General features: G+C 41.2%; 1 protein-coding gene, 2 long non-coding RNA genes and 1 other non-coding gene across 6 annotated transcripts; 1 reads left to right on the top strand and 3 right to left on the bottom strand.

The window, feature by feature from the left end:
- The first annotated feature begins 48,236 nt into the window (after positions 1-48,236).
- On the top strand, positions 48,237-187,942 carry LOC109575699 (neuronal acetylcholine receptor subunit alpha-7). 3 transcript variants are annotated; one of them, XM_019983984.2, is made up of 10 exons: positions 48,237-48,357; positions 48,608-48,747; positions 102,701-102,745; positions 110,998-111,107; positions 160,771-160,850; positions 165,533-165,700; positions 173,340-173,534; positions 174,895-174,981; positions 178,469-178,578; positions 183,573-187,942. In XM_019983984.2, exons 1-10 carry the CDS (start codon positions 48,312-48,314, stop codon positions 184,089-184,091), a joined length of 1,500 nt encoding a protein of 499 aa, XP_019839543.1. In that variant the 5' UTR covers positions 48,237-48,311; the 3' UTR covers positions 184,092-187,942. The 3 variants fall into 3 exon arrangements, with proteins under 3 accessions (XP_019839543.1, XP_070631391.1, XP_070631393.1); XM_070775290.1 differs by having other exon boundaries at positions 173,283-173,534; XM_070775292.1 differs by lacking the exons at positions 48,237-48,357; positions 48,608-48,747; positions 102,701-102,745; positions 110,998-111,107 and adding an exon at positions 137,729-138,097 and having other exon boundaries at positions 173,283-173,534.
- Positions 76,548-82,135, bottom strand: LOC139178352 (uncharacterized). Its single transcript, XR_011562771.1, has 3 exons — positions 81,978-82,135; positions 77,592-77,650; positions 76,548-76,781 (listed from the first exon to the last, which is right to left on the bottom strand). It is a non-coding gene; the product is annotated as an uncharacterized lncRNA (long non-coding RNA).
- Positions 138,590-138,696, bottom strand: LOC139178526 (U6 spliceosomal RNA). The gene has a single exon (XR_011562909.1). It is a non-coding gene; the product is annotated as a U6 spliceosomal RNA (small nuclear RNA).
- Positions 187,943-256,265: 68,323 nt separating the features above from the next.
- Positions 256,266-259,914, bottom strand: LOC139178351 (uncharacterized). The gene is made up of 4 exons (XR_011562770.1): positions 259,601-259,914; positions 259,006-259,072; positions 258,185-258,312; positions 256,266-257,122 (listed from the first exon to the last, which is right to left on the bottom strand). It is a non-coding gene; the product is annotated as an uncharacterized lncRNA (long non-coding RNA).
- Between the last annotated feature and the right edge of the window lie 28,444 nt (positions 259,915-288,358).

The following is a 288,358-nucleotide window of genomic DNA, read 5'->3' as shown; positions in this document are numbered from 1 at the left end:
TTTTGCTAAATGAAATAAGAAAGATCCAAAAGATAACCTATTGTGTAATTCGATTATATATAATACTGGAAAAGGTAAAATTATAGAAAGGAAAGGAGAGCAGAGGTTGTTTTGCATTGGAAGAGGGTTTATTTAAAAGGGTAGCACAGGGGAGCTTTGGACATAATAAAACTGTTTGATATGAAATGGTTGAGGTGATTCTGTGCTGATTGATACAAGACTGTATTCATTTGTCAAAATTAAAACTCATACTGGCCAGAGATGCTCTGAGGGTGCAAACAAAACCCTTGTGTGCACCAGGACCCAGGGAAAGGAGCAGTTACTCCCACAAGAGACTGAGCCAGACCTGTGTTTGAGTGTCTCCTGTGGAGGCATGGGTCAGCAGTGGCCTGCTGTGGGGATAGGGTATCTGGCTGCAGCGGACCTGGGAGGTGTGGTGTGTGGCTCAATTCTTCAACAGATAAATTGTTTAAAACAGAAGAAAGTAATGAATAAAAGAAGAAGAGATGAACACGTGACTTCCAGATTGAAAGAGAATAGAATATTGGAGACACAGTCAGATGGTAAATCCCCAGTTAGATGAAGAAACGCAAGAAAGTGCCTATTATAAAAGGTCCTATCTGAAGTTATTGATATTTCTCCTGGAAATCTTGATTCCAGCTTGTGCTTCATCCAGTCTGGCATTTTGCATGATGTATTCTGCATTTAAGTTAAATAAGCAAGGTGACAATATACAAACTTTACATACTCCTTTCCCAATTTGAAACCAGTTCGTTGTTCCATGTCCGGTTCTAACTGTAGCTTCTTGACCTGCATACAGGTTTCTCAGGAGGTAGGTAAGTTGGTCTGGTATTCCCATTTCTTGAAGAATTTTCCACTTTGTTGTGATCCACACTGTCAAAGGCTTTAGCATAGTCAGTGACGCAGAAATAGATGTCTTTCTGGAATTCTCTTGCTTTTTCTATGATCCAATGGATGTTGGCAATTTGATCTCTGGTTCTCCTGCCTTTTTTAAAACCAGCTTGAACATCTGGAAGTTCATGGTTCACATATTGTTGAAACGTAGCTTGGAGAATTTTGAGCATTACTTTGCTAGCATGTGAGATGAGTGCAATTGTGTGGTAGTTTGAACATTCTTTGGCATTGCTTTTCTTAGGGATTGGAATGAAAACTGACCTTTTCTAGTCCTGTGATCACTGCTGAGTTTTCCAAATCTGCTGGTCTGTGGAGTGCAGAATCCTCTGCAGAAGCCCCATCTACTTGTTTCTCCCGGTCCCAGAAACAGTCCTATTCTTCTGTGGTACAGTTACTATAGATTTAGATTTATTAATATGCTTTCTGTGTACAGATCACCAAAATAGAAAATCAGTGTCATAATGTCAGAGAATCACTGAATAATGGATTTTGAATATCTATGAATCATGTAATCTTAAATTTGCTGAGTCATGATATTTGAAGATTATGTTCACTTGAAGGTTTGGATTTGTACTGATGTACTAGGAAAGAACCAATCTGATTCCATATTGGATCTATTCCTTTAGCTCTAACCCTTGTCCTCTGCTGCCCATGCTTAGTCATGCTGGCTCTGCATCTTTTGTAAAAGAATGTTGCCCATAGCCTGAAATATACATGATAACACTTTCTCAGGGCTCTGACCTTTAAGAGTCCATTCATATAGAGATAAAAAGTTGCAGAACAGAGAATAGCATTTGTTTTGTTGGAGGTTTACAGGAACATTGTGACCTGACCTATGTGGACAGCTGGAAGAACAAAGGACTTCCATACCAAGAAGTTGGTAACAACTAACCATGCCTCTCGCTCACCTGGCCTTTAGAAATGTTTTGCTGAAATCATTCAGAGAGTTCAGGGTTTTTCTTGGGCTCAAGTCACCCATTTCCTTGCTTGGCCCTGCAATAAACCTTTTTCTGCTCCAAACTCTGATGTTTTGGTATTTTTTTGGCCTTACTTTGTGTGAGACACAAGAACTTTCCTCTGGTAACACTTGCTGAACATCAGAACCATGACTGTGGAAACCCACAGTCACTCTCACTGAAACCTTAAGCTTTGATTCAAATGTTTCATGACTGCAAACTCACAAATTCCAAGAAATGAGGCATCATGGAATCATAATGTCTTAAAGATGCAGGTAGGAATGCTAGAGCAAGCTGTGAATGCACAAATTGAGAGCATTTGTCTGCCACCCCCAGCAGAAATGCCCCGTTGTTAAAGGAAGTCCCCGAGGGGGACTCAGATATTCAAAGTGGTGAGAAAGAGGGAAATATTGGAGTGGCCGAAAAGTTTATTTGGGTTTTTCTGTAAGATGTTATGGGAAAACCCAAAAGAATTTTTTGGCGAACGCAGTACTAATGTCTTACTCTGCATAACCACACAAAGATCATTCACAGCATGTGGTGTTATCCTCATTTGTGCATGCTAAGTCCCTTCAGTCATGTCCAACTCTTTGCGACCCTATAGACTGCAGCCCGCCAGGCCTCTCTATCCATGGGATTCTCCAGGCAAGAATACTGGAGTGGGTTGCCATGCCTTCCTCCAGATCTTCCCAACCCAGGGATCCAACCTGCATCTCTTACATCTCCTACACTGGCAGGCAAATTCTTACCACTAGCAACCTGGGAAGACATCTTCATTTGAGGGGCAAGGAAATTAAAGCCAAGAATGATTTAACATAGAAAAGTCAGCTGATGCTTGCCAGATCCAGGACATTAACTGCTCATGTGTCAGAAGCCTTGATAAACTGCTGTGACAGCCTGGGGTGAGAGTGAGATCGAGGAAGACTCAGCTTCTAACTGGTCAGGGTCCCATTTCAGAAGCCTGCAAAATCTCCCAGGTCGTAATCCACCTGCACCTACTCACCCTCACTCTCTCTCCTGGCAGATGACCAACTAACTCATGAGGTTTGCAAATGGTCCTTTGTTTACCTCTCTGAAGACTCATATACCCACAAATCCTTACTTTTCCCCTGCTCAAATCCCAGTGCCCTTCTGAGAGACAATCAGAATTGAATCACAAATTTGTCTGCACATTAGAAACACCTGCTGATGTTTAAAACCACCAAAAGCCCTGGCCACACCTAGACAAGTAAAACCTTTGTCTCTGAGAGGTGAAACACTGGTGTCAGTATTTTTAAAACTCACCAGATGATTACAATGGAAAGACAAGTTAAGGAACCTAAGGGTTATTCTGTTATTCACACAAAGCAGTGGTTTAAAATAAGAATCAAATAAAAGATATTTAAAAAATAAAACTTTCTGAAGCCAAAGTCCAATCTCAGACCAGTAAGAACAGAAGTTCTGGGGGAAGTCTGGGCATAGATTTTTCTAATCTTCTCAGGCTGATAGAGATGAAATCCTGAAAGCTTAAGGCAGGCGATCTCTTAACTGCATAATCTTCCTGGGTCTTTTCAAACTCAGTTTTAGAGCTTCCCACTCCATGGTTTAACCTTGTGAGTCAACAAATTACCTATTTTTGCTTAACTGGTGACTCTCTATCTTCTGCAAGTTCTGGAGTTGACCAACTATCCGTTTGCTCAGAACCCTCTGTTTTGCCGAAAATTTTCACTTTTGTCTCAGGTTCAGAGGATCTGTTGACAAAATAAGCCACTCATTATATACAAATAAATAATACAAATATTTATTAGAGAACTATAGAGTTTATTTTCAATACACTAACATTAAAAGAAAAGGAAAATAAAAACAGCAAAGGATACATCACCAAATTGGGTTTTGATCAACATCCAGACTTAAACAGTGCTGGTAAGTCCCGTGTCACAGCACATCTAGAGTCTCAATTGGGAAAGTGTCCTAGGTAGCACATCTGCTCCATGGGTAAGACTTCAAAGATTGCTGTTCAGGGTTCCTATTTATAATCCCAGGACAGAGACAATCTGATATTCTCTTCAATCTGTAACCAAATTGCAAGCCTGGTTTCATGTTAATCCTGTTTGTTTTGTCTTGTAAAACTTGGAATGTTGCTAAGCTTGGAGCTTGGATGGCCAGGTCCCCCGCCCAGGGACTCAACAATCTCAAGATTTCTCCCCATTTTATCTATGGTGCTGCAAGTCTTGCACTCACAGCAGGCAGTCACTCACAGTCACACATAGTCCAGGCAGGTTAGAAGCAAGGTCAGAGGTCTGCTCTGCTTTGTCTCTGAAGCCTAAATAAGACTATTTAATTTCCCTAACCCCCTCCTCCCCGGTGGCTCAGACAGTAAAGTGTCTGCCTACAATGCGGGGGGACCCGGTTTGATCCCTGGGTCGGGAAGATCCCCCGGGTTGGGAAGATCCCATGGAGAAGGAAGTGGCAACCCACTCAAGTACTCTTGCCTGGAAAAATCCCATGGACAGAGGAGCCTGGTAGGCTACAGTCCATGGGGCCACAAAGAGTCGGACACAACTGACTGACTTCACTAACCCCCTCCTGGTTTTAGCATTGAAAATTGCACTTTCCAGGAAATTCTTCAGTCATAGGCAAACCAATATAACTTTGTTACCCCACTTGGAATCAAAGCATCCTGACATTTAACTTCCTGCTGGGTTTCTTGGAATGAGCTCTCTTCACCCTCCTAATTAGGGCTCGTAAATGAACCACCATCATAATTATCTCAATCACATGGATCTCTGAGTACAAGCCCCGCATAGATACCGAGATGTCATCCTAGCCTTCACTGGCTCCCAGTCTTGTCACATGACTGCCTCTCACTTCTGTGCCTTACCCAGCACTATCCCTGGACCGTGATTCACTGACACCTCTAAAGCAGAACAACACTCTACCCAACTGTGCCTCTATAAATCACATTAGGACCTCCCCTCCATGTGTGGCTTAAGCTGTTGGAAACTGAAATATGAAGCTCACTTCCAAGATGTCTCTTCTCACATTTGACTGTTTGGGTCTCCTTGGTCAAAGTTGATGGCAACTTTCTAGAAAAGTTAAGAAAGCAAAACTATGATTCATTTGGGCTACTTTTCTTCATGGAACAGATGTGCCAACTCATGTAAATGGGAGAAGAGCTTAAGAATACATTGAAGAAATCGGAGAACAGTAATCTTAACTGTGGGATAGGTCTTCACAAGAACCCAGGGAAAACGGAACAACTATGCCTCACATCATGGTCAGGAAGCCCAAGTTAGCCACCAGGAAGACCTGAACAGAAGAGTTTCCTAAATCCAGGGCATCTCCAGCCTCAGGTGCAGGAATCCAAGGACCACTCCAAAGCCACTTAACTACCCACTAAACTAGCCCTCCTCTCTGGATCAGCTTCCCTTGGCCTACCAAGGAGCTCATGGTTGTCCAGCCTCCTCCTTTGAATTCCAGAGAAGAAGACTCTTGTATCTTGTTTAGTAGATATCCATATTATCTGCCAGGAAAAAATATTTCCCTAAGCTTTGTTCACCTTAGGCCACTGACTTTTGCAGTGGTTATCTTTAGGTCATTGCAAGTCCCTGGTCAATTATCTGTGAGCTAGGAGGGGGGCCATGGTATGACTACCTACGGCTGGGTTCACAAAAGGGCCTGTGGTCATAGCAGTTTATTAGAGAAGCCATGAGAAACCCTACAACTGTCATATCTAGTAAGAACATAAAATCTTATTGTTGGATGAATGCTAATGAAATGCAACTCTAGCATCTTATGGGTGAAGGTAAAGTGCTATATATTGAGAAGAGTCAGAAATGTCTGGGTTTGAACCTCAGTAAGTTTTTACCAGTTGACCTTGTAAAATTTACATCACTTCTTTTGATCTCATCTGTAAAGTAAAAAAGAATACTTGCCTTTTATGTTTGTCACATAAGGACTAATTAACATTGCCTACCTAAGCTCCTGGCAAAACTTAATACTGGTTTCCAGCATGGACTTAGGCACTTCATCCTCCTGCCTTTTGTCCTTAGCCGTCACACTCAACGTGACACAGCACAATAAGGGCTCTTCAGTCAGCAATAAGTTCTGCTTTAGATGGAGCACAAGCTGGTTGGATTTGGGCACCCAGTTGTGCTCCATCAATCTCAAGTCTCTTATGTAACCAACGCACATGATCAAAGATCCTATACTTCAAACCTGAATCATCAATCTCAGTGCTAATGGGATATAGAAAAACGTTTTTCCCTGGAAGATCACTAAAAGGTCACAGTCTTCTTTTCCCCAGATAGATTTTCTGTCATATTATATAGTAATGTTCAGTTGGGTGGCAAGATTACTGTCCTCCTGAGAATAACAGTCATCTTTGTAGCTGTTTTACCCAACTCTCAAACTGGTCTGTGAATTTCTCTTGAGATGACTTTTTGATTACTGGCATCTAATTTTTAATTAGTTTTGCTTTTTAGACCACAGACAAACAAAATTAACCCGACCATATTCTTCAGTCTAGGGCACACTTACCATTAGTCTTCCCTGCAAAGTCCATTTTGTGTGACTTCATTCATTTTTTATGTTAGTTATTAATTTTCCCCTTCATTCATCATCCCCATTCCTATTCCACTCACCAGCCTGACCTTCACAATGTACACACACTGTACCTAAAGTTCATTTAAACCATTTTCATGCATTCACTCAAAACTACATGTGATGTATTTCATGTGTATGTGATTAATGCAGTTTTTTTCATTAACCGCACACAAACTGATATATGTAAATCTAATTCTGACTGCTGCTGAAATCTTCCCCTTGCACACACACAACCTCATCTATTTCTTTTAAGAAAGGCCACCCGGATCATTTCCAGCACTTGTTCTCATGATCAAGGCTGAATGCCCCAACATCATCAGTCCTTTTTTTGACCACCACTGACACCTTCTTCAGGATACATGCCCTAGAGTCAGATTGCTAGGGGGGAAGGTATACACATATTAATTTCACCTGATTGCCCTCCAGAATGGCTCCACCAGTTTTCACTTCACAAAGTAAACAAATGTTCCTGTTTCACCTAAAACCCCAATAGCATTTAATGCTATCAAACTTTCTCTTTTTTGCCAATCTGTTAGTAATGCTGTAACATGATGTTTAAATTTGAATATTCCAGAATATTAGTGAGGTTAAGTGCATCCTCATTCAGTTAGCAGCTGTTCTGTCTGATTTTCCACCTGAAACGCTTCCTCCTGTGTCTTGCCCATTTTCTCCTTCTGGATTTTTGATCTTTCCCTTGATGATTTGTAAGAGTTCTTCGTATATTCTAGGTACTGAAAGGAGTAGAATTCAGGCTGGCACTCATTGTTAACTTAAACTTCGCTAAACAGAAATCACAAATTCTGAATGGGTCAAGCCCATTCAGTTCAGTTCAGTTCAGTTCAGTCGCTCAGTCATGTCCGACTCTTTGCGACCCCATGAATCACAGCATGCCAGGCCTCCCTGTCCATCACCAACTCCCAGAGTTCACTCAGACTCACATCCATCGAGTCAGTGGTGCCATCCGGCCATCTCATCCTCTGTCGTCCCCTTCTCCTCCTGCCCCCAATCCCTCCCACCCTTTCCTATGTATGACTTTTGGGTCTTAGTTAAGAAAGACTTCTCCACCCGAGTTTACAAAGACATTCAGTATCTTCTCCTGTTTGTTTCAGTAGACTTACTTTTTAAAGTGGAACTTTAACCTATTAAATGTTATTGTGTAAGCGTGTGTGTGTGTGTGTGTGTGCACGTGCATGCACAGGCACATAGTGTAAAGTAGGAATCCAGCTTTCTTTCTCTGTACAAGTATTCAGCCTGTTTATGCAACACCATTTACTAAGTAAAAACCCATCCTTATGGACAATATCATATACCATATCCCTAAATACACATGTGGCTCCGTTTGGACTGTCTAGGCTATTCCATTGCTCCTCTCCTAGTAACATATTGCTTTACTAAAGAATTTTAAAATATGTATTATTTTAAGGTAGGGTAATTACTCCATATTGTGTGCTTCATTTTCACAATTTATTTAGTAGGTTATGCACTTCAAAATCAGTTTATTGATTTTCCCTAAAGAAGATGATTACAAAATAAAGCCTGGCTATTGGAAGTTGATTATATAAACTAATTTATGGTTATTTCACAAAAAATGCAAATAAGTAGAATATCAACTGAAAGAAAATTAGCATAAATATACTAGAGGATTTTTTAATGAACAAAATTTTCTTTTAAACATGACAGACTAAGATTACATTCAAAATTCCACTGAAATTGAAATAAAGAAGAAAAACATAGCATCAGTGTAGAAGGGCAAAGCAAATAAGATTGCATCAATTAATCAATCTTAGGAACCTTTAATAGTGGCAAAGTAGAAGGACAAATGGTCAGAGTTACCAGACCAGGGCAAGCTAAGTGTCTATGAGGAATGCAGCCAATGGTGATAACACAAGATATTGCATCCATTGGGTAAAAACATGATGCTTTTAAAAAGCACTTGGTCTGAGAGCAAACATTATCAAAACTTAAAAATATAATGGGAAAATATATATTCAATAAAAGGGCTGGAAGATGAAGTGGAGTTATTCTCTAAGAATGTAGAGCAAAACAATAAACAGACAAACTGTAAGAAAAACAAAAGATCAATCTAGGAGGCCCAACATGCAAATAACTGGAGTTCCAAAATATGAGAGTATATAAAAAGCAAAGAAGAACAATAACAAAAAATTAATACTAGAATTCTTGGAATTTTAGGGAATGAGTGTCCAGATCAGAAGTTCTCACTGAACCCTTGACACAGTGTAGAAAACTAAATCATAAGAAACCGTTGATATATTGTGGGCAGATGACAACAATATGGCGACAAAGAGATGAATACAGAAGATGAGTCACTGCAATTACCTCAGGCTATAAACAATGCCCCCACCTTCCTAAAGAAAACGATTCCCAATCCAGACTTATATGCAAGCTATTCAATTATTCTCAGGTAAGGATATAACAAGGATACTTTTAGAATGTAAGGTCACAAAATGTCATTGCCACATACTCGCTCTTCAAAGGATTTGTTCTAAAATGTAACAGTAATAAAAGAAGGAAGAAAGTATGAGATCTTTAAAAAATTAGCTAATTCAAAAATAAGCATAAATAATTCTTAGTATGATGATAAGGCCTTAGTATGACAATTGCATAAGAACATGTCTAAACCTGGTTGACAATTCCATGGGAAGAGTTTCTGGGAAGAATGGGAAATTATTAGTGTCTTGGAAGTATTGGAAAATTTACCCTTTTTTACTAGAGAGTGTTTACTCGATGTGAATGTTAAAGCTATTTAATTTAAAGTTTATTGACAAGAATATTATGGAGGACTAAATATAAAGATCTAGGGGAAGTGAAAAAAAATGTGAAAACCAGTAACAAATGAAAATATTAAAATTGTAGACTGAGACTGTAGAATTTACATAGACAAATTCTACCAAACTCTCAAAGAATATGTAACCCCTATTTTACACAATTTGTGGAAGAAAGTAGAACTTGAAGATAAGCCTCCAAACTCATTATATGAAGTCAGTTAATAACCTTGTTACCAAAACAGAGCAAGCAAATTACAAGGAAGGAAAATGACAGACTGATTTCACGGATGAACGTAAACTCAGAAATGAGAAAAGGATTGTTAGCTAATTAAACTCTATAGTATATTTTTAAACTAACAAAACAAAGCAAAATGATGTGGTGAGTTTATCCCAGGGAAGCGAGCATGCCATCAGAAAATATTTAACATTAGATTATTTCATATCAGAAAGTCTACCAGTGTAATTTACTACAGAACACAGTAAAGGAGAAAATCACATGGTCTTCTCAAAATATTTTCAAAAGCCATTTAACAAGTTCAATGCTGTTTACATTGAAAACTAACAGGAAAAAAAGACTAAACATACAGTCTATCAGAATAAATAAGAAAATACAGCAAAATTGCCAGATAAGAGATCAGTATGTAAAAATGAATTTTTTGTTTAGTTTCTAAGTTGTGTCTGACTCCTTTGTGGTCCCACGGACTGTAGCCTGCCACGGGATTTCTCTGTCCACGGGATTTCTCTGTCCACGGGATTTCCAGGCTAAAATACTGGACCGGGTTGCCATTTCCTTCTCCAGGACATCTTCCTGACTCAAGGATTGAACCCATGTCTCCTGAACTGGCAGGAAGATTCTTTACCACTGAGCCACCAGGGAAACCATGCTGCTAAACCAGTAATAACTATCAGGAAAATATAATAGACTACAAGATACAATTTATAATAGAAAGAAAATCTGTAATATATTTAGGATAACTTAACAAAAAATTCATGAGATCTTTATAGAGAAGAAGAATCACTCTAAGGACTTTTTTTCTAATTAAACTTTTTTATTTTGAGATAATTGAATATTCACATACAATTGTGGGAAATAATACAGACAGATCCTGTGTATCCTTTGCCCAATTCCTTCCAATGGTAATGTCTAGCAAAACTACTTTGCATCATCACAAGCAGACATTAATGTGGTCCATCTACCTTATTTGGACCATCCTCAAACTGGAAACAAGGCAAACATCCTTCAGTGGGTAAAGGATTAAATAAACTACAGTAAAATCCATTTCACAGACAACAGGCCAGCTGGGGACTCGGCTACAGGAGGAGCACAGCAGTGACACCTCTAGGCTCTTTTTCTGCCTCACTGGAGAAACTTGTGTTTAAAGATTGTCAACGGGTGCAGACACAAAATTCTCCATAAACACTAGCTCTCTCAACCCAATAGACCAGGAAAGGCACAACATAGCAAGATGGAAAACTTTTTTTAGAGTTAGCCCCATGCCCACCATACCAGTAAAGTTCCACTCTCTGACCATGAGTGGGCACTGCTGGGGTCCATCACCCCCTCCCCATCACATAAGAGGAAATAGGTAGTTGGGATTTTCACTCCTACTTATGGTACTGACACCTCCCATTTCACAGTGTCAGTGGGGTCCATGAGGAGTCTTGAACTTCTATCCCCCACCAAGTGGTAGCAGGCCTCCCTTATTTCATAGTGCCAGAGTGCCCCTCCTGTTCCAGGCCAGGGTGGAGCCTGACGGGAATTCTGTATCCCACCTCCTTCCAGCAGGACCCTGTGGAATCATGTCTTCAAAAGGGTTGAAAGTAAACAACTGTGAAAATCAAATTTTACATAAGTTGAAATGTCTTCTCAAGAACTCTGGAAAGATGGGGCATGTGGCAATATATATATACATATAAAATATTAAATCTCTAAATTCCCAGTGAACACACAGAGAATTGTGGCACAATCCAAATTCCATAGATAACATATACAATAAAGCTAGATAACTCAGTTTCCTAAGAATTCCAGAATGCAAGAGGGTAGGGGAACCATCAGCTTGCCAAAGATACATGTAGCTTCAACAGAGGGCAACAGAGTGTGTCTGCAAGGCTGAGACTTCCAATATAACTCCAGGCAGGGCTGACCTCATGGGCCTGTGCCTATCTCAGTCACACAGGGCTGACTCTCAGAATGGGCTCACACATGGAGGCTAAGGATCTATAGTGGTCATCTAGAAATGCTGAATAATTTTTGAATTTTTATTCTGGGATGATAGAGCAGGCATTGGGGGCTTGGAGACCCCACTTGATACCGACTAGGGTTCTTGACCTTCTCCAACCAATACAAATTGATAAGAGACCAGACAAGAAATTCAGTTCAGTTCAGTCACTTAGTCATATCCGACTCTTTGCAACCCAATGAACCGCAGCATGCCAGGCCTCCCTGTCCATCACCAACTCCCGGAGTCCACCCAAACCCATGTCCATCAAGTCGGTGATGCCATCCAGACATCTCATCCTCTGTCGTTCCCTTCTCCTCCTGCCCTCAATCTTTCCCAGCATCAGAGTTTTTCCAAATGACTCAGCTCTTCGCATCAGGTGGCCAAAGTATTGGAGTTTCAGCTTCAACATCAGTCCTTCGAATGAACACCCAGGACTGATCTCCTTTAGGATGGACTGGTTGGATCTCCTTGCAGTCCAAGGGACTCTCAAGAGTCTTCTCCAACACCACAGTTCAAAAGCATCAATTTTTTGGCGCTCAGCCTTCTCCACAGTCCAACTCTCACATCCATACATGACCACTGGAAAAACCATAGCCTTGACTAGATGGACCTTTGTTGACAAAGTAATGTCTCTGCTTTTTAATATGCTGTCTAGGTTGGTCATAACTTTCCTTCCAAGGAGTAAGCGTCTTTTAATTTCATGGCTACAATCAACATCTGCAGTGATTTTGGAGCCCAGAAAAATAAAGTCTGACACTGTTTCCACTGTTTCCCCATCTATTTGCCATGAAGTGATGGAACCAGATGCCATGATCTTCGTTTTCTGAATGTTGAGCTTTAAGCCAACTTTTTCACTCTCCTCTTTCACCTTCATCAAGAGGCTTTTTAGTTCCTCTTCACTTTCTGCCATAGGGTCGTGTCATCTGCATATCTGAGGTTATTGATATTTCTCCCAGCAATCTTGATTCCAGCTTGTGCTTCCCCCAGCCCGGTGTTTCTCATGATGTACTCTGCGTATAAGTTAAATAAGAAGGGTGACAATACACAGCCTTGACGTATCCCTTTTCCTATTTGGAACCAGTCTGTTGTTCCATGTCCAGTTCTAACTGTTGCTTCCTGACCTGCATACAGGTTTCTCAAGAGGCAGATCAGGTGCTCTGGTATTCCCATCTCTTTCAGAATTTTCCACAGTTTATTGTGACCCACACAGTCAAAGGCTTTGGCATAGTCAATAAAACAGAAATAGATGTTTTTCTGGAACTCTCTTGCTTTTTCGATGATCCAGCGGATCTTGGCAATTTGATTTCTGGTTCCTCTGCCTTTTCTAAAATCAGCTTGAACATCTGGAAGTTCACGGTTCACGTATTGCTGAAGCCTGGCTTGGAGAATTTTGAGCATTACTTTGCTAGCGTGTGAGATGAGTGCAATTGTGTGGTAGTTTGAGCATTCTTTGGCATCGCCTTTCTTTGGGATCAGAATGAAAACTGCCCTTTTCCAGTCCTGTGGCCACTGCTGAGTTTTCCAAATTTGCTGGCATATTGAGTGTAGCACTTTCACAGCATCATCTTTCAGGATTTGAAATAGCTCAACTGGTATTCCATCACCTCCACTAGCTTTGTTCATAGTGATGCTTTCTAAGGCCCACTTGACTTCACATTCCAGGATGTCTGGCTCTAGGTGAGTGATCACACCATCGTGATTATCTGGGCCGTGAAGATCTTTTTTGTATAGTTCTTCTGTGTATTCTTGCCACCTCTTCTTAATATCTTCTGCTTCTGTTAGGTCCCTACCATTTCTGTCCTTTATTGTGCCCGTTTTTGCATGAAATGTTCCCTTGGTATCTCTAATTTTCTTGAAGAGATCTCTAGTCTTTCCCATTCTATTGTTTTCCTCTATTTCTTTGCATTGATCGCTGAGGAAGGCTTTCTTATCTCTCCTTGCTATTCTTTGGAACTCTGCATTCAAATGGATATATCTTTCCTTTTCTCCTTTGCTTTTCACTTCCCTTCTTTTCACAGCTATTTGTAAGACCTCCTCAGACAGCCATTTTGCTTTTTTGCATTTCTTTTCCATGGGGATGGTCTTGATTCCTGTCTCCTGTACAATGTCACGAACCTCAATCCATAGTTCATCAGGCACTCTGTCTATGGCAAGGCTTTATTGGGGCTCCCACTGCAGCAGGAGGGGAATGAAAACATCGAACAGCTTCCCTTGTTCACTCCCTGAGGTGGGGCAAGCTGGTTCCTTATACAGGGTGAGGGTAACAGGTGTGTCCAAGTATCAGGCCAGAGGGATGGCTGAGGGGGTTTGCCCAGCCCCTAGGTGATATTTTGTGCAGGGGGCATGGGCAGTGCCCAGTTTTTACTCCTGACATCCTGTTTTTGCTCTGGGCTTTTCAGAAATGGCAATTGGGTTTTTTGTTTCTTTGTATCTTACTATCCATACTGTGTTCCAACTGCACATGCATGCAGTTACTTTTAGTCCCTTATAGTTTCTTTGTATTTTGTTGCTACAGGAGATCTTTGTCCAGGTGCAAGCACTGAAGCAAAGGATACCAAGTCCCAGGTCCCAGCCTGTCTCAAGCTCACCCGTGGTCCTACTTCCCACCACCTCCCTGCCTACCCAGCAAGGATTCTCAGGAGTCTGCTTATCCACATCCACCCCAAGACTGAAGCCACTGTCACCTTGATGGGGACTTGGCCCAGGCAGTACTGGCGTTGGGCTTGTGCACCCTGTGAAGTGAATCATGGAGGGACCCCCAGGTACCTAGGAGGGTCTCTCTCCTCTACAAGTATTCTTGTGTAGAAGAAAGGGAAATAAATTAAAACAAAGGTTTTATTTTTTTGGAACAAAGAGTCTGCCATCTTCATTTAGCACTGGGCCCCCTCAAAGCACGTGGCAAGCCTTGCTACTGGTTACTTTATAGAGTCCAGTGGCCCAAGCTTTGAAAGCAGCTGAATGGGAAGGGATTTTCTCACTCTTAAACCAAGTGAGGGCAAGTGAAAATCAATAAGGTCTAAAGGGGCCAGTGCAGACTAGGTCCTACAAACTCTCAGGAATAATGAGCAAACCTCCCTTCCAGGACAGAACACCACTGAGAGGAAACTTCTAAGAAAAGAGTTAAAATTGAGCTGGATAGGGACAATGGAGGCAAAGGAAAATGAGTCCATATGTCGATGGTGGAGCAGAACAGTTAGAATCTGTCAGAAAGCATGTGCTCTATTTTCTAACATTTGTCAAAAACAACCAAAGAGGTTACTTGTACCAGCAGTTAAGATTCAGAGAAGCAGAACCACTAGGGTGTGTGTGTGTGTATTTCTGATCAAAGGTTGTTGCTGCTGCTAAGTTGCTGCAGTTGTGTCTGACTCTTCGCAACCCCATAGATGGCAGCCCACCAAGCTCCTCCATCCATGGGATTTTCCAGGCAAGAGTACTGGAGTGGGTTGCCATTGCCTTCTCCAGATCAAGGGTTAGGACTCTGTAAATCTGAAATCCTTGCACGTGAGTCTGAATTTTGTAGGGCAGGCAGTCAGGAAAGGAGGCATGTGCAGTGGGGAAGAAAAAGAATCAGCTGGAACTTTGTCAAATGGACTGAAACCCATGCAGAGCTTGTTGCCTTTGAAACTGGTAATGTGGGTGTCCTGCAGAAGCCAAGGCCGTTTGTCAAGAGCTGGAGTTGAAGATGAGGGAGGGTCCAGGGGAAAGTGGGACCCAGCCTCTGCTTCACACAAACTAAAGTGAGTCATCATATCAGGAACAACACATAAGAGCTCCAAATTGGTTCTTGTTTCCCCCTCACCTTCCCAGTCTCCCCCCAGATTCTCCTTATTATAACAGGCAATTCAGTGAAGGGAATTCTAGGAAACAGTTTGGCCTTGTCAGTAAACATGTTAAAAGCCACCACAGTACTTGAGGGCTGTGATACTCAAAAACCTTCTAACCTTTCCCTGTTACTGGGTTGATTTCATGTCTACACACTAAAAGGGAAAGGATAAGTCAGACAGTTAATATGTAAAAAATAAATCAAAAGCTTACCAGAAAGACATTTTGATAAAAAGATTAAAAATATACAAACAGGCAAATTCTATATCGTAGCATTTAAAAATAAATCATTAAGAAAATGATACAAGAGATGAAGGAGCATAAATTCAAGGGACAAAATTTTTGTAACCGCATCTCATAAATAAACATGGCACACATAAACATAGCAGGTTATGTCTTAGGGGAAATGGGAAAAGAAAAGGATAATTTAACATTTAAAAGCAAGATATATAAAGGATTTGAGTGAGAGTGAGATTATAAATGACCACCACCACAAAGACCAAACATGTAGACCAAAGAAGAAAACCAAAACAGGGGACTAAAACAAATACTAAGGACTGTACTTTAAATATATTTAAAAAACAGGATTGAAAAACAAAATGCGAAGATATACTGCCTACCTGGGAAAGCCAACTCAGAACAACCAATAAGGCATAGGCTAAAGTATTCGACTTTAAGGTAAAGGAAATATCCTTTGGGTACCTAGGAAAAAAGAAGATAGAAAAAAGTTGACATATAACAGAAAGAAAATTTTATTATCATCAGAACTTTTAAGATTAGCATCTGGTGTCAGAAGAAAAGGAGTAATATATGTAAAGATACGCAAATTTTAAAACATTTGAAGGACTTCTCTGGTGGTCCCTTAAGACTCTGCACTTCCAATGCAGGGGACGCAGGTTTAATTCCTAGTTAGGGAACTAAGATCCCATATGCTGCAAGGAGCAGTCAACAAATAAATAAATATTTAAAAATTTTGAGCCAACAATTATATATTGAGGCAAACTGACTCTCAAATATAAAAGAAAAAAAATTGCCATCAATATGCAAAAAGTATAGAATGTTCTTCCATGAGTCCTTTCTTAGGAATGGACTGAAGGATGATCTTTAGATATTAAATATTACTGGAGAGATACTGGCATAAAAACTGGGGATGTATGCTATTATTTCATATGCAGAACTAAGATTAAATATGAGATTCAAAGGAGGGAGTATAGCATGTAATAGCTACAGGCTTTGACAATGTACATCCAGTAGAACTTTTTTGAAGGGAAGAGAATATGGAAAAAGCACAAAAAAGCAATTTAAGAATGTTTATAGTAAGAGTGTTGGTATCTGCTGAATACTCTTTCTGAGTACCTATGTATTCTTTCTAATTTTATTATCCCTAGTGCTTCTGTGAACCAGGTCTCCTAGGAGCTGCAAATGTAAGATAAAAACTCTTAAGTAAACACCCTACAATCTTGAATGTTTGAACTCGAGGCATTTTATCATAGATATAGATTAATTCAGTTCAGTTCAGTCAGCTCAGTTCAATTCAGTTCGGTTTTGTGACCTCACTGACTGTAGCACGCCAGGCTTCCCTGTCCATCACCAACTCCCGGAGCTTGCTCAGACTCATATCCATTGAGTCGGTGATGCCATCCAACCACCTTATCCTCTGTCATCCACTTCTCCTCCTGCCTTCAATCTTTCCCAACATCAGGATCTTTTCTGAGGAGTCAGTCTTCGCATCAAGTGGCCAAAGTATTGGAGCTTCGGCTTCAGCATCAGTCCCTCCAATGAATATTCAGGTCTGATTTCCTTCAGGATGTACTGGTTGGATCTCCTTGCTGTCTCAATTCTTTGGCATTCAGTTTCTTTATAATTCAACTCTCACATGCATACATGACTACTGGAAAAACCATAGCTTTGACTAGACAGACCTTTGCCGGCAAAGTAATGTCTTTGCTTTTCAATATGCTGTCTAGGTTGATTACAGCTGTTCTTCCAAGGAGCAAGCGTCTTTTAATTTCATGGCTGCAGTCACCATCTACAGTATTTTGGAGTCCAAAAAAATAAAGTCTCTCACTGTTTCCTTTGTTTCCCCATCTATTTGCAATGAATATATGGGACCAGATGCCATGATCTTCTTTTTCTGAATGTTGAGTTTTAAGCCAGATTTTTCACTCTCCTCCTTCACCATCATCAAGAGGCTCTTTAGTTCCTCTTCACTTTCTGCCATAAGGGTGGTATCATCTGCATATCTGAAGTTATTGATATTTCTCCTGGCAATCTTGATTCCAGCTTGTGATTCATCCAGCCTGGCATTTTGCATGATGTACTCTGCATATAAGCTAAATAAGCAAGGTGACAATGTACAGCCTTGACATACTCCTTTTCCAATTTGGAACCAGTCTGTTGTTCCATGTCGGGTTCTAACTGTCACTTCTTGACCTGCATACAGATTTCTCAGGAGGCAGGTCAGGTGGTCTGGTATCCCCATCCCTTGAAGAATTTTCCACAGTTTGTTGTGATCTACAGAGTCAAAGGCTTTGGTGTAATCAGTAAAGCAGAAGTAAATGTTTTTCTGGTATTCTCTTGCTTTGCTGATGATCCAACAGGTGTTGGCAGTTTGATCTCTGGTTCCTCTGCCTTTTCTAAATCCAGCATGAACATCTGGAAGTTCACAGTTCACAAACTTTGAAGTCTGGTTTGCAGAATTTTGAGCATTAATTTACTAGCGTGTGCTGCTGCTGCTGCTGCTGCTGCTAAGTCATTTCAGCTGTGTCCGACTCTGTGCGACTCCATAGACAGCAGCCCACCAGGCTCCTCTGTCCCTGGGATTTTCCAGGCAAGAATACTGGAGTGGGTTACTAGCGTGTGAGATGCATGCAATTGCGTGGTAGTTTGAACATTCTTTGGCATTGCCTTTCTTTGGGATTTAAATGAAAACTGACCTTTTCCAGTCCTGTGGCCACTGCTGAGTTTTCCAAATTTGCTGGCATATCAAGTGCAGCACTTCAACAGCATCATCTTTTATGATTTGAAATACCTCAACTGGAACTCTATTACCTCCACTAGCTTTGTTCCTAGTGATGCTTCCTAAGGCCTACTTGACTTTGCACTCCAGGATGTCTGGCTCTAGGTTAGTGATCACACCATCATGGTTATCTGGGTCATGAATATCTTTTTTGTATAATTCTTCTATGTATTCTTGCCACCTGTTCTTAATATCTTCTGCTTCTGTTAGGTCCCTACCATTTCTGTCCTTTATTGAGCCCATCTTTGCATGAAATGTTCCCTTGATATCTCTAATTTTCTTGAAGAGATCTCTAGTCTTTCTCATTTTATTGTTTTCCTCTATTTCTTTGCATTGATCACTGAAGAAGGCTTTCTTATTTCTCCTTGCTATTCTATGGAACTCTGCATTCAAATTGGTATATCTTTCCTTTTCTCCTTTGTCTTTAGCATCTCTTCTTTTCTCAGCTATTTGTAAGGCCTCCTCAGACAATCATTTTGCCTTTTTGCATTTCTTTTTCTTGGGGATGGTCTTGATCCCTGCCACCTGTACAATGTCACGAGCCTCCATCCATAGTTATTCAGGCACTCTCTCTATCAGATCTAATCCCTTGAATTTCTCACTTCCACTGTATAATCATAAGGGATTTGATATAGGTCATACCTGAATGGTCTAGTGGTTTTCCTTACTTTCTTCAATTTAAGTCTGAATTTGGCAATAAAGAGTTCATGATCGCAGCCACAGTCAGCTCCCAGTCTTGTTTCTGCTGATCATATAGAGCTTCTCCATCTTTGGCTGCAAAGAATATAATCAATCTGATTTCGATGTTGACCATCTGGTGATGTCCATGTATAGAGTCATCTCTTGTGTTGTAGAAAGAGGGTGTATGCTAAGACTAGTGCATTCTCTCGGCAAAACTCTGTTAACCTTTGCCCTGCTTCATTTTGTACTCCAAGGCCAAACTTGCCTGTTACTCCAGGTATCTCTTGACTTCCTACTTTTGCATTCCAGTCTCCTATAACAAAAAGGACATCTTTTTTGGATGTTAGTTCTAGAAGGTCTTGTAAATCTTCATAGAACCATTCAACTTCAGCTTCTTCAGCATTACTAGTTGGGGCATAGACTTGGATTGCTGTGATATTGAATGGTTTGCCTTGGAAATGAACAGAGATCATTCTGTCTTTTTTGAGATTGCACCCAAGTATTGCATTCAGACTTTTTTGTTGACTATGATGGCTACCCCATTTCTTCTAAGTGATTCTTGCTCACAGTAGTAGATATAATTGTCATTCGAGTTAAATGCACCCATTCCAGTCCATTTTAGTTTGCTAATTCCTAGAATGTCGACCTTCACTCTTGCCATCTCCTGTTTGACCACTTCCAATTTACCTTGATTCATGGACTGAACATTTCAGGTTTCTTTTCTTTTCTTTTTTTTTTTTTTTACATTTCAGGTTTCTATGCAATATTGTTCTTTACAGCATCGGACTTTACTTCCATCACCAATCACATCCACAACTGGGCATTGTTTTCACTTTGGTTCTGTCTCTTAGTTCTTTCTGGAGTTATTTCTTCATCCTTCTCCAGTAGCATTTTGGGCACCTTACAGACCTGGGTAGTTCATCTCTCAGTATCATATCTTTTTGCCTTTTCATACTGTTCGTGGGGTTCTCAAGGCAAGAATACTGAAGCGGTTTGCCATTCCCTTCTCCAGTGGACCACATTTTGTCAGAACTTCCACCATGACCCATCCGTATTGGGTGGCCCTATATGGTATGGCTCATAGTTTCACTGAGTTAGACAAGGCTGTGTTCATGTGATCAGTTTGATTGATAGATATACATAGGTAGATGACAGATATATAGATAGATAGATGATAGATTGATGGTAGATAGATGTTAGGTAAAGAGAAGATGGATTATATAGATAGATGACAGGTAGAGAGATAGACAATAGATGATAGATAGGGAAAGATAGATGATAGATAGATACCCTAAATAAGTTCATTGAGTAAGTCTAAAAATAATATTTCCAACTAAATTACACCAAGGCTTCATAGAGAAATGGTTGAAATGAATGATTTGATTTCTGGGACAGGAAGAGGACAAGATGAGCTTGTGAGTTTAGAATATATTGTAACAGTGACCATGGGCATTATCAAAGACTAGAAGAGTTGTTTTAAAGAGACTTGGGAGACAAGCTGGAGAATCTCCCACTTAGCAAAGACAGGGCAACTGGAGCATCAGTAAGGTTATGCCATAGATGGATGGAGACAAACCAAAGAGGTGCAAATCATCTATGTCCTCCAAGAAACAAATGCTGAGGCAGAATAAAATGCAAGGCTTTGACTGGAAGAAACGGACAAGTGAGGGAAAATGTATAGTGAGGGAAGAGTCTGGAAGAACTATCAAACTGCAGTGTAAATCTGATCCCAGGTGCAGGGAGAAGGGAAGAAAGTTGGGTGGCAGAGTCCTAGACTACCATTTAGGAAGGTTCAGCAAGCCCACTGGGAAACCTCAACACAAAGATAGTCAGAGGATTTCAATGTCTCCAGGATAGGGTCTTATAGGAGTGAGGAACAGTCTATCAGAAGCTTGTTTTCAGCACAGATGGGGAGACAGAATTCATAGTTCTTGTAGCTGGAACCCTCGGTGAATTATGCTACCTAATCTTGAAGGTCTGCATGCTTGCTCTCTCTCAACTTCTCCCTCTCTTTCTATTTCTTTCTCTCTTACCTAATTACCTAACTCTGTAGAATATGAAGGAAATCAGTTCTTTATTTTGCAAACTCATTTAAAAAAGGAAAGACTTAACATATTTACTGCCTAGGAAACCAAAGGACAGACATGGGAATATATTTAAACAAAGAATGAACAATAGAATTAGAGCACCTCCATCTTGCAACACATTCAAGATCTAAGCACTTCCCACTAAGAATCTATGACTGTCAACCACAATAAAGTAGATAACTAGACCGTAAGATGCCCCTTGACAATGAACTCCACAGTATCTATGATGTAATCTTCCTCCTGAAGTAAAATCTGAGTCAGATTAAGTTTATACTCATTTACCACTTTGCAGGAAATCTAGAGGACAAATAAAATGTGAAATTAAAGCATAGAAATGCAATCAGCAAAATCTTAGCTGCCCAGAATTGGTTTTGTCAACAGAAGATGTTCAAGGTTAAAAAGATACAGAGGGGTAACACACATATTTTTGAAAACCAGGCTAAGCTATACTGTAGTGTTTAGTATACTCAACTAGGGCTCCTCAACTAGGTAATAAAACTACAAATAAAAGTAATGAAAGGATTTCCATAAAATCTAGAGCAGTAGTTATTCTTGTTACGGGAAGGCAGTGCTCACTTTGAGGAAGAGGTTTGAAGCTTCTGGGGTTGCTGCCAAGTTCTATCTGACTTTTGGGTGTGATTAAAAGGACATTCATCTTATAAAACTCTTTAAGTGGTATATTTTCTCCAAGCTTTTTTCTGTATTTGTGTTATCTTGATCAAAAAATTCAAGATTTGATAGGAAAACACAGATGTATACCTAACAACAGGATCTTACCACATATAGACTGTCACTAAAATAAGTATCAGTACTAAAGATGTATATTCATAAAAGTAGTAAACATAGAGGGAAAGCAATTGAACTAAGAAACAATATGTTGATAAAATTAACTAAATATTGCCTACATAAATTATGTTGATAACCTTAACTTAAGAGTAGGTTTGAAAGTAATTTTCTAGATCCAGTTCCAGACAAGATGGAGTAAACACAGGCTCATCTTCCCATCTCACTGAACACCAATTATAAACCCTGAACAGAAGGAAGAGGCAGCATTCTGAGAACTCTTAAAAGTAAACAACAGCAGGCAAATCAAAGGAAATCTTCAGAATTCAAAACACCTATAAACTGGCAGTGAGTTTACCATTTTTGCTTGGATATTCCCAGTCTGAATTGGATGCACTTTGAAAATCCGGCTTGAGCATTGTAGTGCACACAGAAAGCCCAGCATAACCCTCCAGCTGGGCTCAAAGACCAGAAAACAGAAATGCATGAAAAGCAAGAGAAACCCCCCATTTTCTCTCTCTAACTTTCTGGTTCTTACACTCTGCTGTTGCTGCTGCTAAGTCACTTCAGTCGTGTCTGACTCTGCAACCCCATGGACTGCAGCCTACCAGGCTCCTCCACCCATGGGATTTTCCAGGCAAGAGTACTGGAGTGGGTTGCTATTGCCTTCTCTGTCTTGCACCCTAGCCCCCAGGTAATTGTGAAACGGAGGTAGCAGCAGCAAAAGGACCCAGCAATGGAGAACTGCAAGAGCTAAATCTCTGTAGGAGGGGAGCTTCCCCTAGCATGTGTTGTCCCTACCCTTCTAAGAGGGCAGAGTGGTTGTTTTTCTCTCCATTAGCCATTATATGGGCCTTGTATGTGGAATCAAGGAACAATCATAGAACTGGGCAGCTCTGGCCAAGGAACTGAAAAGGGGAACTGTAGGGACCAGAAAAAGTACTGGAGAGACAACAGAGAGATGAGTTTGGTAAAGTGAAGCCATCAATCTTTTTATGACTTCTTGTACTCACCTCTAACCTGCACCTTCATAGAACTGATCCCAACCAACACACCAACCCTGAGAAGTGAGATAGCCAGTTGACCTATACCCAGGTCCTTGATGACCACTGGGCAGCAAAATTCCAGGACAAATTTGAACAGCACCAAAAGGCTTGCAAAACTGACCTGCCATTGAAACCACAGCCTATAGAAGGCTAAAACATATGTATCTTCTTTCTTCAAAGGATTTAAACAAGACCCAAGGTCTCACAAAACATTCAGAGTTTATAGGATAAAATCCAAAACCATTCAGCACATGAAGAATCACACAAAAACCCCCCAACTTGCATTAGAAAGGACAATAAACAGATGATAATGAGGTATTGGCATTATCTGATAAGTCTTCAAAGCAAGTATTAAAAATATGTTCAGATGAGACAGATGAATGGATAAAGAAGATGTACATATATACAGTGGAATACTACTCGGTCATTAAAAAGGATGAAATATTGCCATTTACAGCAACATGGATGGACCTAGAGGTTATCATACCAAGCAAACTAAGTCTAAGAAAGAAAGACAAATACCATATGATACATGTATATGTGGAATCTAAAATCTGACACAAATGAACTTAACTACAAAACGGAAACAGACTCACAAACACAGAGAAGAGACTTGTTGCCAAGGGAGCGTGGGGAGGTATGGATGGAGAGTTTGGGATTAGCAGATAAAAACTATTACATATACGGTGGACAAAAAACAAGGTCCTACTCTATAGCATCATGTTTTTAAAATATTTTAAGAAAGAACTATTAACCAGAATTCTATAGCCAATGAAATATATTTCAAATATAAATGAATGACAGGGAATTGCCGGGAGCCAGCATATTGCATATTGAGTGCATATTGCATATTGAGTGCAGCACTTTCCACAGCATCATCTTTCAGGATCTGGAATAGCTCAACTGGAATTCTATCACTGCCGGGAGCCAGCATGAGGAACTCCACCCATGGCAAAGGTCATGAGGAAGGAGGCTCGGCATACGCAAAGGCGGGATCGAGCCTCAGGAGTCCCCCTGGAAATTCTCGAGCATCTACCCCCAAAACCAGAGTCTGCCTACTTTCTGCTTTGTGCTTTCACCTACACCTCTGATTTTACGGGGGGCTGTCCCCCACTACCTCTCTCTGAAAAAAGAGTTAGCTTACAGCTCCAGTTAATAATTCCTGGGTGTGACAGTGTTTCAACCTACAAACTCCTTTGGAAATCCTCTAGCCTGCCTGAATAGGTTTTTCCGGCCACATGTGATTGTTCAGAGCCTCCCAACTGTGAGAGGCAGGAGATGTTCTAAACTGTCTAAACACAGATTCGAGTAGTTAAAAGATTGATTAGAAATTGTATTGGTGAAGGGTTTTTCACTTTTTGGGCCAATGTATGCTGCTAAGTCTCCATACCCCTTACCTACTGTGTCCTTGGCAGTGTATTGATTGACATAATGGGTGTATAGAAATGTAAGTAGTAGCCTCAATGTTTGTAACCTTGGACCCTTGAGTTAATTCTTTTCTTGATTGAGCCCACCTCACCTTTGCCCTGTAGGAATGCAGCTTTGTCCAATGCTTTTTTGGAGGCTGGCGCCTGACTTTGGAATAATCACCTTTAGAGAAAAATAAGTTTCTTGAAGTGTTAACAGGCCTCCGGGCCAGAAGATGATGCAAATCACCTAAACTTTTGCATATGATAAGTTTGCAGGAAGAAAGACTGGCTTACTGCATGACTCTACCCCTTCCCCAATTATCCTCTATGCATAACTTAAGGTATAAAAACTACTTTGGAAAATAAAGTGCGGGCCTTGTTCACCGAAACTTGGTCTCCCCATGTCGTTCTTTCTCTCACCTTCTGGCTGAATTATTCAGCCTCTTTTCTCCACTGAATTTCCTCACTGAGCTATCCTCATTCTATTACTCTTTATATCTTTGATGAATATTTAAATAAATAGGTCGCCGATGCCGTCTCTTCTTCGAATACCCTGGATCAGCCGGGGCTGGACCCCGGCAGGGAATGGTTATCTTTTATCCAGAAAATGAATTATTTCTTCAGTGGATATAGGGTTATTGACTTATATTTACTTTATATCAACAGAATGGAGATGATTCCTCTTTTAGAGTTTCCATTTAATATGTATTCCATTTAATATATAATATGTACATATGATAAACATTTAATAAGTTTACATATGTAACATATATCAGTTAAAAAAGGTAAGACACAAAACAAAAAAGTAGACCAGTTGATTGTTTTAAACATCAAAAATACTAGATTTAGATAGCAAATGCTAGATATTAAAAATAATACACATAATTGAAAAACATACCAATTGAACTATATAAAGGCCAGTGAATTTTATTTGTCAAAATATGTCTTCAGAGAGTGAAAAGGAAGCCACAGAGAGGAACAAAGGATCCATATCCAGAATAAATAGGAAATTCCTTCAAGTAAATACTAAAAATATATCTATTCACTAAAAATGGGCAAAAAAAACCCCCACCTCTGAACAGGTGCTTCATGAAAGAGGATATTTAAATGGTTAATAAATTGATGAAAAGGTTCTAAACTTCATTAATTAGCAGAGAAACTGGTAACTAATACCATCAAAAATGTTTCAAACAAAAGCAATAAAGGAGATGGAGTAATCATATTTGATAGACATAAACCCATCCACTGAAAGATCAGTTATAAAAATGTTCACAGAAGTATCATTTTTAATTGCTCCAAACTGGAAAATACTCAGTTTGCTGTTGTTCTGTCACTAAGTCATGTCCAACTCTGAGACCCCTTGGACTGCAGCATACCAGACTTCGCTGTCCTTCACTATCTCCCAGAGTTTGCTCAAATTCATGCCCATTGAGTCCATGATGCTATCTAACCATCTCATCCTTTGCCACCCCCTTCTGCCCAATTAACATTAAAAGGATATTTGGTATAGTCTCTTGATGAAATACTACGCAGTCAAGGAATTACACTGTTCATGGAGTTCTCAAGGCTAGAATAGTGGAGTGGTTTGCCATTCCCTTCACCAATGGACCATGTTTTGTCAAAAGTCTCCACCATGGCCTATCCAGGTGGCTCTGCACAGCATGACTTGTGGCTTCATTGAGTTACACAAGGCTGTGGTCCATGTGATTATTTTGGCTAGCTTTCTGGGACTGTGGTTTTTGTTCTGGAGGCTGTGGGATTGTAGTTCTTGCTTCTTCTGTCTACCGTTTGATGGATGAGGATAAGAGGCTTGTCCAAGCTTCCTGATGGGAGGGACTGGCTGTGAGAAGAACTGAGTCTTGCTATGGGCTGCTGCTGCTGCTGCTAAGTTGCTTCAGTCGTGTCCAACGCTGTGCGACCCCATAGACAGCAGCCCATTAGGCTCCTCTGTCCCTGGGATTCTCCAGGCAAGAATACTGGAGTGGGCTGCCATTTTCTTCTCCAATGCATGAAAGTAAAAAGTGAAAGTGAAGTTGCTCCATCGTGTCCAACTCTTAGCGACCCCATGGACTGCAGCCCACCAGGCTCCTCCGTCCATGGATTTTCCAGGCAAGAGTACTGGTGCTATGGGCTATGCTCAGTAAATAAATATAAATAAATATCAACAACTTCTATATATAGAGGATACCACTTTAATGGCAGAAAGTAAAGATGAACTAAAGAGCCTGTTGATAAAGGTGAAAGGGGAGAATGAAAAAGCAGGCTTAAAACTCAACATTCAAAAAATGAAAATCATGGCATTCAGTCCCATCACTTCATGGCAAATGATAGGGAAAAGTGGAAACAGTGACAGATTTTATTTTTTTGGGCCCCCAAATCCCTGCAGACAGTAACTGTAGCCACAAAATTAAGATGCTTGCTCCTTGGAAGAAAAGCTATGACAAACCTAGACAGTATTAAAAAGCAGAGATATCAGTTTGCTGACAAAAGGTCTGTATAGTCAAAGCTACGGTTTTTCCAGTTGCCATGTAGAGATGTGAGAGTTGGACCATAAAGAAGTCTGAGTGCCAAAGAACTGATGCTTTTGAACCGTGGTGCTGGAGAAGACTTTTGAGAGTCCCTTGGACTGCAAGGAGATCAAACCAGTCAATCCTAAATGAAATCAACCTGAATATTCATTGGAAGGACTGATGCTGGAACTGAAGTTCCAAGTACTTTGGCCACCTGATGCGAAAAGCTGACTCATTGGAAAACACCCTGATGCTGGCAAAAATTGAGGGCAGGAGGAGAAGGGGATGACAGAGAATGAGATTGTTGGATGGCATCACTGATTCAATGGACATGAGTTTGCACAAACTCCAGAATATAGTGAAAGACAGGGAGGCCTGGAGTGCTGCAGTCCTTGGGGGTCACAAAGAGTCAGATATGACGTAGCTCCTGAACAACAAAAAGAGAATCAGTGAACTACAACTGCATGCCAAAAGATATAGATTAATATTAGAAATATAAAACTGAGCAAAAATTACCAGGCAAAATGAGAGTTCACTATTCAATCCCATTTATACAAAATTCAAAATAGGCAAAACTATCTATGATATTAGAAGTCAAGATGATATTATCCTTTGATGGATAGAAACTGGAATGCAGCAGAAAAAAGTTCTTTTGGGGTGCTGGCAATATTCTTTTTCTTAACCTCAATAAGGTTAAGAAAACTTAACCTTATAAGGTTCACAAATATGATTTTTTCTGTTTTTATTTTGTGCTTTCATTTAAAAAGTTATGAAAATGAAATTTTCCTGATTAAAAAAAACACAAAACTGAATGGCTTCACCAGCAATTTTTTCTAACGATTTGGGAAGAAAATAACAGAAAGCTTACACATATTCTGAAATGGGGAATAATTCCTGACTTACTTTGTGAAGTTGACACAATATATATGCCAAAACCATACAACTTTACAGGAAAATCCTTTGTTAAAAATTCTAAAGGAAATATTCAGTAAAAAAAAAAAATCAACAATATTTTAAAAAATAATAATAACTAAGATTAGGTCACTTTTCTGGACTAGAAAGTACAAAGAAACATGCTAATGCTGTGTCTTTATAGATACACACACTCCTACTCGTGAAGCAGTTTCAATTCTAAAACTCTGCTAAGAGCTGATGAAACTCACCAGCCATAATGTGAATAAAGATTCAGCAGAGGGTAATACAGCCCGTTATGATTACTGATCTGGGGGCATTTTTAGCATGATATACCTGGTTTGTATGAAGAGGGCATGGCAACCCATGCCAGCATCCTCACCTGGAGAATCTCATGGACAGAGGAGCCTGATGGGCTACAGTCCATGGCGTTGCAAAGAGTCAGACACAACTGAAGCAACTGAGCACGCACGCACACTTGGTTTGTGTATCCTGTTTATTATAAATAAATCTGCAATTGATAGGCTGCATCTTCACTGAACAATGTAAGTTAGTCACACAGCCAGAATGAGGCCACACGAGTTGCAGGATATAACAGCTGAGTGATACACAGCTATTTTCCTGTGCTGACTTGTACCTATTCATCACTCTGAAGCTAGAATTCATGCTACACAGGAGAAGAGCGCTCAGGGGACTGAGTGGAATGAGTTAGGGCCTCCAGATATTGTTGCACTGTATATCATAGCTCTTGCTTCACATCTTCTATAATCATTAGTAAACTTGATGCTGAACAGGACTGTAACTTCATATAGGTTTGATCGGACTATGGACCTTTGTATTAGGCATAGGGTTACTTCAACAATAAAGTAATATGAATGCCTTTGGCTGATCATGTTAATGTATGGCAGAAACCAGCACAAAATATTATAAAGCAACTATCCTTCAATTAAAAATAAATGAATTAAAAAAAACAATAAAAAGTTAGTGTACTTCAAAATATTAGAAATAAAGGAGAAAACAATACCAGCTTAATAAAATGCTAAACAAAGATATAATCCCATACAGATTTGCTATATTAAAAAAACTCTTATCTAATTAGGAATAGAGGGGAATTTTCTTCTGTAAAGGATGATATACATGTATAAAAAAGGAAACACAATGAAACAAAAAGCAACAAAACATAACATTTTCATTAGTGGGTGTTGTGAGTTGAATTCTGTCCCTGAAAAACATATGTTGAAATCCTAACCACTATCCAACTTGTGAATATGACATTATTTGTAAATAAGGTCTTTGCAGAAGTAACAAAATGAAATGAGGACACTAACATAGGGCCTAATCCATATGATTAATGTCCTTATAAGAAGAGGGAAATCTGGACACAGACAGAGTGAACACTGTGTGATGACACGGGCAGAGACTGGAGTGATCAGTTGCAGGCCAAGGGACATCATGGTGGCCAGCCACCACCAACACCAAGCTCAACACCACCAAGATGCAGGGAGGAGTCTATGGAGAATTTCAGAGGGAACATGCTAACACCTCAGTTCAGTGTTCCAGCCTCCAGAACTACAAGGTAATTGATTTTTGTGTTTCAAGTTACCCAGTTTTTGGTGCTTTGTTGTGAAAGTCCCAGAAAATGATGCAGTGGTAAATTATTGAGGGCCTTCTGTTCCAGATCAGGAACGAGACAAGACACTGTGTTCCCCCTTGTATTAAATATGGAATTGGGGGTGGGGGAGGGTCCTACCTAGTGAAATGTGTCAAGAAAAAGATATAGAATACGAATTTATGAATTAGAAAGAAAAGTTTAAAACTGATTTGGCAGTTGTTATGGCTATGTCTATTTGAAAAAAATCTACAAAAAAACTGTATGAGACTAATATGCAGATATCAAATATATTTCTATACATGCCACAGTTACACAATGAAATTTTTTAAAATATTGCTTTAATAGCATAAAAACATCAATATTTATTATGAAGGATTCCTGTGAAGTTTTCCAGCATTTACACACTGAGAATTACAAAATACAGTTGATGTTTAAATAACATCCGTTTCAGCTGTGCAGTCCACTGAGACACAGATTATTTTTCAGTACAAACTACAGTCTTACACCATCCACATTTGGCTAAATCTGCAGATGGGGAACCATGACTATGGAGGGATAATTTTAAAGTTATATATAAGTTTGTGATTGTGAGGAGGGTTTGCACCCTTAGCCCTCATGTTGTTCTTATTATTATTGAGAAAAATTAGAGAAGATTTAAATAAATGGGAGAAAACATCATGTTCACAGATAAAGAACCATATAGTAAGACACAGATTTGGTCTAAATATTCCACAGAATTCCCCCCAAATTATAAAGTGAATCACAGTTATATTAAAGTAAAAAGGGCCAGGAATACCCAAAGCAATTTAAAAGTATTTCTAAAAGGGTAGAAAATGTATGCTACCAAGTACATAAACCTAATCAACATTAGAATAGTTGAGAAAGTGATGTTGGTACAAGATCGGAGGCACACTTACATACTGTCGTCTTATGCACAAAGGTGATGTGGAAATACAAGGAGAAAAATTACCTTTTTATTAAATGGTATGGGTCAGTTGAATATCCATATAAAATTATAAATCTCTATTCCTACCTTGGACTTCCCTGATGGCTCAGTGGCAAAGACAGCCTGCATTGCAGGAGATGCGGGTTTGATCCCTGGGTCGAGAAGATCCCCTGTAGAAGGAAATGGTAACCCACTCCAGTATTCTTGCCTGGAAAATTCCATGGACAGAGGAGCCTGGTGGGCCACAATCCATGGGTTCACAAAAGAGTCGGATGTGACTTAGCAACTAAACAACAATACTCCTACCTTACCTCATAGCATACACAAAAGTTAATTCCAAATGGATAAAAAAATCTTTAAAAGAAAACATTGGATGATATTTTTATGACCTTGGGATAGGCAAAGAAATTGAAAGCAGGGCACCAAAAATGCAAACTATAGTTGGAAACGTTGATAAATTGGACCACACTAAGATTAAGAACATCTGTTCCTCAAAAGATAGAATTAAGAAACTAAAAATGAAGCCACAGAGTTGTAAGAAATGTTTGCAATATAGATGTCTGACTAAGGACTCTTGAACAAATAATGAATTCCTACAATAACTAAGAAAAGGCAGACAATCCAATAGAAAAAGGGGCAAAAGTCTTAAAAGTGACTTCAAAAAAAGGATATTCAAAGTATCAATAAACACATGAAAAGCTGTCCAACTTTCTTAGTCATCAAGAAAATGCAAATTAAAAGCTGCAATGAGATCAAATTATCCATAAGCCAGAATGTCTGAAATTAAATTAAAGACAAGTGGATGAGTATGCAAAGTGAGTAGATCGCCCATGCATTGTGGTAGGAGTATAATTAGACTAAGCACTTTGGGAAATTGACAGTATCTAGTAAAGCTGAACATGTGCAAATTCTGGGACCTAGCAGAGCTCACCAGAGAAACAGAATCAATAGGAGATCTCTCCATCTCCATCTATATGTAATCATATGAACCTATTATATGTAGCATGTATCTCTGTATCTATCAAGAGATTTATGTCTATATAAAGAGGTCTATTACCAGGAATTGGCTCACATGATTATGGAGTACAACAGGTTCCAAGATCTGCAGGGTGACCCAGCAAACTGATGACAGCCGATGAGATAGCTATGATCCGTGAGCCTGAGAACCAGGAGAGCCGGAGGTAGGCTCCAATCTGAAGGCAGGAAAAAGCCACTGTCCCAGCTTGAAGGCCTTTAGGCAGGGGGGGATTCTTTCTTACTTGGGGTGGGTCAGCCTTTTTATTCTACTCAGGCCTTCAACTAACTGTATGAGTGTCATTCTCACTATGGAGGGCAATCTGTATCACTCAGTTTACAATTTAAATGCTAATCTTACCAAAAACACCCTCATAGAAATACCCAGAATAATTTTTGATACATATAAAAACTCTGGGTGTCTGTGGCTTAGTAAAGTTGACACATAAAATTAACTATCACAATATCCAGTGGAAATGTGAACACATTTCCCCAAAAGACATGTTCAAGAATATTCATGGCAGCATTATTCACAATAGCTTCACAGTGGAGAAAACCTAATTTTCATCAATAGTGGATCCTGTGGTATATTACTATAATCAGATACTATATGACAATTATGATGAATAAACTAAAATTACATCCAGCAACATGAATGGATCTCAAACATAATGCTGAGTGAAAGAAGCCAGATCCAAAAGAATATGTCTTGTAAGATTCTGTTCATAACAGAACAAAAATATTCAAACCTAACCTCTAGTATTAGAAGTCAGGTTACTCATGACTTTATTGGGGAGGGGTTAGAAACTGGAGAGGATCTTCCTGCTTGTAGTTAATATTTTGTATCTTGATCTAATTTCATTTTGTGTATATTCATCCAACTGTAATTTTATAATCTGTGCCTTTTCTTTATTATGTTTTCCTTTAAAAATATATCTTATAAATGGAGCCCAAATAAAGAACATTTAAAAAACAAAAGCTGGAATGATTTTTAAGTGATCATATCTTAAGTGTGGTAATGTCACAGAGAGGTTTCTTAAAAAGTTTATAAGAAGCCTGTGATGCAAAAAGAAATGACATGTTTAAAATAAAAAGTAAATATGAGAGAAACATAAACATGGATTACAATAATAACAAAAAATCTGAAGAGTAATAATAATGCCTAAATTTAGGATTAAAATGGCAAAAAAGAAACAAAACTTCCAATAATGATAACATACAATACTTAGACTCTGACGTTGGGAGGGATTGGGGGCAGGAGGAGAAGGGGACGACAGAGGATGAGATGGCTGGATGGCATCACCAACTCGATGGACATGGGTTTGGGTGAACTCCGGGAGTTGGTGTTGGACAGGGAGGCCTGGCGTGCTGCGATTCATGGGGTCGCAAGGAGTCGGACACGACTGAGTGACTGAACTGAACTGAACTGGGTGCAATAACATTTAAAGTGTTTAAGCAAGTTGTATTGAAAGCACATATAATGCTTAACTTCAAAGTATGGAATATATCTAGAGAAAACCATAGTTTGAAATGATAAATGCTCCCCAATGTTCATTGCAGCACTATTTACAATAGGGAAGACATGCAAGCAACCTAAATGTCCACTGACAGAGAAATAAAGATGTGGTACACGTATACATCAGAATATTCCTCAACCATGAAAAGAATGAAATAACAGCCGTTTGCAGAAAAACGGGTGGACCTAGAGATACCATACTAAGCAAAGTAAGCCAGACAAAAACAAATATCATATGGTATCACTTGTATGTGAAATCTAAAAGAATGTTCCAAATGAAAAGAAAGTGAAGGTGAAAGTCAGCTCAGTCGTGTCTGACACTGTATGGACTGCAGTCTGCCAGGCTCCTCTGTCCATGGAATTCTCTAGGCCAGAATGCTGAAGTGGGTAGGTAGTCAGTCCACTTCAGTTCCTCCAGGGGATCTTCCCAACCCAGGGATCGAACCCAAGTCTCCTGCTTTGCAGGTAGATTCTTTACCATCTGAGCCACCAGGAAAGCCCAAGAATACGGAAGTGGGAAGCCATTCCCTTCTCCAGGGGATCTTCCCAACCCAGGAATCTGAACCGGGGTCTTCTGCTTTGCAGGTGGATTCTTTACCAGCTGAGCTACCAGGGAAGCCCTTATATACAAAATAAAAATAAACCCACAGACATAGAAAACAAATTTATAGTTACCAAAAGGGAAAGGGGAGAGGGATAGATTAGGGTAGTGAAGCTATCTGCTTCAAGCCATGAAGGAGTACCTGCCACCATAAACAACCATAAAACTGGATAAAATATATCAGGAAACTGTTTTTTAATGTTGGACAACAGGCAATATAGGACTGTGACCCCACAATTCAGAGGGAAAAAGGGAGCTCTGCACTCTCCTTCACTTTCTGTCAGAGGGAAATTTTGGGACCTTGGGTGGAGAGATGGAACTCAAGCAGGCGAAGCAGTGTTGCTGAACTGAGGAGGCAAAGTGGGATTTCCAGGTTGAAAAAGTGGCTGGAATTTGTGTCAGCATACCCAAGAGGAGGGTGTAATGCAGAAAGTGGCGGTCCAGAAATCTGTGAGTTTTTCATGAGCTTTTGCTCAAGAACTAGGCTGAAAATGTGAAAAGAAAGAAAGAAAGAAAAAAAAAAGTCACAAGGTCTAAGAGAAATTGCCTGTTACAGGGATAAAACCTGTAGAGAGATGCTAAATGTTGTGCTGAAGGATGTTGGTGTTTGAACCAAGTAGAATGGAGAGATCTTAGTCACCTTGTTCATTCAGTTGAGATCGCAGAAAAACCATAGTCTAGGATCCAAGATCACACCTTAGAGTAAGGGCTAGGCCTGGAACTAAGTTTATAACAAATATAATACACCCAAGAAAAGTATAAAGCCAAGCTGGACAGGACTGGAACAGTACCTGTTAATAACAGCCTACCAGAACACGACTCAATACTCTTTAATGCACTCCCTGCCACGTATAATCTATGATGTTTAGCACACATTAAAAATAATTAGACACATGAAGCAGAAAACATTGAGCCCCATACTTAAGGGAGAAATACAGTTAATAGAAACAGAATCCAACGTGACCCAGATGTAGGAATTAACAAAGACATTAAAGCAACTCTTGAATGTTTAAAAAGTATAAAGAAAAACATATTCATAAGGAATAAGTTAACTGGAAACATCAGAGGTGAAATTAAAACCACAAAAAATAAACAAATATAAAATCTAGAAGTAAAAGTACATGAAAAATTTCACTGGATAGGCTTAACACCAGATTGCAGTCTTCAGAGAAAAGGATTATGGAATCTAAGGGCAGATGAATTGAAATAATCCTATCTGAAGAACAGAGGAAAAAACAGATGGGAAACAAAATAAACCGAGCCTTTTTAATATGTGGAATAGTAGCAAGCAAACTGACAGGTAGAAGCACATTTATCACCAGCACGTGCTCTATAGGGACTACCAGGAGGAAGTTTTACAGGGTGCAGCATATGAGATAGAAACTTGGACTTGAACATATGAAGACCTCTACAAATAGGTAATATTAATTATAAAATATGACTTTTTTCCGAATTATTTTTTAATTGAAGTATAGTTAATTTACAACATTATGTTAGTTTCAGGTGTACAGCATACTGATGCAATATTTTTATGGATAATACTCTTATTTTCTTAAAAGTTCAACTGCATGGCTCAGACGGTAAAGTTTCTGCCCGCAATGTGGGAGACCTGGGTTCGATTCCTGGGTCGGGAAGATCCCCTGGAGAAGGCAATGGCACCCCACTCCAGCACTCCCTGGAAAATCCCATGGACAGAGGAGCCTGATAGGCTACAGTCCATGGGGTCGCAAAGAGTCGGACACGACTGAGCAACTTCACTTTCACTTTCACTTTCAATAACATTGTAATGTGGGGTTTATCACCCATGTGGTTGTAAAATATAGGATAACAATAAAAAGAATAAGAGAGGTAAATAGAATTTTACTGTTATAAGACTATTACATTTTATCGGAGGTAGTACAATAGTAACCATAGTAGATATTCATAAGTTAATGAAGTATATTGCAATTCCTTGAACAAACAATAAATGCAAAATAGTGTAACTAAAAAAGACAATAAAGAAATTAAAACAAAAATATCAATCGATGCATAAAAAATGTTTCACTACCATTCACAGTACCAGTTTAAAAAAATACTAGTAATAGAAGAGAATGGCTTTGTTCAACTCGAGTGAATATATGAAAAACCTACAACTAATATCATAATTAATAGTGAGAACTAAACTCTTTTCCTATAAGACCAGGAAGAAGACAAGGATGTCTGCTCTCACCACTCCTATTCATTATCATCCTGGAATACAAGAAGAAGAAATAAATGGTACACAGATTGGAAAGGATAAAATAAAACTAGTATCTTTAGTCTCAGATAATATGTCTGTTTATGTAGAACACACCAAAGAATCCATACACACAGAAAACACCCCCTCAAAACTTGTTAATTAAATAAATGAGTACAGCAGAAGTGCAGGATGTAAAGTCTATATACCAAATTAAACTGCTTTCTTATATACTAGCAATTGGAATTTAAATTTCAAAAAGCATTCAAAATGTACAAGAGCACCAAAGGAAATGATGGTCTCTGGCATACATCCAACAAAATATTTACAAGGTATGTTACGCAGAAAACTACAGAATGAGAGAAAACTCAATGAGAGAAATCAAAAGAGGTCTAAATAAATGGAGAAATATTCCATATTGAGGCATTGGAAGAAACAATATTTTTAAGGTGCCAGTTCTTCCCAACTGGATCCATAGATTCAGCATAATCCCAGTTAAAATCTGTTCCCTGGTGGCTCAGCTGGTAAAGAAACTGCCCGCAATGCAGAGGACCTGGATTCGATCCCTGGGTTGGGAAGATTCCCTGGAGAAGGGAAAGGCTGCCCACTCTAGTGTTCTGGCCTGGAGAATTCCATGGACTGTGTAGTCCATGGAGTCACAAAGAGTCCGACATGACTGACTGACTTTCACTTTCACAATCCCTATTAAACCTATAGGAGAAAACTGTAGGGAAAAAAATCCATGTGACCTTAGGTTTGGTCTTTTAGATACAATATCAAACGCACAATTCACAAAAGAAAAAGTTCATAATTTGGATTTTACTAAAATTAAACCTTTTGCTCTGTAATGAACATTGTTAAGTGAATGAAAAGACAATTCTCCAATGAGGAGAAAACATTTACAAACCACATGTCTGATAAAGGACATCTATCCAAAATATAAAAAGACTATTTAAAACTCAACCATAAGAAAAAAAATAATTTAAAAATGGGTAGAAGATCTGAATAGATACCTCAGCAAACAAGATACATAGATGGCAAATAGGCATATTAAAAAAAAGGCTCAACATCATTTGTCATTAGAGAAACACAAATTAAAACAACAATGAAGTACCAGTCTCAGAATGGCAAATACCAGTTCTGGCAAGGATACACACAATGGAGACTCTTCTAATTTCTGGATGAGAATGCAAAGTGGTACAGCCACTTTGGAAGATAATTTGGCAATTTCTTAAGAAATTAAATGTTATGGGCTGAATTGCATCACCACCCCCCCTCCCAATCTCATGTTGAAATCTTAAACTCCAATACCTCAGAATATGACATTATTTGGAAATAGGGTCATTCATTGAAGATATATAATTACACTGGAGTTGTATACTGGAGTTATAATACTCTGGCTTCCCAGGTGGCTCAGACAGTAGAGAATCTGCCTTCTATGCAGGAGACCCAGGGTTGATCCCTGGGTCAGAAAGATCCCCTGGAGAAGGAAATGGCAACACACTCCAGTATTCTTGTCTGGAGAATTTCATGGACAAGGGAGCCTGGTGGGCTAGAGTCCATGGAATCGCGAAGAGTGGGACATGACTTAGAGACTAACACTTTCACTTATCACTTTCATTAGTTGGAGTAGAGTGGGTCCTTAATTCCATATGATTGGTGTCTTTATGAAAAGGAAATTTGAAGACATATACACGGAGAAAGACCATCATGCAGGGATGAAAGCAGAGATCAGGGTCATGCTGCTCCCTACCAGGGAAAGTCAAAGATTGCCATCAACCTACCAGAAGATAGGAGAGAAATATGAAATATATTCTCCCTCACGGCCCTTGGAAGGAACCAACCCTTGCTGGTACCTTGATACTTTTAGCTTCCAGAATTGTTACACAGTAAATGTTTGCTGATTAAGCAACTCTGTAATGGCAGCCCTAGAAAACTAACCGGAGAAGGCAATGGCACCCCACTCCAGTACTCTTGCCTGGAAAATCCCATGGACGGAGGAGCCTGGTGGGCTGCAGTCCATGGGGTCGCTGAGGGTCGGACACGACTGAGAGACTTCACTTTCACTTTTCACTTTCATGCATTGGAGAAGGAAATGGCAACCCATTCCAGTATTCTTGCCTGGAGAATCCCAGGGACGGGGAAGCCTGGTGGGCTGCCGTCTATGGGGTCGCACAGGGTCGGACATGACTGAAGTGACTTAGCAATAGCAAAAAGAAAACTAACACATCAATCATAGTCGGATCCTATAATAATCACATTTCTGGGTATTTATCTAGTGATTTGAAACCTTACATACATACACACACAAATCTTCACTTGAATATTAATTACAGCTTTATTAATAACTACCCCAAACTGGAAACAAGATGTCCTTCAATAGATGAATTGAAAAATAAACTATTTTACATTTCCCTGATAGCTTGGTTGGTAAACAATCCGCCTGCAATACAGGAGACCCTGATTTGATTCCTGGGTTGGGAAGATGCCCTGGAGAAGGGATAGGCTACCCACTCCAGTATTCTTGGGCTTCCCTAGTGGCTCAGCTGGTAAGGAATCCGCCTGTTACAAATTCCTGGCCCAACAGCTATTCTTCGTTTCTATATGTTCACATTTTCTATTCATTAATTCTTTTTTTTTGAAAATGTTTTGTTTTTGGTTGTGTTGAGTCTTTGTTGCTGCTCCGGCTCTTCTCTAGTTGGTGGTGAGCAGGGAGGTCACTCTCTAGATGCGGAGCACAAGTTCTCCATTGCAGGGGCTTCTCTTGTTGCAGGCTTCCCTGTTAGCTTAGCTGGTAAAGAATCTGCCTGCAGTTCAGGAGACCTGGACTTGATCCCTGGGTTGGGAAGATTTCCTGGAAAAGGGTAATGCTATCCACTCACTCCAGTATTCTGGCCTGGAGAATTCCATGGACCATATAGTCCACGGGGTCACAAAGAGTCAGACATGACTGAGGGACTTTCACTTTCACATCTATGGAATGGAATAGTATTCAGCAATAAAAAGAAATATGCTATTAAGCCATGCAAAAACATGGATGAATCTTAAAAGTGTATTGCTACATAAAAGAAATCAGTCTTAAAAGGCTACATACTGTATTATTCCATGTATATGACATTTTGTAAAAGGTAAAACTATAAAGAAGATAAATGTATTCATGGTTGCCAGGGATTTGGGAAGAGAGAGATAAACAGATGAAGCACAGGGGAGTTTATGTTGTTACTCTTGTTCGGTTGCTCAGTCGTGTCCCAGTCTGGGCTGTAGCATGCCAGACTTCCCTGCCCTACATTATTTCCAGGAGTTTGCTCAAACTCATGTTCATTGAGTCAGTGATGCCATCCAACAATCTTATACTCTGCCACCCCTTTCTCCTCCTTTCCCAGCATCATGGTGTTTTCCAGTGAGTCAGCTCTTTGCATCAAGTGGCCCAAATATTGGAGCTTCAGCATCAGTCCTTCCAATGAATAGTCAGGGTTGATTTCCTTTAGGATTAACTGATTTGATCGCCTCATTGTCCGAGTGACTCTCAAGAATCTTCTCCAGCACCACAATTCGAAAGCATCGTCACATCCATACATGACTACTGGAAAAATCACAGCTTTGATTAGACAGACCTTTGTGGGCAAAGTGATGTCTCTGTATTTTAATAGACCGCGTGCATGCTAAGTCACTTCAGTCATGTCTGACTCTTGGCAACTCTATGGACTGTAGCCCTCTGAGTCCTCTGTACGTGGGATTCTTCAGGCAAGAATACTGGAGCGGTTTGCCATGCCCTCATTCAGGGAATCATCCCAACACAGGGATTGAAATTGCATCTCTTAAAGTCTCCTGCATTGGCAGGAGGGTTCTTTACCACTAGTGCCACCTGGAAGCCCAGTACACTGTCTCGGTTCGTCATAGCTTTCCATCCAAGAAGCAAGCACCTTTTAATTCCACAGCTGCACTCACTGTCTGCAGTGATCTGGAGGCCAAGAAAAGACAATCTGTCACTCCTTCCACTTCTGCCCCTTCTATTTGCCATAAAGTGATGGGACTGAGAGTGCCATGATCTTAGTTGTTGAATGCTGAGTTTTAAGCCAGCTTTTTCACTCTCCTCCTTCACCCTCATCAAGAGGCTCTTCAGTTCCTCTTCACCTTCTGCCATTAGGGTGGTATCATCTGCATTTCTGAGATCACTGATATTTCTCCTGCCAATCTTGATTCCAGCTTGTGCTTCAACCAGCCCAGCATTTTGCATGATGTACTCTGCATATAAGTTAAATAAGCAGCATGACAATATACAGCCTTGACAAACTCCTTTCCCAAGTTTGAATCAGTCCATTGATCCATGTCTGGTTCTAATTGTTGCTTCTTAATTTGCATACAGGTTTCTCAGGAGGCAGGTAAGATGGTCTGGTATTCCTATCTCTTTAAGAATTTTCCAATTTGTTGTGATCCACACAGTCAAAGGCTTTAGCATAGTCAATGAAGCAGAAGCAGATATTTTTCTGGAATTCCCTTGCTTCTTCTATGATCCAACAGAGGTTCCAATTTGATCTCTGATTCCTCTGCCTTTTCTAAACCCATCTTGTAAATCTGGAAGTTCTTGGTTCACAGGCTGCCTATGCCTGGCTTGAAAGATTTTGAGCATAACCTTGCTAGCATATGAAATTGTATGGTAGTTTAAGCATTCTTTGGCATTGCCCTTCTTTGGGATTGGTATGAAAGCTGACATTTTCCAGTCCTGTGGCCACTGCTAAGTTTTCCTAACTTGCTGACAAATTGATTGCAGCACTTCAACAACATCATCTTTTATGATTTTAAATAGCTCAGCTGGAATTCCATCACCTTCACTAACTTTGTTCATAATAATACTTCCTAAGGCCACTTGACTTCACACAGGGGAGTTTATAGACAGTAAAGTATTATCTATTCTGTATAATACTTTAATGGTCAAGCTATGACATTTTGCATTTTTAAGAAACCTGAAGGGAAAGAGACACGTGTACCCCAATGTTCATCGCAGCACTGTTTATAATAGCCAGGACATGGAAGCAAGCTAGATGCCCATCAGCAGATGAATGGATAAGAAAGCTGTGGTACATATACACGATGGAGTATTACTCAGCCATTAAAAAGAATACATTTGAATCAGTTCTAATGAGGTGGATGAAACTGGAACCTATTATACAGAGTGAAGTAAGCCAGAAAGAAAAACACCAATACAGTATACTAACGCATATATATGGAATTTAGAAAGATGGTAACAATAACCCTGTGTACGAGACAGCAAAAGAGACACTGATGTATAGATCAGTCTTATGGACTCTGTGGGAGAGGGAGAGGGTGGGGAGATTTGGGAGAATGGCATTGAAACATGTATAATATCATGTATGAAACAAGTCGCCAGTCCAGGTTTGATGCACGATACTGGATGCTTGGGGCTGGTGCACTGGGACGACCCAGAGGGAGGGTATGGGGAGGGAGGAGGGTTCAGGATGAGGAACACAGGTATACCTGTGGCGGATTCATTTCGATATTTGGCAAAACTAATACAATATCGTAAAGTTTAAAAATAAAATAAAATTTTAAAAAAATAGAATTTTATAACAAAAAGAATGAGTCTCGCTTGATACAAATTTTAAAAAATCACTTAGGGCTTCAGAGGAAACCCATGATGAAACATTGATTGTGACAAAAATATCTAAAATATCCTCAGTGAAGTTGTTGAGGGAAAAATGTACTGACTTAAGTAACTATGGCAATGCATGGAGATGTAAAAGCAAAAAAAACTATATAGGTACTGTACTCCAGTCATCAAAGCATATGTACATCACCTAAGGGTTCAGGTAAGAATTCTGAAACCTTTATAGATGTATACCAAAATTCAAAATTCAGTAAGTAAATAGATGCAATGGTATGATACAGGCTTTTCACTATAGGAGCTGAGGGTGGAGGAGGCTGGGATGATCCATATGGTATTAGAGTTGGATACTTCGGTGTGGAGTTATGTGTGGCTTAATATGGATATAGATAGGTTTATGCATGTACACTGGTTAAATAAACATATACCTTCTTCCTCTGACAGCTTCCGACGTCCTAGAAGCAACGTCCCCCCCAGTACCAACATGCACACCCAGGACTCAGATATTCATTTCTAACACCATTTTTAAACAAAAGGAAATAGGGATCCTTGGAGAAATGTCTGATTCTAGGACTGGGGCCAGAAATATAAGTATAAAGAATCGTGTAGTGCTAGAAAGAATGCAAAAGTACTGAAAGCAATCCACAAGAGAGGGTATCAGAGCAATGCAGGAGTCAACTGAACCAGCTCCCAGTGACTGAAGAATTTGGTCAACAAAATAAAGTTGTATTCAGTTATAACCCAAAGTAGAAAGTAAATGTTCATGAGTCTACACTGACATAAAAAAAAATGATTACATACATAAATAAATGTGGGAGAGGAGATGAATGCCCAAGTAGAATAATTTAAGATAATTTATGTAAGTATGTACTTTGGGGCATATTTAATTTGTATGTAAAAACTTGAGGTGGAGCTTAACTCCCAACTCCTTAAAGTGAGGTACACATTTTGCCATCCTTCCAAAGTCCACAGAACAGAGAGGGAGGTACAAAAGAGCAACTTCACAAGGGAGAAACAACGAACACTGCATCCACACAGGTGATCAAGGTCAACGCCGACTGGGATAAGTGACGTTGATAGTACGTACACTTGATATGATGTGATGAGAATGGCATTTCACCCTTGTAGTCGTCTTCCTCCAAACTCACAACCTCAGTCTAATCCTGAGTAAACATCAGATAAATCCAAATCGAAGAACATTCTACAAAACAGCTGACAGGTACTCCTCAGAACTCTCAAGATTATCAATAAACCCGCATGACTGAGACACCATCACAGCCAAGAGGAGCCCAAGGAGACACATGACATATCTAATGTGATGTGGTGTCCTGATGGAATTCTAGAACAGAAAAATAGTGGCAAAAACTAAGAAAATATGAATAAAGTGTCGTTGTTAGTTAATATATTTATATTCTTTCTTTTGGGCTTCCCCCGTGGCTCAGTGGTTAAAATAATTTGCCTGTAATGCAGGAGATGCGGGTTCAATCCCTGGATCAGGAAGATCCCCTGGAAGAGGCAAGGCAACCCTCTCCAGTATTCTTGTCTGGAGAATCTCATGGACAGAGCGGACTGGCGGGCTACAGTCCTTAGGGCCACAGAGAGTCAGACATAACTGAAGCAACTAAGCACATTCTTTCTTTAGTTGGAAAAATATAACACACTGATGTTCAGTTCAGTTCAGTTGCTCAGTCGTATCCGACTCTTTGCAACCCCATGAATTGCAGCATGCCAGGCCTCCCTGTCCATCACCATCTCCCAGAGTTCACTCAAACTCACGTCCATTGAGTCGGTGATGCCATCCAGCCATCTCATCCTCTGCCGTCCCCTTTTCCTCCTGCCCCCAATCCCTCCCAGCATCAGAGTCTTTTCCAATGAGTCAACTCTTCGCATGAGGTGGCCGAAGTACTGGAGTTTCAGCTTTAGCATCATTCCTTCCAAAGAATATCCAGGGCTGATCTCCTTTAGAATGGAGATGTTAACAATAGTGGGTACTACATACTGACTATATAAGAATTCTCTGTATGTCTCTATAACTCTTTTTGTAAACCTAAAACTATTCTAAATTTAAAAGTTTAATCAAACAGAAAAACAAAAACATGACCTTTGCTGTAGTCTTTTAGAAGTTACTTTGATCAAGTTAAGATAGTTTCCTTTAATCTTAGGTTGGCTGTGTACTTTTTAATCCTGAAACGGCATTGAATTTTATACAACACATTGAATTTTATTATGTTAGAATGTGTTGTTGACATGATAATTGTATTAGTCTGTTAATATGGTGATGAGTATTTTGCCTTCGTGGGATAAATTCTCTGTAGCATGCAATGCTGTTTGACAGCATTTTACTCACATTGGAACTTCTTTCAAAATTGGAGTTAGTCCACTGAACACCTGCCACTATTTTAGCAACTAAGTTCATGTAACATTCTAAATCTTTCGTTGTCATTTCAACAGTCTTCAAAGCATCTTCACCAGGAGTATATTCCATTTCAGGAAACCACTTTCTTTGCTCATCCATAAGAAGTGACTCCCCTTCCATTCAAGTTTTATTATGAGATTGCAGCAATTCAGTCACATCTTCAGGCTCAACTGCTAAGCCTAGTTCTCTTTCTAAGCCATCTTCAGTTACTTCTTCCACTGAAGACTTGACTCCTCAAAGTCATTCATCAGGAATGGAATCAGCTTCTACCAAAATCTTGTCAATGTTGATATTTGACCTCTTTCCATGAATTGCAAATGTTCTTAATGGCATCTAGTATCGTGAATCTTTTCCAGAATGTTTCAATCTCAGAGCCATCAGAGGAATCACTATCTACGGCAGCTGTAGCCTTATGAAATGTATTTCCTCAATAAGAAGACATCAAAGTTGAAATTACTCTTTGATTCACGGGCTACAGAACGGATATTGTGTTAGTAGGCATGAAAACAACATTCATTTTTTTGTCCATCTACATCAGAATTCTTGCATAACCAGGTGCATTGACAATAAGCAGTACTATTTTGAAAGGAGCCTTTTTTTCCCCCCCTGAATAGTAGGTCTCAACAGTGGGTCTAAAATACTCAGATAAGCATGTTGTAAACAGATGTGCTATCATTCAGACTTTGTTGTTTCATTTAGAGAGCAGGAAGAGTGTGTGTGCTTAGGTGCTCAGTCGTGTCCGACTCTTTGCGATCCCATGGACTGCAGCCCACCAAGTTCCTCTGTCCTTGGGGATTCTCCAGGCAACTGGAGTGGGTTGCCATGCCCTTCTCCAGGGGATCTTCCGAACCCAGGGATCGAACCCAGGTCTCCAACATTGCAGGCGGATTCTTTACCAATTGAGCTACCAAGGAGAGCAGGAAGAGTAGATTTAGCATAATTCTTAAGAGCCCAAGTGCGCTTCCCTGGTGGCTCAGATAATAAAGAACCTCCTGCAATGCAGAAGACCTGGGTTCAATCCCTGGGTTGGGAAGATCTCCTGGAGAAGGGCATGGTAACCCACTCCAGTATTCTTGTCTAGGAAATCCCATGGACAGAGGAGTCTGTCTGTCTTCAGTCCATGGGGTTGCAAAGAGTTGGACATGACTGACTAACACTTTCATTTTTCACTAAGGGCCCAAGGAGTTTCAGAAAGGCAAATGAGCATTAGCTTCAACTTCAAGTCACCAGGGGCATTAGCCCCTAACAAGACAGTCAGTCTGACCTTTGAATCTTTGAGCAGGGCTTTAATTTCTCCTCTCTAGCTATGAAAGTCCTAGATGGCATCTTTTCCCAATAAGGGCTGTTTCCTCTACATTGAAAATCTGTTGTTTAGTGTAGCCACCTTCACTGACCATCTGACCAAGATCTTCTGGATAACTTGCTGCAGCTTCCATGTCAGCACTTGCTGCTTCACCTTGCACTTGTATGTTATGGAGATGGTGTCTTTCCATAAATCTCACAGACCAATCTCTTCTAGCTTCAGATTTTCTTCTGCAGCCTCCTCACCTCTCTCAGTCTTCACAGAATTGAAGACAGTTAGGGTCTTGCTCTGCATTAGGCTTTGGCTCTGCATCAGGCTTTGGCTCTAAGGGAATGTTGTGACTACACTGATCTTCTATCTAGTCCACTAACAGTTTCTCCATATTAGTAAGAAGGCTGTTTCATTTTCTTATCATCCACGTGTTTACTGGAACAGCACTTCAAATTTCCTTCAAAAATTTTTCCTTTTAATTTGCAACTTGGCTAACTGTTTGGTGCAAGAGTTCTAGCTTTTGACCTTTTTCAGCTTTTGACATGCCTTCCTCACTATGCTTAATTATTTTTAGCTATTGATTTCAAATGAGAGATGTGTGACTCTTTCTTTCATTTGAACACTTAGAGGCCACTGTAGGGTATAAATTGGCCTAATTCAACATTGCTGTTTTTCAGGGAATAGGAAGGCCCAAGGAGTGGGAGAGAGACAGAGGAACTCCTGATTAGTGGAGCAGTCAGGACACAAGGGCGTGCTAAGTCACTTCAGTCGTGTCTGACTCTTTGAACCCAATGGACTATAGTTCGCCAGGCTCCTGTCTATGGGGATTCTCCAGGCAAGAATACTGGGGTGGGTTGCCATGACCTCAACCAGGGGATCTTCCCTACCCAGGGATTGAACCGAGGTCCCTGCATTACAGGCAGATTTTTTTTTTTTTTTCACCATCTGAGCCCCAGGGAAGCCTACAGTTTTTATCAAGTTTGCTATCTTATATGAGTGTGGTCTGTGGTGCTCCAGAACAACTTGAACAGTGATATTGAAGATCACTAATTACAGATAACCATAAAGAATATAATTTTAATGAAAAACTTCAAAATATTGTGAGAATTAGCAAACGTGACACAGTGGCATGAAGTGAGCAAATGCTCTTGGAAAAATAACATCAATAAACTTGCTCAATACAGAGTTGCACCATAGGCTCATGTAAACTAATGTAAGTGCTCTGAGCATGTTCAAGGTAGGCTAAACTAATCTTTGATGTTTGGTAGGTTAGGTTGTATTCGATGCATTTTCAACTTATAATATTTTCAACTTGCAATGGGTTTATCCAGATGTAAGCCCAATGTAAGTTGAGGAAGATCTGTACTTATTGACCCGCTGTCCCACTGGAAAATGGTTGAACTTGAGATTTCTGGCATTGCAAGGTACAGGGGAGGCACGGAAATAGTTATGCTCCCAGGACCTTGATCCCCGTGACCATACCACACGTATATGCAGCTCCTTGGCCCCGCTGGGCTCGTGTCCCTCTAGGATGGAAGGCAGAGCTTTTAGGTACTTTCAGGTAATATGTAGGCAAGTAAGAGCTGTGCTCATAGGGCCAGTGGAGGTGGTGTGTCACTGGCAATTTTCCAATTGATGCTTATGATTCCTCTAGTCTGTTGGTTTTTATTTCCCTTGTCTGACTCCCTTTTTGCCAGCAGCCAATACTGTGTAGCTCATTCCTTTACCACATGCCAATTCTGTGTGTATCCTGGCTGCCACAGATGGTGTAGAACTCAGGAACCAGATGAAGTGAAGACGACGCCTGTCTGCTCACCAGGAATCCCTGCTCTGGTGTTCCATCAAACACCTTCTTCGAGGCAGGCCCAGGTCAGCAGTCACCTTTTCTATGAACCATTCTCCGGAAAGAATGAACCCTTCCTTCTTTTAGGATCTTGGTACATTTATCAAAGCCTATACTGATTATTTATATATGCATCATGTCTAAATATATATATAAAGCAGAGTTTGTTTTTTTTGCTACAAGACACTTCATTGCAAGGCTGGCATATTTCTTTATTTCTCCAAATCAAAGAACTGATTTAGTTGCCCATTCCTGATGTTGGGGTAAATTCATGGGCAGGCACACTTTGGTAAGCTTTCCCCTAGTTTTCGGTGCTATCCAAGAATTCTGGGCCTTATGCAATTCATACATGCAGGCATTGCCTCTGCTGGTCCACAGTGATCCTAACATCTGGTGGAGCTCGGATTCTCTGGGGCCTAAGGAAGCTGAGCTGCAGACCACCTAACTGAGTGCAGGGACCCCTCGGCTCTCAGCCTTCTGCAACATGCTCGCTGAGGGCAAAAGGGATAGAGTTTACCCACCACTTTTGAAGGCTGTCCTCAGCATTCTCTCTTCCATCCTCTCCCAGAATCAGGCGCCCTCTTCAACATCTGGGATATGATTAAGCCCCTGACCTCTTGATTGGTGTCTGCTCAGAAGCTTCCCTTGGCAATGGCCTTTTGCTGGCTAAAAAAAAAAAAAAAAAAAGCCTAGATCACACCACCAACTTTTGCCTGTCCTCTGGCAAGGAGCTGAGAGTTAACTTCCCCCCCCCTAACCTTTTGAATTGCCTTTAAAAGAGAACTAAACATAAAGAAGATATACACTGGGAATTCCATCACACACTTTTGCAGTGTCTCCTTGAATAATGCTTCCCTGGCAGATTTCGGCTCTCCTCTGGACACCTCCAGAACCATCTGAGAATCAGGCCGGTGATGCCCAGCAAATGGTTGCTGGAAGAATATCCACCATGGCTCGCGGGGGTAGGAGGGACCTGTCTCATGTCTGTCTCCTCTCCTTTGGGTGGACTCGCGAACCTGTGAGAGCCTGGTTCCTGGGCTTTGCGTCCAGCAGCTGGCGTGGAGACAGGGCCCTGGGGAGCCAGATTCAGAAGGGTCCCACCGTTCTCCCAGCGACCCGGCGTGGCTTCTGTCTAAAAGTGGCGGCCAGCGGACCGGGGACAAAGGACAGAAGAGACAGAGCCTGGCCATTGACAGCCTCGGGCACGCGGGCACCGCTCGGCGGAGACGGACGCTGGGAGGTGGCGCGCCTCTGCTGGACTTCTGGGCTACTGTCTCCCCCGCGGCCGCCTACCGCTGGGGTCGGGCGGCGGGCTGAGGGGGGAGGGGCGCGGGGGACGGGGGCGGGGCTCGTCACGTGGAGAGGCGCGCGGGGGCGGTCGGGGCGTGGGCGCGCGCTGGGCTTTTTAAAGGCGCGCCAGCCGAGCCGGGAGAGGCGGCTTTGCGGCCGCAGGCGCAGGCCAGGGCTGGTTTCCGAGACGCGCAGCTCCGGCCCCCAACATGCGCGGCTCGCTGTGCCTGGCGCTGGCAGCGTCGATCTTGCACGGTAAAGCCGCCGATCTCTCCACCCATCGCTCTTGCTCCGTGGGATCCCAGGCGGCTCGGAGCGCCCCGCGCCGGGGACGGGATTGGGGATTCGCGCCTGCTGCTAAGGGCAGCGGGAGGCACTGCCGGTGGAAGGCGAGCCCGGCACTTCTGGGCTGCGATGCTTGGGCGGCTGGGGGTGCGGGCAGGGGGCGCATTCCCGCCGGCTTTCGCTGAGCAGCCCGCGCGTCTCTCCTTTCCTCTCCCCGAAGTGTCCCTGCAAGGCGAGTTCCAGAGGAAGCTCTACAAAGACCTGGTGAAGAACTACAACCCCTTGGAGAGGCCGGTGGCCAACGACTCGCTGCCGCTCACAGTCTACTTCTCCCTGAGCCTCCTGCAGATCATGGACGTGGTAAGTTCCGGCCGGGCCCGGGCCTGCCCGCCACCGTGTGCCTCGGTTTCCCTAGCCGCCCAGGGAGAAACCTGGCGTTCCCAGGCCACCTGTGCGCTGGTACTTCAGACCTGACTTGCCCTCGGATTAGAAACTCAGGGTGAAAGTATCTCCATCCTGAGTCAGGAGTCATCAAGAATAGGTCCGAATGGTCACACATTAGTACCCCTTCTGTTATAAGTATTGGCCTGCAGTCTGACATGGGTGTCAATTTAGGCATTTCTAGACTTTTATCCTGCTTCCCTGGGTACCGGTCTGGCCCTGGGCTTTGCAGTTGACTTGTCTGTCCAGGCAGAGGGCCAGCTGTGAGCATTTAGACCCCCTCCCCAGTTCCAATAATGGGCATGGTTTGCTTTCCTGGAGAGGTTAATGCAGGTGGTTCTGCTCTGAAGATGAGCAAGGCTCCCCTGCCCGGATACACTTGTCTGCTTGTTCAGGCAACAGCTTCCAGACCCACGGGCTTCTTGCAGACTTATTAGTGCTCACTTCAATTGGCAGATCTGTGTAAAATCTGGATAAGTTTGTTCTTCTGCTCTTCTAGATTGCTTTGGATATTCACTTTTCATTGGCACATCCTTCATACAGTACAAATATTTAATGAAAGCATTTAAGTCATTATAAGTGAGCTTCAGTGTCTAGCCTGTACAAAGCATTGGACTCGGCTCTGGAGCAGTATACAGGGATGATGGTGTTCCAGGGAGGGGAGAATGTGGTAGGAAAGGAATGTGAGAAAAACTACAACAGGTGGAAAGTACTAAGAACCTCCAGAAGTGTAAGAAGACCAGTGAGATTTCATAATCCTGCAGATAAAGAGTGCCTGTTCTATTAAACTGTTGTATGTTGCATCATTTAATCTAGTTACAGTTGCTAAGATGAATGGCTTCTTTTCCCACAGGACGCCTGTGTTAAATGTGTAGTTCCTCCTATCCCACAGTTAGACCTATGCTTCAAAATATTCAGTGTGTGTGTAGTGACATGGACAAACTATCACACTGGAGAGCTGTAAAAGCAGATAAGTGCTGTCCCGTGGGTTACCAGGGCAAAAATTGCTGTTTAGAGAGCTTGGACTGTAGGAAGAAGGAAAGGACAGAGATACGGGGTTAGGGGAAGAGGTGCTGACAAAGCTGCCCTGGTGTTGAGCAGAGCCAGGGCAGAGAAATGGAATCTCAGAGGCTTTGGGGGATGGGTGGGGTGGGCGCAAGCCCTGTGGCATTTGGGGAGGCAGACTTTATGGAGCAGCTTCTCTGTTACTTTAGAAATCATAGGATTTGTCCTTGGGAGCCTTGGTAGGTTCTGGCTCTGCTTATTTCTGGATGATTGGTCTTAGGTGTGCATGTTAAGTTGATTCAGTCATGTCCAACTCGTCAGCCCTATGGACTGTAGCCTGCCAGGCTCCTCTGTACATGGGGATTCTCCAGGAAAGAATATTAGAGTTGGTTGCCATGTCCTCCTCCAGAGGATCTTCCCAACCCAGGGATCTAACCCGTGCCTCCTGCATTGTAGGAGGATTCTTTACCACCAAGCCAGAGGGGAAACCTGGTTGATCTTTGCCAAGTTTCTCAAGCATTCTGAGTTTGTACTTTCCTGTTAATACCTTGGACAGGATAGCACTTCAGCGGTCATTGTGATGACTGTGGGGGCAACTTTGAGAGACTGTAAAGTTAGAAGACAGTGTTCATTTTCATCTAAATAAAACAAAATTACCCCCCACCCCCAACACACACACACACACACATGCACACATGCACGCAAATTACAGAGGACTAGGTGAGCTGGCACACTACACAGTGGTGAGAAAATGAAAGCCGCCCCAACGCTATTTGCCTGGGGTTGGCCACAAATGGGCCTCACTGTGGGTGTGTGTGTGTCACAACTCCCGGTCTTGGACTGGTCCTTGAGCTGGATGCTTGGGGTGTGGAGGGGCAGTGGCTACTCAGCCAGGGAGCAGGAGCAGTGACCAAGGGGAGCACGTGCCGTAGGCTGTCGCAGTCTCTTTTGGAGAGAAGACCACTCACCAGGAAGCTGCAGGCTTCTTCCTAGTACCTCCATCTCTTTAAGACACCTTTCAGGAGTCAAATTACATGAGAGATTTTGGCTTTTATGAAAAGTTTGGGTATAAACTAGGGTTACATGATGTGACAACTAAAAAAAAATAGTGAAATGCAAACATTTGTCAAGTTAGAAGATTTTAAGAATAATAATTATAAGCAGTGTGTGTCATCAACATTGCAATAGCAGAGAGAAGCGCTCATGAAGACCACTGTCAGCAGCCAGAGGTCACAGGAGGGTGGGAGGGGAGAAAGCTTTGGTCTCACCTTGACCGTGGATCTAGCTGTGAATGTGTGGAACTTCCCAGCTTGCCAATACTGTGAGGTCATGGAGTGGCCTTCAACAAATTTACTTTCCAAGCTCTGTTTCCTCGTGTGTAAAATGAGAATAATGTCCACTTCACAGGGTTTTGAGAGGATTAAATAAGAGAAAGCGCTTGCCACACACTGGTAATTCACTGAAGATTTGCTATATCTTCATAATGTAGCTACTCAAAGGTTGGGACATCAATGCCTAGAAAGGTGTGGTCTCTTGGCCAGGGTTGCCCAATGGTTAGAGGCAGGGCTGTGTAGAACATGCACAGCTGCCTGGCAAGTCCTTTGTATGTCCAGCCTCCTTTAGAGTCCTTAACTTCTTTTGTAGAAAAAAAAAATCAGCTTAATTTATTTAAACCACTTGAGTGTAACTGATTAAATGTGACTGTCCTGAGATTACAGTGAAAAGGAAGTCTCTATATCAGAAATAATGCAATATGCAAACATTTGTATTCCAGCCAGACTTGAGTCTGTCTGGTTTTGAGACAGAGCCAGGGCTTTCCAGCCGGACCCTCAGGACCCTGGACAGAGATACAGTGACTCATGACTGATTCATGTAGCAAGCCCTAACTGGTATCAGGTTCTCTTTACAAATTCAGTTCCAGAGGTCCTTTGCCCATTCTGACTGGGCTGTTCTAGAGACCCTTTTCCTTCCAAATCTTGTTATTGTTCCACTTTCTGCCAGCAGAGATTTCCCGACTGGAGTAACAGGGAGATAATGTATGATTCTACATGTCTTATTTCCATGGAAGATTATTTACCTGTCCATCAGCTTATTCAACACATATTTTTTATTGAAATCTTCTTGTGAACTTTGCTAGATTCTGGGAATGTATACATGGTTAAGGGATTATTTCTACTTCTATAATTCACAGTCTTACCTATGGAGACTGACCTGTAAATTCAAGAGTATCTCACATATACCTGAATGCAAATGTGGCACAGACACACCTAGGAGGAAATATTTACTTCCAGCCAGGTGGCTAGGAATTAGATTTCTAAAGGTGAGCAGGAGTTTGCCAGTTGGAGAAAACATGGAGGGCTTTCCTGGTGAGGCGAACAGGATGAAGAAAAATGAGAGTGGGAAGACACCATACCCTCAGCAAGGTGCGTTCTGTGGGAAACTGGCTCCCAGTTGATCTTGGCTGCAGTTGTGCTGCAAAGCTTTACAGAACCTTGAATGTGCTTATGTGTTTTGGGAGTTTTTAAAAGACGGATGTCATACTAACCAAATTACTAACTTTCTCTTATATACCCTTTTGTAAGAATGATGTTCTAGAAACACACCTTGTAAGATGAAGGACGGGGTTATCTTTTGGTAGGAGGGCTAAGGTGAGTTCATACCATAGACAGAAGAAATGTTGAGCATAAGGTATGTCGAGTGGCTCTGCAGAGTTTAGATTTCCTCTTGGGCCCTCATCAGGGTATATCTTCCAGGATATGAGGAGGTTTTGGTGGTGGTGGTGTGCCAGAGGATTCATGAAGCTGCAAGATCAGCTTGCCACTGCATATTTTTCTAGAAATGGAAACAGTCCAAAGCACAATATTTGTATTCAACCCAACAGGTATAAATTATAGATGAATGAAAAAAATGTACATAAACTTTTAAAGACAAAGCATGTGTTTTCAGAGGGATAGTTTTACCTGCTGTGATCTCCTCTGGCTGTCTATCAGGCCCCCTTAGTGAGGCACGAGGTAGAAAGTGAGAAGGTGTTGGATTTGTAATCGGAGGTGGGACGTTACTAGATCTGTGTTTAGATCAAGGATGCTGAGGGCAGTGTATGTGTGGGACAGATTAAAGAGACGAGATAATGTAGGCAAAGGATGAAGAGGTCAAAACTGTAATGGTCAGTGTGGAAATGTGGAGACAAGGACAGATTCCAGAGACCTTTGGGGCATACTGTCTATGATATATAACTGTGTGTAAGAATTCTAAGTAGGTACATAGATAAATTTGTTAACTGAAGGTACCTAAATTATTCCTAACTGCACAGTCTGACTTAACAGTGATTATTAATTCACTACATGAGCTTGTAACTGAGCTGGGAATGAGATAATACCTAAGAAATCATTTTGAAGTGATGCAAGTGTGAGATTCTAAACTACCAACAGTTTCCATAATATTTCTCCTTTTGCATTCCATTTAGTCATTTGTCTGTACACACACATCTAAAGGCCATTCTGAGTGTTGATTTGCATAAAATAAATGTGCTAGTTAGGAAAACATGTCCAGAAGGCAAGGTATTTAAACTGAATAATAAGAATCAACACATGATTATATAGAAATATATAATACACAATGATGCAAGAATGATTTTTGCTGTTTTATACATTTGGGATTGCAGATTCAAGATTTTAGAAACTTTAGTCACAAGAACAGCAGAACTAAGTGGTTGTGCATTTGGGGTTTGTTGCTGCAGAAGGCAGGCCTGGGTGTGGAGTCCAGCGTCTGAGGGCTTGTGTGTTACCTGAAATCCCTTGGTGGCTCTGCTCTGCTTTGTCAGACTTAAGATTTTACGTTTACTGGCCACTATATGAAATGCTACAACTCAAGCTTAACATTATCAAATATTTGCTGTAAAAATTGCACACCTTGAAGACAGTCTATGAAGAAAACCCAAGGTGCAATTATTTAATTATCCTAATGTGTTTATAAGTGATGTTTCTTACAGCTACAAATACATGTTTTGTGTAGGAAATCAAATTAAAAAAAGGACTGCAGGGGGATAAACGTCATCCAAATCACCATTACTCAAGGCCTTCTGGTGCATTTCAGTCTTTTCTCTGTGTTCATAGGTTGTTTAGAGAAATATTTAAAAACTAAAATGGCATAACATCATTATGGCACTTTAAACAATATTAGCAGGCATTACTTTTAAAGTGACACAAGTAGGCCAAGTGGTAAACTGAATTTTAAAATTGTGTTCTTTTCCCACTATTATGTAACTCTCACTACCACTGTATATTTGATCCCTATTCGTATTTTTATCTTAGAAATCTCTTATAAAGTATTGATTGAAATTATTCATAATGCTACTTCAAAGCTTGGTTGTGTTTTACGTTGTCTCAGATATTGTATGTGAAATATCACAGAGATAATTTGAAGATCTTGACACTTGACACTACCTCCCTCCAGTTTTACTTTTGCTTCTGACCAACACTCAGGCTACAGGTACCAGCAAGCACAAATCACCTTAATCCAGGTAGTGACTGAGAAGAGGACGACTTGGGCTGCCCTTCCTAAGAGGGCTGGTTTGTTTCTCAATTTTGCATATACATTCTAGAGTGTGAATATAGAGAACTTAGCAAGGTCTTCCCTCTATTCTGTAGACCTTGAACCCCACTATGTCCTGCCAGCTCTTGAGTCTGCCAAGATTTGCTTTAACTTTTGGCCTCCTAGGCATTGCTTTAGAAATCATCACATGGATCTGGAAAAGTGGCCCCCGACCCTGTTATTCTCTAAGCTTCCCTCCCTTTCTTGGACGTTGGCTCTGCTGTTCCTCATTGCCCTATTCTTTCTGACTGTATTTCTCATTGTATTTTCCCAGTTGTTCTCGCTGCAGAGTGGGTGCGAACTACCTAGTTCATCACTGTGGGTTCAGTTCAGTCATTCAGTCGTGTCCGACTCTTTGCGACCCCATGGGCTGCAGTACACCAGGCTTCCCTGTCCATCACCAACTCCCAGAGCTTACTCAAACTCATGTCCATTGAGTTGGTGATGCCATCCAACCATCCCATCCTTCTCCTCCCGCCTTCAATCATTCCCAGCATCAGGGTCTTTTCACATGTGTCAGTTCTTCGCATCAAGTGGCCAAAGTATTGGAGTTTCAGCTTCAGCATCAGTCCTTCCATTGAATATTCAGGACTGATTTCCTTTAGGATGGACTGGTTGGATCTCCTTGCTGTCCAAGGGACTCTCAAGAGTCTTCTCCAACACCACAGTTCAAAAGCATCAATTCTTCAGTGCTCAGCTTTCTTTAATTTCTTTCATCGCAGGTAGCAGAACTGAAATTCTAAATTAAAACTTGTTTGTAATGCATCTTTATAATTGATCCAGATTTATTATGGTAGAAATTGTACCCCTATTAAACCTCTTTATGGCTCTGGGACATAAAGGTACAAAATTCTTTTAGCTTTATAGACTGGGGATTATGGGCACTTTCACTAAAGGACGCTTTCTTGTAAATGTTGCCTTTCAAGTCTAGTCCTGAAGATATTCCCAAAGGCTTAGTTCTCTCAAAGCTCCTGATTCATCCCTGACATGCTGTTAAAGGAAGAGAAATGATCTTGTCATGGAGAGATGCTAGTGAAAATCTCTGCTCACTTATTGATTTATCAGGATTAGGTAGAGTTTTACTCCTTAGAGAAGAAACTAATCTGAAACTTCTAATTCTCATTCTCTTTATTTCAGCGATTTCCTTATTTGCATTCCACATCAGCTATAAACTGTTATAGAAAAAGAGCCCTCAAAGTAAAAACCAAAACCATTTAAAACTTGCATGTGCACATTTATGTGTGTATTAACACACACACACACACACACACACACCTATTACTCTTATCTCTCTTTATTGAATGTTTTTTTTTTTTTTTTTGGATATCACAAGATATCACATAATATGCTTGTTAAGTTTCCAAGAGAAAAAACTAGAAGTTATAGCAAAAAGCCTCAGAGTCACAACTTCCAGAGAGCCAAGCAAGTGACTGAAACTAATGTGAAATTAAGTAAAAAATTGTTTTAAAGTCCAGAGGGGTAGTGGGAGAGGCCTGGACATGGGGCTGACTCCGGACTCAGAGTCAGGCCGTAGAAGAATGGGCTGACCAGTGCCCCAGTGCAGGTGGGAGTGGGCGGGGTGGGGGGGTGGTTGCTGCCATGGTTAAGGAGGGCCACCTGTGAGATGATTCCCAGCATGGGAAATTTATTCTGGAATCATTGAGGGCAAATTGTCAGTAAAGATTCCTGTCTTGGGGTAAAAGAGGTATTTCTGAGCAAGAAAAAATGTGTTTGTTTTGTTTTGTGGAGAGAAGGCCAAGTGGTCAGGTTGAGCTCCAGGTGTTTTGAAACTTTAGAATCGTAAAACAGTTTTTTATTCTATTGCATCTGTCTTCAGAAGCTCACAAACAATGTGTTATATGGAGGGGCTCAGACTAAGCAAATTAAGCCAAGTCTGCTCACTGATTGATTAAACTCAAATTGATAACATTTACAATTGAAATCACTGGTCCAGAAACATTCATTTATTCACTGTTTTCCTTAAGATGTTTTATTGACATTTGAAGTAACCTTTAATACGCTGGCTAGCTCTTAGACAGATTTCATTTGAGAAGTCATTTTGAACTTTGAATTGCATTGTAATACGGGTCCCCTGTGTGGCAAAATATCAAAACCAGCTCAATGAATTGTCACAGTGAACCCATGCAGGTAACTGCCACCCAAGATGACTCTTTTCCCGCTTTTTGTGTACTGGAAAACCACAGCATAATGTCAAGCATCAGAGTTTAATTTTGCCCTTCTCTGGGACTCTGTATAGATGGAATCACACGAGAACATAGTGTGTATTTTGTTTGCTTTTGTTCACTTTTATTTTTGTGAGAGTCACCCAAGTTCTTGCCTGTTGCTGCAGTTTATTCATTTTTATTGGGTGGATGTAGCGTGATTTGTTATTCTGTTCATGGAGGTTTTTTTAAGTTGTTTCTAGTTTTTGGACTCTTGTGAAGTACACTGCATGAATATTCCAACCGTACACGTCTTTTGATGCACACATTTATGTATTTCTATCACGTGTATATACATAGGAAGGGACTAGCCAGGCCCTTAGATGGCATGTCTTTAACTTTTCCAGATGAAGCCAAAACCTTTTCAAAATGATTATACCAATTAACATTCTCACCAGCAGTGTCTGAAAAATTGTTCTTGTTCTGCATAATCACCCACACTTTGTATTTTAGTCTTTTAAATTTACCATTCTAGTGGGTGGGGAGTGATATTTCCTTGTGTTTTTAATTAGTGGTTTCCTGATTACCAATAAAGTTGAGGACATTTTCATTTCTTAATTTTCCACTTGGATATCATCTTCTTTTACAAAGTGTTTATTCATGTCTCTGGCCTGTTTTTATCTCAGACATGCCATCTAAGGGCCTGGCTATCCCTTTATGTGTGTGTGGTTTTGTTCTTTCCTTGTTAGGATTTGTATGTGTTTTTCTATTTTATGAACTTGAGCCCTTTGTAAAAAGTTTTTTGCAAGTATCTTCTCTGACCCTGGCTGGTCTTTCCACTCTTTTCGTGTTCTTTCTCTTTTTCATAAACTCTTAATTGAAGTAGAATATGCTTGTGGCTCAGCTGGTAAAGAATCCACCTGCAATGTGGGAGACCTGGGTTTGATCCCTGGGTTGGGAAGATCCCCTAGAGAAGGGAAAGGCTACCCACTCCAGTATTCTGGCCCAGAGAATTCCATGGACCGTATAGTCAGTGGCGTCGCAAAGAGTCGGACATGACTGAGTGACTTTCATACTTCACATGCTTACAGATGGGCTTCCCAGGTGGCGCTACTGGTCAAGAACCTGCCTGCCAATGCAGGCTGTGAGAGACAGGGTTCGATGATCCCTGGGTCAGGAAGATCCCCTAGGTGAGGGCATGGCAATCCACTCCAGTATTCTTGCCTGGAGAATCCCATGGATAGAGGTGCCTGGCAGGCTACAGTCCATAGGGTTGCAAAGAGTTGGACACGACTGAGCGACTGAACTGAACTGAAGTGACTTAGCGTGCACACACATGCTTACAGATAAATTGTATCTTTAGATGAACAGAAATTCTTAATTGCCTGATTTTGTAATTCTTTTCTTCTATGTTTAGTGCTTATTATGTTATCTTTAGAAAAATCTTTCCCTTCCTCAAGTTCATGAAGATACTTTTCTGTATATTTGCATTTAGAGGCTTTTTGTTGTTACTTTACCTTCACATGGGACTCCAGACTGATGATTATTTTGTTTTTCAAGGCTAATTAAAGGATTGTTAGTATAATGATTGCGTGATTGGTGAACCTTGTTGCTTTAGGCATTGTATTATCCACTTTGTCTGCCCCCAGAGAGACATTTCAGTTATTTTAGTGTGTCCATGATATGGAGAAAATGCCAGGGCTATGACATTTTTCTTATGACACGTGACCCTGTCTACGAAGCAGAAACAGACTCACAGACATAGAGAACAGACTTGTTGCCAAGTGGGGTGGGGGATGGATTGAGAGTTTGGGGTTAGCAGGTGCAAAGTAGTAAAAAACAAAGCAGTGATTACAAACTATAGCCTACAGGTGAAAATCTGCCCACTGCCTATTTTTGTAAGTAAAGGTTTATTGTAATACAAACACAAATAAATGCCAATAAGATGCAGCATTTACAGAGCCAATAATAAAGGATTTCTGAAAAGCCCTGGGCCCTCTCCATGCTGCTGCTGCTGCTGCTGCTGCTAAGTCGCTTCAGTCGTGTCCGACTCTGTGCGACCCCATAGACGGAAGCCCACCAGGCTCCCCCGTTCCTGGGATTCTCCAGGCAAAAACAATGGAGTGGTTTGCCATTTCCTTCTCCAATGCATGAAAGTGGAAAGTGAAAGCGAAGTCGCTCAGTCGTGTCCGACTCTGAGCGACCCCATGGACTGCAGCCTACCAGGCTCCTCCATCCATGGGATTTTCTAGGCAGGCGTACTGGAGTGGGGTGCCATTGCCTTACCCAGATACATTTAGTTGCCTCTGTTTCTGGTTATGACACCAATATGACAGTATTTTAGTAATCTTATCACCCCCTTCCTGGATTGATCAACTTTACCCATTTCTGTGACTTCCTATTATGATAGGTTTGAACTCAGCTCATTCACAGCTCTCCTCTCCTCCCCTCTTACCTCTGGTCTCACTTCTTCCGCTGCTCACGTTTGCACCTTCAAAAGTACAAAACAGGTAAAGGGGGTCAGCAGGTGGTGGCAGACAGAAATTAAACTTCTAGTGGTGAGCCTGCTGGAGTGTGTACAGGAGTGGAAATGTAATGTTGTGTACATCAGACTTACATGTTATACAGCAATTTTGTGATATCACTTACATGTGAAATCTAAAATACGGCGCAAGTGAACATACCTAAGAAACGGAAACAGTCTTACAGACATAAAGAACTAACTTGCCAAAAGGGGTTGGCGTTGCCAAGGGGGAGGGGTTTGAAACTATTATAGATAGAGTGGATAAACAACAGGATCCTACTGTGTAGGACAGGGAACTATATTCAGTATCCTGTGATAAAACATAATGGAAAAGTATGGTAAAGAATTCATATGTGTGTAACTGAATCACTTTACAGTAGAAACTAACACAGCATTTTAAATCAACTATACTTAAATTGAAAAGAAAACCAGTGTTAATCAATTTTAAAAACTATAGTAATCCTAATTATATCTACAGACTCACTTGTTGAAAAAAGGAAAAAAGCTTCTTGCCATTTCTGTTGCCTGGAATCCTGGACGCAGCTTTCCTTCTCTGTAATCACTCCTGTTCTGCCCCTGCTTCCCTTGAAGTCCTTCCATGTCCACATTGGTAACATTTACATTCTATTCTGTGTGCGTGTGTGTGAGTGTGAAAGTCAGTCAGTCATGTCCAACTCTTTGCAACCCCATGGACTGTACAGTCCGTGGAATTCTTCAGCCCAGAATACTGGAGTGGGCAGCCTTTCCCTTCTCCAGGGGATCTTCCCAACCCAGGGATTGAACCCAGGTCTCCTGCATTGCAGGCGGATTCTTTACCAGCTGAGCACAGCACAGTCATATTTAACTTCTGTGTAACTTGACAGTAGCTTGATTTGACTTGGGGGAAAAAAAACAGCCCTCACGATTTTGTGACAGCGTCAGCGCTGTTCTCGGCAAAGCCGTTTTTCTGAGCCCCTGTTTTCTTCTCTGTGGGTTCAGTGCCGTGTTTCTGTGTCATTCATTGGGGTCGTGTGTGCCTGGTGTCACCTGATTTGGGGTCAAGCTCAGATGGTCTCCTTTTTACCTTCTTCTCCAAATCTTACTGTACCTTGTTATCCCGATGTCTTCGGTCACGCTGTACATCCAGCAGGTCCTCCTTCCACCGTTCCTGTCTTTTGTACACTGGGCCCTCTTTCGCTGGGAGTACTGGTTGGAGGGTTGTCCTTTCCTTCTTCACTTTTGTAGTTCATTTGTTTTAAACTAAACAATGTTATTTCTTCTAGGGTCATTTTCCTCCCCTTTTAATTTTGCTTATTTATTTACTTTGCCTTTCTATTTATTTTTACTATGTATTTGTTAAGACTTTCTAAAGTTCCTCTGATTCTTAATATCTCTTCTTATTTTTATATTAGGAAACAGAAACATTAGTAGAAGTGCTGTATCAGAGGGGGCCTATTACATTTTTGAGGACCCACAATGCTCAAGGACTGAATGCTTTGCTCCAAAGGCATCTCTTTTCACATGAGCTGCTTTGTTTCCTAATTCAGGGCTGTCCAATACAAATGTAATGTCAGCCCCAGATGTGATTTTACATTTTCCAGTGGTCACCTTTAAAAAGTAAATGGTGCAGGGAACATTGATTTTAGTAAGATACCTCACTGCACCTAGTATTCCTAAATTATTAAGGATGTAACAAGTAGAAAACATTAAAAAACATTAATGAGATAGTTTATGCTTTTAGGGGAGGGCACAGCTAAGCCTTGGGAATCCCATGAATGTTAGGCTCATAGCACCGGGCACACATCCAGGACTTAGGAGGCAGGTTTTGGAGTGGCTGCTATGTTCTTCTGTATAGCACTCACTGATCAGATCAGTTTGTTTGAGTTTTGACTCTATGGAGTGAGGAGAAACCTGGTAGTTTGTTATTGTCAGGAGGGAGTTGACAAAGCTTTCTCTGAATTCACCTGTGACAGCTCCAGTCCGTACTCCCTGCCCTTCTCTGGACTCAGGGCACTTCTGAACTCTGTGGGCTTCTACATGGCAGACCTGCTCCCTCTACCCTGCAGCCCCCTACTCAAAGTTGAGCACAGGTCTTCCTTTGTTGGCTTTTGCAGTCACCAAGCCTCTGTGTGTGTGCTCTCTTCTTGTGATGTGTTGAAATATCTTGTCTTTTTATGGCCTCATTCCCATTCTCTTTCTTTTGGGGAGTTTATACCTGTTATCTGGGAAAAAAAAAAAAAAAAAACCACAACCCGAAAGTTGAGAATTATGCTTTATCTGGTGGACAGAACAGAGGACTTAAAGTCCAGAAGACAGGATCTCAGGTCTAAGGGACTTTTCCAAAGAGGTAGGGGAGAAGCCACCCTCTCCAGTACTCTGGCCTGGAGAATCCCGTGGACAGAGGAGACTGATGGGCTACAGGCCATGGGGTCACAAAGAGTCGGACACAGCTGAACAGCACAGCACAGCAAGGGAGGAGCCAAGGTTTATAGGAGTTTTGCAACAAAGACCAGGTAGTCAGTACATCAGAGGATTACTGTTAACTAAAGAAAACCAGACATCTCAAGTTCAGGAATTTAGCACTTTTCTCTGTATGGGAAGATGCAAGAGTCTGGGCTCACTGAAGTCATTCCTTTCATATGCACCTCAGCTCTCTGGGGCCAGGATCCTGGGCTTTCTCATCCAAAGTCCCTTGAGGGTGTACCACTGGGGGTGGCTGCAGTCACTGACTGCTTGATGGCAGGCATCCTGTTTCCGTTCCTGAATTCCCTCATGGCTCACCATCAGGGGTGGCTAAAATGGGGTGGCTTGATAGCTGTAACATCTTTGTTTACTGATACAGCAGGCAACATTTTTTTCATTGGCATACCATTTCTGTCCTGCATTTTAATTTCAGTAGTCTTGAGGGCAGAGGGGAAATAGATGGGTATAAGCTGACATCTTAAGCTAGAACCTTACAGGATACTCTTATCAGCAACTAAGCCAATGGGCAAAAATATGTTATTTTGTATTTTTAATTCATTATTTGATTCATAGATCCATATCTACATTGCCGCAATATCATTTTGATATTTGTGTTCCTTTAAACTGATTGAGCAGTGAACACCTGGGCAATCAAGAACTGAGAGAATAAGCATTTTAATATACATCTTACATTTATGATTATTTAAATGTAAATGAATGTTTTCTTTATTGTGGCCCCTGTAGAAGGAGAGGCAGTTACTGTAAGAAACCTATTAAAATATCAAATAGTTTTGGACTCTTGTTAGGATTAAAGTCCAATTATTGGGAATCTTTTGGTAGAGATAGTCTTTTCAGGATGAGCTTATTCATTGCGGCTGGCAGGTATACCTCAAGGCAGGGTCTCATGATGGATGTTGATGGCTCACAAACAAGACGGAGATGGATTTTCTGTTTTTATTTTTGTTTGGATGCTTATAATCTGACACTGGAGAAAAATAAAATTTCCCCAAAGTGTCTTAAGCAACTTAAAATGTTCTCTACTGACTATTTTCAAAAGCAGCCTGTGTGAGGTAGTGAACTTTTTGGTATGTTAACTTGAAAAATCTTGACTTTATACTTATGGCTTATATAATAAATGAAACATTGTATGGGTCTTAAAAATCAATTGGTCAAAAGCTTTAAAACACTTAAGAGAAAACATTAAAAAACTTCTTCACAAGGTTTTTTTTGTTTGTTTGTTTTAAATAAAACCAAGAATGTTACTGTTTTAAAATTTATTTTTGCTTTAAATGTTGTGGTTACTCATCAAATTGTGAATGAATCATTGAGGATAATGTTTTGTATTTGCCTGAAGTATCTGGAGATTGAGGATCAACAAAATTCCTTGATGGAAACTAAAAAATAACAGACACGCTGATAAAAACAGACAAAGCCTAGAGAATCGCAATATTTTCAAACATTCAAGTGCTTCTGGCTAGTCTTCGGGGACACATCCTATAGGCAATTGGAGTCAGGAGACACTTTTTATTTTTCAACTAGGTAAAATGCCTGCAGCATAGATATTTAAACAGAGGGGAATCTCTCTGAATCTGGTTTGTCCTTTGTATCTGTGGTCTTGTGTTTTACAGTCCCAGAGTGAATGGAAACTGCACCAGAGGCTTTTCTCTGAAAGGAGTGGTCTGTACTGACACCTGGTCTCAGGAGTGAGAAGCATTGAAGGCAGCTCTCTGTACCAGGAGCTGGACTGGCACTCGGTTGCAGGAAGGTCCCCCTTACCTCCTTTCTTCCTTTGGAGGGCATCAGACCAGTTGGACCCCATCTCCTGTTCCATGTGTGGAACAATTAATGTGATGGCCACGGACCAGGACGCTCCTTTGTCAATAACCATTGAGCAGGCATTAAAGCAACAATGTGCAGATGGCACCTTCATTGTTGATGACAGGGGAAATTATAGGCAGTGGATTAAATTAAAAACTGAAAGGGAATGAATACTCATGACAGGAAATGTGTTTCCTTTCCAGTGGTGGTTTGCATCTGCACAGGGAGCAGCTGGTCATTGATGTGTTACCACAAACCAGCTTTCCACTGGCTCCCTGCTTTTTTTTTTTTTAATATCACTTTAAAAGCACACAGCATTAGACAGAAATACTTTTAAAGGGCTTGAAACTTGTCTTAGATAGAGGAAAGGAATAGCAAGATGGAATACATGGTATGGATTTGTCTGGATTGGGAAGATTGCACCTGTTTCAGAAATGCTGCTCTTTTGGAGGAAAATGAGACTCCTGGGTTTATCATCATGTCTCTAAGAAATCTGGAAAGGATGGTAGATGTAACCTGGGCTAGGGGGATTCAGGGCCTATCTCCCCTGCTAATAGGTCATTTTTTAGGTGTGTATCAACACGTGTGGTCCTGTGAACAAAGTGCTATATTATTAGGACCATTCTTGTCTAAGCAGAGAAGATTTGGGGACTTGAACCCAGGCATTTTTCATATTTTTATTGTTTGGGGATATTTTTGCTTTTTTTAAATTTTTGAACATATTATGGAGTATTCAAGACACTCAAATAGTAGATGACCAGTGAGATTTTATTATAATGATTTGAATTATTTTGGGGGATATTTGATATATATTATTTCATTCTACTTATTTTTGTTTCTGATGCTCAGATTATCAAGGTGACTCCTGTGTCTTTTGGTAAGCTCTCTCTGATCCTTGATGTTACTCTGTTTTCTAGAACAAAATTAAATGAGGTATCGCAAGGCTATCTTGTACTGCTCACTCCAGGCTTGAATCTGCTTTTACAAAGAAACCCTTCAGTGGGAAACTCTATTTGGAAACCATGGATTGACAGTAGGCATTGAAATAAATTCTGACTTGAGTCTAGAAAATATTTCAGAAAGAGATAACTGACCAAATGGAAAGTAAAAATATAAAGAAAGGATCTTTTTAAAAAAAGCTTCTAGAGTTCAAGGAAAGCATGAAAAACTTAATGTAAAAGGCTCATTGAACACTTCAATTTCAGTACACCAGGGATATGGGGAAAAAAAAAAAAAAAAAACCTTAAATTCATCCAGGACAGAGGGAATATCACTTGCTAAAAATAATTGCCAAAATGACATCTCTGGTTTTATCAGAAAAATCTGGGATTTGAAAAGACATGGTCTGTAATATCATAGCTCAAGTGAGAAATTATTATCCCCAAATCTCTACAGAGCCAAGTAGAAAAACAGAATTTTCAAATACACATGGATCCAGATTTTACCACCCATATATTATCTGAAAGCATTGCTGGATAATGTATTCCAGTAATGAAAAAAAAACAAAACGAAACAAACCCGAAACAAAGTAAGTGGGATGTAAGAAAAACTTGTGAGAGATCAGAAAAAATGTCCATCAAGCCTAATTGTCAAACAGCCATGCCTGAAATATTGATAGTAGTCTGTAACCCACGTATACATATCTTTCTATACATGTTGTTGTTGTTGTTCAGTCACTCAGTGGTGTCCAACTCTTTGCGACCCCATGGACTGCAGCTTGCCAGGCTTCCCTGTCCTTCACCATCTCCTGGAGTTTGCTCAAACTCATGTCCATTCAGTTGGCGATGCCATCCAACTATCTTATCCTCTTTTGTGCCCTTCTCCTTCTGCCTTCAATCTTTTCCAGCATCAGGGTCTTTTCCAATGAGTCAGCTCTTTGCATCAGATGGCCAAAGTACTGGAGCTTCACCTTCAGTATCTGTCCTTCCAATGAATATTCAGGATTGATTTCCTTTAGCATAGACTGGTTTGATCTCCTTTAAGTCCAAGGGACTCTCAAGAGTCTTCTCCAGCACCACAGTTTGTAGACATCATTTCTTCAGTGCTTAGCCATTTTTATTGTCCAGCCCTCACATCTGTACATGACTGCTGGAAAAACCATAGCTTTGACTAGATGGACCTTTGTAGGCAAAGTAATATCTCTGCTTTTTAATGACTCTGTATACATACATGTGTTTGTATGTATATGTATGTGTGTGTGTGTGTAAATGTAAGTGAAAATATGTTTTCAAAATTTTTAAATAACCACTATGCAAGTGGAAAAATATTCTGAAACTTTCAAATCTTGTAAAGAAAATGAAACAAAAACATTGGAACATTCCAATAATATTTAGAAATGATTTTAAAAAGCACAACAAAATGCTGTGGGGAAATGACAACACATGATGACAGAAACGAGGCCAGTCTCATCCATCATCATTCTGTTGTGAAATGAGTCAGTCCAGTTCAGTTGCTCAGTCGTGTCCAACTCTTTGAGACCCCATGGACTGCAGCACGCCAGGCCTCCTTGTCCATCACCAACTCCTGGAGTTTACTCAGACTTATGTCCATTGAGTCAGTGATGCCATCCAACCATCTCATCCTTCTCCGCCCACCTTCAATCTTTCCCAGCATCAGTGTCTTTTCACGTGAGTCAGTTATGTGCATCAGGTGGCCAAAGTATTGGAGTTTCAGCTTCAGCATCAGTCCTTCCAATGAATGTTCAGGACTGATCTCCTTTAGGATGAACTGGTTGGATCCCCTTGCTGTCCAAGGGACTATCGAGAGTCTTCTCCAACACCACAGTTCAAAAGCATCAATTCTTTGGTGCTCAGCTTTCTTTATAGTCCAACTCTCACATGCATACACGACTATTGGAAAAACCGTAGCCTTGACTAGATGGACCTCTGTTGACAAAGTAATGTCTCTGCTTTTTAATATGCTGTCTAGGTTTGTCATAGCTTTTCTTCCAAGGAGCAAGCATCTTTTAATTTCATGGCTGCAGTCACCATCTGCAGTGATCTTGGAGCCCAAAAAAATGAAATCTCTCACTGTTTCCATTGTTTCCCCATCTATTTGCCATGAAGTGATGGGACCAGATGCCATGATCTTAGTTTTCTGAATGTTGAGTTTTAAGTCAACTTTTTCACTCTCCTCTTTCACTTTCATCAAGAGGCTCTTTATAGTTCTTTGCTTCCTGCCATAAGGGTGGTGTCATCTGTATATCTGAAGTTATTGATATTTCTCCCGGCAATCTTGATTCCAGGTTGTACTTCATCCAGCCCAACGTTTCTCATGATGTACTCTGCATATAAGTTAAAGGAGCAGGGTGACAATATACAGCCTTGACAATATACTCCTTTCCCAGTTTGGAACCAGTCTGTTGTTCCATGTCCAGTTCAAATTGTTGCTTCTTAATATGCATACACATTTCTCAGGAGGCAGCCCAGGTGGTCTGGGATTCCTGTCTCTTGAAGAATTTTCCACAGTTTGTTGTGATCCACACAGTCAAAGATTTTAGCATGGTAAATAAAGCAGAAGTAGATGTTTTTTTGGAACTCTCTTTTTCAATGATCCAACAGATGTTGGCAATTTGATCTCTGGTTCTTCTGCCTTTTCTAAATCCAGCTTGAACATCTGGATGTTCATGGTTCATGTACTTTTGAAGCCTGGCTTGGAGAATTATGAGCATTACTTTGCTAGCGTGTGAGATGAGAGCAGTTGTGTGGTACTTTGAGCATTCTTTGGCATTGCCTTTCCTTGGGATTGGAAGGAAAACTGACCTTTTCCAGTCCTGTGGCCCCTGCTGAGTTTTCCAAATTTGCTGGCATATTGAGTGCAGCACTTTTACAGCATCATCTTTTAGGATTTGAAATAGCTCAACTGGAATGCCATCTTTGCATGAAATGTTTCCCTTGGTATCTCTCATTTTCTTGAAGAGATATCTAGTCTTTCCCATTCTATTGTTTTCCTCTATCTTTGCGTTGATCACTGAGGAAGGCTTTCTTGTTGCTCCTTGCTATTCTTTGAAATGCTGCATTCAAATGGGTATATCTTTCCTATTTTTCTCCTTTGCATTTGGCTTCTCTTGTTTTCACAGCTATTTGAAAGGCCTCCTCAGTCAACCATTTTACCTTTTTGCATTTCTTTTTCTTGGGGATGGTCTTGATCCCTGCCTCCTGTACAATGTCACTAACCTCCATCCATAGTTCTTCAGGCACTCTGTCTATCAGATCTAATCCCTTGAATCTATTTGTCACTTCCACTGTAGAATCATGAGGGATTTGATTTAGGTCATACCTAAAGAGATCCAACCAGTCCATCCTAAAGGAAATCAGTGTTGAATATTCATTGGAAAGACTGATGCTGAAGCTGAAACTCCAATATTTTGATCTTTGAAGAAGTGACTCATTGGAAAAGATCCTGATGCTAGGAAAGATTGAAGGCATGAGGAGAAGGGGACAACAGAGGATGAGGTGGTTGGATGGCATCACCAACTCAACGGACCTGAGTTTGAGTAAACTCCAGGAGTTGATGATGGACAAGGAGGCCTGGCTTGCTGCAGTCCAAACAGTTGCAAAGAGTTGGATATGACTGAGCTACTGAACTGACTGAACTGGAATTCCATCACCTCCACTAGCTTTGTTCCTAGTGATGCTTCCTAAGGCCCACTTGACTTAGCATTCCAGGGTGTCTGGCTCTAGGTGAGTGATCACACCATCGGGGTTATCTGGGTCGTGAAGATCTTTTTTGTATAGTTCTTCTGGGTATTCTTGCAACCTCTTCTTAGTATCTTCTGCTTCTGTTAGGTCCATACCATTTCTGTCCTTTATTGTGCCAATCTTTGGGCACAGTTTTGCCTTTTTGCATTTCTTTTAGCTGTGAGAGGGGTAGACACACCTACTTAAAAACAGTGCCCCAGGTTCACTTTAAAAAGTTCCAGCAGTATGCCACATTCATGAGAAAGACTTTAAGTACTTGGAAGGGCAAAAATAGCTAGATAGACAGATGTAGAAATAGTAGACCGGGAATAACTCTAGCAGGAGATGTTAAGGATGACACAGCATTGGATCTTGCCGTAACAGGAACACTGGTATGCTTAATTCTGTGTGTCACTTTCCTGGGCTCAGGGGTTGCCTGGATAGCTGATAAATCACTAAATCTGGGTTTGTCTCTGAGGGAGTTTCTGGAAGAGATTCAGTTCAGTTCAGTCAGTCATGTCCGACTCTTTGCAACCCCATGAACTGCAGCACGCCAGGCCTCCCTGTCCATCACCAACTCCCAGAGTTTACTCAAACTCATGTCCATTGAGTCCATAAGTCCACTGAGGACTTATGGCATAAGTCCTCTTGTTGGAGGTCACCATTAACCCCACCATAGAGCTGCCAGAACTTACACAGGACTGGGAAATAGACTCTTGGAGGGCACAGTAGAACCTTGTGCACCAGGACCCAGGAGAAAAAAGCAGTGACCCCAGGGTTCAGGATGGGGAACACATGAGAAATAAAGGAATTTAATTTTAATTAAAAAAAAAAAAAAAGCAGTGACCCCACAGGAGACTGTCCCAGACTTGCCTGTGGGTGTCCCGTGAAGGCGTGGGTCACTGGTGGCCTGATGCAGGGTTGGGGGCATGGACTGTAGCAGTACCTGCATGGAATCTTTTGAGGGAGGTCACCAGTATCTTCATTACCTCCACCATAGTTTGGCCCAGGTAAATGGCAGGGAGGGAACACAGCTTCACTCATCAACAGAAAATTGGATTAAATATTTACCCTGCTCATCAGAACAAGATCCAGTATCCCCCTCAGTCAGTCTATCCCATCAAGAAGCTTTCATAACCTTCTAATCCTTCTCCAGCAGAGGGCAGACAGACTGAAAACCACAGTCACAGAAAACTAACCAATCTAATCACAATGGACCACAGCCTTGTCTAACTCAATGAAACTATGAGCCATGCCACGTAGGGCCACCCAAGACGGACGGGTCATGGTGGAGAGTTCTGACAAAATATGATCAACTGGAGAAGGGAATGAATGGCAAACCACTTCAGTATTCCTGCCTTGAGAACCCCAAGAACAGTATGAAAAGGCAAAAGGATAAAACACTGAAAGATGAACTCCCCAGGTTGGTAGGTGCCCAATATTGCTACTGGAGATCAGTGGAGAAATAACTCCAGAAAGAATGAAGAGACAGAGCCAAAGCAAAAACAACACCCAGTTGTGGATGTGACTGGTGATGGAAGCAAGGTCCGATGCTATAAAGAGCAATATTGCATAGGAACCTGGAATGTTAGGTCCATGAATCAGGGCAAATTGGAAGTGATCAAACAGGAGATGGCAAGAGTGAACGTTGACATTTTAGGAATCAGCGAACTAAAATGGACTGGAATGGGTGCATTTAACTCTAGTGACCATTATATCTACTACTGTGGGCCAGAATCACTTAGAAGAAATGGAGTAGCCACCATAGTCAACAAAAAAGTCCAAAATGCAGTACTTGGATACAGCCTCAAAAACAACCGAATGCTCTGTTGGTTTCCAACCATTCAATATCATGGTAATCCAAGTCTATGCCCTGACCAGTAATGCTGAAGAAGCTGAACGGTTCTATGAAGATCTATAAGACCTTCTAGAACTAACACCCCAAAAAGATGTCCTTTTCATTATAGGGGACTGTAATGCAAAAGTAGGAAGTCAAGAGGCAAATTTGGCCTTGGAGTATAGAGTGAAGCAGAGCAAAGGCTAACAGAGTTCTGCCAAGAGAATGCACTGGTCATAGCAAACACCCTCTTCCAACAACACAGGAGAAGACTCTACACATGGACATCACTAGATGGTCAACCCCGAAATCAGATTGATTTTATTCTTTGCAGCCAAAGATGGGGTCAGCAAAAACAAGACCAGGAGCTGACTGTGGCTGAGATCATGGAAGAGATTAACATGTGAATTGAGTAAAGATCACCTTTATCCAAGCAGGTGGGCCTCATGCAACTTACTTAGGTCCTGATAGAACAAAAAGACAGAGCGAGGGCTGATTTGCTCATCTTCTCCTGCCCTGTCACATCAGAGCTCATGGTTCATGGGCCTTCCAGCTTCACAGTCCTGGGGGACACTGACACCATTGGCCTTTGGACTTGGACTGAGTCACACCATCAGCTCTCCTGGCTTTCCAGATGGTGGATTATAGGACTATGCTGCCAGTTCTGTGTGAGCCAAGTCTTACAAAAATGTCTGAGCTGATCCTTATTAAAATTTTTTTTGAAATTCCCTGGTGGTCCAGTGGTTAGAATTCAACACTTTCACTGCCATGGCCTGGATTTAATCTCTGGTCAGGAAACAAGATCCTATGAGCCATGTGGCACCCCTCCTGCCCCATTTTTTTCCTTCTTACACACACACCCACACACACACCCACACACACACATACACACATATATATATTCATCCTATTGGTTCCTTTTTTCTAGAGAACCCTGACAATGCAAAGTCATCATGCAAAGCCATCTGCAGCTCGCCTGGGAGGGAGGGTGGCTTCATGGAGGCATGAAAGTATTGAATCAGAGTCCAGGGGGAGGATGTAGCACACCCGTCAAGAAGTGATGGGCAGAGCTGGGCATCCTGAGGGGCACTGTGGGCCTCAGACTCTGAGTCCTCCATGGGTTGTAAGATCCAGTACCAGTGCCTGGCTCTGTGGTGAGTGTGATACCAAATACAGTACTTGCAGCAGCCCTGTCAGATGTTCTGTTATTCATCATATTCTGTTGATTGCATACCAACATTGGTGCAGTTCGTAGGAGCTGTAATAATGGGGCCACTAGGTCCTGAGAGAGTGTAGATGGTTTACAGACTGTCAGGAGCTCATCAGACACACGCATCAGGATCATGTGGTCGGTAGACTGCAGCAGCTCCATGCTTCCCCAAGCCCAGACAGGAAGCCAGGTGGTAGTAGTAGAGGAGGCAGGCATATGGTCCAGGCACTTTCCCTGCCTGCAGGGAACAGCCTGAGATGTCTCAAAGCCTAGTCCAAAGGATACTTTCTATAAAGAGATTCCCCAATCCCTGCCAATCAGAATTAATCTTTTTTATTCCTGTGATATCAAAACCCTTTTACTGATTGACAGGTTGATACTAGGAAGCTCGAGAGAGAAACACAAGATTGGGGATCATAACAACAATTTCAAACTGGATCCAACCCTCCATAATTGTGTGAGCTTGGGAACACTGCCGCACCTCGGATTCTGCCCCTTAAAATATAATGCTGCTTACTGTGATAACATCATAGTGCCATTGTGGGTGATGATAACATTTTGTAAAAATGTGTTTTGTTAATACGGTTCTTGCACATAGGTTAAATGCTTATTTATACCCCTGCCTCAGTTTACATTTCCCAGAAGCGTCTAATTTCAGCTCTGGATGTTTCTTTGAGATTTGCATTGTCTCTAAATGTGCTTTGTATCTCTAAATAAAATGCTTATAGTAACTATTGCTTTTTGGTTTAGAGTTACGGTCAATATCTAAGGACTTTTCAGTACTGAAGATGAGGAATTAGTTGTTTCTTCACGCCCTTCCTCCAGATAATACACTTCTTTTTTTCTTCCCTTATCGTCCCGGTGAAATTAAATCATAATTTTTGGTTAAATTAATATGCAATGTATGTATTAAAATCATTATGAAATCACAGTTTGCATGAGCCAATCATTGTGGCTATGATTACATTTATTTTCTAGTATAACTATTTATTTTTCCTCAGCATTAACACTATTTATTGTCTTTCTGTAGTTGTTGAATTTTTCATGTAACCATCGTTTCCTCCCCAAACTTTCCAGAAGAAGTATAAATCGATGTCCTTATGTTCAGAAACATGTGGTTTTTATGGTCCATGTTTTTAGAGGTGCGTGCTCAGAAATATTTGTCTTGCTGCTTGTAACTAAATTAGCAACTGTTGAACTGGAATTTTCCTTCGCTGTCGGGTTCTGACAACAAATCTCTGACACTGACTGAGTGTCCTACAATTCAATTCAATTCTAACCTGACCTACTCTGTGTTGGCATCAAACCCTCCGAGATGAAGGCACGATTCCCAACAGGGTGCTCTTGCTTCAGACTCAAAACAGGGTCTTTAGGCTGTCTGCATGTCTATCTGGTTGGCTGCAAATCTGGGGCCTCTTCAAACCCCAGGATGGATAATTCACTGGAACAACTCACACAACTCAGGAAGTTGCTATACTGACAAGGATCATTTTGTTAAAAAGGGTACAAATCAGCAGCCAGATGAAGAGTACATAGGGCAGGGTGGAAGAAGGTCCAGAGCCCAGGAGCTGTGCTGTGTTCCTCTCCTGGTATACTGCACCACCCTTCCAGTCAGGAAGCTCTCCTAAGAGCTAACATAAAAACAGAGCTAAAAATATAAGCAGGGAATAAAGGGATTTGAAGAAACAGACAATAGAGGGAGCAGATGAAAACTTCCGAAACTTTAAAAGAAAAAAAAAAAAAAAAACAGAACTTGAGAATTCAGATCCCAAGCTTCACCGTCTAGAGTTTTTATTGAAATCCCCTTTTGTGGCTAGAATTGATTGGATTATTGGCAACATTATTGAGCTCCATCTCCAGCACTCCCTCACCTCCCTGAAGGTTAAGCCAAAAGTTCCAGCCCTCTAACCTCCCCCAGGGTTTTTCTCCTGACCGGCACCCATCCTGAAGCTGTTCAGGGTAACCCATGCCACCAGTTACTTTTTTAGCATAATGAAGACATTCCTATCAGAAAATTCCAAGCATTTTTGAAGCGTGTGTCATGTCAGGAACCTGGGACAAAGGGAAAAAAATATGTATTTTGTACTTTAATATACCACAACTCAAGTAGAGAATTCCTGTTGCTATTTTCTAGTTATGTCCTTTTCAGGGTCCTATATTGTTTCCTTTCTAGATTTATGTTCTCATTCTGGTGTGTGGTGCCCATCAGTAGTGGTCTGAGAAAGGGAGCGTAGAAGAATGTGGTTTCTAGCTTTTTAAAAAAAAAAAAGTTTGAATTTACAGTATTGTGTTAGTTTCAGGTGATTAACACTGCTAAAACTTTGTATTAGCAAAGTGATTCAGTTATACACAAAAGTATATTTACTCTTTTTCAGATTCTTTTCCCATATAGGTTATTACAGAATATTGAGTAGAGTTCTGTGTGCTTTATAGTAAGTCCTTATTGATTATCTGTTTTATGTATAGTAGTGTGTATATGCGGAGAAGGCAATGGCACCCCACTCCAGTACTCTTGCCTGGAAAATCCCATGGATGGAGGAGCCTGGTAGGCTACAGTCCATGGGGTCACTAAGAGTCAGACACGACTGAGTGACTTCACTTTCACTTTTCACTTTCATGCATTGGAGAAGGAAATGGCAACCCACTCCAGTGTTCTTGCCTGGAGAATCCCAGGGACGGGGGAGCCTGGTGCTACGGTCTATGGGGTCACACAGAGTCGGACACGACTGAAGTGACTTAGCATAGCATAGCATAGTGTGTATATGTTCATTCCAGACTCCCAATCAAGCCATCTCCCCACTCAGCATTCCCCTTTGGTAACCAAAAGTTTGTTTTGAAATCTATGAGCCAGGTCTTACGTGGCTTTATTTTTTCCCTTCTACTTGATGGATTGTAGTATCTGCAACAGCAAAAAAAATTTCCCTCTGAATTTTGTTGTTTCTTTTTCTATCTTTCAGTGTTCCAGTTTCCAAGAACTGTCTTGCACTCTGATTGTTCCTTGTTGATAGCAACTGCATCCTGATAAACCTATCTCTTTTTACATTGATGCAATAGCTTCTCTTAGATTTCTGAAATTTTTTTTTTTTTTTGAAGTTTTGGATATTTTTATCAGCTCCTGGTATTGTCCATTTCTTCAAAGCTCCTTTATTACTTGCTTATATTTTTGACCCTGTTTTTTATATTAGAAGCTTTTTTATAATGCTGTGTGACTTTGTCTGAGTATATGAGTCTATGTGTGAGTGTATGAGAGTCTCAGAGAGATTGGTGGTGGAGGCTTCACTACAGCACAGTCTGGCTCAGAAGGTATTATTTTGGAGGTGTTAGTATGATTAGATCTTTTCTCTCAGGCAGATGAGTTTGGCCAGAGAAAATTTTTCTTGTCTCTCATCTAGGCAGCCTGAGCCAGGCAATCCGCGTTCTGAGAGCTGAGAGGGGATAAGGGCTGGAGGAGTCCGTTGTTCTTAAACCTACCTCTGTTTGTAGCGAATCACTTCCATTGTAGCTCTGCCAGAGTCTGGCCTACAGAATCCTTCTGGTCTGTCTTCTCCAGAGAGTAAGATTCTCATATCCCGCCAGGGCAGGGAGAAGCAGCTGCCAGTCCTGCATATGAGTATGTTGGGGCATCTAAGTGATTCTTATAAACACTTGATGCCAGTCCTCCCGTTTTAACCTCCTCTACACTTGTGCTTTCATGGTTACCTGCTCCTTCCCACTTGTGAGCTCTCCTGGGCTCCGTCTCAGCCTCCTCCGTGTGGACTTGGATCTGTATTTGGAGGACCCTGTCAGTCATCATTTCTCATCCATTTACTATTCAGATCAAGTTATTGTCTGTGTTGTCTCCTTTCATGTTTATTTTGGTAAGATTGAATTTATTCCTTAACACATTACTTATTGCACTTATTTTTAATTTTGGGAAGAAGAGGATGTACACTTGTGTCCAAATCATGTTTTTGTTTTTAAGTTTCATGATTATTTAATTTTTTTAGTTTGCCTTAGTTTATTTATTTACTTATTTTTATTGGAATATAATTGCTTTACAATATTGTTAGTTTCTGCAGTACAATGAAGTGAATCAGCTATATGCATATATACATCGCCCCCACTCTTCGACCCCTGCCCCCCATTCCATCCCTCTAGGTCACCACAGAGCACTGGGCTGAACTTCCTGTGCTTTACAGCAGATTCCCACTAGCTATCTGTTTTACACATGGTAATGTATATATGTCAATTCCAATCTCCCAATCCATCCATCCTCCCTTTACTTATCTGTGTCCACGTGTCTGTTCTCTGTGTCAGGGTCTCTATTCCTGTCTTGGAAATAGGTTCATCTATACCATCATTCACTTTTCACTTTCATGCATTGGAGAAGGCAATGGCACCCCACTTAAGTACTCTTGCCTGGAAAATCCCATGGACCGAGGAGCCTGGTAGGCTGCAGTCCATGGGGTTGCTAAGAGTCAGACATGACTGGGCAACTTCACTTTCACTTTTCACTTTCATGCATTAGAGAAGGAAATGGCAACCTACTCCAGTGTTCTTGCCTGGAGAATCCCAGGGATGGGGGAGCCTGGTGGGCTGCTGTCTATGGGATTGCACAGAGTCGGACACAACTGAAGCAACTTAGCAACAGCATACCATTTTTCTAGTTTCTACGATATTTGCTTTTCTGACTTCATTCTGTATATACAGAGACTTTAGGTACATCTACATCTCTACAAATAACCCTATGTCATTTTTTTTAGTGTCTGAGTAATAGTCCATTGTATATATGTACCTCCTCTTCTTTATCCATTCATCTGTCATTGAACATTTAGGTTTTTTCCGTGTCCTGGCAATTGTAAATAGTACATTTACTGTTTTCTCAGTTCTCTGAAACTGTCTTTAATTCTTTTTTTTTTTTTTCTTATTCTGCTCCTTGGCAATAACTTCCACCATTCCATTTTTCAGCTCACTTACTTGTTCTTCTGCCTCAGTTATTCTGCTATTGATTCCTTGTAGCGTATTTTTCATTTCATTTATTGTGTTGTTCATCTGTGTTTGTTTGTTCTTTAGTTCTTCTGGGTCCCTGTTAAACATTACTTATATTTTTTCGATTCATGCCTCTGTTCTAAGATTTTGGATCATCTTTAGTATCATTACTCTAAATTCTTTTTGAGGTAGGTTCCCTATTTCCTCTGCGTTTATTTCGTGCTGTAGGTTTTTACCTTGCTTCTTCATCTGCACTGTATTATTTTGCTCCCCAGGTAGTGCTAGTGGTAGAGAACCTGTCTGCCCATGCAGGAGCCACAAGAGACACGGGTTCAATCCCTGGCTTGGGAGGATCCCCTGGAGGAGGAACTGGCAACTCACTCCAGTATTCTTCCCTAGGAAATTCTGTGAACAGAGTTAACCTGGCAGGCTCCAGTCCATAAGGTGGCAGGAATGAGTATGCACAATACAAGTTTTTGATGGGTGGAGCTGTGTTCCTGTCTTACTGGTTATTTGGCCAGACATTTCCAGCACTGGAGTTTACAAGGCAGTTGGGTGAAGCTGGGTCTTGGTATTGAGATGTAGAACCTCAGGAGACCTCACTCTGATTAATATGCCCAGGGGTCTGAGGTTGTCTGTTAGTCCAGCCATTTGGACTACATGATGCTACCACAGGAGTTCAGACCCAGCCTTTGGCTCATGATCCAAGATCTGCAAGCTATATGACAAAAACAAGAAAAGAGACCAAAATGGAGAACAATAACAAAGAATAAGAAGTAAAATAAATTTAGAGAACTAATGATATATTTGGGGGAAAAAGAATGAAACAACCTTCAGAGGGTAAAATGGAACCCCAATAGCAAAAAACAGAATAAATCTGGAAAAAGCCTTGACTGGGCGGGGGAGGGAGCTCAGGCAGAGGTGCAGTTTAGACTGGGGCAGGGTCTAAGCTGAGGACCCAAGCAGCCAGGAAAGGCCCTAGGGGCAGGGCTTAAGTAGAGGTGGGGTTTGCTCAGGACACACCCTCTGCATCTGGCAAAGGCCCTAGGGGTATGGGGGGTAGAGGATAGGCTCAGCCTGGCCTGGAGGGGCCCCAGAGTGCCTGCCTCGGAGCACAGAGGATCAGGAGCCCTAGCAAGCTCACTGGTGTTTGGCTGGGTGGGAGAAATGCTAACTGCACTCCCCCTGATCCTCCAACCCCTGAAAGTCCCTCCCTATCTGGCTCTGCACTTCCTAACCCTCTCTCATGCCCGTGGGCCCACCTGGGTGGAAAATGCCTTGGAGGGTGGAGGAGCAGGCCCACGACCCTAGTAGGCCTCTCAGGGGCCAAGTGTGTGGGGGAAATACTAGCTGTGTTCCCCTGTGATACACCAAAACCCCCAAGGGTCCCTTCCTATCCTCACTGATTCCCTTGAGGTGAGTGTGCCTGTCCAGGCATGGGAACCCCTTTCCTCCCCTAGCTGCCCCTAAGGGGCACTGGCCCCTCCCACCTCAACTTCTCCTTAACCCCTCTTCCCCCATGTCCTACCTGGTCGCACAGGGATTCCTAAAAGGCTTCATATTGAATGATTCCAACCATATGACATTCTGGAAAAGGCAAACCGTGGGGATAGTAAGATCAGTGGTTACCGAGGGCTAGGGAAGGGAATGATGAATAGGCAGAACACAGAGAATTTTGAAGACAGTCAAACTACTCTAAATGATACTTAAATGCTAGATATGTGTCATTATAGGTTTGTCCAAGCTCATAGAGTATACAGCACCAAGAGTGGACAATAATGTAAACTATGGACTTTGGTTGGTAACGCTATGTCTCCGTAGGTTCACCAGTTGTAAGAATTCTATCACTTTGGTCGGGGAGGGGTTGTCAGTAATGAGAGAAGCTGTGCATGTGTGGGGGTAGTGAAATCTCTGGTCCTTCCCCTCAATTTTGCCATGAATCTAAAACTGATGTTAAAAAATAAACAAAAACAAAAAGCTGAGGTAATTCTTGCTAGTAAACTTATCCTACAGGAAATAATAAAAGGGAATCCTTTAGTTGAAAAGCCAGTAGACAGTAACTTGTATCCACATGCATAATAAATAAAGAGGAACAGTAAGATAACTAACTAGATAAATATAAAAGACAGTATAAATACTGGGTTAACCAAAAGATTAATTTGGTTTTCTTCCATAAGATAGCTCTCATAACACTTAGTTGTCTTTAATTTCATTCAAAACAATTTTGTTAGATTGTATTGTGACAACTGTCATATCAGTGTGCTTTAAAAATGTATAAAATTGGTGAATTTTTGAGTAGTCATTTTGATATTGAAGACGGGAGAATAAAATATGCCATTTTTGGCATATTGTGCTTTATTATTTCAAGGAAGGTAATGCAACTGAATTGCAAAAAAAAAAAAAAAAAATTGTGCAGTGTATGGAGAATATACTGTGATCAAATGTGTCAAAAGCAGTTTGTGAAGCTTTGTGCTAGAGATTTCTTGCTGGACAGTGCTCCATGGTTGGATAGACTAGTTGAAATTAATAGTGATCAAATTGAGAACCATCAACGTTTATACGAAATCAAGCATTGAAAATAATTTGCACCAGCTTGGTTATGTTAATTGATTTGATGTTTGAGTTCCACATAAATTAGCAGAAAAGAAGCCTTCTTGAATGTATTTCCACCTGTGATTCTCTACTGAAATATAACAAAAATGTTCTATTTATAAAACAAATTGTGACAAGTGATGAAAAGTGAATACTATACAATACTGTGGAACAGAGGAGATGGTTGGCCAAGTGAAATGAACCACCACCATCTACACCAAGGGCCAGTCTTCATCCAGAGAAGGTGATGTGTATATGGTGAGTTTGGAAACGTGTCCTCTATTATGAGTTCCTTCTGGAAAAATTAACAATTTCAGCAATTAAGCAGTGTTTAATAAAATGCATCCAGAATTAGTCAACTGAATGTGCATAATCTTCCATCAGAATAACGCGAGACCTCATGTTTCTTTGATGACCAGGCAGAAACTGTTAGAGCTTGGCTAGGAAATTCTGATTCATCTGCTGTATTCGCCAAACATTGTACCTTTGAATATTCATTTATTTCAGTTTTTACAAAATTATTTTAATGAAAAATATTTCAATTATTTGGGAGATTGTAAAAGGTACCTCAAACAGGTCTTTGCTCAAAAAGATAAAAGTTTTCGGAAGATGGAATTATGAAAATGGCAGATGGTGATGGAAAAAAACAGTGAATACGAATTCAATAAAGTTCTTGGTGAAAATGAAAAAAAATGTTTATTTTTATTTTAAAAAATCAAAGGAACTTTTTGGCCAACCCAATATATGTTTTATTTATCACTTTTTTCTTCCCCTTTCATTTGAAAGGCAACCCTGTAAAGCAATAATTATAAATATGCGTTGATATGCACACTGCATAGAAAGTTTGTGTGTGCTTCACCAGAGGAAGCAGAACTACAAAGGAGCAGAGTTTTTTATATTTATTTACATTCATATCAATCAAAAAAGGATTGTAATAAGTTAATTATCAATATTGTAACAAGTTAATTATTAAAATAAGTTAATTATAATATATGGTAAATGAAATAACAAGGAGCTTAAAATAGTACTCTAGACAAAAGTGTGTTTTTGACTTAACACATCATAATGGAATAAAAAATGGGATAAGGTGGAGGGAGCCACATAAGACATATCCTATTTTTATCAGAAATTATATTAAATTTAAATAGTTAAACATCCCACTTGAAAGACAGATACTGACATAATGGGGTAAGAAAAATGGTCTGACTGACATACGTCTCTCCATGAGAGTTTCCCTTTAAATTCCAAGGCAAACAACTGTCATTTCAATTGCTTTTACCCTATAGATAAGGTAATATTTTTCTCTTGCTGTTTTTAAGGTTTTTTTCACTGTCTTTAACTTCTGAAAGTCTGATTGTATCCTGGTAAGGATTTCTTTAGGTTTATCTTGTTTGGTATTTGCTCTCTTTTCACATCCTAGCAAGGTAATGCTCAAAATCCTTCAAGCTAGGCTTCAGAAGTATGTGAACTGAGAACTTCCAGAGGTACAAGCTGAATTTAGAAAAGGCAGAGGAACCAGAGAACCAACATCCGTTGGATCATAGAAAAAGCAAGAGAATTTCAGAAAAACATCTACTTCTGCTTCATTGACTATGTTAAAGCCTTTGACTGTGTGGATCATAACAAACTGTGGAAAATCCTTAAAGAGTAACTTACCAGAGTAACTTACCTGCCTCCTGAGAAACCTGTATGCAAGTCAAGAAGCAACGGTTAGAACTGGAGATGGAACAATGGGCTGGTTCAAACTTGGGAAAGGAGTATTGTCAAGGCTGTATATTGTCACCCTGCTTATTTAACTTATATGCAGAGTATGTCATGCGAAATGCTGAGCTAGATGAATCGCAAGCTGGAATCAAGATTGCCAGGAGAATGTCAACAACCTCATATATGCAGATAATACCACACTAATGACAGAAAGTGAAGAGGAACTAAACAGCCTCTTCATGAGGGTGAAAGAAGAGAATGAAAAAGCAGGCCTAAAACTCAACATTCAAAAAACTGAGATCATGGCATCAGATCTCATCCCTTCATGGCAAATAGATGGGGAAACAATGAAAACAGTGATTTTCTTTTTCGGGGTTCCAAAATCATTGCAGACAGTGACTGCAGTCATGAAATTAAAATATGCTTGCTCCTTGGATGAAAACCTAAGACAAACCTAGATAGCATGTTAAAAAGCAGAGACATCACTTTGCTGACAAAGGTACTTATAGTCAAAGCCATAGTTTTTCCAGTAGTCATGTATGGATGTGAGAGTTGAACCATAAAGAAGACTGAGCACTGAAGAATTGATGATTTCAAACTGTAGTGCTGGGGACGATTCTTCAGAATCCTTTGGACAGCAAGGAGATCAAACCAGTCAATACTAAAGGAAATCAACCCTGACCTTTCATTGGAAGGACTGATGCTGAAGCTCTAGTACTTTGGCTACCTAATGCAAAAGCCTGGAAAAGACCTTGATGTTGGGAAAAATTGAGGGCAGGATGACAGTGGGGTGACAGATCGTTGAATGGCATCATCAACTCAGTGGACATGAGATTGAGCAAACTCCATAAGATAGTGAAAGACAGGGAAGCCTGGTATATTCAGTCCATGGGGGTGGCAAAGAGTTTGACATGACTGAGTGACTGACCACCACCACCACCACCAACACCATTTCTTGAATCTATAGATTGTGTCTCATCAAATTTGGGACGTGTCAGCCATCTTCATGCACTTTTTGAATTTCATCTTTTTCATCCATGTCTATAATTACAGATTTATTATCTAATAATAAAGTCCCATAGGTCCCTGGGCTGTTCACTTTTTTTTTCCCATTTTTGTTTTCTGTTTATCAAATTGTGTAATCTGTGTCTTCCATTTCACTCATTCTTTCACCATTCTGCTATTAGGCACCTCAATTAAGTTTTTATTTAAATTATTTTGTTCTTCAGTTCCAAGATTTCTATTTGAGTCTCCTTTATATCTTCTATTTCTCTGCAGGGACTTTTTATTTTTTCATTTATTTCTATCATGTTTGCAATTGCTCTTTGAAGTGCTTCTTGATGTCTACTTTAAAATCTTTATCACATAATTGTAATGTCTCTTGATGGTCATCTTGTTGACATCTGCTGATTGTCTTTTAGATTCAGTTTGTCTTTTTAGATTCATCTTCCCATCTCTTTGTCCGGTGAGTGGTTTTCAATCCTAAACCATTTATTTTGTTATGAGACTCTGAGTCTTATTTGAACTTTGTGTTTAGCTGGCTCTCAGATACCACTCTTGTAGAAGAAGGAGGGGAAAGCTTTGTTACTTTCATTTGAGTGTAGAGTTCCCTGCTTACCTTCTGTTCACATGGGGGAGGAGGGACGACGATCTGGGTCACGGTGGGATTCCTTCTCCCTGCCTGCTGAGTCTCCTGCTACTATCCTACCGTCTTGAAGCTCGTTACTGTTCTCCACATGGCCTTCACTAGCAGTGTGTGTGTGTGTGCGTCCTCAAGACTGCTGGGCAGGGGTTAAAATCCTTACTCTCTGTCATACGTTTTGTGACATCAGTCCAATGAAGAGGAAGAGAGATGGGGGAGGGGGAGGGGATGATTGCTGTCTCTTTACTGCCAGGTGAGGATAGAAGTCCAGGCTCCCCACATGGTCTTCAAAGTGTGATTGGACATAGCTTATTAAACGAAAGTCACTGCTCCCAAACTGGCCTTCTCTGACCTAACCCTGGTGGGAGTGTTAGGGTGTCTTGTTATAGTCTGAAGATGGTATATGTCTGGTATTTGTGGACCTGATTAATCATGGGGCCATCTTTTCTCCATGGTGTCTGGGTAAAGTGTCTGTTACATAAAACTGAATTTTGCTAGGATGCTTATTTCCTGGTTTTTTGATTAGAGATAGCAGGCTTTCGTTGGCACTTTTTTGTTGTTTGCGCCTGATGCCTTTCTGGGTGGCCAGCTTCTTTGTTTCTAAGTCTGGAACATATAGATAAAAAAGAAAATCCAGAAAGTTCACTGCAGTGTTGTCTCTTGATTCCTGAAGCTTCCTTTGCACTTTTTAGAGTCTTCTTATATTTGATTGATGTATACCATCTAAGGGGTTTAGTTGTTTTCCATTGTATTTAGTGATAGGCATAGGGAAAACTGTATCTACACTGTCTGTCTGGAACCCATACATTCTTATTGCTCTTGAAATGATCATTTAAAAATTCTATAATAAATACAAATATATAGTATTGAAACAAAATGAAATCAAGATGTATTTAAAATCATAACTCATATAGTAATGTGTATCTTAAGGTCACTATTACATTCTACCTGTTTTTCTTAGTAAAGTGGGTTGACTATAAGAGAAAATTTACACAGAGAGGTTGAGTGTTGAAATAATCAGTCAGACCATATTCATGACTGGAGATGAGAGATAATGACATCACAGAACAGAATTTAAACAACTCTTAAAACAATTAACTTAGAGAAGGAAATGGCAACCCACTCCAGTATTCTTGTCTGGAGAATTCCATGGACAGAGGAGCCTGGCAGGCTTCATGGGGTTGCAAAGAATCAGACACAACTGAGCAACTATCACTTAACAGTTAAATAATACTGTAAGTACAATTTTATGGGATGCTTTTCTCCCACTTAATATTTTATTGTGTTATTCACATGACTATATTCTTTTGAAAATATTTTAATAATTACATAGCGTTTCCTTTCATGGATATGCCACAGCTTATTATTTGTCAAATAGCTCTTTATAATAGTGTTGGCACTATAACATTTTTAAACCTTGATGTTTATTCCAATGTCTGATTATTTCTTTAGGATCATTTCTTAGATATAGAATTTAGCCCCAAAAGTTAATATATTTTTAAAGCTTTTTGACCTAAAGTAACTTAAAATTTGCTATGAAGAAAGTATGTATTAATTTATACATTGACTCATAGTGTTAGAAAATGCTTATTTCACTAAACCCTCATTAGCTCTGAGGCTTTTTGTTTTAAAATACTTAACAGATGACTTGGCTTACTATACGCACACCTTTGTATGATACAGATTTAAGGAAATGATCCACAGTTGTGGGAACCATTTCTTTTGCTTTCTCAGCATCATTTTCTACTATCTGTGGTGAAAAGTCCATGAGCCCACACGCAGAGGAGGAAGAAACCAAAAGTGGGAATGTAGCAGCAGTTGGCAATTCCGTGCATTATTTATGATTGTGATGTTAAAATTAATCCAGTGAGATGAGAGAAAGCAAACTTATTGAATGCCATTCTGTCTTGTTTTCCCGTTGGATATTTTGAGGATCCTCATTTGACTATTTCTGGCCAAAGCAGTGCTTTCTATTCATAATTTTTTATAATATTAGTCCTATTCTCTTTATCCATCCATTTATTGGACAAGATTTTCATTCTTACTAGTGTTGTGTTCAGTTTGCAAGACCCAGGAGAGAAGGTGTGTTCTTTACTATCTTAAAATACTTTCCCAGTGCCTTTCTGATGCAGAGGGGAATGACCTCAAACTCCTGGTGAAGAAGCTTAGATGGGATCTTGGGAAACTCTCCTAAGGGCAGAAGGGTAGGTGAGACCCAGGGCATGAGACTGCTCAGCAGAGGTTCAGTTCAGTTCAGTTGCTCAGTCATGTCCGGATCTTTGCGACCCCATGGACTGCAGCACGCCATGCTTCCCTGTCCCTCACTAACTCCTGGGGCTTGATCAAACTCATATCTGTCAAGTCGGTGATGCCATCCAGCCATCTCATCCTCTGTCATCCCCTTCTCCTCCTGCCTTTAATCTTTCCCAGCATCAGGGTCTTTTCTAATGAGTTAGCTCTTCACATCAGGTGACCAAAGTGTTGGAGCTTCAGCTTCAGCCTCAGTCTTTCCAGTGAATATTCAGGATTGATTTCCTTTAGGATTGATTTATTTGACCTCCTTGCAGTCCAAGGGACTCTCAAGAATCTTCCCCAGCACCTCAGTTCAAAAGCATCAGTTCTTTGGCACCTAGCCTTCTTTATGGTCCAGCTCTCACATCCATACATGACTACTGGAAAAACCATAGCTTTGATTATACGGACTTGGTTGGCAAAGTGATGTCTCTGCTTTTTAATACACTGTCTAGGTTTGTCATAGGTTTTCTTTCAAGGAGCAAGCATCTTTTAATTTCATGGCTGCAGTGATTTTGGAGCCCAAGAGAGTCTGTCACTTTTTCCACTTTTTCCCCATCTATTTGCCATGAAGTGATGGTACCAGATGCCCTGATCTTTGTTTTTTGAATGTTGAGTTTTAAGCCCTCTTTTTCACTCTCCTCTTCCACCTTCATCAAGAGGCTCTTTAGTTCCTCTTCACTTTCTGCCACTAGGGTGGTGTCAGCTGCATATCTGAGGTTATTGATACTTGTCTCACAGTCTTGATTCCAGCTTGTGATTCATCTAGCCTAGCATTTTGCATGATATACTCTGCATAGAAGTTAAATAAGCAGGGTAAAAGTGTACAGCCTTGACAAACCTCTTTCCCAATTTGGAACCAGTCAGTTGTTCCATATAAGGTTCTAACTGTTGCTTCTTGACCTGCATACAGGTTTCTCAGGGGGCAGGTAAGGTGGCCTGGTATGCCCATCTGTTTAAGAATTTTACAGTTTGTTATGATCCACACAGTCAAGGGTTTTAGCATTGTCAATGAAGCAGCTGCTGCTGCTACTAAGTTGCTTCAGTCGTGTCCAACTCTGTGCGACCCCATAGATGGCAGCCCACCAGGCTCCCCGTCCATGGGATTCCTCAGGCAAGAATACTGGAGTGGGTTGCCATTTCCTCCTCCAATGCATGAAAGTGAAAAGTGAAAGTAAAGCCACTCAGTAGTGTCTGAGTCGTAGCCACCCCATGGACTGCAGCCTACCAGTCTCCTCTGTCCATGGGATTTTCCAGGCAAGAGTACTGGAGTGAGGTGACATTGCCTTCTCCGCAATGAGGCAGAAGTAGATGTTTTCCTGGAATTCTCTTGCTTTTTCTATGATCCAACAGATTTGGCAATTTGATCTCTGGTTCCTCTGCCTTTTCTAAATCCATCTTGCACATCTGGAAGTTCTCGGTTCACGTATCATTGAAGCCTAGCTTGAAGGATTTTCAGCATTACTTTGTTAGCATGTGAAATGAATGCAGTTGTGTGGCAGTTGAGCATTCTTTGGCATTGCCTTTCTCTGGGATTGGAATGAAAACTGACTTTTTCCAGTCCTATGGCCACTGCTGTGTTGTCCAAATTTGCTGGTGTATTGAGTGCAGCATTTAACAGCATCATCATTTAGGATTTGAAATAGCTCAGCTGGAATTACATCACCTCTACTAGCTTTGTTTGTAGTGATGCTTCCTAAGGCTCACTTGACTTCACACTCCAGGATGTCTGGCTCTAGGTGAGTGAACACTATCATGGTTATCCAGGTCATTAAGACTTTTTTTGTACAGTTCTGTGTATTCTTGCCACCTCTTCTTAATATCTTCTTTTTTCTTAGGTCCATACTGTTGTTTTTGTCCTTTGTTGTGCCCAACTTTTCATGAAATGTTCCATTGGTATCTCTAATTTTCTTGAAGAGATCTCTTAATCTTTCTCATTCTATTATTTTCCTCCGTTTCTTTGCATTGTTCACTTAAGCCTTTCTTATCTCTCCTTGCTGTTCTTTAGAACTCTGCATTCAGATGGGTATATCTTTTCTTTTCTCCTTGCCTTTCACTTCTCTTCTTTTCTCAGCTATTTGTAAGCCCTCCTCAGACAACCATTTTGCCTTTTTGAATTTCTTTTTCTTGGGGTTGGTTTTGATCACCATCTCCTGTACAGTGTTATGAACCTCTCTGTCCAAAGTTCTTTAGGCATTTCATAACCTAAGCCTATGGAATAATGTATCTATGGAATCAGATTAGGGCAAATGCATTACTACTTTACACTGAACAGAGACTGGTGGTGGTTCTGGATGATAATGAATATAAAAGTAGGTGCAGATTGGTTTTGATCTACAAGTGAGAACTATGATCATTGATACCTGATGTGAAGAGGTTGGGGGTTGTGGGATAGAAATTCAGCTGTGTCTGTTGTACAGATATAAACTCAGGAACCCTTACATGAGCACTTTTTTCCTGCCCCAGAGTTTATAATGAAGTAAATTTCCCTGACATATTAAGGGTCTCACACTTAACCAAAGGTCATTTATGAAAGAAGAAATTACTTTGGAACTTTATCCAAGCTATTTAATCACCTGAATTATGAAAAAGTTCTGAAGTAATTCCCTTCCTGATTCTGTGATAGGAACATTTTTCTTGGTAATTGGTGTCGTGTGCTTTATGGTCTGAGTCACTTCACTGTACTTCGCAGAGGAAACAAATAGGTCTGTGAGTAGTCTGGGTTTGGGTTATTTAGCTTTTCATTTTTTCCTATAAAATAGGAATCTGAATATGTTCTGACTTAGACAGGAAATGGACTTTGGGACTGGGGAAGGAAGAAGTGTCAAATTTTCCTTTCTGACTGTTCAGGCTCTGTGGTGATTAGATAGAATGGATTGACAAATTATTTCTGGGCATCAGTCACTTAGTAGTTTTCTACAACTCTGTAAGAGAAGGAATAAAGCCTGAAGATCCGTAGGGGACTTATTATTTATAGATTTCACACACACACACAAAAACAACAGGATTCTGTAAACCCGTTTGGGAAGCACAGGCTTAATCAGGTTCTCCAAGACCTCTTAGAGCCCTTGTGATAACTGTGTGAACCAGGAATCTGAGAGAGAGCATCATAGTGCTTTTGAAATGGAGCATAACCCTATGGGCCTTCCCCCCATGTCCTCAGCCTTCCCTTTGTCTGTGTAAAAACTTTAGCCAAAGAATTAGTTTAATCAGAGAAGTGAGAAAATGCAGAAGCAATGGAAAACAGTCCAACAGGACAAAACAATAATAGTTTAGTCATCAAGCAATCTTGAGGACTTTTCATTTCTCCTCAAGGATTATGGGTAATACGCTGAGCTGTGTCCTTTGAAAGGTTTTATAGATAATGAAACCCCCACCAGGTCAAAGAAGTTAACTACATGAGGACCAGATATAGCCATGACATAAGCTACCACAGTTCCTAGAACTGGCCTCAAAGAAGTGGGAACAGACCAACCCTGGAACTAAAGATTAACTGTACTTAAAACAATCAAGATGACGCTGATCAGACCACCTTATGACTAATTTCAAGATGACTATCAGAGCTGATTTGTGCTGTTTCTGTATGCCTCCCCCTCTGTCTATGAAAGCTCTTGCCCACTGATTATCAGTGGGGGGAGTTGGCCTGTGGACAGGAGTTCACTCCCCTAATGCCACCCCAGTTTCGAGCCTCCAAAATAAAGCAGAACTTTCTTCTTACCAGCTTTGCCCCTTTATTGGCTTTTAAGCAGCAAACGGCTAGACCCCACTTTCAGTGACACTTTTATCTGGACAGTGCTCTTAGCCCACAGGTTTCCAAGATGACCCTGGCCAGGTTCACAAGGGCTTTAAATGTAGTTTTCTCTGCCACTGTGTTCCTAGGTTTGGAGTTAACACTGCCTGGGTAGCATGAGAACAGCCACAAATGACCGTGGGCAGAGCTCCTTCCGTGGGTCGTGGTCGGATGTGTGGAAAATGAATGTTGGCCAATAACCCTCGTGCTTCTGCCTCTCCCTCATGTATCTGCATTGCAGAGAGTAGACTGTTAATAAAGGGAGTCTCTGGAGTGGGTATTAGATCCCAGAATGAGCTTAGAGAGGAAGATACTCTGGGTCAGCTGCTGTGAGACACTCCTCAGGCTGCTTGCGTTCGGCACCACTGAAGGGGCCCAGGGGCGCTGACTTGTCTTCCCTCAGGAATCCCACCATCCTGCCTTTTCTTTATTATTAATATATCTTTGATTGCTTTAAATGCCTGTCTTTTTCTTTTCTTTGTGTTTCTGTTGAAGTATTTGAAGAGGAAATGTCCTGTTGTGTTCCTCACATCCTTCTTGATTAAGGTGTGATGGATAATGTGAATCCAAGAAATGTTGACAGTGACTCTTGACTTTTTTTTCCCTAAATTGAAGTCCTTAATGTCCTGATATCACTACTATGAAGATCATTCCTTTCTCTCTCATTCTTGTAGTTTACAACACGTTCCTATAGGTGATGCCTATGAATCTTCTCTGTTTAAATGACTTCTAAGAATTTCCGGAAACTTAGACATTTTTATATTTTTCAGATAATTTATAAAAATCTCAATGTTAATTCTGGGAGAAACCGCTATTTAGACTGTCTGTACCCCAATTTGTTTTGCAAACATTAAAATGGATCATTCGAAGTCTCTACTGACCACAAATCTTCTTTATCTTTCATTATCTATGAAGTCTGCACCATGGTCTTATCAATTTTAAAGTGTGCATTTTTTCATATTTTAACTTTAAAAAATAGATGTCTTACAATTTAATGGCATCTTAGATTTGATACAGTATGAAACTAGAATAAATCTTTAGTTGGAGGATAAACAATAAAATTGTTTTTCTCTATAAACTCAACAGTCAGAAATAATCTATAAAGAGTTTATATTTATCTTTAAGTATTTTCAGAGTTTCAACTACAATGAGTCAAATTTTTGCATCACTTTCTTTTCTTCTGAATAGATTTATTCTTCTGCCAAGAATACACCTGATAGTAAAACCATAGATGAGGTGGTGTCAGTGATACACTAATTTTTTAATCTGACTCCAACTCTGTCAGGGAGGTTTTTAGCTTTGTGATATGTTTACATCAGTTTCTCACGTTTTTGCATTCCATCTTGGAACCTCTGACTTCCTAAATGATTTACTTTCAAATTTGTATACATTAAGGTTTATTTTTTGTGCTGTAAAGTTATATGGGTTTTCGCAAATGCTTTATGTCTTGTGTTCACTATTGCAGTATCATACAAAATTGTTTCCCTGCTCTAAAAATCCCCTGTGCTCCATCTATTCATCCGTATAACCTCACACGCACACAAGTGATGATGTGTTTTGCAGCCCTAGTTTTGCCTTTTTAAGAATGTGTTATAATTGTAATCATAGAGTATGTAGCCTTTTCAGCCTGGCTTCTTTCACTTAGCAATATATAGTTAAAGATTTATCTGTATCTTTCATGGGTTGATAGCTCATTTAATTTTATCCCTGAATAATAATTCACTGTATGAAGGTACCACAGTTTAATCTGTTCGGCTACTTTAGGGCTTCTTGGTTCTTCCAAGTTTGGACGTTTATGAATAAAGCTGCCATAAACATTCACATGAAGGTTTTTGTGTGGATATCAGTTTTGAAATCACTGGGTAAATATCTAGGAGTGCAGTTGTTGGATAGTCTGGTGACACCAGGTTCAGTTTGTAAGAAACAATCTAATTGTCTTCCAGATTGGCTGTGCTGTCTGCATTTCCACCAGCAGTAAAGCAGCGTTCTTGCTGCTCCACACCCTCCTAGCAATTGGTATTGGCAGTTTTTTAGATTTTAGGCATTCTGAGAGACGTGTGGTAGTATCTCACCACTTCTTGTTGTTGCTTTTATTTGAAGTTTTTATCTTATGTTTAAATATAGGTGATTAACAATGTTGTGTTAGTTTCAGGTGTATGGCAGAGTGATTCAGTTATACATGTACATGTATCTATTCTTTTTCAAATTCTTTTCCCATTTAGTTTATTAATTTATAATTCCTTAATGGCATGTTGAGAATCTTTCTGTATGCTCGTTAGCCATCTGTATATCCTCTTTGTTTAAGTGTCTGTTCACATCTTTTGCCAACTTTTTAGTAAGGTTGTTTGTTTTCTTATTGTTGACTTTTTCTTCTGTATTTCAGATTCAAGTTTTTTATCAGAGATGTATTTTGCCAAACTGTCTCCCAATCTGTAGTTTGTCTTTTCATTCTGGTAAGTGTCTTTCACAGAGCAAGTTTAATAAAATCCAGCCTAGAGCTTTATTTTTTACATGGATCATCATCCCTTTGCAGTTGTATTCAAAAGCTTCATCGCCAAATGTGAGCTCATGCATGCGTGCCAAGTCGCTTCAGTCATGTTCCACTCTGTGTGACCCTATGGACTGCAGCACGCCAAGCTCCTCTGTCCGTGGGATTCTCCAGGAAAGAACACTTAAGCGGGTTGCCATGCTCTCCTCCAGGGGATCTTCCTGACTCAGGGATCAAACCCACATCTCTTGTGTTGGCATTCTTAACCACTGGACCACCAGGGAAGTCCCTCAGTTTTAGAAGTTTTTATGCCATATTTTCAAGCCTGTTAATTATTTCCGTGGCTCTGTCCAATCAACTCATGAGCCCATCAAAGACTTTCTTTCTTTCTTTAATTTAAAAATATTTACATTGAATAGAATTTTGTACATTTTTGACAAAATATATTCAAATTTCATATAGGCATTCTTTATTTTTGTTATTTTTTTAAAAATTCCTGGTATTTCCTTTAGATTCTTCCTTAGAATTTCCATATTCTTGCTGACACTACCCATCTGTTCTTGCTTGTTGTTTATTTCTCCTTTAGAGCCATTTAACACAGTGATCATAGTATTTTAAATTTCATGTCTGATAATTTTAACATCTGTGTCATATCAGAGTCTTTCTGATTCTTGCTTTGTTTCTTCAAACTTTTTTCTTATTTTTAGTTGCCTTATAGCTATTCTGTCACAAACCAGCTATAAAATAATAGAAATTAAAATAAATACACCTACCATTTGAGAATTTATGTTTGACTAGTAGTTGGGCTGTAATGTTTGCTGTAGCTTTTGGTGCCAGAGGCTTCAGATTCTTCTATTGTCTATTTTTGTCTCCCCTCTTGACATTGATCTTTGCTTAGTACCCCTACTCAGAGGTGATCTGCAGCTCTTTCAGGGCTGTCCTGAACCCACTGTCCTCCTTCTGGAGGGTTAGTGTGGTGGAAAGATGTGGGAGAAGGGAAGTGTTCTGTAGATTCTGTGGTGTTAGGATTAAATCCCAGTCTTTCGGTGGGCCTCTGCTCATGGGCCTGTGTTCCTGGCCTGCGGCCTTCGCAAGTGTTTCTGTCTTATTATAGCTTATATTAGGTACCTACCACCCCCCACCCTGCGCCAGTGAAACAGAAAGGCTACAGAGTGCTGGTGTGGGAAGAATGATGAGGATCAAGTGCTGGAAAGCTTGGAGAATGGCCTTTGCTATGGTGAAGGCTCTGGGTGGCCTATTTTCCAAGAGTTACTCTTCCTTCCTCATGCCAGAGTTATAGGGGATCTTTCTTGGATATTTACCATGAGAACTTAATGGGAATCATGGAGATAAAATTCATGAAAGCGTAGGTGTCCATGTGATTGTGAGACCCTGGAGTTTCCTATTTTCACTCAAGTTCGTCCTCAGCAGACTAATTGAAATGACCATGTGGGCATTGCTGCAAGTTTATGGCTCTAATGGCATCTGCTCCAACTAAGCAGATCTTGGCTGTGACTCTCTGAATTCGCCTGTTTCCAGATTTCTGTGTGGCACTTTACCCTGCAGTATTGATCTCTCATGGGTCCAGCTAAGGTCATTGATTTTCAGTATGTTCAGTGTTGTTTGTTGTTATGTGAAAGTGTTAGTTGCCTAGTCGTGTCTGACCCTTTGCAACCCCCTGGACTGTAGCCCACCAGGCTCCTCGGTGCATGAAATTTTCCAGGCAAGAATACTGGAGTGGGTTTCCATTTCCTTCTCCAGGGCATCTTTCCAACCCAGGGATTGAACCCGGATCTCCTGCACTGCAGGCATATTCTTTACCGTCCGAGCTACCAGGAAAGCTATAAGTGTGGCAGTAATTAATTCTAAGCTCTTTACATATAGGAGCTGAAAAAAATTAAACCTTGATTAGTTTTTGAGTCATACTTATCTTCTTGAGGGACTTGTCAAGATTTTTAAACTGAGAGTTAGTGTAACAATTTTGGTAATTTCTCAGTCATTATCTCTCTAAATTTTCTCTTTCTAAAGCTTTTTTAGATGTGTATTAGATATTTTCATTTTATCTTTCATGTCTTTTAAGCATTCATGTCATCCTGTATTTTAGGCCATCTGTTCAGGTCTATCTTCATTTTACTAATTATTGTTTCAGGTTTTTTTAGTCTGTAACTTATCCTTTGAGTGTTTATTTCAGTGACTACATTTTTCACTTTGCAAAACTTATGCTTTTGTTTTGTCTTGTTTTATCCCTGAGCATCTTATTTTTCTCTTGCACTTTTGATATCTTTATATATTTAATCATTTTAAAACATGTGTATTCAGTATTTTCCCTCTGATATTTCTCTGGTCTGAATTTTGGGGGATTTGTTCCTGCTGACTTGGTTTTCTGTCTCTTGGTCATGGGAGATTTTTCACTTACATATTTTATATTTTGCATCAGGAGGACATAATCATGGTTGTGATTCTAAACAAATTTTTTTTTTGCCTTTTTTTGTTGTTGTTGTTTAGTTGTTTATTCTCTCTGCTTTTGTCTGGTACCTCAAGTTTTACTGCTATGGAATAGCTTTTATGCTACTTTCTTAATTTGCAGAGTCCCCAGGCATTGTGAATTGTTAATATTTGAATTCTCCATCTGAAAGAAGACCTAAACTTTCTGAGGAATTATTTAAAAATGAAAGTGAAAGTTGCTCAGTCATGCCAGACTCTTTGCAACTCCATAGACTAGTCCTTGGAATTCTCAAGGTCAGAAAACTGGAGTGGGTAGCTGTTCCCTTCTTCAGGGGATCTTCCCAACCCAGGAGTCAAACCAGGGTCTCCTGCATTGCAGATGGATTCTTTGCCAGCTGAGCTACCAGGGAAGCCCTAAGTGCTGCCTTTTTTCCTCCACTGTCAGCCCAGACTGAGACGGACTTGCCTGTGTTTCCTTCTGGCAGTGGGCTCTTAAAGATCCTTGGGTATCATGGCTGGGTGGATGGGTATGGGGTTAGCTCCCCTCACCTATGGAGTGGGGGTTTAGCATTCAGCCCCACGGAGGCTTTGTTCAAGCTCTGAATATAACTGGCCACCACTGTCCCTACACCAGCATATGCACTAACTGTCATTTTCGGTTCCCTCTTGGATTTTTTGGTTTTGAAGATTTCTCTCCTTTTGTGTTTCCATTTACATTTAAGAAAATATTTCTGTAATTTCCTCCAGCATCTCTAAGTGTTTGGTAGCCGGACAATGTTCAGGTCATGGATTCGGCTGTTTTGCTAGAACCAGAACTACATCTCCTGTGTATGGTCCCGATACACTTCCTGCTTCCCACATGCATGTTCTCCTTTTCAGCTCAAGTTGTATCTTCCTTTTGGTACCTCTGTGTCCTCTTTGCTAATTAATCTCTGTGTTTCTCCTCTGCACACACTGTGGTTATCTCATGCCTTGCCTTCATGCCATTAACTCAATTTTCAGCTGGGTCTATTTTGTTCCTTCGTGGTTCTAATTTATTAGCCATGTAACTGTGTTGTTTTTGCTCTAAGCTTATTTGTTTAGCTCTTCAGTCTCCCTTTTATTTCATTCAGGTCTTTTATAGTCTCATCTTTGAAGTCATGTTTAATTTGATCCAAGGTTTTATTGAGTTATATAGTAGAAAGAACTCACAAGAAGCATACTTGTCTTAATTAGGCTTTTTTCCAGATTATACTTTGTATTTTTTGTGTTCATCTGTTTGCCTTTTCTTTCTTGCTTTGCTATTTTAAATTATTTGTGTATTCATTGATTCATTCACTTCCAGACTATATTTGCGAATCTGTCATTCCAATTTTTTTTTTTATCTTGCCCAAGCCTTACGAGGGTATGTTTACTCATAATTTTTAATTTTCTGTAGTATAATGGTATAAACTTTTTTCTGTATTATTCTTTCCTTTTATGTGATTTTTACTTTTTCTTAATTTATTAAGCCAATTAATCTACATTGCTTGTGGAAATATTATATATGTCAAATAATAACAACAAAAAGAAAACATTACTGCTTTCACTTTTGGCTCCTGCCTTCTTTTATATATATCATCTCCTTTCCTTCCCTTCCTGAAAGTTCCACACAAGTGTTCTAGTGGCCAGAACTGGAACTAGTGGCCACTGCCTCTCTCCCGCTTCTCTCCCCTGGATCCATAATCTCCCCCAGCCCCTCCACCCTTTCCTCACTTTCCAGTTTTGCTGACTCAGGATGGAGCTTCTTTTCTGGTTCTGCTCTCCTTCTCCATATCTTAGGCTTCATTCGTCTAGATTTGAGTCCTTTGGGGGAGACTGGGAGGCTGTTCCTCTAATAGTAGCAGAAAGAATGTCTTTCAGTCCTAGTTAAAAGTGCACCCCTGAATCCCTCGTCCCTCCCTGGGAAGGCTAGGGCAGGCCTTTCATACTGTACCCCAAGATACAGACCTTGGGCAACCTGCAAATGAGCACTGAGATGGGGCTAGGCCCCTGGATCCAAAAACCAGGATGTATTAAGAACACCAAGCCTGCACCAGTGACTTTCAAACTTCTGAGCCTCAGGACCCCTCTTCTTTAATAAAAGTTATTGCAAATTCTCTCCCTTCCCATTTCTTTTTTTTTTTTTTTTAACATGTGTTACATCTATCCATATTTATTGCCATGTTTGAAATAAAACCTAAGAAAACATTTTCAAGTCCATGAATCTATTTAAAATTATCATAAACCTGTACCTTGTAATCATAACTAATATTTTAAGAAAAATAACTATATTCTCAAGCAAAACACATTTAGTGAGAAGGGTGGTGTTGTTTCATATTTTGCAAACCTCCTGAAGGCCCAGCTTTACAGAAGACTGGATTTTCTGGTCTGCCTCTGCAGTCAGTCTGCTGCATTGTATGTCACGTGGCTCTGCAGAGCTCTGCCAACGGCTCATGAGGAAGTGAGGGTGAAACAAGCTAGTCACTTCTGATGGTTGTGAAAAATTGTGGCTTCACTAATCCTCTGAAAGCACCTTAGAAACTCAGAGGTTCCCAGTCTATACTTTGAAAACTTCTGTGATGTACAGAAATCAAAGGGAACCATTTACTGTGACCATCACCAAAGTGTTTCTTGTTAGGAAGAACATTGGGAGCAGAGTTGCCTGGTGGCTGAAACACAGGTGTTGAGCTAAAAAGGTAAGGGACTGGGTCTCAGCTTCTGCATGAGCTGTGAGACCTGGGGCCATGGGCTTGTTTGGTTTCACAGTTGGTATCTTTATTATATCCCTCCCTCTTGATTATAAAGGTGATACAGGCTCACTGCAAAACACTCAAACAAAACAGTGATGTATTTAGTTAAATTTGGGAACTCTTTCTCTAGTTCCCATTATTAGATGAGAATAATAATAGCACTGACTTTGTCTATTTCCTAAGATTGTAATGAGTTTCAAAAAAAAAAGTGTGTGTGTGTATGACATTCAGAAGACCGTGGACTCGAGTTTAGCTATGTTCTTTGCAGATGACATTTACTAGTATCCTCTGTGATGAAAATCATGGGCTTATTCGTCTTTTGCCCTTTCTTTCTTTTGGACAGAATTTTCTGATTGTGTGCCTTTTTCTTACTGATATGTAGGCGTTTATTTCTTATTCTGGATATGAATCTTTTCTCAACCTGTTATCTTGCTGACTCAGGGAAAATCACAGCCTCTCAATTTATTTTTCTGTTAAAAACGGGACAAAAACATGGCTGGTGTAAAGATTAAATTAGATAAGAGAAGTAACCCTTTTTATAAACTACAGAGGACTACAAAAATAAGGATTTATGTTATCCAGCAACTTTCTCTGCAAACAAGAATTGAGACACAGATCTATTATTACCTGTTTTTTTCCTCAGCATCTACACAAAAGCAAAGGGAAAGTGTTGGAAGCTCTTCAAAATAAAGTTGAATGATGTCAGCCTGTAACTTCCTGAAGAATAATTGCTGTAGGAGTGCAGGATGGCACGTGAGACATCATCAGAGTGGTCGTCCTCTAAAGCAGCCATGTGATTATTCCAAGAGATTGATTTTTAAAAAGCACAAAGTATACTTTAAAAATCCCTTTATTGAGGTATGATTGACATACCAAAAGCTGTACGTACTTAATGCATACAATTTGATGTGTTTGCAGATAAGCATACACCCGTGAAACTCTCACCACAATCTATGACATAAACATAGCCATCGCCTCCCAAAGTTTCTTCCTACTGTCTTTTTAAATTTATTGTTAGAATTATTATTTCTGTGATAAGAATACCTAACATACGGTCTACCCTCTTAGCAAGTGTTTAAGACTACCTTACAGCATTATTAGTTATAGACTCTGTGCCTCACTGGGGGTCTCTGTGGCTTGTTCATCTTACAGACTGCAACTTTGCACCCTTGGACAGAGACCTATTCCCTCTCCCCCAGGTCCAGTCTCTGGCAGCCACCATTCTGCTCCATGCTTCTATGGGTTAGATTATTTTAGATTCCTTATACAAGCGGAATCATGCAGTCTGTCTTTCTGTGTCTGGTTTCTTTCATTTAACATCGTGTCCTCCAGGTTCATCACACTGTTGGAAAGAGCAGGGTTTCCTTCTTTTTTGAGACTAAATACTATTCTGAAGTACTCAGACTGAAAAGCAAAGGAGAGGTTGGTTTGGGGAGTGCTTTGTGTACTGATCTTTGTGGTTCCATGGCAGCCAGGGGTCCTGTGTCCTCCTGTGAGATCCCAGGGTCAGGAAGGAGCATGGGTCTTGTGGGGGAGCTCTGTGTGTGTGTGTGTGTGTGTGTGTGTGTAAGAGAGTGAGAGCCACCACATGGGATGCACTGGAGTTGAGTCACATGTCACAGCCTGTGTGACACTGCCCTCGTCCCTCCCACACTGGGAGGTTGTGGGGGCAGCTGCTGTCTCTCCATTTCCCAGGAGTGAACACTGAAATCGTGGACCGTGAATGCTTAATGAGAGGAGCTGATTGGAGCCCAGGAGGTTTCTCAACAGCCAGTGTGGGCTCTGCCCTCTGTGTAAGCCAGCCTTGTTGGGTCAGGACCATGATGGACAGATGGTTGCTGAGGATCTGGAGTCCCTGGAAACTGTGCCCAGATCCTGTGCTCTTTGCTCCCAGAAGGTCATTGTTGTTCTTCAGTCACTCAGTCGTGTCCGATTCTTTGCAACCCCATGGACTGCAGCACGCCAGGATTCCCTGTCCTTCACCATCTCCTGGAATTTGCTCAAACTCAGGTCCATTGAGTCGGTGATGCCATCCAACCATTTTATCCTCTGTTTGATCTCCTTGCAGTCCAAGAGACTCTCAAGAATCTTCTCCAATACCATAGTTCAAAGGCATCAATTCTTTGGTGCTCAGCCTTCTTTATGGTCCAACTCCCACATATGAAAAACCCATAGCTTTGACTAGATGGACCTTTGTTGGCAAAGTAATGTCTCTGCTTTTTAATATGCTGTCTCTGTTGGTCAGACTTTATTTTGGGGGACTCCAAAATCACTACAGATGAGGACTGTAGCCATGAAATTAAAAGATTCTTGCTCCTTGGAAGAAAAGTTATAACCAACCTAGACAGCATATTAAAAAGCAGAGACATTACTTTGCCTACAAAGGTCCGTCTAGTCAAAGCTATGGTTTTTCCAGTAGTCATGTATGGATGTGAGAGTGGGACTATAAAGAAAGCTGAGCGCCAAAGAATTGATACTTTTGAACTGTGGTGTTGGAGAAGACTCTTAAGAGTCCCTTGGACTGCAAGGAGATCCAACCAGTCCATTCTAAAGGAAATCAGTCCTGAATATTTATTGGAAGGACTGATGCTGAAGCTGAAACTCCAATACTTTGGCCACCTGATGTGAAGAACTGACTCATTTGAAAAGACCCTGATGCTGGGAAACACTGAAGGCAGGAGGAGAAAGGGATAACAGAGGATGACATGATTGGATGGCATCACCGACTCAATGGACATGAGTTTGAGTAAACTCTGGGAGTTGGTGACGGACAGGGAAACCTGGTGTGCTGCAGTCCATGGGGTTGCAAAGAGTCGGACACGACTGAGCGACTGAACTGAACTGAGGTTGGTCATAGCTTTTCTACCAAGGAGCAAGGGTCTTTTAATTTCATGGCTGCAGTCGCCATCTGCAGTGATTCTGGAGCCCAAGAAAAAAAAGTCTGTCATTGTTTCCCCATCTATTTGCCATGAAGTGATGGGGCCGGATGCCATGATCTTTGTTTTTTGAATGTTGAGTTTTAAGCCTGCTTTTTCACTCTCATCTTTCACCTTTATCAAGAGGCTCTTTAGTTCCGCTTTGCTTTCTGCCGTAAGGGTGGTGTCATCTGCATATTTGAGTTTATTGATATTTTTCCTGGCAATCTTGATTTCAGCTTGAGCTTCATCCAGGCCAACATTTTGCATGATGTACTCTGCATATAAGTTAAATAAGGAGGGTGACAATATACAGCCCCAGGGGGTTGTACCTGCCTGCTTTTCAAATCGCCTGGGTCTAGGGTCAGGGTTTGGAAACCCCCTTCTCACCCCTCCCCCCACCAGGAGTCCCAGTGTTGGACCCGTGTGATTGCAGCCTGTGTGAGGCATGAACACCGAGTTAGCTTCATTTGCCCATTCCTGATTTCAGACAAATGCGAGTGCAGCACGGGAGGCTGGTAGCTTCTGTGTCAGTGAAGGAGGACGAGGTAAGAGAGGAGAAGCTTCACTCCCGACTCCATAGGAGTCAGGGCTGTGAGTGGTGAGGACAAGGCTGGGAAGGTGTGACGGGGCACTGGATGGGAGGGGACCTTGCTGTGCAGACCTTGCAGGTCCTGGTTACCTGGCTGTGCGTTCAGAGGCCAGCCCAGGGTGGACCAGGAGGGTGGCCATCTTCTGTACTCACAACTGGAAACTGGTGGCCAGGTGTCTCTTTTTTTATGTAACATAGATTTATATTTTACATAAAATGATGTTCATATAACTTGTTATCCTTGTGGAAAGAAACAGAAAGTAGAGCTAAGTCCCTTCTGATGCAGCTGGACCACTGACAGGAAGGTTCCTCCTCGGGTTGAATTGCACTCTGCCTCTCTGGTGCCTGTAGGCTGAGGCCACAGGTCTGCCCAGGCTGCAGCTTCCTTCTTGGAGACCCTGGGCTTGCGAAAGAGGAAGGAGGAGGGTGTGCGGCAGGAAGGGCCCCTGGGAGTTGAGGGGGAGCAAGGTCTTGGAAGGTGGAAAGTGCATACAGTGGGTGTGAGGGGCCGTGGCTTTGGTGCTGAGGAGTCATAGGGAGTAAAAGTCGCGTCTCATTCTCAGGACCTCATCTTCATCCCTCTGGTAATGTTTATATCTCCCTGTCATCCTTTCTGAAGGTGCCCTCTTCTGTCCTCCATGACTTGTCACTGTTTGTAATTACAGGTGTGTCATTGTCAAATTATATTACCCCACCCTCCACCCAGATTTTATATTCTGTGAGCTCAGGGACCATGTCTGTTCAGTTCACCGCGGTGCGTGTCAGGCTGGCATAATGCCTGAAACAGAAAGTGCTTCACAATTACTTTGTCGCACGGGTGAATAAATGAACACTTGGTTGGACTATGGCTTATTGAAGGGGCTGTGTGCAGCCCTAAGGACCTGAGACTAGATTCTTTTAGCAATGCAGCTGGAGGAGGGCAGAGAGCTATTCTGGAACTGAGCAGAGGTCAGACTGTGAGGGTCCTTTCTTCCTTCGGCTTGGCTGCTGTAACCAGCGTACCACTCAGTGGCTTAATGACACACATTTATTTCTCACAATTCTGGAGGCTGAGGAATCCAAGATCAAGACACCTACAGCTCTGATGTCTGGTGAGAGCCTACTTCCTGGTTCATAGATGCCTATCTCCTTGCTGGGTCTTCACATGGCAGAAGCGGTGAGGGAGCTCTTTGAGGTCCCTTTAATAAGGACAACAGTCTTGGTTCTGAGAGTGAACACACCCCCATGACCTAAACACATTCCAAAGACCCTGCCTCCCAATACCATCCCAGTGGGAGGTAGGTTTCAACATAGGATATTTGGGGGTGACACAAGCATTCAGTCTTTGGAGGGGAAAGGACATGCTTCACATGGGGGTGGGAAGGAGATGCCACTGTGCCTTGTCACCATGCAGACTGAGAGAGCTGAGTCTCAGCCAGTGCGTGGCCTGGGATGGGAGGTGGGGGCCCACCTTGGGAACACAGACAGGAGCCTCTCTTCTGGTCCTGCAGGCTTTTCCTGGGTCTCCGTGGAGGCCCCCCAACCTGCATTGCTGCTCCCTCCATTGGAGGCTGGCTGCTGCTCTGCGTTGATTACAGTTTGAAACGCTTGCTCAGTCCCATGCCACCGCACACCACAGAAATCCCGTTTCCCTCTAATGAGGTTTCAGCTGGCGTGTTGGAAAGAAGAAAGGCTTTTAATTAGATTGGTCGTAATTGAGCTCCCAAACCACAGAAGCCTTTCTCTCAGAAGATAAAGACATGGATGCAATTAAGAGAAAGAAGCCACCTGAATGGAACACTGGCTAATTTTAAGTCTATTAAAAACAACAATTCCTTAATAAGTCTAGGCAAGGGACATATGTCCTGAAAGAGTTTATCAGCGCTTTCAAATAGCACTGGGATCAGACTGGAACTGGAGCCCTCGTGCAGTACAGATGCATGGCTTCGTCAGGGACTGTTCACTCTGCACAGAGGGAGGTTAGCTCCACAGATTTTTCTACCCAAACCCCTGGCAGGTGTTATTTTGCAAAAGGGGCATCTATTTTTATTGTGACCAGACTGGCAACTTCTTCTGGACACAGCCCCTGGCCTGAGGTCCCTGGGACTTGGTCCCCTGTCTTTCTCCAGGCAGCCTGGTCCCCTCTACGAGATTTACCTTCCTACCCACACTGTCATCTCTCAGAGGCGCCCAGGGCGAGCTGCTGGGGCAGGGACATTGATGTGTCCAAGAATCTCTGCCAGCTCCTTACATGTTCAACACATTTGTATTTTAATGAGAAGCAGCATTCATTTCTCACTTGCATCCCTGCCCTGTGACCACGCCCCAGCAGATGGTGTTCTTTCTGCCACTGGATCTGTTTCTGTGAATGCTACCAGGGAACCGGGCCAGGTAGTTCCTGTTGAAGGAGCTCATGGTCTCAGCCTCAGGGCATCTCAGCATTAATAAGCACTTTGTCCTGGAGGGGATGAAATTGCTAGTTTGTGGAGTCTTTTTTGGTGGGAACTGAACACGAAATACTGAACAGCAGAAACTTGCTCATTTTTCTCCGTGCCCACCCTGGCTTTTGCTAGCCACTTTTGGGCCTTGCCAGCCATGATTAAAAAAAAAAAAAGCTGATTGCATCCCAGTTGGAAAGGCCTGAAGTTGGCTAGCATCTTCTTTGGGTGCCCAGTGCAAGGGCGAAGCCACTGTTGATACGCTGCCTCATGCTCCCTGGACAGAATGCAGACTTGGCACCCTTCTGGAGCCCACACTCAGGTCGGAAATGTGGAAAGAGGGCTCTTGACCCAGATCCAGGTGTGAATGTTTCCTTCATAAAGTCAGCTCACCTTTCTGATGCTTAGTTTGCTCACCTGGACAGGATTTACCTTGCTTGTGTGTGTTAGGGGTCTGGTGTGCTGCCTGGTTGATGAAGGATGGAAGAAAAGGTAGGCAGACCTAGGAAGAAATGGGGCCCACACAGCATTGTTAGCACAGGGGCAGCAGCTGTCACGGGAGGGCTCCCTCCCCCCGCCCCCCCGGGGGAGGGAAGCCTAAAATATTTCAATTTGCTTAGAACTATCCATTCTTGTAATAAACTTGACTTTAAATGACTGAAATTTGTACCCAGTCTCCTTTTTTTAAGTATACAAGTGATTTTAAAAAGTGTAAGTAAAAATAAGTTAAACCATTAGCAGGTATCATCTCTGGATGGTAGGGTTGCAGGGTTTTAATTTCCTTCTCTCTACTTTTCTGTCTTGTGTAAGAACTCTGTAATGAATGTGTAAATAGAAAAGCTTCACTCCAGGGAAATGCTGGAGTGTATTTGGAGGTGCTTGGTGAATTCTAATTTTGACACACACCAGCCGTCCCAACCATCAGACTGGTGCATGAATAATGGTATCATTTCCTCTTAGGTACACTGTATAAACCATATCTTTGACTCTCTTTATTTTTTCCTTTAAAGGATGAGAAGAACCAGGTGTTGACCACCAACATTTGGCTACAAATGGTAAGTGGCAACAGTGGCGGTCCTCACCCATGGGGCTTCCTGCTCTTACATCTGAGATGCCTGAGCTGGAATTGCAGGCAAGGTCCCTGAGAGTATCCAGGACTGTCCTGCCGGCCTCCACGTTTGCCAACAGCGAAGGAGACCACCCTACTTTTGCATGTCCTGCACTACACCCTGCAAGGCTCAGTGCACACTCCTGCTTCATAACAGGGTGACTTGGGGACGTTTCAAAAGCAGAAACATGCACATCAGTCGTAAGTTGCAGGTCTGCGTGTGAATGTCCACCGCCTGTACCATAACCGATCCCCAGAGCTCCAGAGTGCCTGCCCAGCTCCCCCTGCCTCTAGCCGTGCACGTCTTAATATGGCAGAGCAATGCCCAAGCCAGAAGCCTTCACACTTTCTGCTCTAGTGATCTCTGCAAGAATTTCAAGGTGCTGTATTTTTTCATTCGTGGATTTTTTTAACCTTGCCATCTGAAGTTCTAATCTAGGTTAATTAACTACAAAATATGTCACTTCCATCCAATTGTAAATATAAACATTTTAAAAGAAAAACTGTCAGTCTCTCTTTTAAATTGAATCTATTTAAATTCCATATAATTTGACACACCTATCAGTAATCAAAAAACATATACAAACATGCCTTTCTTTACCTGGTGGATATTTTACATAGTCCCTTTTTCTCTCTACTCTTACCATTCTTTTCCACACAGAATTTTATCCTTGAAAGTCTTTTGATTAATGGTTCTGACTTGGTTCTTTCCAATGTAAATATTTACATAAAAATTATTCCTTCAGAAAAGTGTTAAGAATTTTTCTTCTTGATTGACTTAGGATTACAGTGATTATTGGTACATAATTCATCAAGGTGAAACTAATTATAAATTTTAATAATTATTAAACAAAAAATTGGAAATCTACCTCTATACCAAAGATGGGGCTTTGTTTTAAATTCATTAATACATTCATAGACAATTAGTTTTTATTGCTAAAATTGAGACATAGATACAGATTTCACCATCAATTGTATAACTTTTAAAAATGGAGGTGGTAACATGTACAGTTCAGAATGAAGGGCAGTTTGTGATAGCAGCATTACTCATTTCCTTGAACTTCTTACATTATATGCCCAAAATAATAAGAGTTTGAGGGTCTTCCCTGCAGGATTTAAAGCAACTTGCCTCAGTGCGTGGATCCCACCTGCACACCTAACCCTCCAACTCCAGCTTCACTCCTTTTGCCAAGGGCGCAGGGTCTGTTCTCCCATGGAAGCTAGCCCTTCCTCAGTGGATGTGGTCCTGTTTCCTGGCACCTGCTGAGAGCAGGGCTTTCACAACTGCCCCTGTTGCGTCAAGCATCATAATAGTGTCTGTGTCACTCTCAGTATACAAATATACTGCCCTCTGGGGCTTCCCAGGTGGCGCTAATGGTAAAGAACTTGCCCATCAATGCAGGAGGCAAAAGAGACATGGGTTTGATCCCTGGGTCAGGAAGATCCCCTGGAGGAGGTCATGGCAACCCACTCCAGTATTCTTGCCTGGAGAGTCCCACGGACCAAGAAGCCTGTCTGTAGGGCCGCACAGAGTCGGACACAACTGAAGTGACTTAGCGTGTACGCGTACTGGCCTCCGGAGAAGGCAATGGCACCCCACTCCAGTACTCTTGCCTGGAAAATCCCATGGATGGAGGAGCCTGGTAGGCTGCAGTCCATGGGGTCACTGAGGGTCGGACATGACTGAGCGACTTCACTTTCACTTTTCACTTTCATGCATTGGAGAAGGAAATGCCAACCCACTCCAGTGTTCTTGCCTGGAGAATCCCTGCTGTCTATGGGGTCACATAGAGTTGGACACGACTGAAGTGACTTAGCACACTGCCCTCTGTCCCCATGAAGCTGCCTAGTGATTCCCTGGTTTTCTCTCACCTTTACAGCAACATTCCCCTGAGTAGTGCCCTCCCACCCCAACTGTCTTCAGTCTCTCCCTTTGCATTCTCACTTAAACTCACCTTCATCTGGCTGTGTGTACAGGCGTGCTCAATCGTGTCTGACTCTTGGCAACCTCATAGACTGTAGCCCGCCAGGCTCCTCTGTCCATGGAATTTTCCAGGCAAGAATACTGGAGTGGGTTGCCATTTGATTTTTTAAGGCTGTATGTGAACAAATCACTAACCCCTACCCAGGTTACTACATATTATGATTTTTTTTTTGATGAGAATTTTCAACTATACCAAGAAGTTGAATTTATAGTGAGCACACATATACTTGCCTCCTGGATTCTATGATTACTTTTACTATACTTGCTTTAGCCTGTATCTGACCTTCTATTCGTCTAGTTTATTTTTAAATTCAGCTCAAAAGTAGAAGAGTGGGCAGTGGTGTCTTTTCATCCACATATTTCACAGAGATCTCAGAGTCCAGAGGTTTTTTTCTTTCTTTTTCTTTCTTTCAAGGTAAAAGTATTTGCATACAACGCAGTACACAAATCCTAAAAGTATATCTGACGTGAATTGCCAATAATGCCTTCATCTCTGCAGCTCCCATCCCTGTCCCATGCAATCAAGACTGTCATATAGCTTTGGGAATTCTGGGGCATAATGTGAATGCTTTCTTTTTGACATAAAACCGTCCATTTCCCATGCCCTCTAAAGTACAGAGCTGATGTCGCATTTTTCTCCTGGAAGGAGAGACACACTGAATTTGCTCCTGACATGTCAGATCATGTTTCTCTGAGCCTCTATTTCTTAGTCCTCAGTAAGTGATTTGTCTTCAGCAATGAATGTGATTTGGCTTTTTTTTTTTTTAAATGGATGTTGGTTTCCAGGAAAAAACATAACTGGATTATTACTTACTGTGTTGAGTTCAGGTGCTCCATAAATAGACATCCTCGCTTTGGAGGATGTCAGCAGAGGCCTCTAAATTTCTTTCAAGCACAGCATATTTCTAATTAAGACTTGCGGAAGCATCTGCAGCTTCATTTGTTTTAAAACTCACATTTTTATCTCATGTACCTATTCAACTAATCTTTTCAAGCACCTGCTTTGTGGAAAAGCATTGTGAGGCCATACGTTGGGGGGCCCAGAAAAGGATGAGACCCAGTTTCTACTTGCAAACCATTTCCAATCTGGCTGTGTAATTTACACTCTAAAGAAGGTTCAGATATCAAGACCAAGTACCTACCTAGAGAATTGGCAGGAGGCAGGCTGGCCGTGTAGACCGTGGAGTTGGCAGTACAGAAATCAAAGGAAGAGGAGGAAAGGCAAGAACTCTATGTATGTGGTGATGGGGAGCCCGAGTGTTTCTACGTGTGAGTTCAGTAATTAATGTTTCTTTCCAGGTGCCCACCCTGTGGAAAACAAGCTGGGCACCTTTGTAATGTATGTCCTTATAAAGCTGGGTGGCACATTTTATCTGGCACCTATGGCTCATGGAGCAGCTGTAGTAATAGCTCCCAGCTGAATTTTAAGGAATCACAAGAATCTTGGATTTAGAACAGACCTGAACAGTTACCTAATCAAAACCTCTGCCTACTCTGTTTCCATCTGGAAAGCCGTGGTATTCCTACTGTGGCCTCAGCGTGGACCTGGGGAACTCAGACATCACCCCCACAGGCCTTGGAAGCTGCCCCAGAGCCATTTATAAGACAACCATGTTGATTCCTGCTCTTTGTGTTTCCCAAACTGGTGACCAGCCTGGCCTGCCCAGCCTGGGTAATGGGGACAGAGAAGTGAGGCTCCATGCTGAAGAGGGCCAAGGCCAGAGTCCCCAAGGAGGGAGGGCAGAAACCTGGACAGGAAGGGACAGAGGACCCAGGAGACTGCTCTCAGCAGTTGGTTTTACTCTCCCTTATTTCATGTTGCTGAATTCCTGTTCTGAAAAACTGAGTCCACGTAATCTTTTTTTTAGATATTTAAACTCTGAGGTCAACATCCTTTTACAAATGATGGGTTTTCTATACATTCAAAGAGAAGAGGCAGAAAAAATTCTCTTTGACATACGGTTTGTTGATTGTGTTTTCCTTTCTCTTACCTGCCCTGATTTGTAGGAATTTATAGTTATTTAGAGAACCTGAAGGAAGAGAAAGCATTTGATCTCTCTGTTTACTTCTTTATATTCCTAGGAGGAAGCAGCTAGTGTATTTTTTCTGCATATTAGTTTTATCATTTGGAGAGTCCTGTCAGACATATTCTGATTTAATCTATGAGAAGAATTGACAGAATCCATTTCAGTTTCTAAAGAGATGTTTGAGCCATTCGGAGACTTAAAGAACTTGCTTTAAAAAAAAAAATAAAACTATCTTCTTTAATTTTGAAATTTTGACCATTCTTCTGGTTTCAGATTTCCCATCCTTCTGCTTATTTTCCACCTCCTAATTCTAATTATGGAATTAATAGCATTAATAGAATGTTAGATTCTAAACCATATTTATTTCTGAAATGCTTATTACCTTCTTCATTTCTGCATTCTTTATCAAAATAGAAATGCTACATATGTTGCTCATAGATGAGAGGTCAGTGGCTTGCTTAGGGCCGTAAGAGCAACCCACCATTAAGCAAAACCTGTGTCCACTGAGAGAAGAAAGTTTTGGGACAGAAGAAAGGAGGAGACCCACCCTCTTCCTCTGAGATCAGAACAGTTGACGGAAGAATGTTCAGGGCATGTGTGTGTGAGGTGTTTCCTGACTCCAACAGCTTGGCTCTATCCTGAGTTAGCATTTGGTCCTTCAGGTAAGGGCTCATTCCCATAGACTGCCCCCATTTGAGACCCCAACTGCAGACGGGGCCCGAGTGACCCACGCTTCTGTCCAGCTGAGTTCACATTCAGACACTCCCATTCCCTGCCTCATATTCAGTACTGTCCTTGAACAGCTCCTGGAACTCAAGAGAAACCTTTATCTTTGTTTAAAATGTATTATTGTATATAATCTAATACATAATATAAAGGATGGGCTTCCCTGTTGGCTCTGGGAGGGTTGGCACTTCTAGGTTCAGGCCTGTTTCCAGGTGCCTGCATGTGGGAGCCGTGCCAGCTGCTGTCTATACACAGATTTTGCTCAGCACCTCTGCCCTCAAGGCTCTGTGATCCGAGTGGGCAGTGAGTACTTTGGAGGATAGACCCCTACCCCCTGCTTGTTTATGGGCCCTTTTCCACATCCATTCTTAGGAAATCTTCATGAAAACCCAGGATAATGCTGCACTGAGGTTCCTGCTCCAACTCCTGACACTGAGCTGGCCTTTGCTCTCTCCACCTTTGGCTGAAGCTCAGTTGTTACAGCTCTCATGTCCTCTTGGATGTTGTGAAAGGGAGGATCCCTTTTCCTCTCAGAGTCATCATTTATCACACGCCTCCCAAGGCCATGTGACTTACTTGCTTGGACACTTTATCTCATTGCATCCTTATAGTGCCTGATGAGGTGCTACATACGAGCAAAATGCAGCTCAGAGAGGGTGGTTTACCTGCTAGAGCTAACACAGCTCTTCTCTGCTGGAGCCTTGGGTACAAACCCAAGTCTGTTTGATCCTAAAGCTCCCAGTGGCCCTCTGTTTCTGCTGAGAGGATGATAGGGACCAAACTTGGCTTTAGGCTAAGGGAGACCCTACAAGAGCAGCCCACCTTGGTGGGGTGCAGAATTTGCCTGTGCAGACTGATTAGTGGGGAAGAACCAACCCCAGTAGAGCCTGGGAGTCACCCAGCTTGAAGTCAAATAAGTTCTGAGTCCTGACCCCAGTGACCAACAAGAAAGTTGTCACTTCTCCAGGCCCCAGTTTTCTCTCGTAAATAGGAAGTTATGCTGGCATCCCGGTGTTTGGTGAGCATGGTACACATAGCAGACACTGAGCAAGCAGGCTGGCTGAGATACACGTCCCGGGGCACATGTGGCTAAGTATAGGAGCATGGGTAGGTGAGATGGGAGGGGTGAGGAATTGCCAGGGAGGCTCCCTGCAGCTCAGACCTGGTACCTTTAAGAGAGGTTTGTGTTTGACCAACAAAGCGCTCCCTCTTCCCTGCTTCTCCTCTTGCTGTGGCCATCCTATCAGCAGGCAGAGTAGATGGGCATCTATCTGCCACACCTACCTTCCTGGGCAGTTCTGGGAGTCCTGGGGCACTGAGCAGGATAATGGGGAAGATGAATACCAGACTCTGTGCTAATCAGCTGCTGACCCAGAGGAGCATCCAGATATGAGAACATGGTCAGGAAAGCACAGGTGTTGGGCATAGAAGGGCTTATGCCTAGAACATGAGAGAGAAAAGAAGCGAACACTGAGCAAAGGGGGCATAGCTGGAGCCGCTGGAGCAAACACAGCATGGCTGGTTTCCCAGGCCTTCCTGCAAAACCACTTGAACGAGATGGGCTCTTTCTGGGTGCTGTGCTGTCCTGTCCTCCCCCGGCCACACACTTCTAATTTAGAAACATCGGCCAGGTGGGTCACCATCCTAAATGCCCCCAGTGATACTGCAACATGATGTTTAGTTCGTGTCTTACTCTTCTGCAACCCCATGGACTATAGCCTGCCAGGCTCCTATTTCCATGAGATCTCCCCAGGCAAGGGTCACCATTTCCTTCTCTAGGGGATCTTCCCAATCCAGGGGTCAAACCCACATCTCTTGCATTGCAGGTGGATTCTTTACCACTGAGTTACCAGGAATACTTCAACAATTTAAGTATCAATATATCCTCCTCCTCATGGTCCATGACTCTGAAATGCTGATCAGTTAGTTCAGTTCAGTCACTCAGTCATGTCTGACTCTGCAACCCCATGGACTGCAGCACAGCAGACTTTCCTATCCAGCACCAACTCCCAGAGCTTGCTCAAACTCATGTCCATCGAGTTGGTGATGTCATTCAACCAGCTCATGTCCCCTTCTCCTCCTGCCTTCAATCTTCCCCAGCATCAGGGTCTTTTTTAATGAGTCAGTTCTTTGCATAAGGTGGCCGAAGTATTGAAAGTAGAGAAATGCTGATACTTACCTGCATATTCCCTCTTCTCTGACTAACTGGGATGCTTCTCTGCCCTTTCCAGAGGATGGTGGCATCTCTAGGGCATGCCCTTTGACTGCTATTGCCAGTTTCAGTAGCTCTAGACCCACAACCCCTTGGTGGCAATTCTCAAATCTCAGCAGCTCTGAACATGACAGGGTTTTTTGTTTGTTTGTTTTTGTTTTTATGACTTTATATCAAACTGATCAGGTCTAAAATCAAATTGATATTCAGTCAAGGTATTTAAGTATAAATATGCATATTTTGCTGCAGAAATAATGATTAATTATGAGGAATTGCCCCTGGGCCAGCTTAGGGTGTTGGATCACATACCTTTTTAAATCTGAGAAAGTTTGCACTCATAGCAGGTAGCTCCAGGGGGACTGAATACAGGATGGAGGCCTTTATGGCATCTGCTCTGATAATGCACACCTGTAGGAGCTGGTAAGTCCAAACCTGGCAGCCTTGCAGTCCTGGCTGGGTGCTGCTGGTTGCCCAGCAGTGCAGGTGGGGGCCTACCTGAGCAGTCTTTACAAAGCCAGTGGACCTCAGGTAGCTCTGGGGTGCCTGGTCTGGGGGCAGAGATCTCCAGCAATGGACCTTCCTCTTACAAAGATCCCTCAAGAAGCAATTTCAGAGAGACACACTCATGTTCACGTGCTTATAAATATTTCCTGAGTCTTACTCTGTGCCCTCGTGTCCTGATTCAGTGTTTTAGTACCAATGCCCATGTTTGCATTTTTGAGTTGTGGTGTCAGAAGCAGTATTCCTACCTGGAAATAATAATTCAAATCTAAATATAGGCCCTTAGACATTTCTAAGAGGTACCCCTGCAGCTGCATGAAGTTGTTGTATGGAAATAAATCTTCGACATTTTTCCAACCTAGTTCTTATTCTAACTGAAATAATGAATTTATTTGTCCAACCAAAACTTTGAAAGCGAAACAGTTTTCATTTGGCTAGGAAAAAAATCCATCTGCTACAGGAGAGAAGGGCTTGGGGGCATGCAGTGGACTGGAATTAACTTTAATGCTACCCTCTGACTATGGTCATGGTGACAGCAGGATCTTAAATGTGATTTTTATGCTATTCATGGTCATTTAGTAAGGATTATTTAATTCCCAGTTTCCATATATTTTACAGATAGCAACTCAATTATGTAAATGAGTGTCTGGAACCCTTTTTGGTTTTGAACTTATCTAATAATCTCTCATAAGATATATTAGCAGGCAAGAAAGCAAAGTGCTGCTAATGCTGCCGTCTGTGTTTGTCAGACTTGGACAGATCACTATTTACAGTGGAATGCATCCGAGTATCCAGGCGTGAAGACGGTTCGTTTCCCAGACGGCCAGATCTGGAAGCCAGACATTCTCCTCTACAACAGGTAAGCTCAGTGGACAAAAGGGAAAGAAATGAGTTTATTCTTGGATGTGTTTTAACAGTCAAGTATGTTTGAATATTTTATAGAAATGCTGGGTATGTTATCTATATAATTTGGGATTATGGATTCCTATGAGGCTTTGTGGGAAGCAGCTCCGTCCCATGTCTGGCATTCTGTCCCAGCACGCAGGCCTGCAGCATCCAACACGCTGCCCTCAATGGCTGTGTTCACAGGGCTGTGCATTACAGATTTGTAGGTACTTGTGTACATATTGGCACTGAGACATTTTTGCATATGGTCATAAGTTTGCCTCTGAATGAGCAGTTACAGTCACAGCAAGAGAAATTGCTGGTCAACAGGATACATGGCTGGAGTCCACTGTCTGGACTCAGGTCCTCATTTAATGCACTGCCATTGTGCACTGAGAGCACTGCGGGGCAGCTAAGCATAGGAGACTCATCTCTAGCCACACTCGGAAGCCTGTACCTGATGGGAGAAGGACAGTCGTCGTCTTCTAATAGTCCGTCTCCTGAGGTCAGGAAAGGAAGGATTTGTCAGTCAGCCAAGGCCATCTGATTTGTGGAGTGGAAGCCCACTCCACATGGCGGGTATCTATCCAGGCAGATTAAATTTCTTGAAGCACTAAAATTTCTTGCTAAATACATAGTAAACTAAGGGAACCCAGAGCCTCTCTTTCCAATAAGATACAGGATGTGATAACTGTCTTAATACTCACGAAAGCTATTTCCTAGTGACGGCTGCTGTCTCTGGTCCCTCTTGGAAAAAAGGAATCCCAGCACCTTTGTGACTCACAAAAACAGTGCTGCCATCAGCTGCTCCCTGTGGGCACAGTGATCCCTCAGCACCAGCTGATGGGTTTGTCCTACGAGGACTGCTTCCAGAAGGCTGAGTGATTTTATGTCTCGTATCCACTGTTTATTCTCTGTCTTTCTTCCTGGTATCACATTTCATTTGAATCCTTGGGCCTGTCTCTAGAAGATTATCTTTGCTGATTTGCCACCACTCTCCAGTACCTTAACTTAATTCCAGCAGCTGAGTTCTGTAAGGTGTCTCAGGTCTGAGAAAGCAGTCCCCTATTGAGTAGAAGCACATGAGTTCCCATGCCTCCTCCTTGGCTCCTCTGTTTTCTAGGGGCTGTATTAGTTGCCCAGAGCTGCCAGAACAAAATAACCACTAACTGGGTGGCTTAAAGAACAGAAATTTGTTTTCTCTTGGAGGCTGGAGGTCCCAGGTGTCTCAGGTCTGCAATTTGGTTTCTCCCGGGGCCTCTCTCCAGGGCTTGTGTATGCCATCTTCTCCTGTGTCCTTACATGCTCTCCCCATGTGTGTGTGTCTGTGTCCTCATCTTTGCTTGTGAAAACATTAGTCACGCCGGATTAGGGTTCACTCTGATGACTTCATTTTACCTTAGTTTTACCTCATTAAAGATTCCGCTTCCAACTGCAGTTTCACTTGGAGATACTTGAGCGTGTGAATTAGTTAGGGGTTCAGCCTATGACTTTCACGGGGAGACAGTTCAGTCTATAACAGCAATATTGCCGTTGACTGGTTAAGGACAAGGGTTTGGATGGACTAAGTGGGTGTAAATCTTAGCCATGATATTTGCTATGTCTGTAAGTCTCAGATGCCTCCTTTGCCCAATAGGGTAAGTGCCAACCTCACAGTCTGGAAGAATGAACTGCAGATGTATGTAGCACGCTTGGTGTGGTACTCAGTAAAGAGTGAACAATCTGTAAAGGTAGTTGTGTGCTCAAAGGCACGGGGATGAGAATCTCAGCTTTAAGTAAGATGGTTTGACATTTTAAAAAGAAATGCCAATAATGTTTTTCACTGTTCCCAATGCAGTTTTTTCAACTGAAATCAAAAATAAGTATGGTAGAATTTTTAACAATTAAGCTTTAAGTGATGGTTCTTATGATTTACTTGTAAGATCTTAAACCCCAGTAAATGTTTGTTTGGCATTCATGACATTCTAACTAATGACGAGTTCCCAAGTATTCTACACATACTTGAATTTCAAGGAACAAAGATGCAGCCATCTCTTTCTGACAGATGCCACCAGGGGCCAGGCCTCCAGGAATAATCCATCTCCTTCTTCTTCTTGTGTTTCCCCTGGAGCTCCATATAACCATCTCCCCTCTTCTTCTCCTTTCCGTATACCTGTTGACTGCCTGCACCAGCCTGCAGCACAGTGTCTATAGAGACTGCCTCCTCTCCTGCATTAATTTTCTTCTGAGAAGTGAGATGTGGGACTTTTTACCTAAAGTAACTGTTGGCTACATGGCTGGCATGTCCACATTAGCACAGTGTGGGGTAGGAAGGTTAAAAAGTTACTGAAGCCAGCTGGAGACAGAGCATCAGTTATCTTTCACTGCTTAAGTGACCCTGAATTTAATGGCTTAAGGAAAAAAAAACACTATGCCTTTTATTTCTCACCATGGGAGCTGGCTGGGCCTGCATGGCTGCTTGTCTGTTCTATGAGATGTTGGCAGCAGGCAGTGGCTGGGGCTCAGATGAGCTTCTGTGTGGGGTTGCACCCCCGGAGCTGATGGTGATGGTGATGGCGCTGTGGGCAGAGCTCAATCGGGGCTGTAGCTGCACCACCTCAAGTGCCTCTTCCCCTCCTGAGCCTTTTCCATGTGGCCTGGTGAGTTCTGGAGAGGCATGAAGTGGGGGCTGCCTGGCCCTTAGGGACCCAGAGTAGGAATTCAGACCAGCCCTTCACCTGGTCCTGTTGGGCAAAGTAGGGAGGGGTCCAGAGAAGGGAGGAGAAATCAGTCCCCTTCTCCAGGGAACCAGGGAGGGAGGCAGGGAGGTTGCCTTGGGGAGACCAGCTGTCCAGACTGAGTGGGGACAGTGACAACACAGGAAGGTCAGAGTGAAGACTGGGAGGAGTGGAAGGACCAAAGCAGGCATGCGTAATAATGAAGGAGCACTCAGTTCAGGGCGCCTGTGGGGCCAGGTGGACAGGGAGAGGCAGTGTGACCCTATTACCTCCGGGGGCTCTCTCTGCTGCCACTCCTCCTGCCCCAGGTATGTGTGGACACCACCACCCCAAACTTCGCTGCCTCCCCTTTCATCTGCTGTTGGTCAGCTCAGGGATGTTCCCCAACTCCCATCATTTATCCTTGCCCCCCTCAGTGTGGGGCTCTCACCTTCTCTCACCCCCAGACCTCAACTGAACTCCCCTTTGACTCCAGACACCTCCCTCTGTCACATGCTCTCCTAGAAAGAGGTTCCTGTGCCCCACCGCCTGCAGGTGCTCCCCCCCAGCTTCATGGGCTCCTGGAAAGCACCTCACAACTGTGTGTGTACAGACAAGATGGAAGGAGGGTGGGGTACAGGCAAGAGGCGGAGAAGCCAGGGGGACGGCTTGTGTGATGCTGGAGCTGCCAAAGGCAACAAGGGAAGAAAGAGAAGGAGGAAAGTCACGTTGGCAGCCTGGAAGATATGAGCCTAGGTATCTGAGTCTAGAAATGAACACGGGAAGGAGCAAAAACAGGCCTGAGTTTAGTGAGACCCTGACCTTCTGATATTCTGTTATGGGAGATTTTGAGAGATGTTGAGTTTAGTACTTTCCACCAGCCAAAGATTCCCAAACTGATGTATAAGATTCTCAAACTGATGTATTTCCTCAGTGAGCCCATGCGATGTTTCATTACATATATGTGGCGAGGGTGGGGGCATTTCCTGAAGGAGGGGACGTGCCACCCTTCTGTGTGAGCCGTGGTTTGGAGGGAAGCATTGATTCACGTCAGGGGAAACATCACCAACATGTGTGTAACATTTCTCCTTCTATTCCAGCTCAATTTTGTAGTCAAGGTGTGAGCCCCACGTGGTTTTTGAGATAGAATCCATTTTCTGTGCTTTGAAGAGGCTGGGCCACTGCGTAATAGGGTCTCTGCATCATTTCTGAGAGGGGCTGCTTTCTTCTCCTGGTGGAGGGTGAACAAGTTTATTGCCCACCAGCTGGCTGGGTGGCTGTGAGGGGAGGACAGGGGCTAATAGCAGCATCCCTGCTAGATGATGAACCCAGTGGTTTCTTGCTTGCTTCATTCTGCTTTAGTTTAAGCCTGCAGTTCAAGGATTTGTCTGAACACAACCTTACTCAAAGTGAGTAGCGATTCTGGATGGCTTGTTCCCATTTTCCTCCCTCCTTTTGGCTTTTAATCTTCTGTGTGATTACATTTATTGATGTTCTAGAATAGGGGATACAAATCAATAAAATGGTTACCTCTGGGAGGGACAGAAGAAAGGGGCATGAGGGAATTTCTGAGATAATGGGAGTGTCTGTATCTTGACTTTATGGTGGTTATAGTTACATGAATATAATCTGCATCAAAATTCAGTGAAAGCCACACACCAGAAACCTGTGTAATAGGTTAAATGGCAGATGGTTCACAGTGAACTGAAAGACACAATGAGCTGTCGATACGGAGCGTAGAAAAGAGATGCGCAAAGATGAAAAATAAGAGAAATGCTGGGACTTGCAGAACAGACTGAGATGTTCTTAAAGTGTTTAACTGGAGTCTAAGATAGAAATAATAGAGAAAACGAGGGAAAAGCAATGTTTAAAGAAATAATGGCTTGGAATTTTCCAGAAATTATAAAAAGTACCAGTCATCAGGTAAAGGAATCCCAACCAGTCCTAATTGGGACAAATGGTATTTGCTGTAGTTCCTGCCTTTGCAGGACAACTCACTCCAAAATTTAAAATAAGAAGAATTTTTGTAACCTCTCCCAGTTGCTGTGGCTTAAGGATTTGGGGAGGGGTCCAGTAGGTGGTCTGCCTCCAGGTCTCATGAAGTTTCAGCCCAGTATTGGCTGGGGCTGCAGTCAACAGGGAGCCTGACTGGGGTATCCAGCCAGATGACTCACCCAGATGGCTGGCAAGTTGATGTTGGCCCTTAGGAGCCTTAATTCTTATACACATGGGCCTCTCTATGAGTTGAATGTCCTCATGGTGTGGCGAATGGCTTCCCTCAGATTGAGTCATGACCTAGGAAAAGCTACAGTGCCTTTTGGGTGGAATGAAAGGCCTAACTGGTATCAGCGTTGTTTTGCAGAGAAAAGTCTGAACCCCAGCAACATCTCAGCCACCCCTACATTGTGCAGCCCTGGGTGGCTGCCTCAGTCTCTCTAGACTTCTCAGTTCTTGAGCTGTTTCATCAGAAAATCCTGTGACAGTAATGGAATCTTCATTGATAAATGTAATTTGCTGATGTTTTTGTTGACTCTGTATTTTTAGAACTGTGTGTGGTATCAACCATCTTCTTTTTATAGGCTGTGCAAAACCACATTCGCACATCTGCAGGTTCCTGCCTGGCTCTGAGGCTGCAGGCCTCTGGCCCCAGCCCTCTTTCTGTCACATATCCCCCTGACCCTGTGGCTGACGGCAGAGCCTGGAGGGAGAGGAGGGTGGTGTGATCTGACCCCCAAGGGTTTGCAATTGTGATCAATGAGTCACCAGTGACATAGAATTTATTCTCTTCCCTAAGTGTCTTAGGGTCCCTTGGACATCAGCCCAAGATGAGGATTTGAGTGCACATAATTTGAGAGACTAAGTGGGACAGGGGAGGGAGGGAAACCAATACAGGATACTTTAAAAAGCTACTGCTATGGGCAGTGGGGATGTCCAGGATGCTTATCTGCCAACTTCCTTCTGTGATAGATTGATAGCTGCTTCCAGGAATGTCATTCTGCTTGCCTGTCCCATGCATGAACAGGGCCTTGGACATGGGCAGAATGGCTGTCGGCATGGTCAACTCAGTACAGGTGAGCTGGCCACTGAAATTCCAGTTGTTTTCACCTTGGCCTGTTTGGAGATCCCATCCTGGCTCTTGGGGGGAGGGCAGCAGTGATTGAGTGATGGGGAAGCATCCTGGGACTCAGGCAAAGTGGAGGAGGCAGGTAGGTAGCAAAGGTGATAAAGATGAGCAGGGACCTGCATCCTTGTGAGTGGCAGTTGCTCCCCTGGGTCAAATCATGGTATAACAGTCCATGTATGGAATGGGATCTTAGGGAATGAATATCTTAGACTCAGTGCTGTCGCTGCCATTGGCTCCAGAAGGGGGTTCTGGAGTTGGTGCTCCCAGGCCCATCATGCAGCTGTGGCTGGTCTGGGGGTGGGGGTCAGGGTGGAGGTATTACTAAAAGGACATCATGTCTCTTGATGGGGACAGGAATCTCCAGGTGAACAAAGGTAACTTTTCAGCTTTGGTTCTTAGAGAAGGAGGCTTTGGGGAATGCTGTGATAGAACCTCTGTTATCAAATCTGATCTAATCTGGAGGGAGGCTGTTTGTAAATAATGTGACGTGGCAAGAGGGCAAAGCAGTGTTTAGAAAGTGAGTGGAACCTGCCAACCTGTGTCCATCCAGACCTCCCCCTTCTCACCCCTGCTGCTGTTGATGTTTGTTTTTCATCTGTCTCTTTGCTCAACCAATATTTAATGAAGGCTTACATGCTGTTGTCATATACTGTTCTAGGATCCCAGGATACAGCAGCCATCAAGATGGGCAAAACTCCCTGCACTCTAGAGAAAGGGAGAGAGAGGGGGGAGAACATGCACTCAGTTTTGAGGGCTGTAAGAATTGGGGAGGGAGCCTCACACATGCTGGAGCCAGATGTGGGCTGTGAGACCGGAGAGAGAGGCCAATCAGGGAGACGAATGCTCTTGGCAGAAAGAACAGGCACCTAGGCTTGTCAGGAAAGATGGTGAAAGGCTTTGAAATGCAAAACATCATTACCATCATAAAATAAATACAATGGTGAAGGAGAGAAAGATAAGCGGGCATCTGTGGCATCTTCGTGTGAGGTCACCCGCACCTCCCAGGTTATCAGATGCTCTAGTGGTCAGGAGGCCATGGTCCTTGAACCACTTTTCAACTTTGCAAGTTCTCGGACTGGTAGTGATGGAAATGATTCCAGTCCATTGAGAAGCAAATGGATTCTGTCTGATGGACTGACTTCTCTGTGAATAGATGGGATCGGCCTTCCTGGTCGCCTGTGTCCATGTCTGCCCTTTGGATGCTCGTCAGAATTGGATTTTCATGCCTTGCTGTTTCCCTCGTTAATTAATGACTTAAAAAACGTCTTTGACACAAATATGTTCATTTTATATTTGTGTGTCATGATTTTATCTTTACAAGATGTATCTTTTTTGGATTACCCTGAGGCAGGAACTTGTCATCTAGATCTGTCCTTGGAACAGAAGGGGCCAGATTGGTGGGCGTGAATCAGGTGAGAGGATCAGAGATAACAACGGGTGCTGCCCAAGTCTACTGGGTTTTTGGTTTTACTTTGAATGAGACAGGAGAGCCTCTGTAGGATTGCATTTCCATTTTTGCTCTCAGTAACAGTCAAAATTCCAATTCATATTCTTTCTCTGACTTGCTAGCAACTGATTTCCATCCCATGGTTATCTTGTTTGGAAGTTATTATCGCTTCTTTTCTGCTTGTACACCCCTCCCAGCTTACGGCGGTGGTTGTGTTTTATCTGTGTTTGTTCCTCCAGTATCTTGGTAAAATCAGGGGATGGAGGGCACGTGGATGTGCATACTCACTCAGCTGCTGGAAGCCCAGAGACCTGGCTGCCTCATCCTGATTTGGATGCAGATCTTTAGTGCACTTGCAGATCTTTAGTGCCCTTGCTTTGCTCCACTCTCTCTGCAAAGGGCTGAATGGCTCCAAAGTCTGCATTAGCATTCACATCTCAGGGCAAGAATGTGTGTGTGCGTAGTTGCTCAGTAGTATCCGACTCTTTGTGACCCCATGGACTGTAGCCCACCAGGCTCCTAGGTCCATGAGGATTCTCCAGGCAAGATTACTGGAGTGGATTGCCATGCCCTCCTCCACAGGATCTTCCCAACCCAGGGATCAAACCTAGGTCTCCCATGTCACAGGCATATTTTTTTTTTACCATCTGAGCCACCAGGGAATCCCAAGTGCAGGAAACCAGTGCACAAAGAAGTTCAGCCACTTCCCTGAGATCCCCCAGCAGGACATGCCTGACTCCAGAGTACTTGCCTCTAGTCGTGCTTTTAGAGCTCTTGTGTTTTATTTTCCCACAAGTTAGACAAATTGAAGTCACTCCTCTCTCCCTCCCTCAGAATAGACTCCATTTTCAGACCTTCTCTGGCCATTCTGTCTCAGCCTCTCTTTCTTTCTGGAAGGAGTGAGCCTGGCTTCTCCCAATTTCAGAGCCACTGAAGGATTTTCAGACCATCACTTCTTGATGATCTTTCCTCATCATCGACAACCGACTTTTCCTTGAACAAATCCCTTGCTGGCCAGCTTGGAATGACAGAATGCAAGCTGCTGGGTGAGAGCTAGAACAGAATTTCAGAGAGCCAGGCACTGCAGCCAGCAGAGTTTTCTAGGGACAGCTTTGCATCCAGGGTGGCCCTTTAATACTGTCTTCCTACCCGTGGTGCCAGGCTACCTCAGAAAGCCCTCTGCTCCCTGCACCCTGAGGGCTGTGAGACCCATCCAGCCCAAGAGACTGGTTTTGGCAGATGAGTTTATTGATCTTCCTAGCATCAGACACGGAGCCAACTTGGCTGTAAGGGTCTGTGTAGTAAATAGGTGAGACAGGAATTCGATGGGGAGTTTGGTCATCCTCCAAAGCCTCCTGCAGAAGTGGCGGGGCCAAGGTCAGCTCTCACTGTGCCCTCTCCCCAGCCTGCTATGGGGGTTCCTACAGGATTTCCACTGCCTACCCAGGCTACAGCTACAGTCCATGGGGTAACAACAGTTGGACATGACTAAGCAGTTTAACACACACACAAACCCACACACACACCCAGGCTATGCTCACTGGCCGCCCACACAGAGGAAGGAGAGCAAAGGAAGTTGTGATTGACAAGGACAAGACTTGGTAGGTGGGGTTGCTGGTTCTCTTCCGAAGCCCTCAGGACCTCAGCTGTGCAGGGGCCAGGTCAAGCTGAGTGTGTCCACGGCGTGCCTTGAAATCTGGAGGAACCAGGCTGGGGGGCAGGGCCTCCAGGCGGGTGTGTAGCTGATGCTGTCGGTTCTGCTCAGGGGAATCGTCTCAGGACACACTTTGATTGTCCTTGAGGCATTTGTAGTCAGTCACACATGGCTGTATCCTGGTGGGCTCACCTGATCTGAATTCTGACTGCAGTGAAGTCTTGTGGAGTTACTCTTCCTCCCTCACAATTAAAGAAACTGTTTCTGAAACACAGAACCAAGGTGTTGGTGTGTGTGAAACACAGGACAAACTCCCAAACCTTTGACTTTTGCAACACTTGATGACCTCATCATGGGTCTAAGACAAGGGCTCATCTTACAGAAAAGATCATCCTATAGAAAAGATAATGTGAGTCAGGGGTCTGGCATCTAGAAAGCTCTGGAGGAGAGAGATCGTCATCTAGTGGGAGGGGGGAGAGGTTGTTTCTGGGAAGGGGCCAGATAGGACCCGTCTGTTGGGGGCAGTCTTGGCACATCTATTAACTGTATCCCTTTCACTTTTAAGAGTGGCCCAGCTTAGGTAATAATGTATGTGGTCCTCCCAGGACAAGTGGCTACAAGGAGACAACAGTTGGATGAAGGCTTGGAAGCTGACAGGACAGGACATCTCATGCAGAAGCTCTAGATGAGGCCACGGCTAGGGGCTCTTAGAGCAGACAGTGAGTGATGATCTTGGAAGGGAACAAATATTGCAGGACCCCCAATGCATTGCTTTAAATTCAAGGAAGATGGTAATGAACAGGATATTAGGCCAGGATGAAGTACAGTAAGGCATTCAGATCCATCCAGCCGGACTTCTCCTCCAGGACTCTGCCCTTGACACCCTGTGCCGTCTCTGCCTCTGGGATGCAGTGGACCTCAGAGAACTTAGTGTTTCTCAGCGTCATGTCACATGGCAAATACAGTTTAACACTCAGGTTTCTCGCCTCTAGCCAGTGAGCTTTGTCAAAGGGACTATGTTCTATTCATAGGTTTGTTTGTTTGTTTTTACCAAAAGTGAATGTGGCAAAAAGCACATGGAAGGCAGCAAATTAGAGTGAGTGGATGCAGTATTGGGGGCCATGGCCCTGGTTTAGTAGGGGATTGCTGGAGGCCTTAATGCTTGGCACTCAGCTCTAGATGGAGAGATTCAGTCCCAGCACCAGTAATTCTGGCTTGTTTGGGGCAGCAGTATGGCTTATGGGTCATAACCCATAGAGTTTATCATTCTCTTTTCTCCTTCACATTCCATACCAATCTGTTATGAAGGAGTATCCTATTTAAACTGCTCCAGTTATCTTTTAGTATGATTTATAGTCTTTTATTGAAGATAACAGTGACATGGAACAATGGGCTGGTTCCGAATTGGGAAAGGAGTATGTCACGGCTGTATATTGTCACCCTGCTCATTTAAGTTATGTGCAGAGAACGTCATGCACAGTGCCGGCTGGTTGAATCACAAACTGGAATCAAGATTTCTAGTAAAACTATCAATAACCTCAGATATGCAGATGATTACACCCTAATGGCAGAAAGTGAAGAGGAACTAAAGAGAATATTGATAAAGGTGAAAGAGGAGAGTAAAAAAGCTGGCTTAAAACTCAGCAATCAAAAAACTTAGATCATGGTGTCTGGCCCTATCACTTCATGGCAAATAAATAGGGAAAAAGTGGAAACAGTAACAGATTCTTTTCTTGGGCTCCAAAATCACTGTGGATGGTGACTGCAACCATGATATTAAAAGACATTTGCTCTTTGGAAAGAAAGCTATGACAGACCTAGACAGCATATTAAAAAGCAAAGATACTACTTCGCTGACAGAAGTCTATATAGTCAAAGCTACGGTTTTTCCAGTAGTCATGTATGGGTGTGAGAGCTGGACCATAAAGAAGGCTGAGCACTGAAGAATTGATGCTTTCAAATTGTGGTGCTGGAGAAGACTCTTGAGAGTCCCTTGGACTGCAAGGAGATCAAACCAGTTGATCCTAAAGGAAATCAACTCTGACTCTTCATTCAAAGGACTGATGATAAAGCTGAAGCCCTGATACTTTGACCACCTGATTCGGAGAGTTGACTCATTGGGAAAGACTTTGATGCTGGGAAAGTCTGTAGGCAGGAGGAGAAGGGGGAAACAGAGGATTAGATGGTTGTATGCCATTGCTGATTAAATGGACATGAGTTTGAGCAAACTCTGGGAGATAGTGAAGGACAGGGAAACCTGGCATTCTGCAATCTGTGGGGTTGCAAAGCATCCAACATGACTTAGTGACTGAACAACAACAACCAAAGAGAAGTTATAAATAAGATGAAAAATACACTACAAGAGTTCACCACAGCAGACAAAAAAAAAAACAACTAAGAAATTTTCAAGTTTGTAAAGACTCAAGTCATTTCAGTTCCATCTGAAAGCATTACTCAAGGATATATTTCAGCAATATAAGAATAAACCAAGGAAAATTTTGTTGCCTCCCCCAGGTAGCTGGGGAGGGTTGGGAAATTCTGGGAACAAAACTCCTCAGGTGGAGCTGGAGGCAGAGGGAGTCCTATGGTGCTGGCTTCATGGTCAGCAGTTGATCTCCAACTTGCTGAGCTGGGGAAGAAATGGGAGAGAAAATCTTGGTTCAAATACTGACTGGAGTACAGTCTGAAATTGTTAACAAAGAACCTCTGAAAGTCATAGTTAAGTTTAAATATTTGACAATATTTTAAATATGAATAATAGCAAGAGATATGGTTGGTAAGAGATGGAGACACAGAGCAGTAACAGTAGAAGTTTGCTGTGGGGCTTCTCTGGCCCGTGAATGACACGCATACCTTAGTTAGATGCACAAAGGCACGGCACTTTAAACGGTACAAGTGAATCAGTGTGTTAAATATCTGAGGAGCCAACAGAGGAAAAGAAGTGGTAATAGCTTCCAAACCACTAGACACAAAATAAGGAATAAAAGATTGTCAGTGCACCTAATGCCTGAATAGAAAAATAAGCAATATCAATAGTAAAAAGAGCTTACAGAATAGCAGAAAGTAAGACAATCTCTAATTAGAAAAATGCAAGTAGGTTTAAGTCCCATAACAATTCCCAAAACAAAATAAACTCTCTAATTGGTTGAAAGCAAACAAACAAAAACCGACTTTATGACATGTTCATAAGATAGATTTTAATCAAAATGATTGAACATAATGAAAATAAAGCCATCGAAGTAGGTATATCTGTAAAATGCCACAGAAAGACAGCAGATTTAGCAGTTCAGGATCACACTGTTTTCTCAGTAAACTTGAGAAATACAAAAGATACTCATTTTGTTTCTTTTCTTGTCCTTTGTCTTTAGTTTTTATTTGTTGAATAAGAATACTGCTAAATCTGATATCTTTCCAAGGCTAAAACAAAAATGTATGCATTTATAAAAACAGAAATTCTAAATGAAAATCTAGTTCTTTGAAAACATCTGAAAAGTGAATGAATGAAAGAACATATACATAAATTGAACACCTGATGGTAGCAGGTGATTTTGTAGGGAAATAAAAATTACTAAATATGCCTATGAGGTATAAAATCAGGATAGACTTAAAATACATAAAAGTGGAAAAGTTTGGAAAATATTTACATTTTAAAAGGTACGTTTTTACATAGCATCAAGGAATAGATAAATATATGTTGAATAAATTATTCTGGAACATGGATTAAAAAGTGGAAAATTTATAAAGCTAACACATATCAGGTAGCATGGTGAAGACGTCTCAACAGACAGGAACAGCTGACAGATCTTACATGTAAATAAGAATGCAGATACCCTGATGAATTCCAGCAGCTTGCTGAATGAAAAATACCATATAATTTTTAATCCCAGGTAGGCAAGGATGGATTAATTTGGTAGGTTTAGTAACAGTTCACGTTAGTTTGTATCCATGTTGAAAAAAAGGAAACAAATTAACAGAGTCAGAAAAACAATATTAAATTCAGCTCTGATTCTTCATGGAACACATTATAAGGCAAGACTAAAAGGAAACTTTAATGATTGGATAAACACAATCCACAGGAAAACTGCAGCAAACATAAACTTGCAGTTGAGAAGTTAGATCCACGTCCAAGTCAAACAGAAGGCATAGATAGCAGGTATCTCTTCGGTCAGCAGTCTGCTGGAGGGTGTAGCCAGAGCACAGACGAGAAAAAATGAAAAATAAGAGATCTAAATATAGCAGGAAGACACAAGGGCTGCCTGTTACTTCTAGTTGATTATTGGCTTAAAAATAGATTCTGCTGACAGACTTGGAGCTGGAGTTGAGTAAGGAAGATGAAATAATAGCTGCACATCAGTGACTAACAGGGAAGCAAATGGAAAACAGTGAGGAGGATAACTGTGAAATATTGAGGGGTAAATCTGGGACAACTGCACCAGCCCATGAGAGCTGAATTTAACAGTTGTTCTGTCTCTGTTAAGGTTATGTCTTTGCTTCCTTGTCTAACATGAGTATATAGTAAGTCTATGAATTTCATCCATCTTTGCCTGTCTGGGATTAAAAACTCATCAAAGCACATAAGAAAAGTGAAAATGTTAGTTGCTCTGTCGTGTCCGACTCTTGGCGATCCTGTGATTATATATAGCCCACCAGGCTCCTCTGTCCATGGGAGTCTCCAGGCAAGAATACCAGAGTTGATAGCCATTCTCTTCTCTAGGGTATCTTCCCAACCCACGGAATGAACTGGGGTCTCCTGCTTTGCAGGCAGACTCTTCAGCATCTGAGCTATTGCACCTAAAAGAGTTTGTAACCAGAAGCACCATTGCTGCAGGGAAGTTCCAGGGCCAGGATCTAGAACCTAGAACCGCTCTGCCCCTGTGCTAGCAATATCTGCAGTCCTCCTGCACCTGTCAGAAGGTTCACGAGGAGACAGTGAGCTTTAAAAATTCCCAGGCTGCTCAGAGTTTTCTTTGGGGTAGTCCTCTGAGTCCTTGCAGCCCATATGGGTACTCTCGATCCTCCTACTCATTTTGACTTTTCTGATTTGATTTTCTGACTTCTGCTCTGCCTAAGAAGCTCCTAAGTACTTGCTAGCGGTGGAGGCTTCATCTCTACCTCCCCACCCCTCCCAGGGTAGGCTACAGCAGATGTGGAGTACAGCTCAGGAATATAGTGGCCCGTGGACCAAACTTTGATAGACTTTGACCTACAGGGCATGAATACCCAAGATATACTTGCATATCTTTAATTAGGTGGAAACTAGGAGGAATTTGGGAGTTTGATATCAGGAATTTCAGCCCATACAATAACCTTAATTAAATTCTTGTCTCTCTCTTGCTGTCTAGAGAGAGAGAGAGAGAGAGAAACTGAATGATGAAGGATGCTTACAGTATTGGTGGCCAGTGACGAAAGAACAAATGGGACTTGATTCTAACCATCTGAGTGCTTCTCTCTGGTACTTACCTGGGTATTGCTTTTCATTTTCCCAGGATGCAGTAGTTTCAAAGAACTTTAGTGAATTATTACAGGATTCCTTATCCACTTTGTAATCAACAGGCAAGATGTGTTATGACTATAACAGAGTTCCTTTGATGTTCTTAGTAAGCAGAACACAGAATGGGCTCCATTTTATAGACTTCCAGTAAAGAAAGTGAAAGTTTTAGTCACTCAGTCACCCCCAACTCTTTGAGACCCCATGGACTGCAGCCCACCAGGCTCCTCTGTCCATGGGATTTTCCAGGCAAGGATACTGGAATGGGTTGCCATTCCTTCTCTAGAGGATCTTCCTGACCCAGGGATTGAACCCAGGTCTCCTGCACTGCGGGCAGATTCTTTAACTACTGATGTACGAGGGAAGCCCTAGACTTCCAGTGAGTGCCTCTAAAGACTTGTGGCAAGTGGCCTCTTCCTGGCCTTCCAGAGGATGTTGTGATTTTCTTTTTGTCTTGGCTTTGTTGATCCTTTACCTCACTTAACGTAAAAAACAACTTCAGACTAAGGGCAAGTAAAAAAAAAAAGTCTTCATGGTTCAACTAGTATCGATAGCCATTACAAAGTCTAATTGCTTCATTTCCATCCCCCTCTTCCCTCAATAGTGGTGTCATTTTATATATATATATACACACACACATATCCAGGAGTTGGGGGTGGACAGGGAGGCCTGGCGTGATGTAATCCATGGGGTCTCAAAGAGTGAGACACAACTGAACGATTGAACTGAACTGAACTGATGTATATATAATTATGGCATTTCAGTAATATTATGTAAATGAACTCTTAACCTTTTGAGAAGGGCTAAATAACATTCCATAGTATAGATATACAACGTGTGTTTAAATATCCATTCGTTGAGGGACATTTGTGTTGTTTATAGTTTTAAGCTATTGTAAATGTAGCTACTATGACCATTCATGTACAGGTTTTTATGTGAACATAAATTTTTATTTCTCTGATATAAATTAGACAAGATTACAGTTGCTGGGTTGTATAATTCATAGCTGTTGAGTTTTATAAGAAACTACCTATCCATTTCAGTAGGCCTGTACCATTTACATTCTCCTCAGAAATACATGACTCGGCTATACTGCATCTTCACAAGGATTTGATGTCATCATTATTTATTACTTTGGTCATTCTCATAGGTATGTAGTAATATTGTGGTTTTAGTTTGCATTTCCACGATGACTAATGATGGGAAAATGTTGAACATTTTCCTATGTATTAGGTGTGCATATCCTCTTTAATCAAGTATCTGTTCATTTATTTTGCCTTTTTTCTAATTTGATCATTGCTGATTTTATTATTTATTTTTTACTTTTGCATTTTGATAATTCTTATATATTATATTCTAACTATGAGTCTAGTTGGATATCTGTTGAAAATACTTTTTATCCTTCGGTAGCTTGTCACATTCCTAACTGGATTTTTCACAGAGTAAAGTTTTAAACATTTTTATTTAAATGAATCTTCTTGATGGGTTGTGTTTAGGTATCAAGTCTAAGAAATCTTAATCTACCCCTGTGTCCTGAAGAGTCTCTCCTGTTTCCTTCTGAGTTTTATAGTTAAGGATTACATATAAGTCGGTGATTCATTTAGAGTTAATTTTTGTGAATTCTTGTATAATGTGTGAGACTTCATTCAGAATTCTTTTTGCCTATGGTTCTCCAGGTTGTCTAACTCCTTTCTTTGAAAAGGTTGTAATATTCCTCCTTTGAATTGCCTTAAGTCTTTGTCACAGTCAGTTGGGTGTATCTATGTGGGTCTGCTGTTGGGTTCTCTGTTCTGTTCTTTGGATCTGTGTCCCTCCATCAACTAGTGTGATGTTGTCTTGCTTGCTTTAGTTTTAAGTAAGGCTTAACATTAAATAGTGTTTTTCCTCTCAGTTTATTCTTATTTTTCAAAATTGTTTTAGCTCTTTTAGTTCGTTTGCCTATGTCTCTATAAATTCAGAGTGACCTTGTCTATGTCGACAAAAAATCTTAATGGAAATTTGATAGCCACTTTGTTAAATCGACAGATTATTTGGGGGAGAATTGACATACTACATTGCCTCTCCCAATGTTTGATTCTGGTTTAACTCTTACGATTTTTTTTCATGGGTATTTTATAATTTTCAGCATACAGGTTCTATAAATGTTTTATTAAATTTATATTTAAGAGTTTCATTTAATTACAGCAATTTATTATATTGAATTTTCACTTTCCATGGTTGCTTATAGACATCAGTTCAGTTCAATTCAGTCGCTCAGTCTCTGCAACCCCATGGACTTCAGGCATACCAGGCCTCCCTGTCCATCACCAACTCCCGGAGTTTACTGAAACTCATGTACATTGAGTCGGTGATGACATCCAACCATCTCATCCTCTGTTGTCCCCTTCTCCTCTCACCTTCAATCTTTCCCAGCATCAAGGTCTTTTCAAATGAGTCATCTCTTCACATCAGGTGGCCAAAGTATTGGAGTTTCAGCTTCAACATCAGTCCTTCCAATGAACATTCAGGACTGATTTCCTTTAGGATGGACTGCTTGGATCTCCTTGCAGTCCAAGGGACTCTCAAGAATCTTCTCCAACACCACAGTTCAAAAGCATCAATTCTTTGGTGCTTAGCTTTCTTTATAGTCCAACTCTCACATCCATATGTGACTACTGGAAAAACCATAGCTTTGACTAGATGGACCTTTGTAGGCAAAGTAATGTCTCTGCTTTTTAATATGCTGTCTAGGTTGGTCATAATTTTTCTTCCAAGGAGTAAGCATCTTTTTATTTCATGGCTGCAGTCACCATCTGCAGTGATTTTGGAGCCCCAAAAAATAAAGTCTGCCACTGTTTCCACTGTTTCTCCATCTACTTGCCATGAAGTAATGGGACCAGATTCCATGATCCTTGTTTTCTGAATGTTGAGCTTTAAGCCAACTTTTTCACTCTCCTCTTTCATTTTCATCAAGAGGCTCTTTAGTTCTTCACTTTCTGCCATAAGGGTGGTGTCATCTGCATATCTGAGGTTATTGATATTTCTCCTGGCAATCTTGATTCCAGCTTGTGCTTCATCCAGCCCAGCATTTCTCATGATATACTCTGCATATAAGTTAAATAAGTAGGGTGATAGTATACAGCCTTGACATATTCCTTTTCCTATTTGGAACCAGTCTGTTAATTTGGAGTATACATTATAATCTGACATCTGTATACACTTCAAAGTGATGGCCACTACAAGTCTAGTTACCATCCACCACCATATAGTTGACCCACTTCACTTATTTTACCCATCCTCCAAACCCTCTTCGCCTTTGGTAACCACTAATCTGATCTCTGTACCTATGAGTTTGTATTTGCTTTATTTTGTTCCATTATTAGTTTGTTTATATTCCACACATGAGTGAAATATTACCATATTTGTTTGACTTATTTAACCTGCAAGGTCCATCCATATTGTTGCAAATGGCAGGATTTCATTCTTTTGAGGACTGAGTAGTATTCCATTGTGTGGGTGTGTCTTCTTTATCCATTCTCCATCAGTGGACACTTAGGTTGTTATGATATTTTGATTATTGTAAATTATGCTGCAGTGAACACAGAAGTGACTGTATCTAATCAGATTAGTGTTCTTGGGTTATTTGAATAAATGACCAGAAATAAAATAGCTGGACCATATGGTAGTTCTAGTCTTAATTTTTGAAAGAATTTCCTTACCATTTTCCATAGTGGCTGTACCAATTTATAGTCCCACCAACAGTGTAAGAAGATTGCCTTTCATCCATGTCATTTCCAACATTAGTTATTTCTTCTCCTTTGGATGATGGCCATTCTGGCAGATGTGAGATGATATGTCTTCATGGTTTTTATTTTCATTTCCCTAATAAGTGATGCTGAACATGTTTTTTTCATTCATGTTCCTGTTGGCCATTTCTCTGTCTTCCTTGGAAAAATATCTATTCAGATCCTCTGCCTATTTTTGATTGCATTGTTTTGTTATTGTTGATTTGTGTGAGGTCTTTTTTTTAATTTTAAATTATTTTTTAATTGGTGAAAAATTGCTTTACAATTTTGTATTGGCTTCTGCCATACAACAACATGAATCAGTCATAATTGTGTGTGTGTGTATGTGTGTGTGTGTGTGTGTATGTATATATATATATATATGTATGTATGTATGTATGTATGTATATATCCCATCACTTTATGGCAAACTGAAGGGGAAAAAATTGATGCAGTGACAGATTTTATTTTCCTGAGCTCCAAAATCACTGTGGACTGTGATTTCAGCTATGAAATTAAAAGATGCTTGCTCCTTGGAAGGAAAGCTATAACCAACTTACACAGCTTATTTAAAAACAGAGATATCACTTTGCCAATGAAGCTCCATATATTCAAAGCAATGTTTTTTTCCAGTAGTCATGTATCAATATGAGCATTTGACCATAAAGGACGAGCACTGAAGAATTGATGTGTTCAAATTGTGGTGCTTGCAAAGACTCTTGACAGTCCCTTGGACTGCAAGGAGATCAGCGGTATGGAGATCAACACTTACATTCATTGGAAGGACTGATGCTGACGATAAAGCTCTATTACTTTGGCCATGTAATGTGAAAGGCCAACTCATTGGAAAAGACCCTGATGTTGGGAAAGATTGAAAGCAAAAGAGAAGGGGGGCAGCAAAGGATGAGATGGTTAGATAGCATCAACGACGCAATAGACATGAGTTTGAACAAACTCTAGGAGATGGTGGAGAACAGAGGAGACTGGCAGGCTGCAGTCGATGGGTCACCATGAGTCGGACACAACTTAGTGACTGAACAAAAAATAATAAGAATATTACCCTGTGATGTCAGCTGTCCTCGCCATACAGTGTGCTCCAATCTATCTACTCAGAAAATCTTCCAGTATTTATTGTACAGTTTCTGGACTTGCTGTGGGTACTGTGGGGTCAGGTCCTACTCAGATCTGACCTTACTCCAGCTTGTTCACAAGGTTCACTATTGCCCCCAGAGTCCACCGTCTCAAGCTAGTTGTGGGGATAATCCACCGCACCTGCTGCTGCAGGAGTGCATTCCCTTCCTCCTCTTGGTCACACAGCCCCTTGGTGCTCCGCTTTTGTTTTGGCCCCACCCGTCATTGTAGGCTGCCCTCTGGGGTCTGTTCCCTTATTAGGACTCACTTGCTCAGTTGGACTGGGGAGAGGGAGGGATAAGATAGCCACCATTGGGATGTTCGGGGGGTGCCTCAGGTGGTAGAGGCCTGCTGGATGTTGCTACAGGCTAAGCCATGTTGTGTGCTGTCCCAGATGAATTGGCCTTGGGTCGTGGGTCCCTAGGAAGAGCCAAGATACAAAGGCTCCCTGAAAGCTGTGGGTAGTGACCTGCCCCTGTGTAGAGCTTGGCAACTGCTGAGGTGGCCATCATGCCCACCTCTGCAGTCACAGACCACAGCCAGCTCATCCCTCCTACAGCACTCTCAAAGTGGTGGTGGGGGGTGGTCCTGTGGTCTGGGAATACATGGAGTTAGAGGGTTCCTGGGACAATGATCTCTTGCCTCTCTGGCAGACACAGGTTTTCCCCTGGACTCCCTTGGCTGTGTTGTATTAACCCCGTCAGAGTATCGACACAGTTGTCAACCCCATTCCTCTCCCTGGAGTCCAACCCCTGAAGGAAGTCTGAGCCTCAGCACCCAGCCCATCCTTGTCATTTGACTGTGCAAACAGCTTCTTGGCTGAGAAGTGCTGGTCAACTTTGATTTCTTACCGAATTCTCTCTGCTTTGTCTTGCACGCACTTGTTGCTGTGCTCCTCTCTGAGGTTCTGTATCTCCCTCCTGTCCCTGCCCCTGAGGAAGTTTCCAAGTATATAGAAACTTTTCTACCTTCACAGCTCCCTCCCCAAGGTGTCCGTTTGTCTCTTTATTTTCTTACTGCCTTTTCCCTACTGCTTTATATGGAGTTTAGCTTGCCTTTTTGGAAGTCTGATGTCTTCTGCCAGCTTTCAGCAGGTGTTCTGTAGGAGTTGTTCCACATGCAGATGTATTTTTGATGTATTTTTGGGGAGGAGAATGATCTCCATGTCTTAATTCTTTGCCATCTTCTGTGTGAGTTCTTTATATATTTTTGATATCAACTCCATATCAAATATATAATTTACAAATATCTATTTGCCCTCAGGAGGTTGCCTTTTTATTTAGATGGTAATTTTCTTTACTCTTCAGAAGCTTTTTAATGTAATATGGTCCTTTGTTTGTGACCCTATGGACTGTAACCCACTGGTGGCCACTAGTGGTAAAGAACCTGCCTGCCAGTGCAGGAGACATAAGACATGAGGGTTTACTTCCTGGGTTGAGAAGATCCCCTGGAGAAGGAAATGGCAACCTACTCCAGTATTCTTGCCTGGGGAATCCCATGGTCAGATGAGCTTGGTAGGCTACAGTTCATAGGGTCACAAAGAGTCAGACACAACTGAAGCCACTTAGCTCACACACAGATGGTGTAAGATAGTGGACTAGTTTCATTGTTTTGCATGTTTCTGTCAAGTTTCTCCACCATTTATCTAATAGACTATCATTTCTCCATTATGTGTTGTTTGCTCCTCTGTTGTAAATTAATTGTGCATATATGTGTGAGTATATTTTGGGGCTCTCAATTCTATTCCATTGACTTGTGTTTGTTTATGTGCCAATTCCATACCATTTTGATTACTATAGCTTTGTATTGTAGTTTGAAATCAAGGTGCATGGTACCTCCAGCTTTCTTCTTCTTTGTCAAGATTGTTTTGGTTATTCATGATTATTTGTGATGGAAACTTAAGTTATATCTATATAGTATCATATCATCTGTAAGTAGTAACAGTTTTACTTTGTTCTTTCTGATTTGAATGCCTTTCATTTCTTTTTCTTCCCTAATTGCTTTGGGTTAGGACATCTGAAACTGCTGAATAAAAGTGGCAAGAAGGGATGCCCTTATCCTGTTAACTGATCTTAGGGGAAAATCTTTTGGCTTTTCACCATTGAGTATGATGTTAACTGTGGGTTTGTCATATGTGGATTTTATTGAGTTGGGGTATATTACATCTGTGGCTACTTTGTTGAGAATTTTTATCATCAATAGTTGTTGAATTGTGTCAGATTCTTGTTCTGTATCTATTGAGGTGATCATATGCTTTTTATTCTTCATTTTCATGTATCACATTGATTGATACATGGATTTGAACCATTCTTTCATCCTTGGAATAAATCTCACATGGTTATCATATATGATCTTTTTAATGTATTATTGAATTAGATTTGCTAATATTTTATTGAGGATATTTACACACACGTTTGTCAAGTATATTGGCCTTTATTTTTTTTCTGTCATTCCCTCATATGGTTTTGGTATCATAGTAATGCTTCCTATGTAAAATATATGTGGGAAGTCTCTCTTCTCTTCAACTTTTGAAGAGTTTGAGAAAGATGGATATTAAATTTTCTTTAAATACTCTCTGTGCAATTATCCAGTGAGCCATCTGGTCCTGGGTTTTTTTATTGTATTTTTTTATTACTGTTTTAGTCTTTTTGCTATTGATTGGTCTTTTCAGATTTTCTGTATCATTAAGATTCAGTGTTGGAAGTTACATGTTTCTGTGAATTTATCCCTTTCTTCTAGATTATCCAACTTGTTGGCACATAACTGTTTGTTGGATCTCTTATGATCCTTTATATTTCTGAGGTTGTAGCATTTTTTCTTTCATTTCTGATTTATTTATTTGAGTCCTCTCTCTTTTTTTCTGGTTACTCTAGCTAAAGGTTTGTTAACTTTGTTTATCTTTTCAAAGAACCAGGTCTTCATTTCATTGATCTTTTCTACTAGTTTTTTCTCTATTCCTTTCATATCTGCCCTAAGCTTTATTATTTCCTCTCTCCTACTAATTCTGAGCTTTGTTTGCTCTTCTTTTCCTAGTCCCATTACGTGTAAAGTTAGATTACTTTGGAGAAGTTTTTCTTGTTTTATGAGGCAAACCTGTATTGATGTGGACTTTTAAAGTTGCTTTCAGTTCACTTCCGTCATTCAGTCATGTCTGACTCTTTGCCAGCCCATGGACTACAGCACACCAGGCCTCTCTGTCCATCACTAACTCCCAGAGCTTGCTCAAACTCATGTCCATCGTGTTGGTGATGCCATCCAACTATCTCATCCTCTGTTGTTCCCCTCTCCTCCTGCCTTCCATCTTTCCCAGTATCAGGGTCTTTTCCAATGAGTCAGTTCTTCACATCCAGTGGCCAAAGTATTGGAGCTTCAACCTCAGCATCTGTCCTTCCATTGAATATTCAGGATTGATTTCCTTTAGGATTGACTGGTTTGATCTCCTTGTTGTTCAAGGGACTCTCAAGAGTATTCTCCAACACCATAGTTCAAAAGCATCAATTCTTAGGCACTCAGCTTTCTTTATGGTCCAACTCACATCCATACATGACTATTGGAAAAATAATAGCTTTGACTATATGGACCTTTGTTGGTAAAGTAATGTCTCTGCTTTTTAATATCCTGTCTAGGGTTGTCATAGCTTTTCTTCCAAGGAGCAAACATCATTTAATTTCATGGCTGCAGTCACCATCTGTAGTGATTTTGGAGCCCAAGAAAATAAAGTCTCTCATTGTTTCCCCATCTGTTTGCCTTGAAGTGATGGGACAGGATGCCATGATCTTAGTTTTTTGAATGTTGAGTTTTAAGTCAAATTTTTCACTCTCCTCTTTCACTTTCATCAAGAGGCTCTTTAGTTACTCTTTGCTTTCTGCCATAATGGTGGTGTCATCTGCATATCTGAAGTTATTAGTATTTCTCCTGGCTGTCTTAATTCCAGCTTGTGCTTCATCCAGTCCAGCATTTTACATGATGTACTCTGCATATGAGTTAAATAAGCAAGGTGACAATGTACAGCCTTGACATACTCCTTTCCCAATTTGGAATCAGTCTGTTGTCCATGTCCAGTTCTAACTGTTGCTTCTTGACCTGCATACAGATTTCTCAAGAGTCAGGTCAGGTAGTCTGGTATTCCCATCCCTTGAAGAATTTTCCCCAGTTTGTAGTGATCCACACAGTCAAAGGCTTTAGCGTAGTCAATGAAGCAGAAGTAGATGTTTTTCTGGAACTCTTGCTTTTCCTATGATACAACAGATGTTGACAATTTGATCTCTGGTTCTTCTGCCTTTTCTAAATCCAGCTTCAACATCTGGACATTCTTGGTTCATGTACTAATGAAGCATAGCTTGGAGAATTTTGAGCATTACTTTGCTAGTGTATTAGATAAGTGCAATTGTGTGGTAGTTTGAACATTCTTTTGCTTTGCCTTTCTTTGGGATTGGAATGAAAACTGACCTTTTCCAGTTCTGTGGCCACTGCTGAGTTTTCCAAATTTGCTGGTATATTGAGTGCAGCACTTTCACAGCATCATCTTTTAGGATTTGAAATAGTTCAGCTGGAATTCAGTCACCTCCACTAGCTTTGTTCATAGTGCTGCTTCCTAAGGCCTACTTGACTTTGCACTCCAGAATGTCTGGGTCTAGATAAGTGATCACATCATCGTGGTTATCTGGGTCGTGAAGATCTTTTCTGTACAGTTCTTCTGTGTATTCTTGCCACCTCTTCTTAATATCTTCTGCTTCTGTTACATCCTTGCTGTTTCTGTCCTTGATAGTGCCCATCTTTGCATGAAAGTTCCCTTGGTATCTCTAATTTTCTTGAAGAGATCTCTAGTCTTTCCCATTCTATTGTTTTCCTCTATTTTTTTGCATTGATCACTGAGGAAGGCTTTCTTATCTCTCTTTGCTATTGTTTGGATCTCTGCATTCAGATGGATGTATCTTTGCTTTTCTCCTTTGCTTTTTGCTTCTCTTCTTTTCTCAGCTGCTTGTAAGGCCTTCTCAGACAACCATTTTGCCTTTTTACATGTCTTCTTGGGGATGGTTTTGATCACCGCCTCCTGTACTGTGTTATGAACCTCTGTCCATAGTTCTTCAGGAACTCTATCACATCTAATCCCTTGAATCTGTTTGTTACTTCCACTGTATAACTGTAAGGGATTTGATTTAGGTCATACCTGAATGGTCTAGTGGTTTTCCCTACTTTCTTCAATTTAAGTCTGAATTTTGCAATAACGAGGTCATGATCTCAGCCACAGTCAGCTCCTGGTCTTGTTTTGCTGACTGTATAGAGCTTCTCCATCTTTGGCTGCAAAGAACATAATCAGTCTGATTTTCGGTGTTGACCATCTGGTGATGTCCATGTGTAGAGTAGTCTCTTTACTGTATCCCATAGATTTTAGTATGTCATATTTCTGTTTCATTTCTCTCTAGATAATTTTTGATTTTATAGATGACCCATTGGTTGCTCAGTAGCAACCCTATTACATAATGCCCTTCTCTGTCTTTTATTTCACTGTTAGTTTTAAATTCCATTTTGTCTGATATGAGTATAGCTATTCCAGCTTTCTTTTCCTTTCCCTTTGCATGGAATATCTTTTTCCATTTCTTCAGTTTTAGTCTATGTGTGTCCTTTCTTCTGAATTGAGTCTCTTGTAGGCAGCCTGTATTTTGGTCTTTTTTTTTTTTTTTTGTCCATTCATCCACTCTATGTATTCTGATTGATAAATTTGGTCCAGTTACATTTAAAGTAAGTATCAATAGCTATGTGTTGCCATACTCTGATGTTCACATATAGCAATCCTATACAATCAGTCTGTTTTAAGTTGGTAGCAACTTAAATTTGAATACATTCCAAAACTTTATCTTTTTGATACTCCCCCATGTTTTATTCCTGGGCTAGGAAGATCCCCTGGAGGAGGAAATGGCAACCCACTCCAGTATTCTTGCCTGAAAAATCTCAAGGACTGAGGAACCTGTGGACTACAATCCATGGGGTCACAAAGAGTCAGACACAGCTGAGTGACTAAACACAGAAAGCCCCATATTTTATACTTTCAATGACTCACTTTAAATCTCTTTATTTTATGCATCCCTTAAGTAATTATTTTAATTTTAGTTAATTTTATTGCTTTGTCTTTTGACTTTCCTGCTTATTTTATAAGGGACTAGTTCACTGTGTTTATTATATGTTAACGTTTTCAGTGAGATTTTTACTTTTGTTTTCTTATTATTAATTATGCCATTTCTTTTTCTCTTTCAGCTTAAGAAGTCCCTTTAACATTTCTTGTTGGGTTGGTTTAGTGATGATGAACTCCTTTAGCTTTAATTATCTTGAAATATCTTGATCTCTTCTTCAGTTCTGAATGATAAGCTTTCTAGGCAGAGAATCATGGCTAGAATTTTTCTTTTTTTTTTACTTTCAGCACCGTTAGTATATCATGCCACTCCCTTCTGGTCTGTACAGTTTCGGAAGAGAATTCTACTGATATACCTCTTGCATGTTACTTTGTTTTTCTCTTTCTCCTTTTAGAATGTCCTCTATCCTTAACTTTTGTTATTTTAATTCTACTATGTCTTGGTGTGTGTGTCTATAGATTCATCTTATTTGAAATCATCTGCACTTCTCTGGATGTGTATTTCCTTTCACAGATTGGGGAAGTTTTCAGCCACTATTTCTTCAAATAATTTTTCTGGTCCTTTTTCTTTATCCTCTCCATCTGGAACCTCTATAATGCAAATTGCTCTTCTGCTTGATGTTATCTCAAAGCTCCCTTTGGGTATCTTCACTTTTAGTTCTTTTTCATTTTACTGTTCTGTCTGGATGAGTTCAATCATCTTATCTTCCAGTTTGCTTATTTGTTCTTCTGGCTCATCCAGTCTGCTGTGGTGAACTCCTCTAGTGTATCTTTCAGTTTAGATGTAACTTCTATTTGGTACTTTCTTATATTTTCTATCTCTGTTGACATTCTCACTGTGTCCATCCATTTATTTCCTGAGTTTGGTGATCATCTATAAAAGTAGCACTATTAACTCTTTATCAGATAGAGTGTTTATTTCCACTTTATTTAGTTATTTTTGAGATGTTGTCTTATTCTTCCCATTGGAGCATATTCTTCTGTCTCAGTTTTCTTCATTCTCTGTGTTTATTTCTGTGTATTAGGTGAATCAGCCATCCGTCCCAGTCTTGAAGGAGTGACCTTATTTACGAAATGCCCTGTGGGGCTCAGAGGTGCATTTCTGCCTGGCCACTAGAGCCAGGCATTCAGGTGTCCTCTATGTGGGCTGCATGCACCCCACTTTCTTGTGGGGACATAGCTGCTTCTGTGGTGGGCTAGTGAGCTGGGCTGACCCCCCAGACGGCTGAGGGATATAGCCACGGGTGCCGTGATGTGCTGGTGGATGAGGCACACCCTCCAGACTGGCTTTGAGACCTTTCTGCAAGGGCTGCACCACTGGTAGGCGAGGCTGTCACTTGGCTGATGTGCAGGAGTGGATGAAACTCTCAGCGGGACACATTCACTGGTGCTATTAACTTGGAGACTTTCAAAATGGTGCCTGCTAATTAGCGAGGTACTCTGAAATGGCAAATGGTTCCTGCCAATGTCTCCTAGGCCCCCGGGAGCATCTGAACTGGTTCCTGCCTCTCTGGTGATGCTTCAAGCTTGGTAAGTGATTTCCCTTGACCTGCAGTACATATGCTTTTTAATCTGGTCTTTTCATGCTGGTTTTGGAGTTGGGTGAGTCTGCATGTGGGCTCTTTAAGAGAAAGTCTTCTATTCTCTCACTTCTGTGGTTTTCCTAGATGCATTCCCTTTCAGCTTTTTTAAAAAATTGAACTGTAGTTGATTTATTGTGTTGTGTTAATTCCAGGTGTATAGCAAAGTGATTTAGATATGTGTGTGTGTGTGTATATATATATATATATATATATATATATATATATATATATTCTTTTTCGGATTATTTTCCACTAAAGGTTATTACAAGATATTGAGTATCGTTCCCTTTGCTATATAGTAGTTTCTTGTGTTTATTTTATATATAGTAGTATGTATATGTAAATCCCCAAATCCTAATTTATCCCTTCCCTCCCTGTTTGGTAGCCATAAAATTGTTTTCTACGTCTACGAGTATGTTTCTGTTTTGTAAATAAGCCAAAAAATAAGGAATGCTTCACAAATTTATGCATCATCCTTGTTCAGGGACCGTGCTAATCTTCTTTGTATTGTTGCAGTTTTAATATATGTGCTGCCAGAGTGAGCACTCTCTTTTGGTTTTTAAAATCAGGTGTTTGGGGGACTCATCTCTCCTGTGCAGGATCTAGGGGTCAAGGTACATGATATGGAACTTGAGTCCCTTACTCCTCAGAGAAAAGATCAGGACCTTTGTGATCCTTCTCAATTGTGGATCACTGCAGCCAGGGTGTGATTTCTTTCTTTCTTGGTGAGACATCTCTGTGTGTGTCCTCACTATCTCAATGCTGTCCTTGTACCCTTTGTTGTAGAGGTGCTGGTCATCCAGGTTTCAGGGCCCTTTATGAGGAAATTATCCCATATGTAGTTGTGGATCTGTTGTGTCTGTGGAAGGAGATGAGTTCAGAATCATCCTATGCCACCATCTCGAACCCTCTTTCACAATTCTTTTTTTAATATTGATCTTGTATCTTCTCACTTTGCTCCACTCATGTATTAGTTTTTGGACTTGTGGGGTTTTGTTGTTGCTGTTAGAGATTTCTTGGGGCTGTCCACATAATCATGTAAATGATTTCTATCATCTTGTTAACTGCAAATAAGACAGTTTTGTTCTTTCTAGTCTGTATGCCTTTATTTCCTCTGCTCTCCTGGTGAGGACTTTAGTATTATTTTGAATAAGACTGTTGAAAGCAGATATCTCTGCCTAGCTCAAGATCTTAGAGGGAAGGCACTCAGTCTTTTTACCATTATACTAGTTGTGTTTCTCTTTCTTTTTTTTTTGGTAGATGTTCTTTATCAGGCTGAGGAAATCCCTCTCTAATTCCAGTTTTCTGACAGTTTTCATTCTGCAAGAATGTTAAATATTATCAGACCCTTTTTTTTTTTTTTTTTTTGCATCAGTTGATATAAGCATGTGCTTTTTATTGTTTAGCCTGGCAGGCTACAGTCAATGGTGTTGCAGAGTTGGACACGACTGAGTGACTAACATAACACACACATGGTTGATTCCGTGATCAGTTTTGAAATGCTCAACCAGCCTTGCAATCATGGAATAAACCCCACTTGGTTATGTGTATAATTCTTTATATATGCTGTTGAATTGTATTTGCTTATTTCTTGTTAAGGATTTTTATGTATGTTTATGAGGGAATGTATACATTTCTAGCTTTTTTCTTATTATTTTTTCAGTATCATCTTTGTGGTTTTGTTTTCAAAACAATATTAGCTTCTTAAAATGAGTAGATAGATATTCTCTCATCCTCTACTTTCTGTTAGAGAGTTATAGAACTGGTATTAATCCTTCTTAATTGTTCAGTACAATTTTCTAGTGAAATTATCAGGACCTAGTAAATTCTTTTCAGGAATTTTTAAATTATTAATTCAGTTTGTTTAATAATTTTGTGACTGTTCAGTTTATTTTCTCTCATTTAAGATTTAGTAGGTTGTGCTTTTCCAAGGAATTGGTTTTCATCTAAAATGTGAAATGCATATGTGAAGAGTTGTTTGCAACATTCCCTTGTCATTTTTTGATGTGTATAGGGCTTGTAGTAATATACTCAAATTCATTCCTGATGTTGGCTTGTCCGTTTAATTGATCTTTTCAAATAAGTAGATTTTTGTTTCATTGATTTTCCCTATTGTTTTTATTTTCTTACTTTCATTGATTTTTCTTCCTATATTTATTATTTCATTCTCTCTACTTTTATAGGTTTATTTTTTGCTTCTCCTTTCTTGTTACTTGAAGAGTGAGCATGGAGTTACAGAAATGAGATTTCTTCTAGTATAAGCGCTTACTACTATACATTTCCCTCTCTGGTCAATACCAAAATCAGATTGATTGTATTCTTTGCAGCCAAAGATAGAAAAGCTCTATACAGTCAGCAAAGAAAAGACCTAGAGCTTACTGTGGCTCAGGTCATCAACTCCTTACTGCAAACTACAGGCTCAAATTGAAGAAAGTAGGGAAAACCACTAGGCAATTCATTTATGACCTAAATCAAATCTCTTATGATTATACAGTGGAGATGACAGATAGATTCAAGGGACTAAATCTGGGAGTTGGAGTTCCTGAAGAACTATGGATGGAGGTTCATGTCATTGTACAGGAGGTGATGACTAAAACCATGCCCAAGGAAAAGAAATGCAAGAAGGCAAAGTGGTTGTCTGAGGAGGCCTTACAAATAGCTGAGAAAAGAAGTGAAAAGCAAAGGATAAAAGGAAAGATAGACCCAACTGAATGCAGAGTTCCAGAGAATAGCAAGGAGAGATAAGAAAGCCTTCTTACGTGAACCATGCAGAGAAATAGAGGAGAACAGTAGAATGGGAAAGACTAGAGATCTCTTCAAGAAAATCAGAGATACCAAGGGAACACTTCATGCAAAGATGGGCACTCTAAGGGACAGAAATAGCAAGGACATAACAGAAGCAGAAGATATTAAGAAGAGGTGGCACGAATACTCAGAAGAACTGTACAAAAAGGTCTTAATGACCCAAATAACCATGATGGTGTGGTCACTCATCTAGAGCCAGACATCCTGGAATGTGAAGTCAAGTGGGCCCTAGGAAGTATTACTATGAACAAAGCTAGTGAAGGTGATGGAATTCTAGCTGAGCTATTTCTAACCCTAAAAGATGATGCTGTTAAAGTACTTCATTCAATATGCCAGCAAATTTGGAAAACTCAGCAGTGGCCACAGCACTGTAAAAGGTCAGTTTTCATTCTGATCCCAAGAAGGGCAATGCCAAAGAATGTTAAAACTACCTCAGAATTGTATTCATTTCACATGCTAGCAAGGTAATACTCAAAATCCTTCAAGCTAGACTTCAACAATAGATGAACTCAGAACTTCCAGATGTACAAGTTGGATTTAGAAAAGGCAGAGGAACCAGAAATCAAAATGCCAACATCTGCTAGATCACAGAAGAAGCTCTAAGAAAAGTAAATTAAAAAAAAATCTACTTCTGCTTCATTGACTACGCCAAAAAGCTTTGACTGTGTGGATCATAACAAACTGGAAAATTCTTAAAGAGATAGGAATACCAGACCACCTTATCTGCCTCCTGAAAAATCTGTATGCAGGTCAAGAAGCAGCAGTTAGAACCAGACATGTAACAGCCGACTGGTTCAAAATTGGGAAAGGAGAACGTCAAGGTTGTATTTTGTCACCCTGCTTATTTAACTTACATGCAGAGTTCGTGTGAAATGCCAGGCTGGATGAAGCACAAACTGGAATCAAGATTGCCAGGTAAAGAGCCTCTTGATGAAGGTGAAAGAGGAGAATGAAAAAGCTGGCTTAAAACTCAGCATTCAAAAAACGAAGATCATGGCATCCGATCCCATCACTCCTTGGCAAATAGATGGAGGGGAAAGTGGAAACAGTGAAAGATTTTATTTTCTTGGACTCCAAAATCACTGCAAACTGCAGCCACAAAATTAAAAGACATTTGCTCTTTGGAAGAAAAGCTATGACAAACCGAGACAGCATATTAAAAAACAGAGACATCATTTTGCCAACAAAGGACAGTAGAGTCAAAGCTATGGTTTTTCCAGTAGTCATGTACGGATGTGAGAGTTGGACCATAAAGAAGCCTGAGCGCCAAAGAATTGATGCTTTTGAACTGTGGTACTGGAGAATACTCTTGAGAGTCCCTTGGACAGCAAGGAGATCAAACCAGTCAATCCTAAAGGAAATCAACCTTGACTATTCATTGGAAGGTCTGATGCTGAAGCTGCAGCTCCAGTACTTTGGCCACCTGATGCAGAGAGCCAGCTCATTGGAAAAGACCCTGATGCTAGGAAAGATTGAGAGCAAGAAGCAAAGGGGACAACAGAGGATCAGATGGTTCGGTGACATCACTAACTCAATGGGCTTGAGTCTGAGCAAACTCTGGAAGATGGTGAAGGACAGGGAAGCCTGGCATGCTGCAGTTCGTGAGGTCACAAAGAATCATAAATGGCTTAGTGACTGAACAACAACAAATCTCCCTCTCTGTTCTTTACCTGTGCTTCACAAATTTTGGTATGTTATTTTCTTCAGTTCAGTTTATCTTTTGAGTTCTCTGTAGCATTTGTTTTTGACTCAGATTATTTTTTTTAAATGGTGTTTATATTCCGAGTGTTTGGAAATTCTCCTCTTATCTCCTTTTTTTTTTACTTGTTTTTAATTTGATTCCATTGCAGACACAAATCACACATTCTGTATGGTTTAAATTCTTTTAAATTTGTTGAGGATTTTATGGCACAAGTTGTGATCTGTCTAGCATATGTTCCATGGGGACTTGAAAACATTGTTTTTGCTGTGTTGGGGAAGTGTTTTCTGTCAGTTGGGTCCTATTTGTTGATGGTGATGGTGTGTGTTCTGTGACTTTCCTAGCTGTCCTCTTATCAAGTATTGAGGAGGAGTGTTGAAGAATGTGGATTTGTCTCTTTCTTTTTTTAAAACTTCTTTCTGGTTTTGGTTCCTATATTTTTCAGCTTGTTTGTTTGGGAAAGAGTGTATGATTGCTGTGTCTTCTTGGTAGATGGAATTTTTAATCAGTATGTAGATTTATTATCTGCCCTTTGTAATTTTCTTTCGTCTAAAGTCTGGTTTATCTGGAAATAATATTGTAAATCTTGCTTGTTGTAATAACATTTTCTTCGAATATGTAATTTGGTTGGCAGCCTAGAGTCCACAGTTGATGGGGTTGGTGGTAGAACGTGAGTTTCTCCTTTGGTGTTTAGCTGAGGTGGGACTTTTACTTATTTTGTTTTCTGTCTCTCTGGTTGCTGTTTCCTGGTCATTTGGCTTTTCTTAAGATGTTTTCATTGTTTCTGTCTACACTTTTGATGCTTCTCCAGGACTCAGTTTGGAATATGAGAAAAATGGATCCTCGTGTCAGTCCTTCTGCTTTCTTCTCTGCATGTTCACAGTGGCCTTATGTGTGTTTATATATTATGTTAGGAGTTTTAGGTGTAGTTAATGGAAGTAATAGTGCTGTAAAACACTGATAACAAAATATCACACTCTGGGCTTTTTTCCCCCAAAGTAGGTGTTTATTTGGGGCAGAATACCCAGACCATTGCGCTTTATTTCTTATTTATCTATATGTAGATAAATATATATATGTTCCACAAAACTCTTAAGTGACTGTAATGAATACATAAAAATGGAGACTTTTATTTTTCCCAGTTCTGGAGGCTGGAAATCCAAGATCAATAGCCAGCCAATTCTTTTCCAGGAGAAACCTCCCTGTCTGGCTTCTCATTGTGTCCTCGTATGGAAGAGAAGAGAGAGGCGATGAATACTAATTTAGCCTATTCTTATAAGGCTACCAGTCCTATTGGATTAGGACTCCATTCTTATGACTGCACTTGGCCTTAATTACCTCCTTAAAGTCCTATTTCCAAATATAGTCATACTGGGGGTTAGGACTCCAGCAACATATGAATTTGGGGAGGGGGCAGTTCAGTCCATGCAAATAAGTAAGTGTCTATTCTATCCATAACTGAAAGTCTGAGCTCTAATTCTTGTTTTTTTTTTTTTTTTTTTGAAATGACAATAAACATATTTGTGACTGTATTTATTTTAATCATATATATTTTTCCAGATGAAACATGGGCTTTTTAAGGTTCTTAAATCCTCTTGTTCCATTTTATGAAATTTCTTTCCAAACACGTTATACCAGCCTAGTTTACTTATAAGCAAATTAGGTCCCTGATGATATGTTCCACTTAATCTAAACCAGGTTTTTATTTTTCATCATTAACCTTCTTGCTTCAGTTTTTTGGTGGAAATATTTAGTATAACTTTAGGCAGGACATCTTTAGATTAACTTCTTGAAGGTAAAAACAATGTTTCTGTGTTACCATTTTTAGATTTTATTTATATTGTCATAGCAAGTGGTATTTTTCAAAAACATATGCTTAGTTTATTTAGAGTTCATATTTATTCAGATTATTGTTGATTAATTTCTTTATATTCTTCACCTAAAGGAAAAACTCCCTTAAAAAATTAGTCTGGTCACTTTTCAGCCAATTACTGAGGAACTTCAGGCAGGGACTTGGTGGATCCAGTTAGGTGGGAGGTTTTCATGGTGACCTACATGCCTGCTCAGAGGCCACGAGCCCGGGTGGGCAGAGTGCACAGTCAGTACCTTTCCCTCTGTATTTTCTGGTCACCTTCACTCCTGAGAATGTCCACACCTGATGCACAGTCCTTGTGTGCACAGTAACCAAGGGCACCAGCGGCAGAAGCTCTCCCTTCCCTGGCGGAGGTGGCTAGCTTTCTCTTGCTCCCTTGGTTTCATGGCCCTGGAAAGAAAGGGTGTCACAGGTTACACAGCTTAGAAATGGAGAATTCACTTTTACTTCATGGCCTCATTCACATCCATAAAGTAGGCTGCCCCACCTCTGTGTTAGAGGAACTGCAGGGGCTCTGGGCAGCCCAGGAGGGCAGAGGCCAGTGCTTTCCCCACATGTAGCCCTGGGAGCTCAGGGAGCAGTCCTGTGTCCCAGGTCACAAAAAGGCTCTCCTAGGGAGGAAGCTTCCCTGTAGGGAGCTTCCTTGCAGCTCAAACGGTAAAGAATCTGCCTGTGATGCAGAAAACCCGTGTTTGATCCCTAAGTCGGGAAGGAAGATCCCTGGAGAAGGAAATTGCAACCCACTCCAGTATTCTTGCCTGGAGAATCCCAAGGACAGAGAAGCCTGGTGGGCTACAGTCCCTAGGGTTGCAAAGAGTCAGATATGACTGAGCAACTAACACTACACAAAAACTAGGGAGGCAGGGGTGAGACCTGGGCCCTGCCCTCTCAGACGCGGTGGGCCGGGACTGAGCAGGTACTGCCTTTGAAGCACTGCCCTCTCTGAGAAGGGGGCCAGAGGAGTATCTCCTTCTCAGTACAGGAAGGTGAACAGGAAGCTAACCTGTTTCTGGCTATGCGAGGGCAAGTTCCATGTCACAACCAGGGGCTTGGAGATTGAAGATTCATTCCAGTCTGTGGCATCTGAAAGGCAAGATATGTGCTGTCCAAGCTCCATGGTGGTGCATCGGTGTTTGAGCCTTGAGTTTTCTGCCACCTGACAAATAGCACAAACTCCAGTGGTTGGTGTCCCAGAGTGGGGGCTGGAAAGCTGTGAGGGGACAGCCACAGGGCTCTGCTCTTCCCCCACCTGTCCTTTGTTTCCACCAACACTGTGGCTGCATTTGTATCTCCTAAGCTCTTTGCATAGGCCTTCATTAGATTTTACAGCAAATGTTGCAAAGACCATCAGGGTTGAAGACATATAGATAGCAATGGAACTCAAAGGCAGACAGACACGCACAAATAGATGAGTTGAAAATTAAGCTTACAAAAAAAACATATAAAGAAACAGCAGCTCTCTTGGAGCAAATATCAGCAGATACAACAAACTGCAGATCTGGTTCTGAATTTTAGATAATAGAAACTAATAAATAATGTTTAAATAATCAAGTACAAGAATTGAAAATGCAAGAAAAAAAACAAAACACTCTTTGAATAGCTGCTTTGAAAAAAATCACTTAAAATTAATAAGAGATGAAAATTATAGACGTTACAATAAAAAACTCAATTTATCTACAAATCAGAAATAAACTCATTAATGTGAAAAAAACTTACAGTTATCAAAGGAGAAAGGTGGAGGAGGGATAAATTAGGAGTTTGGGATTAACATACACTAATGTATATAAGCTAGATAAACAACAGGGACCTACTGTATAGCACAGGGAAGTATTCTCAATATTTTGTAATAACCTACAAGGGAAAGGAATCTTAAAAAGAATATATGTATGTATGTATGTGCACATGCTCAGTAATGTTCAACTCTTTGTGACCCCATGGGCTATAGCCCTCCAGGCTCCTCTGTCTATGGAATCTTCCAGGCAAGATTACTGGATCCATTTCCTCCTCCAGGAGATCTTCCTGATCCAGGGATCAAACCTGCATCTCCTGTATCTGTTATATTTGCAGGTGGATTCTTTACCACTGAGCCACCCAGGAAGCTAGTATATATATACACACACATACACTCCCATATACTTATACATGTATGTGTGTATAACTGAATCAGGGTGCTGTACACATTATAAATCAATGACACGCCAATGAAATTTTTTTTTTGAAATTTTTTAAAAAATTGAAATCTTGGTAGAAGTATTGAGTGTCAGATGAGACAGTCAAAAGAGTAGAAGCAATTTCCTGGGTTGAATCATAGGCGGTAAAATATGAAATCATATTTTCATATGGGAAATATAAAAGAATAGTGAACAGTTGTGGGAATATCTCACGCTTCTCAGGTGCTTCTCTGTACCAGGTCCTGCAAATATTTTACATATGTTTACAACATTTCTGAGAAGGGTACTGTTATTATTCCTATTTTTCAAATAAGTCAAAAATAGGAAGAGTCATCAAAATAACAGCACAGTATGTCTGAGGTCTGGCAGAAAGCAATATTTGTGGATACATGAACCCCACTCATGAGTGACTCCACACTTATTGACCCTGAGACAGGGATTATGAGTTCCTGTCATGCGAAGGTGCTCCCACGTGCAGTGGCTGGTATTGTAGAAGGAAATAATAGAACATGGGAGAAGTGTTAGGAGATGATTTTTCAGTGTAAAGATAAAATTGTGACCCATATACAGATATGTAAAAAATGGACACATGCTAAAGAATTAATTTTACTCATAAAACAGGGAACCAGGCAGATGTTAGATCCAATTAAAGGAAAAGTCAAACCAGGACAAAGGTATATGAAGTAAAGGTTGAGATGAATTGTAAGTGGACATAAAATGTGTTTATTTAGAGGGCACAGGAAATCAAATCAACAGCAGTGAAATCACTCCCAGGCAACACATAATTTATACATCTCTCCCCTGCCTGCCAGCTTATAAAGAGCTTCCAAAGATCTCAGATGTAGTCCCAGACCTCAGGTAGCCAGCTCAGAGCTGTGTGCTTGTAGAGGATGGGTTTTCCAGTGAAATATGATACTATTTTTTTCTCCAGAAGCCATGTTCGAAAAGAATGGCCGAGAATTTAATAATATTGATGAACAACATAAATCCTCAGTTTCAGGAGATATAAGAAGTCTGAGGAAAGATAAATAACAAGAATGGGCACCTAGACAATTTTACTAAAGCCTGCAGAATGCAGGAAGCTAAGAGATGCTGGAAACACACAAAGAACAAAAGATTGTTACAAAAGCATGAAGATTAGACTGACTGCAGGCCTTTTAGAGGCAACAGTCAGAAGCAGAAAAAGATAAGAGTAACATTAAAGTTTGATGGAAAATAATTGCCGACCTAGAATTCTGTACCTGCTAAACATTCTTTGCATGAGGGGCAAAATCAGGACATTTTCAGGAAAAGAAGGACTCAAGAATTATTGTTGCCATGAAGAGGTAAACTGCCTTAATGAAACTATCAGAGTATAAATGTAGGAACAGGGTCTGAGAAGAAATACAGTTAAAAATTCAGGTAAATATAAACAAGTTTGAGCATATGTAATATTAACAGTGAACTTGAGGCTGGGGGTAAAAACAACGTGAGATTAAAATGCTGAGAATAATAAAGCACTGTGTGGATGGTACTTGGAAGTAAACCACTTAGTTGGATATAAGTTGCTCTAGCAGAGCATAGAGTTACCAGCTTTGAGTAAGATATACATGTTAAAAATGTAAGAATCAAAACTATCTGTGATACATTGCTAAGGTGGGGGAAAAAACCCAAATTCTAGATTATTGTATGTAAGGTCCAAAATTTTGTTTAAAATATCTGTGTGTATGCATGTGGTATGCATCTGCATTACATTCAAGTGTATCCACATCCATAGAAAAAGTTCAGAAAAAAATGGTAAAGAGGTTACCTCTGAATTACAAAATTATGGGTAATTTTAATTTTAATTCCTTAAATAATTTCATTAATTATTTTGTACCTACCAAGTGCTTTCCGTTTTCCTTTTTTGTGAATATGCTTTATTTCTGTAATTAGAAAAGAGCAATAAATGTTCATTTTAAAGGGATAAAAAGCATAAGAATAACTATCAGAAGCATAAGAATATTTTTTTAATTTCCAGACAGATGAGAAGCTAGTAGGGAAAGAATAAAGAAAATATGAGAAGCCTAAAGAAACAAGGCAAGTGCAATCAAAGAGAAAGAAATAAAGAGGGCAAAAATTAAAGAGTAAGAATAAAACCAAGCATTTTAAGAGACAAGAGAGAGGATTGTCAGTTAGTTAAAAAGACAGAGATTCCCCAACTATCTGTCTATCAAGTATCTATCAGAGGCTTCTTAGGTGGCAGTAGTGGTAAAGAACCCACCTGCCAAAGAAAGAGGCATAACACACTTGGGTTCAACCCCTGGGTCTGGAAGATCTGCTATGGTAAATGGCAATCCACTCCAGTATTCTTGCCTGGAAAATCCCATGAACAGAGGAGCCTGGAAGGCTACGTCAATGAGGTCACAAAGAGTCAGACACAGCTGAAGCAACTTAGCCACTACACATCTATCTATCTGTGTCTATATCTATCTATATATATATTTAAAAATCCAGCCATACGTTATTTGGATGGAAATAAAGTGTAAGTACACAAGAGGCAAAAAAAAAAAAAAAAGGAAAAAATGTATTTGATCAACAGGAACAAGATAAAATTAAATGACTATGTTTACAACAGGAAAACACACACATACACACACACACACTCATATGCATGCACACTTGCTATAAGAAAAGAGGTACAATTAAGGTTAAAGTTCAAGTAATGAAATTTCTAAAAATATATAACAAATTTCACATGTATACACCTAATAAAATTACTTTGATACAAATGAAAAATTGGTAGATAAATCCATAATTATTATAGAAGATTTTAGTGTACTTTTTTAGTACTTGATAGTTCAAGAAGGGAAAAAAGTGTGTATCAATAGAATTCCACAGTTAACAAGCCTCATCTAATGTAGAGAAATGGATATAGATAGACACAGATAGAGATATGTCCTCAATCTACTGAAAATATATATCTAGAGAACTAAATACCCAAATGTGAATAAAAAAAACTTTAGTGGGTGTGAATGTGTGAGAGCATGTGTATATATATGTAAGGAGAAATCCATAGCTTTAAATGCTTACATTAGACAGTTCAGTTCAGTCACTCGGTCTTGTCCAACTCCTTGTGACCCCATGAACTGTAGCACGCCAGGCATCCCTGTCCCATCACCAACTCCCTGAGCTTGCTCAAACTCATGTCCATCGAGTTGGTGTTGCCATCCAACCATCTTATACTCTATCATCCCCCTCTCCTCCTGCCTTCAAGTATCAGGGTCTTTTCTAATGAGTGTGATCTTTTTATCAGGTGGCCAAAATTGGAGCTTCAGCTTTAGCATCAGTCCTTCCAATAAATTCAGGATTGATTTCCTTTAGGATTAACTGGTCTGATTGCTTTGCAGTCCAAGGACCTTTCAAGAGTCTTCTCGAACACCACAGTCCAAAAGCATCAATTCTTAGGTACTCAGCTTTCTTTATGGGCCAACTCTCATATCCATACGTAACTACTGGAAAAACCATAGCTTTGACTGGATGGACCTTTGTCAGCAGAGTAATGTCTCTGCTTTTTAATATGCTGTCTGGGTTGGTCATAGCTTTTCTTCGAAGGAGCAAGCGTCTTTTAATTTCATGGCTGCAGTTACCATCTGCAGTGATTTTGGAGCCGAAGAAAATAAAGTCTGTTGCTGTTTCCATTGTTTCCCCATTTACCATAAAGTGATAGGACCGGATGCCACGATCTATATTGTTTGAATGTTGAGTTTTAAGCCAGCTTTTTCACTCTCTGCTTTCACTTTCATCAAGAGGCTCTTTAATTCCTCTTCATTTTCTGCCATAAGGGTGGTGTCATCTGCATATCTGAGGTTATTGTTATTTCCCCCAGCAGTCTTGATTCTAGCTTGTGCTTCATCCAGTCCGGCATTTCACATGATCTACTCTGCATGTAAGTTAAATAAACAAGGTGACAATATGCAGCCTGATGTACTCCTTTCCCAAGTTGGAACCAATCCATTGTTCCATGTCTGGTTCTAACTGTTGCTTCTTGACCTACATACAGGTTTCTCAGGAGGCAGGTAAGACGGTCTGGTATTCCCATCTCTTTAAGAATTTCCCACAGTTAGTTGTGATCCACAAGGTTTTAAAAGCAAAATTTGAATTAATTATTAATATCAATCACAAGAACTTAGAAAAATATTATATAAATAAAAAGAAGAATAAAGAAAAGAGTACAGACTTATTAAATGAGAAAAATAAGATAGAAATCAAGAAGGAATAAATTGGTTTTAAAAAGAACCAGTAAAATGAACATACCTCAGGGAATAATTATCAAGAAAGTAAAGAAGATACAAATAAATGTTTATTAGATATAAAAGAAGTCTATAACCATAGATGGCATTTTTAGAATAGAATATTATGGACAACTTTATGGCAATAAATTTGGAAATTTAGCCAGGATTTATTTTTTCTAGAAAAATATAAGCTGATTCTAGAGAAAATAGAAAAAATAGTTAACATAATTGAATCTATTTATTTCTTTAAAATATACCTTAGTTTTACATCCCCACCATAATTGAGAAGGTTCACAGAGTTCGCATATACCCCTTCCCCCACACATGCAATGCCTACCCCATTATGAACACCCCCACCAGAGTGGTGTATTAAGAAGCAGAGACGTCACTTTTCTGACAAAGGTCCATCTAGTCAAATCTGTGGGTTTTTCCAGTAGTCATATATGGATGTGAGAGGTAGACCATAAAGAAGGCTGAGCAGCAAAGAATTTATGCTATCAAACTGTGTTGCTGGAGAAGACTCGTAACAGCCCCTTAGACAGTAAGAAGATCCAACCACTCAATCCTACAGGAAATCAGCCCTGAATGTTCATTGGAAGAACTGATGCTGAAGCTGAAACTCCAATATTTTGGCCACCTGATGCAAAGAACTGGCTCATCAGAAAAGACCCTGATTCTGGGAAAGATTGAGGGCAAGAGAAGAAGCGGGCAACAGGATGAGATGGTTGAATGACATCACTGACTTAATGAGCATGAGTTTGGGCAAATCCAAAAGATACTGAAGGACAGGGAAGCCTGGTGTGCTGCAGTCCATGGGATTGCAAAGAGTCAGGCGTGACTTAGTGACTGAACAACAATGTTTATTTGTTGCAGTTGATGAGCCAACACTGACAAATAATTATCACCCTGTGGGGACAGAGCAAATTAGCCAAGATGGCATGTTCAGGCTCTCTGGCCCCACATCTTGTAAATAATGACTGTGTATCAGCTGAGGTCACTTACACCAGTGCACATGCCCATCACAAGCAGGTACTTGCTTGGTCACGAGCTCCTTTGTGCTGTAGGGATATGTGAACTCCACCTGGAAAGTGGCAGCATTACTGCTGCGTCCTGGCTGTCCGTTGGGTCAGCCACAAGAGGAGAGAATATAGTGTGTCTACTGCCATGGCTGCTGTGTCAACTAGGAGAGAATACTGTTATGGCTGCTGTGTCAGCCAGGAGAGAGGTGGTGTTGTATTAGGTTATGCTGTGGCTGTTGCCAGAAGAAAATAAATGTGTCTGCATTTCCTACAGATCCTCAAGTCTTCTTCCAGCCTCTTAGCTTGTGCCTCACCTACCCTGGGTTCAGCGAACAATGTGGACAGTGTGAACAGGATCAGCAATATACACCCAAAGTACATGGTTTACCCTAGGGCTCACTCTTTATGTTGTACATTGTATGGGTGTGGACAAAGGTATAATGACATGTATCCAGCATTTATAGTAGCATACAGAATAGTTTCACTGCCTTAAAAATCTTCTGTGCTCTTCCTGTTCATCCCTTTCTCCCTCCAACTCCTGGAAGCCATTGAACTTTACTGTCTTCATAGTTTTGGCTGGTCTAGAATAAAGATCCGGAGAAGGCAATGGCAACCCACTCCAGTACTCTTGCCTGGAAAATCCCATGGACGGAGGAGCCTGGTAGGCTGCAGTCCATGGGGTCACTAAGAGTCGGACACGACTGAGCCACTTCGCTTTCACTTTTTACTTTCATGCATTGGAGAAGGAAATGGCAACCCACTCCAGTGTTCTTGCCTGGAGAATCCCAGGGACGGGGGAGCCCCGTGGGCTGCTGTCTATGGGGTCACACAGAGTCGGACACGACTGAAGCAACTTAGCAGCAAGCAGGCAGAATAAAGATCACTTAAAAATATCTTAATAATGGTATGAATTTAAATAAGAAAAGTAAAAGAACAAAACATTGAGAATTGGAAAGGAATATGTTTCAGTGATAAAAATTCACCTGCAATGCAGGAGACACAAGTTCAATTCCTGGGTTGGGAAGATCCCCTGGAGAAGGGAATGGCAACCCACTCCAGTATTCTTGCCTGGGAAATCCCATGGACAGAAGAGTCTGGTGGGCTACAGTCCATAGGGTCGCGGAGAGTCAGACAAGACTTAGCGACTAAACAACAACAAACTAGATTATCATCATTCAGACTCTATGACTTTTTTACATGAAGAACTCTTAGAGACTGTCTAGACAAAATATTTTGGATACAAGTATGAAAATATGAATGTATATCTTTACTCTTGCAACATTTAGAAAATGTAATTAAACAAATCTTATTTCTAATATCTGCAGGTATTAAAAAATGTCAACTGAAAAATCTAAGACCAAAATAAACGATGAGTTATATATTTATTTCTGGGAAAACTCAATACCATAAAGATGTCAAAATCTCCCAAACTAGTCTGTAAATCTTAAATGATTCCAACTGAAGTCTCCACTTAGTCTTCATGGAATTGGACATGAATAAAGGGCCAAGGGATAGGTAAGATAATTTTTAAACAAAGGACAAAGTTGGAGGACTTGGCCTGCCAAATACCAATGTTTCCATACTGTTGTGGTGATTAAAATGATGTTGTCCTGGATCAGAAATAGTCCTTTGTTAATCAAGAAACAAAATTGGGAACCCAGAAACTTGACATATTCCATGGTAACATTTATCCCATATTTATAACACTGTTATTTGTTGCTCAGTTGTGTCCAGCTCTTTGCGACCCCATGGGCTGCAGCACGCCAGGCTTCCCCATCCTTCACCATCTCCTGAAGCTTGCTAAAACTCATGTCCATTGAGTTGGTGATGCCATCCAACCATCTAGTCCTCTGTCATCCCCTTGTCCTCCTGCTTTCAATCTTTCCCAGCATCAGGGTCTTTTCCATTGAGTCGACTCTTTATATCAGATGGCCAAAGTATTGGAGCTTCAGTTTCAGCATCAGTCCTTCCCATGAATATTCAGGGTTGATTTCTTTTAGGATTGACTGGTTTGATCTCCTTGCAGTCCAACAGGCTCTCAAGAGTCTTCTCCAGCACCACAGTTCAAAAGCATCAATTCTTTGGTGCTCAGGCTTCTTTATGGTCCAACTCTCACATCCATACATGACTACTGGAAAAACCATAGCTTTGACTATATGGACCTTTGTCCACAAAGTAGTATCTCTGCTTTTTAATATGTTATCTAGGTTTGTCATAGCATTTCTTCCAAGGAGCAAGCATCCATTATTATGTTATATTATTTATAACACTGTTGTAACATTGTTATAATCTATGCAGTGTTACATCTGATTGTTATCATTACATCCATGTTATATACCATGTAACAGTAAATTGGTGATTAAAGAAAAGATATTGATAAATTCTTCTATAAGCCTCCTGCTAATGCCGAGATCTCTGCCTCCTAGGATCTCTGAAAGGTATAAACAACCATGAAATTTCAGTTCTGCTCAAGACTTTTTGGTCACAATCTATGACAAGTCACATTGCTATAATTTGAACCTGTCCTAACACTTCAGAATAAAATATAAAGCAAAATAAAAATACCCAGATAAAGGACTTAACTGGTGATTTTTGAAACAAAATTGATCTTTTCTCTACAGATACTTTTCCTCTGAAATCTAGGCATCAGTGGTGTCTTAACATGTAATTGGCCGCTTTATTTTTTATTAAGAGATTTAAGATAAATGACACCTTCCATTGACAGTTGTTTGAGATAGATGGATTTCCTCTTTTTTCTTCACATACTTTTTGCTTACAATATTTTAAACTTTATTATTTTATTGAGATATAATTAAGGTATATATAAACTACTGTATGTTTACCGTGTACAAGGTGTTGATTTGATACACATGTATGTGCCGTGTGCTGAGTCACTTCAGTTGTGTCTGGCGCTTTGTGACCCTGTGGACTGTAGCCTGCCAGGCCCCTCTGTCCATAGCCTGCTAGGCTCCTCTGTCCAGGCTAGAATACTGGAGTAGGTTGCCAGATCCTCCTCCAGGGGATCTTCTCCACCCAGGCATCAAACCTGCGCCACCTGCAGCTCTTGCAGCTTCTGCATTGCAGGCAGATTCCTTACCACTGAGTCACCAGGGAATCCCTGATTCACACTTATATTGCAATGTAATTGCCACTGTAGCATTGCTGACATCTCTATCCTCATCATGTAATCATAATTTCTCTTTTGTGTTAGGAAAATTAAGATCATTTTTGTCTTATCTGCTCTCCCTCTTTCTGTCTTTTGAGGACCATGTGACCTCAGGGGAAACAGTTCTGATGGTGCCCGAGACCCTATTCATGACAGTCCTCACCTCAGGAGCCCACAGTGTGCTCTTGGCAGCAGTGTATTGGCCCTGGGTTTTTGCTCAGAGGTGGGGGTCGGTGCTGCCAGGTGAGATAAGCAGAGACTGCACTGAGCTGGGATTGGAGGGCTCTGCTTCCAGTGCCAGGAGCACTTCCCAGGGCCGGATCTGGCACTGTGTTACACCCTGGGGATGAGGAGGAGGGAGCCATCTTAGCCCAGACCACCAGGGTTCACTTGTGCCCCCTGGGCTCTGCCTGCCTGTGCTGCTGGACATCTGGAAGCACAGTTTGAAATCCTCCTGTAAGGATGGGCCCTTGGGTCCTGCAGGCACAGCCACTGATGGTTTGCTCTCAAGCCCCTGTAGTACTTGCCTTGCTGCCTAGGGCAGCATCTCACTCACCCCTGCTCCAACCACACCTTACCTTCGTGAAGCCTCCCTTGGTCCAGTCTATCTCCAGGCGTGTGACCAGACTGCACTTTCTGCTGGCAACACCCTCACCTTTCCACTTTTGAGCCTTCTGTGCATCTTTAGAGCCCTTCCAGGAGTCCTCTGACTGATGATGTAGGACCCGCACCTTCAATATTGGGGTTAAATAACCCTCCCTCTCCATGAGCACCTCTCGGTGGGGGTGCCCAGCTCATCTATCCATTACTAGCTGAACGGGGACCACGGCAGCCAGAGAGAAGAGCTTTTGAGGGGAGTGAAGAGCCATGTGCCAGGGTTGTCAAAAGCTCTGAGGGTGCACCCTGTTTTCCAGTAGTCAAGAAAAAATACAAATGTTTGACCAGTTCCTGAAACTTTAATACAGAAGGTTTCATATGCACACCAGCACAGAGAAAGAAAATGAGTTATATGGGCCCCCCCGGCCTCCAGGGTGACCAGAGTCTGCTGCCTGCAAAGGCTGTGGTGCCACGTGTCCTGGACATTCCTGGTGGTGTCGCCTTTCAGGTCCTTGACATAGTTTTGGTTACTCGTGTTTCAGAGGGACTTTTCATCCCCTTCCTGTTTTCAGACTCAGATTTCAGCACAGGACCCCTTTTCAAACAAAGTTTATCTCCAGCCCTAATGGTGAAAACAGATAAAGTGGTATTGGCACATAATTATTACCAGAATTACTTTTATATAATTTACATATAAAATCAATTTGCCTGTGGGAAAGAACCTAAAACTTCCACAATGAGTATTAAGATATGAATTTTGATAATGATGACAGTGGTACAGTTCCATTTATCTCAGTATTCTATTTTGGTTGAACCATATTCAGAAATCACTGAGTCACAAAGGTAAGCTGTTGCTAATCGTAACAGATTTTTATCTTTTTACCTACTTGCCCTGTGATCTCTGGAGTCTCTTCAGTTAAATTGATTCAAATCCGTGAAGAAGGAGCTGTGTGTATGTTTTTCATCCAAAATTAATCACTAACAGTTGCCCACAGTCTTTATTATAACTATAAAAATTAGACAGGATGACACCCAAGCTTAAAATAAGCAAAGCTCTGCCAGCATCACACTGTGCTTTCTGCCTTTGTTGCTACAGAGGTGGGAAGAGATGTCAAGGCAGATGCAGGTTCTATGCTGGAATTGTAGGATCAAATGTGAATTGTTTTAATGGAGTAATACTGCAAACCTGAAATCTTACTGGATGACTCATTTCCAAGAGTTCCAAATACATGCAATATTCATGGCAAGAGGAGTCTTAAGCTAAACTTTCCCCAGTAAAGTAGTCAAACGGGCCATGTTAATGAATACATTGAGTGTCTGAAGAGTTAAGATTTTGAAAACAATTGTTTGAGTGTGTTTGGATTTATTTGTATTTTGAAACACAAGGAAAAGAAACTTGGAATCAAACACTTATAGAAACCTGAAGCACCTCCACAGAATCTTGGAGTTCCAGAGACCCTGATCTAAAAAGCAGGGTAAAATCCAGGGTGAGTTTGTGAAGGCCCACGTGCTCAGCTATTTGGCACCCAGTCACTGTTGGTGTCTTATTAGGACACCTGGGTACAGGCTGCTGTCAAGCAAAGAATATTTAAATCTTGAGCCTTCCTCTTCCTCTCTCCCTGAATGTATGTACAAGTGAGGGAGTGGATGTGACCTTCATCTAGGAGGATTATCATTTTATCATAGCTTGGTCTCCTCCTTCCTTTCAGCAGCATCACATTTTTTATCTTCAAACCAAAGCTAGCTTGTACAGTTTTTCCTGAAGTTTCTGGTGCTGTTTTTTAATTAAAGATTTTTTAAAACAATGAGTCCTTCATCAAATCTGTGGTGTTTTCCATCTTGTTGTTTCTTCTGTTCATTACTCTGAATCCACTTTACTCTCTTCAGAGACCCCTCATATCTTGCTGTAATTTGGACCCCCAACCCTTTTACTAGACCCTCTACACAGTTCACAAACTGGAATCAAGATTGCCGGGAGAAATATCAATAACCTCAGATATGCAGATGACATGACCCTTATGGCAGAACATGAAGAGGAACTCAAAAGCCTCTTGATGAAAGTGAAAGTGGAGAGTGAAAAAGTTGGCTTCAAGCTCAACATTCAGAAAATGAAGATCATGGCATCTGGTCCCACCACGTCATGGGAAATAGATGGGGAAACAGTGGAAACAGTGTCAGACTTTATTTTTCTGGGCTCCAAAATCACTACAGATGGTGACTGCAGCCATGAAATTAAGACGCTTACTCCTTGGAAGGAAAGTTATGACCAACCTAGATAGCAGATTCAAAAGCAGAGACATTACTTTGCCAACAAAGGTTCGTCTAGTCAAGGCTATGGTTTTTCCTGTGGTCATGTATGGATGTGAGAGTTGGACTGTGAAGAAGGCTGAGCGCCGAAGAATTGATGCTTTTGAACTGTGGTGTTGGAGAAGACTCTTGAGAGTCCCTTGGACTGCATGGAGATCCAACCAGTCCATTCTGAAGGAGATGAGCCCTGGGATTTCTTTGGAAGGAATGATGCTAAAGCTGAAACTCCAGTACTTTGGCCACCTCATGCGAAGAGTTGACTCATTGGAAAAGACTCTGATGGTGGGAGGGATTGGGGGCAGGAGGAGAAGGGGACGACAGAGGATGAGATGGCTGGATGGCATCACTGACTCAATGGACGTGAGTCTGGGTGAACTCCGGGAGTTGGTGATGGACAGGGAGGCCTGGCGTGCTGCGATTCATGGGGTCACAAAGAGTATCTTATCTACACAGTTCATCCTGAAAATCCCTTTTCTGGATCTTTAAGTTTAGTCTGAAAGTCTGTTTCTTCTTCTTTAGTGTTCACCCTCATTTTTCTGGAGCTGATGATCAAGTCCATGGCCAAGAAAATATACATAAGAAACACCTGAATGTTCTTGAAAACACCGTTTTTTTTGTTTTTTTTTTTTTTGGTCTTCATACTTTAGGGGTTTCCTTCAGCTCTAAAATTTCTCCATGTGATTTCTCTCCCTCCCACTCCCCTGATGTTTCCTCCACTAATGTTGAGTGAATTTCCTCAGCCTTTACTTTAAGACCCTCATCCCTTCTGTCTTCTATTTCATCTCAGTGATTCTTACCAGCCAAACCTCCCACCCATTTTTAAATATATATTTCATAGATCATATTTAACTTCCATATTGCCCTCTGTTTTTCTAAATGCAATATCCATTTGAATTTTTATGAGGGTATTACTTTTTTTATTTTTTGAAAGGATTTTATTTTTTATTTTCTTTTCAATAAAGGATTTTCATTTATTTTTGAATGAAAGGATTTTTCATTCCTTTCATTGTCAGTTTCTTCTTGGGTCTTTCTTATCTCTATCCTTGACTGTGTCACAATGAAGCCTGTCCTCAGACATCTCGTGATGGTGACTTTCCCCTTTAGAGAATGCTGGAGACAGAAAAGACTGCAGAGGCTCTGGAGACATGGGCAGCCCATAGCAGAGGTCCTCCAGTTGCTAAAAGGAGGGGAATTTAACTCATGGTGCTGGTACCATGACTGGCTGCCTACATTTTCTTAAGGCCGTTTAGTTTTTATTCACACATAGGGCAGGATGTGAAGAGTTAACTCATTGCAAAAGACTCTGATGCTGGGAGGGATTGGCGGCGGGAGGAAAAGGGGACGACAGAGCATGAGATGGCTGGATGGCATCACCGACTCAATGGACGTGAGTTTGAGTGAACTCCGGGAGTTGGTGATGGACAGGGAGGCCTGGCGTGCTGCAATTCATGGGGTCGCGAAGAGTTGGACATGACTGAGCGACTAAACTGAACTGAACTGAGGGCAGTTATTTTAAGGATATGTTTTAATCAGGTATGGTAAGATGCAGACACAGAAGTAATGAAGGGAGGAAGTTTATTAGATACTCACAGTTCCCTAGAAACAGGAGGCTTGCTCGCCATACAGGGCCACACAGGGAAGCACCAGAGTCAATCAGAAGGCAGAGGGCTTGGGGAGAAGACGTGCTCAAAAGCCTTTATTGTGGTTTCCACAGGGAAGCAGTGAGGCAAGGTAAGCATGGCTAGAACTTGGAATGCTTTCAGCAGGCTCTGATGCATATGGCTTGTTGCTATTTGTCTGGTGTCTACCCCTGGGGTGATTAGGGTGGGTGGATGGTGGCCAGGAGATAAGAGCTCCGTAATGGAGCTAGTTGGGGTGTGGGCTCTGGATTAGTTGGTTTTCATTTGATTGAGTTGTTTGCTATCTCCAGGAATTGGCTAATCTGGGGCAGTGGGGTGATGGGGACAGTCCCTCCAGGGTCAGCAAGGCCCCAGATGTCAAAGTGTCAGAACACAGAAAGTGAAAGACCTGGTTAAGGGCTCTGGGTCTTAATTATTTTTTCCTTCCTGTTTTGTGTGCCTTCTTTAACCAGGTTATTCACTGCTGTCTGGAGGAGGTTCTGAGCATGGTTAGGGGTGCAGCTGGGGTGCATTTATCTTAACTTGAACCTGATTCTGTTCTCTCCACCTGTCATCACCAGTCCTGGAGCCTGGTACCCCTAAAGGCTGCCCAGCTCCCCCGGGCACCTGCAGCCTCAGTCACTCAAGATGGATTTATCAAGCACCGTCTGAGCTTTGGACCCATTCATGGGGCTGAAACTAGAGCCTTGAATACAGTGGGTCCAAATCCCACTCTTCTGGGCTGATAGAGGCACTTGGCTCCCCCACCTCCCTACACTCTTGTCTCCTGTAGATAGATTGAAATGTCTCATCTGTAATGACCTCCTAAGTTGTCTTCAGGTTTCATTTTTGCTAAGAGCTTTGTTTTACATGCATATGGAAAAAATCAGCATCCCTGTGAAATGGAGGAGGGCGTTGGCCCCATCCCCCTGTCCTCTGGGAAGACCTTCCAGGTCAGCCCCACATGGGGCTCTCACACTGCTGCCAGCTGCCCCACCTGAAAGCAACAGCCTTTCTCAGAACTTCTCAGACCATGGGAACAACCACCCCAAGGGCATGGGGAACCCACTGCCTGGCCGGCTTGGTTCATGGATCCTTCTCTTGTTTCTAGTGCTGATGAACGGTTTGATGCTACGTTCCACACCAATGTGTTAGTGAATTCTTCTGGGCACTGCCAGTACCTCCCTCCAGGTAAGCACCACTCCCTTTGTCCCCTGCATTTAGACAGTGTGAAGGAGGTTGGGGTGCCCAGTGGTGCCCCCAGGGGCAGCAGCTAGCTCTGTGCTCTGGGCATCCTTAGCTATCACACATGCCTGCTGCTTTTGCCTTCTCCTCCACGCCCCTGTATATTCCCTGAATGTGGCAATGCTGTCTTCCTGGGGTTTTTTTTTTTTTTTTTGGTCTTGGGATCATGGCTCAAGCTGTCTTTGCCAACACATGCCCTCTGTCCTTATTGTCTGTCTTGTGTTCTCTAAATTTCTTTCACAACTGAAACAAGTCTCCTTTGTTAGGTCACTTCCATCCTCCTTACAATCTGCAAGCCAATCCCTTGGCCATTTCTTTCCTCACAACCCCAGTTTTCCTTCCCACTGCACTGGATACCTGGGCAGGTGCTGCCCTCCAGGTGTTGACCTTGCTGGGCTGGCTTCTTGAGTGTGCACAGTAAAGCCCAGCGCATCTTGCTGGTGAGATCTGATGGTTTCTCACATCTTAGAGGTGAGATCTGATGGTTTCTTTCTGAAAGCGTGTCTCTTCTTCTCAGACAGCTGATGGATAACTGCTTCCTTGGATTGAATTTCCTCTCACCAGCCCATCATTCCTATCAGTTCGCAGGGCCCTGGGCCACTCATGAGTAGCCATGTGGTGGGAGACTTGGGCTTCATGGCCTTGAGATACTAACAGATTTTTAAAAAACCTTCTGGATGGTTTTTCACATGTTCTTTCCCAGAGTTATTTCCCCTACTGCAACTGTTTGTTTAACTTCCTGCTCCCAGGCAGCCTGCAGCCACCTCCCACCTCACTACCAGCCCACATACCACACACACATACTGCATAACACACACACACACCCCACATGAATACACATTACCCACCATCCACATACATACACACACCACACCACACAAAATAGACACATTACACAAAAGCATAACACACACTATACACTCTACATATTGCACACACATACACACATATATACACACACACAGCGCTCACAGTAGAGCTGGCTTTGCCTACTGGGTGGTGGTTTTTGTGCTGTTCCGGGTTAACAGAGGATAAGCACCCCAAAAGAAGGAGCTGTGTTTATTCCTATTAGAACCACCACTCATCAACCAGGAGCCTGGCCCACGTGGAGGTAAACAAACGTGTGAGGGACTGAACCGGTCATAAGCAGACACCATCTACTGTTGTCTGCGGAGATGGAAGGACTTCAGACTTTCAGGTTTTCTGTCTTACAGCTTGTGCTTCCTTGCTTCTTCCTCAACCCCTCCTCGCCTCCCTCAGGCCTTGCAAACCTTCTTCCTAACACAGAGCTCGGAGAGGGTCTTCCATCACTGTACACTCTTTTACAGCAGGCCTAGAAGTTGTATCTTTTATCATGAGGGCTATTGTGGAAAATGATCTCCAGCAGTCATCCATGTAGAAGAATATGGGGCTGTGGGTTGTATTGAAGGTTGGGGTCATTTTCAGCCACAGGAGCAGCACTCCTGACCCAGGAGTCCTCTGTACGCCAGCCCCTCTGGGCCCCATGCCTGTGTCCCAGCCTCCACGGCCCCTGGAGTCCATCAGGAGGGCACACTGAGCTTTGACTGTGGGAGTCTCCCCTACCCTGGCTGGAGAGTGTGGGGCAGTCTGGTTTGGGCAGCAAGCCTTTACCTGGGGTCACATAGACCTGTCTGAGAAGCTGCTCTGCTCTAGCAACTGAACAGGCAACATGTGTTTCAAGTGGAAGCTTTGAAATAGACTTGGTTATGAAATGACTTTTTTTCCCGTCACAGTTTTATTTTTTAACAGCATTATTGAGGTATTATAAATTACATTATTGATACGTATTATAAATTACATATCATACAACTGACCCATTTTAGGTAGATGATTCAATGATATTTAGTAAATTGACAGAGTTTTAGGACCACGACTACAATCTAGTTCTAGAACATTTGCCATCACCCCCCTAAAGATCCCTTTTGCCTGTTTGCAGTTAATCCCCACCTTCACTGCCAGCCGCCGGCAACCACTGACCTGCTTTCTGTCTCTAGAGAGTCTCTTTTTCTGGTCATTTCATAGAAATGGAATATTACAGCTACAGAGTTCATTTTCTACTGGCAATGAGGGTTTCAGGGGATCTAGCCCAATAATGAGGGCAGTGTCTGTAATGACTTCCAGATTCCTGCAGACATTGGATGTGATGCTGCAAATCCCGTTTAAAGAGACTTGAGGAGACAGGAAATCTATTATCCTTTCACAGTTTGGTTGTGGGTGAAGGGGTCCCTGCGTCCCTTCCTCCATTCACTTGTTTTTTTCAGCTATGCTCTGAGTTTTGAGGCATTTCCTTTCTCTAATTCGGAGAAGGCAATGGCACTCCACTCCAGTACTCTTGCCTGGAAAATCCCATGGACGGAGGAGCCTGGTAGGCTCCAGACCATGGGGTCGCTAAGAGTCAGGCACGACTGAGCGACTTCACTTTCACTTTTCACTTTCATGCATTGGAGAAGGAAATGGCAACCCACTCCAGTATTCTTGCCTGAAGAATCCCAGGGACAGAGGAGCCTAGTGGGCTGCCGTCTATGGGGTCGCACAGAGTCGGACACGACTGAAGTGACTGCTATTAGCAGTAGCAGCAGCAGATTTATAGAGCACTGCCCTGTCCCTGAGAACACTGGGACCCTTAGCTATTTGTGCCATCACTGCCTTCTGGTCCTTCTCTGGACAGCAGGGAGCACTTGGGCATAAAAGGGCATAAAAGCCCACTGGAGTGGGCTTATCTCAGTGACGTGCTGGGAAACTCCCTGCCAACTTGTCCTGTCCTTTTCAGTGGAAACTAATTTTTGTCCAAACACTACCTCCTCATCTGAAACCTGTTATTTTTGTTCTGTTTATAATCTAGAATTCAAGCGAGTTAAAATTATCTTCCACATATATTTCTAGATAAACCAAATATTTCCTCAATTTTTAATATAAAGAAAATGCTCCTTCCACTCCTCACCAAACACACACACACACACACACACAGCTTTCAGAGTCTGTTTCTAAGCGCTTCATTATTTTTATCAGCTTGTATTGGATTTTTTAACATTCTTTACATGTCCCTCACTGTTTAGAATTTGGAGATGCACGTGCTTGGCATGAGAAAGTTTACAGAACATGTAATTTTTTGCACAGAAATCTCTCAGAATACAAAATGTCAGTATAGTCTTTGAAATGTAAAAGACAGTAAGGCCTCAGCTGAACTTCTTTTCTAGAGATTTTTCCAGAAAGACCCAGCTTGTTCTGGATAGGTTTAGCTACTGTTTGGGTGGGAAGAATGGATTGAAGCCTCTTTGGTCACACCCAAGTGAGAGACCCTGGTATCCACACCTCCTCCTCCTAAAGGGAGCACAAATGGTCCAGGGGATATGTGCAGAGCATTGATCCTGAGACATGCAGAGTATCCGTAATGATGCATCATTTAACTTGCCAACCTTTGATCAGGCCAGCAAGAGTTTCAGTCCATGAAGGGCAGGCTGTGTGTATTATGAACAGTGTATGAGATGGAGACCAAGGAATTGCTGTGCGTTTTTTTTCCAGCATTATCGAGGTGTAGTTGACAAATGTATATATCATATATACATTCACACATATATACACATACATATGTGTGTGTATATATGATATATATATCTGTGTCACATATATATGTATGTATATACATGGGTTCGATCCCTGGCTTGGGAAGATCCCTTGGAGGAGGGCATGGCAACCCACTCCAGAATCCCATGGACAGAGGAGCCTGGCAGGCTACAATCTATAGAGTCGCAAAGAGTTAGACACAATTGAAGTGACTTAGCATGAATGCACTTATATGTAAGTGTGTGTGTATGATATGTTTACACATGCATACACACACACATGCATACATGTTGTGAAACCATTTATTTCAACAGATTAATTAACATACCCCTCACCTCACATAGTTAATTTCAGGCATACTTGAAATTTTAACTATAGTCATGGTGCTATATATTAGATCCTCACAGTGAATCCTCCTCTTACAACTGAAAGTTTGTACCCTTTGATCAACTTCTCCCCATTTCTGCCACCCTCCAGCCCTTGGCAATCACTATTCTGCTCTCTGTTTCTGAGTTCAAATTTATTTTTTTTCAAATTCTTCACGTAAATGATATTATACAGGATGTGTCTTTCTGTGTCTGACTTATTTCACTTAGCATAAGGTCCTCCAGGTTCATCCATGTTGTTGCAAATGGCAAGATTTTCATCTTTTTAAAGGCCGAATAATAATAATCATCAGGAATATATTATATTGTATATAATCCATATAAATTTAATTATAGATACATATTTTTTATTTTATCTATTTATCCATCAACAAACACTTAAGTTGTTTTTATGTCTTGACTGTTGTGAGTAATGCTGCAGTGAATATGGGTGCAGATAGCTCTTTTTTTTTTTTTTTTTTCAGATAGCTCTTTAAGATACTGATTTTGTTTCCTTTGAATGCATATGCAGGAGTGGGATTACAAGATCATATTTAGTTCTATTTATAATTTTTTGAGGAGCCTCTGTACTGTTTCCATAGTGGCTGCACCAATTTGCATTCCCACCAACAGCTGTGTGTCTAACACAGGTCTTGGTCTGTCTTATTGCCCATGTAGGCATCTTTAAGAGCTCCTGCTACATCGACGTGCGCTGGTTCCCCTTTGATGTGCAGCAGTGCAAACTGAAGTTTGGGTCCTGGTCTTATGGAGGATGGTCCTTGGATCTGCAAATGCAGGAGGCAGACATCAGCGGCTATATCCCAAATGGAGAATGGGACCTTGTGGGTAAGCCCAGAAATACTGGCAACCTAGAAGGAAGCTGCTTTATTACTGTACTGACTTAAAAACGTTGGGATTTTCCACTCTGCTTTTCAGCATGAGCATTTACTGAACCCTGCAGCATTCTCCATGATTTACTGAGAGCTCTAGGCTTAGACACACACAAAAAAACAATTGGAAAATTCAGTGCTTTCCATGAGGAACTTGCAGTTATGGTAAGGTCAGTGCAAGTATGGGCATCTGTGTATCACTCAGATCTGCTCCATCCCTAAAATCAGGTGGGACAGCAAATTGCAGTTGATGAGAACCTGTATTGAATGATTTAAATAGAAAAACAATAATTATGTTTATAATGGTATTGAGTTTACAGTGTATTGGAGAAGGCAGTGGCACCCCACCCACTCCAGTACTCTTGCCTGGAAAATCACATGGATGGAGGAACCTGGCAGGCTGCAGTCCATGGGTCGCTAAGAGTCAGACACTACTGAGAGACTTCACTTTCACTTTTCACTTTCATGCATTGGAGAAGGAAATGGCAATCCACTCCAGTGTTCTTGCCTGGAGAATACCAGGGATGGGGAAGCCTGGTGGGCTGCCATCTATGGGGTCGTATAGAGTCGGACATGACTGAAGTGACTTAGCAGTTACAGTGTATTATTTATAATCATGGTGTCTTAGTCCATTCCGACTATTGTAACAGAATGCCATAGACCAGGTGGCTTATAAACAACAGACATTTATTTCTCAAAGTTGGGAGACTAAGGGCTCAAGATCAGTGGGTTGGCAGACTCTGTCTGGTGAGGACCTGCTTCCTGGTTCATAGACAAGTGTCTTCAGGCTGTGTCCTCGCATGGCAAAAGGGACAGGAGATCTCTCTAAGGTTCCTTTTATAAGGGCACTAATCCCATTCTTGAGGCTCCCTCTATAACCTAATCACCACCTAAGGCCCTCACCTCCAAATAACCATCACTATGGAGGTTAGGATTTCAGCATGTGAACTTTGGGGGGACACAGTCAGTAGCATGTGTAATTCAAATATGTAAAAAAATCTTCCAGTTCAGCAGTGAAGCTATGTTGAGAGGGCCAGTTTGACACGGTTGCAGAAATAGACATATCTAACACTGCCAAAGCCAGAAGTACCGCCCAAAGACATACTGAACCCATAGACACTCCAAAACCTACTATTGGACACTGCACCACCCTTCAGAGAGATGAAATCCAGCTCCATCAACCAGAACACAGGCACAAGCACCCCCAACCAGGAAAATATAACAGGACACTAATCCAACCCCATCTATGGGAGCAGACTCCGCAACCAAGAACTATGACCTTGAGAACTTTTTTTTTCTTATAAATCCACTGTTTATTCCCCCTACATATTTCTACCTTCATATTAGCCTTTTGTGGTGCTGTGGTTTTCCACATCTGGAAAGAGGTGTTCTTTTCCTCTTTGTTTTTCTCATTAAAAAAAAAATCATTTTAAGATTTTTTTTTCTTTTTCACCTTTTTTTCTTTTGGTGATGTTTCTGATTTTGTTTTTTGATATATTCAACTGCTTTTCTTTATAATTCTTTACCGGCTGTAGCTATTCCTAAATATATATGAATCTTTCTTACATACAACCATTTATCTTTGCTTTTCTATTTTTTCTCTTCTCTCTCTTTTTAACCCTCTTTTCCACCCCTTCCTTTTCTCTTTCCTCTCCCTCTCCTCTTTTTTTTATTTTTCTCTTTTTTTCTTCTCCCTTTTTTCCTACACACTTTCTTCTTTCACCAAGTAAGTTAAATTGTTGAGCTCTCTTTGCTATATTCCTCAGGTGGTACTCTGCTCAGGCCCAGTTTTCCAGATTGAGCATTAGTTAGCTCGGCTTTTAGTTAGTCAATATCACTTTTGGTTTCTCCTGCTCACCAGGTCAATCTCCTGTACTCTTCTTTAGAATACTTTGGTTATAACTATGTGTGTGGAAGTGTGTGTATATGTCCCAACATTTCTGTAATTACCTACCTGATCTACTTGATCTCCTCCCACTAGAACATAGGCACAAGTCACCCCTAACAAGAAGTCAACACAAATTACTCAACCAACTTTTCCCTCAAAGGGCAAAAACCAAAAGGAAGAAGGAATACAACCCTAAAGCCTGAGAAAAGGAGACCTCAAGTGGAGCAAGTTAGGAAAAAAAAAAAAAAAGGAAAAAAAGAGAAATACAGCACAAATGAGAACAAGGTAGAAACTCACAAGGCCAAATCAGTGAAGAGGAAATAAGCAGTCTGCCTGAAAGAGAATTCAGAATAATGATAGTAAAGATGCTCCAAAGACTTGAAAATAGAATGGAGAAAATCCAAGATACAATTAACACAGTTAATACAATCACCGAAGACATAGAAGAAATTAAGAATAAGCAAATATAGATGAATACCACAATTACTGAAATTAAAAATACTCAAGAAGGAACCAGTAGCAGAATAACTGAGGCAGAAGAATGAATAAGTGAGCTGGAAGATAGAATGGTGGAAATAACTGCTGAAGAGCAGAATAAAGGAAAAAGAATTAAAAGAATTGAGGAGAGCCTCAGAGACCTTTGGGACAATATTAAATGCACCACCATTTGAGTTATAGGGGCCCCAGAAGAATAAGAAGAAGAAAAGAAAGGCACTGAGAACATTTTTGAAGAAATTATAGTTGAAAACTTCCCCAACATGGAAAAGAAAACAGTCAAGTCCAACAAGTGCAGAGAGTCCCTTATAGGATAATACCAAAGAGAAGCACATCAAGACACATATTAATCAAGCTACCAGAGATTAAGCACAAAGAAAGAACATTGAAAGCAGCAAGGGAAAGGCAACAAGTAACACACAGGGGAAAACCCATAGGATTAACAGTGGCTCTTTCAGCAGAAACTCTGCAGGCCAGAAGGGAATGGCAGGATATATTTAAAGTACTGAAAAAAAAAAAAATCTACAGCTAATATTACTATACCTGGCAAAAATCTCATTCAAAATTGATGAATAAATCAAAAGCTTTACAATCAAAAGTTAAGAGAATTTAGCACCACCAAACCAGCCTTACAACAAATACTAAAAGGACTTACATAGCCAGTAAACATAAGAGAAAGGAAAAAATGACAAAAACAAACCCCAAATGATTAGGATAATGCCAATAAGAATATGCTATTTAGTCACTCAGTTGCATCTGACTCTTTGTGATCCCATGGACTACAGTCTGCCAGGCTCCTCTGTCCATGGAATTTCCCAGGCAAGAATCCTGGAGTGAGTTGCCATTTCCTTCTCCACAATAGGAATAGATATATCAATAATTACCTTAAATGTAAATGGATTAAATGCACCAGCCAAAAGACACAGACTGACTGAATGGATACAAAAGCAAGACCCATATATATACACTGCCTACAAGAGCCCCACTTCAGACCTTGAGACACATACAGACTGAAAGTAAAAGGATGGGAAAAGATATTCCATGTGAATGGAAATCAGAAGAAAGCCAGAGTGGCAATCGTTATTTCAGACAAAATAGACTTTAAAATAAAGAATATTGTGAGATAAAGAAGGACACTACATAATGATCAAGGGATCAATCCAAGAAGACATTACAATTGTAAATATTTATGCACCCAACATAGGAGCACCTCAGTACATAAGGCAAACGCTAACAGGTATAAGAGGGGAAATTGAGAGTAACACAATACTAGTAGAGGACTTTAACATCCCCTCTTACACCAATGGACAAATCATCAAAAGGGAATCAATAAGGAAACACAAACCTTAAATGAAACATTAGACCAAATGGACCTGATCGATATCTTCAGGCTTTCCATCAAAATAAAGGAAGAATACGTTTTCTTCTTAAGTGCACATAGATCATTCTCCAGGATAGACCGCATCTTGGACCACAAATCATGCTTCAGTAAATTTAAGAAAATTGAAATCATATCAAGCATTTTTTCTGATAACAATGCTATGAGACTAGATATCAACTGCAGGGGGGAAAATCTGCAAAAAACACTAACTCATGGAGATTAAATAATATACTACTAAATAACAAAGAAGTTACTGAAGAAAGAAGAAGGGAAATCAAAAGATTCCTAGAAACTAATGACAATGAAAACACAACGGGATTTAGCAAAAGCAGTTCTAAGAGGAAAGTTTTTAGCAATACAGTCCTACCTCAAGAAATAAGAAAAGCATCAAATAGACAACCTAACTCTACGTCTTAAAAGCAGCTGGAAAAAGAAGAACAAAAAAAAAACAAAAAAAACCCCAAAGTCAACAGAGGGAAAGAAATCATAAAGATCAGAGCAGAAATAAATGACAAATAAATGTAGGAAACATAGCAAAGATTAATAAAACTAAAAGCTGGTTCTTTGAGAAGATAAATAAAATCGACAAACCACTAACCAGACCCATCAAGAAGAAAAGGGAGAAAAATAAAATAAAATTAGAAATGGAAAAGAAGAGGTTACAACAGATAACATAGAAACACAAAGGATCATAAAAAAATATTATGAGCAACTACATGCTAATAAAATGGACAACATAGAGGAAACGGACAGATTCGTAGAAAAGTTCAACTTCCCAAGACTGAACCAAGAAGAAATAGATATTATGAAGAAGTGAATTACAAATGCTGAAATCGAAACTGTGATCAGAAATCTCCCCCAAAAAACTAAAGCCCAGGGCAAGATGACTTGATAGGAAAATTCTGTCAAACATTCAGAGAAGAGCTAATGACTATTTTTCTGAAACTCTTCCAAAAAACTGCAGAGGAAGGAACATTTCCAAACTCATTGTATGAGGCCACAATCACCCCGATACCAAAACCAGACAAAGACAACACAAAAGAAGAAAATTACAGTCCAGTATCACTGATGAACATAGATGTAAAAATCCTCAACAAAATTCTAGCAAACAGAATTTAACAACACATTAAAAAGCTGATGTACCATGATCAAGTCAGGTTTATTCCAGGGATGCAAGGATTCTTCAATATACACAAATGAATCAATATGATATACCATATTAACAAATTGAAAGATAAAAAACCATATGATCATTCAATAGATGCATAAAAAGCCTTCAATAATATTAAGCATCCATTTATGATTAAAAAACACTTCAAAAAAATGGACATAGAAGGAACCTACCTCAACATAGTAAAGGCCATATATGATAAGCCCACAACAAACATTCTCAGTGGTGAAAAACTAAAAGCATTCTCTCTAAGATCAGGAACAAGACAAGGGTGTCTAATCTCACCACTGTTATTCAACATAGTTTTGGAAGTCCTCACTATGAGAATCAGAGAAGAAAAAGAAAAAGAATCCAGATTGGAAAAAAAGAAGTAAAACTCTCACTGTTTGCAGATGACATGATACTATACATAGAAAACCCAAAAGAAACTATCAGAATATTACTAGAGCTGATCAGTGAATTCAGCAAAGTCATGAGATACACGGTCAATACACAGAAATCACTTACATTTCTGTATACTAACAATGAAAAATCCAAAAGAGAAATTAAGGAATCAATTCCATTCACCATTGCAATAAAAAAGAATAAAATATCTGGGAATAAACCTACCTAAGGAAACATAGAACTGTATATGGAAAATTATAAGACACTGATGCAATAAACCAAAGACAACATAAACAGATGGAGAGATATTCCATGTTCCTGGGTAGAAAGAATCAATATTGTGAAAAGTGGCAATACTACCAATTACAATCTACAGATTCAGTGTGGTCCCCATCAAATTACTAATGGCATTTTTCACAGAACTAGAACCAAAAACTTCACAATTCATATGGAAACACGAGACCCTAAATAGCCAAAGCAGTCTTGAAAAAGAAGAATGGAGCTGGAGAAATCAACCTTCCTGACTTCAGATTATACTACAAAGCTACAGTCATCAAGACAGTTTGGCACAAAACAGAAATATAGACCAATGGAACAAGATAGAGAGCCCAGAGATAAATCCACTCACCTATGGGTACCTTATTTTTTTAAAAGGAGGCAAGAATATACAATGGAGCAAAGATAGCCTCTTTAGTAAGTGGTGCTGGGAAAATTGGACAGCTACTTGTAAAAGAATGAAATTAGGACACTTCCTAATACCATACACAAAGATAAGCTCAAAATGGATCAAAGACCTAAATGTAAGACCAGAAACTATAAAACTCTTAGAAGAAAACATAGGCAAAACACTCGATGCCATAAATCAAAGGAAGATTTCTATGACCCACCTCCTAGAGTAATGGAAATAAAAATAAACAAGTGGGGCTAAATTAAACTTAAGTTTTGCACAGCAAATGAAACTACAAACAAGGTGAAAAGACAACCCTCAGAATGGGAGAAAGTAATAGCAAAGGAAACAATGGACAAAGGATTAATTTCCAAAATAATATAAGCAGCTCATACAACTCAATACCAGAAAAACAAACAACCCAATCAAAAAGTGGGAAAAAGACCTAAATAGACATTTCTCCAAAGAAGACATAAAGATGGCTAACACATGAAAGGATGCTCAACATCGCTCATTATTAGAGAAATGCAAATCAAAACTACAATGAGATACCACCTCACACCAGTCAAAATGGCCATCATCAAAGAGTCTACAAACAATAAATACTGGAGAGGGCGTGAAGAAAGGGAACCCTCTTGCATTGCTGATAGGAATGTAAATTGATACAGCCACTATAGAAGACAGTATGGAGATTCCTTAAAAAACTAGGAATAAAACCACCATATGACCTAGCAATCCCACTTCTAGACATATACCCTGAGGAAACCAAAATTGAAAAAGACCCATGTACCCCAGTGTTCATTGCAGCACTATTTACAATAGCTAGAACATGGAAGCAACCTAGATGTCCAATGACAAATGAATGAATCAAGAAGCTATGGTACATATCTACAGTGGAGTACTGCTCAGCTGTAAAAAGGAACACATTTGAGTCAGTTCTAATGAAGTGGATGAACCTAGAGCCTATTATACAGAGTGATGTAAGTCAGAAAGAGGAATATAAATATCATATACTTACACATATATATGGAATCTAGAAAGAGGCACTGATGAATTAAGGGCAGCAATGGAGAAACAGACATAGAGAACAGACCTATGGACATGGTGGGTGGGGAGGAAGAAGAGGGTGAGATGTATGGAGAGAGTAACATGGAAACTTACAATACCATATGTAAAATAGATAGCCAGTGGGAATCTGCTACATGACTCAGGGAACTCAAACAAGGGCTCTGTGACAATCTAGAAGGGTAGAATGGGTAGAGGAATGGGAGGGAGGTTCGAGAGGGAGGGGACATGGGTGTACCTATGGTTGATTATTGTTTGACAAAACAAAATTCTGTAAAGCAATTATCCTTCAGTTAAAAAAGTGACAAAAATAAAAAAATCATATAATCTGCAGTCAAAAAAAAAAATCTGCCAGTTTGTTCAAATATCACTAAGGTACCCTTAAATAAATATATATTAAAGCTAAAGCATCTATTCAAACAGCCAGTTTTCTGTACTTGGCAAATTCCAGGCCTCTGTGTGTGTTACAACCCCTTAAAACCAACAGGGTCCCCTTGTTTCAATGGCGGTTCCCTCCTCTCTCCCCCCGCCCCCGGCAATGAAGGGGTCTTGGGCAAGCGGAGTGAGAAGTTCTACGAGTGCTGCAAAGAACCCTACCCAGACGTGACCTTCACGGTCAGCATCCGCCGCAGGACTCTCTACTACGGCCTCAACCTGCTCATCCCCTGTGTGCTCATCTCTGCCCTAGCCCTCCTCGTCTTCTTGCTCCCTGCAGACTCTGGAGAGAAAATCTCCCTGGGTGAGTACTGGGTCTGAGCTGGATGGGAGGGGCCTGCTTTGAGGGTGGCAGTCAGGGGCCCAGTGCAGAGACATCCAAGGTCTGCTCAGTACATCCCAGCCCAGGGTGACTCCCTGACACCACAGCCCCCTGTGCGGGGTGGCCAGGCCCTCCTGAGATCCCACAAGCTCCTCTGATCCTGCAGAGAGGATGGGAATGCCAAGGGAAGGACCAGTTCTTCCCTGAGGGGCCTGTGCCTTCTCCCCTCCTGACACCCCTCCCCACCCCTTGGTGGCAGCCAGCTGGGATATGTTGTGGGCAGAACACCGTTAAGTTTAATATAGTATCAGCTTGCATTTCTATATTGTCACACACAATGTAATTCCTTACCATCCTCCAATAGGAAGATAAGAAAACTATGGTTTAGATTGGTGAAATGAGTCCCGCAACATCTCAAAGAGTTACTAAAGATTGTGTTTGATATACATAGAAATCATTCTCAAACCTATAACTTCTGACTACAAGTGTCTGACTACTGTAGTCGACTTTCTGACTATAAAGCTCAACCAAAAAGTGAAATTATGTTTTATTTGGTGGACTTTCTAAGGACTTCAGGCTCGGGCTAAAGCATCCCAGATAGCTCTGAGGGACTGCTCCAAAGAGGTAAGGAAGAAACTAGGATATATTTAGGAGTTTTTGCCACAGACGGAGTAGTTGAAACATCAAAAGATTACTATTTAAAAACCAGACTTCTCAAGTTAATAAATTTAGTGCTTTCCTATGCTTGGGAAGATGCAAAGAGTCTGGGTTCCCTGAAATCATTCCTGTGATGTATACCTGAGCTCTCCAAGGCCAGTATCCTGTGTTTTCTCATCCTGAGTGTCCTCAGGGTGCACCATCTGGGAGTCTGCAATGTGATGGCTTGATGGCTGCAACATCTATTGTTTATTGATAGAGCAGGTGATATTTTTATTCATAGGGCTCAGCTTGGGCACATAAATGACTTATCCAAGGTCTCACAACTAGTAAGTAGCAAAGTCAAGACCAGAAGCCATGTCTTCCAACTGTATCTCTTGTTTTTCCTGCTGCTTGGAAATTACCTCTAGATACTAATGTATTAATAATAAAAGATATGTGTGCTGAAGTCAGTGATTTATTTTGAGATGTTCTAAGTTCTGGCTTCTAAGTTTGTCTCTCCAGGGATTTCTCAACATTCCTCAGAAAAATGCCCATTCCTGTGAATATAGAAAACCAGGCATTCCATTTGGTGTTGGGAATGTTACAGCTACCACCCTCATTCCTCCTTTGACTCTCAGGTTGCCTGGAGTTCAGGCCTTGCGTTCTTTTCTGTCTCAGGGATCAGTGTGTGTCTCTGTTTCAGGAATCACAGTTTTACTCTCCCTCACCGTCTTCATGCTGCTGGTAGCTGAGATCATGCCTGCGACCTCTGACTCAGTGCCCTTAATAGGTAAGCAAGCAGCCGGCTCCTCTAAAGACCTGGGCTTCTACAGTGCCTGGGATTTCCCAGCACAGGCAGAGAGCAGAAACATGTCCTCCAGGACCCCAGAGAGCTGCACACTGCCCCTTTCTGCTGTGAGGGGATGACTTGCTTTAATTACTCAGAGTTGACTCATGGCCTCTGCTTACCTGGGCACACAGAAGGGGACAGGGAATCCAGCTTTGTGGTTTGGCCTTAAGATGCAGAAATGCCCCCTTTCCTCCCACAATGCACCTCTCCACATACTTGTTATGGAGCCAGAGATTTTTACCATCAGAGATTCATTATTTTAGCTTGAGTCACTGTTTTTCCACAAATTCATTGTCACACTTTAACTCTTAGCTGTTGTTTCCCAAGATAACTTGACATCTCTGTAGAAAGTTCAAGCTTGTGAGAGAAGGTGAACAGGACAAATATATTTTGGCCGCATGTTGGGATACACCCCACAGGCCTGCCAGCCCTGTACTTGCCCAGACTTTAGACAAAGAAAGAGCCCGGAGACACCAATGGTTTGATAGATGGGAGATCTTACACATCTGAAGCAAAAGGGTTATGGAGTGACACCCCATCGGTTACCTAAGAGAATTGAAGTCCGATTGGTCCATTGGTTACCAGGGAAACCAGCGAAGGGTCACAACCCTCTCAGCCCCTTGGGCTGAGTACCTTCCAGGTACAGAGGTCTTCCCTTGTTAAATTATGAATCAGGAGCCATTCTAATCTAAAGATTTGAACAATCACTAGCTGGCTGTGGGGGAAAAGTCTGTAGGTATTTATTGATTAGCTCTGTGATTAAGGAGACAGTCAGTCATGTGAGTGTGATGTAGGTTAAGCAGGGACTGGTCCAGCAGAGGAGATGTAGAGAGAGCAAACAAACCACACACAAAGGCAGGTGTAAAGATGATGACCTGCCCAGGGAGAGAGAACAAACACAGGAGGCAACATCACCTGTTGCTATGCACCTCCCTGGACTGGACTGAACTGGAATAAACAGGAACATGCAGAGCAGGGGTGCTCAGTGGCCCAGAGAGGACCCAATACCCTGGCTATTGCAGTCAAGGTTCGGTTCCTGGTCAGGAAACCACACCTCCAAGCCAGTTGTGAGGACAGGAAGCAAACATGCTGCCAGTAGATATTAGGTTTGATGAGAGTCCCCACTCCCACTTGATGGTGGAGGTCAGAAAGAGAAAAGCAGTTTATACAGTGGCAGTCCTGTGTAGTTAACCAGGGGTAAGTAGGAATAGGGGTCCTTACGTGATACCCTCAGGCTTCACTTCCCAAATTCAGAAGCCAAGGCCCTTCTTCTTGGAACTTCCTGGATGTATAATATTTGACCAGAGAGCCTATAGGTATAAAGAGCCTCTGTGGATGTCATGTTTTTCTCAGAACCATCCCAGAAACAAGGATACTTCAACCTGACCTTCTGACCCCATCCTTTCAGTTTTAGTAGAGACCTGCAGCAGAAACCACCCTTAACCAGGTAGTCAGCAGGCCCTGATGTCTGATGAACCCACAGGCTCGGCGGCTGCCTAGCCCACATCTAGAAGAATGAAATGGCCTTCTGGAAGGCCTTCTAGAAGAAGGACAGCTGTTGGCCTTCGACCTCTGTTGTCAAGATTTCAGCTGTGGGATCCAGTCCCCCTGGATCTCTGTAGGTCACTGTATGAGTCTGCTAAGGCTGCCACAATGAAAGTCCTCAGACTGGGTGGCTTACACAAGAGAAATTTATTTGTTCCTGGTTTTGAAGGCTGTGCGTCCAGGATCAAAGGGCCAGCAGGGTTGGTCTCCCTCCTTGTCTTGCAGACAGGTACCCTCTGCTATTCCCCGACATGGTCTTTCCTCTGTGTCTTCACATCTCTGTGCCCCTTTGAGTTCCCAGATTTCCCCTTTTTATAAGGACACCAGCCAGTTTGGACCAGGTGCCACACTAACAATCTCACGGTTAATTAATCTCCTCTTTGAAGGCCCTCTCTTCAAACACAGTCACATTCTAAAGTACTTGTTGTTTAGAACTTCAATGTACAAATTTTAGGGGTACACAGTATGCAGCCCATAACAGTCATGGTTTGGTCCCCCTTCCCTCCCCTTCCCAGAGGTCCCTGATGCTGATGTCAAGTCTCAAATGTCCTCCTCCAGTAGCTCCTTGTATGTTCCTCTTGGTCTCCATTGGAAAGCAATGAGTTCCTGCCTGCCTGGAGGGTAGGAGGTGTTTTTAACCAAGTGTATGACCACATACTTAGCCTTGTACAAGGATGTCTGTTTAAGAGCTCAGCCCCTTGGTGGATAGCCACAATGAAGGTTTATCTATTTATTGCATTTATGTTAGGATAATTCATTGTTTTGCTTGTTTAAGGAGACGTTGATCATACATATTTTTGTTTCACTATTTTTAATACTCTTTGCACTTGAATCCATGCTTCTAATCCCTTTTTTATTATTTTTTGAAGTATAATTGATTTGCAGTATCTTGTTGGTTTCAGGCATACAGCACAGTGGTTCAGTTTTATATATATAGTTTTTCAGATTCTTTTCCCTTATAGGTTATTACAAAATGTTGAGTAGAGTTCCCTGTGCTATACAGTAGGTCCTTATTGGTTATCTGTTTTATATAAAGTAGTGTATGTGTTAATCCCAATCTCCTAATTTATCACTCCTCCACACTGAAGGTTTAATAATCATCATTGACAGTTAAAGAATGCCCACCTGTGCCAACTTTTTCCTATACTCTTGGCCCATAAAATTGTTAATCTCTGCACCAACCCTGCAGAGAAGGCATTTCTGTCCCTGTTACACAGTAGAGACCTGAGGCCCAGAGAGGCTAAGTGGCCATTTAGGCTCACAGATGACAGCCAGTGTACCAGGAAGGAGCTCCATGCTGCTTCTCACCTGGGCCAACGTAGAGAAACGCATCCTTACCATCAAAGCTGAAGCTGATGTTCTCAGCCTGAAAGGACAATGCAGCTGACCTCTTCCTCAGACTGGCCAGCTGGCACTCCCCACCCCCATGGCCCTGGGTTGATGGAGCCAGAGCCTACTGTAAGTAGAGTCATTTTCCAGGCCTGAAAAGACAGCTGGGTGGCACCCGATCTGCCCTTGCTAGACCTCTGCAGCCTGCCCATGGCCTGCAGTCATAACTGTCGTGACCACCTCCTCTGTGTACCAGTGGTTTCAGTTCTGACAATGATGCTTCCTTATCAGACAACCTTATCACCATCCTATGAGGTGCACTTAACTTTCACTGAAGGACGAAGCAGTCAGGGTTCCTGAAAGTTCAGTCAGCTGGTGAGGCTGCTCACCAGGACTGGAGGAGGCAGCTCTGTATGCTGTGGGCTGTGGGCTGCAGGCCTGGAAGAAGTCACACTGTGCTCTTGAGCCTCACTCCCCAGCCCTGTCAGGATGCCACCGTCTGGGTTCCCCGCACCATGCTGTGGTAACACTCCTGCATCTGCGCTCTCTGCAGCCCAGTACTTCGCCAGCACCATGATCATCGTGGGCCTCTCTGTGGTTGTCACGGTGATCGTGCTACAGTACCACCACCACGACCCTGATGGTGGCAAGATGCCCAAGTGGGTGAGTTCCTCCCCAGCAACTCCACCAGAAGAGGGGTCAGGGTGCCTTCCCCAGAGGGGGCTCCAAGGATGACATCTATTTTAAAAATCCCCCAAAAAACTTGGATTCCAAAACAAAAAGCTACAGTTCCTCACATGTCTGCATATCTCTGCATCCCGGGGAGCAGGGTGAGTGCTGTCAGGATCCCACAGGGCTGTCCTTACAATCTGACATCCCAGAAATGGGCTTAGGCCACCACTGCATCTCTCACTGAACAGTGTTTCTAAACCTCCTTTCTGCACATACAGTGTTAGAAGCAACACAGAAGACGACAGCTGCTGGTTGGAGCTTCAAAACAGAATGAGGAGTGAAAAGAGTAAGAGACAGTGAGCAGTGTACACATATACATTAAGTTGTCGACAAAATAATCAATAAACAATAAGAATAGAAAGGAATTTTATCAAACTGAGGGCTAGCCTGGAAACCAGCTTCCCAGATGACTCTGAGAAACTGCTCTGGAGAAGCAGGATTTTCAGCACAGTTTTATATCTTGTCAGAACAAAGAACATTAAACAAGTTGGGGTTACATTTCTTTAACGTAAAAATAACAGATCAGCCTGTACACATTGATTCAGCATGGCCTTGGTTCCTGAGAAGGGAGTCTTATCATCAGAGGGCTAGCACTGACATCCCAGGAAGAAAGGCATTTAATTTTTATCATGGACACACTTTACTTTGGGTCCGTGTGCCCTTTCCTTTAATAATTAAAGCAGATGTACAATGTATGTTTGTTTTTGAAAAGTGAAATCGCACAGCTGTGTCCGACTCTTTGCGACCCCATGGACTGTAGCCTATCAGGCTCCTCCGTCCATGGGATTTTCCAGGCAAGAATACTGGAGTGGGTTGCCATTTCCTTCTCCAGGAGATCTTCCCAACCCAGGGATTGAACCCGGGTGTCCTGCCTTGTAGGCAGACGCTTTACCATCTGAGCCACCAGGGAATTCAAGTTAACTCATGCATAAGCCAGAATGACTTCCCTCTATCTCAATATATGAAACTTTATTTTATCACAATGCACATAGGAAAGTTGTTTAACCAAAAGTCTATAAAATAAAGGTAAGTGGTTAACAGTGGTGACGGGGGATGTGATAAAAGGAAATGGATGGAAAATAAACATTTGTCATCGTAGCCCAGGTCAGGCCCCATGGTCCCCACGTTTCCCAGCACTGATGGCCTGTGATGTGTGCTGATGCTTCTCAAGCCACGGCTGTGCTCCATGTAAGTCCAGCATCCAAAACACTATACCCACTCTTGCTTCAGTTCAGTTCAGTTCAGTCGCTCAGTCGTGTCCGACTCTTGCGACCCCATGAACTGCAGCACGCCAGGCCTCCCTGTCCATCACCAACTCCCGGAATTCACTCAGACTCACGTCCATCGAGTCAGTGATGTCATCCAGCCATCTCATCCTCTGTCGTCCCCTTCTCCTCCTGCCCCCAATCCCTCCCAGCATCAGAGTCTTTTCCAGTGAGTCAACTCTTTGCATGAGGTGACCAAAGTACTGGAGTTTCAGCTTTAGCATCATTCCTTCCAAAGAAATCCCAGGGCTCATCTCCTTCAGAATGGACTGGTTGGATCTCCTTGCAGTCCAAGGGACTCTCAAGAGTCTTCTCCAACACCACAGTTCAAAAGCATCAATTCTTCAGTGCTCAGCTTTCTTCACAGTCCAACTCTCACATCCATACATGACCACAGGAAAAACCATAGCCTTGACTAGACGGACCTTTGTTGGCAAAGTAATGTCTCCGCTTTTGAATCTGCTATCTAGGTTGGTCATAACTTTCCTTCCAAGGAGTAAGCGTCTTTTAATTTCATGGCTGCAATCACCATCTGCAGTGATTTTGAAGCCCCCCAAAATAAAGTCTGACACTGTTTCCACTGTTTCCCCATCTATTTGCCATGTTGGCAAACCTTGGTTGAGGGCTGAGCAGGGCCTGGACTTTTCCCACCTCATGTGATAATGTGACCAAACCCCCAGCCAGAGCAGAGCTGTACCCCAACCCCTCACCCCACTTGTTTCTGGGGCCCCACAAACCTTCCAGTCTTCCCGTCCAGAGAGCAAGGCTTGGGGACCACTGGGAGCTAAAGAAGCCTTCTCATGCCAAAACAACCCTGTCTTTGCTGACCCATAATCTTGAGTCCAAGTTCAGAGTCAGTTTAGGACTGAATGCAGCTGCAAGATGTAAAATGCATTTCCTTAATCTCCAGGAGCAGGGAGTTCCTGGGCCTTCTAAAAGTATCCATTGCACAATAATTTACAGTTACACAAAAGTTAACTTAAGAAAGACCTTTTTTTTCTTTTCTTTTCTTTTTTTTTTTTTTAAAGAAATTGGCTTTACAGAGTGACTGCCCTTGAATTCTTTTCACAGCAAGTCCTTATACTTGATAACTCTCTCATGGCATCAGCAATGGGCTCCCCAAAATGGTACAACCTCTCACATAGGTCATATCACCACAGTCTGCAGGCTTGTTTTGAGAAGTTCCACTCCCCACCCCTCAAAAAAAAAAAAAAAAAAAGCTGAGACATATTTGTGTACATTCACCTACATTCTCTTCTGACTTAGAACCTTGAAAGACTTTCTTGTCTATCCACCCATCTGTTTGAAATAAGATTTACAAGTATCAGAAGTCAAAATCAAAGAAGAATTATACATAAGAAAATTCTGCTCCCATTCCTACCCCTACTTCCACCACCAATTAATAACCGTTTCAATTAATTTCTTTTTCCTTCCAGTATTTATGCAGATGCCAAAATATAAACACATATTCTTATTTTTTCTGTTTTGACCATTGTACAGAGAAGGAAATTAAGGCAGTAAGATACAAAACCATTTTTAATGACCTAGTAGCACTTTACTGTTCCAGAGAACTCTAAATTAGAGCTGCTGCTGCTAAATCACTTCAGTCGTGTCCAACTCTGTGTGACCCCATAGACGGCAGCCCACCAGGCTCCCTCATCCCTGGGGATTCTCCAGGCAAGAACACTGGAGTGGGTTGCCATTTCCTTCTCCAATGCATGAAAGTGAAAAGTGAAAGTGAAGTCGCTCAGTCATGTCTGACCCTCCACGACCCCATGGACTGCAGCCCACCAGGCTTCTCCATCCATGGGATCTTCCAGGCAGGAGTACTGGAGTGGGGTGCCATTGCCTTCTCCATTGAATTAGAGCATATGCTGAGTATTCACCTCTCAGCACAAGAACATGTTAAAGCAATGGTGCAAAGCAAATACAAAATTTGTATTTCTCTTTCATTTTATGTAACACACTGCATTTTTCTTTTCTTTCTTTCTATGTGTTTTTGAAACATAAACAACCTCCAAGGAGCTTTCATTATAATCTGTTGCCATGAAGAAAACACTGCCAGTCCGGTGGCATTATGTGACATTTGCACAGCCAGAAACAAAACCATAACCTAACAGAAGAGGTCACAAGCAGACTGAGAAGTGCCAAGAGGATAATCTCATCTTCTGAGATGCTTTAACCTTGAAAGCTAATGATTCAGGCCATAAAATTCAAAATAGATTTAGCTTAGATTTAGCTTGAGCTGTGCCCCAGGGGATGCGCAGACCCCCACGTGTGGGACAAAGCAAAGCCCTGAATCTGAGGCTCAGGTCTCCCTGCACCAATGTGTCTGGGTTTGGGCACATTCACAACCCATGTGCTTCCTTGAGTTCTGGCTCTGGCTTTCTGGTGCCTTCCCAGTGGGGGTTGGGCTAAAGTCACGGGTGCTTGCGGAGAACCTAACAGACAGACCTTTTTATGGATGGGTCTGTGGAAGTCAGAACACAATAGGTGACTCAGACTCACTGTATGACCTTGAGCCAGTTTATCTCTTTGAGCCTAAGACTCTTTTTTTTTTTAATTTATTTTATTCAAGTATAGTTGATTTACAGTGTTGTGTTAGTTTCTGATGTAAAGTGATTTATATATTTACATATATATATACACACGCACACAGTGCATATATATGTGTGTATACATCAGCCATAAATGGAAAGGATTTGAGCTGATTTTGCACTCCATCAGCAGAGCTAAAATATTTACCATCTGGCCCTTTAAAGAAAGTCTGCCAACTCCAGCTTCAGACTTTCCACAGCACTTTGTCTTGTATCATCTCATTCAGTCTTCACTGCAGCCTAATGGATTAGGTTAGAGGTTCCTAAGCTGCCATGGTTCACAGCACCTTTCATGAGTCAGGGTTTTGTGTTTTCCAGAGAGTACCTAGGACAGAAGGAATACCTAATGGTTCTATAAATAAAACAGGTCAAAACCACTTACTAGGTACTTATGCCCTGACAACTTAGCACCTGTGGGCACAGCAAACCTCACACCTTGGGAGCATGCTACCCTGCTTGTCTGTTCCACGATGACTTTTTTGGCACTTGGCTTTTATCAGGACAAGTTCCAAAATCTGCTTTGCGAGGGTAGGATATCATGCAAGGAATGCAGTGATCTAATGTAACAGTCTGGACTGCTTCAGGCTAGGGATGCACATGGTGTCTCAAGTCTCACAGGGTTGCCCTTTAAAACTTAACATCTCCAGGGGTGCCTTTATGAGTTTGCTGCTGCACACTGGGGTACCTCACACAGAGCTGAAGATGATGGTCCCTAGTTCCAGATGTAAAATGCTGTGTTCCCCGGCTCAGGGCTCCCTTGAGAAGACAACCCTCTTCACCCACACAGGCTGTCTTCCCTGAGATGGCACTGTGCCCATAGCTTCTTCCCAGGGTGATTTTCTGCATTGCTTTATCATCACCTGACAATTGATTGAACCATCATACCCCGTTGGCACTGCTTGCCTGTGTAAACTCGCCTGGGAAGGTGTGGCGACCTGTCATGCCCAGGGTCCACCCCGGTCCACCCCCACGAAGTCTAGCAGGTATTGCAGTTGTACCCCCTTGCTGTCAGGATCAGCTGTGGGCCCTGCCCAGCTCTTCTAAGACTGTGCTGTCTCCGCAGACCAGAGTCATCCTCCTGAACTGGTGTGCCTGGTTCCTTCGCATGAAGAGGCCGGGGGAGGACAAGGTGCGGCCAGCCTGCCAGCACAAGCAGCGCCGCTGCAGCCTGGCCAGCGTGGAGATGAGCGCAGTGGCGGGGCCGCCGGCCACCAATGGCAACCTGCTGTACATCGGCTTTCGCGGCCTGGACACCATGCACTGCGCACCCACCCCTGACTCAGGGGTCGTGTGCGGCCGCGTGGCCTGCTCCCCAACCCATGACGAGCACCTGCTGCACGGCGGCCAGCCCTCTGAGGGGGACCCGGACCTAGCCAAGATCCTGGAGGAGGTGCGCTACATTGCCCACCGCTTCCGCTGCCAGGACGAGAGTGAGGCCGTGTGCAGTGAGTGGAAGTTCGCGGCCTGTGTGGTGGACCGCCTGTGTCTCATGGCCTTCTCCGTCTTCACCATCCTCTGCACCATTGGCATCCTGATGTCGGCGCCCAACTTCGTTGAAGCTGTGTCCAAAGACTTCGCTTGACCCAGCCCTGGATCCCAACGTGTAGGACATACACAGATACGCCATGATGATGGCTTAAAGAGAACTTGGGATGGCTGATCCCACAGCAGCATTAAACCCTGAAAGATGCACATGTACCCCATCGCTGTCATGTCTGTTTCAGTTTCCTTGTTACTTTCAGTAGTGGGAAGTCAGCACGTTTCAGTTTAACCCTCTTTAGTGAGCCACTTGATATCCTTGGAGCCGTCCTTATGGTCAGCAGGACCCCCGAGAGGTAGTTTTGTCCATCCCACATTGCCTGGTGAGCCCTTCAGAGGTTGGGGTAGCTCAGGACTGACTGCCAGGGGAGGCCTGGACAGCAGGTTTGCATGCCTGCATGTCACTTGCCATGAGGGCCTACGTGAAAATTCATACCTGCTTTTGCCTGTGTACAAACCTAGATTGAAGTTAATCACGATAATAAACCACACTCAGTAAACCCATCAGATGATTGATGAAACAAAACTAAAAACCCAACTACTCGTTTTTTTTCAATTCAGACTTTAATTTTCTCTACCAAAGACAGTTGATAAACACTTCTATGCTATGTCTGCCCTTTTAAAAAGAGACAATAATAGTTATCTTGTAAATTATTGTTTTGCCAGCCTGATTTTTTGCCAACTTACCCTCTTGGGAATCAGGATGGACACAGGTGTGTGTTGATTCTGAACCAGGACCAGATTCAGTCAAATCGGGGGAATTTCTGTAGATCCCAGACGCTCTCAAGCTTCCTTTGCTGCCCCTAGGCACCAGGCGGTTGAGTGAATCTGTTGTAGAGGACAAGTAGAATTCTATTAGAATTACCACCCAATGTAATAATAGCTGAAGCTAAATTAAACCACCTATGTTTTTTTAACAGTGTATTAAATGTTTCACATATATTGGAGTTGGTTAGCCTTATAAAATTTGTGGATCCATACAAATGCACAACAAAGTCACCAAAGTATTCCATGCATTTTCTCCTTGTGTCAGGGCTAAAAGGCTAAAAGACTCCCTGTGTTGCAGGAACTGGGGAGGGGGTGGTGTGGCTGATGGCTTTCCTGAATGGCAGGCCAGTGGTGGTTAGCAGGAGAGGCTGATAGACTAGCGGTGGCTGCATACCAGTAACTCCGGTTTCTGATTTGGCAAGGCTCAGTTTATGCACCCAGCTTCAGCCCAGAGAGCTGGCTGAATGAGTAGATTCACTGGAAGCTTGTGTTTTGAAAGCAAGGGGGACTTTCTTTTAAATCCAAGTGGTGATGCGGTTCTCCACTTAGATTTTCTACCTGACAATCATCACTTTGCTTCTCCCATCTTTACTGTTGAATGTGATCAGAGGAAGACACAGGACAAGACAGTCTGTCCTGTTCTGTCATTTCATCTAGTAAACTCACAGAGCTCAAAACTGCCGAAAATGCCTGAGCTCCTGGGGATCTTTAATTTGCTTCTAACCCCTGAAATGGCTATGTTATGAGGGAAGATTTGATTTTTCAGAGCAAAAGAAATTGCATGCCCTTCTCCAGCCATTTAGTTCACTCATTTCTGGGTGGATTTGTGTGCACTGAGGAAGATGGAGGTGTGTGCCTGCTCCCTATGTCTATGTGTGTGTGAATGTGTATGTGAGAACCTTCAGAAAAGGTACCTGGTTTACAGTGAGAAAGTTGATAAATAAGGACAGTCCAGCATAATGCCGTTTGGAGCAGGGCTGTCCTCAGAGTACACTCATTCTATATGGAGTGGATAAAAATGCACATTTTTTTTTCTATTAAAGTGTCTTTAGAAACAACTAGAAGTGTTTTGATATATAAACAGAGTACTTCATTTCTTACTGCTATTCCAAGTTGAACCCTACTACGTTTTGCTTTAATAACAAAACCTTTTTTGTTTTGTATTTTATACAGAAAACATGAAAAGGCAAACAGAAGGAGTTTGGATTTTGACCATGCAAATAACTACTCTGTGATTTAAAACGTAGTAATAAGGAAAAGATGCACATGTAGAAAGACAAGTATGAAGGGCTGAAAATAAGTGCCCCACCACCATCCCTGCCTTATCTCCTCATAGGGGACCACCAGTGAGCTTCTGGGGAGGGACGGGCATTTCCAGAAAGAAACAAAGGAAAGGAGACTGAGGAGGGAGAAAGGGGACGTGGAGAGAGAACCTCCTTTTCTGTCCATTTCTAGAACCTGTGCTGTGTGCAGTGCCCTGCACTTTGCTTTTTTCATTGGATGTTAAGAGATCTTTCCATAACAACATATAAAGATCTACCTCATTCTTAATAGCTACTTAGCCTTCCATTGTCCCTGTGCACTAATAATTTCTTTGTTTATTAGTGAACCTATAGAATATTTCCTGTCTTTATTTTTATACACAGATCTAGAATTAGCATCGTTGTACTTATATCATGACATACTTTTGTGACTGTATCTTGATATCGATTGGAACTTGAAAATGGAGTTGCTGAATTTAAGACTATGTCTATTTAACACTTTTGTCAATTATTGTCGGATGATTCTTCAAAAATTGATCTGTGGTTACACTTATCAAAAGTATAGTGAAATGATCAATTTCTCAGTTTTCTCAAACAGCTTTTATTCCAGTCTAGTGAAGAATAATATTACAATATTATTCTTAGTTCACTTTTTTAGGAGTGAAGTTGAACATCATTTCAAATGTTTTCTGGTCACTTTTTGGTAAATTTATGTCCTTACACAGTTTTGGCTCTTTCTTAATTTGGATGTATATTTTGAAATTTTTCTGTCTTATGTCTTGAAAATATTTTTGTCTTTTGAGGTTCTCTATTGATTTTCTTATTGTCACATATATAAAATTTAAAGTTTTATGTTGTCAATTTATCCTTATTTTCCATTTTAGATCCCAGAATTTGTTTCCAGTTCTAAAAGACCTTTCCCATTCTAAGATTATAAATAAATTTACTCATATTTTCTTCTAAATCCTTATGGTTTCATCTGTTTATCTTTACCTACTCTTACCTCCCAGAAGTTCATTTATTGCAGGAAATGAAGGTAAAGATGTGATTTTTTTCCCTTCAAAAGTTTAGTAAGTTATTCTAGCAATATATATAAATTGCATTCTGGTATAAAATTATATAGTCTTTTCCCCCTTTGTTCAAATGCCACTTTATTTGTAACTAAATTCCTCAAAGTGTTTGAATCTACTTCTGTTTTATTGATTTATCTCCCTATGAATTCCTTTAATTTATGAGGCTTCATTCCTATTAATATAAAATATTCATATTAATATAAATATTTTCAGGTCAAGGCTCCTCGGAACACTTGCCTCTCTCTTTCTTTTAACTCTCTTTCTCATACACACACTTGCCTCTCTCACACATAACTTTTTTTAAAAATGGGGCCACAGTGAATTTGTAGATTAACTGTTTTCCTATCCAAGAATGCTGCCATCCAACTTACATTCAAATCTCATGTCACTCACAGAGTTGTACGGTTTTGTTCAGATAGATCCTATGAATTTGTTATTGTCTATTTCTAGGTATTTTATCATTTGGCTACCATTTTCAATGGAATAATTTTTTACATTTTGTATTCTCACCAGATATATAGGATAGTAGTTGATTTTGTATATCAGTGTTATAATCAAACACCCTAATTGTAATTTCTTACTGTTTCTAAGATTTTCTTTTGCCTCCCCCTTTACACTAATTCCCCTATTTCTTTCTCTTAGCCAACTGCATTTGAGAACAGTATTAAAGAATAGTGATTCAGGCTGCATACCTGTTCCTGACATCAATAGGATGATTTAATGGCTCACCATTTAACTTGAATGAAAGCATGTGTTTTGCTTATAATAAACAGTATCTGTGTATTCTCAAAGTGTTAAGGCTTTCTGGGGGAAATATATGCTGGGTTTTTGGGGGGGTTTTTTTTGTCACAACCTTCTCAGTATCCATGGAGATGATTAGAAGGGTTTCCTTTTGCTCTTATAGGACATGGTATATTAATAGATTGCTTCAAACCAATCTGTTACTATGTTCCTGAGATGATCTGTACTTATGGTTTTTGCTATCCATTTCACATAGGAGATGAATCATTCTGCAGCTTGCTCTTGTGTGCAAAACAGAAAGAAACCAAAGAATACTGTATATTCTGCAATCATTTACTGGGTTTTAGAATCATCTTCTACTTAAGTGTCAAATGTCTCACCAGGGTGGGGAGCTGTCTGGGCATACACTGGGCTGCTTTTGGATTTCTCCCACTGGGCATGTTAGGTCCTGGGGCATTTCTGAGTCAATTTTGGAACATATTTTTTTTTTAGAAAATTAATTTTACTCCATTTTCAGTATATCTACATAGTTTTGCAATATGGGAACTTAGGATTTTAAATTTTATGTTTGTGATAATGTCTCCGTTTTTCATTTCTAAGTATGTACAATTCTCCTTTTGTTTTCACTGATTTGGCTCACTGAGGGTTTTATTTTTCTATATTTTCAGACACTGATACCTTAGACTTATTCATTAGTTTGGGTACCTGACCTGATTATATCCCCTATTGCCCCCTGGCTTACCTGACCATTCCTGGGACAACAGACAAGCAGTACAGCTGGGCATAACATCAGAGCTCTGGGGCCAGGACTGAAGCTTCATTTGACAGCAAGAGCCAGAGGGTCAAACCAGGCCAGGCAGTGGGGATGTGTCCGATGCAACAGGTCATATCACCACTGTGACCACAGTTAGTTGGAGAACAGACCCACCAAAGCTTTGACCACAAGCTTTCTTGAGGCTCTGACTCCTGGAAGTAATCTTTTCTTACATAATAAATTCTGTTCCCTCATTGCTTCATTCTTTCTGGCCCAGTCCTTCCTAGACCTGACTTCACTGCTCCTGGCTCCTTTTTAAATTATCACTTACTTCTTTTGAGTGTGGGTTTGACTTTTTAATATTGAAGCGTATTGTGTGATAGGGAGAGGACTGTCTGCAGTTTCAGGCTTTATGAACTCTTGTGGTATGTCTGTAGTGCACCCCACTTTGGGAATCACAGGAATGCAAAACATTCTCTCATTCTGCCCAGTTCTCCACCCCCTCTAGTCTGTTTATCCAATGTCTCACTTACATTCTTTCCTATTTTTTTTTTTCTGCTTAAACCTTATTGGGAACCTCTTCTTTGCTGTGTTAGACTTCTGTAAATCTCCCTTCTGATAAATACTACCCATCAACAAATTCTGCTGTTGTCTTTTGAAATTCTTATACTTCTTCTTTGGTTTTTATTATTTCAGTTCTCCTCTACTCTTTATTCTTGTATTTTTATATTTAAGGCTTTATTTTTTAGAGCAGGTTATAGAACCACAGCAAAATTGAGGGAGGTACAGAGATTTCCCATGTACTCCCTGCCCCCCAGATGCCTAACCTCCCTTATGATGAGGACTTGTTACAAGTGATGAACCTACACTGACGCATGGTTAACACCAAAGTCCATACTTTACAGGAGGGTTCGCTCTTGATGCTGTGCATTCTGTGAGTTTGGACAAATGTATAAAAACGTGTACCCACTGTTATAGTATCATACAGAGCAGTTTCACTGCCCTAAAAATCCTCTATGTTCCCATCTACTTATTCCCCATTCCCAGCCCCTGGCAATGGTTGATGTTGTCTGCATAGTTTTGCCTTTTCTAGAATGTCATATAGTTGAAATCACACAGTATGTAGCCTTTTCAGATTGGCTTCTTTCACTTAATATGTATTTAAGGTTCCCCCATGTCTTTTCATGGCTTGATAGCTCATTTTTTTAAGCACTGACCGTCCATTGTCTGTATCATTTATTTCATGATACTGATCCTTGCTCCTTTTCTAATTATCATTTACTTCATTTGCATGTGGATTTGATTTTTTTAATATCAGAGCTTATCATACCATAGTTTAGCCAACTGAAGGACTTGGTTGCTTCCAAGTTTTGGCAGTCATTAATAAAGATGCTATAAACAACCATATGCAGATTTTTGCCTGGAAATAAGTTTTCATCTCCTTTTACAAAACTACCAGTAAATATCAAGGGGTGTGATTACTAGATTGTATGTTAAGAGGATATTTAGTTTTGAAAGAAATCGCTTTCCAAAGTGGCCATACCATTTTGCATTCCCACTGATAATGAAAGACAGTTCCTGTTTCTTCTCTTCCTTGACAGTATTTGGTGGGTCCATCTTCCAGATTTTGGCCATCTAATAGATATATATGGTATTGATATTGAACAGGGTTCTTGGTGTTCCCCCATCAATAGCAATTGACTAGAGGCCAGAAAAGAAATTCAGACAAGGCTCTGTTGGGGCTCCTGAAGCAGCAGCAGGGAGCAAATGCAAACCAGTTCTTACTTGCTTGCTCCCTGAGGAGGGGGGTGAGTTTGTTCCTCATGCGGTGAGGGTAGGAGTGTGTCTGAGGACCTGGCTGGAGGGGTGGCTTAGGTGGTTTCCCAGCCCTTGGTGGTGTTGAGTGCTGAGGATATGCTTAGTACCCTGCTTTTGCTTCCAATACTGTTTTTTGCTCCTGGCTCTTCAGAAGTGGCAGTAGGGATTTTTTGGTCTTTTTGTATCTTTTTGTCCACAGTTTTCCCCCACTGCACATGTACGCAGTTATTTTTAGTTCCATATAGTTTCCTTGTATTTTATTCCTGGAGGAGAGGTTTGTCCAGGGGCAAGCATTGCCACACTACAGCAAAGGGTCCCATGTCCCGCCCTGTCTCAGTATCTCATTGTGGTTTTAACTTTAATTTCCCTGATTGCATATGTTATTGAGCATCTTTTCATATGCTTATTTGCCATTTTTTTTGATGAGGTGTTTGATAAAGTCTTTGGCCCATTTTAAAATCAGGTTGTTTGCTTTCTTATGGTTGGGTTTTATAAGTTCTTTGTATTGAATATATATTGGATAGCAGTCCTTTATCAAATGTGTCTTTTTCAAATATTTTCTCCCCGTCTGTGACTTGTCTTTTCAGTCTCTTGATATTGTCTTTCAAAGAGCAGAAGTTTTGCATTTAAATGAAGTCTAGTCTATTATTTATTTATTTATTTTGTAGATCGTGCCTTTCCTGTTTTATCTAAAACGTCATCTCCATACCCAAGGTCATCTAGATTTTCTCTTGTCATCTCCCAGGAGTTATATAATTTTATGTTTTAAAGCTAGGTCTGTGATCCATTTAGAGTTAATTTTTTGAATAGTGTATACGCTGTGTCTAGATTGATTTATTTATTTTCATGTGTGGATGTTCAGTTGCTCCAGCATTAGTTGTTGAAAAATAGGTGGAGGGGGGTTCAGGCTGGGGAACACATGTGCACCCGTGGCGGATTCATGTCAATATATGGCAAAACCAACACAATATTGTAAAGTAATTAGCCTCCAGTTGAAATAAATACATTTATATTAAAATTATTCTTTCCTCATTTAATTGCTTTTGCTGTTTGTCAAGGGTCAGTTGACTATGTGAGTCTGTTTCTAGGCTCTTTATTCTCACATTGGCTTCCATCTGGGTTCTCTATCCTGATCTATTTGTCTATTCTTTTGTTAATACCATGCTGTCTTGATTACTACATATTTACAGTAAAGTCACTCCTCTATTAACTTGAAGTCAATCCTCTATTTTTTTTTAAAGTTATATGTATTTTTAATTGTGAAATATAGCATATGACTTACCATCTTTAAATATATTGTTTGGTGGCAACTGACAAAGAACTAATCTTAAAAGCAACTCCTGCAGCTCAATTCCAGAAAAATAAACAACCCAATCAAAAAATGGGCCAAAGACCTAAACAGACATTTCTCCAAAGAAGACATACAGATGGCTAACAAACACATGAAAAGATGCTCAACATCACTCATTATCAGAGAAATGCAAATCAAAACCACAGTGAGGTGCCATTTCACGCCAGTCAGAATGGCTGTGATCCAAAAGTCTACAAGCAATAGATGCTGGAGAGGGTATGGAGAAAAGGGAACCCTCTTACACTGTTGGTGGGAATGCAAACTAGTACAGCCACTATGGAGAAGAGTGTGGAGATGCCTTAAAAAACTGGAAATAGAACTGCCTTATGATCCAGCAATCCCACTGCTGGGCATACACACCGAGGAAACCAGAATTGAAAGAGACACGTGTACCCCAATGTTCATCGCAGCACTGTTTATAATAGCCAGGACATGGAAGCAACCTAGATGTCCATCAGCAGATGAATGGATAGAAAGCTGTGGTACATATACACAATGGAGTATTACTCAGCCATTAAAAAGAATACATTTGAATCAGTTCTAATGAAGTGGATGAAACTGGAGCCTATTATACAGAGTGAAGTAAGCCAGAAAGAAAAACACCAATACAGTATACTAACACATATATATGGAATTTAGAAAGATGGTAACGATAACCCTGTATGCGAGACAGCAAAAGAGACACAGAACATAGAACAGTCTTTTGGACTCTGTGGGAGAGGGCAAGGGCAGGATGATTTGAGAGAATGGCATTGAAACATATATAATATCATATATGAAATGAATCACCAGTCCAGGTTCAATGCATGATACAGGATGCTTGGGGCTGGTGCACTGGGATGACCCAGAGGGATGGTATGGGGAGGGAGGTGGGAGGGGGTTTCAGGATGGGGAACATGTATACCCCTGGCAGATTCATGTTGATGTATGGCAAAACCAATACAATATTGTAAAGTAATTAGCCTCCAATTAAAATAAATAAATTTATACTAAAAAATAAAATAAAAAAATAAATGACATCATATATCAAGTAACTGGTACATAGTAGGTTGCAATCAATGGTATGTTCTTTTTATTTCTATTATTAATAAAAGCATTACAATTATAAAAAATATAAATAAATATATTTGGTGGCATTAATTCACATTTTTGTAAAACCATCACCACCATCCATCTCCAGAACTCTTTTCATTTTGCAAAACTGAACTCTATGCATTAAACACTAATTCCCCATTTCCCATCCCCCCGACCCTGGCAACCACAATTATACTCTTTGTTTCTATAAAGTTGATTATTCTTGGTACCTTACAGAAGTGGAATCATACAGGATTCGTCATTTTGTGATTGGCTAATTTCACTTTGCGTAATGCCCTCAAGCTTCATTCAAGTTGGAGCCCCTCTTCTACTTTTATTGTTTATATTATTGTTGTGGTGGTTCTAACATATTTGGCCAATACCTAGTTTGTTTATCTCTATTTATTCTGATTTAATCATATAAGTACTTTTGGCTCTAAAGTTTCTTCTCATCAAAGCTTTAACACCAACCTATATGGTAAAGAATCTACCTGCAATGTGGGAGACCTGGGTTTGATCCCTCAGTCGGGAAGATGCCCTGGAGAAGGGCATGGCAACCCACTCCAGTATTCTTGCCTGGAGAATTCCATGGACAGAGAAGCCTAGTGGGCTACAGTCCATGGGGTTGCAAAGAGTTGGACATAACTGAGCAACTAACACACACACACATGTTTTGATATATAGCATTTTGGTATGTAACATTTTTATCTTTTGTGCTCATTTCATATGCTAGCAAGGTAATGCTCAAAATCCTTCAATCTAGGCTTCAACAATACATGAGCTAAGAACTTTCAGAGGTACAAGATTGGTTTGGAAAAGGCAGGGGAACTAGAGATCAAATTACCAACATCCATTGGATCATAGAAAAAGGAAGAGAATTTCAGAAAAATATCTGCATCATCGACCACACTAAAGCCTTTGACTGTGTAGATCACAACAAACTGTGGAAAATTCTTAAAAAGATAGGAATTCCAGACCACCTTACCAGCCTCTTGAGAAACCTGTATGCAGGTCAGTCAAGAAACAACAATTAGAACCAGACACGGAACAACGGACTGGTTCAAACTTGGGAAAGGAGTACATCAAGGCTGTATACTGTCACACTGCTTATTTAACTTATATGCAGAGTACATCATGTGAAATGCCAGGCTGGATGAAGCACAAGCTGGAATCAAGACTGCCTGGAGAAATATCAATAACTTCAGATATGCAGATGACACCACCCTAATGGCAGAAAGCAAAGAGGAACTAAAGAGCCTCTTGACGAAGGTGAAAGAGGAGTGTAAAAAAGCCAACTTAAAGCTCAACGTTCAAAAAACTAAGATGGCATCTGGTCCCATCACTTCATGGCAAATAGATGGGGAAAAAAATGCAAACAGTGACAGATTGTATTTTTTGGGCTCCAAAAACACTGTGGATGGCAATTGCAGCCATGACATTAAAAGATGCTTGCTCCTTGGAAGAAAAGCTATGACACACCTAGACAGCATATTAAAAACCAGAGACATCACTTTACTGACAAAGGTTTGTCTAGTCAAAGCTATGGTTTTTCCATTAGTCTTGTACAGATGTGAGAGTTGGACCATAAAGGAGGCTGAGTGCCAAGGAACTGATGCTTTATAACTGTGGTGCTGGAGAAGATTTTGAGAGTCCCTTGGACAGCAAGGAGATCAAACCAGTCAATCCTAAAGGAAGTCAACTGTTACTATTCATTGGAAGGATTGATACTGAAGCTGAAGCTCCAATACTTTGGCCACCTAATGTGAAGAGCTGACTCATTGGAAAAGACCCTGGTGCTGGAAAAGATTGAGGGCAGGAGGAGAAGGGGACTACAGAGGATGAGATGGTTACATGGAATCATTGACTCAATGGACATGAATTCGAGCAAACTCCAGGAGACAGTGAAGAACAGGGAAGCCTGGCATAGTGCAGTTCATTGGGTTGCAAAGAGTCAGACAGGACTGAATGGCTCATCAGATCAGATCAGATCAGTCACTCAGTCATGTCCGACTCTTTGCGACCCCATGAATCGACGCACGCCAGGCCTCCCTGTCCATCACCAACTCCCGGAGTTCACTCAGACTCATGTCCATCGAGTCAGTGATGCCATCCAGCCATCTCATCCTCTGTCGTCCCCTTCTCCTCTTGCCCCAAATCCCTCCCAGCATCAGAGTCTTTTCCAATGAGTCAACTCTTTGTATGAGGTGGCCAAAGTACTGGAGTTTCAGCTTTAGCATCATTCCTTCCAAAGAAATCCCAGGGCTCATCTCCTTCAGTATGGACTGGTTGGATCTCCTTGCAGTCCAAGGGACTCTCAAGAGTCTTCTCCAACACCACAGTTCAAAAGCATCAATTCTTCAGCGCTCAGCCTTCTTCACAGTCCAACTCTCATATCCATACATGACCACAGGAAAAACCATAGCCTTGACTAGACGAACCTTTGTTGGCAAAATCATGTCTCTGCTTTTGAATCTGCTATCTAGGTTGGTCATAACTTTCCTTCCAAGGAGTAAGCGTCTTTTAATTTCATGGCTGCAGTCACCATCTGCAGTGATTTTGAAGCCCAGAAAAATAAAGTCTGACACTGTTTCCACTGTTTCCCCATCTATTTCCCATGAAGTGATGGGACCAGTGCCATGATCTTCGTTTTCTGAATGTTGAGCTTTAAGCCAACATTTTCACTCTCCTCTTTCACTTTCATCAAGAGGCTTTTGAGTTCCTCTTCACTTTCTGCCATAAGGGTGGTGTCATCTGCATATCTGAGGTTATTGATATTTCTCCTGGCAATCTTGATTCCAGCTTGTGTTTCTTCCAGTCCAGCATTTCACATGATGTACTCTGCATATGAGTTAAATAAACAGGGTGACAATATACAGCCTTGACATACTCCTTTTCCTATTTGGAACCAGTCTGTTGTTCCATGTCCAGTTCTAACTGTTGCTTCCTGACCTGCATACAGATTTCTCAAGAGGCAGGTCAGGTGGTCTGGTATTCCCATCTCTTTCAGAATTTTCTACAGTTGATTGTGATCCACACAGTCAAAGGCTTTGGCATAGTCAAGAAAGCAGAAATAGATGCTTTTCTGGAACTCTCTTGCTTTTTCGATGATCCAGCAGATGTTGGCAATTTGATCTCTGGTTCCTCTGCCTTTTCTAAAACCAGCTTAAACATCAGGAAGTTCACGGTTCACATACTGCTGAAGCCTGGCTTGGAGAATTTTGAGCATTACTTTACTAGTGTGTGAGATGAGTGCAATTGTGCGGTAGTTTGAGCATTCTTTGGCATTGCCTTTCTTTGGGATTGGAATGAAAACTGACCTTTTCCAGTCCTGTGGCCACTGCTGAGTTTTCCACATTTGCTGGCATATTGAGTGCAGCACTTTCACAGCATCATCTTTCAGGATTTGGAATAGCTCAACTGGAATTCTATCACCTCCACTAGCTTTGTTCATAGTGATGCTTTCAAAGGCCCACTTGACTTCACATTCCAGAATGTCTGGCTCTAGGTCAGTGATCACACCATTGTGATTACCTGGGTCGTGAAGATCTTTTTTGTGTAGTTCTTCTGTGTATTCTTGCCATCTCTTCTTAATATCTTCTGCTTCTGTTAGGTGCATACCATTTCTGTCCTTTATCAAGCCCATCTTTGCATGAAATGTTCCTTTGGTATCTCTGATTTTCTTGAAGAGATCTCTAGTCTTTCCCATTCTGTTGTTTTCCTCTATTTCTTTGCATTGATCGCTGAAGAAGGCTTTCTTATCTCTTCTTGCTATTCTTTGGAACTCTGCATTCAGATGTTTATATCTTTCCTTTTCTCCTTTGCTTTTTGCTTCTCTTCTTTTCACAGCTATTTGTAAGGCCTCCCCAGACAGCCATTTTGCTTTTTTGCATTTCTTTTCCATGGGGATGGTCTTGATTCCTGTCTCCTGTACAATGTCACGAACCTCATTCCATAGCTCATCAGGCACTCTATCTATCAGATCTAGGCCCTTAAATCTATTTCTCACTTCCACTGTATAATCATAAGGGATTTGATTTAGGTCATACCTGAATGGTCTAGTGGTTTTCCCTACTTCCTTCAATTTCAGTCTGAATTTGGCAATAAGGAGTTCATGGTCTGAGCCACAGTCAGCTCCTAGTCTTGTTTTTGCTGACTGTATAGAGCTTCTCCATCTTTGGCTGCAAAGAATATAATCAATCTGGTTTCGGTGTTGACCATCTAGTGATGTCCATGTATAGAGTCTTCTCTTGTGTTGTTGGAAGAGGGTGTTTGTTATGACCAGTGCATTTTCTTGGCAAAACTTTATTAGTCTTTGCCCTGCTTCATTCTGTACTCCGAGGCCAAATTTGCCTGTTACTTCAGGTGTTTCTTGACCTCCTACTTTTGCGTTCCAGTCCCCTATAATGAAAAGGACATCTTTTTTGGGTGTTAGTTCTAAAAGGTGCGTGGCTGAACCACAGCAATTTTTATCATGACTTTGCAAATATTCTATAAAGTCAGCTTTGAAGTCTTCTTTGAATTGATATCTTTTGAATATTTTAAAATTTTCAAAAATTTTAAAATTTAAAAGTGAATTTCTCATTGTAATACATTATGCTTTGAGTATCATGTATTCTGTATTACTTCTAATATTTATAATTTTTTTGAGGTATAGTTTGAGTTTTTTATTATAATCATTTTGTGCAAATGAGCTCTTCCCAGAGTATGCCCTTGGAGTTTTGGCATTTGACACTGACCAGTGAGAGCCAGGCAGGAGGGACTACACTCTTTACTAGCAGTACTTCTTCTTTAGCTTTCCTGCCTTTTACTACATGACATTTAACGATTGATATCATTTGTTGATTCTACGTTTTCCTTTAATTCACACCTTAAAATCCGGACCCTGGATTTTTTTTTTTCTGAGCTTATGCCTAGTTTGTCCTTAACCATAATTTTAACTTTTTTGAGTCACTTTGTTTTATGTTTGTCTTGAATATGCATATGTATTTTAATATAATGGATATATTTGGTTCTAATATCTTTTTTTCTTTAAATAATTTCTGTATATGAAGCTTGTATTTCTTTTGCATCTTTTGTTTTAGGTTTTCTTTCTTTTTCCTCCTTTGGTGTATATATATTCCTTTGGTTAAAATGGAAGACATTATAAGTATGTGTTTCAAGTGGTCACCTATATACTTTTACATAATGTAATTAAACCTATATTTCATGATTTGTCAGTCTAAACATGTTCTCAGTGTTTTCACATGTTCTGAAATGGTGAGATTTTGGTCCTCAGCTTGTTTCCAAAGCTCTGCAACTTACCATTTATTTTATTTGTCCATCTAATCTTTTAACTCTTGTGTTATTGAAATACAGTTCTTATTCTTATACAACATTTTGGAGAACTTTCTTCTGTCTGTTTGATTCTTCCTTTGCAGAGTGGAAACTTCACATCTCTGCCACATACAGGGGTCCACTCTTTCTCATTTGTGTTCCCGTGGTGTGTTTGCATGAATGCCTTTCCATTTATTTTCATCTTACTTCTGCTTATTGGGCAGCTCTGTGTAGACCTTCTTTATCCTTCCTCTGAACCTTTTCCCAAACTCGCTATCCTCTCATTCAAGCTGGAGGTGAAGGCGCAGACCTCTCTCTTCTTTCTGCTCTTTTGTCCTGAGGTTCCAGAAGAAAAGTTGAAGGATTTGAGTTTTTTTGTTCTTACTCTTTTGCTGTAGTTGTTGGTCTGTTAAATGTCCCTAACACTCAGGTAGAGGAGACCTGCCTTGGCATTTATTTCTCTAATTCAGCGAGAAACCCTAGGGCTTCCCATCAGCCGTTTCCCCAGCATCATTGCCAACCCCTATCCGTAACCTACCACCAGTCAGGACAGAAAGAAGATAACCAGTACATGCTGTCAGTTCATACGATGGCGGAGCTTTATCCTTTGCTCTGATTGTGCCTTGGTTAAAATCACACCCTTCTTTCTGTCTTCCCACCTGGGAAAGAAAAAGATGAACCCCAGCTGGGTTTCCTGCTTCTGCAGAGACACTCAAGGGCTTGGTAGGAAATTCTGCACTTGTGGGATTTCTATAAACATTCTCCTCCAGATGACAACTTTCCTTCCCATTCATCTCACTCCATGTTGGTGGGGGATGGGGTGTTCAGAGCACACTCAGGTCCCTCAGTAGGATGTAGATGTAAGGTGTCCCCCTGAGGCAGGGTTTTCCACACCACGACTGGCTTTTTTTCTTTTTTGGGGGGGTTACAATATTTTGAAGGGTGGCATATGGCAAGTCACTTGTTTTGCTGCTGCTGGTTAGTATTTTTGTTGTTTGCAGCAGGGGCAGCTCTGGTGTTTCTTTCCTCCACCCATGATTTTTAAGACCCTTGACTTATGTTAAAAAAAAAATGAGTATCAGTGGACAGTGATATACTCAAACACTAAGCCTAGTGGTAAATTGTACTATCAATAATTTGAGAGTATCGTGGCAGATGTTTTAACTTTATGTTGAAGGAGCCTTTTGTGAGTTGTGAGCTTAGAATTTCTCCACCTTTATTTGCCCATTTTTCTCTCTATGATAGATGAAAGTAGCCAAGCATCAGCCATTTCTTTGTAGTATGTCTTTTTATTAATACTAACTGCAGAGCTATTTCCTAAAGCATGTTGCTTTGAACTATTACTTAAGATAAATAAAGTCTGGCAGAAATAAATACTGTAGAGTCAAAATGAGTGTTATGTTTCTGCCTGTGCATTTTGGTAGTTACTATACTGTAGGCACTGCTATTATACTTTTCAAACATGATAAGGCTCAAAAAATCACCACCCACTTGAAATGACATTCTGACCTTGTCCTGCCCACACTGGATTGTGCTCCCTATATATACACTGTCATCCTCAGCCTCTGGCTCCTATGTGACTTGTAGTTCAGTCGGTAAAGAATCTGCCTGCAATGCAGGAGACCCGGGTTCAATTCCTGGGTCGTGAAGATCCCCTGGAGAAGGAAATGGCAACCAACTCCAGTACTCTTGCCTGGAGAATCCCCAAGGACACAGGAACCTGGCAGGCTACAGTCCCTGGGGTTGCAAGAGTAGGACACAACTTAGCAACTAAACCACCACCAGCACCTTTTTTTACAGAGCCCAGCATACTGAGAAAGACTGGGATCTGGCACCTGGGATCCTTTGCTGCAGTGCTTGCACCTGGACAAAAATCTCCTTGAGCAACAAAATACAAAGGATCTATAAGGAACCCCAAAATTACTGTACACATGTACAGTTGGGGAAAATTATGAGTAAGATACGAAAAGATCAATAAAACCCAACTGTCACTTCCAAAGAGCCAGGAACAAAAGCAGAGCATTTGTACTCTGCATGTAATACCACCAAGGGAGTATGCAGACCTCCTTAGCCACACCTTCTGCCCAACCCTTGGATCCAACCCTACCCTCACCCCATATAAGGAACCAGCCCTGCCATCCCCACCATGCCCCAACCAGGGAGCAAAGGACGGAAACTGTTACTTGTTTTCCCTCCCTCCTACTGCAGCATGAGTCCCAGTATAGCCTTGCTTAAATTTCTTGTCTAGCCTCTTATAAATTTCTGTTGATTACAGAGGCCAAGAATCCTGGTCAATAACAATACTGTTTACAAAGGGAGGCCTGGTGACGCATTTGAATCACTCATTGCCTCAAATCCTTTACAGATAGGGGCAAGTTCACTATGTTCAATTAGATTCAGAATTTCCAATATAGACAAATGCTTAGAGATTATCTCTACCATCCATTTTCAAACTTAAAAAGAAGAGGGAGGGGACTATTTCTTCAAACTGAAGTGATCAGGCTGTCAGTTCCAGAGTAAGAGCCAGATGGGAGGTGGGGGTGGGGGGCCAGTTTGCCCCTAAAGAGAATCTGTGAAGGAAACATGTTGAAAAGGATCTTGGTGAGCACTAGGTCATGAGCCAAAGCAATTTAACCAGTAAGGGGTCACAGGGTCACATCCATGAGTCTGCGTTTGTGGAAGGTGAGGGGACCTGGCTCTCAAGAGGGAGCAGTGGGAGTAGCCAACAGCTGGTGCTCTGCTTCAAGAAGGCTTCCTGGATTCTCCTGAGAGTCCTCTAGACTCCTAGAAATAAACAGACAGAGAGATAAAGCCCACTGGCTGAGACTAACCCACCTCTTAAATTCAGATTTTGTATCGACATGACCCTATGGGAACCACAGGCTGAGATTCAATATGTTTACTTAAAGTATGTTGAGCCCTGTTACTGGCTGAACTGTGTCCCACTTCCCCCGCCCCTGCCCCACCAATCCGTATGTCGAAGTCCTAACCAACCTCCCAAGACCTCAGAATGTGACTGTGTTTGGAGATTGGGCCTTAAAAGAAGTGATTACGTTAAACTGGGTTTTACTAGGGGGGCCTAATCCAATAAGACTGGTGTGCTTACAAAAAGAGACTAGGACACAGATGAGCACAGAAGGAAGACAATGTGAGGACTGCAGGGTGGTATTACAGGGAGAAGATGGCTACTTGAAAACCAAGGAAAGAGGCCCTAGTTAAAAAGAAAAAAACAAAACTAACCCTGCTGACACCTTGATCTCGGGCTTCTAGCCTCCAGAACTGTGAGCAAACAAACATGCATTGTTTAAATCACCCAGCCTGTGGCAACCCTCGAAGACCAACGCAGCGCCTACGATAGGGCATCTCCTCTGCCAGGCACTGGGTGGGCATGCAGACACAGTCTCATGGAATAATGACTCCTCAGCTGCAGTGAACTCTTTCTCAGTAAGGGGCTTAAATATGTAAAGAGACAAGGGCCACCCAGCGAGGAATCCAGGCATTGAGAAATCACGGCCAGCTTCCCAGAGATGGCGGTGCTTCATCTGAAACGAGACAACAGGATTGAGGCCCACACAGACAACTTGCTCTCTCTCACAACAGTTGTTCTGAATTAAGGTGAGAAAATGTCCCGACCCTGCTCTCATTTACTTTAAACATCTCTGTCCACCTGTGGGAGCAATAGGGACCACAACGTGGTATCCTGTCTTAAATGATCTGGAATGAAAGGGAAACTGGAGAGGATGCTGTGTTCACCCCAGGTTTGCTTTCATGTCAATGTATGGCAAAAACCACTACAATATTGTAAAGTAATTAGCCTCCAACTAAAATAAATAAATTAAAAAAAGAAGTATTGTCACTGTAAGTGCTGTCTTCATTGGCTGTGAATGAAATTTTTTGCTGAAACAATTTTTCTTTGAAAGTTAACACTTCAATACCTTGATGGTGGAGGACACTCGTGGTCCCTAAAACTGCTTTTAGCTACAGCCTGGGTGGCAGGGGGCAGCTGAGAATGAATGTCCTAAGGATCAGGCGGTGAGAATTTCCTGAGTGTTTTAGGACCATGTGAACATACTACAAAAGAGTAAACTTGGAAAGAACGACCACTTCACTGTACAGCAGAAATTAACACAATGTTTTACATTAACTATGCTTCAATAAAGTAGTTTTTGAAGAGAGAATAAGCTTGGGTGGGCAGTGATTAAGAAAACCTGTCCAAGGCTTGCTTGTCAACCTTAAGTTTGACAAGTCTGTTCCCTCCACATACCTTTCATCCTTTCTCTAGTGCAGAGATGAAAACTGGTTGCCCCAGGTTAGCCACCTCATCTGCAAATCTAACTCTGCCCCTACTGAACTACTGCACACTCAGTTTCCCCATCTTTCAAGAACAACCAGTACTAGTACCAGCTGAGGCGGGCTCCCCAGGTGGCGCTAGTGGTAAGGAGCCTGCCTGCCAATGCAGGAGACATAAGAGACGCGGGTTCAATTCCTGGGTCAGGAATATCCCCTGGAGGAAGGCATGGCAACATACTCCAGTATTCTTGCCTGGAGAATCCCATGGACAGAGGAGTCTGGCGGGCTACAGTCCATGGGGTTGGAAAGAGTCAGACACAACTGAAATGCCTTAGCATGTGCGCATGTACCAGCTGAGTCAGGAACCTAGATACAGCCTGGAACGTGGGAACACTCATTCAGCTGAGCTAATTTCCATCAGGATCGAATCTCAACCTTTCCACACAGGGGACATGCTATTCTTGTCTTAAAAGGCTGTCCAACAAACAGGCTTCCCGATCCTGTCACAGGCATCCCTTTCAAGTTTAGCAAACTCTTCCCACCACTGTTGGCAATGATATCCAGCAATGAGTTCTCTGGTGAGAAAAAAAGAAAGCTTAGAGAGATACTCTCAATTGTCTCTTTCTAGTGATATTTTCTAAGACCCAAAACTGAAAAGCACAAGTCAAAAATGAAGAGAGAGGCTTTAGCAGTGAGTCCTGGGGTAATCTGGTGGGGTCCTTAGGGAGGGGCCATTACCCTTGGAAACCAGCAGAGACTCTTCACAGAATGGCTGTCTGTTGAATGCCACCTATATGCTTGATGTGTTCCCAAGATAAATGAGGGAGGAGCTTATCCACAAGCATCTAGAGTCTGGTAGTTGTTGTTCAGTGGCTAAGTCATGTCGGACTGGACATGGACACAAAAGTGACATTTTTTGAGTGAAGGGGAAAAGACCTGGGAGCAGTGGAGCAGGTTCGGGCCAGCCGCCACCCCCAACCCAGAGGCGACGTGTGCAGCAGACAATGAGAGCTGATTAGAAGTCACTCAATGGGAAGGTTAGGAAGGGTAAGGGCAGCAGCATATTTCCTTGCTGCTGTGCTTTCCTTCCTAGGGTTTCAAACTAGTCCTCTGTCCTCTGGCCAGCTTTCAGAGTCCTCTGATTGCTGCTTGTGTTATTTGAGGTGTCTAACTGTGCCTGGAGCAGCAGGCAGGGGTGCCCCTATTTTATTGGGTGGATGAATAGTGAGATGGAGGCAGCTTGCATCTTTCCCATAGACTGTCCTTGAGGTGGGAGGATGCACTGCCAGGGGTTGCTGGGAAAACTTGAGAGTAAAGGAAGTGTTATATATTGGACAGATATCCATGGGGCTGTGGACAGATATCCTTGGGGCTGTGGACAGAGGGATAGCAGATGTGAGGGGGCCCTGTTGGCCTGATGAGAACAGACACAGCCTCCTGTGGTCTCCTGGGGTCTGGTTTAGTGGCTGCTGCATGACAATTTCATCTTTGTATATTGCAAGATTAGACTGTCTTTAGCCCAAGACATTTTTGTTACTTTTCCTTTCTGCATCTCATGATTTGAAATAGTATATCAACTCCATTAATAACTCTATTCCAGTGTTTCTAAAGAAAGGAATGTGATGAAACATTATTCCATGATAACCCCACAATAAACATGGACAAAACAATACTAAACTTGGTCGTATTTTGCAGTGGTAGTTATTGTTTCATAGTGAAAAAAGGAGAACCAAACAGAGCTGCAGAGCTGGCCCAGTGCTCACAGCTTGGTGTCTCCTGATGAACCCAAACAACTTCCTAGAACGTCATCAGGCAAGGCCATCTGGTGAGATCAATAGCAAGGTCACAGTGTCATCACATCTGAACACAGATGAGACAGGAAGCCACACAAAGGGTCAAACATCCACTTAGCTGAGGGTAAAGGGAGGGGGCTGTTTCTTTAAGTGAAGACTGCAGCCTCGCTTTCATCTGCACTTCTGCTGTACTGGTAGTGGTGGGTTAGTCGATAAGTCATGCCTAATTCTTTGTGACCCCAAGGACTATAGCCCACAAGGCTCTGTCCATGGGATTTTCAAGGCAAGAATACTGGAATGGGTTGCCATTTCCTTCTCCAAGGGGATCTTCCCCACCCAGGGATTGAACCTGGGTCTCCTACTTGCAGGCAGGTTCTTTACACAGTGAGCTACTAGGGAAGCCTGCACTTCTGCGTGCATGTGTGTTAAGTCGCTTCAGTCATATCTGACTCTGTGAGACCCTGTGGACTATAGACACAATTTATTAAGATGTCCAAGCATAGGACTCCCCTCTTCCTGACAGCATCACAGCATCCGAGCTTCCTGGACCCCTCTCCCTAAATCCCCCAACACAAGCCTAATAGTGAGTCCTTTCCAGCTCCCTTTTACTGGGATGAACCTGACTTCCCCTGGGATGCCTTGTGTGTGGTCTCTCTTGCTCTAGAGAATAATAAACCCAACTTGTTTAACTGCAGTCCTGTTGCTAGGGGTCTTCAGTTGGCGGACATTTTCCAGTTACAATATATTCAGAGAAGATGGCATTCACATGCTAATTTCCATGAAAGCTTTTCAGTTCATTTCAGTTCAGTCGCTCAGTCGTGTCCGACTCTTTGCGACCCCATGAATTGCAGCACACCAGGCCTCCCTGTCCATCACCAACTCCCGGACTTTACCCAGACCCACGTCCATCGAGTCAGTGATGCCATCCAGCCATCTCATCCTCTGTCGTCCCCTTCTCCTCCTGCCCCCAATCCCTCCCAGCATCAGAGTCTTTTCCAATGAGTCAACTCTTTGCATGAGGTGGCCAAAGTACTGGAGTTTCAGCCTTATCATCATTCCTTCCAAAGAAATCCCAGGGCTCATCTCCTTCAGAATGGACTGGTTGGATCTCCTTGCAGTCCAAGGGACTCTCAAGAGTCTTCTCCAACACCACAGTTCAAAAGCATCAATTCTTCGGTGCTCAGCCTTCTTCACAGTCCAACTCTCACATCCATACATGACCACAGGAAAAACCATAGTCTTGACTAGATGAACCTTTGTTGGCAAAATAATGTCTCCGCTTTTGAATCTGCTATCCAGGTTGGTCATAACTTTCCTTCCAAGGAGTAAGCATCTTTTAATTTCATGACTGCAGTCACCATCTGCAGTGATTTTGGAGCCCAAAAAAATAAAGTCTGACACTGTTTGCACTGTTTCCCCATCTATTTCCCATGAAGTGATGGGACCAGTGCCATGATCTTCATTTTCTGAATGTTGAGCTTTAAGCCAACATTTTCACTCTCCACTTTCACTTTCATCAAGAGGCTGTTTAGTTCCTCTTCACGTTCTGCCATAAGGGTAGTGTCATCTGCATATCTGAGTTTATTGATATTTCTCCTGGCAATCTTGATTCCAGCTTGGGCTTCTTCCAGTCCAGCATTTCTCATGATGTACTCTGCATATGAGTTAAATAAGCAGGGTGACAATATACAGCCTTGACGTACTCCTTTTCCTATTTGGAACCAGTCTGTTGTTCCATGTCCAGTTCTAACTGTTGCTTCCTGACCTGCATACAGATTTCTCAAGAGGCAGGTCAGGTGGTCTGGTATTCCCATCTCTTTCAGAATTTTCCACAGTTTATTGTGATCCACACAGTCAAAGGCTTTGGCATAGTCAAGAAAGCAGAAATAGATGTTTTTCTGGAACTCTCTTGCTTTTTCCATGATCCAGCGGATGTTGGCAATTTGATCTCTGGTTCCTCTGCCTTTTCTAAAACCAGCTTGAACATCAGGAAGTTCACGGTTCACATAGAAGCCTGGCTTGGAGAATTTTGAGCATTGAAAGCTTTTGGAAACACGTAAAACGGCTTATTTATTCCACCCTCATCTGGCCACCAACTCCATGATAGTATAACTTTTGCTAAACCCTAGGATTCTGAATGACAATATATTAAGTCCGAGCTGAGAACATCCTGGCATTTTTTTGGTGTCTGAATGACCCCAGGAGTAACTTTTTAAAACTGGAGATTGTATCTTTTCTATTCATTCATCTAATGAGTCTACTACTGACAAATGGGAACAACCCCAGCCTTTAAACTTCTCTTCCCAGCACTCCGTCTGTCCCTAAGACACACATTCCATTAATTTTCAATGACGTGTATCTGCTTTCAAAAACATCTTTCAGAAAACCAAAAGAGGAGTTATAATGGATGTTCAGGACCAGTGTAGTTCATTGAATGGCATGAAAATTAACTTCACATTTAGTAGCATAAGGGCTTCTCTGGTGGCTCAAATGGTAAAGCATCTGCCTGCAATACAGGAGACCTGGGTTCAATCCCTGGGTCAGGAAGATTCCCCTGGAAGGAAATGGCGACCCACTCCAGTACTCTTGCCTGGAAAATTCCATGGGTGGAGGAGCCTGGTAGTCTATAGTCCACGGGATCACAAAGAGCCAGACATGACTGAGAAACTTCACACACACACACACACAAAAATAGTAGCATAATGACAGAAAAATAAATAAATACAATCCACTTACAGTTTCTGGTTATAGACTTTTAGCCAAATGGCACTCAAAGTATATTCAAAGTCAGGGAGGCTTTGCATATCATATGGAGCCTTTGACCCATACATCTGTGTAAACTATGTGTCTCTTTGACTGGAGATGATGATGGAGTTTGGGAATCTTCAAGGAGACATCTTACTGAAATCTGCACAGCAATTCTTTTCAACCTTTCTGGGAGTATAAGACATGGCAGAGACATAGGATCTGAACCCATGTAATTCACACCATTGGATGACCTTGCCTCATAGAATTCCTGGTGTGGGCAGGCTTCCTAAATAGTGGCCACATTATTCCATTTTACACATCAGTTTCAACATATACAAATATTTTATTCAGATTTTATAGATATTGTACAATCTGACAGGATTTTGGATAACAGCTCCTTGAGTTTTGGGGAAAGGAATGGGGGAAGGTAGGGCCAGTATATTTATGAAGTAAAAATACAGAATGAAATAAATATTGCATGAGACCTACTTATATCCTCAAAAAGTTGTTTATCTGAAATTCAAATTTAACTGGATATCCTGTATTTTATCTCCCCACCCCAGGGAGAAGGAGAGTGGGAAGGTCATCACAAAAATTAATATTAAAGAACTGGGTAGATTGAAGCAGTGTTCCAAATTAAGAGAATCTTGGTCTGTAATGAGATTCAAGGAGTGCTCTGCCAATGACCTAGGGGTTTTAGGCATCTGCCTGAGAAACCAGGATCTTAGTGGATGGCCAAAGAGAACTCAGGGAGTGTGTGTACAGCAGAGGATTGACGCTGATGGGTTGTAGAGAGGCGCTGACTACAGAAGGTCTAGTTATAGACCAGAGCCTAAAAAGCCCCAGGAGGCTGGGCTACATGCTGCTCAGTTGAGTCAAGGTCCTTGCTTGGGAAAGCAACTGGCTCCGGTCCAGATGATGTTGTAGGAGGAAGGGAATGTGCTGTTTCTCTATCCCAGGGGGACTCATTCAATCCTCGGGGCTTCCGGAGGGCTCTCCTGGAAACTCAAGACAGCCACAAGCTTGTGTGCTCCATATGAACAAGGGAATGTGGGAGCTGGACTGACAGAGGGCCCACCTGCCCTACTCTCCCTGCCTGGCTGTGGTCCCACTCCAGGCAGCAGTACTCTGCCTGGTTGGAGCTTGCCTGCTCCATCAGATATGCAGGTTCAGGCCAGCAAGGCTGCTTTGAATGCAGAAGTGTCCTGCTGTGGATGATACATTATACGATCATCCTATTCTTAGCCCAGGGGCCTCTGTGCATTGAACTGTCTGCATCTGCTTTGTTTTAACCACAGTACCAAGCTTTACAATAGGTTGGCAATAGGATTCTGGCAGACAGAGTGAGGATGAGGAAAAATGGAACAAAAAGGGAACAGATTGAGAACAGGTAGCAGAGAAAATGGTAGGGATGGGGAGGAAAAACTTCTACCATTCTTGCTGGGCCCCCTGACCTAGGTAGACCCGCTAGGGAACAGGAGTGGACCCAAGAAACTTACACGCTGTAAGGATTACAGGAAGCTGATTCTGAAGACACTGCGACCCAGCTCTGTGCCAGCCTGGCTCTATCCTAGATCTGCATTCATTCTTCCCAGAGATGCTTGGTGCCCCCACCAAGTGAAGGTGGCAAAGGAAATGGGGACACATGTGACCTTAGACTGGTGTCAGACTGACAGTGAGCTGCCCTGTGCCAGGCCCTTAGTGGGTGCCCTGTACACATATATATAATTAAATATTATTCAACCATAAAAAGAATGATATAATGCCATTTGCAACAACATAGATGGATCTAGAGATGATCATACTAAATGGAGTCAATCAGAAAGAGGAAGACAAATACCACCTGGTATCACTTTATATGTAGAATCTAAAATATGACACAAGTGAACCTTTTTGTGAAACAGAAATAGACTCACAGAGAAAGAAAACAAGATTATGGCCACCAAAGGGGGAAGAGGAAGGATGCATTAGGAGTTCCTATATATAAAGGAGATAAACAGCAAGGTCCTACCGTATAGTACAGGGAACTATGCTCAGTAGTTTATAATAATCTCTAAAAGCAAAGAACCTGAAAAAGAATATTATACATATATGTATATGTATATATGCATGTGTGCTCAGTCGCTAAGTCATGTCTGACTCTGTCGCGACTCCATGGACTGCCTGGCTCCTCTGTCCATGGGTTTCCCAGGCAAGACTACGGGAGTGGGTTGCCATTTACTTCTCCAGGATGTACACACACACACACACACACACACAACTTTGCTGTAAACCTAAAAGTAACACAACATTGTAAATCAACTATACTTAAAAAAAAAATCTAAGTAGGATTGGTCCCTTCTGAAGGTCCGAAGAGAGGAACTGTTTCCTTGCCTTTTCTAGCTTCCGGAAGCTGCCTGCATTGTTTGGATCTGACTCCTTCCTTGTACACATGGCTTTTTCCTCTCTCCACTTCCTTGTCGCATTGCACCTGTCCTTTCACAGTCAATCCTCCTTCTACATTTCTCTTACAGGGACATCTATGATTACATTTAGGGCCCACCTGGATGATCCAAGATGACCTCCCCATCTCAAAGTCCTTAATCACATCTGCAAAGTCACTTTTGCCATGTAAGATAATGTATTTACAGGTTCTAGGGGTTAGGACGGGGACATCCTAGGGGTCTAGTATTCATCCAGCTTACGACTCTCCTCTCAGATTGAATTGGTGGCCTTGTCTGTTCTTTCAAGACAGGGAAAAGAATTCAGGGCCCCTACTCTTCACAATGTTATCTGTAGAGACAGTCTCTCATTGTATCTAACGTGGTCTTCAAAACAACCCACAACCCAGAAGGTGATGTCATCATGACTTTGCAGGTGGGAAACTGGGAACTAACATGTACAGAATTGAGTCCAGTGTCAGTGGAGCATCACCCCATACAAGATCCTACACTTTCATCACGTCATTTAATCCTCCTGCAATCTGGGAAGCAACTATTTTTCTGGGTTTACTCTCAGGTAGAGAACCTGAAATTAGAGAGGTCAAATGCTGAAACTAAGACTGCAGAGTCAGAAATGGAGGCACTGAACTTGAACCCAAATCTGTGACTTCCAGCCCTCACAACTGATGAAGACGTTTCCCACTGTGTGTTTCCCACTGTGTGTTCCCCTGAGCACAGTCCTGTGATGGCCTGAGGACGGGGTGGCCAGTGGCTACAGGTGATTGTTTGTGGTACACACTGCCATCTTTAGATGTTTCCAGAGCCACAGAACATTAGGGCAGAGAGGAGTCTTAGTGCAAACCTACCCCAAGTGATTCTCAAAATACAATATGGACAGAACAGTCTGGAAGCTTATTAAAGAGTAAAAGTTCCAGAGTCTCATTCTCAGAGATTTTAATTTAGCATGTCTGGAGTGAAAACCAGGAATTCAGTTTTCAATGTGTGCAGAAGTTGATTCTGATGCAATTGGACAGAAAAAAAAAACAAACAAACACCTAAATCTAGAGGAGGAGGGTAATACATTTTCTCTGGATTGTAGGCTTAACCTTTCTTTGGTGGTGGTGGAGGGGCAGGTGTGTATGTGTTAAAATGCCAATCACAGTGACCACACTATTAGAAAATGCCAAAGAATTCTTAACAGATTTCTGGTTCTTTTCAGCAGATTTGGTCAGGTAAAGAGTTTTGGCTCAGTCTGGGCTCTGATTTGAGTGGGAAAAATAATGAAAGGTGGCTTCTATGCTGCAGAGTGGAACATTTGGAGATGCCTAGAGTCTAAGCTCGGAGAAGGCAATGGCACCCCACTCCAGTACTCTTGCCTGGAAAATCCCATGGACGGAGGAGCCTGGTGGGCTGCAGTCCATGGGGTCGCTAAGAGTCAGACGCGACTGAGCGACTTCACTTTCACTTTTCACTTTCATGCATTGGAGAAGGAAATGGCAACCTGCTCCACTCCAGTACTCTTGCCTGGAGAATCCCAGGGACGGGGAAGCCTGGTGGGCTGCCGTCTATGAGGTCACACAGAGTCGGACACGACTGAAGAGACTTAGCAGCAGCAGCAGCAGCAGCAGCAGCAGCAGCAGAGTCTAAGCTTGTGCATTTGCCAGAAAGAAATCTAGAGTGGTCCCTGCAATGTCTATGTTACAATCTGTCTAACTGCACTTTCCAGAATATAGGATCAACTAACTATTAAGAAACATTCCAAGTCTGGATGTAGGCAGACTTGCATTCTGGCAAGTCTGGCAATGGGCAACACGCATTCACCAGAGATGTTAATGCGGACTTGACTGAGGTTTGTTTTTGCTTAGAGTATTGAGAAACAGCACATCAGAATGCATTATCAGCTGGGGGAAAGCATGTCCAGACCAGGTGCCTGGACATCTGGAAATTTACTCCATAGGCCCCACTTTCTTTGGATTTGTAAAATTACCAAGTTGTCTGTTACTCTGTGTTACAATTCCCAAGCCAAATTACCCAGGACAGATGCACGGTGAATTTGCTTGCTTGGCATATTTGTCACATTACAAACAAGATGCATGAGTGATGATTCACGGCTTATTGCAGATGATAATATAACTGTTACCACACTGGGGTCTGATTCTGCAGTGCACTTGGGCTTATAACCAGCTGATTTCCTGAGAGCTCAGTTTCCTGGCTCAGCATGCCTTTGCTAGAAGAGCGTGCTCTGAATAGAAGAGAGGCAATAGTTACACATTTTTCTTGATGGACCACTTCTAAAGTGAAGTCAGAGTTTTAACCAGGGTTTAGTGTCTCCCTTTAAAATTCCCCAGTCTCCATTTTTCAGTGTGAAAGGACCCAGGGCCCAGTTTTTTCAGACAGTATTTTTTGATGGCAAGTTCAGCAGATTGTGCTGTGTGTGTGTCCTGTGATCTCTGTAAAAAGGAATCATTGAATTTTCTGTCCACTTAGCAGTATCTTTTGTTAATGATGGGCAGAGGACTTGCCTTATTTATGGAGCACTCTGACAACTCAGCAGTTAATGGAGTATAGTATATGAAGAAAGGGAGCTCTTCATCATCTAATAAAATACTGCATTACAACCTCAGTATTGAACTTTTAAAGAAGGAATCCTGGCTTATGCTGTATGCAAGTACAAAGATATACTTTGGTCTCACATTCAGGCTAACCTCCCAACCTTTATGACTGTGTGTGTCTGTTGGCACAAGTGAGTAAAGATAAGGAGATTTATTTTACTCATTATAAATTCTTCCCAAAGCAAAGAGCCATCTTATTAAAATGCTGTAAGTTCATCCATGTGAGATTTTGGTGAAGGCAATTTTGGACAAGTCACTGTGTACCAGTAATGAAAACAAAAATGAATTCAACCTTCTAATGGGAAAGTGACAAGCAAATAAATTAGTCTCCAGGTTATCCAATTTTAGAAAATTATCTAAAGTAAAATATGACCAAAATTGAAATAGGAAGTTAAAAAGAATCTCAAGGTTTCTGCTGGATAATTTTTATTTAAAATTATTGGGGCAGGGTTGTGTCCAGGGCAAATCTCAATATCAAAATTTGTGCCCAACCTCTCTGTTTTGCTACTTTGTACACTTTTACTGAATCTCTTCCTTCTCTACTTTCTCATATGTGTGGGAAAAATTCAAACGTGACTGTTACCACCATAAAGTAACATATTGTGCTTACTCTCTGACCCTGGCTGCTGCTGCTGCTGCTAAGTCGCTTCAGTTGTGTCCGACTCTGTGCGACCCCATAGACGGCAGCCCACCAGGCTCCCCCATCCTTGGGATCCTCCAGGCAAGAACACTGGAGTGGGTTGCCATTTCCTTCTCCAATGCATGAAAGTGAAAAGTGAAAGTGAAGTCGCACAGTCATATCTGACTCTTAGCGATCCCATGGACTGCAGCCCACCAGGCTCCTCTGTCCATGGGATTTTGACCCTGGCTAGAGAATGCCTTCCATTCAGTTTAGTTCAGTCACTCAGTTGTGTCCAATTCTTTGTGACCCCATGAACCGCAGCACACCAGGCCTCCCTGTCCATCACCAACTCCCAGAGTTTACCCGAAGTCATGTTCATTGAGTTGGTGATGCCATTCAACCATCTCATCCTCTGTTGTCTCCTTCTCCTCCTGCCCTCAATCTTTCCCAACATCAGTGTCTTTTCCAATGAGTCAGTTCTTCGTATGAGGTGGCCAAAATATTTGAGTTTTAGCTTCAACATTAGTCCTTCCAATGAACACCCAGGACTGATCTCCTTTAGGATGGACTGGTTGGATCTCCTTGCAGTCCAAGGGACTCTCAAGTCTTCTCTAACACCACAGTTCAAAAGCATCAATTCTTCAGCACTCAGCTTTCTTTATAGTCCAACTCTCATATCCATATATGACCACTGGAAAAACCATAGCCTTGACTAGGCTGAGCTTTGTTGACAAAGTAATGTCTTTGCTTTTTAAAATGCTGTCTAGGTTGGTCAAAACTTTCCTTCCAAGGAGTAAGCATCTTTTAATTTCATGACTGCAATCACCATCTGCAGTGATTTTGGAGCCCCAAAAAATAAAGTCTGCCACATTTCCACTGTTTCCCCGTCTATTCACCATGAAGTGATAGGGCCAGATGCTAGGATCTTCATTTTCTGAATGTTGAGCTTTAAGCCAACTTTTTCACTCTCCACTTTCACTTTCATCAAGAGGCTCTTTAGTTCCTCTTCACGTTCTGCCATAAGGGTGATGTCATCTGCATATCTGAGGTTATTGATATTTCTCCCGGCAATCTTGATTCCAGCCTGTGCTTCTTCCAGCCCAGTGTTTTTCATGATGTACTCCACATATAAGTTAAATAAGCAGGGTGACAATATACAGCCTTGAGGTACTGCTTTTCCTATTTGGAACCAGTCTGTTGTTCCATATCCAGTTCTAACTGTTGCTTCCTGACCTGCATACAGGTCTCAAGAGGCAGGTCAGGTGGCCTGGTATTCCCATCTCTTAAAGAATTTCCCACAGTTTATTGTGATCCACACAGTCAAAGGCTTTGGCATAGTCAATAAAGCAGACATAGATGTTTTTCTGGAACTCTCTTGCTTTTTCTATAATCCAGCAGATGTTAGCAATTTGATCTCTGGTTCCTCTGCTTTTTCGAAAACCAGCTTGAACATCAGGAAGTTCACGGTTCACATATTGCTGAAGCCTGGCTTCAGAGAATACCTTAGTTTTGTTTTTACTTAAACAAGTTATCACCTCTGCTTAATCACAGGAAAAAATAGACACTGTCCTGGAAATGTAACTAGCATTAAGTTATATCTTGGTATTTAGGAGAAGGATGAGAAGCAGTCAGTCCTGGGGAACATAATTAAGAATTCTCTTTTGCCTTTAGTAAGGAGGCTCCTTGAAAGACTTTAAAAAAAAATGGAGCTACCATATGATCCTGCAGTCCCACTCTTGGGCATATACATTGTGGAGAAAGCTATAATTGGAAAAGATACATGCACTCCAATGTTCATAGTAGCACTATTTACAATAGCCAAGATGTGGAAACAACTTAAATTTCTATTGACAGAGGAATGGATAAAGAAGATGTAGGGCATATATACAATGGAATATTCCTCAGCCATAAAAAAAGAATGAAATAATGCCATTTTCAGCAACATGAATGAACCTAGAGATTATCATACTAAATCAAGTAAAACAGAGAAAGACAAATATATGGTATCACTTATATGCGGAATCTAAAAAATAATAAGATGAATCTATTTATGTAATAGAAACAGAGTCATAGGCATTGAAAACAAATTTATAGTTACCAAAGGGGAAGAAGGGGAAGGGATATATTATGAATATGGGATTAATAGATAGACAGGTAGATAGATAGTGAAGTCGCTCAGTCGTGTCTGACTCTTTGCAACCCCATGGACAGTAGCTAACCAGGCCCCTCCGTCCATGGGATTTTCCAGGCAAGAATACTGGAATGGGTTGCCATTTCCTTCTCCAGGGGATCTTCCCGACCCAGGGATCGAACCTGGGTCTCCTGCATTGTAGGCAGATGCTTTACGGTCTGAGCCACCAGGGAAGTCACATGGGATTAACAGATGAACACTACTCTATAGAAAAGAAATACAAGGATTTACTGTATAACACACAGAACAATATTCAATATCTTGTAATAACCTATGATATAAAATAACACACACACACACACATATATATATATAATCTGGTTTTGTATCAGAACCATACTGTTTTCAGTACCATAGGTTTGTAGTGTAGCTTGAAATTAGGGAGCTTGATACTTCCAACTTTGTTCTTCTTTTTGAAGATTATTTTGACTGTTTAGGGTCCTTTGTGTCCCCATATAAATTTTAGGGCTTCTCTGGAAGCTCAGCTGGTAAAGAATCCACTTGCAATGTGGGAGACCCTGGTTCCATTCCTGGGTCAGAAAGTTCCCCTGGAGAAGGAATAGGCTATCCACTCCAGTATTCATGGGCTTCCCTGGTGGCTTAGGTGGTAAAGAATCTGCCCACAATGTGGAAGACCTGGGTTTGATCCCCAGGTTAGGAAGATCCCCTGGAGGAGGGCATGGCAACTCACTCCAGTATGCTTGCCTGGAGAATCCCCACGGACAGAGGAGCCTGGCAGGCTACAGTCCATGGGAGTCAGAAAGAGATGGACACGACTGATGGACAGGGAAGCCTGGCATGCTGTGATTCATGGGGTCACAAAGAGTGGGACATGACTGAGCAACTGAACCAAACTGAATTGAACTGAGGGACAAAGCATAATCAAGGCAAATTGGAAGTGGTCAAACAGGAGATGGCAAGAGTGAACATCGACATTTTAGGAATCAGTGAACTAAAATGGACCTGAATGGGCGAATTTAATTCAGATCACCATTACATCTACTACTGTGGGCAAGAATCCCTTAGAAGAAATGGAGTAGCTCTCACAGTCAAGAGTCCAAAATACAGTACTTGGGTGCAATCTCAAAAACGCCAGAATGATCTCTGTTCATTTCCAAGGCAAACCATTCAACATCACAGTAATCCAAGTCTATGCCCCAACCAGTAATTCTGAAGAAGTTGAATGGTTCTGTGAAGACCTACAAGACCGTCTAGAACTGATACCCAAAAAAGATATCCTTTTCATTATAGGGGACTGGAATGCAAAAGTAGGAAGTCAAGAGATACCTGGAGTAACAGGCAAATTTGGCCTTGGAGTACAAAACAGAGCAGGGAAGAGGCTAACAGAGCTTTGCCAAGAGAACAGACTGGTCATAGCAAACACCCTCTTCCAACAACACAAGAGAAGACTCTACACATAGACATCACCAGATGGTCAACACCGAAATCAGATTGATTATATTCATTGCAGCCAAAGATGGAGAAGCTCTATACAGTCAGCAAATACAAGACCAGGAGCTGACTGTGACTCAGATCATGAACTCCTTATTGCCAAATTCAGACTGAAATTGAAGAAAGTAGGGAAAACCACTAGACCATTCAGGTATGACCTAAATCAAATCCCTTACGATTATACAGAGGAAATGACAAATAGATTCAAGGGATTACATCTGATAGAGTGTCTGAAGAATTATGGATGAAGGTTCATGACATTGTACAGGAGGCAGTGATCAAGACCATCCCCAAGAAAAAGAAATGCAAAAAGGCAAAATGGCTGTCTGAAGAGGCCTTACAAATAGCTGAGAAAAGAAAAGACTTGAAAGGCAAAGGAGAAAAGGAAAGATATACCCATTTGAATGCAGAGTTCCATAGAATAGGAAGGAGAGATAAGAAAGCCTTCCTCAGTGATCAGTGCAAAGAAATAGAGGAAAACAATAGAATGGGAAAGACTAGAGATCTCTTCAAGAAAATTAAAGATACCAAGGGAACATTTCATGCAAACATGGGCACAATAAAGGACAGAAATGGTAGGGGCCTAACAGAAGCAGAAGATATTAAGAAGAGGTGGCAAGAATACACAGAAGAACGATACAAAAAAAGATCTTCATGACCCAGATAACCACAATGGTTTGATCACTCACCTAGAGTCAGACATTCTGGAATGTGAAGTCAAGTGGGCCTTTGAAAGCATCACTAGGAACAAAGCTAGTGGAGGTGATGGAATCCCAATTGAGCTATTTCAAATCCTAAAAGACGATGCTGTGAAAGTGCTGCACTCAATATGCCAGCACATTTGGAAAACTCAGCAATGGCCACAGTCCTGGAAAAGGTCAGTTTTCATTCCAATCCCAAAGAAAGGCAATGCCAAAGAATGTTCAAACTACTGCACATTTGCACTCATCTCACACACTAGCAAAGTAATGCTCAAAATTCTTCAAGCCAGGCTTCAACAGTACATGATCTGTGAACTTCCAGATGTTTAAGCTGGATTTAGAAAAGGCAAAGGAACCAGAGATCAAATTACCATCACCTGCTGGATCATCGAAAAAGCAAGAGAGTTCCTGAAAAGCATCTGCTTTGTTGACTATGCCAAAGCCTTTGACTGTGTGGATCACAACAAACTGGAAAATTCTTCAACAGATGGGAATACCAGACCGTCTGACCTGCCTCCTGAGAAATCTGTATGCAGGTCAAGAAGAAACAGTTAAAACTGGACATGGAACAACAGACTGGTTCCAAATCAGGAAAGGAATACATCAAAGCTGTATATTGTCACCCTGCTTATATAACTTATGCAGAGTACATTATGAGAAATGCTGGGCTGGATGAAGCACAAGCTGGAATCAAGATTGCTGTCAGAAATATCAATAACCTCAGATATGTAGATGATACCACCCTATGACAGAAAGCAAAGAACTAAAGAGCCTCTTGATGAAAGTGAAAGAGGAGAGTGAAAAAGTTGGCTTGAAACTCAACATTCAGAAAACTAAGATCATGGCATCCGGTCCCATTACTTCATGGCAAATAGATAGGTAAACAATAGAAACAGTGACAGACTTTATTTTCTTGGGCTCCAAAATCACTGCAGATGGTGACTGCAGCCATGAAATTAAAAGACTATTTTTCTTGGAAGAAAAGTTATGACCAACCTAGACAGCATATTAAAAAGCAGAGACATTACTATGCCAACAAAGGTCCATCTAGTCAAAGCTATGGTTTTTCCAGTAGTCACATATGGATGTGAGAGTTGGACTATAAAGAAAGCTAAGCACCGAAGAATTGATGCTTTTGAACTGTGGTGTTGGTGAAGACTCTTGAGAGTCCCTTGAAATGCAAGGAGGTCCAACCAGTCCATCCTAAAGGAGATCAGTCCTGGGTGTTCATTGGAAGGACTGATGTTGAAGTTAAAACTCCAATACTTTGGCCACCTGATTCAAAGAACAGACTTATTTGAAAAGACCCTGATGCTGGGAAAGATTGAAGGTGGGAGGCGAAGGGGACCACAGAGGATGAGATGGCTGGATAGCATCACCAACTCAAAGGAGATGAGTTTGAGTAAGCTCCGGAAGTTGGTGTGGACGGGGAAGCCTGGCATGCTGCATGCAGTCCATGGGGTTGGAAAGAGTCAGACACAACTGAGCAGCTGAACTGAACTGAACCTGACACATTTAAATGTCTAGGGAAAATGGGCAATTTTTGAAGACATTTTCTATGAGTTATCAGTTCTGAACAATTGATGTATCAAAACCAAAAATTAGAGGGTAGTAAAAAGAAGCAAAAATCTATCCATAACAATGACGCAAGGTTCAGATAGTTTGTTGAGTGAATTTCACTAAATCTTATTTGATAGATGACTTCTATGTTATGGACACACTTGCATACAGTGTGTGAGGAGAAGCATAATGTGTATCCAACGGCATCTGTGTTACATTGTGCAGTTTTGATGATACACAACCGTATTCATACCAGTTTGATTACCCTCAGAAACCAACAAGGCAGCTTTGAGCCCTGCAGGAATGATACAATAGTTGCCTCTACAGAAGGTTATGGGCTACTAGCACCAGGTTCTGAACATGACTGACCATGGACAACAAACCTCAGGGAACCACTGGCCAGCATCTGTGATCAGGGATTCAGGATGACCTAGAATATATTTATTGCCTTCACTTTCAGAGGCACCCCTGGGCGCAGCTCATGGGCACTACAGATGGACAGGTCCCATAGTCCTTGAACTTGAACCCTCCTCAAGAGGTACCACTTCCAATGTCATAGAGGCTGTAGCTGCTCTTCCAACAAACCAGATGTGTATTTACTGTGGGTTATATATTAATAGCTTCTGCTTCCTTTAGCCAAGATGCCTAATCCAAGTTTTATTTCTCCAGTTAATCACATCCTAGGATCCAGTGTATAAATCCAATATTGCATGTCTCATGCATACCTATTCTAAAGAATTTTATTTTGTGTACTGTATGTATCAGAATAATACACAATGCCATATAATGTGAAAAAAATCTACATAAATGATGCAGCCAACTATCCAAGTGTCATACCAGCTTGAACAGTGAAAAAAATAAAACTAAACAAGAAAACCCCACTGAACAATTGATGTATCAAAACCAAAAATTAGAGGGTAGTAAAAAGAAATAAAAATCTATCCATAACAATGACGCAAGGTTCAGATAGTTTCTCGAGTGAATTTCACTAAATCACTACTTTGGACTGCCCTCCATGGACAATGTGCAGGCAATGAGGCCATCACGTGCCCAGGTCCCCCAGAGCACTGTATGGAGCTGCTGTAGGTCATAGAGGAGATAGACAAATACATCTGACCTCCTTGTGCCAGCAGTGAGTGTGCCAGAAAACCCCTGAAGGGAAGGACTGCCAATACTCGCACCCTGATTGGAGTGGAGAATGCCCAGCAGAGACAAAGTGGAATACCACCCCCCATTCCTGCAACGGGATGCACCTCTGCCTCAGCCACTGCAGAGCCCCTGCTTCCCTGGCCTTCACCCCAAATTACACTTCCCATTTTGGGCATCCTGTTCTATGTCCTTCCGGGAACCAGGGGGTGGCTCTCACTCTAATCTGCAGCACTAACTGACACCAGCCACCCTCGAAGCACTCATTAGCAGCAAGGTCACTGTGAGTCTCACCCATGACCTGACATTAGTGTGGATCCATCTGGACCTTTCTGTTGCCCCACCACTCAGCACTTACCAGGTACAGCATCTCCCTTTGTCCCAGCCCTGTCTTAACTTCAGAGGGTCCTCTGAACACCTGTCACCTCCCTGCCTTGTCTCTTGGACCATAGTGACTCTTACTTCAGTGTGTCTTTTGCTAAATGTCCTTTTTCTACAAATAAAAGAAAATTCCTTGAGGCTGATATAATACTTACCCCCAAACTAGATAAGGCTGATGTAAATCTAAAAACTATCAGCCAGTCAAACTAAGAGATGGACAAATTAAACACAAAATTAGAAATGGACAAATTAAACACAAAATATTTCAGCAAATTTTACACCATAATAATTTTTATGAGTCACATATCATGTCAAAACAATACTTAGAGTACAACAAGATTCAATAGTTTCAAAATCTATTAATTCTCTGCATCTACAAATTAAAGTAGGAAAAGATAATCTCGGTAAACATTAAGAAAACGTTTCTAAAATTCAATACCTATTTGTGATAAAAATGTAAACAAAATAACAGTAAAGTTAGAAATAAAACTCTAACTTTATATAAAAAGTATATTCTAGAAAGCTGAAGCAAATATAATAGTTAATGGTGAAATATCAGAAGTACTCATATTAAAATTATAAATAAGAAAAAGACACTAGCTATTATTTTTACTTACGTTATTACATTATTCAATATTTTGAGTAGGAAACCTTAGTAATAAATGAAAAGAAATAAGTACAAATAATAGAATAAAAGATACAAAGCTGCCATCTAAAAAAAACTTTCATCTGATAATCTACCCCAAAACTCCAGATAATGAATTGATAAAAGATATTAACTAAAAAGATGGTCTTGACCCTATGGTCGTTCCCCTGTATGTCCTTGGTCTTCCTTCTGTCTGTGGAAAAACTTTAGCCAAAGAATAAGTCTATCCAAAGAAATGAGAAAATTCAGAACACCCCACCCCTACCCCCGCCCTGCAAAAAGCAGTCAAACAGGAAAAAACAATAATAGGTTAGTAAGCAAAGTCAAGGACCTTCCTTCTCAAGGGCTATAGATAATATTCTTTTTTTTTTTTTTCTAATTTTATTTTATTTTTAATCTTTACATAATTGTATTAGTTTTGCCAAATATCAAAATGAATCCGCCACAGGTATACATGTGTTCCCCATCCCGAACCCTCCTCCCTCCTCCCTCCTCATACCAACCCTCTGGGTCGTCCCAGTGCACCAGCCCCAAGCATCCAGCATCGTGCATCGAACCTGGACTGGCAACTCGTTTCCTACATGATATTTTACATGTTTCAATGCCATTCTCCCAAATCTTCCCACCCTCTCCCTCTCCCACAGAGTCCATAAGACTGTTCTATACATCAGTGTCTCTTTTGCTGTCTCGTATACAGAGTTATTGTTACCATCTGTCTAAATTCCATATATATGCGTTAGTATACTGTATTTATGTTTTTCCTTCTGGCTTACTTCACTCTGTATAATAGGCTCCAGTTTCATCCACCTCATTAGAACTGATTCAAATGTATTCTTTTTAATGGCTGAGTAATACTCCATTGTGTATATGTACCACAGCTTTCTTATCCATTCATCTGCTGATGGACATCTAGGTTGCTTCCATGTCCTGGCTATTATAAACAGTGCTGCGATGAACATTGGGGTACACGTGTCTCTTTCCCTTCTGGTTTCCTCAGTGTGTATGCCCAGCAGTGGGATTGCTGGATCATAAGGCAGTTCTATTTCCAGTTTTTTAAGGAATCTCCACACTGTTCTCCATAGTGGCTGTACTAGGTTGCATTCCCACCAACAGTGTAAGAGGGTTCCCTTTTCTCCACACCCTCTCCAGCATTTATTATTTGTAGACTTTTGGATCGCAGCCATTCTGACTGGTGTGAAATGGTACCTCATAGTGGTTTTGATTTGCATTTCTCTGATAATGAGTGATGTTGAGCATCTTTTCACGTGTTTGTTAGCCATCTGTATGTCTTCTTTGGAGAAATGTCTATTTAGTTCTTTGGCCCATTTTTTGATTGGGTCGTTTATTTTTCTGGAGTTGAGCTGTAGGAGTTGCTTGTATATTTTTGAGATTAGTTGTTTGTCGGTTGCTTCATTTGCTATTATTTTCTCCCATTCTGAAGGCTGTCTTTTCACCTTGCTAATAGTTTCCTTTGATGTGCAGAAGCTTTTAAGGTTAATTAGGTCCCATTTGTTTATTTTTGCTTTTATTTCCAATATTCTGGGAGGTGGGTCATAGAGGATCCTGCTGTGATGTATGTCAGAGAGTGTTTTGCCTATGTTCTCCTCTAGGAGTTTTATAGTTTCTGGTCTTACGTTTAGATCTTTAATCCATTTTGAGTTTATTTTTGTGTATGGTGTTAGAAAGTGGTCCAGTTTCATTCTTTTACAAGTGGTTGACCAGATTTCCCAGCACCACTTGTTAAAGAGATTGTCTTTAATCCATTGTATATTCTTGCCTCCTTTGTCAAAGATAAGGTGTCCATATGTGCGTGGATTTATCTCTGGGCTTTCTATTTTATTCCATTGATCAATATTTCTGTCTTTGTGCCAGTACCATACTGTCTTGATAACTGTGGCTTTGTAGTAGAGCCTGAAGTCACGTAGGTTGATTCCTCCAGTTCCATTCTTCTTTCTCAAGATCGCTTTGGCTATTCGAGGTTTTTTGTATTTCCATACAAATTGTGAAATTATTTGTTCTAGCTCTGTGAAGAATACTGTTGGTAGCTTGATAGGGATTGCATTGAATCTATAAATTGCTTTGGGTAGTATACTCATTTTCACTATATTGATTCTTCCAATCCATGAACATGGTATATTTCTCCATCTATTAGTGTCCTCTTTGATTTCTTTCACCAGTGTTTTATAGTTTTCTATATATAGGTCTTTAGTTTCTTTAGGTAGATATATTCCTAAGTATTTTATTCTTTCCGTTGCAATGGTGAATGGAATTGTTTCCTTAATTTCTCTTTCTGTTTTCTCATTATTAGTGTATAGGAATGCAAGGGATTTCTGTGTGTTGATTTTATATCCTGCAACTTTACTATAGTCATTGATTATTTCTAGTAATTTTCTGGTGGAATCTTTAGGGTTTTCTATGTAGAGGATCATGTCATCTGCAAATAGTGAGTTTTACTTCTTCTTTTCCAATTTGGATTCCTTTTATTTCTTTTTCTGCTCTGATTGCTGTGGCCAAAACTTCCAAAACTATGTTGAATAGTAATGGTGAAAGTGGGCACCCTTGTCTTGTTCCTGACTTTAGAGGAAATGCTTTCAATTTTTCACCATTGAGGATAATGTTTGCTGTGGGTTTGTCATATATAGCTTTTATTATGTTGAGGTATGTTCCTTCTATTCCTGCTTTCTGGAGAGTTTTTATCATAAATGGATGTTGAATTTTGTCAAAGGCTTTCTCTGCATCTATTGAGATAATCATATGGTTTTTATTTTTCAATTTGTTAATGTGGTGTATTACATTGATTGATTTGCAGATATTGAAGAATCCTTGCATCCCTGGGATAAAGCCCACTTGATCATGGTGTATGATCTTTTTAATGTGTTGCTGGATTCTGATTGCTAGAATTTTGTTAAGGATTTTTGCATATATGTTCATCAGTGATATTGGCCTATAGTTTTCTTTTTTTGTGGGATCTTTGTCAGGTTTTGGTATTAGGGTGATGGTGGCCTCATAGAATGAGTTTGGAAGTTTACCTTCCTCTGCAATTTTCTGGAAGAGTTTGAGCAGGATAGGTGTGAGCTCTTCTCTAAATTTTTGGTAGAATTCAGCTGTGAAGCCGTCTGGACCTGGGCTTTTGTTTGCTGGAAGATTTTTGATTACAGTTTCAATTTCCATGCTTGTGATGGGTCTGTTAAGATTTTCTATTTCTTCCTGGTCCAATTTTGGAAAGTTGTACTTTTCTAAGAATTTGTCCATTTCTTCCACGTTGTCCATTTTATTGGCATATAATTGTTGATAGTAGTCTCTTATGATCCTTTGTATTTCTGTGTTGTCTGTTGTGATCTCTCCATTTTCGTTTCTAATTTTGTTGATTTGATTTTTCTCCCTTTGTTTCTTGATGAGTCTGGCTAATGGTTTGTCAAGTTTATTTATCCTTTCAAAGAACCAGCTTTTGGTTTTGTTGATTTTTGCTATGGTCTCTTTTGTTTCTTTTGCATTTATTTCTGCTCTAATTTTTAAGATTTCTTTCCTTCTACTAACCCTGGGGTTCTTCATTTCTTCCTTTTCTAGTTGCTTTAGGTGTAGAGTTAGGTTATTTATTTGACTTTTTTCTTGTTTCTTGAGGTGTGCCTGTATTGCTATGAACTTTCCCCTTAGGACTGCTTTTACCGTGTCCCACAGGTTTTGGGTTGTTGTGTTTTCATTTTCATTAGTTTCTATGCAAATTTTGATTTCTTTTTTGATTTCTTCTGTGATTTGTTGGTTATTCAGCAGTGTGTTGTTCAGCCTCCATATGTTGGAATTTTTAATAGTTTTTCTCCTGTAATTGAGATCCAATCTTACTGCATTGTGGTCAGAAAAAATGCTTGGAATGATTTCTATTTTTTTGAATTTACCAAGGCTAGCTTTATGGCCCAGGATGTGATCTATCCTGGAGAAGGTTCCATGTGCGCTTGAGAAAAAGGTGAAATTCATTGTTTTGGGATGAAATGTCCTATAGATATCAATTAGGTCTAACTGGTCTATTGTATCGTTTAAAGTTTGTGTTTCCTTGTTAATTTTCTGTTTAGTTGATCTATCCATAGGTGTAAGTGGGGTATTAAAGTCTCCCACTATTATTGTGTTATTATTAATTTCTCCTTTCATACTTGTTAGCATTTGTCTTACGTACTGTGGTGCTCCCGTGTTGGGTGCATATATATTTATAATTGTTATATCTTCTTCTTGGATTGATCCTTTGATCATTATGTAGTGACCTTCTTTGTCTCTTTTCACAGCCTTTGTTTTAAAGTCTATTTTATCTGATATAAGTATTGCTACTCCTGCTTTCTTTTGGTCCCTATTTGCATGGAAAATCTTTTTCCAGCCCTTCACTTTCAGTCTGTATGTGTCCCCTGTTTTGAGGTGGGTCTCTTGTAGACAACATATGTAGGGGTCTTGTTTTTGTATCCATTCAGCCAGTCTTTGTCTTTTGGTTGGGGCATTCAACCCATTTACGTTTAAGGTAATTACTGATAAGTATGATCCCGTTGCCATTTACTTTATTGTTTTGGGTTCGAGTTTATACACCGTTTTTGTGTTTCCTGTCTAGAGAATATCCTTTAGTATTTGTTGGAGAGCTGGTTTGGTGGTGCAGAATTCTCTCAGCTTTTGCTTGTCTGAAAAGCTTTTGATTTCTCCTTCATACTTGAATGAGATCCTTGCTGGGTACAATAATCTGGGCTGTAGGTTATTTTCTTTCATCATTTTAAGTATGTCTTGCCATTCCCTCCTGGCTTGAAGAGTTTCTATTGAAAGATCAGCTGTTATCCTTATGGGAATTCCCTTGTGTGTTATTTGTTGTTTTTCCCTTGCTGCTTTTAATATTTGTTCTTTGTGTTTGATCTTTGTTAATTTGATTAATATGTGTCTTGGGGTGTTTCTCCTTGGGTTTATCCTGTTTGGGACTCTCTGGGTTTCTTGTACTTGGGTGATTATTTCCTTCCCCATTTTAGGGAAGTTTTCCACTATTATCTCCTCAAGTATTTTCTCATGGTCTTTCTTTTTGTCTTCTTCTTCTGGAACCCCTATGATTCGAATGTTGTAGCGTTTAATATTGTCCTGGAGGTCTCTGAGATTGTCCTCATTTCTTTTGATTCGTTTTTCTTTTATCCTCTCTGATTCATTTATTTCTACCATTCTATCTTCTAATTCACTAATCCTGTCTTCTGCCTCTGTTATTCTACTATTTGTTGCCTCCAGAGTGTTTTTAATTTCACTTATTGCATTATTCATTATATATTGACTCTTTTTTATTTCTTCTAGGTCCTTGTTAAACCTTTCTTGCATCTTCTCAATCCTTGTCTCCAGGCTATTTATCTGTGATTCCATTTTAGTTTCAAGATTTTGGATCAATTTCACTATCATTATTCGGAATTCTTTATCAGGTAGATTCCCTATCTCTTCCTCTTTTGTTTGGTTTGGTGGGCATTTATCCTGTTCCTTTATCTGCTGAGTATTCCTCTGTCTCTTCATCTTGTTTAAATTGCTGAGTTTGGGGTGTCCTTTCTGTATTCTGGCAGTTTGTGGAGTTCTCTTTATTGTGGCGTTTCCTCACTGTGTGTGGGTTTGTACAGGTGGCTTGTCAAGGTTTCCTGGTTAGGGAAGCTTGTGTCGGTGTTCTGGTGCGTGGAGCTGTATTTCTTCTCTCTGGAGTGCAATGAAATGTCCAGTAATGATTTATGAGATGTCTATAGTTTTGGGGTGACTTTGGGCAGCCTGTATCTTGAAGCTCAGGGCTGTGTTCCTTTGTTGCTAGAGAATTTGTTTGGTATGTCTTGCCCTGGAATTTATTGGCCCTTGTGTGGTGCTTGGTTTCAGTGTCGGTATGGATGCATTTGATGAGCTCCCGTCAATTAATGTTCCTTGGAGTCAGGAGTTCCCTGGAGTCAGGGTTTGGACTTAAGTCTCCTTCTTCCGGTTATCGGTCTTATTTTTACAGTCGTTTCAAAACTTCTCCTTCTATACAACACCATTGATAAAACATCTACATTAAAGATGAAAAGTTTCTCTACAGTGAGGGTCACTCAGAGAGGTTCACAGGGTTACATGGAGAAGAGAAGAGGGAGGAGGGAGTTAGAGGTGACCCAAATGAGATGAGGTGAATCAATAGTGGAGAGAGTGGGCTAGCCAGTAGTCACTTCCTTATGTGCACTCCACAACTGGACCACTCAGAGATGTTCACGGGGTTATACAGAGAAGAGAAGAAGGAGGAAGGTAACAGAGGTGGCCAGAAGGATAAAAGGGGGGAATGAAAAGGAGGGAGACAGATCCAGCCAGTAATCAGTTCCCTAAGTGTTCTCCACCGTCTGGAACACACAGAATTTCACAGAGTTGGGTAGAGTAGAGAGGGGTTAGGGAGGAGACACAGGCGACCTGGTGGAGAAAAAGGAGAGTCCAAAGGGAGAGAGAGCAGTCAAGCCAGTAATCTCACTCCCTAGTGAAAAATGGGTCCTGAAGATTGGGTCCTTAAAGGTACAAAATTGGTAACAAATACATAAAAGCAAAAATTAAAAATCTAGAGTAGAGTTTGGAATTTCAAAAATATGATGTTAAAGAAAAGAAGAAGGAAAAGAAAGAGAGAAAAAACGAACAAACAAAAACAAACAAGGTCGTGAAAATTATAAAGAAAGTACAGGTACAAAATTGATAACTAATACCAGAAAGCAAAAATTAAAAATCTAGAGTAGAGTTTGGAATTTCAAAAATACAATGTTAAAGAAAAGAAGAAGGAAAAGAAAGAGAGAAAAAACGAACAAACAAAAACAAACAAGGTCGCGAAAATTATAAAGAAAGTACAGGTACAAAATTGATAACTAATACCAGAAAGCAAAAATTAAAAATCTAGAGTAGAGTTTGGAATTTCAAAAATACAATGTTAATAAAAAAAAAAAAAAAAAGAAGAAGAAGAAGAAAAATAAAGAGAAAACAAACAAACAAATACGAACAATGTCACAAAAATTATAAAGAAAATACAGGTACAAAATTGATATCAAATACCAAAAAGCATAAATTAAAAATCTAGAGTAAAGTTTGGAATTTCAGATATACAATGTTATATAAAAGAAGAAGAGAAAGAAACAGAGAAGGAAAAAAAAAAAAAAGTCAGAAATTATATTAAAAAAAAAACTATAGGTACAAAATTGATAAAATATACCAAAAAGTGAAAATTAAAAATCTAGAGTAGAGTTTGGAATTTCAAAAATACAATGTTAAAGAAAAGAAGAAAAAAACAAAAACAAAAACAAACAAAAAACAAGGTCAAAAAATTATAAAATATATATATATGAAGTTTGCTGAAGAAGAAAAAAAATAGGGTCTTTTTTTTTTTTTGCAAAGTAATAGGTTATAAAAGTGAAATTTAAAGGAACAATAGAGGACTTAAAAAAATTTTTTTTTTAATTAAAAAAAAAAGGAAAGAATGATCGTAAAAATAATAAAAATATATCTAGGACTTTCTTGTTTTTTTTTTGTGGGTGTTGTGGGTTCAGTTCATTTTTGGCTAGTTCCTTGGTCAGATTTATATTTCTCAAGATCTATAGGCCCCTTCCTATGTAGTCCGTAGTAACCACAGGGTTTTGATCTATTGCCTGTAGCTTCCAAGGCGTTTCCCTCTGTTATATCTTCTTCTGTTTGCTAGTCTCTTCAGTATCTGGTTTCCGCCCTGACACAAGGGGCACGGTGGAGGACACTTTTTTTTCTTTTTTTTTTTTTTTTAGGCTTACTTGTTCAGTCGCGCTGTGGGGAGGGAGGGAGGGAGGGAGGGATGCTGCAAACAAATAACACTGGCGTGGGCTCGCAGTGCCTCAGCCACCCTGGGTCTGCCCCTGCTCACGGCGCGTGTAGCCTCCCTGTCCACACTGCTCGGACTCTAGGTTGTTCCGCCGGGAACAATCCGAGGCTGGCCCTGGGCTGCATGCACCTCCCAGGTCCAAGCCGCTCAGGTTCAGGCACTCGGGTAGTCCTCAGAGGCGCAGACTCAGTTGGGCCTGCGTTTTGTGCTCTTCCCAGGTCCGAGCAGCTCAGGTGATGAGGTGTTTGGCGAGCGCCAATGCTGCGACTTATCGCCTCCCCGCCACTCGGTTATCTGGGTGTTAAAACCGGCGCACCTTCTCAGGCAGATGTTGACCGTCCAGACCCCCAAGAAGTTTTAGTTAGCAAAGAAGCCTGCTTACAGTTTTATAGATAATGTCTCTCTGGGGCTGCGATTGCCCCCTTCCGGCTCTGGCTGCCTGTCACCGGAGGGGGAAGATCTGCAGCCGGCTATCTCTGTTCAGTCCTTTGTTCCGTGCACGGGCCTGGCGGTCTTAGGTTAGGGCTGGCTTTTCGCGTGGTAGATATCCCACAGTCTGGTTTGCTAGCCCAAATTATTTCGCTCAGATAGCGCTCAGGGTATTCAGGCCAGATTCTTACTCTCAGTGATGCAGCCCACGCCGCGCCTCCCTGCCCAGCCCCGGCTTGCTAATGGCGGATGCAGGTGTCTGCGCTGCTTCTCCGCTGGGGGAGTTACCGTAGGGCTTGCAATCTGCGAGTTTTAATTGTTTGTTTATTTTTTCTCCCTGTTATGTTGCCCTCTGTGCTTCCAAAGTTCGGCACAGATTCGGCAGTGAGAAGGTTTCCTGGTGTTTGGAAACTTCTCTCTTTTTAAGATTCCCTTCCCGGGACGGAACTCCGTCCCTCCCTCTTTTGTCTCTTTTTTTTTGTTTTTAATATTTTTTCCTACCTCCTTTCGAAGAGTTGGGTTGCTTTTCTGGGTGCCTGATGTCCTCTGCCGGCATTCAGAAGTTGTTTTGTGGAATTTACTCGACGTTTAAATGCTCTTTTGATGAATTTGTGGGGGAGAAAGTGTTCTCCCCGTCTTACTCCTCCGCCATCTTGGCTCCTCCCCTATAGATAATATTCTGAGCCATGTCCTTTGAGCTATTTTATAGTCTATGGGGTTGCACAGACTCAGACACGACTGAAGCGACTTAGCATAGCATAGCATAGGTACTGTAACCCTGCCAGGTGGAAGAAGTTAACTGCATGATGACCAGACTGTAGCCATGACATAAACTGCCACAATTCTGAGAACTGGCCTCAAAAAGAAGAGGGGGAGGGGGCAACAAATTGGCCTTGGAACTGAAGATTTACTGTACCTAAAACAGTCAAGATGACACTGGTCAGACTACTGCATGACCATTTCAAGATGACTGCCAGAGATTAGTATGCTGTTTCTGTATGTAGCTGCCTCCCTCTGCCTATAAAAACTCTTGCCCCCTTATGGTTGAGGGGTGGGGGATTCGGCCTTTGGACAGGCCTCTGCCCTCCCCTGCCTCCACTCCCACCCATAATCCCTTGCTGCTGGCCTCTGAAATGAAGCAAACTTTCCTTTCTACCAACCTGGCCTCTTTATTGACTTTTGAGGAGCAAGCAGCCTGACTGCATTTTTGGTTATAGTCTGATGTGCAATAAACATTTAAAACATATTTACCAATAATAACCGATTAGAAAATGCAGTGGAAGAAGTGGGTTCCATTATCAGTTGTTGAAGTAAACAGAAAATACCATGAAATAAACTACAGTATCTGGGTGGGCCACACGGCTGCCTTGAATAGGCCCAAATCCCTACTGTCTCACTTGGCAATGAGAGATGGTTCCAGGTAAGTGCAAAGATTCTGCTGTACCAGACATCCTGCTGCAAAGAGTAACTGTGACTCTGCTGTCTTCCACACCTTGCTTCCAAGTTGACTGGAAGAGGAGAAAAGCACAGAAGAGAGTGCGTGGAAGGCCTTTACAAGCCAGACTAGAAGTGGCATTCACAGTCCAGGGGCCAGAGCTCAAGCACCTGGCTGGCCACGTGTGACTGCAAGGCAGGATAGGAAAGGAAGAGAAGGGATAGGTTTTTAACACTTAAGAAGCTCTGCATTAATCTTGTCATGAAAATCTGTCTGCAGCCTTCTTCCCACATACAGAACTCATTCAAACCATTTCCCAGGAGGCCAAGCCCAAATTCCATCCAGCTCAGTATGGGATCTGTGTGAAGCCTTTTCTTCCCCATTCACCTGGATGTGGCTTGCCTTCATCCAACTTCCTCCAAACTAATTGCTGTGGTGAAGTAAGCACAGAGTAACCTCAGTGAAATTTCGGTTAAAAGGGAGACTTAGAGTGGGAAATACCAGGAGACATAGGACAATCACCATTCCTAGCAACAGTGGACTCCTGCTGATCCAGCAACTTGATTAGACTTTGGATTTGGACTCCAGGAGTCTCCTTTGTCCCTGGTTCTACCCTTTGACAAGGTTTATTTTTTTCTTCCTTTTTCTTTCATGACTATATTTGAAGTAGGCATTGGAGAATAGGTCAAGGCTTCCCTAGTGGCTCAGACTGTAAAGAATCTGCCTGTAATGCGGGAGACCTGGGTTCAGTCCCTGGGTTGGGAAGATTCCCTGGAGAAGGAATTGGCAATCCACTCCAGTATTCTTGCCTAGAAAATCCCATGGACAGAGAAGACTGGTAGGCTACAATCTGTGGGGTCGCAAAGAGTCGGACATGACTGAGCGACTAACACGTGGAGAATATACGATCTTTGGGGTGTGTGCAGTTTTTGTAGCATTTTTCCTGCTGGTTCCCATTTTGGGGGCCCCAAATTTAGTTTGCATTCCCAGGTTTTCTTTTTAAGCTCATGGTTTCTTTGGTAATATAACTTCCTGAAAAATTCTGTAGGTTTCTGATCTTCTGTCAGTCAATTTCACATGCCAACAATCACATCCGTACTTCCATGAAGGCTTATTCATTGTTTACCTGAAATTTAAATCTAACAGTGTCCTATGTTTTAATTCAGTAAATCTGGCAACCCTAAAGTTACTATGAAGATTTGGACCAAATTTTACTGTCCAGGGTTCTTGGCCTTCCCCAATCAATAGAAATTGACCAGAGGCCAGACAAGAAATTCAGGCAAGGCTTTCCCGTGACCTCTCCTGCAGCAGCGGGGGAGCAAGAACAAACAACAGCTCCCCTTGCTTGCCTGCTTGCTTGCTGGTGGTGGGGAGTGGAGAGGGGGTGTGGGTAGTGATGAGCTGGTTCCTTATACAAAGTAAGGGATCTGTCCAGGGGTCAGACTGCAGGGGTGGTTCGGGTGGTTCGCCCACCTCTTACATGATATTGTGTGCAGGGGACATGTTCACTACCCTGGTTTTTTGTTTTTTTCCTCCTGATTCCCTTCTTTTGCTTCAGGACCTTCAAAAATGGCTTTTTTCCCCCTCTTTTTGGTCTCTTTGTATCTTTTGTCCAGAATTTGTCCCAATTATGCTTCCCTGGTGACTCAGACAGTAAAGAATCTGCCCGCAATACAGGAGATCCTGGTTTGATGCCTGGGTTGGAAAGATCCCCTGGAGAAGGAAATGGCTACCCTCTCTAGTATTCTTGCCTGGAGAATTCCATGGGCAGAAGAGCCTGGCGGCTACAGTTTGTGGGATCACAAAGAGTCAGACTCCGCTGAGCAACTATCACTTTCACTTTCATGCATGCATGCAGTTATTTTTAGTCCCATACAATTTCTTTGTATTTGGTTGTTCAAGAAGAGCTCTGTCTAGGTGCAAGCATTGTAGCACTACAGAAAAGGATATCAGATCCCAGCCTATCTCAAAATGTCCACCACTGTTGTCTAGGGCCTCTGTCCTTCCAGATGTTCCTGGGGCCAACACCGAAGCATTATTAGACCATGAATTTCAGACCTCGACCCTTCAAAGTGGAGATTTCTGTACCGATTAGAAGAGATGTAGCTGTGGCCACAGATTCAAAATTGTAACAGTTCCACCCAAGGGAAGTTCATTTCTCACACATCTAACAACCCTAGGAAGCAACCCATGTAGGGAAGATGTAAGTCTGCTCCATTCCATCACTCATGTCCCAGGGATCCCCTGACAGAGTTCTGCCATCTTCATTGCACTTCTTCTAAGGACCCCTGGGGATTATCATTCCCAGCAGGCAAGAGAGGGAGAGGACTTAGGAGAAAGTGAGGTTGTGTTTTAGGGGTCTGGCTTGGAAGTAACACCCATTACTTCTGTTTACCTTCCATGGGCTAAGACAGAGTTGCTGTAAGTTTAGCTACTTGCCCAAGAAGGCAAATAAACTAGATTTTTAATAAACTGCTAGCAAATTCTTCCCCAGACCTAACAAAGAATGTATAAGGCTTATGTGAATAAAACTTCAAACTTTTAATGTCGAAGGACATTTTAAAATATACTAAAATGAAACGAGAGACATATTATGTCCTGATATGGACAGATATAAGAAGAAGAATTAACATTTTCACAAGCATGTAAAAGTGTTAATTGTCCCCCACTTTAATCTAAAAATCACATTAAACTGTAATTCAATCCATAATGGAGATTGTAACCAATACTGTTGCCTTTACTTTATACTCTGGGGCCTGGCGTGCTGCAATTCATGGGGTCACAAAGAGTCAGACACGACTCAGCGACTGAACTGAACTGAACTGTGCCTATGTCTTGGTTTTCTGTATTTTAACAAATCTTTTGGGAAAGGGATTGAATAAGAAAATCATAACTGAATCTTTCATGGATATTGATAAAATGATTTTAAATTTCATATTTTAGAAAATATCTAATTTTTTATTGTAGTAGAGTTGCTTTCCAAATGTTCTGTTAGTTTCTGCTGTACAACAAGGTGAATCAGCTATCAGTTCAGTTCAATTCAGTTCAGTTGCTCAGTCATGTCCGACTCTTTGAAACCCCATGAATTGCAGCACACCAGGCCTCCCTGTCCATCACCAACTCCCGGAGTTCACTCAAACTCATGTGCATCGAGTCGGTGATGCCATCCGGCCATCTCATCCTCTGTCATCCCCTTCTCCTCCTGCCCCCAATCCCTCCAAGCCTCAGAGTCTTTTCCAATGAGTCAACTCTTCGCATGAGGTGGCCAAAGTACTGGAGTTTCAGCTTTAGCATCGTTCTTTCCAAAGAAATCCCAGGCTGATCTCCTTTAGAATGGACTGGTTGAATCTCCTTGCAGTCCAAGGGACTCTCAAGAGTCTTCTCCAACACCACAGTTCAAAAGCATCAATTCTTCAGCGCTCAGCTTTCTTCACAGTCCAACTCTCACATCCATACATGACTACTGGAAAAACCATAGTCTTGACTATACAGACCTTTGTTGACAAAGTAATGTCTCTGCTTTTGAATATGCTCTCTAGGTTGGTCATAACTTTCCTTCCAAGGAGTAAGCATCTTTTAATTTCATGGCTGCAATCACCATCTGTAGTGATTTTGGAGCCCCCCAAAATAAATTCTGACACTGTTTCCACTGTTTCCCCATCTATTTCCCATGAAGTGATGGGACCAGTGCCATGATCTTCATTTTCTGAATGTTGAGCTTTAAGCCAACTTTTTCACTCTCCTCTTTCACTTTCATCAAGAGGCTTCTTAGTTCCTCTTTACTTTCTGCCATAAGGGTGGTGTCATCTGCGTATCTGAGGTTATTGATATTTCTCCCAGCAATCTTGATTCCAGCTTGTGTTTCTTCCAGCCCAGCATTTCTCATGATGTACTCTGCATAGAAGTTAATTAAGCAGGGTGACAATATACAGCCTTGACGTACTCCTTTTCCTATTTGGAACCAGTCTGTTGTTCCATGTCCAGTTCTAACTGTTGCTTCCTGACCTGCATATAGGTTTCTCAAGAGGCAGATCAGGTGGTCTGGTATTCCCATCTCTTTCAGAATTTTCCACAGCTTATTGTGATCCACACAGTCAAAGGCTTTGGCATAGTCAATAAAGCAGAAGTAGATGTTTTTCGGGAACTCTCTTGCTTTTTCAATGATCCAGCAGATCTTGGCAATTTGATCTCTGATTCCTCTGCCTTTTCTAAAACCAGCTTGAACATCTGGAAGTTCACAGCTCATGTAGTGCTGAAGCCTGGCTTGGAGAATTTTGAGCATTACTTTACCAGCATGTGAGATGAGTGCAATCATGTGGTAGTTTGAGCATTCTTTGGCATTGCCTTTCTTTGGGATTGGAATGAAAACTGACCTTTTCCAGTCCCGTGGCCACTGCTGAGTTTTCCACATTTGCTGGCATATTGAGTGCAGCACTTTCACAGCATCATCTTTCAGGATTTGGAATAGCTCAACTGGAAATCCATCACCTCCACTAGCTTTGTTCATAGTGATGCTTTCAAAGGCCCACTTGACTTCACATTCCAGGATGTCTGGCTCTAGGTGAGTGATCACACCATCGTGATTATCTGGGTCTTGAAGATCTTTTTTGTATAGTTCTTCTGTGTATTCTTGCCACCTCTTCTTAATATCTTCTGCTTCTGTTAGGTCCATACCATTTCTGTCCTTTATCGAGCCCATCTTTGTATGAAATGTTCCCTTAGTATCTCTCATTTTCTTGAAAAGATCTCTAATCTTTCCCGTTCTATTGTTTTCCTCTATTTCTTTGCATTGATCGCTGAGGAATCAGCTATATATATACATATATCCCCTGCCTCTTGGACCTCGCCCCAAACCCCATGTTACCACTCTAAGTCATCATAGAGCACCAAGCTGAACTATATAAATCAGGTTCCCATTGCCCATCTATTTTGTACATGATAGTGTATATATGTCAATGCAAATCACTTAATTCATCCCACCCTTGCCTTTCCCACTGTGCCCTTATGTCCATTCTCTACATCTGCATCTCTATTCTTGCCTTGGAAATAGGTTTGTCTGTACCATTTTCTACATTCCACATATATGAATTAATGTACAATATACGTTTTTCTCTTTCTGACATTTCACTCTGTTTGACAGACTCTAGGATCATCCACATTTCTACAAATAACTCAATTTCATTCCTCTTTATGGTTGGTAATATTCCATTGTATAAATGTACCACATCTTCATTATCCATTCATTTGTCATTGGACACTTAGGTAGTTTCCATGTCCTGGATATTTTAAATAGTGCTGCAATGAACATTGGGGTACATGTGACTTGTTAAATTATGGTTTTCTCAGGGTATATGCCCAGTAGTGGGATTACTGGGTCATGTGGTAGTTCTATTTTTAGTGCTCTAAGGAACCTCCATACTGTTCTCCACAGTGGCTGTGTCAATTTTCCCACCAACAGTGCACAATCTTGCTTAGAAACCTGGAATGTTAGGTTTGTGATTCAAGGTAAATTGGACATGGTCAAGCAGGAGATGGCAAGAGTGAACATCAACATTTTAGGAATCAGTGAACCAAAGTGGATGACATTGGATGAATTTAATTCAAATGACCATTATAAGTACTACTGTGGGAAAGAATCCCTTGAAAGAAATGGAGTAGCCTTCACAGTCAACAAAAGAGTCCAAAATGCAGTACTTGAGTGCAATCTCAAAAATGACAGAATGATCTCGGTTTGTCTCCAAGGCATACATTTCAACATCACATTAATCCAAGTCTGTATCCCAACCACTAATGCCAAAGAAGCTAAAGTCAAATGGTTCTATGAAGATCTATGAGTCCTTCTAAGTGAAAGTGAAATCGCTCAGTCGTTTCCAACTCTTTGCAACCCCATGGACTGTAGCCTACCAGTCTCCTCAGTCTACGGAATTTTCCAGGCAAGAATACTGGAGTGGGTTGCCATTTCCTTCTCCAGGAGATCTTCCTGACTCAGGAATCAAACCCGGGTTTCCTGCATTGCTGGCAGATGCTTTACCATCTGAGCCACCAGGGATGCCCACAAGACCTTCTAAAACTAACACCAAAAAAATATGTCCTTTTCATCGTAGGGGATTGGAATGCAAAAGTAGGAGGTCAAGAGATACCTAGAGTAATAGGTAACAGGCAAGATTGGTCTTGGGGTACAAAATGAAGCAGAGCAAAGGCTAACAAAGTTTTGCCAAGAGAACACACTGGTCATTACACACTTCTCCAACAACACAGGTGATGACTCTACACATGGACATCACATGATTATCAATACTGAAATCAGATTGATTATATTCTTTGCAGCAAAAGATGGAGAAGCTCTGTTCAGTCAGTAGAAACAAGACTGGGAACTGACTGTGCTCACATCATGAACTTCTTATTGCAAAATTCAGGTTTAAATTGAAGAAAGTAGGGAAACCACCAAACCATTCAGGTATAACCTAAGTCAAATCCCTTATGATTATATGGTGGAGGTGACAAGTATGTTCAAAGGATTACATCTGGTAGACAGAGTGCCAGGAGAACTATGATCAGAGGTTCATAACTTTGTACCAGAGGTGGTGAACAAAACTATCCCAAAGAAAAAGATATGTAAGAAGGCAAAATGGTTATTGGAGAAGGCCTTACAAATAGCTGAGAAAAGAAGAGAAGCAAAAGGAAAAGGGAAAGATACCCAACTGAATGCACAGTTTCAGAGAATAGCAAGAGAGACTAGAAAGCTTTCTTAACTGAACCATGCAAAGAAATAGAGGAAAACAATAGAATGGGAAAGACTAGAGAAAGACTTCAAGAATCCAAGAAAATTGGAAATATCAAAGGAACATTTCATGCAAGAATGGGGATGATAAAGGAAACAGTAAAGACTTTACAGAGGCAAAATAAATTAAGAAGAGGTGACAAGAATATACAAAAAACTGTACAAAAAAAGGTCTTGATGACCCTGATAACCACAATGGTGTGGTCATTCATCTAGAGCAAGACATCCAGGAATGTGAAATCAAGTGAGCTTTAGGAAGAATTATTACCAATAAAGGTAGTGGAGATGTTGGAATTCCAGATGAGCTATTTAAGATACTAAAAGATGATGCTGTTAAAGTTCTGCACTCAATATGCCGGCAAATTTGGAAAACACAGCAGAGCCCACAGGACTGGAAAAGGTCAGTTTTTATCTCAATTTCAAAGAAGGGCAATGCTAAAGAATGTTCAAACTGCCAAACAATTGCACTCACTTCCCATGCTAGTAAGGTTATGATCAAAAACCTTCAAGCTAGGCTTCAGCAGTACTTGAATCAAGAACTTCCAGATGTACAAGCTGGGTTTAGAAAAGGTACAGGAACTAGAGATCAAACTGCTAGCATCCATTGGATCATAGAGAAGGCAAGAGAATTCCAGAAAAAATCTACTTCTGTTTCATTGACTACACAAAAGCCTTTGACTGTGTGGATCACAACAAACTGTAAAATTCTTAAAAAGATGAGGTACCAGACCACCTTACCTGCCTCTTGAGAAACCTGTATGCAGGTCAAGAAGCAACAGTTAGAATCAGACATATAACAACAGACTGGTTCAAAATTGGGAAAGGAATATGTTAAGGCTGTATATTGTCACCCTGCTTATTTAACTTATATGCAGAGTATGTCATACAAAATGCTGGGCTGGATGAATCACAAGATGGAATCAAGATTGCCAGGAGAAATATCAACAGTCTCAGATATGCAGATGATACCACTCTAATGGCAGAAAGTGAAGAGGAACTAAAGAGTCTCTTGAAGAGGGTGTAAGAGGAGAATGAAAAGGCTGGTTTAAAACTCAACATTAAAAACACTAAGATCATGACATCTGGTCCCATCACTTCATGACACATAGATGGGGGGAAAGTGAAAACAGTGGCAGATTTTATTTTCTTGGGCTCCAAAATCACTGCAGATGATGACTTTCTCCTTGGAAGATAAGATATGACAAACCTAGACAGAATATTAAAAAATAGAGACATCACTTTGAAGACAAAAATCTGTATAGTCAAAGCTATGGTTTTTCCAGTAGTCATCTACAGATGTGAGAGTTGGACCAAAAAGAGGGCTGAGCATTGAATCACTGATCTTTCAAACTGTGGTGCAGGAGCGGACTCTTAAGAGTCCCTTAGACAACAAGGAGATCAAACCAGTCAACCCTCAAGGAAATCAACCCTAAATATTCACTGGAAAAATTGATGCTGAAGTTGAAACTCCAATACGTTAGCCATCTGATGTGAAGAGCCGACTCATTGGGAAAGACCCTGATGTTGGGAAAGATTGAGGGCAAGAGGAGAAGGCAGCAGCAGAGGATGAGATGGTAGGATGGCATCACTGATTCAATGGACATGAGTTTGAGCAAATTCTAGAAGATAGTGCAGGACAGGGAAGCCTGGAGTGCTGCAGTCCATGAAGACACAAAGAGTCATGAGGACATGACTAACAGCTAAACAACAGTGCAAGAGGATATGCTTTTCTTCACACCTTTTCCAGCATTTATTGTTCATTGAGTTCTTTGACTACAGCCACTCTGACCCATGTGAGGTGATACCTCACTGTAGTTTTTCCTTTCAAAGACTTTACTTTTTAGAGCAGTTTTAGATTCACATCAAAATTGATTAGGAAGGTCTGAGTTCCCAAGTACTCCATAACCTGCCACTTGCATAGCCTTCCTCAGGATCCCCCACAAGAGTGCTACATTTGTTATAATAAACGAGATACATTTGCCAAAACCCATAGAATGTATAACACCAGGAGCAGTTCTAATGTAAACTTTGGATGATGATCATTGCAGTTTTGATATGCATTTCTCTGATGATTAGTGATGTTGAGCATCTTTTCCTTGCCTCTTGGCCATCTGCATACCTTCTTTGGAGAAATGTCTTGTGCCCATTTTTTGACTGGGTTATTTCTTTGTTTGATATTGAGTTCCACATGCTGTTTGTGTATTTTAGAGATTAATCTTTTGTCCTTTGATTCATTTACAAATATTTTTTCCCATCCTGAGTGTTGTCTTTCATCGTGTTTATGGTTTCCTTTGCTGTGCAAAAGCTTTTACATTTAATTAGGTCCCATTTGTTTATTATTGTTTTCATTTTCATTACTCTAGGAGGTGAGTCAAAAAAGATCTTGCTGTGATTTACATCAAGAAGTGCTTTTCCTATGTTTTCTTCTAAGAGTTATATATCTTGTCCAGTCTTACGTTTAGGTTTTTAATTTATTTTGAGTTTATTTTTGTGTATGGTGTTAGGTAGTGTTCTAATTTCATTGTTTTATATGTAGCTGTCTGGTTTTCCCAGCACCACTTATTGAAGGGACTGTCTTTTCTCCACTGTATAGTCTTGCCTCCTTTGCATAGATTAGGTGACCATAGGTGTGTGGGTTTATCTCTGGACTTTCTGTCCTACACCATTGATCTATATTTCCTTTTTTGTGCCAGTACCATACTGTCTTGATTCTCAGTGGTGAAAAACTAAAAGCATTTCCTCTAAGATCAGAAGGAAGACAAGAATGTCCATTCTTGTCACTCTTATTCAACATAATTTTGGAAGCCCTAGCCATGGCAATTAGAGAAGAAAAAGAAATAAAAGGAATACAATTTGGAAAAGGTGAAGTAAAATTGTAACTATTTGCAGATGACATGATCTGCAAATTTTCTAAACATAGAAAATCCAAAAGATATCATTAGAAAACTACTAGATTTAATCAATAAATTTGGTAAAGTTGTAGGATACAAAATTAATGCACAAAAATGTCTTGCATTCCTCCGCACTAACAACAAAAGTTCAGGAAGAGAAATTAAGGAAATAATCACATTTTCCATCACAACAACAAAAAAAATATATATGTTGGAATAAACCTACCTGAGGAAGCAAAAGACCTGTACTTAGAAAATTATAAAACACTGATGAGAAAAAAAGGAAGATGACACAAACAGATGGGAAAATACACCATATGCTTGGACTGGAAGAATCAATATTGTGAAAATGATTATACTACCCAGGGTAACCTACAGATTCAGTGCAATCCCTATCAAATTACCAATCGCATTCTTCACAGAATTAGAACAAAAAATTGTACAATTCATATGGAAACACGAAAAACTCCAAATAGCCAGAAGCAATTGATAAAGAAAACTGGAGCTGGAGGAATCAAGCTCCCTGACTTCAGAGAATATCTAATTTTTTAAATAAGACAATAGAGTGTGATTATCACTACCTATCAATTATAATTAAAAAATGGTGGTACTGGTACAAAAGTAGATAAATAGGAAAGATAAACAAATGAAAGGATTCAGGAAATAGTCTTAATATTGTTCAAACTTAAGAAAAACTCCTGTCACATGCTACATCAAGGATGAATCGTGAGGGCATTAGGTGAAATAAGCCAATCACATACACAAATACTGTATGATACTACTTATATGAAGTCCTTCAGTCAGTCAGTCAGTAAGTTCAGTCACTCAGTTGTGTCCGACTCTTGTGACCCCATGAATCCCAGCACACCAGGCCTCCCTGTCCATCACCAACTCCCGGAGTTCACTCAGACTCTCGTCCATTGAGTCGGTGATGCCATCCAGCCATCTCATCCTCTGTCGTCCCCTTTTCCTCCTGCCCCCAATCCCTCCCAGCATCAGAGTCTTCTCCAATGAGTCAACTCTTCACATGAGGTGGCCAAAGTACTGGAGTTTCAGCTTTAGCATCATTCCTTCCAAAGAAATCCCGGGGCTGATCTCCTTTAGAATGGTCTGGTTGGATCTCCTTGCAGTCCAAGGGACTCTCAAGAGTCTTCTCCAACACCACAGTTCAAAAGCATCAATTCTTCGATGCTCAGCTTTCTTCACAGTCCAACTCTCACATCCATACATGACCACTGGAAAAACCATAGCCTTGACTAGACAGACCTTTGTTTACAAAGTAATATCTCTGCTTTTCAATATGCTATCTAGGTTGGTCATAACTTTTCTTCCAAGGAGTAAGCGTCTTTTAATTTCATGGCTGCAGTCACCATCTGCAGTGATTTTGGAGCCCCAAAAAATAAAGTCTGACACTGTTTCCACTGTTTCCCCATCTATTTCCCATGAAGTGACGGGACCAGATGCCATCTTCGTTACAGGAGTCAAATTCACAGAAAGTAGCTGGTGGTTGCCAGGCATTGGGTTGTGGGGGGCAGTTTTTTAAGGGGGTACAAAGTTTCAGTTTTTTAAGATGAAAAGTTCTGGAAATCTTTCCCACTGCAATGTAAATATACTTCAGAATTTATATGTGCTTAAAAATAGTTACAGTGGCAAACTTCATGCTATTTGTAACCACAATTATTTTTATCAAGTTAAAAGAATACATGTTACTATATTGATAGGATAGTGGCTTATGAAAATTTTTAAAAATTCAAGTTTTAATGTGTTTCAAATCAGTGGTAAAATGATAGCACATTCAAGAAATAATTCCCTTCTGGAAAAAAATGCTTCCTTACGTTATAAAAACAGTAAGATTCTGATAAAAAACAAAACTGTAAACTTAGAAAAAATGTTAGAGAATGTTTTCAAAGCACTGAAGTGTTGCAAAGGACAAATAAATATCAAAATTGTTCACTTAGAAAATATAGGGAGTTGCTTCATTATTTTGGAGTAGTATAAAAATATATTTCTTGTGAACATGACCTTGACAGAAGACTGAATGAAACGTAGCCAATAAACCTATGAAAAGATGTTAATTCTTATTTAAAATCAAAACAAACAAAATAAAGTCATACTGAAATTTTTTCCTCATCTAGCAGGTTGGGTTTAATTTAAAGCCTGCAGAGTAATGAATGTTCTTTGTAGTCTTTCAGAAAAATTGGATGCATTTGTCAAAATTGTAAATGTGTATGTATTTTTATCCATGAACTTTCCACTAGGAATCTGTCTTAAAAATTCCCATATATGAAAAGGAATGCTTATATAAAAATATACACTGCAGCATGTTGATTTGAGGAAAGAGCAGAAGTTAAATATTCATCAACAGTGTTTGGCTAAATAAATTGTGTTGCATCTATGCTGTGCAATACTACATAGTCATTACAAAGAATACTGTTAGTTTGTAAGTATTGACCTTGGAGGATCCCTAAGACATATCATTTTAAAAAAATGCCATTATTAGAGAAATGCAATCAAAACTACAATGAGATATCACCTCACACCAGTCAGAATGGCCATCATAAAAAAGTCTACGAAGAATAAATTCTGGAGAGGGTGTGGAGAAAAGGGAACACTCTTGCACTGTTAGTGGGAATGTAAATTGATACAGCCACTATGGAAATCGGTATGGAGAGTCCTTAAAAAACTAGGAATAAAACCACTCTTAGGCATATACCCTGAGGAAACTAAAATTGAAAAAGACACATGTATCCCATCGTTAATTGTAGCGCTATTTACAACAGCTAGAACATGGAAGCAACCTAGATGTCCATCGACAGATGAATGGATAAAGAAGTTGTGGTACACATACACAATGGAATATTACTCAGTCATAAATGGAATGCATCTGAGTCAGTTCTAATGAGGTGGATGAACCTAGAACCTATTTTACAGAGTGAAGTAAGTCAGAAAGAAAAAGATATATATCGTATTCTAACGCACATATATGGAATCTAGAAAAAAGATACTGAAGAATTTGTTTACAGGGCAGCAATGGAGAAACAGACATAGAGAATAGACTTATGGACATGGGGAGAGGGGAGTAGAGGGTGAGATGTATAGAGTAACATGGAAACTTACATTACCATATGTAAAATAGATAGCCAATGGGAATTTGCTCTATGGCTCAGGAAACTCAAACAGGGACTCTGTATCAACCTAGAAGGGTGGGATGGGGAGGGAGATGGGAGGGAGGTTCAAAAGGGAGGTGGTATATGTATACCTATGGCTGATTATTGTTGATGTTTGACAGAAAACAACAAAATTCTGTAAAGCAATTATCCTTCAATAAAAAAATTATTTGAATTAAAAAAAAAAACAACCCAGTGCCTCCAACAGGATTAATTCTGAAGGTACCTGACGAAATCATGGGAAAGATGCACACTGCCTTGGTCAGATATTGCTACAGTTCTGTTGTATCACAAACTCAGTAGACCTGAACAGCCATTTGTTATTATGATGACCCTCTAGGTCATGGAGCAGCTGTGTCTCAACTGGTGAGCTATGTGCTGATCTCTTCTGTGTATTTCCCAGCCTCCTTGGATCAGCAGGGTGGCCAGAACTTGCACTTCTCAGGCTCAAGAGCCTGAGCAGAAACATGAAAGACTGCTTAATGCCTGACTTGGAATTGGTACACAATTGCTTCTACCCTCTGCCCTTGGCAAAGACAGGTCCCACATCCCAGGCCAAAGTCAAGACCCTCTGACCAGAAGTCCTTGCACAGAGGAATGGACTTCTGGGGTGAGTGAGTCAATCTACTACGAAGACTAAATTGTTAACAAGAGTTATTTCTCAGGAAAAGATTTTGCATGATTATTTTATGCATCTATTTATTAAATATTGACTGGTGGTAGTTTTAGTCTCTAACTCATGTCCGACTCTTGTGAACCCATGGACTGTAGCCTGTTGGACTCCTCTGTCCATAGGATTTCTCAGGCAAGAATACTGGAGTCTGTTGTCATTTCCTGCTCCAGGGGATCTTCCTGACCCAAGGATTGAACCCATGTCTCCTGCACTGCAGGCAGATTCTTTACTGCTGGGCCACTTGTGAAGCCCAAATATTGACTAGCCTTTACTACATACCAAGCTCTGTTCTTGGCATTGGACCATGAGCAGTGAACAAAACCACCACCCAACAAACACCTTTCCCTCATGGAGCTTATATTCTAGTAGAGGAGATGTCTTAAAGAAGTAAAGAGGGAAAATATATAGCATATTAGATAGTAATAAATTCTGAGAGGAAAATAAAACAGAGAGAGGAGACATACATTTGGTGTGTAGGGAGAGGGAATATAAATGTTTAGATCACGTGTCAGGGAAGGACACTGACTAAAAAGATGATTCTTCAGTGAAACTCTGAAGGAAGTGAGGAAATAAGCCATTTGGGTATTGGGGAAGGGCCTTCCAGATGTGCAAAGGCCCTGCCAGAGTAGTCTGACCAGCAAGTTCAGAAAGGAGGATGGGCTGTGGTGGCTGGGCAGAACGAACAAGGGAAAGAGGAAGCTTTCACCAGAGAGGCCAAAAACCCAGTCCTGGCCCTGACAGGTGCCTCCCTAGGGACTGAAGACACGAGCCCAAGACCCAAGGCAGATAGGTTCTTGCCTGCTTTCCTACTAGGAATTTTCAGATATTCTCAGAAACTCATTTCATGTTCCTATGCTCTGCTCCTTGGCAGGTGTTACTCTGGGACTTTTTCTGCTGAGCTGGATTTCCTTCCAATGACAGAGGATCCCTCAGAACTATCTTCTGGGTTCTGTGGGTCTTTTGTCTCAGTTTATGGCCTCGCCCAACAGCCTCTTCTCCAATTAACCAAGGTGTGACAGACAGAGCTCTGTGGATTATGCAATGATTGCTAAGTGGATTGGTCAAAGTTCAGGAAAATTATGATCAAGACGATGCATGAAAGGCGCAATCAATTATTAGGTTAGTGCAAACATAATTGTGATTTGGGACTGTGAATTTTAAATGATTACAACTAGGCTCATGTGTGCATGCATGCTAAGTCACTTTAGCTGTGTCCAAATCTTTGTGATCCTATGGACTATAGCCTGCCAGGCTCCTCTGTCCATGGGATTCTCCAGGCAAGAATACTGGAGTGGGTTACCATGCCCTCCTCCAGGGGATCTTCCTGACCCAGGGATTGAACCTGCCTCTCCTCAATTCCTTCATTGCAGGCGGACTCCTTAACACTGAGCCACCTGGGAAGCCCTACAACTAGACTCAAACACATCTTTATTAGTCAAAATAGGAACCACTACAATCAACACATTTTTGCCGATGAGAAATAAGTTGATTTATTCATGTAGCATAAAAACCCATGCATTGGGATTGAAGAACTCTTGGAAAGCATTTTCTGCCTCCTGCTGGTTGTGGAAGCATTTTCCTTGCAAAAAGTTGTCAAGATGCTTGAAGAAGTGGTAGTCGGTCAGGTGAATATAGTGAATGAAGCAAAATTTGTAGCCCAATTTGTTCAACTTTTGAAGTGCTGGTTGTGGGATGTGCAGCTGGACGTTGTCATGGAGCAGAATTGGGTCCTTTTGGACCTGCCCGCAGCAGGTGTTGCAGTTTTCAGCGCATCTCATCAGTTTGTTGAGCATACTTCTCAGATGTAATGATTTTGCCAAGATTTCAGAAAGCTGTAATGAATCAGACCAGCAGCAGACCACCAATAGTGACCATGACCTTTTTTTTTTTTTTTTTTCAGTGCAAATTTGACTTTGAGAAGTGCTTTGGAGCTTCTTCTCGGTCCAACCACTGAACTGGTCATCACCATATAAAATCTAATTTTCATCGCATGTTATAATCCAATTGAGAAATGATTCATTGTTATTGCATAGAATAAGAGAAGATGACACTTCAAAACAATTTATTTGATTTGCAATCAGCTTATGAGGCACCCACTTATCGAGCTTTCTCACCTTTCCAATTTGCTTCAAATACCAAACGACCCTAGAATGGTCAACATTGAGTTCTTTGTCAACTTCTCATGTAGTTGTAGGAGAATCAGTTTTGATTATTGCTCTTAACTAGTTGTTGTCAACTTTGATGGTTGATCACTGTGCTTCTCATCTTCAAGGCTCTCATCTCCTTTGCAAAACTTCTTTAACCACCTCTGCACTGTATGTTTTTTTAGCAGTTTCTGGGCCAAATGTATTGTTGATGTTGCAAGTTGTTTCTGCTGCTTTATGACCCATTTTGAACTCTAGTAAGAAAATTTGCTTTTTGTCTAACATTATTTCCATAGTCTAAAATAAATATAAAATATACGACAAGTAATGTCTTTAGCAAAACACATAAAGTGATAAATGCACATTAAAATGATGTATAACATAACCACATTTATATAAGAATGTATTCCAATATCATATGACAAAGTTCAACAATGCAAAACCTACAATTACTTGTGCACCAACCTAATATAAAATGGATAGATAGTTTAAGTACTCCTAGCTATGGCTACCGAATTTCAGACTCTGGAAGCTTCTTTCAGAGGACACAAAGGAATTGAACCCAAATAAGAAAAGCCATTAAATCTATTTGGCATAGAATGGTACCTGTTAGTTCTGACATCACAGAAATAGCCATAAAACCAAAATCACTGGAGAAGTACGTACCATGGAAAAAAATGAAGTTCCCCTGCTATAGAATTCAAATAAATTATATATGAAATTACACATGCATACACACCCCAAATGGTCCATATAAAACACATTTTTTTCAAAGAAGTGGGGATCAATGGGGATGAATTCCATAAAAGACAAAATATTTTCTCATTGCATTAAATAATAGTGCATTTCAGCTAATCCTTGTAATTGCTATTGATGCAATAAATGGAGAAATCTATTAAGTCCTTGAATTTTAATAACCTTGATGCTACAAGTCGCAGTAACAAATTAAGATTGCTTCTCTGAGTGAACGCATTAGCCAGGTTTGCCCTTTCGGACCTAACACAGACAACAGGCTGCATATAGCCAATATCGTTAAGGACCCTGGAGATTAGACCTAGACAGATTCCCAATGCATAGCCACAAGCCTGAAGATGACGTGGTTTGTGGTGTAGCCAGCCCTCTGGGATATATCTAGGATGTAATTTTCAAAGAAGATGTGGATGAAGGCAAAAGAGTACTAGTAAGTACTAACCATGAGTTTGTATGATTGTGTGCTTAATAGCTATTGTCAGGAAATTGACAAGGCCAAAACATATCACTACCTGTATCCAGGAAGTAGTTTTTAAACATCTATTTATTTGAAGTTTGAAAATAAAGCATGGACTCCAATAACAGTGTGGATTCCCCCCCCAGAGTTGTTCCCCCCACTTGACTTTTTTGGGTGTTAAAAATGTATATAAAATATATCCTGTTAGTGACATCTGATGTGAGATTTCAGGATTGATTTAATGATGTCCTTCACCTTGAATGTAATGCTGAGTGGAAAATGGGATTCCAATAATCCACAGTGTGCAGGGGTATTAGGATTCAATTACCTTTGGGGTTGCTAGGGAAGCAACTCCTATTGACGTGAATGCCCTGGATGCTGTACTTGACATTCACAGTGGTGACAATGATGACAAAGCTAGCAAGGAGGGGTGGGAAAGCCACATGTGACTGCACAAGAGGGCAGTCACAAGCCAGCGTGATGGATTGACATGCTGTCAGTACTTTAACCCCTTGGTTCCCATCATGATCAGAAAATCAGACAGCTTCTGCAGTGACACTCAAAACAAAACAGGGTAAGACATTTTCTTTTCTTAAAGTAGCATGACCAACATGGCTGTAACACAGACTCAGAATGTAACTGTGTAGGTGGCATCATTACAATGTAACTTGACGATACTCTTGTGTAGAAGCAAGGCTGGACTGTGGTGTAGGAGCACCCTGAGATTTCAAACTGGGTCATGTGTGTGGATTCCAGAAAAGCCGGGGATTTGGAACTCTACAAGATGCTCTGCTCCACCCTTGCTGGAAGAAGTGGCCCATGTACGTTGTGCAAAAAACCTTTCTGTCTCTGAAGATCCTTTAATAACTTTCATGGGAAAGTCGCCTTGCAAGCTGATGCTTATGATCCTCCAGCCCACCCGCTCACCTATTACTGCCCTGTGACTCATAATTAGGGTCACAACTAGCAAGTAGGTTTCACAAGGACAAATGCAAAATCTGATTAAGGAGGAGATTTTTCCAGTTAGTGGGGTTAGGGGTGAGAGAGGAACAGGGGTAGGTGTGGTGGAGAAGAGAGTGGTGGGTAGGGGGAGAGACAAAGGAGGGGGTGGAGAGAGAGAGCAGGAAGGGGAAAGACAGAGACAGATTTGCTAATTCAAACCACCAGGCACAAAGGTAAAATGAGCTTGGGTTTTAAGAAGCTTAAGCCATTAAGTGCAGATTTCAATACTAGATAAATCTGAACTTACCCAGGAGAGGGCACTTCTACAGTGATAAAAGAAATGTTCACATACTGAGATATAGGGAAGTTATTCTGGCTTATTCTTGAATTAACCTCAATTTGATGCTGAATAAAATAGCCTGTTTGTAGCCTATCAAACATACCTTGTACCTCTGCTTTAATTATTAAAGAAACGGGCACATTGACCAGATGTGAAGAATGTCCATGTTAAAAATAAAAAGGTTAAATGTCTCCCTTCCTAGGATGTCAGTAATGGGCCTCCCTTGATGATTAGAATCACTTCCTAAGTGTCAAGGCCATGCTGACTTGCTGTATACATGCTGGACCGTTGTTTTGGTTTCGTTTTTTTTTTAAACCTTGAAGAAATCTAACCCTGACTTGTTTAATGTTCTTTGTTCTGACAATATATAAAACCATGCTGAAAACCCTGCTTCTCGAGAGCAGTTTCTCAGTGTCATCTGGGAAAGAAATTCCAGGCTAGTTCTAAGTTTGATTCAAATAAAATTCTTCTCTATTCTTATTATTGATTGTTCACTGACTATTTTCATTGACAAATTGGGCCGAATGGGTTCTCAGCTTTATGGGAGTTCTCAGCTTCCTTGGCACTGAGGTGAAATCCAGACTGGACAGTGGCCCACATCGGATGAAGCCATCTCTGACCTCTGTGATGGCCCATGTGCAGAAATCCCCACATTCTACAGAAGACCACTCTCATCCACTATACTGATGATATCATGATGACTGAACGTGGTGAGCAGGAATAACAAGAGCCTTAAATGGGCAGAAGCTGAGCAAGAAACCTGGTGAACTTCAGGGGCCCAGACTCCAGGGAGGTTCCTAAGGACCAGATGATCTGAAGCATGTTGGGACATTCCCTCCAAAGTGAAAGAAAAGTTGCTTTTCTTCTACTGCCTACTGCTCAAAACTGGACAGCTTTGGATGGGTCTCTTTGAAGGCAACATAGGCCATATTTGAAACGTCTGCCCCAATCCATTTACTGAAAAATCTACCAAACTCTAGATTTTAAGTGGGGCCTGGAGCAAGTATCTTGGGCCTTATGGAACAGTGTCATGGTAACTGAAATGTCTGTTTCCAACAAGGATATAGTGTGGGGCTTCTGGCCATTCAAATAAGAAAATTACAATGTAAAAATCTAAGTTTGGTGAGCAAAGCCATGTTACCTGTTGCATACAATTGTTATTTAAGGATAAACTCTTGCTATGAAATTGAACTTTGTAGCAGAATGAGGACTCAGTGACCCTGTAATAGAAACTGATCCCCATGAATTGGTTGTGCCCTGACACATGGAGCCACAGGGTGGTAGTAGTTTGTAAGAGAAGAGGTTTGCTAGTTCAGGAGGCACAAATTGGTTTCACAAACAGGTGGCTCAGACTCTGATGACATCTTCTACTTCTCCATCTCCCACTCCCCAAACCACAATTTACACATAGGACCTCATGGGGAATTCCTTATGACAGCCTGGTTCACAGATGGTTCTGCCTGAGATGCTGGCACCAATCACTACATCCTCCCTCAAGGGAAGCCTTAAAGAACATAGCAAGAGATACCCTCCAAGTAGGTAAAAACTTGAGCCGGACATTTAGCTTTTTACTTTGTTTAGAATCCACCGTTGCTATCATGTTATTTCAAACAGTACTTCTGATCAAAGCACTCACTTTACAATCAAAGGAATAGCATAATAGGCTCATGAAATTGATATATCCTACTACATGCCATGTCACCCAGAAGGGGTTGTCCTGATATGATGGTAGGGTGGCCTGAGAAAGCTCCATTATGGTACCCATTGAGAGGTAGCACCCTGGACGTGGTCCACTTGAACCAGCCAGCAATCATGAGAATACAAGAGTGTGGAAATCAAAGCTAAGTGGAAATGATTTTTCTCACTAGTATGTCTAATATCTCTTCTGCAGAATTTTTGCTTCCCATCCTTAGAACTGTGTACTTTGCTGGTCTGGACATCACAGTTCCAAGGAGAGGGATGCTTCTGCCAGAGAAAACAATGGTGTATCAGTTGGATTGAAAATGGAGGCTGTATCCTGTCACATAGGGCTCTTTATTCCACTATAAAGAGGAGGGTTACTGTCCCAATCAAGGTAAATGATTCGGATTACTAAAGAGAAACTGAGTTTCTGCTACACAAAGAAGGTAGGAAAGATGTACCTGGAGAAAGAGCTGGGGTACCTCTCCCACGCCCCTTTCATGTCTAATAGGAAATATTAGTGGATAATTTTATGAGTTAAATTGTGTCCACCCCAAAAGATGTTTAAGTCCCAAACTCTGGTGTCTGTGGATATGATCTTATTTGGAAATAGGGTCTTTGCAGATGTAACCATGATAACAGGTGGTCATATCAAATTAGAGTGGCCACCCAATATGACCTCCAATATGACAGGTACCCTTAGGAAAGTGGAGAAGAAACACACAAACACACAGAGGAAGAATGCCATCTGACAACAGAGGCAGAGATCGGAGTTATGTAGGACCAAAACAAGTAGTGACAAGGTTTCCAGCTACCATCAGAAGCTAGTGTTATGAATTAAGTTGTGTGGACCCTGTTTGAGCTCTAGCTCAGCTGAGGTTCTCTGCCTTGGTGGGGGAAGGCTCTTTTCCCATTCGAGTTTGAGTTGGTGAATAACGAAACTGAAGCTGAGATGGGCACAGTTCAGTTCAGTTCAGTTCAGTCATTCAGTCGTGTCCTACTCTTTGCAACCCCATGAACTGCAGCATGCCAGGCCTCCCTGTCCATCACCAACTCCCGGAGTTTACCCAAATCCATGTCCATTGAGCCAGTGATGCCATCCAACTCATCCTCTGTTGTCCCCTTCTCCTCCTGCCCTCAATCTTTCCCAGCATCAGGGTCTTTTCAAATGAGTCAACTCTTGGCATGAGGTGGCCAAAGTACTGGAGTTTCAGCTTTAGCATCATTCCTTCCAAAGAAATCCCAGGGCTGATCTCCTTCAGTATGGACTGATTGGATCTCTTTGCAGTCCAAGGGACTCTCAAAAGTCTTCTCCAACACCACAGTTCAAAAGCATCAATTCTTCTGCACTCAGCTTTCTTTATAGTCCAACTCTCACATCCATACATGACCACTGGAAAAACCATAGCCCTGACTAGACGGACTTTTGTTGACAAAGTAATGTCTCTGCTTTTTAATATGCTGTCTAGGTTGGTCATAACTTTCCTTCCAAGGGGTAAGCGTCTTTTAATTTGAGATGGGCACAGCTCAAGCTTTATTCAGTGGCCAGAGAATGGAGAAGGAACTAAGTCCACAGATCAACTTCTCACCCCACATGGGGAAATGTGTTTAATTTTAAAGGATAAAGACAAAGGCAAGAGTTGTTGTTCTTTGGTCACTAAGCCATGTCCAACTCTTTTGTGACCCCATAGACTGTAGTGTGCCAGACTCCTCTCTGCATGGGATTTCCCAGGCAAGAATACTGGAGTGGGTTGCCAGTTTTTTCTCCAAGGGATCTTCCCAACCGAAGGATCAAACCCACGTCTCCTTCATTGCAGGAGGATTCTTTACTGCTGAGCCACAAGGGAAGCCCAAAGGCAGGAAGAGTGAAGGTAATTATGGGAGGCATATGCATTAGTCTACCAAGGAAGTGGCAGGGTTTTTATCAAGGGAATAGGGGGCCACCCCCTTTTCATTGTTTTTTGCTTCTAATGTCCAGTCTTGGCCACTGGATGCTATGTCATTTAATATGCTAATGTAGTCAAATCAGCGTATAATGAGACTCAGGGGCTGTTGAAGGTCAGATTCATCACCATTTTGTTCCCAGATGATTCCATCTGGATTTTTGTTTGTTTGTTTGTAGCATCCTTTCTTATTTGTTCCAGAAGCCCTTGGAAATGAATACAAACAACAGTAGCAATCCCATAACGGCAAGCCAGCTAAGGACTCAGACCCTTCAGTAATTAAAGTTTGGGTCACCTGTGGACTGGGAGAAAAACCATGAATGGTTGAGATAAATATCAGCTATGATCCCATCATCAGTTGACAATAACAGCTTAACTTATTTTCTTCCTTATGGGTGTGTGCGTGTGTCCATTTAAACTTTTGGATGGCAGTGTATAAATTTTCAGTATGAGAATGTGGCATATGTTCAGCATGAAAGTGACCTACATCACCACCGAACAGGGACCCAAGGATGGAATCTCTGCCACTTCCACTGAGTCCACTGAGTCACTTGCGCTCCCATTGCAGATGGCCAGATGACACCCCTGCTCTCAACTCACTCAATCCCAAGGTCAGCTGTGGAGTTCTAGTATCACTCAGAGATAGGGCTCCACATTCTGTCAGAGGAATAGAACCAGCTCTGCACCTTCTCATCCCTCCATGTGTTCCCAAAAAATAAGCTCCCCAAATCCCCTTTCATCTTTTTGCTGATCACAATTACAGGCTCTCACCTTCCCATTGCATGAACTCCTCCAGTCCTGTGAATTCAGTGATCATCAGGGCTTTGATCTTAGTCATTTCTTTCCTCCCCTACACTAGCTCCCACTTATCCAGAAACACATCAATTTCTAAAATGCTCTGCTCATGTACCTTCCCTCCTGTGATATCCTCACTGGGCTCTAACCCATTACTGAAGGAGGAAATAGAACAGGCTCTATCTTGAAAGCAGGACTCCATCTTGGGCTGGACTGTGGACTTTGAGCTATATGCCCAGTATCTATGGAAATGACACACCAACTGGAAAACCAGGCCCCCTAAGGAAGAGCCCTAGGGCTCGTACCTAGACTCTCCGAAGCCTAAAAGAATACCCTAATTATCTGTGTAACTGAATAGAATCATACATTCTATTATGCTTATTGGGGTATGACCACAGGCCTATTGATAATTGTCCACTGTCAACTATCTAGGCTTAAGGCATATGAATCACAGGTTAGCTTTGATTGTATCTTTTTTTTCCTTTGTTCAGACTAGTTTCAGGGAATTTGAGGAGGCGGGTTTGTGCACATACTCTTAGGGTATAGAAAGTTTTCACAAAAACTGATCGGGGTCCTTGGCTAAGAGGAGACTCTGCCTTGGGCCTGCTGGTGTAATAAACTGCACTCCACTATCTGCATTGTCCTTCTGAGTGAGTTTGTTTCTCGGAACCTGTGCCTACAACATTAGGCATGTATGTGTGCTTAATTCCTCTCCATTCATTGTATGATCAATGAAAAAGATGCTGCCTGCCATATCGTAGCCATCAAGCCATCACATTACACCCTTCTGGATGGTGTGTCCTGAGGGAACTCAAGATGGAAACTGAATGATCATCATCAATCCATCAGACACTGCAGCCACCCCCCAAGAAGCACCTTGAGGAGATTCAGGATGGGAAACACAGGATACCGGCCCCAGATAGCTGAGGGGCATATCAAAGTAATGATTTCAGTGAGCCCAGACTCTTGCATCTTCCCAAGCACAGAAAAGTGCTAATCTAGCTTGACATACCTAGCTTTCTTTAATTAACAGTAATGCTTTGATGTTCTGATTACCTGGTCTCAGCTGCAAAAACTAAAAAATATCCTGGCTCCTCCCTTACCGCTTCAGAGCAGTCCCTTAGAGTTATCTGAAAGGCTGTGTTCTGGACTTAAGTCCTTAGTTCTGTTCATCAAATAAAACATAATTATAATTCTCAATTTTTAAGTTGTGCTTTTTCATCAGTCTACAGTTTCATCACCCCTAATTCCATATCTCTTAAGATTTCCACCTGGCTTGAAATTCTTCCTTTTTTCTCCTTTGCCCATTAAAGTTTATAGGTCATCAAGTCATATTTACACTTCACCAAAAATATTTTTGTTGTTGCCTGATGCATTCTTGTTAGCACTGAGCACTATTATTATACAATTACAGGAACAATGATTGTAAAGACGTTCACACACAGCAAGTGTTGATGATGCTCCCAACAATGTGCAGAGTTCTCTCTCTGGATTATTTTATAATCCTAACCCAAACCTCATGAAATAGGTGTTATAATTATTTTCATTTTACTTATAAGGAAACGGAAGCTTATGAAGGTTAAGCAATTTGCCCAAGTCACAAAGCATGGAAAACTCTACTTCATTTTTTGACAGAAATTTGCTTTAAGCAGAAACCATCCACACCAAAGATATTCTGGGAGATCTAAGGGTCCTAACTAAGGGTTTGGGATGTCCAACTTTCAGACTCACTGAACTGTCCTGGTTCTTAAAGGAAGTTTGCTTTTTGCCAAATTTAACCCCTCAAATTAGATGAATGATCTCATTTCCTTCAAGAGAGATTGGCCTCAGGCAGCAGTGACTCATGCAAAGGTCTACATTTTCAGATTTGCCAGCAAGCTGGTTGGTGAGAACAGGACTTTGAATTGTTGATTTAAAAAACAGTCACAATCTAAAAGTTTAGAATTATGTCTTGTTTGATATTTTTAGAACTTCGAGCCTAGGAGATAGCATCTCAAGTAATGCTGAGAGAATTTGTCCCAGGAGGCAGGGGAAGGAGTCAGGTTATATAGAATTTGCAACAAAGGAGAAGTAGTCTGAACATTGAAAGTATTTTTGTGAATTAAAACCAGATTATCTCAATTTTAGGAATTGAGCACTTTTCTATGTATGGGAAGATTTAAGAGCCTGGGCTCACTGAAATCATTCCTTTCATATGCATCTCAGCTATCTGGGGTCAGTATCCTGCATTTTTACATCCTGAATTCTTCGGGGCTCACCGTAGAAAGTGGCTGCAGACTGATGGCTGCTGGCTCGCAGGTATTGTTCTCTTTCCTGGTTGTCCTTAGGGCTCAGAAATTCACATTTGGAGGGCCAAAATCACTGATGACTGTGACACCCTTGTTTACTGATACTGCAAGAAATACTCCATTTCTCAGAATGCTAAAACTTGATGGTTTTAAAGCAGAGTTGCGTGGAGCTAAAGACCATGGTGCCCAGGTGTTACCATGAAGGCCAGACTGGGAGACAGGGAGGCAGACTGAGCTTCAACTACCACAGGTGTGCCTTTGTATATGTATATGTACATGTGTATTTGTGGTATAATATGTACATGTGCATACATTTAGGATGTGTGTGTATATGGTTACTTGTCCCCACATATGAAATGTACATAATATGCATGTGCATCTATGCATTTATATGAATATACATGTGTGCATGGAATGTACGTGTGTATACTGGGTTGATTTTCACCTGGAAACAACATTCTGATGCTTTAGAAACATAGTTTGAGACACACAGCTTTAACTACCTACTCATTGTAACAGAAAACAACAACTAAAAAAATACGAACACCTGAGCGTCAGAGAGATTAAATCTATAGGAAAACCAACATGAATATTTAGTGACAACTACTAACAAGTTTCCTCGCTGTGATTAAATGAATGTTCCCTGGATCTTCTCTCTTGAAAGCCAGGAGTAGGAACTCTTGAGGATAAGCATGAGTAATTGACACATTTCGGGCCTCAGGCTGGGATATGGCTGCTAGTCTGGGGCTCAGTAACTCAGAACTCTTGTCAGTCAGTAAGGAGTAACCACATGGCCATAGACCAGGTCAGAGTGCTGCGGCCTGATGCAGTGACTTTTCAGACATCCTCACTGGGGCAGGTGGGGGACTGTACTGCCTTCATTGCTGATCTCCAGCTAGCCTGGGAATCTCAGTGTCTGGGGGCTTGGTTGTAGAAAAACATCTTATCCTCTGGATAATTTTTATAATTTTGCTCATTAGTTTTCAGGCTGAGTTCAGTGGCCCCTGTAAACCCAGCCAGGATCCGCAACTTTACTCTTAAATAATGATCTTCTTGGGTTTCTAATGTGGTGCACTGTAAAGAGTTTGCCTGCCAATGCAGGAGACGCAGCTTCAATCCCTGAATCAGGAAGATCCCCTGGAGTAGGAAATGGCAATCCACTCCAGCATTCTTGCCTGGAAAGTTCCATGGACAGAGGAGCTGGCGGCTATAGTCCACAGGGTTGCAAAGAGTCAGATATCACTGATCAACTGAGCATGCACTCATACAGTGATCTTATTAAGAAACAGGTCCCATAGAACTAGCATAAGGATGTGCTGTGCTGTGCTGTGCTAAGTTGCTTTAGTCGTGTCTGACTTTTTTTGATGCTATGGACTACAGCCCGCCAGGCTCCTCTGGATAACAGAAGCCAGTATTTCAAAGCCAAGGTTTATATTTTTTTCCTCTCATGAAAATTTGTCTCTCACAACCCCCAAGAAAAGAGAAAAAAAAAAAAAGAAATAGAAATGAAAACATGTAACCAGCAATGAACACAGTTCTCTTACTTCAACTATGCCTAGGGTAACTTGATCTTTAGCTAGAAATGGCCAGTCTCATCTGGATTTGGGTTCAGAGAACCAAAAAGCAGGGGCCTCATGTTCGGGGGGAGGTGGGTAATCCTTGCCAAGGCCTGCTGTCCCATCCAAGGGAATGGAGATTCTGTTCTGTGTTACAGATTAGCACACGGAGCTCCTGATTTCACTTGATTCTTCTTAGATTGCAGCCTGCCAACTGGTGTCCATCAAGTGGCACTAAGGCAAGATGACATCCTTCAGGCTGTGGACAAAGAGAAGATGTCAGTAAAAAAAAAAAAAAAAAAGTGTTGTGGCTGTGGAGCCATCAGCCACTGCAGATGCCCCCCTCCCATGGTGAATCTGAGAATTCAGGATGGATAAAAACAGGATACTGACCCTGGATAGTTAAGATGCATATCAAAGGAACAATTTCAATGAATCCAGACTCTTACATATTCTCATACATAGAAAAGCACAAAAATCATTCACTTGAGATGTCTAGTTTAGTGTGTGTGCATGTGATTAGCAGTAATCTTTGGGTGTTACAGTATGTGTGCTTTTTTTTTTCACCAACAACTTCTATATAGCCCTTACCTTACCTCTTTGGAACAGTCCCTCAGAGCTATCTGAGAGGCTGCCTTCTTGGGCTGTAGTTTTCAGTAATGTCCTCAAATAAAATGTAATATGCAACTTTTAGGTTGTACATATTTTTCAGTTGACAAGACTCAAAGAGCAAACACAAAAGGCTAGTGCAGCCTTATTTCTTAGCAAATTACTAACAGAGATTTATGTTCTTTGCAAAAAGTTTATTTTAAAAAAGGCTTCTTCTAGTCCTAATCTGGAACAGACCTTTTTGTGTGACATAATGCATAAACCTTATCCTAGGAAGAAATTAGCATTGTGGATAAGTGGCTTAGCATTTTTACAAAAGACATTAATGGACTAAGAATTCTTCCAGAATACGACACAAATGAACATGTCTACAAAACAGAAACAGACTCACAGATACAGAGAACAAACTTGGAGGTGGGTGGGGGAGGTGGAGTGGGAAGTTGGGATTAGCTGATGCAAACTAGTATATAAATGATGGATAAAAAACAAGGTCCTACTGTATACCACAGGGAACTATATTCCATATCTTGTGATAAACCATAATGGCAAAGAATATGAAAAGAATACAGACACATATACATGTACACACACATGTATATACTAACTTGCTTCAGTTGTGTCCGACTCTTTGAAACCCTATGGACAGTGGCCCACCAGGCTCCTCTGTCCATGGGGTTCTCCAAGCAAGAAAATTGGAGTGGGTAGCCATTACCTTCTCCGGGGGATCTTCCTGGTGGATCTTCCTGGAGTATCTTCAGGGATTGAACTCACATCTCTTATATCTCCTGCATCGGCAGGCAGGTTCTTTACCACTGATGCCACCTTAACTGAATCACTTTGCTGTACAGCAGAAATTAACAAACATTGTAAATCAACTACACCTCAGTAAAATTCTTAAAAAAGAAATATTCTAGACATCAGCTGCAAACCTGCTCTGATCATGAGTTTTGAGAGGGGTTGACCATACTGACTGGGTTCCCAGGACTGTACAAAGACTCTACTCTGCCTTCGGCAGCTGTGCTGCTCCTTGCATCCACATCTGCAACCATTTAACATCATTTTCTATAAAATTTGCTACCCAAAAGCAGTCTTTGAATTGGCTTGTAGGAAGTCTTATCCCTTGTAGCATGCCTAACTAAAGTTATAAGAAACATACAATATAGTGTAGAGTGAGAGGAAGAAAGAGTAGATTACATTTTGCTTGATGATTTTGATTATTTGCAAATACCTATTATCTTCTTTGACAGTATCTTAAGGATCACTGGCATGATTTTAAGGGTGAGGAAGTGCAGGGTTAAGAAGGTTAAGTGATCTGCCATAAAGTTCATGACTAACAAAGAAAGGTTCAGGTTTTACTTAGACCCCCATTTGTTTTTAAATTGTGATATTTTGGAGTCTTTCCTTGTCACCAGATGTTCATTCAGAAGAATGCTTATAAATCACAATTGACTGCTGGTGTAGAAGGAACATACAGGATTATGGGGAATCAAACCTGCCCGGTGTATACAAACCTGCCCAGAACTCTCTCCTTACCCTTGAACCAAGGACAACCTGAGGAGGACAGACACCAGGCATCTCTGTACCTATGGACACACAGCACCTGCAAGACACGTGATATTGTAGGAATTTGAAAGAGAAAAGTAAAGATGCTTTTCCCAAAGCATCCTTTGTTTTCCACGGGTAGTCACCACCAGAGTACATCTGATTTGTCTTCTCTCCTCTCTCAGCAATCCCTCAATCTGCATTCTCCTTTATCCTTGGAGAAGAGAACATGACAAGGGTTGTAATTGAGCAGGACCCTATGAAGCCTCCCCAAAATAGATGCCCACACATATCCTTCACCTGTCTTTTATCTGTAGCAGGACTTTAGTCAAGGAATAAATTTAATCAAAGGAGTGAGAAAACGCAGAAAGACAGGATAATAACATGTTAGCTATTAAACTAAGTCAAAGATCTTTCTTAGTTCTTCCTCACGGACTATGGATAGTATTGTGAGCCATGTCCTTTGAGCTGTTTTGCAGATATTGAAACCTTCAGCAGGTGGAAGAAGTTAACTGCTGCCCACAAGAACATAGACCCCAGACCAGCTGGAACAAGGAGGTGGGTGATGCAGACTCTCAGTACTCACCACCAACCAGTCAGAAGAATGTCCAGGAGCTGATCACGCACTGCTCCTTGAACCATTACTGTAAGACTCCTCATTACCTCCTCCAGGGCAAAGCACATAGTCCTGAGGGCATTCCTTGTGGTCCCCTTTACCTGGCAAAATAATAAAGCTATTTCTTTCTACTTCACCCAACACTGTGTCTCTGAGATTTAATCCGGCACTGTTTTACAGAGACCAAATTTCAGCAACAGGGTTGCAGATGTTTTTACTCTTGTTGTTAGTAAATGTATTAATAGCACATCATTTCTGAATGTTTGGCTCTGGAAGTTCCAGAATAAGAGCTCAGTTACAAAACAGAGTCTTCCAAACATAATACTCTGAGAGATTGTTAACAGAAAGGAAAGACTTTGAGTCAGCCTTTTCAAGGCTTTTCAATTTGTGCTTTGAACTTTATAGCTGGGGTGGAGAGGAGTAAAATCTGCTAGGCAGGCAGAGTGAGCATATCTGATTTTCTTCTACAGACTTGGAAACTGAGAAGAAATGAACCAGCCTTTGGAGGCACAATGAAATTGCAATTCTCTGAGAACCAGTTTTGTATCCCCATCATTTGTGCGCAGGGAAAGGGTGACAGCAGCAAGAAGAGCCTTTAAGGACCTTGGTACTCAGGCTGGCCAACTCCATAGTAAGAATGCTGAATGAGGCAGAACTTCCTCAGAAAAGTGTTGAATCAGTGAATTTCAATGAAATGGCCCTCAGGGGCATAATATTTAGTGATTTCAGCCTGCATTATTTATTGACTTGTGGGGACTTTGTGGGCTTAACATTTATTAATATGGCACCAGGTCAGCTGAGAAAGTTGCAGCTACTGAGAAAGTTCCCCAGAAACACATTTTCATATTATCCATAGTGCACTTTGAGAACAGAACAGAAGCTCCAGTCTGTCTCTGGGGACAGATAGAAAGGGCCAGGTCTTCTCTTCTCCGAGAAAGTCAAATGGGACTAAAGAAAATTCACACTTACTTCATGTCTTTCTTGATGATCTTGTGATTCTTATTTTGTGCCTTCAAACACATTCAGGGCTGGGAAGCTGAAATCTCTGTCACCTAAGGCAGCTTTGGCCTCTAAAGGAGTCCATTCTGTCATCATTCATTTAATAATCAGGATAGTTGACATCAAATAAAGCTTTCAGCATTGAGAATAGAGGGCCAAGAACAAATACAATCCATGTACAAGGGGATTTGATAAGGGAGTCGATCTACAAATTAAATGAGGAACAATTTATTAATTTGCAGAACAAAAGGAAGACTCAATATTCAGAGTTGTTCCTTCCTATGTTACATTAGATACTACTTTAAGAAAGTGACAAATACAGAATGAACCACTCTCAGTGTTCTTCTTAAAAAGATTTTTAGAGATTTGCATCAGAGATTTCATTGAATCTCCTCAATTGTTAACATTTCTATAAATTTATATTGCTTAATAATGCAACATTCTAAAAAGGCCATTTAAGGGGTCAAGTAAGAAGGAAAGTTAAGAGTCATGAGAGTGGTCTTCTATTTAATTAGTTGAACGCACACATACACATATATATGCCAGAGCTAGCACAGTGTGTGACACACAGGAAATGGTAAATGTGTATTTGCTGTTATTCTCACATGTTAATGTGATTAATTTTTTTGGACCTCAAGTGCAAAAATATCATAGCTCAGGTCAGTGCCTTAGAGCAGAGCATTTCTTTTTTTTTTTTTAATACTTTTATCCCCATTCCAAACCCCATTCCTTAGGCCCGCTTTAATGTGTGTTCCCATTTTAATCTGTGTTCTTCCCTTGTATGGGCTTTTTTAAAACATGTAGACCTAATTGTTCACATATATTTTAAGTTACATAAATGGCATTCTGCTGTATATCCCACTCATCTCCTTACTTTTCCCCTCAGATATGTGTCTTTACAATATCCTCATTGAAATGTGCATGTCTTGTCTCTAGCATGCATCTAACATATTTTAACACATCTATTACTGCATTTGTTGCTGATTAAACTGTGTCGCCCCCAAAGATACATTGTACCCAAGAATAGACTTTATTTGAAAGTAAGGTCTTTGCTGATATAATCAAGCTGTCAGTCAGTCAGTTCAGCTGCTCAGTCGGGTCCAACTCTTTGCAACCCAATGGATAGCAGCATACCAAACCTCCCTGTCCCTCGCCATCTCCCAAAGTTTGCCCAAGTTCATGTCCACTGCATTGGTGATGCCATTCTCTGACTCTCTCTTCTGCTTCTGTCTTCAATATTTCCCAGCATCAGGGACTTTTCCAGTGAGGTGGCTGTTCGAATCAGATGACCAAAATACTGGAGCTTCAGCTTCAGCATCAATCCTTCCAATGAGTATTCAGGGCTGATTTCCTTTAAGATAGACTGGTTTGACCTCCTTGCTGTTAAAGGGACTTTCAGGAGCCTTCTTCAGCACCACAATTCAAAGACATCAATTCTTTGACACTCTGCCTTCTTCACAGTTCAGCTCTCACAATGGTACATGACCACTGGGAAGACCATAGCCCTGACTATATGGACATTTGTTGGCAGAGTAATGTCTCTGCTTTTCAACACACTGTCTAAGTTTGACATAGCTTTCCTGCCAAGAAGCAATCATCTGATTTCATGGCTGCAGTCACCATCTGCAGTGATTTTAGAGCCCCAGAAGAGAAAATCTGACACTACTTCCACCTTTTCCCCTTCTATTTGCCATGAAGCAATGGGGCCGATGCCATGATCTTAGTGTTTTTAATATTAAGTTTTAAGCTGGCTCTTTCACTCTCCTCCTTCACCCTCATCGAGAGGCTCTTTAGTTCCTCTTCACTTTCTGCCATTAGAGTAGTATCATCTGCCTATCTGAGGTTGTTAATGTTTCTTCTGCCTACCTTGATTCCAGCTTGCAACTCATCCGGCCCGACATGAGTTTCTCATGATGTGCTCAATATATAGTTTAAACAAACAGAGTGACAGCAGACAGCCCTGTTGTACTCCTTTCTCAATCTTGAACCAATCAGTTGTTCCATACAGGGTTCTAACTGTTGTTTCTTGACCCACATACAGGTTTCTCATGGGACAGGTGAAATGGTCTGGTATTCCCATCTCTTTAAGAGCTTTCCACAGTTTGTTATGATCCACATAGTCAAAGGCTTTTGAGTGGTTGATGAAACAGCAATAGATGTTTTTCTGGAATTCTCTTGCTTTCTCTATGATCCAGTGAATGTTGGCAATTAGATCTCTGGTTCCTCTTCCTTTTCTAAGCCCAAAATAGAAGAAATATTTTCTAATTCCATTTCCATATGTATCATGTTAACTACAATCAAAGGTGACTTTATCTCTTCCCTTCAAGTTTTCATACGTCATGCTTCTTCCTAAATTTTTCAGCTAGTACCACTGTAGAAACACTCAATGGTAATAATGATGCTTGATATCCTAGCCTGGTCCCTGCCCTTAATGGTCATGCTTCTGGTTTTCTTCCATCAAGCATGAGAATGGATCTGGGGCCAAAATATACATATTCTATCAGTCACAATTTTAAGTCAGTTTTTCAAACCAAGGAGAGATATTGAAGGTCATTAAAATATCTTTTTCTCATTTGTTTTCAATTTTTTACTTAATATAATGCATCATGGGAATATATAATGAACTAGATAAATAGGTTTTGCAGTAGTAAGCCACCCTGGTGTTACTGGGAATAGCGCTATACTGCTGCCTTCCATGTCTAATATTTTATTTATAATACTTACATTAATATTCATAATAAAGATTTATCTGTAGATTTTTGTGCTATCTTGGTTGGGGCTACTATAAATTTTGTTTGTTTCATTAAAAGAATTTGGGAAATGTTCTTCTTTTAGCATGCTGTGAGGCTTAAATATAAAATTGTAATGTCCTTAAAGATTTGGTAAACTTTTCTGTGCAAAAGTGTGTAGGCCTGGTGTTTGAGTAATTTGCATACTGACAATTTTTTCCTGAGTATTCTATAAAAATCATTCTCAGGGAAAATGAAAAATTCAAACAGAATGAAAATCAAGAAATCAACAAAACAGACTGAAAAGTCCATAGATAGAATAATATATATGTGTATATATATATATATCTTATAGATATATATATATGTACTGGAAATATCTAGGGAACATTTTGCTGAGATCATTTTTGGTATTTTCCCCAAGAATTTCCTAGGAAATAATCTATTTCATTCAGGTTCTTCACATGTCTTTATAAAACAGAGCAAACTAGCCTTGTTTATTAATATTCTCTTTTTGATGTTTAAAAAGTTTCTACCCACTTGATTATATTAGCTAATGGTTTTGAATTTTATTTTAAAAAATCTGATTATATTGGTTCTACAGGTTTTGTACTTCTAGTTAATTTAATAAGATTTTTATCTTTACCAATGTTTTCTTTCTGCTTCAATTTATTTTGTTGAGTCACATTCTGAGCATAGTTTTAGCTGTATTTAATAGGACCCGATATGTAAGTTTTCATGATCATTACTTTGTTTATATAATGCAATATTCAATTTAATTTGCTTTTAATCTGAGGGCTTTATTTCTATTTTTTTAATTTTGTATTTGATATTTTTACTGAAAAATTTTAGTTTTATAGGAATGGAATTAGAAAATATTTCTTCTGTTTTATTCTTTGCAATTTGTTGACATTTTACTCTGTGGCTTAATATGTGGTTGGATTTTGTGTATGCTTCTTGATCACCTGAAATAGTGAACAAGTATTATCTATACTCTAAGTTTGGAGTTTGATATGTATGTCAGTTCAGTTCAGTCGCTCAGCCGTGTCCGACTCTTTACGACCCCATGAATCGCAGCAGGCCAGGCCTCCCTGTCCATCACCAACTCCCGGCGTTCACTCAGACTCACGTCCATCGAGTCAGTGATGCCATCCAACCATCTCATCCTCTGTCGTCCCCTTCTCCTCCTGCCCTCAATCCCTCCCAGCATCAGAGTCTTTTCCAATGAGTCAACTCTTTGCATGAGGTGGCCAAAGTACTGGAGTTTCAGCTTTAGCATCATTCCTTCCTAAGAAATCCCAGGGCTGATCTCCTTCAGAATGGACTATATATATAAATATATATAGATATAGATATAAATATACAAAGATAATTATATATACAAAAATAGAATTTTATATGTATAATATGTAAAAGATAACTATATAATATATAAAAGGAGAGTTTTATATATATATAATTTTATATGTAATCCTCTCTATATATGTTTTATATACATATATATGTACAAAAAAGATCTTAATGACCTAGATAATCACAATGGTTTGATCACTCACCTAGAGCCAGATATCCTGGAATGTGAAGTCAAGTGGGCCTTGGAAAGCATCACTACGAACAAAGCTAGTGGAGGTGATGGAATTCCACTTGAGCTATTTCAAATCCTGGAAGATGATGCTGTGAAAGTGCTGCACTCAATATGTCAGCAAATTTGGAAAACACAGCAGTGGCCACAGGACAGGAAAAGGTCAGTTTTCATTCCAATCCCAAAGAAAGGCAATGCCAAAGAATGCTCAAACTACAGTACAATTGTACTCATCTCACACGCTAATAAAGTAATGCCCAAAAGTCTCCAAGCCAGGCTTCAGCAATACGTGAACCATGAACTTCCAGATGTTCAAGCTGGTTTTAGAAAAGGCAGAGGAACCAGAGATCAAATTGCCAACATCCGCTGGATCATGGAAAAAGCAAGAGAGTTCCAGAAAAACATCTATTTCTGCTTTATTGACTATGCCAAAGCCTTTGACTGTGTGGATCACAATAAACTGTGGAAAATTCTGAAAGAGATGGGAATACCAGACCACCTGACCTGCCTCTTGAGAAACCTATATGCAGGTCAGGAAGCAACAGTTAGAACTGGACATGGAACAACAGACTGGTTCCAAATAGGAAAAGGAGTTCGTCAAGGCTGTATATTGTCACCCTGCTTAATTAACTTCTATGCAGAGTACATCATGAGAAAAGCTGGGCTGGAAGAAGCACAAGCTGGAATCAAGATTGCTGGGAGAAATATTAATAACCTCAGATATGCAGATGATACCACCCTTATGGCAGAAAGTGAAGAAGAACTAAAGAACCTCTTGATGAAAGTGAAAATTCAGTTCAGTTCAGTCGCTCAGTTGTGTTCTACTCTTTGTGACCCCATGAATCACAGCATGCTAGGCCTCCCTGTCCATCACCAACTCCCAGAGTCCACCCAAACCCATGTCCATTGAGTCAGTGATGCCGTCCAACCATCTCATCCTCTGTCGTCCCCTTCTCCTCCTGCCCTCAATCTTTCCCAGCATCAGGGTCTTTTCAAATGAGTCAATTCTTTGCATCAGGTGGCCAAAGTATTGGCGTTTCAGCTTCAATATCAGTCTTTCCAATGAACACCCAGGACTGATCTCCTTTAGGATGAACTGGTTGGATCTCCTTCCAGTCCAAGGGACTCTCAAGAGTCTTCTCCAACACCACAGTTCAAAAACATCAATTCTTCTGTGCTCAGCTTTCTTTATAGTCCAGCTCTCACATCCATACAGGACTACTGGAAAAATCATAGCCTTGACTAGACGGACCTTTGTTGACAAAGTAATGTCTCTGCTTTTTAATATGCTGTCTAGGTTGGTCATAACTTTCCTTCCAAGGAGTAAGCGTCTTTTAATTTCATGGCTGCAATCATCATCTGCAGTAATTTTGGAGCCCAAAAAATAAAGTCAGCCACTGTTTCCACTGTTTCCTCATCTATTTGCCATGAAGTGATGGGACCAGATGCCATGATCTTCGTTTTCTGAATGTTGAGCTTTAAGCCAACTTTTTCACTCTCCTCTTTCACTTTCATCAAGAGGCTCTTTCGTTCTTCTTCACTTTCTGCCATAAGGGTGGTGTCATCTGCATATCTGAGGTTATTGATATTTCTCCCAGCAATCTTGATTCCAGCTTGTGCTTCCTCCAGTCCAGAATTTCTCATGATGTACTCTGCATAGAAGTTAAACAAGCAGGGTGACAGTATACAGCCTTGTATATTGTGGAAGTGAAAAAGTTAAAAGCAGCAAGGGAGAGTTGTGTCACCTTTGCATGCTTGCTTCTCTGTCATCATTCTTCTAAACACAGATTTACATATATTTTTAAATTCTCTGAAGTGAAGTTGCTCAGTCGTGTCTGACTCTGTGACCCCATGGACTGTAACCTACCAGGCTCCATCCATGAGATTTTCCAGGCAAGAATACTGGAGTGGGTTGCCATAGTTCCTCTTAGTTAAGAGATTTCCCCCAGATCTATCGGTCAAGACATAATTATCACATCTGCCTATTCTCTCCTTCATACAGATTTTTCATTTGTGTAGTGTGCTTCCTCTTTTCCAGTTATTCCTGGACCCTGGCATGTTCTCATCCTCTCTTTTTGTCTTTGACAGTTACATCCTAACTGTCACATGAGCTCTTGTTTCAGTGATGGAATGTTGTCTGCTACACATATCTTTTAGCAGCAATGAAGAATTTTATTGGTCAGACTTCCTGTTCCCTTGAATAGTGCCTCTTGTGATATATGTCCTTAATATGCCCTTGTCTTCTCCTTTTATCTTCCCTCTCTCCATCAATGGGTGCAGCCAGTTGACAGCTTGATGGTAGTATTTTTTTTTTTAATGTATTGGAGTGTAGTTGATTACCTTTTATTGGAATATAGCTGATAACCTTGTCTTAGATTCAGGAGTACAGCTAAGTGATTCAGTTATACATGCTACATATATTCATTCTTCTTCAGATTCTTTTCTCATATAGGTTATCACAGAAGATTGAGTAGAGTTCCCTGTGCTATACAGTAAGTCTTTATCAGTTATAGTTCTTATATAGAGTAGTATGTATATTGATCCCAAAGTCCTGATTCATCCCTCCCCATGTTTCTCCTCTGGTAACCGTAAGTGTGTTACCAGAGGAGAGTTTCTGTTTCTGTTTTGTAAATAAGCTCACTTGTATTATTTTGCAGTGTTTACACTTAGGACCAGGCTATTCATCTCTGCATGACTCGTCTTTGAAGTGACCAGTGAGGCACCTCATTCAGCTAGTGGGAGGCTGGGCTGGGGTTGGGAAAGTGGCAGGAAGTGGTTTAGGGATCCTGTCTTCCACTTCCACATGCATTTGTCCTTCAGGGTCCTCCAATAAAATCTGCTACTGCTTGCCCTGAGGATCCTCTGCCTCCAGGAATATCCTCTCAAGCTTTTTCCAGAATGTCTACTTGATGCTGGCAATTGCTGTCACCACGCTTTTTGTCCTGTACACCTCTGACACTTTTCCAGTGATGAGAACAGCTGGGGCAAGAACACACAAATGGGTCATAAACTGTAGACCCTCCATTTTACCTATTTAAGTTGGATGTATCTTTTTCTCTATTTTTCTTTTGTTGTTATTGTTTATGTAGTTTTGGGTGGACTTTGAAGAAGAATGAGAGCAAGCATAGTCATCTTTAAACAGAAGTCAATTTATACTTTTTAATGAGTAAATTCTTATCCTCATCCTTGAATTTTCCTTCACGAAATGGAAGGGGATAAGATTGAAAGAAATCAGAAATGCTCAACTAGTCTTACCCAATTTTAAAAGAGAACTAACTTAAAGCTTATTGTTTGGGACTTTATCTGCTTTTTTGGAAGAACCTGGAACCTGTCAAGGACCTTTAGCTCAACATTCATGATCTATCAGGAATCTGGTGAACCCTGTAGGAGATTGTTCAGGTAGGTTTTACCCCATGTTCTTCTGCAGCTCCCTAATTGGGCAGGGAGATGATAAGGATAGAAGGAAATTATCAGATTAGGAGAGAAACAGGAATTAGAATTCAGGAAAGGAGTTTAGGCATAGGCAGAGACAAGAAGATGATCAAATTCAGTGTTTTCCACTGGCAAAGTTAAGAATTGCTTTTACAATTGGCAAGCTTTCTTTACTTTTTCTACTTAAATACAGCAGTGAGGACAGGGACTATTTTGTTATGATGATGACTATCAGAACAATGACTATTACTATTCAAATTTGCAGAGGGTTGGCTTTCATCAAGCCCTGGCTCTGTAGTTCAATTACAACACAAGAGATGGTCCACCCAGCACCTCATGGATGATAAAGCCAACTGATGATTTGTTGCTGTTCATTTGTTTCCTATAATGAACCCAAACTCTCTACCATATTTAAATAAAAGCTCAATTACATCTCCATAGCTACAAATGCTATTATTATCTTTCTGTCTGGCTATAAAAGTGAACAAGTTTCCTATTGCTTTGTAAAATTTAGAAATAAAATGCTTCAGATGCATAATGTGAGATTCACTTTGCTTTGCTCTTTTTATTTTAGTTTTTTGAGGTGGTGGGAGATCCAGAGCTTTACCCTTTACTGCTTTCTATTTTAGAATATGGCCTGCTTTGCATTATTTTTCCTACTTTGTGGATGTAAGTATAAAAAAGACATTAACTATAACCAAGTGGCACTGAAGGAAATTGCATCAAATTGGCTGAAGAGAACTAAAACATGTTTTTATGACCGACATGTTTTTGGAGGAGATACACAAGGCTGACAGTCTAATAAAATTTTTAATAGTGTGTGTTCACCCATTTCTGTGGGTTCTGAAGGTCTTCTGTGACAAGGCTGGGCCTTGGAACTTGCAGGACAGATTCACGACTATTAATTCCCTTGGAGAAAGCAATGGCACCCCACTCCAGTACTCTTGCCTGGAAAATCCCATGGATGGAGGAGCCTGGTGGGCTGCAGTCCATGGGGTCTCGAAGAGTCAGACACGGCTGAGCGACTTCACTTTCACTTTTCACTTTCATGCATTGGAGAAGGAAATGGCAACCCACTCCAGTGTTCTTGCCTGGAGAATCCCAGGGACGGGGAAGCCTGGTGGGCTGCCATCTATGGGGTCGCACAGAGTCGGACACAACTGAAGCGACTTAGCAATCTAATCCCTGATGCTGGGAAAGATTGAAGGCTGGAGGAGAAGGGCACGACAGAGGATGAGGTGGTTGGCTGACATCCTCTGACCCAATGGACATGAGTTTGAGTAAACTCCAGGAGTTGGTGATGGACAGGGAGGCCTGGCGTGCTGCAGTCCATGGGGTTGCAAAGAGTCAGACAGAACTGAGTGACTGAACTGAACCGAATTGAATATAATCCCACCAAAAAAAGATACCCCACATCCAAGGGCAAAGGAGAAGCCCCAATAAGATAGTAGGAGGGGTAAAATTGCATTTAGAATCAAACCCCATACCCACCAGAGATGCTCAGAGGGCTCAAACAAATCCTTGTATGCACCAGGACCCAGAAACCCCACAAGAGACTAAGCCAGCCTTTGAGTGTTTGAGTGTCTCCTGCAGAGGCACAGGTCAGCAGTGGCCTGCACTGGGGACAGGGGCTCTGGCTGCAGCAGGCCTGGGAGGCATGGCATGTGGCATAAGTCCTCTTGGAGGAGGATCTGGCAAAGGGCATGAGAACCCCCAGGGAATTTGACTTTGAAGGTCAGTGGGATTTGATTACAGAACTTTCGCAGGACTGGGGGAATGGACTCTTGGATGGCACAAGCAAACCCTTGTGCACACCAGGATCCAGGAGAAAGGAGCAGTGACCCCACAAGAGACTGAGCCAGACTTGCCTGTGGGTGTCCAGGAGTCTCTGGCAGAGGCATAGGTCAACAACGGCCTGCCACAGGGTTAGGAGCACTGAATACAACAGTCCTGGGAGCCGTGGGGACATGCTGGCATAAGTCCTTTTGAAGGAGGTTTAATGTTTTTAAAAGTGAAAGGTAAATTTGAGAGCATTTCTCTATATAAAAGGCTTCCCTGGTGCCTCAGACGGTAAAGAATCTGCCTGCAATGCAGAAGACATGGGTTCAACCCCTGGGTTGGGAAGATCCCTGGGAGAAGGAAATAGCAACCCACTCCAGTATTCCTGCCTGGAAAGTCCCATGGACAGAGGAGCCTAGTGGGCTATAGTCCTTGGGTTCACAAAAGAGTTAGACATGACTTGGCGACTAAACAACAGTTCTTAAAGGGTAAGGGGCTGAAAATCTCTTCTTCTGAAACTTCTTTCTGCTGGACAGAGGCTGTAGGCCCTATCCTACCTGAGAAGTAGAAGTCAGTAGAAGTCCGTCACTGACTGTTCTAAGGGCCTGTAGGGACCTGGGCCACCGTCCATTGGAATGACTGGAGTTCCTTGAGCCATCATGAGACTTATTTCAAACCATTGGAGCCCAGAAGACACAAACTCACTCTGAAGGTTAAATAAACACACACTAGAAAGGAGAACAACAATAGCCATTAAAGGACCTAGAAAGAGAAGGAACTGGGTTAACTTTGGGAGGGCTTTTTTTTTAACTGTTGGCAAGACCATGGAGGCAACACCACCCTTGCCAAAATTGTGATGCCACTCTGCCTGGATGTATATTTCCTTAATATTAACTGTTACCTGTCCTATCACATTGATCCAAGTGCAGCAGGAAGTATTCATTGTCCCACAAGTGAAAGTCGCTCAGTCATATCTGACTCTTTGCAATTCTCAAGGCCAGAACACTGCAGTGGGTAGCCTTTCCCTTCTCCAGAGGATCTTCCCAACCCAGGAATCAAACCCAGGTCTCTCACATTGCAGGCGGATTCTTTACCAGCTGGGCCACAAGGGAAGCCCATTGTCCCATAAACTATACATTTTTCTACCAGAAGATACACAAGGGCCAGATGATGTGATTGTCAACCACATCAGCCAATGAAATGAGAGTTCCCAAGTCCCATTAAGGCTTCAAATAATAACCAACTCACTACATCATTTTACTTATGTTGATGTTGCCTATCTTGAATAGGGATCTCAGATCTTTCTCTGGCTTACAGGTGTATTGTTCTGTTGTGACCTGCAGGGTTTCTGGAGGTAAAAGCTTTAGTCTGGGTGAATGTACCCAACTAGATAGCCCTTACAGATTGCAACAGTGGAGTGGTTAAAATTACTTTACAGCAGTCCTTCCATTTTGGCAATAGTTGGTCTTTGGGGAGTCCTCTTTCTCGATTTTGAGAACTTTGTCCCTGGGGTTTATTTCTGAAGGGACTGCTCCTTCCTCTGTATTTTTAGTGTGAGCTAGCAGTGTCTTGTGCATAGTCCTGGATTGTCTTCTGAACCTGTCCTAGATTAATAATATATCTCAGGGCCCAGTTCACTTCCTCATCAATAGAATGTCAGTAGTAAGAAAAGGTCCCCCATATGTCTTTTCAAATGAGCCAAGCCTCAGACCACTCCTGGGAACTACACAGACCCTGAGGAGTGCAGTAGGAAGCAATTTGGTCCAGGGTTCATGAATTTTGTGACAGAGGTTTCTCAAAAACTGAGAAAAGCCTTTTGTGACAGGCTTTCTTTAATGCTAAATCATTTCAGTTGTGTCCTACTCTTCGCAACCAGGTGGACTGTACCCGCCAGGCTCCTCTGTCCGTGGTCTCCAGGTAAGAATGCTGGAGTCGGTTGCCATTCCTGTTCCAGGTGAACTTCCTGACCCAGGGGTCAAACCCATATCTCTTATGTCTCCCGCATTCGCAGGTGGGTTCTTTACCACGAGCACTACCTAGGACTGTAGAGATTTACTAAGGCTTTCTTTAAAGTATGGTTCATTTTCTCTACTTTCCCTGAAGACTGGTGGAGCCAAGAGGTGTGTAGCTTATAGTCTATCCCTAGGGCCATTGTAAGCCCCTGTATTATCTTGGCTATAAAGAGGGCCCATTCTCACTCTGGAGGGAGTTTGAAAGTCCAAACCAAGGAATTATTTCTTTTAAAAGGGACTTACAGACATCCATAACCTTTTCAGATTGGATGGAAAGGCTTCAGCCCATCCTATGAAAGTATCAACACCAAAGATACTTATATCCTGATCATGGTGCCATTTGGGTGAAATCTAACTACCAGCCTTCCCCTGGATATGTCCCTTGACATTGAATTGGCCCGAGTAACAAAGTGGGATGGGTCTGTGGGCTATTGTGGGCACATAAATCAGGTAAGCATTACTTGTCTCACTCTTCCTTTAAGCCCCTTCCCTGAGAAAGTCTTTTGCATCAAGTCCCATAGTGCATCCCCCCCATAATGGGTGGCATCACTGCAATGGGTTTCCATTGTTGGGCCTCAGGGGTTAGAAGTTTATCCTCCTTTTTATACCACCCTGTGCTTTCTTTTGGAGAAGGAAATGGCAACGCACTCCAGTATTCTTGCCTGGAGAATCCCATGGACAGAGAAGCCTGGCAGGCCACGGTCCATAGGGTCGCAGAGAGTCGGACACGACTGAAGTAACTAAGCACGCACATGCTTTCTTTCTCATAGCCCCATTTTTCAACATTTTATTGTTCCTGTGGGGAATACTGGGGGAGGTTAGGAGTTTGGAGGGAACAATCCCTGAGCCATAACTTTTTCAGGTTCCTGAAATTGAGTTGCCTGGTTTTGCAACTTGATCAGCTTGGCTATTCCCTTGGCTTACAAAAGATCCACCCCTCTGATTACCCATATAGTGGATTAATGCTACCTGGTTTGGAAACTGTACTGCTTCTTAAAAAGCCAAAATCAAATATTTATGTTTTATGGAGGAATTTCTAACAGTTTAGCATTCCTCTTTCTTTCCAAATGGCAACATGGACTTGTAGTAGGTGGAACCCATATTTAGAATCAGTGAAAATAATTTTGTATCCTTCCCTAATTGCAAAGCTCTCCCAATGCAATTAGTTCAGTCTTCTGAGCTGATGTCTGGAGTAGCAGAGCCTTGGCTTCTATGACTACACCTAGATGAACTATGACTTACCCTGCCTTTCAGGTTCCCATTTCTGTAAAACTGCTCCCATCAGTAAACCATTCAACATCAGGGCTGTAAAGAGACTCATCTGGAAGATCAGACCACCTGGAATAAGTTTGTTCTATGACACTGATGCAATGTCTCCACTTGACTTCGGGAAGCAAAGTTACTGGATTTAGGGTTTGGCACACCTTTAATGTTGTGGGTGTCCATTAAGAGGGTCTGATATCTTGCATCCCTTTCCTCAGTCAAGCAATGATATCCTTTGACCTCCAAAACAGATTATACCTGAGGAGAGGTTAATGTATCTAGGGGTTGTCCCAGGGTGACCTTGGAAGCCTCATTAACCAACAGGGCTGTGGCTGAAGCTGCCCACAGGAAACTCAGCCATCCCAGGGCCACTGAGTCCAGTTGTTTTGAAAAGTAAGGGATCTCTGAAAGATCCCAGGTTTTAGGTCAGGACTCCTAGAGTTTCCCCTGATCTCTTATGAACATATAGGGTAAAGGGCTTGTCCAAATGTGGAAGCCCCAGTGCTGGTGCTCTACTCAATTCAGTCTCTAGAGTCTTAAAGGTCTTTATTCCATTGAAAGGGTTCCCTTTTGCCTTGCTTCTGCAGACTCAGGGTCTGTATTGGTATACTTCTGGGATGCCTCTGTCACCTGGCTCAGGAAGACTGCTGGATTTTCATCTTTTTCCTGTGTAACCTCTCAGACCTTATCATAATTTATAGGCTTTACTATACACCTCTCATGGACAGAGGAGCCTGGTAGGCTGCAGTCCATGGGATCACTAAGGATCGGACATGACTGAGTGACTTCGCTTTCACTTTTCACTTTCATGCATTGAAGAAGAAAATGGCAACCCACTCCAGTGTTCTTGCCTGGAGAATCCCAGGGATGGGGCGGCCTGGTGGGCTACCGTCTATGGGGTCGCACAGAGTCGGACACGACTGAAGCAACTTAGCAGCGTACACCTTTTCGTTCATTCTGATAGACAAGTAATATGTCTCATCTCAGGCCGACACAATATTCATAGTCCTATCGTGGGTCTTGTTCTCAATTTGCATCCCCACCCACCTGATAAATTTGGTAGTGTGTATCAGCGGCCAGTAGGCTATCTCTGTGTTCCCTGGCCTTTCTTGAAATATACTCCTTTTCATCTGGGGTGCAACAGTGAGCCAGAATAATCATGATATACTTGGGAAGTCTGTCAAGTTTTTAAAAGTTTAAAAAAAAAGTTTTAAAACACCCTGTCAGATAGGATCATGGATTGCTGTGAAACAATACTTTTTCCTTGAGCTAAGATTTCCCAAATCAAAAGCAAATACAGGTCACTTAAAGGCACAAGAACTTACACAATCTGTTATTCCAGACAACTTTATTCTATTATGAGAGAGAGAAAAACCAAATCCAGCCTTGAACCAGCCCACTCTTAATAAAATCCATTTACCTAGTTAAATGTAATTAAACCTTAGAAAATTCTGAACACATACAAATTTTTTTCTCAGGGTTCCTCTTCCACTAACCTCCTGCAACTTTCTATAGCTGTATTTTGTCCCTTATTCCTTCTCCATTCAGAAATGAACAGCTGTAGAACAAAATCATCCTTTTTTTCTTTCAACAAAATATATTTCCATTCCTCATACCTTCTTTTCTGAAAATACGCATACTACTTTCCTTAAGTAACCATGAACCGTCTTTTACATTAGCATTCTGTAGGATAGTAAAGAATATCTCAAGGTATCACCAAACAGCTTAATTTCTCTCTCACAAGAAGACAAAAGAAGGTAAATTTAGACCTGTTTACCAATTAATGTAACAGTATTTTATCTTATCTGAAACAGCCTGAATTTTCAATGAACTTTCTATCATTTAGCTTATTTTAGTTTCATGTTACCAAAATTTGGAGAGAGACTACCTCAGATGAACATTTACAAAAATTATTCCTATGTGGTGCTGGTTGGTTTAGTCACTAAGTCATGTCCAATTCTTGTGACCCCATGGACTATAGCCCCGCAGGCTCCTCTGTCCATGGGATTCTCCAGGCAAGAGTACTGGAGTGGGTTGCCATTTCCTTCTCCAAGGGATCTTTCCTATCCAAGAATTGAACCCGGGTCTCCCACATTGCAGGCAGATTTTTAACTGACTGAGCTACAAAGTGAAAGTGAAAGTGAAGTCGCTCAGTCGTGTTTGACTCTTTGACACCCTGTGGACTGTAGCCTACCACGCTCCTCCATCCATGAGATTCTCCAGGCAAGAATACTGGAGTGGGTTGCCATTTCCTTCTCCAGGGAATCTTCCAGACCCTGGGATTGAACCCGGGTCTCCCACATTGGAGGCAGACATTTTAACCTCTGAGCCACCAGGGAAGCTGACTGGGCTACAAAGGGAATCCCTAATTACTCCTGTAGTGTTTACCACAAGTTTTATACCAGTTACATTCACTAAAAATTTAATCACATCAGGTTATTTTCCTTGTTGATAGACTTTATAACAAAAATATGAACTAATTTTCTTCTAAGAACTCTAGGTAAAATGGAAGTATTATCCTTAATGTTCATGTCTCTATTAATTAAACCTACAAACTTAAGCCAGACAAGTTAATTTCTACAGAACCAGAGACCTCATAGCTTTCCAACTCAAATTTAAAATGATTTTTTTGCCCCTCAGTTTGGGGGACTACAAATGAATCAGGTAGTTACTGAGAGCCCAAGAGAATAGTTATACTGCTAAGGTAGAGGAAAGACATGCAAGTTCCTGTTTTTTATTTTTGTTCTTTAAAATCCCACTAAGTAACCCAAGGCTGGAGTCTCAGGCAATGTGCACTGTGTTTGTGTTTCAAGGCTTAAGTGCTCCACTGTGGCTGCAAAGTTGGCAGAGACTAGCAGCAGCAGTTGGACAGACAAAACTACATTACAAACAAAGATACCAATTACAAAACTTAAAGACACTGACAGGAAGTTTTTAGGATAAAGAGGACAGGAGTGCAGGTGTGAGGACCAAGGGAGAGGTAAAGGGAGGAGAGACAGAAAAGACTGAAAAAGAGAAAGAGAGAGATTGACATTTCAACCCATTGCCTGTGGGTATCTATTCAGGTACCAACCTGTGTGCTTTCAGAAAGGACCAGTGAAGGAGTGAGCATCCTGTGCACTACCCACCAAGGTGATCAAGCCCAGAAACCAGACAGTTGTACGTTGTCTTTGGGAATGAAACCCAAAGGTGGACACTCACCTGTGCATACACCAGTATACAGAAATCTGTCATTTTAGCCCATTCCCAGTGGAACTTCTCTTGGTGGCAGGAAATAAAGGTGAGAATATTGGGACAATTGGACTTCTAGCCATTACAAGATATGAGCTTTGAACCTCTATCACTCTCATAAATCTCAGGTCAGGGAGCGCCTACTGTGCCAACGTCTGTATAGAGTGGGGTGAGCCTCTCCCACCTCTGCCTGTCACCCATCAAGGTGAACCACTGCCAGCTAGAGGAAACACGGCCTTACAAGCTGCGTGGAGTGATGCTGCAGCTGCCTGATGTCCACTCTCCCTCAGAAGAATAGGGCTGAAGAAAGAGAGGACAGAGAGAGAAGTAGGAAGATTTCAGGAGAAGGAAAGGGGCAAAAGGAAAGAGAAAGTGCTGAGAAGAAAAGGACAAAGGGGAAGGGAAAGAATTGCCTGAATGAGAGTACTGAGTCCCCTGGGGACAGGAAGGCAAACTTACCTAATATGGTGATGCTGAAACAAGAGGTTCAGTTGGTCACTTGCCACCCATGAAGAAGTTGCATTTGGTGGTCCTGGAGGTGCCCAGATTCTCTCCTCAGAAGGGAACAAGTGCCCCATGTTGGCCGCCACCAAGTGTTACTGACCAGGGTTCTTGGCCTCCTTAATTGATAGAAATTGGCCAGAGGTCAGACAAGAAAATCAGGCAAGGTTTTATTGGGGCCTCCGCTGCAGCAGGAAGGGAGTAAGAACAAACAACAGGTTCCCTTGCTTGCTAGCTCCAGAATGCCCTCCCTTTTAAAGACTGACTAATATTCGATTGTATAGACAGACTACACTTCCACACTTGGCTTATCCATTCATCCATGGATGGACACTTGGGTTGCTTCCTCCTTTTGCCTGTTGTGAACAGTGCAGCTGTGAAGGAGGATTACCCTTCCTTTTCAAACAGTGGTGTCAGTCCTCATTGTGGAAACTCACAAAACCTCTCTTCCTTCCGGCACTCATCCTTTTCTCTGTCCTTAACAGGAGTGGTATTTCATCTCTGCTAAATGAGAAAGTATGGTGGATCTATTTCATTTAATGAAATGATAAGCAAAGGCTTGAGCAAAGCACTTAATTTATTTACTATATAAAAGATGCTGGCTCCTTGGAAGAAAAGCTATGACAAACCTAGACAGCATATTAAAAAAGCAGAGACTTCACTTTGCCAACAAAGGTCCGTATAGTCAAAACTATGGTTTTCCCAGTAGTCATGTATGGATGTGAGAGTTGGACCATTAAGAAGGCTGAGCACCAAAGCATTGATGCTTTTGAACTGTGGTGTTGGACAAGACTCTTGAGAGTCCCTTGGACTGCAAGAAGATCAAACCAGTTAATCCTAAAGGAAATCAATCCTGAATATTCATTGGAAGGACTGATGTTGAAGCTGAAACTCCAATACTTTGGCCACCTGATGCAAAGAGCTGACTCATTAGAAAAGACCCTGGTGCTGGGAAGGATTGAAGGCAGGAGAAGAAGATGATGACAGAGGACAAGATGTTTGGATGGCATCACTGATTCAATGGGCATGAGTTTGAACAGGCTCCAGGAGATGGTGAAGGACAGTGAGGTCTGGTGTGCTGCAGTCCATGGGGTTGCAAAGAGTTGGACATGTCTGAGTGACTGAACAACAATAGTCTTCTCATCTATAAAACAGAAACATCATCACCTACTTTCTAGGCTTATGGGACAATAAAAGGAGATGATGTCTGTGGAGAGCTTAGCAAAGCCTATTAATTATGTAGTGGATGCCCAGCACCGGGAGGCTCATACTTCCTTCCTTGCAGTTAGAGGTAGAGAGTTAGGCAGAACTCATTCATGTGGGCAGAAGTGGCCAGAGACACGTGTCGGGAGCCGCATTAGGCATTACTGACAAAATGGAGGCACAGCCCCAACTCCCTCTCCTCATCTCACAGGCATGGCCCCGGGATGAAGGAGTTAGGCCTTGTGATTCTGACTTGTTCTTTCCTTTCTTCGGTTGAGTTGGCTGGAAAGAATGTTAAGGTGCTTGAGAGAAGCATGAGAAAGCACAAAGTCTTCTGCAGTTGTGCCCAGAAAATAATCTATAAAGTAACCATTGACATTTGTTCGAGGATCTTTACAAAGAATGTCCCAAGATGAGCATGTAGGCCGCAGCTTGAGGCCATGGGAAAGATTGTTTTCTGAGACATGTTTGTGAGGGAAATATTTGTGGCAGAAGACGTTTGCTGAGTTTAGGGTTTGGGAATAATTAAGAATAACTAGAAGCCTTTTTAGGAGATAGTGATCTTAAGATGCTAGGGGCAAACAGGATTTAGAAAGATAAGAAATAAACTGAGGAATGTAGCATGAGTTACAATGTAATCACAAGTTAAGTATAGGACACATAAGAGAAAGTAGATAATAGATAGTAAAGCCGATTCTGAGAGAATCACTGAAGCAGGAACTCTGTTTGTAGGGCAACAATGATTTCTGGAGACAGTAAATCTGGGTGGGGGAAACTGAAAACGTCAAACCTCTGACCTAATGCTTTTGTCAAAGTATAAAAGAGAACCTGAAGCTTGAAATAAACATGTAGCTCCATACTATGAGTCAGAGGCTATATCATCGTCCGCCGACACCGCTCACCCCTTCAGGCTGATTCCCTGACTGCTGGAGCTGGACTCCGGCAGACACGTGTGTACAGTCAGAGATTCTGTTAGGACTGATGCATGCTTAAAGATCTTCATGTAGAAACACTGGCCTTTGTCACTGTGTACTGGAGGTCCCTGATGAATTGTAAGATATATTGGGGGAATGTATTGCAAAAGGGAAACTCCAAGCCTAGCAAACAAGGTCCATGATCCCTAAGCTTTCTTGGCCCTGGTACCTTTCCTGGGATGGTTATGGGTAGCACAGCCCCCAGAAGGGAATTCACTTCGTTATAGGTGAATTCATATGTCCCTCTGCCCCAAAGTCATATGTTAAAGTCCTAACCCCCAGTACCTCAGAATGTGACTTTATTTGGAGAAGGGAGTAGAAAACAAGCTCAGTAGGATGGATCTAACCCAAATGGCTGTTGTTTTTAGAAAAAGGGATAATTTGGGCACAGAGCTACATACAAATAGGGAGGGCAGAGTGAGAAAGTGTAGAGAGAAGAAGGCCATCCACAAGGCAAGGAGAATCATAGCCCTCAGAAAGAATCAAACCTGCTAACCCTTTAATCTCAGACTCCCAGCCTCCAGAATTGTGAGACAATACATTTGTGTTGGTTAAGCCACCCAATCTGTTGTACAACAGTCCCAGAAAACCAATAAGTGAAAAAGTGAAAGTATTAGTTTCTCAGTCGTATCTGACTGTCCAACTCTGCAATCCTGTGGATTGCAGCCAGGCTTCTCTGTCCATGGAATTCTCCACACAAGAATACTGGAGTGGGTAGCCATTCCCTTCTCTAGGGGATCTCCCTGACCCAGGGATCAAACCCACGTCTCCTGAATTACAGGCAGATTCTCTACCATCTGAGCCACAGGGAAGCCCAAGAAAACCAGTAAACACCCCAGATCCTTTCAGGAATGATGAAACTGTGTTGAAAGAAACCTCAAAGTCAGCAGAACCTGAGGAGGCAGATTGACTGGCTAAGTACAGCTTAATACCTGTTTGACATACAAGCAAATACCCAATTATTTTGGGGGGTGGCTAGAGTATTTTCATTAAACTAAGTATGTAATTTGCAAACACTTTTATACAAAATTTAAAAAGCAGAGTTATAAAAAGTTTTCAATAAAAATGTGCAGAACTGACAGCAAAACTCTTTTTTCTTTATTGTACAAATAAAAACATTTTGTTTTTCATATACTGGCTGAAAGTTTTGTAATATATTCTCCACACGATAGCTGCAATATTGCATTTTAATGAGCAGCCTCACAGTTAATTCAATCATTTATTAAAAACAGGTTCACCATCTGAACCTTAAGAATCAATTACTCAGTTTAACAAGAAAGATAACAACATTTGTCATAAATAACGTGAAGTCATAAAGGGCTCTTCTGGATGCAGATGTATTCTGGCCTTGTTTCTTTATTAAATTCTTCATGTTTCTAAGTCAAGGATGTTTCTTTACTTTAGCAGAACTTCTTTCCAGCAGCCTGGTCTAATTTCTGAGAGCCTGGAGCTGTAGTTGTAGGTATTTAGCAGCGGCTGGCTTCCTGCCATTGACTACACCCTGGCTGTTTTTCTTGGCCCATAATCACAGAGAGACAGAATATATGACCATTCTCTTGAATTCTTCAGTTTGTGCTGTAACCCTGTCATCCAGTGTCCTCTAGCTTTGTCTCCATGCAGCCCACAGAGGTCTGAAACATTCTGTGTCAGCAAAGAGGCACATTTTTTAAAAAATCCCTGCAGCTGCAAGGCCCCTGGCTTCACTCATCCACTCATGGACACTTCCCTGGAAGGGAGCACAAGCCATGGCAGTCCTCCCGACCCTCATTTGATGGGCTTCTTCGCCTTGCTGTAGCTTTCCATCCTCTTCTGCCTGCAGCCATCCTACTCATGGAATGGACCACTTCATTTATCTTCAGTCTTTCCATTGATTTCCTTTAGACTTCCATGCAGTAAAATGATACTCATGTTTTGGTGAAAAACTCTCATGTGAAAACAGCTTTTTGGGCGTCTCCTTTAAGAACGCAATATAAACATATATCCCAAGAAATGGCTTGAAAATTTCCATCAGGGAATTTTTGGAATATCTTGAGGAGCTGGTGCTTCTCTAATTCAATGACACAATCTTTTACAAACATCATGTGGATCCCTTTTCAAATCATGTTTTTCCTGTGAGGAAATTTCTTCTGACATTATTTTTCTGAGTGATACTTTTTAAGTTTGAATATTCCCTACCCATGACCAACAGGCACATGAAAAAGTGCTCAGCATTGCTAATTATCAGAGAAATACAAACCCAAACTACAATAATGTATCACCTCACCATGCCATACACCAGAAACGAATACAATATTGCAAATCAACTATAATTCAAAAAAGAGTTTGTATATGCCAAAGATCCAGTAAGAAAAGAGTAGCATATTAGGAGCTGCTAAATTTTTCAAAAATTTCTGGTTGTCTGTTCTCTGAGATAATGTTTGTTCAGGATTGTGAGGATCAATATCCTCAACCAGGAGAGGGTCTCAGATTAGCTTGTTACAGAATACTGCCTGTCCTTGATGCTTTTAACACAAATAAGAGTCAGGGAATTGGCAAAGCAGAGGTGCATTGGTAAAGGCCATTATATTACTCTTGTTTAGAAATAATTTTGTCTTGTATAGTTATAGGCAAATTATTCATAGTAAATAAAAACAAATGTAATTTCTCCACTTACAGAGTTCTTCTCCTGCATCTTTTAGTAACTGCTTTTAAAACTTAATCAGCATTGCAGTCTTTAACTTTAGGAGTAGAAAACTCACTTTCTTTTTTTTAGCCTCAAAAAATATCAACAATCACATTGGATTCTATCACCAATTATATCATTTGGCCTGTCTGGAAGTAACCTAAAAAGATGTAACTGGAATTAATATATATTATATGTCAATTATATTTCAAAAAAAAATTATACAAACAAACTCATAGAAAAAGAGAGCAGATCTGTAGTTACCAGAAGTCTGGTCAGGGGAGGTGGGGTGGCTGGAGGAGTGGGAGGAATGGATGAAGTCAGTTGAAAAGTACAAACTTTTAGTTATAAAATAAATAGTACTAGAAATGTAATGCATTACATGTTAAATATGATTAACATTGCTCTATATTATATATGGAAGTAGTTAAGGGAGTAAATTCTAAGAATTCTATATTCTATCACATGGACAAAATTTTTCTTTTATTTCTTTAATTTTGTATCTATATGAGATGACAGATGTTCACTGAACTTATTGTGATAATCATTTCATAATGTATGTAAGTCATTATGTTGTACACCTTACACTTATACAGTGATGTATGTCAATTATATCTCAATGAAACTGGAAGAAAAATAATTTTTAAAAAGCTGAAAAGAGGAAGAAAAATCAGCAAGCTATTAATCGGTAAAAGTTAATTCTCTCTCAAAATGAAATTTAATAGAATTATAGTATATAATGTGGTAAATGTTGTTTAAGAGGAAGGTTACAAAATAGACAAAAAGGGAATTCTTTACTAAAAAAGCCTGCCAACCATCACAAATTCTCTTAATTTTTTATGAACCACTTTTTTTCAAACTCAGGTCAATATGAAGCACATTGTCCTCAACTGTTACAGACCCTGAATCAATACCAACAGAGCCAAATACTTCATTGAGCTGAAAAGCCATTTCAGCAGGTAACGGCAATTCCAGACAATCTCTGATGAGAGCCTGGCCATCCCTGTCATGACAGTCAACATCACGGTTTTGTCTTTTCTACTGACTCCAGATGACAAAATACTCCAGGCTGTTAGACTAGTTTCTGTTTTTTGTTCATCTTTACTTATAAATTATTCTATCTGAAATTGCACATAATCTTTTGGGAAATTTTCATTTTTTTTTATTTCAAAAGAGTCAGTAAAATTAATTTTCTCATTTAGTTAAAGATTTGTAGTACCTGAAAGAGTTTTCAAATATCAGACAAATTAGAAAATTCTATTCCATCTCCGGTGTCTGTAGCTACTAGATTTCTCCTCCATTTCATACTGTCATTAGCTGATGTAACTTCAGATAACTAGGAAAGATTACTTGACACTATGTAGAACTGAAAGTTCTGCCTAACTTTTAGGAAGTGGTTGTTCGTATTCTTTACCTACACGTGTATTCTAGATTTACAAGAGCATCAGGAAATACATGTGATATTAATTCAGGTTTTTCAGGAGTTACAGCATTTATTTCTGCCTGCTGAGTTTTCCCTGTTTGCATCAGAGACAGACCATGCACATATTAGTATTATTTGGTCAAAACTAAATGTGAACTTAAGAAATTTAAACTTAATGAAAAGGGATAATTTTCTAAATTTTCATTGTTCTAATCCATATTTTTTTGTAGAAAGGTGGGTGTCATACAAATAAAATTGTATATATTTAAATGGTGGTGGTGGTGGTTTAGTCACTAAGTCATGTCCAACTTTTGCAACCCCATGGACTGTAGCCTGCCAGGCTACTCTGTCCATAGGATTTTCCATGCAAGAATACTAGAGTGGGTTGCCATATTTAAATAGTACACTGTCATTATTTGATATATGAATACATTATGAAAGGATTGCCACAATGAAATTAACACATAAATCACCTCACAGAGTTATTTTCTTTTTTTCCCCATGGTGAGTAAGCTTAAGATCTACTCTCAGAAAATAATCCTTACAAGCTTTCTTGAGTCACTTAAACTGTCAACATTTGTAAAGCCAAAAATGAATCCATGAAGTCACTAGAAAAGTTCAATTTCTTAAGGCATTCTGTATTAAGGACTCTAATTCTTCAATTAGCTACATGTCCAAAAATGAATCCATTTTTTAATCTTAACTCTGTTCTTAAGAAAGACACTTTCAATTATTTCACTTCCTGCTACCATTTCTTGGTTCTCAAAGCACCTAAGCTCTTTGACATGACTCTTCTTTTCGACACTCCTAATAGAAAATCCACTACATTTTCAACACAGAGGATTGTTGTGATGAGTAAATGCGATAATCCATGGAAGAATGCTGTGCACAAGGCCTGACATTTAGTAAGCACCCAGCTCTCTTCCCCCATGAAATCATATTCAAAAAGCATCAATATCCAGGTCTAGGTCAGAAAATGTCTCTGAGACTGGTGAAGAGCTCTTACTGACTGATTTTGTCTTGTCCAAACCTGGCTTCAGAAAGACTAAAGGTGTTTGAGTCCTGATCTCTAGCAAAAACCACTTGATGACTTCCTTGGAGTTTGCAGTCTTCTAAGCAGGTCTTCTCCCAACATTATTTCTTATCTTTGTCATTTTGACTTCCCAAACCTAAAATGCTTCTCCTTTCTTACTCATCTTTTCTTTCTTTTTAAAATTGAAGTATAGTTGATTTATGCTGCTGCTGCTGCTGCTGAGTCGCTTCAGTCGTGTCTGACCCTGTGTGACCCCATACACGGCAGCCCACAAGGCTCCCCCATCCCTGGGATTCTCAAGGCAAGAACACTGATTTATATGTGTTAATTTCTGTAGTACAGTATAGTGATTCAATAATATATTGGAGAATCAACAATTGTAATTTTTTTGTTATGTATTCTTGTATTTTTATCTTGCTAAGCTATTAGACCATCTCAATGACATAGTCTCATAATCAAAGATAAGAAAATTCAAGGTAATTCTCTAATACAGATCCAACCAGTCCATTCTAAAGGAGATCAGTCCTGGGTGTTCTTTGGAAGGAATGATGCTGAGGCTGAAACTCCAGTACTTTGGCCACCTCATGAGAAGAGTTGACTCATTGGAAAAGACTCTGATGCTGGGAGGGATTGGGGGCAGGAGGAGAAGGGGACGACAGAGGATGAGATGGCTGGATGGCATCACCGACTCGATGGACGTGAGTTTGAGTGAACTTCAGGAATTGGTGATGGACAGGGAGGCCTGGCGTGCTGCAATTCATGGGGTTGCAAAGAGTCGGACATGACTGAGCTACTGAACTGAACTGATCTAATACACAGTCCATATTCAAAAATTTCAGTTGCTTTAAAAATGACTTTTACAACTTTTATTAAAACCAGAAAACAATCTATGTTCACGTATTACATTTTGTTATTACATCTCTTTAATCTAGAGTATTCTTTTCTCTTTTTTCAATTTTCTTTTTAAATGTATTTCTAGACTGATGTATAAGTGACAAATGGGCTTCACAAGTGGTGCTAGTGGTAAAGAACCCGCTTACCAGTACAGGAAACATAAGAGACGCGGTTTCATCCCTTGGTCAGGAAGCTCTCCTGGAGGAGGGCATGGCAACCCGCTCCAGTATTCTTGCCTGGAGAATCCCATGGACAGAGGAGCCCGATGGGCTATGTTGCCTAGGGTTGCAAAGAATTAGACGCTACTGAAGTGACTTAGCACATGCAGATGTTAGTGACAAATAAAATTGTATATATTTAAATGGTGGTGGTGGTGGTTTAGTCACTAAGTCATGTCCAACTTTTGCGACCCCATGGACTGTAGCCTGCCAGGCTACTCTGTCCATAGGATTTTCCATGCAAGAATACTAGAGTGGGTTGCCATATTTAAATAGTACACTGTCATTATTTGATATATGAATACATTATGAAAGGATTGCCACAATGAAATTAACACATAAATCACCTCACAGAGTTATTTTCTTTTTTCCCCATGGTGAGTAAGCTTAAGATCTACTCTCAGAAAATTTTGAGTACACAATACAGTATTATTTTTTTTTCTATTCAACATTTTATTTTATTATTATTATTTTTTACTTGACAATATTGTATTGGTTTTGCCATACATCAACATAAATCCACCACGGGTGTACACGCGTTCCCCATCCTGAACCCCCCACCCACCTCCCTCCCCATACCATCCTGTGGGTCATCCCAGTACACCAGCCCCAAGCATCCTGTATCCTGCATCGAACCTGGACTAGCAATTCATTTCTTATATGATATTATACATGTTTCAATGCCATTCTCCCAAATCATCCCACTCTCGCCCTCTCCCACCGAGTCCAAAAGACTGTTCTATACATCTGTGTCTCTTTTGCTGTCTCGCTTACAGGGTTACTGTTACCATCTTTCTAAATTCCATATATATGCGTTAGTATACGGTCACAATACAGTATTATTAATTGTAGTCACCATGCTGTACATTATATCCTTAGAACTAATTCTGAAAGTTTGTGCTCCTTGACCAATATCCTACTATTTCTCCCACCATCTAATCCCTGACAACCAATATCCAACATCCAGAATTCTGTTTCTTTAAGTTTGAAGGTTTTTTTATATTCCACAAGTAACTGATATTTGTCTTTGCAATATTTCACTTAAGACCTCAAGTTTCATCCATGTTATCACAAATGATGGGATCTTCCTCCTTTGTATTACTGAATAATATTTCATTATTATATCAATCATACAAACACACACATATATATACACATATATCAGTTCAGTTCAGTCGCTCAGTCGTGTCTGACTCTGCAACCCCATGGACTGCAGCACGCTAGGCCTCCCTGTCCATGACCAACTCCCAGAGATTACTCAAGCTCATGTCCGTTGAGTCAGTGATGCCATCCATCCGGCTCATCCTCTGTTGTCCCCTTCTCCTCCCGCCTTCAATCTTTCCCAGCATTAGGGTCTTTTCACATGATCAGTTCTTCTCATCAGGTGGCCAAAGGCTTCAGCTTCAACATCAGTCCTTCCAATGAATGTTCAGGACTGGTTTCCTTTAGGATGGACTAGTTTAATCTCCTTGCAGTCCAAGGGACTCTCAAGAGTCTTCTCCAACACCACAGTTCAAAAGTATCAATTCTTTGGCGTTCAGCTTTCTTTATAGTCCAACTCTCACATCCATACGTGACTACTGGAAAAATCATAGCCTTGACAAGACAGACCTTTGCTGGTATGAGTGGCCATGAGGAGATAGCACACGTCCAAGGTCAGGAGCAGTGGCTGTGCTTTGCTGGAGGAGCAGTGAAGAGATACACATATATAATGATATATAAAATACATATCACATTTACTTTATCCGTTCATCTGTCTACAGACACTTACTTTGTATCTATATCTTGGCTATTGTAAATAATACTGCAACAAAGATATCTCTCTGAAATACTGAGTTAATTTCCTTCAGTTATGTACCCAGAACTGGGTTTTCTAGATCCTATGATAGTTATATATTTAATTTTTTATGAAATTTCTTCCTATTTTTCATAGTAGCTATGCCAATTTTATTTTTGTGCAATTGTTAATGGGACATTTTCTTAATTTTCTTTCTGTTCATTTGTTATTAGTATATAGCAATGAATAAATAATAGTCATATTAGTAATAGTAATAAGTCAATTAAAAATGAAAATTGATCCTTATCTCATGGCTTATACAGAAACACACACATGCACACCCCAACAATTTCCACATGGAATTTAAAACTGTGAAAAGTAAACAATGAACTTTTTAGAATGGAGTTATATACTCTAATGAGGTATATAATGACATAGGTATAGAAGAATACTTCTTAAACACTACACCAAATCTTTGAACATTAAAAAGATGGAAGAATCAGATTACACTAAAACTGTGAACATATCTTCACTGAAATATAGCACTAAAATAATGAAAATGTAAGTCACAGCTTGGGAACAAGTATGTCAGGCACACACAACAGAGAAAGGTCCCTTCTCTAGATTATATAATGCCCTTCTACAAATTAGTAAGAAAAAGATGCAATTGAAAAATTGGGAAGATATTTGAGCAAGCACTTCTCAAAGGGGAGGTTTTAGAATAATTGGTTGATAAATAAAAGTTGCTCAGCATTGTTAGTCATCAGGATACGTACAGGAAACCAACCAAGAGATGATACGAAATACCCACAACGATGGCTAAAATTTCAAGGCTGTGAAAAACTGCATTATGTTGCTGTTACAAGTATAAATTAGCACCACCACTTTGGAAAACTATTCTGCAGTATGCCAAGTTTGAACAGAAGTACATCCCTGCAACCAGCAATTTCCCTCCTACGTAGAGCAACAAAACATGGGTACTGAAAGCCATATGTAAATTTTATTTCATTCACACC

Source organism: Bos indicus, chromosome 21 (assembly GCF_029378745.1).
Source record: "Bos indicus isolate NIAB-ARS_2022 breed Sahiwal x Tharparkar chromosome 21, NIAB-ARS_B.indTharparkar_mat_pri_1.0, whole genome shotgun sequence".
Lineage (NCBI taxonomy): Eukaryota > Metazoa > Chordata > Mammalia > Artiodactyla > Bovidae > Bos > Bos indicus.
This window is presented reverse-complemented; position numbering and strand designations above follow the sequence as displayed.

What these genes read in the sequence shown, in the direction of transcription:
- LOC109575699 (XM_070775290.1), top strand. Translation starts at nt 48,312, where the DNA reads ATGCGCGGCTCGCTGTGCCTGGCGCTGGCAGCGTCGATCTTGCACG. An exon ending in GGCAGCGTCGATCTTGCACG is followed by an intron (nt 48,358 to 48,607) that starts GTAAAGCCGCCG and finishes CTCTCCCCGAAG; the next exon opens with TGTCCCTGCAAGGCGAGTTC. An exon ending in TGGAGAATGGGACCTTGTGG is followed by an intron (nt 165,701 to 173,282) that starts GTAAGCCCAGAA and finishes TAAAACCAACAG; the next exon opens with GGTCCCCTTGTTTCAATGGC.